At 39.2% G+C, this 237678-nt stretch overlaps 18 protein-coding genes and 1 long non-coding RNA gene across 28 annotated transcripts; 12 read left to right on the top strand and 7 right to left on the bottom strand.

Annotated features, from left to right (window-relative positions):
• The first annotated feature begins 2717 nt into the window (after window positions 1-2717).
• On the top strand, window positions 2718-25592 carry ly75 (lymphocyte antigen 75). The gene is made up of 35 exons (XM_088413685.1): window positions 2718-2877; window positions 4315-4686; window positions 6155-6328; window positions 6972-7133; window positions 7514-7633; window positions 8960-9100; window positions 9199-9396; window positions 10074-10231; window positions 10616-10723; window positions 11209-11297; window positions 11648-11817; window positions 12283-12482; window positions 13188-13330; window positions 13418-13496; window positions 14327-14398; window positions 15034-15157; window positions 15540-15575; window positions 15936-16105; window positions 16425-16492; window positions 16570-16646; window positions 17971-18107; window positions 18773-18881; window positions 19011-19171; window positions 19309-19438; window positions 19577-19797; window positions 20263-20425; window positions 20674-20838; window positions 20920-21039; window positions 21117-21308; window positions 22321-22547; window positions 22647-22857; window positions 23033-23194; window positions 23263-23379; window positions 23937-24122; window positions 24266-25592. Exons 1-35 carry the CDS (start codon window positions 2790-2792, stop codon window positions 24439-24441), a joined length of 5226 nt encoding a protein of 1741 aa, XP_088269811.1. The 5' UTR covers window positions 2718-2789; the 3' UTR covers window positions 24442-25592.
• A 1526-nt stretch (window positions 25593-27118) lies between these two features.
• Window positions 27119-40106, bottom strand: marchf7 (membrane-associated ring finger (C3HC4) 7). 6 transcript variants are annotated; one of them, XM_088412450.1, is made up of 12 exons: window positions 39481-40106; window positions 36661-36742; window positions 35209-35420; window positions 33043-33171; window positions 32371-32539; window positions 31354-31542; window positions 30266-31277; window positions 29167-29336; window positions 28846-28949; window positions 28659-28763; window positions 27578-27626; window positions 27119-27389 (listed from the first exon to the last, which is right to left on the bottom strand). In XM_088412450.1, the coding sequence occupies exons 3-12, from the start codon at window positions 35407-35409 to the stop codon at window positions 27304-27306; spliced, it is 2214 nt and encodes a 737-aa protein (XP_088268576.1). In that variant the 5' UTR covers window positions 35410-35420; window positions 36661-36742; window positions 39481-40106; the 3' UTR covers window positions 27119-27303. The 6 variants fall into 6 exon arrangements, with proteins under 6 accessions (XP_088268576.1, XP_088268575.1, XP_088268581.1 ...); XM_088412449.1 differs by lacking the exon at window positions 39481-40106 and adding an exon at window positions 39325-39342; XM_088412455.1 differs by lacking the exon at window positions 39481-40106 and adding an exon at window positions 38977-39073 and having other exon boundaries at window positions 28659-28697.
• A 789-nt stretch (window positions 40107-40895) lies between these two features.
• galnt2 (UDP-N-acetyl-alpha-D-galactosamine:polypeptide N-acetylgalactosaminyltransferase 2) lies at window positions 40896-99281 on the bottom strand. Its single transcript, XM_088412456.1, has 16 exons — window positions 98793-99281; window positions 68022-68109; window positions 62230-62383; window positions 59262-59360; window positions 59091-59158; window positions 57176-57241; window positions 56889-57010; window positions 54595-54682; window positions 54321-54408; window positions 54117-54220; window positions 53415-53541; window positions 50432-50524; window positions 48885-48968; window positions 48566-48692; window positions 46682-46801; window positions 40896-45414 (listed from the first exon to the last, which is right to left on the bottom strand). The coding sequence occupies exons 1-16, from the start codon at window positions 98886-98888 to the stop codon at window positions 45259-45261; spliced, it is 1680 nt and encodes a 559-aa protein (XP_088268582.1). The 5' UTR covers window positions 98889-99281; the 3' UTR covers window positions 40896-45258.
• A 2403-nt stretch (window positions 99282-101684) lies between these two features.
• urb2 (URB2 ribosome biogenesis homolog) lies at window positions 101685-117487 on the bottom strand. Its single transcript, XM_088413891.1, has 12 exons — window positions 117440-117487; window positions 116147-116290; window positions 115874-116050; window positions 114454-115508; window positions 114235-114373; window positions 111147-113508; window positions 109696-109856; window positions 109372-109482; window positions 108632-108874; window positions 106659-106755; window positions 105544-105677; window positions 101685-103079 (listed from the first exon to the last, which is right to left on the bottom strand). Exons 2-12 carry the CDS (start codon window positions 116270-116272, stop codon window positions 102882-102884), a joined length of 4803 nt encoding a protein of 1600 aa, XP_088270017.1. The 5' UTR covers window positions 116273-116290; window positions 117440-117487; the 3' UTR covers window positions 101685-102881.
• Window positions 117488-117848: 361 nt separating this feature from the next.
• Window positions 117849-129995, top strand: abcb10 (ATP binding cassette subfamily B member 10). The gene is made up of 14 exons (XM_088412935.1): window positions 117849-118728; window positions 119407-119613; window positions 120904-121106; window positions 121972-122106; window positions 122618-122764; window positions 124004-124139; window positions 124219-124314; window positions 124482-124691; window positions 124758-124837; window positions 124920-125100; window positions 125959-126002; window positions 127533-127567; window positions 127705-127763; window positions 128006-129995. The coding sequence occupies exons 1-14, from the start codon at window positions 118326-118328 to the stop codon at window positions 128197-128199; spliced, it is 2130 nt and encodes a 709-aa protein (XP_088269061.1). The 5' UTR covers window positions 117849-118325; the 3' UTR covers window positions 128200-129995.
• Window positions 119345-135151, bottom strand: LOC148424696 (uncharacterized). Its single transcript, XR_015865348.1, has 3 exons — window positions 134891-135151; window positions 133441-133641; window positions 119345-121118 (listed from the first exon to the last, which is right to left on the bottom strand). It is a non-coding gene; the product is annotated as an uncharacterized LOC148424696 (long non-coding RNA).
• acta1b (actin alpha 1, skeletal muscle b) lies at window positions 133498-138017 on the top strand. The gene is made up of 7 exons (XM_088412936.1): window positions 133498-133557; window positions 134916-135052; window positions 135728-136052; window positions 136332-136493; window positions 136577-136768; window positions 136855-137036; window positions 137591-138017. The coding sequence occupies exons 2-7, from the start codon at window positions 134924-134926 to the stop codon at window positions 137732-137734; spliced, it is 1134 nt and encodes a 377-aa protein (XP_088269062.1). The 5' UTR covers window positions 133498-133557; window positions 134916-134923; the 3' UTR covers window positions 137735-138017.
• Window positions 138018-139283: 1266 nt separating this feature from the next.
• On the top strand, window positions 139284-144695 carry ccsapb (centriole, cilia and spindle-associated protein b). Of its 2 annotated transcripts, XM_088412522.1 has the most exons (6): window positions 139320-139378; window positions 139855-140001; window positions 140098-140421; window positions 140508-140609; window positions 141957-142180; window positions 143251-144695. In XM_088412522.1, the coding sequence occupies exons 3-6, from the start codon at window positions 140106-140108 to the stop codon at window positions 143425-143427; spliced, it is 819 nt and encodes a 272-aa protein (XP_088268648.1). In that variant the 5' UTR covers window positions 139320-139378; window positions 139855-140001; window positions 140098-140105; the 3' UTR covers window positions 143428-144695. The 2 variants fall into 2 exon arrangements, with proteins under 2 accessions (XP_088268647.1, XP_088268648.1); XM_088412521.1 differs by lacking the exon at window positions 139855-140001 and having other exon boundaries at window positions 139284-139378.
• Window positions 144696-144750: 55 nt separating this feature from the next.
• rab4a (RAB4a, member RAS oncogene family) lies at window positions 144751-149052 on the bottom strand. The gene is made up of 8 exons (XM_088412523.1): window positions 148903-149052; window positions 148078-148158; window positions 147864-147978; window positions 147572-147634; window positions 147319-147473; window positions 147125-147220; window positions 146343-146469; window positions 144751-145885 (listed from the first exon to the last, which is right to left on the bottom strand). Exons 1-7 carry the CDS (start codon window positions 148916-148918, stop codon window positions 146354-146356), a joined length of 642 nt encoding a protein of 213 aa, XP_088268649.1. The 5' UTR covers window positions 148919-149052; the 3' UTR covers window positions 144751-145885; window positions 146343-146353.
• Window positions 149053-149564: 512 nt separating this feature from the next.
• phf10 (PHD finger protein 10) lies at window positions 149565-158453 on the top strand. Its single transcript, XM_088412520.1, has 12 exons — window positions 149565-149724; window positions 150191-150300; window positions 150394-150524; window positions 150684-150767; window positions 150872-150996; window positions 151064-151213; window positions 151786-151895; window positions 152984-153122; window positions 153334-153471; window positions 156039-156147; window positions 157275-157463; window positions 157538-158453. The coding sequence occupies exons 1-12, from the start codon at window positions 149653-149655 to the stop codon at window positions 157621-157623; spliced, it is 1443 nt and encodes a 480-aa protein (XP_088268646.1). The 5' UTR covers window positions 149565-149652; the 3' UTR covers window positions 157624-158453.
• A 436-nt stretch (window positions 158454-158889) lies between these two features.
• Window positions 158890-160907, top strand: psmb1 (proteasome 20S subunit beta 1). Its single transcript, XM_088413219.1, has 6 exons — window positions 158890-159072; window positions 159304-159411; window positions 159503-159584; window positions 159663-159792; window positions 159921-160027; window positions 160359-160907. Exons 1-6 carry the CDS (start codon window positions 158963-158965, stop codon window positions 160542-160544), a joined length of 723 nt encoding a protein of 240 aa, XP_088269345.1. The 5' UTR covers window positions 158890-158962; the 3' UTR covers window positions 160545-160907.
• A 299-nt stretch (window positions 160908-161206) lies between these two features.
• LOC148424690 (THAP domain-containing protein 2-like) lies at window positions 161207-163559 on the bottom strand. Its single transcript, XM_088413220.1, is given in 5 exon segments — window positions 161207-161771; window positions 161773-161927; window positions 162031-162153; window positions 162606-162804; window positions 163318-163559. Coding segments are annotated over 5 exon segments (576 nt in total). The 5' UTR covers window positions 163398-163559; the 3' UTR covers window positions 161207-161752.
• On the top strand, window positions 163509-167601 carry mpc1 (mitochondrial pyruvate carrier 1). Its single transcript, XM_088413221.1, has 4 exons — window positions 163509-163781; window positions 165147-165243; window positions 166634-166766; window positions 166937-167601. Exons 1-4 carry the CDS (start codon window positions 163707-163709, stop codon window positions 166956-166958), a joined length of 327 nt encoding a protein of 108 aa, XP_088269347.1. The 5' UTR covers window positions 163509-163706; the 3' UTR covers window positions 166959-167601.
• A 583-nt stretch (window positions 167602-168184) lies between these two features.
• On the top strand, window positions 168185-177217 carry kifbp (kinesin family binding protein). The gene is made up of 13 exons (XM_088413863.1): window positions 168185-168664; window positions 169098-169196; window positions 169267-169346; window positions 169415-169473; window positions 169637-169761; window positions 169923-170016; window positions 171143-171255; window positions 171358-171507; window positions 173458-173532; window positions 174793-174955; window positions 175040-175214; window positions 175759-175944; window positions 176243-177217. Exons 1-13 carry the CDS (start codon window positions 168209-168211, stop codon window positions 176379-176381), a joined length of 1914 nt encoding a protein of 637 aa, XP_088269989.1. The 5' UTR covers window positions 168185-168208; the 3' UTR covers window positions 176382-177217.
• Window positions 177218-180087: 2870 nt separating this feature from the next.
• srgn (serglycin) lies at window positions 180088-184972 on the top strand. The gene is made up of 4 exons (XM_088413172.1): window positions 180088-180256; window positions 182300-182441; window positions 183848-184023; window positions 184097-184972. Exons 1-4 carry the CDS (start codon window positions 180202-180204, stop codon window positions 184204-184206), a joined length of 483 nt encoding a protein of 160 aa, XP_088269298.1. The 5' UTR covers window positions 180088-180201; the 3' UTR covers window positions 184207-184972.
• Window positions 184973-185168: 196 nt separating this feature from the next.
• Window positions 185169-191905, top strand: vps26a (VPS26, retromer complex component A). 3 transcript variants are annotated; one of them, XM_088413169.1, is made up of 9 exons: window positions 185169-185254; window positions 187796-187945; window positions 188906-188981; window positions 189327-189483; window positions 189593-189757; window positions 189850-189956; window positions 190044-190145; window positions 190264-190373; window positions 190443-191905. In XM_088413169.1, exons 1-9 carry the CDS (start codon window positions 185171-185173, stop codon window positions 190557-190559), a joined length of 1068 nt encoding a protein of 355 aa, XP_088269295.1. In that variant the 5' UTR covers window positions 185169-185170; the 3' UTR covers window positions 190560-191905. The 3 variants fall into 3 exon arrangements, with proteins under 3 accessions (XP_088269295.1, XP_088269296.1, XP_088269297.1); XM_088413170.1 differs by lacking the exon at window positions 185169-185254 and adding an exon at window positions 185290-185636; XM_088413171.1 differs by lacking the exon at window positions 185169-185254 and adding an exon at window positions 186291-186422.
• Window positions 191906-192361: 456 nt separating this feature from the next.
• Window positions 192362-198829, top strand: supv3l1 (SUV3-like helicase). The gene is made up of 16 exons (XM_088413270.1): window positions 192362-192766; window positions 192844-192921; window positions 193239-193346; window positions 193428-193542; window positions 193735-193903; window positions 193972-194083; window positions 194299-194376; window positions 194675-194766; window positions 194937-195117; window positions 195255-195348; window positions 196274-196393; window positions 196464-196563; window positions 196663-196743; window positions 196848-197024; window positions 197389-197537; window positions 198234-198829. Exons 1-16 carry the CDS (start codon window positions 192502-192504, stop codon window positions 198646-198648), a joined length of 2334 nt encoding a protein of 777 aa, XP_088269396.1. The 5' UTR covers window positions 192362-192501; the 3' UTR covers window positions 198649-198829.
• Window positions 198830-204984: 6155 nt separating this feature from the next.
• On the top strand, window positions 204985-224226 carry LOC148424684 (hexokinase-1-like). Its single transcript, XM_088414136.1, has 21 exons — window positions 204985-205281; window positions 211606-211768; window positions 212326-212474; window positions 212557-212676; window positions 212780-212875; window positions 212962-213061; window positions 213131-213314; window positions 214313-214468; window positions 214622-214709; window positions 215024-215169; window positions 215751-215943; window positions 216033-216144; window positions 217451-217599; window positions 218153-218272; window positions 218358-218453; window positions 218580-218679; window positions 218759-218942; window positions 220328-220483; window positions 221075-221162; window positions 222087-222232; window positions 222598-224226. Exons 1-21 carry the CDS (start codon window positions 205219-205221, stop codon window positions 222740-222742), a joined length of 2754 nt encoding a protein of 917 aa, XP_088270262.1. The 5' UTR covers window positions 204985-205218; the 3' UTR covers window positions 222743-224226.
• Window positions 224227-224286: 60 nt separating this feature from the next.
• On the bottom strand, window positions 224287-234421 carry tacr2 (tachykinin receptor 2). Of its 2 annotated transcripts, XM_088414138.1 has the most exons (9): window positions 234231-234328; window positions 233602-233627; window positions 231431-231583; window positions 231033-231328; window positions 227407-227601; window positions 226997-227147; window positions 226784-226903; window positions 225714-225790; window positions 224287-225626 (listed from the first exon to the last, which is right to left on the bottom strand). In XM_088414138.1, the coding sequence occupies exons 3-9, from the start codon at window positions 231563-231565 to the stop codon at window positions 225434-225436; spliced, it is 1167 nt and encodes a 388-aa protein (XP_088270264.1). In that variant the 5' UTR covers window positions 231566-231583; window positions 233602-233627; window positions 234231-234328; the 3' UTR covers window positions 224287-225433. The 2 variants fall into 2 exon arrangements, with proteins under 2 accessions (XP_088270264.1, XP_088270263.1); XM_088414137.1 differs by lacking the exon at window positions 233602-233627 and having other exon boundaries at window positions 234231-234421.
• Window positions 234422-237678: the final 3257 nt, after the last annotated feature.

Here is a 237678-nt window from a genome sequence, read left to right as displayed (position 1 = left end):
CCATTACCTACTTACAAAAGAACATTCAAATGAAGTTAGCAAATTTTATGCCAGAGCACCAATATGCCATATAGTCACACTAGCGACTCAATGTGAACAAACAACAGAAGATATTTCAATCAGTTGTTTTCATTGTATTTGTATTTCATCTCAAATATTTTGACATAAACAAAATCTATTTGGGTCAAAGATGTTGTTTGAAAATTCATAGATTTGGTAATATGGAAACATAAAATTCATTAATTCATGAATGAAGAAACCCTGGTATGAAAATAAAAACTGTCTGGCTGAACAATTAAAAAAAAGTAATTTTATTTATTAATAAAATGTGAGTAATTGTCAATATAGTATAACTGTGTTTGTACTTGCATATGTATGTGTGCAAATTGTATCTAATATGAAAATGGGTGTTAGTTTTTGATACTGTGCTCCAAAAGTGGACCCCCTAAGATAGCCTTGCCCCACCCCCAAGGATAAAAGTCTTGCTCTGCCACTACTTCTAATACAGTCTTTTTTTTTCAGTATTACCAACATTAGATCCAAATACACGTTTTGTGTATTGAAAGCTCTCAAACCTCAAACTTTACTGCGGTTTTAATGTAAATTTCACGTGTTCATTTTTTTACCCAGCATTTGCAAATTTACATTGAAGCATGAACTGAACCAAAAGGGAGAACTGCGATGCCACAAAAACATATCATGTGGAAGGCGGCTCTCATTGTCCCCCTTTTGAAACGGGAAGGCGTCATGGAAATTATACGATTTTTTCTTCAGTTTCCTTGATATTCAACTTAAACTCTTTGTCATCCTGAGTAAACAATTCAGCACGGCATAGTTAGAGTGACTAGGGTACACTAGTAGAACTACTTTCTTTCGAGTAATGTTTTTTTCCACGACAATTTCTTACTAGTGCCATTCAGCCTCGCCTCTAAAGTTCTGTGTTGCACTTGTTTACACCACTAGGCCCAAGAGTCACATATGAATAGCCACCGGGACCCCAGAACCAAATTTGCCCACTAGTATTTGTGCCTCACTAGTTGTACCTACTGGAATGCCAGATTTCTCCTGTTAGTGAAGACAAGGACTTAATCAAAAATATGTAATAACTGCATTAAAGGGAAGTAATTTAAAAATATACAGTATTTCCTTTTTAAAGTAATGTGTTTTAAGCTCCATCTACTAGTATGGTGTCTGTCCTTACTAGTTTGTAATTAAGTGCACAAAATGTGTGCTAGTTAGCAGATCAACCGTGTCTTTTTTTTTTTTTTACCGCTCCAAATGAGATTTTTGAACAACAGTGGGACAGCTTTGGCATAACATTAATAAGCACAACTTTAGTGCTATTATTTTGGGTGAGTAACACATGCCAACTAGTTGGGCCTAGTCATGTTACTAGTGAAGCACATTTTATGAGGTTAGGTAGGTTACTAATAAACTCTATTTTATATTAGACGCCTCATGGAACACCAGGATTGCTGGCTAGGAGTTTAAAGGCCAAATGATAAAGCAACAATATTTATTGGTTGAGGTCAGCAGTAGGCAGAGAGAAATTCGGAAAATTGTGGTCGCGAAATGCAGTTATTGTCAGTCTGAGAAGAATCCGACAGCAGGATGTAATTAATAATTCATAGCTACCTTGAAGGAGTAAAACCGCAGCAGCTGCACTCTCAGCTGCAAAATCAAAAGGACAGCATCACTGTGCATAAATGTATCAGCCCCAAATGTTCCAGAAGAAACCGGTGTAGCGTGCAACGTTTGGTGCATGGAAACGGATCTTTGTGATTCGTAAGTGGAACTTGTGTGTGTTTTCTGAAACATCTGGGAAAGTGCACTGCTAGTAGTATAATATGAGGAATGTTTCATAACTTACGGGACATTTTTCTATTGTTTTTTTTGTTTGTTTTTTTTACCATCTTTACAATAAATCAGAATCTTACCAAAATTGAACACTCAAACCTTTTCATACTGCCATTTTTATGGGAAAATTACTAGTTAATAGAAGACCATTCTAGTCATGCATTTTTGTTCATATAGTGGATTGTTTATATATATACATACGTGTATTATATTTTGTTTTAATAGTTAGTTTTATCATTAGTTTTAATATATTTGCATATATTTTAATGTCTGTGCTATATTATTCAGATTTGGCAAACGCACTCACATAAGGTACCTAAGTATGATTACAAATACTTAAAAAAAAATGGAAAAATTATTTAATTAACAGCACTAATTCAAGTTCTTAAAAGGTAAGAAGAAATATTAACTCTACCATAAAGTTTTTACTGCGAGTTATATACATTGCCCACTTTGATAACACATGAACATTTGTGACTGCGATTGTTTTTTCAAATAAATTAAACTACTACCTGTCTGCACCTACCTCTACTACTTAGTAGATAATATAATAATATAATAAAGTACAAACTCTCTAAAAATCTACTGAAGTGCAGTAACAATTTTAACCGGAGTTTTTTGTGTCATGATTCGACCATACGTACTTTACAGTGCTGGATATGAATTAACATTTTCTTTTGAAGGCGTCTTTCTGAATAGGCGACTTCCGAATAATAGATTTATTTTGTAAGTTACATCGGAAACGGTTCTTTCGCTTACGTTCCTAACTTGTTGGATTTATTGGAGCTTGTACAGTGACAGAAGGCTGGGTGGTTACTGTGCATGGTATCTTTTCACTTTCGCTTTACACTGAAGGAATAGTTCGCACTTTCTTTCACAGCTCAATTTTTGACGGAAGCTGCAATCTTTATGACTCCGCTAAGAAAAAGATAATGTTGCCGAAAATGTTCCGAACGGCGACAGTTTGTTTCTTGTTGGTGTTAGGGACAACTCTACTGAGGAGGACATGCTCGATTTTCGGTAAGTAGCCGCCTTTAAAACACACTTTTTCCACGTTACGGACTTGTTTTCTTTCTTTAGCAGTGCGAAGGTTTAATGCCGGTTAAACGCGTCGAACCTCTCTAAGAGCTTCACCCACACACATAGTGGGACAATAGCTGCTGACCTAGTGCGCAAACAAAACAAATAGCAAAAGTGCTACAAGTCAATCTTTGGTTATGTTGTCCATAAAGTTTGATGCTTCCCACTTTGACTGCTTGAATCGCAGTCACTACGGTTGTTACGGGCTTTCTATTATGCCAATTTAAAAAATGTAAATTGACACAAATGCCAATTGAAACAACGTAAATTGAAACGCCCTGTGTGCTTGTTGGGGTCTCGCATTTAGAGGCGTGCCTACTGTCTATATGTCCGAAATCAGTTGCTAGAGCTCCAGAAATAGAAGTCAATACGACATGACGCTAGAATTTATTAGGTCTGAAGTCCAATGGTAAGCTGTCAATGCCAACAAGGCCCATCGCACTCTTACAATCACTGACCTACATTTATTGCCAGTCTTTGTTTTCTGTCAAAACTAGCGCAAAACATAAAGAATTGATTGTTGTCTGTTGAAGACAACGACTTAGTCCTTGAGTCTGCTAATTTAATGTTAACTACTTTATAATGAGAAATTCCAGGAACATGTTAACAAATACCATCTGTTTGATTGACTCATAACCCTTTCAGTAACAGATGTTTGAACACAAACAGTTGAGCAACACATGCAGATATTTTGTAATATAACAAACTAACATGTACCTGTATGTATTCTTTATTCTCTGTGAAATCAACTGTTTTTACTAGAATTGTGACAAGGCTTCTGTCTCCACAAATGTATCTCTGTGGGGTGCACCGCATAATAGTGACAAAGATCCGACCACCTAATCAGCTGGCCTATTATATAGGCCAGTATCTGACCTATTCAAATTAATAATAATCAGTCAGAGTTTTGAAATGCAGATATACTCTAACTTTATTCACAATGTCTATGACTATGAATAAATGCTGATATAGTTTCTATTTTTATGTGTTGATTTACTGTGTATTGTTTTATCTTACATGGTTATAGTTTTTAAAAAGTGTATATAGTTTATAGTTTTAGTTTTAAAAACGTATTTAAAAAAACGAATTTAAAAAGAATTGAAAGAAATTAACTTGTTGTATAGCGCTATTAAGCATTCATTTGTTATGCCTTAAGAGGTAGTAGTCCAGTGAGTGAGGTCTGGAGACGTAGTTACACTGTTAGTTCAGTGCGAATCTGCTCCATGCTCCTTGTGAGTGTTTTCAATTTGTATTTTTGTGTTTGACCATATGTACCTGAGAAAACACAGCAGAAATTTGCATTGGAGTATTTTCATGGTTTTAACTGGGAAATCAGGTTTCCTTTGTACTCAAACATGAAATTGTTTTCTTTTGCAGTGGAGGATGCCTTCACCATCCAGCACTCCATCACAGGCAACTGTTTGTCCGTTCAGGCCTCTGGAAGTTTAAGCGTCTCTGCCTGTGATGCAGACAGCACATCGCACTTGTGGAAGTGGGGCTCGGGTCACCGCCTCTTCCATGTGGCCACCTCCCTCTGCTTGGCGCTGGACGTTCATTCCAAGTCTTTGTTCCTGGCGGACTGCGGCTCGGAAATTCTGCTGTGGTGGCGCTGCCTGGATGGCACAGTTTTCACCGTGTACCAGATGAGCCTGGCAATCAGCGGAGGCCAATTAGCAGCCAAACGGGACGCCCGTGACGCGTGGGTAAGAGGAGGCTCTCAGGACAGCATCTGCCACACTCCATATCGTGGTAAGCGAAATGAGAAGAAAACTTTAGACTTCAATGTTTTATTGCAGTTCTTGGATTTTTTTTTAAGAGCTGGGGATACCAACTTTATTGAACCTGAAAGCTGCGTCTTGGGTACTGATTAACAAACATGCAAAACAAAAATAGCTTGCTAACTACTTGACGGGCATCCACATTGCAGCCAGGAAAAATGCTTTGAAATTAAGAGATTCAACAATCGTATATGAATTAACATAATTTCAGTGAACAAATATTACAATTTAGTTTGTAAGTGTAGGTGAGTCTTTCTCATAGTGTTTAGGCCAATAGAAAAGAAAGTTCTTGGATTTAATGATATAGGATGCAAGACAACACAAAAGAGGTGTGCCACTTGACCAAACTGGTTTTTGCACATGTCTAAGAGCTTTATTTAGGTGTTCATCCTCATTCCTCTCAGGCTGTACTGCTTTTATGATATGTAACAGCAGTTAACTGAGTCAAATTACTTTTAGAAAGAGATGACGTCTCATCTAAATCCGCACAGGATGTGGGCTTCATGCTCAATCGTCCGTGCTCTTAGAAAATGGTAGCAGTAGTTTTAAATATTCTGCCAATTTATTGTTGAATTCGTGATAGGTAGTGAAATCCTTTGCCTTTCATAGCATGGAAATGTCTGTGAAAACAATTGACATGTTCAGGTTCTGTTCATGGTTGCTTGTTTTAGAATCGTAGATCAAGTTATGAGTTGTAAAGAGAAATAAATTGGGCAATTCGTTCAGCTTTAGTTGCATTACTGAACTTTAATCACAGTGCTGATGATAATAATTTTGTTGGTTCCAGTGAAAGCTGTCAAACTAATTCACAGTACTGAGTTCGAAATATGAGTTTAAGGTTCACAAATACTGAAGTATATGTATGAACACTTAATAGAAGTTTATTTCTTTAAATTCTGTTTTATTTAAATTAAGCCCTTTTCATTTGTAATCCCACTCATTTCAATTGATTTGATTATGCCTTTATATTCATGTTTTACTATACCGGGATATTTTTCTTGATGAAATAATTAGTGCCACGTGAATTCAGTTTGGTGGGGAACATTGCTTTGATATATGGTGCAAGTAAAAGTCAGTGTACCATGTCATAAGTGAACAATAGTTGTAATATTATTGTATCGTTGGCAGACCCTTTTAAAGTGACCACACAGTAATGTCCAAATTTCACTTTAATTTGTGTCTGATATTTTCCACTCTTGTTTTTGACTGTTATTTCATCAACGTGTTGCTCTCACTTGAACTAGTCTCACACAGGATGGGTGGAAGAGTTACACCAAAAACGGGAGACTCTTTTTTTTGTTTCATCATTGATAATTAATATTTCTGCATTCAAAACGTTCCATTTTTTTTCACGTTGACTATTTTTTTCACAATCTTGTCATAGAGCTCAGATTCTTAGTGTGCCCCTATGTTTTGCTTTTTCTTTATAATTCATGCAGTGATTCACACTACCGACGGAAACTCTGCCGGCGCTCCCTGTGAGTTCCCCTTCAAGTACAATGGAAGCTGGCACCACGGATGCCTACCAGATTCTGACTTGCCAGGAATCTCCTGGTGCTCCACCTCCTCCGACTATGATAAAGACAGAAAGAAGGGGACCTGTCTGAAACCTGGTATGTTTCAAACAAACCTTTAAACTATTTGGGTCTGATTTACTAAGATCTCAAAATGTGGGCACTAAACTGAGAGTTCAAACAAACAGATGCTGCATGTGGTTTCAGTTCCAAGATTCTGGTGGAGACCGCTTTATTTAAATTATTATATTAAATTATTATATTTACATTAGCTCTGATTTTTTTCACAGTATAATTTTGGGAGAGCTCTGCAAAATGCAAAATGAATTTTGAAATGATGGAACTGGAACTGTTGGTGGCGAAACTCAAGATATTTCCCCACCACAGCGTTTGACTCATTTTAAATTCCACAAAGTTTGCAGATTCATTGAATATGTCAAAGTTAGGGAACCCAGCTATTTTTTGAGTTTGGCCATGTGATGTTTGCAAGGGGAGCCATAATTGGTTATTACCTGAGACTTAAGCTGGCGTGATGTCGTTTTCAGTTTACAACAAGTGAAAAATGTGCCACTAATTTGCTCGTTTGGAAAACTCAATCTTCAGTCCTCCCAGTTCTTAGGTCAGGTCCTACAATTGTTTGCTGACGTTTTTGCGCGTGCACATATTTAGTAAATCAGACCCTTAAGGTTAAATGTTGTACAAAAAAAAGCAAATATACGGAACTGTCTCACTGGCTTTTCAGAAAAAGGTTGCCAGACTCTGTTTGCCGGACCGGAGGGGAACTCCTGCTACGAGTTTGTTCCCAATGCGGCCGTGACATGGCAGCAAGCACTCGATTCCTGTCGGAGCCAAGGAGCAGATTTGCTGAGTGTGTCTACCCCGGATGATCTCAGCTCCTTCACATGTAAGGATCACATTATGTATAATTACTTGCACAGGTGTCATATAATAATGCGTAACAGAGACACGTCAGCTGGAGTCACTGTTATGATGACTTGTGACTTATATTGACAAAACACTAATACTTCAGGTTCAACTTGGGCTTCTTAGAAAAGCACATTGATCATTTATTAACATCCAGCTTGAAGTCAGTGTACTCGTTTGCTTTTTGTCCTCACTATTAAAAGCAGATACTGCATTAATAAGGCAACCCATCTCTGATACATTATGAGCTCGATTGTCTTCTTTGGCTGCGTTCTTCCACTGGACATTGTCAGCACTGCTTCTTAATGATTCTGACCACTCTCAACTTCCTTTTTGTATCCTGTGGCGTATGTTGTTCAGTTTTAGAAGGCCTCCGCACGATGCCTGAGAGAATGTGGATAGGCCTCCATCAGTTAGATGCATCTCAGGGTTGGCAGTGGTCTGATGGTTCTCCGCTCTCTCTCCTTCGCTGGGAAGCAGGTAATGATGCTTGTTATCCTCATTTTCTTTTATGTGATTAAGGTTGCATTAAGGTTGGACATTTTCTGGTAAATGTACGTAGTGTTCCTGCTAGTGATGGGACGTTTGTCTCTTTAAAGGGAGACATTAGTTCAGGAGCCATTTGTTTAGGAGTGGGTCCTAAAATAATGTTTTTTTCAAATATTTATGAGCTTTAAAGACATGTGGACTGGATTTATGTAATAGGTGGTACCTGAGGCTGCCTAAGTTAGGCATATTGGTAATTGTATCAAGCATTATTTGATTGTGAGATATGGAAAAGTGTAAAAAATAAATATCCCATATTTTTTAGCCTAAGCAAATATTCCCCCTGAGATTTTTTGACAAAAGCTATCATATCTATCAAATCTAGCATGTAGCCTCTGGCTCTCACTACTACTGTACTCTGCCACGAGATTGATCACATCACTTGTTCCTGGTTGCATTTATGTGGAGGTAGGTTTGGGAATCCTGGGAATATTCCAAATTAGAAAGTGGAAAGTTATATTTTGTGGTTAAGTCAGTTAGTCATTCAACACTATATTTCAATATGTAAAAATCTTATCTTACTGTAAACATAATAGTTTCGTTTAATCTCCAGTGCACAACCGACAGTTGTGAACTGGACTTTATTTTATCTACCCACGGTTGGAGCAATTAGCTTCATGTTGCAATTTCTGCTGTGTCATATAGCTCACTTTTTTCCCCTCTTCATGTAGCTGCGTAAAAGGTTTTTATTAACTTGGTGGCATGTGCATGAGGTATGACCTCTGTGCATAAAATTTAAATGACCTCAGTTAAAAAAAAAAAAAAAAAAAACGTTAATTTGGGACCAAACATGCATCTTGATGTAATAAGGCTCTCTGTAAACATTTTGTGTGGGACTTTGATGTAAAAATGTGGCTTATGTTGTGAAGCAGCTCATTGTGCCCGGTCGTTGACCACTGTTGCATTGGGGGGTGTTTCTTTTTCTGAATAAGCCCATTAATTGCAATGAATAAAAGTCTTCTTGTTATTGTAATATGGTATTGCTCTTTTCAAACTCTGAAAGTGAAACATACTAACGCCATTAGACAGACTTGTGCTCTCTACTTACAACATGCCATTGGAGATTCTTGAAGATGTTTCGCCCAGACATGCCTGGGAGGGTCAAAAGGGAGGGGGGCATCATCAGGAATCTGTTGTTCTTCTTGCTGTTAACGAAGCCCCTCAGATGAGGGATAATGTGAACATTTAAAAGACACCCAGAGGCAAATGCCATTTGTCTCCTCTTCCCTCATGAAATGTTGTTGTATTTTTCCGTGACAGGAATGCCCCCCAACACTCTAATCATTGAGTCGGACTGTGGAGTCCTCAACTCGAAGCAGAAGTATGAAGCTGAAGCGTGTAGCAAACAACTGCCATACATCTGCAAGAAGCTCATCAACGCTACTCAGCAAGGATCAACAGGTAGCTCATAACCCACATGAATTGCAGCCTTTCTGGCTTTTTTTAAAAAAATTGATCATGTTGAAGACACATTTTTTCTGGTATTGCTCTGTTGGCAGAGTCGCTCATGTATAAAGACACGGTGTGTGCTCCTGGTTGGGTTCCATGGAATGGCTGGTGTTACAAGTTAGTTACGGACAACCTTTTAAACTTCACTGATGCACAAGAGTACTGTAACCACACTGAAGGAGGAAGCTTCCTGGCAAGCCTGCACTCCATGGACAGCAAGGAGATGATCAGCACCAGCTACCATGCTGGTTTGTCTCATTTCATTTCTGTTTTAGATGTGGAACAGAAGAGAAAAAAAGATGACGTGTCAGATTTTTTTACACTATTACAGTACTTACAAGACATTCTTTTAGTGAAATTTTGGGGTAAACCTACAGAAGAATGTATTTTAATGATCAGTATTTTTTTGCTTCTGTTAAAATTTCTGTGAGACTTCATGCACAATGTTCTCAGAGGGAAGGGGCCAATGATTTTAGAAAATCACACTGTCATGAACAGGTTGGAACAGAGGTACTGGCGAACAGGATGAGTCACAGAAAGGTCATCTGAGGAATTTTTCATGGTTCAAACACATAAGTTTTGCTAGTCATCTTCTTAGAGAACAGCAAGTGTGAGGGAAAATGTCCTGAACCATCAAATGTGCATTTGAAAGACTACATAACATCAAATAATGTTTATTTGTTGTAGTGGATTGTAGGTTTATTCAGAAATTTCATTAGAAAAAAATAACACAAAATAATTCTCCTTCCCTCACGTCAACATACTGTAGGGGCTTAGGACGATGGAATCTAAGCAGAATTTGCTATGATACTTGCCTTTGGCCTGAACTTTTAGAACATTTGGCAAATTTGTGAATGGCAAACCGCAAGGATTCACCCTATCTGTTGAAAATGACAATTATTACATGTGTGTTACTGTTTGTCAGATGGCCGGCAGAAGAATGTGTGGATTGGACTGATTGGAGAGGGCGTGAATACCACTGCCTTCAAATGGGTGGACCATACGCCAGTCACTTTCACATTCTGGGGCCCGAATCAGCCGCTGCAGCCGCTGCAGGATACCAGCTGCGTTTTCTACTCAACGGTACGTGAGAGTACGCATGTGTGTTTGTGTGTGTGCACGTGTGTGTGAGTTAGGGTCCACCATCATTTCCCCATTATTGCCACTCATTCAGTCTACAATAGATGTAAGTTGTTCAGTCAACTCTCTGAATATTTGGACATTGACACTAGCTCTGGTGATCTTCTGCCAGGTGTGTGCTACAGCTGAAGATATAGAAAATACAGAAACCCGTTTTGAGACATTGAGAGTAAAAATAAAAAGTTAGAAATATGACTTTTCAAATTACATACAGAATTTCTATTTTGCTACTTGCCACCACTGGGGCCGACCACAATTGCATTTGTGTGATGCTGTCCAAACACGAGTTTGTTTAAAAAATAAAAACCTCTTTTTGTGTCGTCCTAGTCTCATGATTGGCAAGTTAGCCGCTGTTCTGAGAAACGAGCCTTCATGTGTCAAACGAAAGGAGAAGTCAACGAATCATCAGAAACGGCTGGCTGCCGCTTTGAAGATGTGAGTGCAGTCTGATTACTGTTTGTTTTTTTTGTTTTTATGGCAGTCTGCCAAAGTGTTTAGATAATTCACTTGTGAGAAGATACATCTTAAGAAGGATTTTAATGAGTTTAGCTAGCTCAGGAAAGTTGAGAATTTTCTCGAATGTACTTTAAATATATATTTTTTGTAAATATTAGTAGGTTTCCTTAGGCCAGGTGCCATTTAATTGTTATTGATTTCTTAGGCACACAAAAGTGGCCTAGATTGAATTACATAACTCAGCTTTGTCGAATTTGAACAAACGTGAGGAGCGGATGGGTTTGACTTTGAGAGGGTCAACTGTACTGCCACAAACTGTGTGCACAGTACATGATCATGTTTCTTTTAGATATACTTCTGTCCTGAATGGATAACTAATTGTACTTTTGAAAGTCAACGTTTTTAGCTTAATGTTCCTGCAACAGTTTGAAAGTTTGTATAATGCCATCACTGTTGCTATTTAGGGCTGGAGGAGACACGGCAACTCTTGTTACAGAGTGAACACCACACAGGTGTCCTTCAAAGATCGCTGTGACATCACCATAAGAAACAGGTAGAAGTTGGTTCACCTGGTGACTTGACTAACACTAAGAAAAATTCTTATGTACTCTTAGTGTCATCACAATACCAGAATTTTGACTTTTGTTCTACATGAATACTGAAGAAAAAAAAAAAAAACAACAACCGAAAGCAAGAAGGAATTGTGAATAACAAAGCATGGAACTTTAAATTCCAAACCCTAAATAATATTAAACAGTGGAAGAATTCATTATAATTATGAAATGAATTAAATTTGCAAATGAGTAGAGCCCTGGTGGTGATCATTGAATTATAAGCAACACCTTTTTTAGTTTGTGATGGCATAGTGTTGGCTTGTCTAACTTTTTTATTTCTTCTTTCTAGGTTTGAGCAGGCCTTTGTCAACCGATTGCTTGGAGCGTATATTAGTGAGACACCTCAATATTTCTGGATTGGGCTGCATGATGTTAAGGACACAGGAGAGTATCAATGGCACAACCACGATGATTCCCAAGGTGAAGTTACATACACCAATTGGGGTGCTTTTCAACCAGGTATGTCCTTTTGCCATTAACAAAACTGTAGTAATTAACTGGTGGTCCTTTGAAAGGGAATTGAGCCACAAAGTCATTCAAATTAACGTAGTGGCATAGACTAACAATTCACACGGCTTCCATGATCTAAAGGTTCCTTGGTTTTTATAGCATTCGTTTTTATCTATTTTGTTCTCCTCTGTCCACAAGTGATGATACATACTCCACGTTGGACTTGATTATGATCAACTCTACAAGGTCAAATACATTCTAAAACTGACAAACAATACTTAAGACACACACGCAAGCTCTGCATCATCCTTTGTTAGGTTTTGGGAGGGCTAAGCAAAAATGAAAGTTTTCTTAATTCTTTGTGAAGCCTTTTTCTATGAGATGGTGATTTCGGTCTGCACGTGTTACTCAAACCTACTATGTCAAGAAATAATTATTTTCAAAGTTCTACACGCTGATTCTTCTTTGATTCAGAGTACGATGGAGGCTGTGCAGTGATAACCACCGCAAACCGACTGGGCAAGTGGGAAGTGAAAAACTGTACACTCTTTAAGGCGGGCACCATTTGTAGGACAGACCTCAGTCCAGTTTTGCCTCCAGAACCAGAACCAGACTCCAACGTGCCATGCCCAGACAAATGGGTATCCATACCAGACTTTAAATACTGCTACAAGGTGAGTGAGTGAGTGAGTGAGTGAGTGAGTGAGTGAGTGAGTGAGTGAGGGAGCGAGCGAGCGAGCGAGTGAGCCACCAACCAACCGATAGAAAGCCAAGTATTTATCTACCCTTGAACTTTGACTTGTGCTAAGACGATTATAAAATTCAGTGTACCAGGAGAATAACTTGAGTGTCCTAGTAGAAAGAAATATCTCACTAGTATTGTTTTTAATAGTACATTTTTTTTAACTTGTAGCTTCTAGGGGGCTTTTTGTGCTATTTGTAGGCTCCACGAGGAGGCTCCTAAACTCAGGATATCTATAGTAATGTTACCAGTGTATCACTGTGGTTTAACTGGTAAGGTTTACTTCTATACAAGTGAGCCAAAAGTAGCTCTTGTAGTGCGAAAAAAATGTCACTGTAAAACGCTTTAATTCAATTTGTGTTCCCTAGTATTTCTTCTAGTATGCTGGGTTGTCTTACTGGCAAAAAAGAGCATACAAAAATATGGACCAGGATAAAAGCTATACAAGCTTGGATATGGGATAAATGCTGAATTGGCTTTCGGCAGCACTAAAGATAACCGCACGAATTGACAAACTGAACTGAATGCATCATTTCATTCGACGCTGCTTTATCTCCAGTTTTCATTTTCCCCCCTTTCTTCATTCAGCTCCTATTAAGTGATATGTTATTCGAGTCTTTTTGTTTGTCTGAGTCAGGTGTTCCATGAAGAGAGGCTCAGTCGCAAACGTTCATGGGAGGAAGCGGAGAGGTTTTGCCAGGCCCTTGGAGGCAACCTGCCCAGCTTCACCAATCAGAATGAAATGAGAGCTCTGCATGCTATCATAAGAGACACCATCAGGTACAGATTGTGGCTATTCTGCTGCAACTGAGTGGGAGGGACTAATCATAATTTGTGGATTGACATCTGTTGTTGTTGTTGCCACAGCGATGATCGCTACTTCTGGGTTGGCCTGAACAGAAGAAACCCAGCCGACCACTCTTGGCAGTGGAGTGATGGCCGTCCCGTGAGTGAGAACTCAATCGTAATATTCTGTTATGTCATATTAATGGCCACTGTAGGGCTGTTATTTAGAATTTGAATATTTGTTACAAACAAGAATGATTTAGGCTTTATAGTGAACCCCAATTTATCTTGAGAGATACAGTATGTTATTAACCGATCTGCAACAGATAAAGGGTTATAGGGAACTACAATAAAATGCTTTCATTCCTTCCACACAGTTTAAATACATTTTAACTCTTTGAAACACTCTTAATTCTATTCAGACACAATTTAAAATGATTCCAAAGGAATTCACAGGCATACTGTATGTTCTCACTTCTTTTTGTGAACAACTGGAACTGTCCAACCTAATCAAATCTGATCAAATAACCATCTCCATTTTACGATAATCCATCCATCCATTTTATTTACTGCTCGTCCTCCCGAGTGTCACGGGCTTGCTGGTGCCTATCCCAGCTGTCTTTGGGGAGCAGGTGTACCTGAGCTGGTTGCCAGCAAATTGCTGGGCAGACAGAGACGAACAACCATTCACTCTCACAATCACACATAAGGGAAACTTGGCATGTCCAATAGACTTAGCATGCACGTTTTTGCTAATATGGTAGGAAACCGAAGTACTCCGAGAGCTAACTAGGGCCGCTATGTCGCCTCATTTTGTTTTGATATAATTTTTTCTACGCGTTTTTTTCTGAAGCTCATTATATTATGCATGTGTTCAAGGATGTGTTTGGTGAGCATACTATCCACTATATTTTATTGATTTCATGAGGTGCTACTTTAAGACACAATAAGAATGATTTTTTTTTTTTTTTTTAAATGTCTGTTTTTTAGGTATCTATGGATGTTTTACATCATGACTTTCATGAGGATGATGCATACAGTCGGGACTGCACTGCATTTAAGGTGACTTATTGATCTGTGTCACATACCTTTGACTTTGGTTGAAAGCCTGCGGCCCCTAAACGTGGATTATTTAAGACATTTTGGACCATTGCTTCCATGGGCGGAGGTTGAACGACAAGAACACATGTGCAAATTTAAGTAAAAATTGAGCTCTGGATACTCTCCCGCTCAAGTGATGTGAAGAAAAGAAAACCAATGCACTTTCAGCTGTATAGAATAGAATAGAATAGAATAGAATGCCTTTCCCATTGTACGAAAACACTCAGAGTATCAAATAGAGGCTCACACTCACCAACCCAACTGATTCCAGGCCTTTACTGTTACTCACTAGCCAGACCTCTTAAACGCACACATCAGCACACACATAGCATTGTGTATGTATGTTTCTAGGTATGTGTAATTCATTATGAATAATAAAAATTTCTGTACATTGATAACTTTACAATAATGATAAAGTACAAAAATAGATTTGTTGTTTTTGCCTTTTTTATTGCTTTCTTTTTATATCACAAGGCCCCTTTCCATAAAATGAGAGATCCACATTAGAGTCGTCCTTTTTTGATTTATAACCCAGAGCACTATGATCTCAATGTTATTGGTTCTGCGGCAATAACAAACCATTTCTGTTTCACCAGACAATGAAGAGAACCATGAAGCATTTTTTAATGTTTTTACTCCATGACCATCTTCCTGCGTCTTTCTATGCGTCACTGTTTCACTGCGATGCCAGACTGGAATGGGTCTGTCAAATTCCTCGTGGTAAGCCGTATTCAAAGTAATTTAAACTAAAATTGACCTTATATTAGCTTAGTAGGAAATTAATCAAAGAGTGCTGGGTTAGTTTTAAGCGTCTCCCTATTAGTAGCATAGAAATCACCGAACAAACGTTTGATTGAATGATTAATACTGTACACTGGCATGTGACAAGCCTTTTCTATCATATGATTTTTACTTGTGAATACAAAACTTCTTCATTGGCCAAGTATTAAAAAGTCACAAGGAATTAGTCTTGGGTTGTACAAAGTACATTAGTATTGCACTAACGAGCAACTGTAAAAACAAAAGGTGGGTGGGTGATGAGCATTTACGTAAAGTGGTATCCTGTTTACTGTTAGCTGATCCTTGCTTTGTTTTTCAAAAGGAAAAGCGCCAACGTATCCAGACTGGTACAATCCAGGTAATGCAGTTTTTACATGTTCATTTTACATTTGTGATGTTGAAATTAACTCACTAATGCATGTTTGTTTCTAGTTAAAATAAATCTGTCTGCAAAATCCTCTCAGTATTAGGGTTGGAACATTTTAGGATTTTTGAAAGTTAAAAACGCTCATGAGTTTATGAGAATAGATGGGAATAAACCGTATGACAAGAAAAAAATATGTATTTTTGCTTGAATATGACATTTTTCATTTGTTTCCTGTGTAAAGTTCCCAATTTGCAATTTCCAAAGGCCCCCAGCTTCACTTCCACGCCAATGTGCTAATCTATTCAGAAATGTTTTTCAAGAGTGTCATGATGGAGATGTGTTGCATGTCAGGTGTGCACCACGAGACATCCATCTTCATCGACGGCGGCGAGTATTGGTTTGTGAACGAGCCTCAGCTGACTTTTGAGGAGGCGACACTGTTTTGCACAATGAACGGCAGCAAACTCGCTTCGCCCCCGAGTTCCACTGCCGCCAGACTCATCCACGACAACCTAGAAAAGGCAAGTATACCTGTGAGGATCCCAGGAATTAGATCCACCGACTCCTTAGTAGACGCTATTTAGGCAATAACGTTTTACTTAACCGTTGATGTAGTCAGACTTTTTCTGATTGCCGAACTGCACTGTATTATACTGAAAGGTAGATCTGATAGTTTGCCCATTTTCTCTAATAAATGATCCTTATTTTGTGAGGAGAATATACATTGCAATTACAAACACATCAAAGTCATGCTTCTGCAATCTGCGATCTTCAAGTAAGAAACTGAAAAAAAAAGTGCTAAAAGCCTAATGATATTGATCGTAAAATGATTGTGAGCAGTTGTCAGGTTCTCCCAAGCAAGGCTGGTGGGTCAACCTGAGAGATCCCAAGCGAATGTTCCCCATGACGTAAGACGATCGCACACATTTGCCATTCATTTTGCGCTGCAGTTTACGGCACGTGGCTGTGTGCGTATGTGTTCTAGGCAGTCGCGGCTACACTTCTATTATTCGGCTCTATTTGGCAGATGCACCTCCATCAGTCCTGAGAGCTCGCTTCCAAGTGAGTAAATAAGGTTGAACTCAATGTTTAACCCGCAGGCCGTGTTTGATTTTACTACCCGTTCATTATTTCAAGCCAAAAGATTTAAAAGTTTGTCATGCTTTTTGCTTCTTTTGCTGTGTAAAGTTTTTAATTTGTTTAGTTGCATAATGCACTAGTTGTAAAACAACTTCAGAAAGACATTTCTTTTTTTTAATGTGTTTCTAACAGTACAGTCTTTCTACAGCCAGCAAAAACCCTTCCATTTCTTGAAGTAAAATCTAAATCATTTCCATGGCCAGCAGAGCGTGTCTCCTTTTTTTCAAATCAATTTCCTTTGCCCCTTTGGGCGGCAGAAAGCATTGTACACAAACGGGTGTACCCCAAAAAAAAATACTACAAGAAATTGCTACCTTGTTCAAAACTCTAAGGACATGTGTCAAATTTGTAAGTATTGTATAAATTGTATAATTCAATTCAGTTAATACCAATGAACTAAAGTCATTTTCATGGATTTCATTTGCCAAATGTGCAGTAGCCACATTGTGCCAAAGGTACAATTTTACTGTTTGAACAGTTCATTTTTTTATATATTTAAGAGCTGAAGTTACAAATGACAAAAATAGAATGCTGTATTTAGCCCAAAGGATTAATGCTAGTTATGTAAATTAAATGTGACTTTTTTTTTTTTTAAATGGGTCAGCCAGACTGATTAATCCGCTGGCAAAACTTTGCAAAGACACATAAATACATCTTTCAGTTTGAATGGGATTGAATGAGTACATAAATCCATACCCCACCAATATATATCATAAAATGTGTTCATGAGTTCTTCTGCCCACCTGTCATTTAAAGCAAAGCAAATCTTCACTTTGAAAAGCAACGATTAGCTGAAAACTGCTTGAGGGTTGCACAAAGAATTGACCTGGGATGTCAGTACTCTACATACAGCCTAGTCATAGTTTGTTTAAAAAAAAATAAATAAAAAAATAATGTAACATATATTAAGCATAAATGGGCTAAAGACGATACCCATTCACATATATGACAAGACTTAATGTCCTTATACCTTGTAACTTCATTAAATGCACTATGCATTGAATTTTGGGAGCCGAAAGGATGTTTTCATACAATATATTTACTTTTGAGTCTTAAGATTCACAGTGAATAGGTATCAGGCCGGCCAGTGAATATTGAAAATCTGCATATAATTGACATCTATTGAAATACGTTGTTCATTATATATTTTTTTTAATTAATCATCCATTTAATTATTAATCAGTCTGTCATATCCAGTGGGCCGTACAAGTTACCTTTTTTCTTTGCTATGCTCCATTACCTGCAGAGTATGAGCACAGTTGCAGGCAGAAGTTGCCCTTTGTGTGCGAAAGAATTAACATCACATCCGTGGAGAGCAACCCTCTGGAGCCTCATCCTGGAGGCTTGCCATGTGGAAATACCTCCCTGGCCTTCAGAAATAAGGTTACATACTGCTGACATTTCATTCAGGTTTTCATGGCCGCCAAGTGCATGTAAATACAGTAATATTGGACACAGTAGTAAGTGGGTAGTGGCCTTCTCTGATGGCGTAAACACAAGCAGAAGCACTAACCTACATTTAGGACAATTTGAATATTAGTCCCGTGTAGTTGCATTCATATGATCCAACAGTCTATTCTCTTCATTTTGTAGTTTTTTTCTCTTAGCTGCGCTGATTCCATTAAAGGTACTGTATGAGACATGATATTTTTGGTGGCCAATTTCAGGCTCTGGATGTGCCTTGTCAGTTTATCCGCCCCGGGTTTTCCGAATCAGCCCAAGTCGTTAAAACTCAATTAGCAATTCACATGACCTAAGTGCTGACGTTAGCATTTTTCTATCCTCTGGCTGTTTGCTAATGGCAAAAGTGTTACGGCCGACTTTGAATAGCATACATGTCTGTAGGTCATCTGTATACATTGACGTGTTTATTTTATTTATTTATTTATTTAATTCAATGCTCACAATGGCTGACAAAGACATAGACTTAGTCTTGGACATACTTGAACATCTGCCTTTAAAGTGCATTTTAAATCGGCTAGAATTGGATGAGCTTTTTGTTGTAATAACCGATGCCGTTGTCCAAAAAACGTTGTTGTTTTTTCCAGTGCTACACACTGCTGCCGAATGTGAAGCCAGCATCATTCAAGACTGCCAATGAGGTGTGCCTGTCAGTGAGGGGAACCCTGGTCACTTTAGCTGACCAAGTGGAGCAAGGTATTTCTTTGACACATAAACCAGACTGTAAAAAAATGACGGTAGGATAATATCGCGATGACTCCCCTGAGCTCCTTATCTTCAGCACATTTTCTTCTTCTCTGCGCTATCCCTTCTTCTTGCGTTTAGACTTCATCACCAGCCTGTTGCCTGAATTGAAGGACATGGGAGGCATATGGATCGGTCTCAAACACAAACACTACAAATTGGAGTGGCTGGACAAGTCGCCTGTGAATTACGTCAATTTCCATCCATTGCTCATCGGAATGCACAAAGCCATACATGTCAATGTGAGTGATTTTTTTATTGACTTGCAAGGCAAGCGTTCACATAGGCCGGAGAGGAGGTGCTAGCATTGACGAGTCTCATATTCATTTGTGGTTTTCATACCCAGTAGTTCAAAAGGTACCATTTTTTTTCTTCACAGACGCTTGACCCAGATAACATGGATTTATGTGTCTTTTTAATCAATAACCCTAATTCGGCCGTCATGGGTACCTGGGACTACACCTCCTGTACCCAATATCAACACGGAGCAGTTTGCCAACACTATGCGGGTAAAACACTGCTTCTTTCCCTTTAATACCATGCATCAAATAGATTTTTTCCTGATTCTAGCCTGCTTTCTTCAAGCTGCCCGAAGAAAACCAGAAAACCTCTTCCTCATCTTTATCCAAGCTCTCTTCTCATTTCAGATAAACCCGAGGAGCCCTCCGTCTCACCTGAGCCGTTCCAGGTCAACAACCACACCTTCCAGCTCGTCGTCAAGAACCTCACTTGGTTCGAAGCCTTGGAGCAGTGCATGAAGCAGGATATGAATCTCGCAAGCGTAGCCGACACCTTCCTGCAGGCCACGCTCAGCGTGCGCGTGAGCCGCGCGCGCACGCCCGTGTGGATTGGCCTCTTCAGCGAAGACGTACGTTGCTCACCTTTCCACTTTATTTCCATATCCTTAATATTTTGCTTAATTAAGGTCCACGTACTGTATATGGAGTCTTACTAAGATTACATTAACACTTGGAGTGCCGCCAAGGAGAACCCTATCGAGGCTCGTCATTCAAGTCAAATGACGTCTTTTTTATTGTTGTTTCTTTTTAAATTGGAACAGGTAGAAAAAAGGTTTTGCCTCAGGTTTGACCAGGAAGCTGGCGGGAAAAAAAAAACTGGTTAGTCAGAATCCTGGAAATTGGCCGGTAGGGTTTTCTTTTTGTTTTTGGCTGGCATTAAAAGAATCAATAGGCCAAAAGTGGCTCGAGTTGCCAGAAAATATTAGCAGTTTTAAAAAGCCTCCTACTGAATTGTCCTAGTAGCGATGGGCAAAGAGCGTAGCAGTCATCAAGTATTGGGGATGAATGCTGAGAAGGCTCTCCTCTCCACTCAGGACGGGATCCACTATCGCTGGACGGACCATACTCACACCGTCTTCAGTCGCTGGTCCTCTGAGGCCACGGCGGGGTCCTGCGTCTACCTCGACACCGACGGCTTCTGGAAAGCAACGGAATGTGAGCAGGTGCTCGGCGGGGCCATCTGCCACAAAGCGCACAGTGAGTGAGGATCGCGCTTGTTTTCACCCCAGATGAAGTGCTTCCCCCTCAGGCCTTTTTCGATTTGTTTTCCTTTTAGCGTTTCTGGAAATGTACTGACGTATTCTCCCGTTTGGAATTTGGAAATGACCAAATTAGACCAAAAGTCAACTTGGATTACATTTGCACCTAAAATAGTTGAAAACTTAAGCTGTGGCGCGGACTCAAATGGCACGCAGAGAGTTACATCTCTGACCTTTGTATTTCAGAAGAAAAAATAACCACACCGGAAGACGTCGCAGTGAAGTGCCCCCACAAAATAAACGGCCCAAACTGGATCCCCTTCAAGAACAACTGCTACTCCTTCCAGCTGGCTGCATCCAGATGGGAGCAGATGGACCAAGGGCCCATTCGCAATACTTGCATTAACCTTCGTGAGAACGCCGCCTAAGAAATCATCGGAGGAGAATTTTTAAAGTGGGGCTCCTGATGAGGTTTTTTCGTTTGCGTTTCAGACCACGGCGCAGACATCCTAACCATCCGCAACGCAGAGGAGAATGAGTTTATCAGGCAGCAACTTCTGCCTTTTCAAAACTTGGTTCAGTTTGTATGGCTCGGCCTCTTCAAAAACAACAGTGGGTGTTTCAATCTTTTGGGATCTTATTGCATGTTCACTCATATTTTCATGGTCATGAAATGTGTGTGCTTACAGCGACGGGTAACCAGTTGAAGTGGTACGATGGCACAAACGTGCAATATTCCAACTGGAAAAATGGTAGGCCAGAAATCCACGGCGACTTCATGGCGGGTGTCACCCTCCAAGGCAAATGGGTTCTGGTCACAAAGCAAAAGTTATTCTCCGAGTTCAGGCAAAGAGCCATCGTGGCCTGCAAATTGGATCATGGTATGTGCTTCTTAATACTGTCAAGTATACAAAAAGGACTGATTTGAAAGGGGAGATTGTGCCCCGCTGGCATGCTACTTGGATTATTTATTCAAATTATCAGATTTTTTAATTGTTTTTGGTTCCGGGTAGCCATAGCGGTGTAAATTAATGACGCTTGACTGCAGATAGGTGCTCAAAAAATAAAAAAATTGGGACGGGAATAAAGAAGAAATTTGAAGGACTGAGCGCAGGGCTGAATGACTTTAGGGAAAAAATTAAGCGCAATTTCTTCATTTGTTGTTTTTATTTTTGTTTTGTTTACAAGTCAAGGTTCTGTGCAAGAATCACAATGCACAGCAACTTTTTTTTTCCCAAACAAGGCAAGAAACACTGTATGTCATGTTTAAATATGTAATTATGTGAATTAATGTGTAAAAATACATTTTTATTTTGGATTCTTTGATTTGTCCCCCCCATATTTTTGCTTGCGATTTGAGTGCTTCAAACAGGAACTGAGGCTTTTGTGAAATACCCATAATATGCTATCAGTTGAACTTTTTGTTTTTAACAGGAATGGTAAGCATAAAAGGGCAAAAATCAGGATGGGAGTTTTTATGATCTTGGTAAATGTTAGGATAATATTTTTTTATGTTAAAAACAGACTCAGAAAGTATCATATCTATCTTCTTCTTTTCATTCAAAGATCGCATCATGCAAACGTCAGCTTTTTCTTTTGTTATGAAATCTATTTTTGTGGAATGTCCTCGGTACACAAAAATCTTGCTTATTTTTTCCTGACTCAATATTTCACCTTAGCGGTTAGCCTGCTTAGCGAGCCCGAGGGCACTTTGAGGTCAGTTCCGATCGTCGGCAGGGGGCAGTAGAATGTCAAAACGGTGGTGGCCTGAGATGGACGAAAAGGGCTGGATGCTTAATTGATTCCACCAGCGCAATACCAATCAAAATATCACGGCACATGGAACATATTGCCAATGACAAATTTTGATCACTTTTCTACTTCTGCCCCAAGAACCAAAAGAGGAGTACACCAAGTCCACCAGGGACTTCCAGAACCTTGGCAATTTAACCTACGAGGTGGTGACCCGACGTGAGCTGAGTTGGTACCGGGCTCTGGAAGAGTGCGCTCAACGCGGAGGCCACTTGGCCAGCGTGCACGACGCACGACACCGGGCGCACGTCAAGCTCCTCGCAAAGACGGACGGATTCCCGCTCTGGATCGGCCTCTCCGACCAGGAGGTAAGAACTTTGCTGAGTCCTGCGGGTGCTTCTTTATTTAAGGGACGCGTTCACCTCAGACGCTAACCACCAGTTAACCCGCGGCGCGCCCGCGTGTAGGCCGGGGGCGAGTCCTACGAGTGGTCGGACGGGACCGGCTACCGGTACAAAGCCGACATCTCCGAGTCGGTGGAGGGCTCCAGCGCGGACGAGGGAAACGTGGGCGGCTGCGTTTTTGTCATGCCCTCCGGTGCCTGGGTGAGGACCGGCTGCCACTCCCTGATAGACGGCGCCATCTGCTACAACACCAACGTCACCACCCCATTCCAGAGTAAGATGCCCACTGATTATTAAGTTAAAGTTTTGCTCTCCTATGTATGAATTTCTATGAGAAGCACTCATCAACATTAATGTTACATGCCTCCATAATGAAATCAACTTGAAAATGATCTAAAATATTGACTTGTTAAAACTGCGTGTAAAAACTAACATGAAATGGTGCGCAGGAGCCAAGCTGCAGGCCAGCGCAAAGGTCAACAGCTGCCCCCAGAGCAACGGCACGTCCAAGTGGGTGCAGCGCGGCGACCGCTGCTACGCCTTCCACATGAGCTTCTACAACTACAGCGTCTACGACATGCGGCGGGCCAAGAGCATCTGCCAGAGCATGGGTACGTCCCACTCGCCCCCGAATCCCGGCTCGGAAAAGGAACCCGTTTCGCCTCCTGCGTTTCGACAGATGCGCGGCTGCTGTCCGTCAAGAGCAAAGAGGAGAACGACTTCGTGTCCGAGTACGTGAGCGACGACCCGCTCATCACCGGTCGGGTGTGGCTCGGCGTCGCCATCGACGCGCAAGGTAAAGGCGCTGCCGACTGAGCGTTTCTTCTACTTTTATTTATTAGCGCAAGCATCCTCACGTCCTACTAGTGGACGTTTCGGCGCCACTTGAGAGGTCCGGAAGCTCACGAGCGGACAACGCACGCCTGCTAGTTGCGCCAATTAGCGTTAAGCCTTGCAGTAGTTTTCTAATAAGGTTAAATCGTATATTCATTTTACACCAGGCTTGAAGTGCTAGATGTTAACTGGTAGAGTTTCATCATTGCTAGTGGCTTTTCACAGTCAACAAATTTTTGTTCTGTGTCCCTAACATCCATCTTAAGGTCACTGCGGTAGCATGCGATTGTCCTCTCATAGAAGACGATTCAGCAGCACAATTTTGACTTAGAACATGGACCTCCAGCTGTATTTCTGACATTCTTTGAACGCATTCCATCACATCCATCCATCGCTCACTTGTAGCGCAACTTTAAAGCCGCATCGTTTCAAAAGTCTGCTTCAGAAAATCAACATCCCGAAATTTGGCGCCACTATTTTTACGCGAACATTAAATCGCACAAGGGCCTTTGTAATTAGGTTCTCCCAGCGGCTGGGAGGACGGTTCGACGCTGTCCTACTCCAACTGGAAGTCGGGCACCCTGGTTAGCGCGGCGCAGCGCAAGGAGGCCAAATGCGCCGTCATGGCGACCGAGGACGGCGGGAGCTGGGCCGTCGTCAGCTGCCAGGATATCCTCAGTCGCGTCGTCTGCCAAACCAAAGCCAGTAAGTGTATCTGCCCCTTGAATCTTCTGTCGTTTTGCGCAGAGGCCAAAATGAACCGGTCCGTTGCTGCCACCTTGTGGCATCTTGACACAACGACAACCACTAGTACTAATACTGAAAGTCCAAAACGCGTGTGTCGTCAGAGTCTTCCGGTTCTCCCGTGGCCGTGGGCTTCTTCGTGCTCATCGTGCTTGCTCTGGCGCTTGCCGTGGCCTTCATCGTGTACAAGAAGAAGCGGGCCTACTTCTCCACCTCGGTGCGCTACAAGAGGACCACGGACCAGTCGGATACCACCAGTATCATCACAGATGGCGAGTGAGCATGTCGGAACGGGGCCTCGGGGAGTTTGGACTTTTTCCCGACCAACGCACGCACGCACGCACGCACTCTCCTTCCTTCCCGCCCTTTTTAGTGATTAATTTATTTATTTATCAACGCTCCCGCCTGCTTCCATGAAGTGTAAACTTGATCAGACTAGAAAGCATTGTCTTTATTTGGTTTATTTTAGATAAAGCAAATAAAGACATTGTTTAAAAACGAGATAGAAAAAAAAAGTGCCACCTTTGTCCAAATAATGAATTTTCTCTGTGTCACGTGTCGGCCAGATTTTCAACCGATAGGATTGGTTCCATTAAAAAAAAAAAGAACTATATCAGTTGTAATGGTGAAGCTGCAAAGAGGTGCTGCCTGATCCATCAAGCAGCAGCACTCGCAAACGCTACCCTATGAAAAATAAATTGTGCTTAAGCATCAATATTGCAAGCGCATTATGGATGTATGCGGCGGGTAACCATACTTCTGATTGTTCTTCACATTGTTTGAATGATGACCCATTTTCACTAATTTGATTTTTTTGAAAGTTAAAACTGCACGATGAACGCTCACATTGTCGAATTTCTTTTCCTTTTTGCTAAAACAAATGCACCGTGAATTCGCGCTAATGTCTGAAGGTAAACCTTGAAGGAGATCGTGTTTTATTTTGAGGCGTGTAGTATTTTAACAAGAAAAAGGATTTGACTTCAGTGACTTTTTGGTGTCTTGAAAAATGGGAGCGGTCATGACACTGGAAAAGCCTACGTTAATTGGAGCGGCGATGGATCACGTGTAAAATGTGTTCAGTACAGTAAATCGCCAGAGGAGGGCGTGTCAGAGGAGCGTTCGCAACCGCTGCCTTTTGGAGGTCGGGACTTTTCTATGCACTTGACTACTGAGCAAGGACGCACTTTTAACAGCGCCATGTGGAAGACACACAGCTTGTGTGCACGTGTTTGCTGAACATGCTTTGTACTTATGTTTGCTTTCTAAACAAACCAAAGATGCTTCATTTATTGAATGTCATACCAGAACTTGCCTTTTTGTTTTTTAATTCTGTAAATTTGGTTTACAAGTTGTCGAGCACTTGTTTTTCTTAAAAAAAAAAAAAAAAAATCTGGTACTACACCACTCCAATAAAATGTTCCCCTCACGGAATAGTACTCGTTTTTGTCCATTCATTTTCCGTATCATCCCAGCTGGCTTCGGCCAATATATTGGCCGAAGCCAGCTGGGATGAAGCCAATATATTGGTGAAGCCAATATATGGGCCGAAGCCAATATATTGGTGAAGCCAATATGGTGAAGCCAACTGGTTACCAGCCAATCACGGCATACACAGACTATTCACAGGCTATTCACGCAACAATCACACCTAAGGACTATTTAGTGTGTCCAATACACCAGCCATGCATGTTTTTATAGTGTCCGGAAGGAACCCACGCGGGCACGGGGAGAACATGTAAAACCCACACAGGAAGGCCTGAGCATGGCGGATTAGCGCTTGAGTCACAGAAGTGAGGCGGACGTGCTAACCACCGTGCCGCCCTTCGTTTTCGTCTTTTGCTTTTAATAGTGGAAGAACCCCCGTTTGAAGCATTAGCACGCTAAAGACAAGACCGCACGCTTCTAGCTTTTGAAAGTCAACTTTATTTTCATGAGATTAAAAACTCAGTTTCACATTGAACACATCTTTTGAACACTTATGAAGACAGAGCTGCACACCCTCATGCGCAAGAGGGAAAAGCAGACCAAAAAAAACCCTACTGACATTAAAGCACTTGTGGTTGCATTTACTGTATATTGAAATTTACTAATTAAAGTGCACTCATACAAACAAAACAACATGCTTAAGCAACAGATTTCACACAGCAATTCAGTTCCAAGTTTGCATATCTGTAAGCAAAAAGTCAAAGGTTTGCAGTGGGAAATCAAAGCCAAAACGTGTAGCAATTTGTTCCATATCCTTGTTATCCAGCTTTTATTGTACTAAGACACTCTTTGCACTTGCATATGCACTCGTGTCGGTTACATTTTTTTTTCTATTACCGGATGAAATTTCCGCACACTAGTAGGAAAACCTTGGCGAGAAGCACATTACTATTGAGGCTTAACTACAATAGTTAGCAGGAGTTACGGAGTAATGCCGTTTTGCCACACTGCTAACATGTAGCTACCCGACGAGTCATGGAAAAAGCGTACTGCGGTTGTCAGCTAGGCAGAAACATTATTTTCATTGTCAATGTTTTTTTGGTTCGAACTTTACCAACATATGTTGTATTTCTGCAGACTAAGCAGTTTTAATTGTTAAAAGTAGCTTGAGAGTGACTGACTCTATTACCATTTGGGGACACTTGTTGTCTGAACTGTACCATTTAAAAAAAAAAAAACGAAAAAGAAAAAAACCTCCTCGAGCCATGAGTGCTGTCACATCTTTTTTTAATGGCAACAATGAAAATGACATTAGATGCATTACGGTAAAGCCCACATGCTTGACTTTAGAAAGAACTGGTCAGTCAGTCCCAAATGAGGAGTGAGGATTAATTTTCCACAGTTAGTCTGCTTCGACAATTTGCCAATGACGGCATCGACCGTTGCTTTTGGACCACATGAAAATACTGATGGTTGAATAAACAAAAAGAAATGTTGCAGTTTTTTGTTTTAACATGATTTGGGGGCGATGCCGTGCCCTGCATAACAGTAGGTACAAAGTTGAATAAGAATAAACAATGTGCACTTGAATTTTTTTTTTTTTTCGACACGGTAATTTTGAAAAAGCTAAAATTCTGTCTGCCTGCGACATTATCAAAGATATGGAAGAAATGCTCAAACGCGTTTTTCGCTCCCACCGAGCTGACGATTATCACCATCAGTACTCCTCCAGATCGTCGTCCAAGTCGGAGAAATCGATAGAAGGTCGGCTATCTTGTTCCTCGTCACTTTCCTGGTGCTGATCTGCGGCAACGAGAGAAAGCCGAGTGGGTGAAGCGGGAACTTGGCGGGCGTGTGCACGGAACTACGGAAAGCCATTTGAGCGTTCGTTCCAAACAAGTACGCGAAAGAACATGTGATAAACGCTCAGATGGTTTTCCGTGCCTTTTTTTTCTTTTTTGCAACAGGTGAGGGAAGAGGAAGTGACATACTTTCAAGGTTGTCCATGTGTTCTGGAAGAATTCTCACCAGGTTAAATAACTGGATGGGAAGAGGGAACAATTGGCTCTTTTCAAAGCTAATACATTTCTCATAAATAGTCAAATACTCGGGACGTACAATTAAAAAAAAAAAAAGCGATTAACAATACAGTGAAGTCTCAGTATCATGATTTATAATTACATAAACAGAATGCTAAGATTTGCTATCCCATCTAGGTTAGAGAAAATTATTGTACAGATGGTCCTCAACTTATGGACATAATGGCCTCCAATAGGCTGTACGTCAAATTGTTTTAAAACTAAAACAAATGATAAAAAAGTGAAATATATTAATTCAAACGTGATACATAATGTCAATACATAAAATTTAGAAGAAGAAAAAATATACATATACACAGAACTCCAAAGCACTTTTTTTTACGCCATTTTGTGACCTGCTATGAGCTGTGTAGATATAATTACACTATGAGATGTGGTGAAAACGTGTGTGACTTCAGTCAAAAAGAGGCCCGATTTTCTTTGCAAGTTAAAGAACGGAAGAGGAAAACAGCAGCTAACAGAAAGTAATAGTGAACCATGATTAAGTTGTGGTCTGACAAAATAGCAATTAGATGCAAGTGAGAATGCGAACGGTTAAAAGGAAGGAATTCGAATGAAAAGCGTGAAAGTGAAAAGCCAACGTCTTTAAACGACGCGATTTTATTTTGAGGAAAAGAAACTTGAAGTGCATCCTACGGCCCGAAAGATACAAACATCAAAAGCAATTGGTAACCTGCTGCAACAATATCAATAATAAATAAAATGAGTAATCCATTTCATAGTAGTTGGCCAAGACCGAGCTGAGACAACTTGTTTTTTGTCGGCTGAGTATGTTGCGTTGTAATTGTTTTCTGAAAATATCGCCAAAACACGTGTTTTACGCTAATGAGCTGATAAATGTATCAAGTCACAGAAATGAACAAGAATAAGCCTCCAAATTCATCAATGTTCATTCATCCCTTGTTTTTCCCCTCCCACACACCGGATACAAAATGCTCTAACGCAGACTGTGTGTATGTGCGCGCGCACTCACCCCGGCCGCATCGACTGCCCCCAGGACATCAGCAAACCTCTGTTCAAAAAAATGCAACAGGACCACCAGATAGAGACCACTGCTGATGAAGTTGTCATATTCAGACTGTGGAGCGAGACGAGACGTCTCAGCACACTAACGCACCAATGGAGGCCGGCAGGCACGTCCACCAAAAGGCATCCCTTACCTGCGCGTGCGTCCTGTACAGCTGCTGGACGTCAAAGTTGTCTATGTTCAAGCGTAACTTCTCTTTGCAGAGTTCGCAATTTGTGATGGCTTCCAGGTTTGTGCCTTCAAAAGATTAAAAGAAAAAAAAAAAAAACAACTCACACTCCGTCCATAATTACAGGTAAATGAATAACTAGAACTATGAGTACAGTGAAGCTCTTCTATTGGCAGGGAATCTGTAATTGACTTGAAAAATGTTCACAAATCACATTTGGATACGTCACACCACTGTTGAACGAAGAAGAATGGAAAACATAAGCGCTTATTAGGCATGACGCACCTGAACCAATCTTGGAGCAGAGCCACCTCTTGATGCAGTCTTGGTGGACGTACTGCAGACTTCCTGTGCATCGGCAAGGTTGAATCAAGGGGTCGGATGCAGACTCCTCTCTCATCTGGCAGATTCGGCACAAGTCTCCTTCGTCCTCGTCCGACTCTTCCAGCAACAGTCTTTCAGAGAGCAAGCTCAAATTAGGGGTGACGACGCAATTTTAACAATGGACCAATTACAAGAAGGGCTCATCACATTTTTATATCAACACGTAATCCATTCCCCTTTGTTTAAACAATACGCAAATGAGAATGATTTGTTGGGCCTGACCTATATGGGGTTTTTCAAGCCCATGAGGATTTTTGGCAGACAAAAATTATTTTAATTTTAAAAACTAACGAATAACATGTTTCCTCCAAATACATCCCCAGTAGGTGTGAATTTTAAGCATATTTTGACTACTCGTCGCCTGCGGTGAGCAATTAAAACAAGTTATAAAGACATTAAACTTTGTCATATTTGTTTTTTGTATCTGGTAATTCAATGTGACACATTTATGCTTAATTTATGTTGCACTGTGTATCAAGTTTTTTTTCCCCCCTACAGTGTGTAAAGTAGTGCAGAACAAGCTATTTATATTGATAAGATTATTGTGACAAATGTGATTATATATATTTAAAGATACAAGGATTTATGTTGAATAAATACTGACACAAGTGTTGCTTGTATACAACTGCTGTAAATTGTTAGTCCATTAATGAAAGATGATCGGCAAATATCGGTCATTTGGCCAGTGTGGCCGCAGATTTAATTGGCCGGTCAATCCCAAAGACGTATTTAATTTATTCAATTCCTCGTCTACATTTTTTTTCCAGCAATATGGCAGCGTCATTTGTTGATTTGTTTTTTATGCCATAAAGGCCTTGGAATGTCTTGATGTATGAATGGCGCTTATATGGACCTTATATCAAGAATATTGACTCAAGTGACCATCAGACACTAAGCTTTGAACTATGCAGTTGCTTAAAAAAAAATAAAAAAGAAAAATCCACCCAATAAAGCCAAAATACTGTACAGCATGTGGTCTGGATGCATATCCATACATTACCTCTCCTTAATAATGCGAAGCTTTTCTTGCTTGCTCTCTTTGCCATCCATCATCCTCTGAACACCACCTTGTTGTCCGGCGGCCCTGTTTTGGAGTGAAGCTCTCCTGCGGCGCAGCGCCAAGCCCACTAAACTTTCCTCCATTTGGGGTATCTTGTCTTCCTCCTGCCCGCGAGGAGGGTCGGCCTCGCACCGATTCAAACCCACCGCCCCTTGCTCCTCTTCATCGTCAACATCTTCGTCATTGGGAGGCGCCCTCAGTTCAAGGTCGTCCCATCTTCTCAGCAAGTGTTGAGGACGGCTAAGTCCGGCAGAGGAGCGCACGCTCTCGTCCCGCGAGTGCCTTCGAAGACGAGAGAGGAGTGGAGGGCGGCGGCTGCGGAGAGGGGAAGAAAGCAAGTTGCCACCACTGGCCGCCTCCGCTTCAGGCGGTCTGGGCAAGGCCTCCACGGCCGCAGCCACTCCACGGTTCTTATTCTCCAAAATAGAGGGCCGGTCCGCTTTGCGCTGCCTGGTACCGGAGGCGTTGGCCTGCCACCCGCGAGAAGCCGACCGCACGTCGGCAGAGATCCGACCCCCCTCGTCGCTATCCAAAGACAGACTGTCGTCATCCAACGAGCGGATGCTGGATGAGCTACTGGAGGAGGAAGAGGAGGAGGATGAGGAGGAGGACGAGGACTCTTGGCTAGAGCGAGGGGAAAAGATGCGGGATAAGAGGTGGCGCGTGGAGGTACGCCCTTGGTGTTGGCCATCTTCGGGAGAAGGTCTAGGAGGGAGTGGGGCTTCCGGTCTGCGGGAAGAAGGCTGTTCCTGATAGCTGGATGATGTGTTCAAGAAGCGCCTCGAGGGTCTGTTGTAGTCACGTGCTGTGGAGAAGCGATGGGCGGAGGAGGTGGAGGCGGCGTGACCGCCTGGGGAGCTTTCTCGGGTGGCAGCGAAGGAACAAGACAAGTAGGCCGAGTCTTTTGGTCGAGCTCCTTGGGCGTAAGCCGAAGTCAGGCGCTCTGTTTGATCTGAGAGCAGTGAAGATAACACTTACGTCAATAACCGACCAAACAGGCCCTCCGAGTGTTCACGAAAAGCACTTACACAACGAAGACGTCAGTTCTTGGATTCTCGCCCTTTGATCGCGTTGCACCGACAGACCCGGCTCGTTCTGCGTTCCCGCCTCTCTGCTTGACAACGGGGGCTTTGAGGAGGAACGTGAAGACAGCGAAAGAAAGTGGCTTGAACTCCACGAAGGCTCTGACGGCTCACTGTGTTTGTCCTTAATACCTGCTGAGAGCGGGGACAAAAAGGTGCAACAATGCGCATGTTATGTCAACAAAGTTTGTGTTATTTATTGGCTAAATACATTCCATAAAAAGCATTTTTCACCAGATTCAGTATGCAAAACGGCACTGGCTATTGATGTTTACTCATAAACATTGCTGTGAGCGGCATATTAACAAATAAGATAACAGACATGTTCATTGAGTGGACAATGTACAATATTCTGAATTACAATAGGGGAAAAAAAGGGGTAGAGTTACCACTAACATTTACTTTTATTTGTCAAATTCAAACTAAAATGAAAAAAAAAGGGTTTTAATAGGTTTTATTAGTTTATTATTAAAGAAAACCAATTAGATTAGAAAAGAGTTGAGTAATAAACAGATGATGTTTGGGTTGAGAGTCATGCCACTTACGCTATACTATTTTGCTGGAGACCAAAAAAAAATGTTCTTGGGTCTCTTTGGAGATGGGACACCTCAACCTGACACCAGAGATAAACAAATACTGTGTACTGGAGCACCATGTCACAAGTGGTAGAGTGGTCATTTCCAAACCTGAAGGTTATGAGTTTGTTTCTTCACAGACAATAATTTAATTATTTATGAAACAATAGTCACATTTATTTATAAACTCTGCTTGAAAAATCTACTTTGAATCTCTGGGTCAATATATGTGTGTGTGTGTGTGTGTGTGTGTGTGTGTGTATATTATATATATTTTTTTAAAGGTGGTCTAAATATGGACTTTCTTTACGAGGCGTGTGGTGTCAAAATTCTTAATTTTCAAGACCGTGCCCCTGCCCCGTGCAGAGTATTTTTGGTTAAATGGTACCTCTGGTATTGTTACGTGCATTACTGGAGTACGAAGATCCAGCCAATGATGTGCCGGATGTTTTTGAGTACTGTCCTCTGTTGCTGTAGGTCAGTTTGGCACGCTTATTGTCACCATCGTCTGTGCTGTTCAATAGACTGGAATGCCCAAACCTTCCCTCTGAGTCAGTCTGCAGAAACAGGAAGATCATTTTTAGGGGGGGAAAACCATCTCAATGACACACAATGTTTTGTCTCAGAAGTAACTGGTTATATGAGGGGTGGCCAAGTCTGGTCCGAGAGCCACAATCCAGCCTGTTTTCAAAGTTTCCCTTCAACCAACACATCTGTTTAAAATGATTAGCTCATCAGCATGCTTCGCAGTCACTTGCGTTGTGCCGTGTGGAAGCATCAAGGCACCTTCCATTTCGGGTTCCACATGGCTCAGCCCTGCACTGCCCTGACCTCCCCTCTTTTGCTGTCTTTTTTTGTAGACCATTTCCCTCTTCCTCATAACAAATTGCATGCTGATTGACTTGATATTGTGCAGTATGTGGAGGCCCTCATGAGAAAAAAGGATGTCAAAGACCTCTAATGGTAAAACAACCGGACAGGGCTGAATCAATTTCAGGGTAGAATATAAATGAAATGTCAATAGCTCTAAAAACACAAGAGCTTGTTGAATCTTTAGTACCAGTTTTGTTCTGCTGCTGGATGATTGTGCCCATGGACGCTCATAAGATCCGGTGGAAGAGAGAGACTTCCAGCTGCTGTGGCAGTCAGAATTGCTGTAGTCTCTGGATGAGCTCAGCAGACGAGAAGTCTATAAATCAGAGGGGGAAAAAAAAAGTCAGAATATTTTAAGTACATGGTACTTAACTGACTCCAGAACTGAATCGTTAATATTAGTGAAGCTTAGCACAATTGTTAACGGTTCTGTTTACAGTCTTTGACAATAACTCAAATTATGATATTTAGAATCAGAAATACTATACATGGGAACATTCTTTGGGTTCCTGCCCATATTGGAATGACTGTATAGCGAAAGGGATCTGACATTATATTGATAAGCAATATAATTAGTAGTAGTGCTGTTAATTATCCTCACGATATCCGGAAATAAGCTTTGTGAAATTAATGGTTGACTCTTAAATCTAGACATGACCTAACGGTATTTTTTTGCAGCAGAGACCACGTTAACTGGTTTTGAATATCTTCTGATGCAGACTAGTCCTGATCAAATACTGCCAAAATGTATGGGAGTACTGTAAAATTGTCTGGAGTAAAAGGCAGTTCTTAGGTCCTTGGCAGTTATACCCTTCTTTTGAGCCTTGGCCAGTAAGTGGACTCAAATACGTGTGTTAACTGCCAAGGAATCTAGGATGCGCTATAAAAAGACCCCTGATGAGTCTACTGTTGCTCCACTGACATACATGCATAGCAACACTTCTAATGGCCTCATACCGCAAATAGAGAACATCAAAGCCATCTCAAATGACTGCAAGCACTAACGCAGTTTGACAGCTTGGTCATTTTGAGAATTCGATTGGAAAGCTGACTTAAGCAAGTTCCAACTGAGACCATCTGTCTCCAGGATGCAGCTTGGAGTGCAGAAATCAAGAGTTGCATGGACACATGTATTTCCCCAAATTAAATGTTTCAGAACACCTTGCTATTACAGCTTTCAAGAATAGTCGACTTTGTCGACAATGTTGAATATGTAATTGGCTCGATGGGGTTTTCCCATCGTCACCTACTTGCTTTAATATATTTTTAAATCTATTTCATGGATTATTTGCTCATTTCAGTCCCAGCACGTTTTATTCTACTGACAGGCCTCACAGAAAGCGTTTCCTCTCCTTCCCGCAGAAGTGCTTGGTGGGGAGAAATCAAATCTGACATCATAGGGGCAGCACCTGCACAGCGGTGTCTCTTCAGTTTGCAAGCTAGCAATGATATTCCTGCTCATTTTAGGTCTGTTCCTTTACACAGCGTGACTTTGACATATCATTTTATCAGTGGTCATCAGTGATCATCGCCTCAGCCATGAGCTAGAGAACAGCCGAAGCTTCGCCGTCTGTCCGGCCAACCAAAAGGTGATCGCAGACCAGGTAGAGACCGTAAGCAGAGGTGGGAGAAAGGCGGAGGGCTGAGAGCAAGGCTAAAGCTAAGAACATTTCCTTCACTAATGTGTGGTCATTGGAAAACTGGTTGAAGAGTTGCAACTTTGAAATACACAACAAAAGAAACTCATGGACTAAATTATCATGTTACTCACGGAGACAGAGCTACTCACGGAGACCGAGCTAAACAGTGTGTAGTTCCTTGTATTTGTTTTTTTTTTTCAACATATTTTATTATCACTATTTGAAAATGACATAACTTGATAATGGTTAGAGATAAAGGCATGATGTGTAAACGTTGAGTGGTGCAATTTTGCCATTTAAAAAAAAAAAAAAAAAAAAAAAAACTTACCTACCTATCTACTAACACTCATTTGAATCGTTTTGAGTAATTTACCTAATATTTTAATGTTTTGAATAAAAATACACACATTTTTAAGTTATGTGTATTAAAATATACTGTATTGCATTTGAAGCAACGCAAAGAACTCATGAGGTTATTTTGAACCTGCATTAGAGCTTTAACCAATTTTAAGGAAAAAAATAGTCATGATTAGTCGAGCAATCTCCCTTATTGTTTGAGAAGTGCAACATGTTTCTGATAAACCTAAAGCAAAGGGAGAACAACATGAAACAACTCAAGTCACAATCCATCATTGTGAATTTAGCTGTCTAGCTCCTTAACCCAAGTTGTGTAAAAAGTATAGGAATATCAATTATTCACCACGAAGAAGTACCTTTCGGTCCACATCTGTTTTGTATGTAGATGATGCTCTCGGAAAGCGTTCATAATGAGGCAGAGTCTCCCGGCTGTACAACCTGCTGGAGCCCATTGGGGTTGAAGAGGATGACGAGGACGAAGACACTCTGGGACTCGAAGTGTATGACGACTTTGAAGTGGACAGGCAAAAGGGAAGTCTGAGAGACCTGGAGTCCATCCCGGCTCCCTCTTGAGCAAGCACAAACGTCATTATTACAATTACTGGCAGAGACGATATGAAAGGAGTCAAGGTGGGGCACTGACTGTCAAAACCTGTTCTAGGTTGACAAAAGAGGTGGTGTCACAAAGACAGTGGGAAAGCACCAGGGGAAAACAAATCTTACATTTTTTTTTTCTTTAAGACGTCAGCACTGTTGATCTTAAACCCTAATGATAATCTTTACAAAAGAATCTTGTGTTTTTTTTGGCATTAAACTTGTTTGTACTTTCCTCTCATTCTCCTTAAAGGATGCCAATTGGTCGAACCATCCACTGGTGTAAAGAGTGAAATGAAACAAAGTTTGGAAGACGACAATAAAAATCTCTTCAATCAGGCAACCTCAAAGGGTTGGACCTCCACTCACTCACATTGAAACCCCTTGAGGATTTATTCTCTGACCCCAGAACAAAATACAGTATTAATAGCAACATGCAAGACAGTGCTTTCAGAAAATTTCCGAGTTTCATCAATTAGGTTGAGAGAAATTTAAATGTTGTGGATTTGGCAGCAACATTAAATAGCTTTAACTTATTGTTTATTTAAATGCCAAGATATTCATACTCTTTGAATCCCCCAGGTAGCGTATTTTGTCACACTATACAGTAGGTTGCAACTTTTTATCCACATTGAATGTGACGCACATTATTTATCCATTTTAACTTAGTGCTTCAAGCAGTCAGTAGAATTACCCGGTTTGGTTAAATCTGGCCAATGACTCACAGAACACATCACAGTGACCCAATATAACTGTCTGGGTGCAATATTTACACTAGTAAATGTATCTAACATTAGACTGGTTGTGGCCATTCTTTTTTGCATTTCACTGTGCAGTGTTGTGATGGTTACTGATGAAGCACACATGACAGTCAGGCCCCCCCTCTATCAGTTTATTTTTGGCTTTGTGAACACAACTACGAAATAAGATACTATTAAAAAGCTGAAAATAGTAGCCCTCTTGTGAGGAAGCAATAATTAACTCAAATCCAAATAATTCAATCAACATCTTGCGCAACTCTTGAGCAACAAGTCTGAACAAGGAAGCTTATTTGTGAGATTTTAGCCTCTATTTCTCAATATAATCATAATGTACGTAATATACTAACAGGCATAATAATATTACGGTAACTAGTTTTATAACAAGTAAAAAATTATTCAAATACTTAAATACAAAAAGGCTTAAAGGAAGTAATCAACAGCAAGCTGACTTACCAGTGTTCAACAATCAAGACAAAAAAATAAAAATAAAAATAAAAATTCCTCTGTGTGTAGTTCAAACTTGTAACCATGCAACCTGAAAGACAACACAAAAGACAATAAAATGTTCATGTTTGTCAGGGCATAAAACATTCCTCTACAATGTTGAACATAGTAATGTAACATCAACAGCAATTAATGTATATTTGCTACTGTAACTCAACTTATTGGACAATTCTAGAGTTTATTTAGTCACTTGTCCGAACAACATTAGATAACCCCATGTTAAAAATATAATTATGGACTATGGTTCTATAATGAGTCCTGAATGACTTGCAAGAAGCTGTGCTGAAAGTTCCCTTTGTGGATTGAAAAAAAAGCAGGACCTGAGGTTTGCTTCCTATAAAATCTTCACGATTCCAAGGGACAGAACACTCTAGTGGCCATTCAAGATTCATGTAACCATAGTTGCTTTAGTAATTTTCTTTGCATTTCCTTCCTAATGTCCTACCAGATCTGGAAGGACTGAAGGCCTAATACCACCAGTGGACTCACGAATAATTCCAGACCAAAAATACAAACAAACAAAAAAAAAAAGAAAAAAGGGATCACAAGTGACTAATTTGTACAAATATTCAAACTGCACAGGCAGAAAAGGGACATTTACGTTTAGTGCAGGAGTGTCCAAAAATCAGTCCTTTAAAGTGACACTGTGTAAAATTTAGGACAGTTTTTGTTAAAAATGAATAAATTAAATTAGAAATCTCAAAAAATTTAAAATAAATGTGTTCTTAACAACCAACAGTATGTTTTTTAATATAATCATAGGACTAGTTATTAAATCATATTACATGGTGGGTGGTACTCCTCCGGAGGTCGCCATGTCTGTTATAGCTACGGAGAGCACTGGGGGAGGTGTGTTTAGCTGCATTTACCGTAGTGCCCCTAAAGTTTCCACAGGCATGCAGGACAGCAGCACTTGAGGACAAAGTTCGGACACCCCTGATTTAGTGCTTTTAGCCTGTCTCTGACCATCACGAGGGATGAAATAAAATTGCTTATTTACCACAGCTTGCCATATAAAGCAGTGCCAGAGATGGCTTTTACATATTAATACACAGAGCTGCTACAAGACTCTTATTGAACATGTTTCATCCAAAGAATATTTGTCAACTTTACACAACATCTGCCTGTGATAAAATAGTACCATATCCTGACATATGGGGCATTTAAATGCTCTGATGTTTTTTTACATGGCTTACAAGAAGAAACATGCACGAGTTAAAATTAGCGCTACTCAAACTTGTTGGCCCTCGTAGTGCTACTAATGCAGCACACTTTTAGCAGGTTGATTCCGACGTTTACTAAGTTCAGGTACTAGTGCAGCCTTTTCCTTACAAGTAAGCCAGTTCGTACACTAGCTGAGATACCAGATGAACGCTTAAATGCCTTCATGGCTTGTTATTTAAGCTAATACTATATGGAATAAAATCATTAACTACTAGGATTGCTAAATATATCAACTAGTCTAATGACCGCACGACATTTTTCACGAAGTTTGTTCAAGACGTTAACTAGTTGAATTTTAAAAGGTTAAAAGTTGTCATGGTACGACCATGTCAACTTGTCAAGTGCAGTTTTCTCTCGATAGCAGTATGACGTTGGCCTGCTAGTGTGCCAAAGCTGTCATACTAGAGAGGACAACGACTAAACTAGTAAATGGAGATTAAGATGGATAATATTGAAACAATGCTACAACGGCTTTGTTAATATCCTTGATATCAAATTCAAGGTCGTACTAGTTGATAAAAAGAAAAAAAAAACAATAAATGTGGCCCTACGAGTTTGAGGACGGAATTCCGACAAATTTTGTTGGTGTAAATGCAGCCTTTCTAATGAGGCCTACTGGTACATATGACTCCAAATAGACATCAAGGGTATCCACTGAATGTCCAAAGTGGCTTTCCAGGGACGCGTTCTCGTTATTTTAGAACGTGTCAAACAGGCCCGTTAACAAACTTAAACGACCAAAATTGCTCCTTAAATTCCACATTGTCCAGGTCATTGAGCGCGATTATAAGACGAAACGGCCATTCGTAGATAGTTTTGCTTTGAAACGGCATAAGGCTCACAAATGAAGTCAGTAAGTAAAGCTATGTGGACAGCCAACTGCTAACAGGTTAGCTTGACATTGCTATCAAAGAGAGCTAACTTGAGAAAACGGTAAGGATGGAGTCAACAAATCATCGCCGAATAAGGCCGCTATGCGCTCATGACTTATCGTCTGTGACAAATATAAACACACTGTTAAGAAGAAGAGAAAAGCCTCACATTCAATCTTATCGTAACGCTGTTCGAGTACGCAGAGGTTGAGTCTAAGAAGACTGATCAGGAAGTCACATGGCATGGCATAAATAACCAGGGCCGAGTAAATAGCACGCACCAGTGTTGACGTCAAATGCTTGTGCGGAAACGTACGTCAATGTTGGACGCCATATTGAATGTGTCAAGCGCTTGGCGAGGACGAACGCTAATAGGGTGAGCTTGCTACTACGCTGAAGTTGGCATCACGGGCGCGCTCGAGAGTTCTTTTCCATCCCACTTTAAAAGGCCGCAAGTGCGTTTTCTTTAGAGACGTTTCCCGTATGTTTGCACGACGAAGGCCTCTGCTTTTCTCACCTGTGGCAGGCACAAGGACCATGTCTCTCACCCAGTCTAGTCACCCACCCTAGACATGTTGCAATGACCCTTTGATACTTTGAACTTGTTGGCTTTGTCTTTGCTGATTTGGCCAATGTAAAGTTTTGTGATGGCATGCAATGAGTAAAGACGTACACAAGCTCAGCGTGTGGTTTCTTCATATTGCCACATTGGTGACCTCAGACATTAGAATGGGGCACCCCGGACGGGTCGTCTTGCCACATTGGTGATCCCAGACAGAATGCTTCCGGGAATCTGGTGGTCCCGGCCAGCTCCCCGCCACGGGTCCTCTCGTCCAACAGTGCCCCCGGGATCAAGCCAGCCAGCAACAGGCTGGTAAAGGCGCTGGTGAGAATGGCTGGTGCAGTCCAGTTCAGGAGTTCTGGGCTGTCCACCGAGATCGTCCAGCCGGGCGGCCTCATCCACCGCCGATGCCCGTCTACCTCAGCAGTAGGCTTCAAGATAGCATCATCCAGCTGCCCCTCGGATTCACCGTGGCCGCAGGTATGGTCCTGGTATACATCAGAGCATCTCAGCTGGTGGTGGTGCCGCAGCAGGTTCTGGCCCAGGCACAGGATGGTTCCTCAGAAATGCCTACCAGCATCCAGGTCAGCCCTGCCGCTCTGGCTTATGTGGAACCTCAGAACATCCATTTGGCAACGCCACCTCGTGGTCTTCACGCTGTGTGTCTGACCCTTACTCCTGTCGCACCTGGGCCCCTTGGTGTCACATACACCGCCCAGGACCGGACTGTGTACTCAAGGTGTCAGACTGGTGATTACTCTGTGGGCTTTTCATTATGCCGTTCTGGACGTTAGGGAGGGATGTTGGCCGGCCGTAGGACCATGTCTCTCACCCAGTAGGCATGTTGCAATGAACCTTTGATGCTTTGAACTTGTTGGCTTTGTTTTTGTTGTTTTGGACAATGTTGTACAGTTTTGTGATAGCATACAAAGAGTAAAGACGCACACTAGCACAGCAACGTGTGCTTTTGTCGTCTTGCCACACACCCTTGTATTAATACAATAACCATAGCAGTAGGTTTCTCTCCTCGCCCACTGTCAACTGAGAACCATTTTGCAAATTCCGATTAAAGAAAATTGGAGTGTTTTTTTTTTTTTTAATATGCAACAGTGCCATTTTGACTGCAGACGCCAAACTCACGTTAGGTAATACTTGTCATTTTTAGCAGCCTCTCATCACCACTAAAGTGAAATGGCGTTGAGTTTTTCACCTGTTTCACGCTATAGATTAAGAATCAGATGAGAAACTCAATGCCATTTTACTCTGGTGCTAATAGAATGGTGTAAAATGATCAGCATCAGCCAAAGTGAGTACTGTACGGCCAAAATGTCATTTTTGGGTAGTTTTCACACCTAATTGTGTGAAGGCGTTATTGTGCTCTGTGAGAAATATTAAAGTAGGGCGGTCATTTTAAGATGTTTTGGATGTCAAGATTCAAGGAAAACAACCAGGAAGTCAGTGATTGATTCAAGCAAAAGTAAGCCTCATAATGGGATCTCAGATATACACCAAAATACTTGACTCCGTTCAATGTTTCTATATAAAGGCATTTATTTAAGTTAATCATTTCTCCTCATTCAAAGTTTGCAGTGTCTATAAAAGAGGGAACAGTTAGAAGCGCTTTACAGTGTGACAAGAACAAAACCTGCCAGCCACCGGGGACCGAGTACACTTTTCACATACTGTATGTACATAAAGTACACACATTAGGATGTAGGTACCTTTATACACAAAAAGACACACTTTTACTCGTGGGACTACAAAGCATCAATCGTAAAGTTCATGTTCTTTAATTCTTTTTTGTTGTCCATTATTGAGACTTCAAGCATGTGATATGCCCTGACACAATTATTCCAATGCTTTAAGAGAAATTACAATAGATGCTAATCTAAGAATGGGATTAACAAAAAATATAGAAATAAAAGTGACAGTGAAATCTGAAACTTGGTGCTGCAATTGTGCGAACAAGAGAAAAGTGTAAAAGCCTTTCTCTTGTCCGCACAATTGCAGCATTCAGTAACGCATCACTTTAAAAGTGACGCATTCTATAGACGTTCTTGTCACAAATGTTAAGCCTTTAAACCAAGAGGTTTATACCCTGTGGGAAAACACATCCTATTGTATCATTCTCATTTATCATCACACGGGGGGAAAAAAAACCTTTGGCACAATGTGCTAAATATGTAAACAGTCAATCATCCAATCAGTGGGATTGTGATGTATTTTTGAAGACATGGCATTGATATAAATGGTTCATGTTTAAAAAATAATAGCATAATGTGTTGCCATGGTAACTCTGATGTGGGCAGTTCTGGCTCCAACTGGCTGAGTATACAACAGTTCATAAAAGTAGCAGCTATTAATGAAGCCTTAAAACTCTTTGGTGGTGCATCATTTATTTTAGTACACGGATAGATAAAGTTTCTAGAATTAGGGTTCATTACAGTTTTGAAACAGTCCTCCGAGGGCCACAATATCTATTACGACACTAGGCGCAAATTCTTCAACCAGATCAGAAGTCTTTTTCAACTCCTCCATTCCTACTGTCTGGCAGTAGAGGCCGCTGTACACCAATTTTTTTCTAGTTGTCAGTAAGGAGGCTTCTGTATACAATGCATCGAGCATTTCAGTACTGCATGCGGCCCAAAGAAATCTGAACAATACTGAAATCAAGCCAGCACGTTTTTTTTTTTTTAAGAATTTTAACCATCTGGTAGGTGTGGGGGGTGACAACAGAATGAATTAAGTGACTTCCTTAAAAGGTATTGCTAATTCTAGGGTCTAACTTTGTTTTGTATTCACAAATGGTGCCTCAGAAATTCTAAAAATGTTGAAACAAAATGATCCTCCAAAAGCGTCATCTGAGTTTTAAATCTAATTTATTAAGATTTGGGTCTTCTGAATACAGTACAGTCACCATGGCAACAAGGCTCTCTCCTCACAACCAAGCTGCGTATCTGCCCCGGCACCCACGGGTGCTGGCAGCCCAGCGCAGAAGCCTATCAAGTTTTTGGATAGGCTCTGAAAACAGCTGCAGTATCAGCATGGTCGCCTCAACTGAAGTTAAGACAAAGGAAATGACACAGAACAAAATTGGCTCAAGATGGACAACAGATGGAAACTATCCCCAAAAAAGGAGGAGGGCGGAAAAGGTTGGGAGAAGGTTGGAGAAATGGAATTGTTCATTAAAAAAAAAAAAAAAAAAGTTGCGTCTAAGTGTGGGAATTATTTGGTTGCCTTGAACTTCACTGCAAAAGTGAATGTCATGTGCAGGTAACAAGGTAATTGTTTATAATACACTATGAGTGCTGTCCAAAGACAACCTTGTAAATCCAAGTCATGATTTACATGACATTCAAGTGATTGTTCTCTTGCATGCACGTTAAGTGCGGAGCTATCTAACCAAGGAAAACACTTTGTTTTCAATTAATATCTCCCATCAACCACCAGATTTGTCCTTCACAACAGACCGGGTTGTCTTAATTTACTTGGTATTGGAGAAGTGCAATGAGATCGCTTTTCATTTAAAAAGCAAACATGATTATTTGAAAGATCGACAGCTATATTTTTTGTCGAACTGAATCTGATGTGTCAAGTTTGAAATCAGAAGAGCAAAAATAATAATTAAAGGAGGGAGTTTGCAATGAAAAAAAAAACTAACAATTCATAACAGTAGCTAGATGATAAATGTAAAAACACAAGCCAACTGTAGTCATGTAGAGCCTAAGTTACTGCCATAGACAGCTAAAGACGTCAAAGATCCAAGTTTACTAGGCTGCAAGTTAAGATAACACACTGTAATTTAAAATTATATTAAGTTATTAAAAAAATAAGTGGTCTGGCATTGACTGAGTTAAAAACATGCTCATCTCTATCAGGACAAAAAATGGTGAGTTGGTAACTCAGACTAATGTTTAGACAAACACAAAAAAAATGTTTTTAACAATTGCAACCGACCCCCTTTAATAAGAAACCATTTCAAAGTTAAATGAAAATACATTGATGACTTTGTGTGCTTTGTGGAACCTTCTACACTTTGCTAAAAGCAGAAAAGAAAACAAATGGCCACGTTCAGATGCAGACTTTCGTTAAAAGTTTAGGTAAAAATGAACAGTACATCACCGTTACATCTGGCAGAGATGAACAATCCATCAACAAAATTACAAGTTGCTGGCAGAACACCCACCTTCACAAGTGCTTCCGTATTTTTGACATGTGCGTTATGATGCGCAACCTGGTTAAAAAAAAAAAAAAAAAAACACGGACTGAGCACTGCCTGAAGCGGGTTTACATCCATCAATCGGGGTCAGTACAGACGGTTCTAGTCTCTCTGTATTGGCTTCGCATCAAAAAAGTACTTACCAAAAGTGTGGAAGCGCTCGCTGAAGGTTGATGTTCCGTCAGCATTTGCCCATGGATTGCTCAACTCTGTTTGCTTCTAGTCCTTTAGGTTGTTAGTTGTGTTCTTAATGCTTTATGTCACCGAACAGGATAAACACAGTGTGAACCTAATTGTTCAACAAAAAGTCAGGGTTCTGGCGGAATTAACCGGTTAATTATTTTGAAATGCATTGAATTTGATCTGTCATAATGTCACTAGATGATAGTTTGTCCCATTGCGAGTGGCAGATTTGCTACAAACATGCACGATTTAAACATAATCAAATAGGATACTATAACCTGTGCTCCTGTCGCGTACATTTTTGCATCTGCGAATGTGGTTGCGTTCCCCCTATGGGATACAATAAATCAATTGAACAAACACATCTCTTACCAAGTGGAGTGCTTCAGGTCAGAGCTACCATACAGAGACTAATAGGAGTTGGTGGTTGCTAATAGAAGATCCACTATTTATTCCTGTTACCTCTAGAGAGAAACGGCAGCAACAGTAAATAACACAAAGTCAGTCTGATGTGCTTAGCAAAATAAAATCACAATGCAAACAGAAATTGTATAAAACAGAGGCGCTCCTCAGGGAGTAGCCAAAGAGCAGCAAGAGTAAAGAAAAGACATCAATCCTCTAGTTCATTGTCCTTGCAGTTTTTTTTTTTTTCAGATTGCTTAAGAGAGAAAGAAGTAAACAAAAATAGGCTGCTAAGAGCTTTGTGGTGTTACTTTAAAGACAAAACGAAGGATGCTAAAGTGCAGCAGCCAGTGCTACAGCCTGAAGAGAGAGAGCACAACATGGTATTCCACATTTTCCGAGAATTCCTCCAGAGATTTACTGCCTTCGATGAGGAATCGCCGCTTCATCTTTTGTTGGGGGAGGAGGGGGAGATAAGTAAAAAATACTTTTTTTAAATCCACCTCATCTCTGCTGATGCTGTAAACCGATAAGATTTAACATAAGAAAAAAAAAAAACCTACATATTGTTTTCCTCTAATTTAACAGTTCTGGCTCCGTTCGGAAAACCTTGTTTTTGTTATCTTAAAAAAATGCTCCTGCAAACTTCCACAAATGAACAGTAATTAAAATATTCCCCAAAAATTATCACAAAATAAAAACACTAGAGTTCCATGAATTCATGTAATTTTGCCTCCCGAACCATCAATGAGAAAACACTGAGGTATGTAGTAGTTGGATGGAAAGCTTTCTTCATTGCTTTTATCCCCCTCATCATCATCATTATCATCTTCAGCGTCACCAGCACTGGTCCTCCCACTAGATAAAGGTTAGTCTCCTCTTTCTACAAGGCCCTCCGAAAGTCTGTTTGTTGGAGGGGGGGAGTGGTGGTGTAGAAATGACCTCAGACCCCCGGGGAGGAGCAAGATGGACCAATTCATCCATCATATTTGTCTTTCTCCTCCAGTCAACATCTACTCCTCCTTAAAGTCAGTTGGTCTGTAATGCGCTTAGCAGAGCATGACGTATAGTGGCTGTGTTGTCCCCTAGGACTGTAAATTCAGAGTGAACTTCCACTGCTGGCTCAGGTTGGGGCTGCACACCTCCACAGTGAGCCCACCCATGCGGGCACTGCGGCTGTCAAGACACAGGTTACTGCCCACGTGACGAAGCTTCGAGTTGGTCTCAATCTGCTCCCACTTCTGCTCATAGAACAAGGCAGAGAAAGCACAGTAAGTGGTTTGTAAGGTGGGTGATACAAGGGAGGGTCATTTGTCCCTAGCTAAGGACCAGCAATTTCACGGGATCTGCCACTTTATTGCTGAAGCCCCGATTACTGCAAAAAAATTGGCTGCCCATAATTATTCATACTTCACTTCCATTCAATGTTGCAACTGCCGTATTTCTCAGAGTAAGGGTCGCTCTCGCTTATAAGTCACCCCCCCCCCCCCCCCTTTTTTCCTAACTGCAATTGGGTGAAATTTACAATGAAAAAAAAAACACAATTATGAGTCTACCTCTGACATGGTGTGTGTTATTAAAATGATGAATTTTTTCTACTTTTAGAGGCATTTCTACATCGTATATCGAGTAACATTCTGTTGCAGTTATGATCGGGGGGGTCAGAAACGAGACAAGACTGTGAAGCAATCTATGTGCGTAGAGCAAATGCTGAAAATGATGTAGCAACAATATAATGATTTGAAGTTTTAATGCTCTATTTTTTGACACAGCTGAATATTTATTTGTCTAAAAGTCGTAATCCCTATCTGACACACCAAATAGCTCCTCCCATTTCAATGTATGGGTGTACCTCCCTAACGTGCTCATCTTACGCCTCATCATTTGTTCAAACATTCTCGTTACTCTTCCGCTGGTAGTCATCTTCAGACCCATTCAATTTGTTTGAAATGGTCTCCACAAATGCTCTGCTGAAGCTTTGTTTACCCGAGTGACGACTGTGGCGAGATCAGAGCATGGAAGATTTCCATTCACTGTGTTTTTCCTCCCCACCTGCTGACATCCACACAGTGCCACTTCTCTTGCACTTTTGTCTTGAACGGACAAGACGAGCAGTCTTTTCCTTTTCATGATGCATCAATATCCACGCAACCTCGTTGTCAACAACAGGCAATTACTTGACGCTTGACGAAAGTGCATTTTTGCGATGTTCTGTGTAAACAGCCTAAAATTAGAGGTCTATGACATGATATACCTTATTTCATTCGTATTCATTCTACTCAAACACAGAAATGTGGAGAAAATTTGTCTGGTTTTGAGATGAAGTTATAAGCCGACCCCCTGTTATATGGGTTTAAAATTAGGGGAAAAAAATTGACTTGTACTCAGGAGAAATACAGTACTGTATATTTATGCTTATTTGTAACGATGTCATCTCATGCTACAAGCTAATTTTATGATCATTTAGGGTTGTATTGTGTCATAATACATACTTCAGTGTCAATATACCTGTCTGCTGTCATTGTCTCGACAGCCCTGAAGTTTGATAAGCGAGCCGGCTGTTCTGTCCACTACTGTCAGACACAAGTCCATGTGTTTGACTGACTTATCCTTCGTCAGGGCCCATTCCTTGAAGTAAAAAAAAAAACAAAACAAAAAAAACTGTCATGCAACTTTAAGTGTGGTCAAATTACTTTAAGAACAAGATAATCTCATTTCTAATGTCTTTCATATTCTATTCAAATGTTCCCATTCTATCTTAAAGTAGGCTTTGCCATTGCCAATTTTAATTATGCATTCAAGGCATTCATAATAATTTCACTAAAATTGAGTCAGTATTACATTATACTATTATACTCTGTACGCTCAAGGGCAACCTTTGCAATCCAATGAGATCCAGGAGTTACAAGAAAATCCACCTCAAGATTAAAATAGCTCTGTCAAAGGGGCATGATATTAATTTAACAGTATGTTTGAAAAGTCGGGTCTTAATCGTCATCAAAGCATCTTATGAAGACACAGGCCACCAAATTTAGTGTAAAATGCAATAGAATGAATTAAAAAAATGCAAGAACTGGTTACAAGTGTGGAAATTGAGGTCATTTAAAGGTTTTAAAATGTAAATGGAGTAATGAATGAGGGGAGTGGACATGTGGGAGCTGTTTCATCGGAGTGGTTGACTTGAAGTAGTTATAGCTTGCAGTAGTGTAGAATCATCATGTTGAGTGTTTTTTTTGTGACGAAATATGAGAAACCGATCAGTTCTACACGGCAGCACTAAAAATCAAGTGTCAATTAAATCATTCTGTCATCACGTCATAACACTAAACACTTGTAGGTAAAATCACCTTTTCTCATTGAAATAATAGTTAATGATAAAACTAGCACACTATAAAAGTGGCTTTTTACAATAAACACAGACAGAAAATGCATAGTGAAACAATGTATTTTTGAAACATTGTTTTTGCTCCAATTAAATGGATTTTGTGTTGCTCCTTCTGGTGTGCGTGGCTCAGCCCCCTGGGAGCAGTATAATACAGACAAAGCCATAAACTGCAGTAAGATATAGTAAAATGAATTGTTCTTTTCCTATATATAAGCATGTCTGTCTTCCATTTGTATTCGAATGTCGATTTATAGAAGAAATCTGACAAGACACGGTTGTTAAAAATAGGCCGTAACATTTTGCATGTGTAATGTGGTCTGCTGCAATCCAAGATGCTACAATACATGCATTTAATTTCAAGAATTAGGATTATGTAATCAAGTACAACAAAGAGGAAAATTTCTGATACTGTACTGGATTTAATTAGTTTGTGCAAGTGTACATATTGTTGTGGTCAGCTGGCACAAGTCTAAAAACTTCCAAAATGCAAATGTACTGACAATAGCAAAGTGACTGTGGTCAGTAAAGTTGCTGGCTAAAATTGTGAAATAAGTTAAAGCTGTTGCTGGTCATGCAACAAAAACATGTCTCCTATATTAATAAGTTTCAATATTCTCCAGTAATTCAGCCACAGCTGTATGTCTATTTTGAGAATAAAGGCACACACACTTTTAACACACTACTACGTACATTCCTGCAAACGTGAACACACTCGTATTTCCCCGCACACACTAAATGTGTTTTGAAACTGAACGAAACCTTAAGACTGCAGAGGCTATTAAGCTGTTTAACAACCACACTCAATTTACCACAGGCTAAAAAAGCAAAGAAAAGAAATGATGTTGGCATTTTTTGTAGAAAAGAGATGACTGAGAGTGACTTTCCTCAGATTTACTCAAAATATACCCACCATCCTCTTTGTGCCAGTGCAACCGTTTGACCCCCAGGTGACTCAAAAGTTTGAGTTTAAACCTGCTGACCTGCATGTGTTGTTGATGTAACGCTACCTGGTTTCCGCCAGCATTGTGGCACTCGTAAACGCCCACTACGCCGTCAGCAAAATGTCCGAGCGTGTCGAGGCAGTTTCCTCCCTGCTGCAGGGCCCCAAAGGCGATGTCCTGGTGGTCTGGAACACTAATCACAAAAGAACACACATTTAAATTGTTTTGAAGTATGAGTGTAAAAATCCACAAAAGAAAAAGCAGAAATGCCAACACAGAACTGTGATATAGTAGGAGAACACTGTACAGTTACCAAATGCATAGCGTTGTGTGCATCCATAGCACACAGTCATGCATACAAAATGAAATAAAGTCATCATCTTACCGCAGCTCAGGGTAGACATTCTCCAGGTACCATTTAAAGGGCTTACAGGCTAAACGCTTCTTCATATCCAAACGGCTCTGAATGCTGAGGGAGAAGACCAGGGACAGAAAGGATGAGAGGCTTGTCACTCGTGGTGAAAACAAATTATATTGTATCGGTGATGAGAATGACTAGAGAGGCCCACGGTGTGAGTGCAGCAGAGAAAAAGGAGCTAAAGGGGGAATTCTGACAACAATGTTCAGAAAACATCACAAAATATTTCATCCATCTCGAGTCTCTCTGGGGGGCTTTGGTTTGTGTGTAAATAAGCACAAAACGTGGCTAAAAAAATCCTATTACCGGTACACACCCCCCTCTCCAAATCATTATGATTAGTAATCAGCAATGAGTGACAGAAAGCAAACACATGTACATATGTGTTATGAAAGCATGAAGTAAATATGAACGGTGGCTATCTAGGACTTTTATCAGATTATTCATTTATTTAATTCTGATATAGAATTTCTATCGAATAAGAGTCACTAAAATGCATTATAGTACACAAAAAGTACAAGTGTGTTTTTTGAACTAATATTTTACTTTACAACTTTGGACTGCATGTAAAATTTGAAATTGGTTGTAAGATCTGAAGAAATTAATTTTGAATATGAAATCCCTAAGGTGCGCTTGTGCACACACACACAAAAAAGCTCTTTTTCTCCATTTTTTTGTTTTTCAACAAATGTGAATTTCGACAAAACTCAGTTGTATTGTAATACCAATTACTAAAGAACGGAAAAGGATAGAATCATACTCTTTTTTTCTGTTGAAAATGTTATGAAAAATGTCATGTTTTTTTTAATTGGGTGGGATGTTTGTACAGCAATTGAATACAATATTCTGTCCAGTAAAATGAAAGCGAAGGGGGGTAGCTCCAGTGAAAATGGCTAGGAGTGAGAGTTAATGTCAAATTATTCCAATGGGAAATTTATTTAAGATTTCTGTGGCGATTAAAAAGTGATTTGCCATTAGATGTGGCCCAATGGTAACAATCATGGATATTGTATTCAAAATGCATCGTCTAAATAAAAAAAAAGCATCTAAATAAAAAAAAAAATGCAATCTACAAGCTAAGGCTGAAGGGGGCGCCATTACTTTTGCGAGTTTGTCTTCCCATGTGTAACAGTGCAGTGTAACACCCTTATGTTAGAGACATGTGATGGCTGAGCACAGTCACACACTAGAGTGACATTTCACCAGTGCCATCAACGCCAGCATTAACAAGCAAAATGGCAATGTTGTCAAGTTACGCCCGCACCTAAAAGCTGTTCACGAATGCCTCAATCCTTTTCATTATTATTTGAAATAAAATTAGCACACTTCCCAGGAGCACTTCATCTCATGAGGCAGTCTTGTGATCTGTCCAAATTAGGCATATGGCCGCCAGAAAAATGTGGAAACTGGAAAGGTACTGCTGCTAACTAGTAATGTGTTATAAAAAGGTTATGTGAAGCACACTTCGTCATTGAATGAGAGGAATGCGGAGCGTTTTGAAGATGAGCCCTTACTTTCCATATGGCACATTTCTGGCCGAGGGAACGGCGGCATAGTAGAAGTTTTTGAACTCGTCCATCCAAACCTCAGCGGCTCTCCTGGTGTTCCTGAGAGAGTAAAGAATGAAAGAGAGAGATGGAAAAAAATGCTTATGATCAGATGATAGTTTTTGTATATCTTAACAGCCGTCCAAGGGCAACAGTCTCCAGTTTAGACAGTCAAGTGGGGTCGTGTGTTTATTTCTCAAGTTACTGCTCCCAGTGTGGGTTACTAGGCAAAGTAAAGTGTTGACATGGAGCCCAGAGCTATTTTGCTGTATTTACATTCTTTTCTAATGATGTCACAGACAGCTGTTAAACGCTGAGTCAGCTCAATTCCCAGAAATGGCGGCAGAGCTATAGAATGGATGAGATATAAGGTAATTTAGCCTTACTGCCAAAATTACAAGTCTAGTTTATATCTAATGAGGATATGGTTGCTTCCGGAAGGTACAATAAATAAATGTGCATTATTTGATATACTCTAGTGTTGCCATTAATTTTGATTAGAGACTTAGACACAGCTGATATAGATTTTTAAAGGGCACAAAGGTAAAAAAAAAAAAAAAAAATCACAATGTGGTTTGCATGACACGTCACTGGAGCAAACAACAACTACAGTAATGAACATCTTGTTAAATTAATGCCATAAAAATGCATGAACATTTTTAAACAAAATTTGAGACAGGTAGCAGATGTTTGTGATGTTGTGCCAGGATATGTTCAAATGTACCGATAAAAAGCTTCTAACAAATATCTGAACCCCCACCTGAGATTTTTCTGAGATGTCCATAGTGAAAGCAAGTCATTTAGAATTCTCTACATCTGGAAGGGCGACACCTGATGCAATTTAATATTTAAACAGCACAAGTTCATTTCAGGATAACTTCATGTATGAAGTGTTTCTTTCTAAAGATGCCCTACCTACTTGTACCCTACTTGCATCCTATCAAAAGAAATGATGTAAATAGTTTTTCTTGCCTGTGATCAGCCCTGCCGCAACATGCCAGCACAAACTCACAACACGGGTGCAACCGGAAGAAGAAGCATAATGTCATGAGCTGGGGCCGTCTCATAACTCCCTAGGGTGGCCACCAGCAGACATGAAGAGATCGTCTGGCCTTTTCATCAGTGATAAGCAGCTGTTGTGCCTATTGGGACAGCAGAGATGCACCATACGCTCTGCCATTTTTCATAACTGTCCCCAATGGTGGCATTTATTGCGTGTGGTGCTGCTTGACTATTTACCTAGTGATGTTCACAAGCAGCTGGATACATAATCAAGGACAGCACCCAAGAGTTAACGATCCTAACTTTTATACAACATATAATTTACAGAACGGATCAATGACATTCGGAATTGTTCGGCAAATTATGACTTTAAAGCCGATCATTGATCTTGCATAAAAGAGAAAATATCAAATGATCACGATCAAGTTGATCAGATTGCCGTGAAGTCAAATTAAAAAAAACTTTTTATACTTGGTCTATAAATGTGGCCAGTTCTTTGAGCTTCGATATTTACAGAAATTGAACCACACATTTCCATTAATTTTCATATCTATTAAACAAGTTTAAACTGTTTACACCTTTTGCTTGATGTTGGTACTTGTATTGTGCTTTTTGATGACACCGGTGTCACATTCTGTCGGTTTATTTTCTGTTGTGGTTTTATTCTATTGACGTTTCAGTTCAATTCAGTTTTAGGTTCATGTTGTGTTTCCCTCGCGTCTGTCGTTAATATGATGTGTTCTTCCTGTCATCCGCGTGTTCTAGCCCCCGTGTCTCAGCCAATCCGTTTCCCCCGCCTCTCGTTTCCTTCCAGGTGTTGTGCATTTCCTAATTATTGTGCGTGTATTTAAGCCCCAATGTTTGTCCAGCTATTTGTCAGGTCATTGTCTTTTCTTCACGGTGTTATTGTCTTACAGTCCGAGTTCACCTCTTCCGCATCCTGCATTTTCACTGCCTACCTGTCCGAGGAGCTCCAGCCAATCTGTTTCCGTTCCCTGCTGTCTCCCGTGAGTTTTTTTCAGTTTTGAATTTCTTTTGTTACTTTGTAGTATTTTTTTCATGTGGATCCTGTCTCAGTTTGTTATTAAATATTTCATTTTTTGAGCCACTACCTCTCAGTTTCCCAGTTTTTTGAGGTCCTCTTCTTTCACACTTCCACTCACCATGCTGCGTCATGACAACCAATTCAGTCATGCCTTCATACACACATCATAAAAGACAGCAATATAACATGAAATCTCGATAAAAGGAGCCTCAAAGGATTTGCTTTTTCTCTGGCCCTCTGAGCCATGTAATGATAATGATTTTTTTTCCGTCAGGAACGCTGTCGTCAAATGAATAATTATTTTTGCATGAGGCCTTCATGTATTTTTCGGGAATGCAACAGTAAATTGACCTTTGACATATTCTTTGCACTGCATCTGATTATGTTTGCCAAAACAAAGATTTAATTCACCACTCACATCATTAGCTGTCTTCAATGTTAAGTGTATTATTCTGAATGTAGACAGTTTTAACATTTATTCCTCTGAAAGAAGGGCATGTTAGTGTTAAGGATGACAGTACAGAATGTAAGAATCAGTTCTCTAGCTAAGGCAACAGGTACAAACTTGTAGTGCAACAATTTTTGACTGACTGAACGTAGCCTATATGTCTCACTTTGTACAGCTTTACACAATGCAGTGATGCCGCACTGGCTGAACAACTCAATGTAGTCGTCTAATGAGATGAGAACATCTTAATGACTAGTTAATGTAGGTACATGACTATGTTATTCTTATATATTAAGCGTGTAATTGAAATGTTGGTATTTAGCAGCTAAACATTAACGAATAACAAATCACTCCCCTACACTACAATGTTGGCTGCCTTAAGAGCCTTAATGAAGGCCATTAAAGAAAGATGCTGTAATTGGTAGTTGGAGGTCTAATGTGTGTTTGCATGTTACCTCGCAAAGACAGTGCCGCTACCACCAGGGAAGGTATAGGGGTGTTGCTTCCTGAAAACATGTCCAACTCGACTGCATGGGATGATTTCCAGACTTCCGCCGCACTGCCACACACGAAATGAGATCTCTGAAACACAACACAGGCGGTCCCATAAACAAACATCGGATTATTACATGAGCTATCAGCGCCTTATAAATGTCTTCAGCATTGTGCCAGCGTCAGGCTCCCTGGCTGACATTCTATTCATTGGAATATGCGATAAAATAAATGTGTGAATTGGCAATCTCACTTCATTAAAAACCCCATCACAGAAGAATACATCAGTCTGACAGCTGCGTGCCCGAGACAAATTCCCAACTTCATTTGAACAAAATTAAGAGGGCGAGAGACTTTATGGCAATCTGTTTAGGGATGAACTGCAACAGTGAGCGTGAACCACATAGCATTTTCCAACAGTTCTTCCCACAAGAGTGGAAGCTTTCACATCAGCAAAAGAGGATCAATCCGGGATTATAGTTTCATTTCCCGTAGGTGTTAATGGAAGCATGTCCGAATGCTTTCACCTACATTGTGTGCAATGCATTTGTATGCGAACGCTGTCCTACGAAGCATACAAATGGTTTTAATAAGCTTCATTAGCCTATTGACTTGATGATGCACTTATTCTGTATATTACTGACGTTTCCATTAGCTGCACTCACCCAGATTCTCTCCTCCCCAAACATCCATCATCATGTCATATTTCCCCAAAAGCTCAAAGTATTCCTTATCCATGACAAACAGACCTCCTGCTATCATGGGAGTCCTGTATGGGAGGGTGGGTCGAAGAAAACAAATGATCTTAGTCTATGGTGATCAGAATGTTATACAGTAGGTAAGTGTGTGGATAGTGTGAGCAAGCTTACTTTATAGGTGCGATAGGGTTTCCTTGTCTTGCTCGTCTCTGGTCCAGAGTCATGTAATCCCATTTAAACACCAAATTCCAGTCGAAACCTGAACAAAGATAACAAATTACTTTGTTATCGTATTTTAATGAGAAAGACCAAAAGAATAAAAGAAAAGAGCGTCAAGTCTACCTAAAACACTTGATGGGGTACTACTATATATCAGTACCCTTGACATTGAATGCTGACTCGTTGAGGTCACACTCGCTTGACCCTATCTAATCTTGCACCGTACCTCCTTTGAGATCAGCCGAGGCTCCCACATACTGGAAGTTGTCCATGTTGATGACATCAATTATGGGAGAAACCACTCTGGTCTTATCCTGAAAACAGCAAGAAAGGAAACAATTTTAACTTATGTAAAGATAACTGGTACAATTTTTACATCAAAAACAACAATGAAATGACATTGATTATTATTACAACATGAGGTATTGCACATACTATTTCTGTGTTCACTAGGTAAAAGTGATGAATTTTCCTCAACAAAGGAACACCCAAAATAAACACACATTCATTCCACTAAAAAAAAAAAAAAGGTAGGTAGAGAGAACAATAGGAAAAACTGTTCCAAGTGAGCTTACTCATTTGTGTACTCTCAGCCGTTTGGAATTGGTTGCAATTATTTGGAATTGGTCTTGAATCAATCAGGAATACGTGAGTACACTGCTTTGTGCAGTTCATTTAGTTTTAACTTGTTTGTAACCTTAAAATAACAGCATGCGCTTCACTAAGAGGTGAGCCATATACATTTTTTTGTTGATCCGTCATTTACAGTCCTGTCGGTACGTGGACCCCTTACATCATTGTTGGTCCATCATGTTTGGAAATTTATCCAAAGTGTAATCGTTGGGGCGGCTCGCTGGAAAAGTCTTGAGCACGTCTACCTCACAGTTCAGAGACCCAAGTTCAAAATCCAGCTCGCTCCAGCGAGTGTTTTTCCCGAGCCAGCGTGGGTTCTCTCCAGGCACTCAAGCTTCCTCCAACAATCCAAAAACATGCATAGCAGGTGTATTGGACACTCAAAATTGTCCTTAGCTGTGATTGGGTGCGTGACTGTATGTTCGGCTCTGTGTGCTCTGCAATTGTCTGGCAACCAGTCCAACCAGCCTACAGCCCAGAGATTGCTGGGATAGGCACCAGCGAGCCAGCGACCCTAGTGCGCATGAGTGGCTACAGATAATGAATGTGTGCATGTAATGGTTGGTCTGTCAGCCAAATATTAAAGGCACTTTTGTCATCACTTCTGGCACTTTCGTCATCACTTCCGTCAATCATCCTCATAAGGTAGGCAAGCTTACTGTATGACAAAACACACTAAATCCACACCACAATGTGTTTACCTGGCACTAGACTGCAATAAGCAACTACGTTCACAAGAGGACATTCACATGATGCCAGAGACAATCTACTACACTTTGCTTTTTAGAAACAATACTGTTTAGGTTTAGCTTGGTGGATATTACTTGGTACCCAAGAAATAACTCATTTTAGAAGTTGTAAATTGAATTATGAAAATCGAGACAATTACTTCCTAATACGGGGAGCAGTTTCTAATATTTGGTTACTGGAAGATGAGAAGTAACATATTAATAAGTATGTATTCAGTAATCAAGGAAACATGCACTGCTGTATAAAACCCCTGAAGTTCTCACCATGCAAGTATCTCATCAATCATCCTTTGTTGTTAATGATACTAAATATGTTCCATCCATCCATCCATCCATCCATCCATCCATCCACCCACCCATCCACCCATCCATCCTAGCATCTTCTTGCTGTCTTCAAGGAGTAGGCCAGGTACACCCTGAACTTGTTGGGAGGAAACTTGAGTACCCAGAGAAAACTCAAGCAGTCACAGGGAGCAATGTTTCAAAGATGTTTAGCAAAATAGTCACTACGAGGTCATTTCTAAAAGTGTAAACAGGCTTGTGAATAACAATGAATTCATGAGGGAAAAAATGTCCTAAATCAATCCAAAATTAGATCTCAAGTTGTGCTGCAAACATCAAATTGGAATGTGATAGAAATATTGTTAGATTTTACGGGTTCCCCTGGTGGGATATATTATGTGAAATGAATCCCCTTTACAGAATCAGTCAAAGCTGAGTATTAACAAAGTTAGAAATTCAGTTTTTACTGAGGCCCTGTTTTTGGTCTAATTTAATTTCTCTCACAGGATGAATAAAGCATATATCCTATCTCCCTATCCATCCATCATCAAATCCACATGAACCTAATCTTAGACAGAGACAGGTAAAATGTTAGCCAAAACTAAGGAAATATGTCAAAAGATCCTTTATGATCCTTTCCATAAGTTTAGGGTCCTTGATTGCATCAGCTCAAGTCCTTACTAAGCTTCATTTATATAACTGTAGCACTTTTATACCTATAAAACATACATGTGTTTGTCACATTGGCTGGCGGTGTGTGTTGCCATGCAAGAAAGGACAGTAAATATCTCTTTCAAACATTAATAGTGCAACAGGGCATGCACAACGGTTGATGTGTGAGTGAGCATGTACGTACCTCAGCGACTCTCTCCAGCAGTGGCTCAAGCCAGTGATCATTACATTCACAGTGGGAGTCCAGAAAGGTGAGGACTGGCGCCGTGGCAGCGTCTGCACCACGAACCCTTGAGCGCATCAATCCTGAAAGAAACTTTGGGTTACAAAGGACCACATGCACAATTCTTCTGCAGAACACAATGTTTCCATCTTGAGCTGTAGGCTAGCTTTCAATATCAAAGGACAAATTGCACCCAGAGATTTGTACTGAGATTAAAAACTAAAAACATTCTCTTTTCGTCTAATTACCTTCTCTGCGGTCATTTCTCAGCACGCGGACTTTCTCGATCTTGCCCAGCAGCGCTCCATCCTCAGCTGCGTCCAAAAAAAAAAAAAAAAAAAAAGGTTATTTCACAAACTGTAATCAGACCACTTGTGTTGCAGCGTGGGATAGGCATTTAGCAAAACATCCTTGAGCGGTGATGGGGAAAATAATTCAATTAACTGTTAAGTCTTTCAAATGTTTGTTTCTATGTGATAGGAGAAGCTCATCATTTAAGAGGATATAATATGGAAATTTGACTTTGTAGTTGCTTTGGTACAAATGGTAAAAAAGTTCAAAAGTATTTGTAAGCAAACTGTAGTGTAAAATAAGGGCTACCACTTTCAAGCAATGGTCAAATTCCAATCAAATGTAAGCCAAAATATAAGCAGTTGCTACAGTGTAAGTGCAGGTTAGTCAGCATTAGCTTCTGATAAGATGCACCAAATCCACGCGAATGCATGCATGCATCTGTTTACAATTAGGGGACAAGACAGAATTCAAAGAGATTTGTGCAAAATATAGATGATAAAATAATACTTAATACAAATTTTATCATTTTAAAATATTTCATGTTTATTGATCAGGTGGCCAGAAAGTTAACAGTCTAGCATGCAAACGTAAAGATAAAAGGAGACAAACTGCATTTGCTTTATTTGTCAATATTTTACAATTTTTTTTATTCAACTGTTAAACCAAAATACCGCCACACAGGCGATTTGAAAATAATTAGAGCATTCTGTATTTTTCCAGTAGAGCTGCAGCTATTGAGTACTTTTGTATTTTCATTAAAATAAAAGAAAATACTTTTTAAAACTTGTTTTATACTTTTTTTTTTCCTTGGAGTAAACAAATCTACAGGAGATCAAATGACAAATTTGCATTTGTCAACCAACGAATGACCCAACTTTTATCATTTTTGACAAAACATTTTTTTGTACATAAATACAAACAGACATTTTAGATAACTCTTACACCATAGTTAATGGTAAATGAGATGAAGTGACGACCACAGAACACACATGAGTCAGCATAGCTTATTTAAGAGTGATCAGTGGGAACAGCAACTGCGTAAGGCTGCCAGCATCACAGTATGCAATCTTTTACATCTATTTATCTGCCTTTGAAAAATAACCCCACAGCTTTCGGGGGCACTCGGGTGCTGCTAGCTAGTGGGTGATTTATGCTAGCGGCTACAAGAAACGCTGGCAACAGGCGCTGTACCATAAATTGTTGCTATAATAAAGTCCTTTTTTTTAGCTTCCTGAGTTGGCGATTGAATGTGATTTCAGAAAAACATTTATCTTGGGAGTCGCAACTCACTCCAGGAGCAACTTGTCATGTGTCATGTTAGCCGCTGTCGTGATGACTTTCCGGTAACAACTTCAAGATAAAAGCAGGTTAAGGCGCTTGTGTCGTTAGATTATTTGGTTTGGTAAGGTATATTTTGAAGTTCTCACATTAGAGCGTTAACAAGCAGTGCAAAGCATTAAAACGCAGCACATTCTCCTGTGTGCCCCATTTAAAAAAACAACAGCCAAAATAAAATCATGCTGTGCAGGGACAAGAAATCTTGTGGCGTTCTGATCTTATCACTGATCTTGTCATATGAGATCACATCCCATCCCTTGTTACAATAATAGAAAAGTGCAGTTTTGTGGCAGGGTGTTGAATTGCTGCTTCTATGAGTAAAAAGATGACAAAAAGCTTCTACCATCTCATGTGCGTGTTGCATTAGCACTTGCTTTTTGAACCTTAGAGCTTAACTACTAAATAACCCCTAGCTATGCCCCAAGTCATTATGGTAATGAATTCTAGTCCATTTTGGCACAAAAAGAATCAATTAACCATTAGATAATCTCATGCTCATCCCTCATGTACATACTTTTAAGCAACACTTACGATTATCACTGTAGTCATCAACCAAGATGATCTCTTTGACCAAGTGAGATGGACTTTTCTTCAAGACGCTGCAGCAAGAACCAAAAAAAGAGAATGGGAGGCCTAAATTAAACATCTGGCTCCCGATATTTACTGTATAATTGGGTATGTGGAGCACAAAAAATTGAGTACCTGACAACGGTGCGCAGCAGAGCGGAGCGGGCTTCATTGTGGAAGGTGATGACCACACTCGAAGCAGGCAGGTCTGTCTTCCATTGCTTGTGTCTGCAACTACACATACACACATTCACACAATGAGACAACAAACAAATGAGCACAAACATTCCGTTGTAGTGTATATCTGCATACAAATAACGTGAAGGAGAACTGCTCCTGTGGACACAATAACCACGGTTCACTGTGCATCAACACAAAGGTGCACGCGCACCAGTGATGCTCTAAGGGAGTTTGGATTGGGATCAGGTCTCACTAGAGGCACATTTGAATTACAATCGAGAGCATGAGGCGCTAAGCGACAAGATGGAAGAAGTAGAGGACCATGACCTCATTAGCAACAACCTCTCATCGTGTCTGACCCGACTTCTACAAACATCCAATTAAAAATCTGCCATACACACAACAGAACTTTGATGTGCGTGAGTAGTATCGAAATTGAAAGTGCAGTAAATGGATTTGAGTGTGTGTATGTGTCGGCCTTTGTGCCTGTTCTATCTCTGTCACGGCATCATTAGCTTCAAACCAGTCAATATGTCACTTAATCAATCTAAAATTAACATCCCCCCTCATTCACCCCAGCGGCAAAAAGATGACTTAGGTGAGTCATTTTAAAGAAACCTTGAACTTCTTACAATTCTGTGTTGAAACGAGCAATTAGGCCCTGTCCTGAGGAGACCCATGGCATCCTTCTTTTCGGCCTCTCATAGTCAAGAGCGGCTACATGCTGGGCAAGCTGACAAATCACTGCCAAATCAATATGAGACACATCCATGTTCTTTTAGTAGGCTAATGGCTTAGCTGGCCACGTTAGGGCAGCACATCACTGAGGCGTGACTACTGTCACTCTGAAAACACTCTTCGTGTCCAGTGTTTGTGTGGCCCGACCAAAAGTGCAAAAATAAAACCTCTTTTATGAATACACAGAAGGGAGGGAGTGTTGGCAGCAAACGTAGAAAGCACATAGTGTTTGTTTAATGAGCTATGAAAGCAAGATCAGCATCGCTAGGAAAATGTTATCATATGAAGTACAATGGGATGGTGAAGCAGAGAGAAGCAATAAAACAGATGCTAATCCTCCTGCTGTAATGGAACGACTTCAAGGAGAGTGATCAAAGCAAATGGCTTTTGCCTCCAGTGTGACAACAGCAGGACTGTGAAAAAAACTATGTATTTAAAGTTAAAGAGGACAACTAGCATCTGTCTCTAGAGAAAATTGAAGCAAAGCCAGGGAACAAAAAAAAATGGCCGCGTTTAATTTGGGACTACAATGGCGCTTAGAAGATCTCAGCCAAGGCAGAATGAGAGGCAGTGGTCGATTTACGGAACGGATTTACACTCGCTATAACAATATAAATGTTTGTGGTTACATCATTTTAGAAAGGTTAAAATGGTTGGTTTTACTCTCTGTGTGAAGTTCAATAGTTCTCTTATTACACAAGCTCCAGAGTCTGGAGTCCCCCCCCCAAAAAAAAAAGAAAGAAAGAAAATATTACCCACAAAGTTACCTGAATGCTTCCCATTGCAAAAAGTGAAATGACAGTTTTTTGTCTACAGTGGATATAAAGTGCACACACCCATGTTCCAATCTTTTAGCAATATACCCCACCACCTGCCATTACTGTAACCTATGACCTGTACAACTGAAAAAATATTTTAATTTTAAGAAAGGAAGTAAAAACAAACAACTATTGTGTGGTAGCACATTTGTGCAAACACCCACAGACTAGGATTGATTGTGGTCAGAATAATTCAAACTCATGTTAAATGTGACACAAATGCTACCATTAAAAGTGCCCCTGATTAAATTTGTCAGTTCTCGTTGGCTGTTTTCGCTTTGTAGCAGAGGTTTTAGGATTTTCTGCCATCTCTGATTGATATTTCTAACTCCTCATAATTGCATCCACCTTGTCAAAAGCCCTAGTTCCAGCTAAAGAAAAACAGCCATAACGCATGATGCTGCAACAACTTTGCTTCAGTTATGTTGATTTGGTGTTTTGCTGGTGATAAGAAACGTCAAATAGTGGCAGGTGTGTGGTGGCAAACAGTTAGCATTAACTTGAATTTAAATGTGTACTTTTGAACTAATAAACATCCCAGTTATTAAGTATGCATGTTTGAGGAACCAAATTATTTTAGTTGACTATTCCCCCCCCCCCCCTTTTTTTTTAAATATAAATCGACTGGCATGCGAAATTTAGAAATCATTTGCTTGGTCTAATTTTTAAATGACGAAAACGTGGCATTTGAGCAGAGGATTGCAGATTTTAGACTGTACATGAGGCCTGTAATTGACTGCCAACCAGTTGAGGGTGTAACCTGCTTCTAGCCCAAAATCAACTTGGATGTTCTCCAGCTCCCTCAATACCCTGAACAGGATAAATAGTAGAAAATGGATGGATGAGAAAAAAAAATCCCCCAGTAAACAGAAGGATCTATGACTTCCTCTATTTACAATGTTGCTAAAGCAATGTGTGATGTATGAGCACTGTCTAAATTTTGGCCAAGAATGGTCTTAACATGCTCCATACCAAAAATGCCTTACAACCTATACTGTAACTTGTTGCTTGTAATAAAAGTAAAATTCAATCAAAATGAGTCTACATGAGATTATCTTCTAATATATTAAAATCTTATACAGTATATTGATACCATTTCATCTGCCATTTCAAGTGAAAGTGTTTGGGCTCCTTTGCTACATCCTGGTGTCATTTGATCACCCTACGATAAATACTACTACTACAATAGATGGTGTTTTCATCAGATATTATCGTTGTAGAGCAAATTAGTCAGACAGACATGCAAAGACTTACATACAGCAGTAACACAAGAAAAGCGTTCAAAGATAAAATGCTGGGTTTTAACAAAAGATTAAGCTTTTGTGTGTATTTGTGTGTATACACAGGTGATAAATAGCAAAACATACTGGTCATGTCGGGTATCTGGCACAGCTCTGTCCATACGGAGCTTATCGCTCTCCACCTGGTTGAACTTGTTTCTGGCGTATGGGTCCTGGCCTGGTCGAACAACAGTGGCTCCAACATAAAGATCCTGGTCGAAGTCCTGCCAGCGGACCTTACCTAGGCACAGACAGGTACCATCAATAAGCACAAAAAACAACTGAAAAGATTGGTTTACGGCTTGTTTCTGATATACTGTAGGCCTGGGAAATACTAACTGGCTGATTGATAGTTGAGAATTCTTGCATTTGGGTGGAATTACACCTGATTAATCATCTTGAAGTAAAGGAGAATTTATGAAGCATAAACCTCAGCAGGAACCAGCAGAGGCATTGTTGATTTAGTCGGTTCTGTGCATTTTAAGGTTAAAAAGAAGCAGTACCGATAAGATTGAGTGATTCTTCAGTCATGGTAAAACACATGTCCAAAGAAATTAACATTTTCAAATCATTAAAGCCGCCAAAGATTTTGCACCTACACAAATGGGTCTCAGCATGAATGAGGATTATACATCAGTTGGAATATAAAATGCATGCGGCAGGGTTGATGCAAGAACACTTCACAGCTGTCTGGGAATAAAGCTGCTGAGCTTCAGAGAAATATTCTTAATTTACAAAATGGCAAAATTCTAAAGCATTGGCGGGTAATGTGTGAATTGAGGAACCTGCAAACAATCAAAAGGACGTTGCCCTGGTTACCAAGATCAGCAAACAGTGAAAAAGATGTGATTTCCCAGTTAATCACGACCACTGAGACACACTCTAATAAGACCATGGCTAATTAGCTGAACGCCGCTGCAATGGTAATGACTTGTGCTAAGCGTACGGCAGTGTGAGATTATACTTATCTGCCAGCAGAGGTGAGTGCATGCAATGACAGGCGGAGACAAAGAGAGATGGGAAGGCTGACGAGGATGAAAGGCGACAACCGAAACATGTGCATGTGTCTAACTTGACAGTTTGTGAATGTGTCTCGCATGTTAACTAGATGGGGCTCGCAGTGATCAGTCTATGAGCAAAAAGCGACGTCTTGGGAGACATGGCAACATGATGTCCTTGCTGATACTGAGACTCTGTGGCAGACATGAAGTGTTAATATTTCAACTTGTGAGCGACCCTTGTGAGAATAAGCGACAATAGTAAATGGATGGATAGATGGTTTCAAAAATAAGTTTCTTTTTATCATATTTCTTAGAGTACAAGTTGACCTTGCTTATAAATCGACCCCCACCCTTTTTTTTCTTTTACTGCAATTAGGGTGAATTTTCCTAAAACGCTTAAAAGTCTACCCTGACTTTAGTGCTTACACAGATTATAGCTGTCCAAATAAAAGATATGGCGTGTGTTATTAAAATGACGGAAATTACAGTACTTTGACGGGAACACATACTATCAAAGCAACTTGTGTCCTTAGAAGCTTGCGTGTCCTTTTGACATCATTTTTGACAACTCCGTTCTCCATGCTTGTTTTGATTTTGCAAAAAATGCTAGCCAGACAGACAGAGAGACAGAGAGACAGAGAGACAGAGAGACAGAGAGACAGAGAGACAGATAGATAGATAGATAGATAGATAGATAGATAGATAGATAGATAGATAGATAGATAGATAGATAGATAGATAGATAGATAGATAGATAGATAGATAGATAGATAGATAGATAGATGTGCAATGTTGCGAGTGGCAGTTTTTCCAATTAGCAGCAATAAGCCAATACATAAAGTGAATGGGACTTACTGTTAAATGCTATAAGAAAAAGGCATAGGATGACAGAGAAGTATCATTTTTAATTTGGGGATGGAAGAAAGGTTTGATTCCATTGTGATGCAACTGGTGCATTGTCGTTGTTACCTCTTAACCAGATGCTTCTGTGTTCAAGGCTCAGTTCAGTTTATCCCACAGCTCTGTTTGGGTTTTTGTCAGCAATATAATATACCTTCAGTTGCTCCAGTGTAAATGGCTTACCGTCTATCTATTGCAACATGTGTGAATGGGTGAAATTTGAAATGCAAATTGAGCTTGAAAGTAGAAGGCGCCAAATAAATACGTTTACTGTTATGTTCCTTCTCTTGTTCTATGTTTATGTAATGATCCTATTTATAAACCCACAAACAAACACAAGCCAGATGAAGTTTTATAGTTTCAAAACAAATTATAGAAGACTGAACCGTACATAAGATTCTAAATCTACAGAGCCTCTGTTGCCGGGCTGACACACTTCATTATATGTCCATAGCCTCAACCACCTGACCACGGTCATTCATGTGATATGGGAAAAAGCAAAAACGAAAAAAAACCCTAAAGCCATCTTTTCGAGTGCATCCCCTACGGAACTGGCTCGTGGTTTGCATGTTTGGACTTTTTCCACCAGTGAATAATGGACAGATTGAAAAGTTTGCACTTCTCTCCCCCGGCCTTTTGCTCACTGAGGTCTTTCCACTCATGGCCTCTTCTGACTGTCTGTTTGTGTTGGCTGCGGTATTTTCTGGAAATCCCACGATGCTGTGGTGTTGTCATACTGATGGTGCATGGCAGACAGGACTCCCATGTGGAACCATTCCAAGGGCACTGAGTGGAACTTCAGCAACCAGCTCAATTCACTCCTTCTCAGTACACGTCTTCAGAATGAATTATGGATAAAGAATAAGCTCAACATTTGAGAGTGAAACAAAAAAAAGCAACATGTAATCTTTTGGGGGGGGTTTTGCGGGGATAATTGATTCACAGTGAAGAAATACTGAACAAATGCAATTGGTAATGAAAACTATTTCTGGTCCTTCGCTTGAGGCAATTACAAGTGAATTGGCAAATCCATGCAGAATCGATAGAAGGCAGATTGGTACTGTTTAAAAAGCAACAGGGGATTCCATCTCCAAGCATTTGCTTAAAAGCTGTTAATTTGCCTAATGTTCAATTTAAATTCATTTTAACACAAAATCTATTAAGTGCCACACTTTAGATTTTTAGTAGCACACTGTCACCAAGGCCACCCACTTATGCTTATTGCGCTGATGCTTTCTCCATGCTTTTATTATTAATTATAATATTATTATTATTAAGAACACATTTGACCACACTCAAATATTTTAGGAGAAAAAAGAGCTGGTGCTTGTGCCAAAATATAATGATGATGAAGAGTTATCCTGCATTTAAAAAGACCCCCCCCCCACCTCTGCAGTAAAATTGGAATCCCATTAATTCTCATTGATCAATCAAATGCATGCACTCAACTTTTCATGGATCACGCAAATTGCGTGGGAGGGAGGGACAACAGCTCGGACGAGAACTGCATGACGTCGCTGAGCTCTGACTTTTTAATCTGCTCTGCTTTTTGATTCGGATGTTGTTTCTGGAAACAGTGGGTGGAGATGCATAGTTGGGTTTGCAGACATATTGCAATGGAATTTGAACCGTCACACCGCCGAGTGCAATAAATTGTCTTTCCTGTTTCTTGTTGGTTAAATGTAAAACAGTCAAGGAGGCTGGGAAACATGTACCACTGATCAAGGACTCTTTGAATGTTTCACCACATTATATGAAGGGGAAATTATTTGGTTAGAGAGAACACTGGAGGTACATATACGTACGCGCGTCTTATACACAGCTGCAACACATCTGTTTTGCAGTTTCTTTTGTAAAGTCTCAACCACAAGTCTGAACAATTAGATGAACACAGATATAGCAGACTCCACTGTAGCCTGCTGTTAAGACTAAATAAATAAAGAAAAAAAAAGAAAAAAAAAAAAGAGCCAGCCAAGTTTATTAATTAGAGTGTCTGTTGGGGAAAAAATGTGAAGGAACTTTTCAAAAGAGTGTGAGTGGAGTCAGTTTTATTTTTATTTCTTTCTTTGATTGTTTTAGTGATTCATAGTGTTATGACTTTTTGGGAGAGAAGAGGTTCTAATCTTTTTTCTAATGACGTACTCCTGTGAACTTATTTTACAGCCAAGTACCTCATGTCGTAAAATTAACACTAATGACAATGCGCATCCATATAACAATAAGGAAAATCCCACTGAGCAAAAGTCATTATATCAAAATTGAGATAATAAATATGGCAAATGCATGATACATTTTGGGGGGGTGGGGACACTAGTTTTAATAAAATGGGCTGGAGTACATGTGCTGTTTCATGTTCCAATTAGTTTGATTTTAATTTGAAAAGAAACCTGTTCTGTTCATGTCACCAATGTCCAACATATGGATATGCAGTCAGACGTGGGGAGTGAGTTTGTTTTAAGGTGCATTCACACTAGAATGCCCATCATTTAGCTTTTCCAACGATAAAGACGGCAGGAATGATTATAGCTCTAAATTAACCGTGAACAACTAAAGATAAAATTGTTTTGCAACCAGAGCTCAACCCTTGGTGTTCCTTGTTTATGCAGCAAAATTAGCTATTCACAGGTTATTTAGGATGCACGCTAAAATCCTTGATCCTGATCAGCTCTCCAGTGGTTTTTGTAAGTAGCAAAGCCAAATGGCTCTTCTCTGAGCGTTCTAGTGTTCAGAAACACTAAATTTGATTTGCTGATACCTACCTCAACCTTGTTAAAATCTCACGTGCCCACTGAAGTGCTTTCACACCCATGGATACTCAGCCTGACTTGAGAACTGCTTGTTTTAAGGTACAACAACAGCCAATTATTTTGGAAATAGGCCAGTCATCTAACACCCTGAAGCTTTTGACAACATCAGCAAGCTTAGGGTTCCTCCTGAAAGGCAACTGCCTATAAGGTTGGTGCATCAAAAGATGTCGCTTGAAAAGGATTCGTTTCAAGACAGCAGGGGGACACTTCCTGGATGCTTTCACAAATTGTACAACATGTTACAATGGTGGACTTGTTGGACTGCAGTACAGCACAAAAAAAATCTTTCAAAAGCTGTTTGGAATCTAGTCAAGATGAAAGAAAAAACTGCAGAAGGGACTAATGTGCCCATGAGGATGTTATCTGAAGACTCAGGTGTGTGTGATAATATATGAAAATGAAAAAAAATAGTGACATCAGTTGGCATTTCACTATGCCCGGGCTCAATAATCAATAAATGAATTGTAATCTCAAATGTTCTGTTACTTGCTAAGATTAAATGTGATCTGCACCAGTAGCATTGCAATCCATAGTCTACTTATAATTAATTATATCAGGCGGTGGAGCACTGGGATGTTGACTTGGTGCATTACTTGATGCTGACAAACTTACACTGCTGTTCATGTGCAATGAAATTACACAGACACAACTTTTTAAATATACTGTCACAAGACTCTAGATGTACAAAGGGTAAAAATGCAGTATTCATTTCTTCAAATGTACTAAAATGAGTGATTGAGGGAAACGCTAAGATTCGAGGTAGACATTGCACTAATTTAGGCCTCAGTCAGGAGGATTTTGTTATTGTACACAGAGGACCAAGGAAACGCGTCACCACACGGGATAAACGTCCCACTGTCCACGAATTGTCAACCAGTCCCTTCCCAGAACCAAGCGCAAGTTTTACTTAAACTTTTACAATAGTCCATGGCCTTGTTGTGAAGGGATTCAAAAAGGGCCTGAATTTTGTTTTGGCTTTGGCCTATCAACAAAAATTCTTCACAGAAAATTGGAAGAAATGTCAACCAGTGTAAACTGATTTGTAAACTACATCTAATTGTAGAATGTCTGGCAGAATACACTCTGGTTTAATGGCTGTAACCCTCTCTTTGCGCATTTACAGCTACAATATCTCAGCATAACCGTGGTGCTTTTTGAATACGATTCTTACCAGGTGGCAAAGCTTCCAAACTGTGAGCCTTGTCATCAAAGTTGTGCACTCTTTTTCGGCTAGAAGAGTCACTTGAGTCCCAGTCATCCTGAAAGAAAAAAAAAACCTATTGAGCACAACTTACTGTGTTATCGAACAGTCTGTCAAGAAAGGAAGAGGTTCAGCAAACACATTTTGATTGTCCACATAAACCTTCCAAGCACTTAATGTAATTCAACATTAAAAACCACTGGATCAATGCCACCTGAGACAAGACTAAGTCGAGACTTCAGGGAAACTGCATGCAACAATTTGTTTGGCAGTTGTTTTTGAGAACCTGTTGCTTCAAATTCTTTTTATGTTTCAAAAAGTAAATACAAAATACCACTTTACACAAATTGTTTCCTTTGAGACACCTTGTTCAATCCCACACGCTCAATCAGAAAGGTCTAATAAAACACATATTCTTAAAAGAGACAATTAGAAGAGAATGACAGGTATTTTAGCTGAAAAGAACCAATTCCCCTTTTGAAATCTTTTGCTTTTATGTCGCCTCTTATTGAATCATCAATTGTCTGAGATTAAGATGCAGAGCCATTCACAACAGAACTAATCCTTCAGAAACCGTGTGCCTAAGCTCATTTATTACTTTTATTCAGCCATCATCTTCAGTAAGTGACAGATCCCTTTATTTGATTTTGAGACATTGCGGACAATAGTGTACTCTAGTCTTTGTGAGAACATTTTTCATTGAAGGTTATAACATACGACTATGCTGTGTTTGATTTGTCGAAGAAAAACAACACTGCACAAGTTTTTTTTTTGTTTGTTGGTTTTTTTTAAGAAAGCTGGAACATATAGATTTTCTATTCATTTAAATGTGGAAAAATGATTTGAAATACAACTATTTTGAGTCATGAACATGAACATTGGAAAAAAACCTCACATGTCAAGGCATCACTGTATATCTCCTAGGAGTGAGAATCTTTGTCTCGCGATTCAATCAGATTCTGATTTTTGGTCCTAAAATGTGATTCAGAATCGACATTTGATTCAAAACAATTTGCTTGACAATGATTTCTTCTTTAATCTATAGACGTGCACAAAATCATCATTACATACTTTGATTTGCAAGACAAAATAACAAATGGAGATCTTTAAGTGTCATTTTTCTTTTATATTTATTAAGTTTTGAAAAGTGAGGAAAGGGTCTTTTCAAAAAAATTGAGTCTTTATTTTTACTCATTGACATACCGACCGCTAGAATGGAAAACAGGAGACTAGTTCTTTGATTGGGTATTGTAACCCCCATAATTCATATTGATATATGTCATCGTTTATGGATTAATAGAACGCCTGTATTATCTGTAGATATTTCCAGTTGTTAAATGGACTTTTTTTTTTTCTGTCTGAGCTTGAAATGTTGACGCATTTGAATGCACTGTGTAGTTACCGGCTAGCACTGAAGCTGGGGACTTGTTCTATGCCATACAATGGTAGCATAATTGACTAGAAGTTTCTTAGCAACCCTTGTCAGCAATCGAATACGATATTTTAACAGCGGTGTGTTGAGATTGGTGGCTATGTGATGTGATGGCAATATAAGCTAAGTGCTCCCCCATCACAGCAGCGTAAAGCTAGCAGTTTGTCAGAGAAATCTCAGAAAAGAAGACTAGGACAAGCCTAGCTGCAGTTGCGCAACCACCATTATGAAAACTAACTTCAAAATAAAAGCATAAAGTGGCTATTACATTGACATTCATGCATTATTTGGTGTGTTTATTTTTAAGTTACGATCACAGTATGCCGTGTGCATATTACGTGAAGTTTATTGCTGTTTCCCTGGTAATGCGCATCCGGCGTAATGACACGGAAGCTGACAGGAAACTGATTTGGTTTATAGTTTTATTTTATATAAAACATTTGATAATTTTATATAAAATCAATTTTGGGACCTAGTTGTAAATAAACATCTTGAGTCGTATGTGGATTGATTTTTTTTGTCGCCCCATCAATATACACAAACCAATTTCACTAAAACCAAAACTTTATGTTAATTGCTTTTTCTAACACCCAAGCACAACATCTGAATTTTTTTTTGTTATCAAAGGCCAGTCCCAGCTTTCTGAATTGAAACAAAAAACGCACACAGACAAAATTTTGTTCAAAGACCTGTATTTTTTCTTCATTTTTTTACTCAAAGTTGAACAAATACTTGGTGCATGCAGTGAGAAACCCTGTATATACCTACACAAAGTGACATGTATTTTCAAAAGTCAATGTCTTGTAACAAATTCATGTGACCACTATTGTTTTTGCTCAATAAAAATGAATGCTGTACCACCATCTTGGCATTTGATTCATCCCCTGTCACCCACTGTCACATATAGAGTACACACAGATTTACATGTGCTGACATCCTTTATTGCGGCTCTGTGACACCGCTGTAAATTATTTCACAGCTGCTTAAGATGACAACACATCAACTACTGAGGTTCGCCAAGTGGCTCCCCCACAGCCCCAATCTAAATCTGATGTCAAGTGGTGATTACAACCAATGTTATGAGAATCATCCAGCCCTACCAAAAAACTGTCAAACTGACCTCTACTGTTTCTTGCAATTCACTGTCTGCTCACATTGAAAAACACCATCTAAAACTGCTTATGGGAACTTCCCTCCTAAGTGAAAAAAAACACCAACCCGTCAGCATCTGGGCTTATTGGCAGCATTCATGGCAAGCCATACACGTGTGGCTTCCAGTAGCATTTTAATAGCTAACGCATGGGGTCCTTGCAACAGACCCAAGTGGGCAACGCCTGTGGAACAAACGTGATGTAACACTGAAACAGAATTTTCTAACCACTGGACATTTTAGGGGGTACTTCAGCCAAGTTGGAAAGCCCCTCAAATCATGCTAGCACATCATTAGAACCTGTTAAGTCAAAATAATTATAAATGAGCTGTTCATCAATCTAACACAAGAAGCTGCCAGAAAACTTAGAGCGAGAATAATCTGTAATGCAATTACGTGATCAGAAAAAAATACTCAAAGACCCTGTGTGTTTTAAATAACATTTAACATTTAATTTTACTTGTAAAGTAAATGAAAACTGCAAAGCAATGTGTGCAAACCTTTAACTGAGTGAAATGTGCTTACACTTTTACGTTAAATAGCTCCAAACAATTACTGTACTTGGTAATTAAAATAGTTTTCAAATAATTTGATGATCAATTTTTGATTACCGGTACTCGAATAACTTTGACAGCTTTAATCTGAACCTTTTTCAAGGTGCTCCAGGGGACCCAAGGAAGAACTCATTTATTTGAGATTTTAGAGAGCAGAGCCTCAGGTCACAAAGCACAAGAATGTAACTCAAAGGGGCTTGAGCAGAAGTAAAGGCTTGAATCTTTGATTTGTGCCCTTATAAAACAGAATTATCTGATTTTTATTGGTCTTTACAGATCGTTGTGCGCGCCACTGTATTTTACTCCTGGAACTGTGATATTGTATTCATTTATACTTTGCTAATCCTAAAAAAGAATTTCACTTGTTTTTCTCAACATTGCTTTTGGCCAGCATGAAAAGTCAGTGCTGAAAGTGTTGTACTCCTTTAAGAAAATATGAGCAATTTGGGTGTTGTTGCGACAACAGGCAGATATTAAATGAATCATGCCAGTTCCAGAACAACAATATCCCAATGTGACAAGAAGCTACACTGTGTGAAAGCACTGCATAACAAAGTGCACACACTGACATAAAAGAATTTCAATATTTAATTTACAGCCAGAAGTAACTCGAATGGTCTGAATGAAAGTCTAAATAAGACTACCGTTTCTTTTATGAGCATACATTTTACATCTGCTATGAGTGAATGCATTGGTGACTCGAAACTTCCTACTGTAACTCAGGAACTGACACAAAAAATGCATCCTTTATATGAATTAGCATATTAAGAAGATTTAATTGCTAAAATGTAAACTGAAATGTACATTTTACTACAGCAAGTTTAGGATATTGGTTTTAATTTTGTTTTGATTTAAGAGACAATTGTCCTGTAGCCAGTATACACTCACTTGGTTTATATGGTAAAAAAAAAAAAGAAGTGTGATCCGGCCTTTCATTTTTCAGCTAAGATTCATCCAAAGACCTTGGTAAATTGCATACAAAGGGTTCAATACAAAGCAAAGCAAGGCATATTCCACAATGCAAGATTTTGTTAACAACTCAAGGCAATAACCTTCGAGGTCTGCTCTGCAATACTAAGGAGACATCAGAATATTGTGTGCTGTCAAAAGTCAAACCTTCAAAAGATAAGCCTGCAGTATAATAAATATTCTCACCATCTTTACTTTGGCCACATGGTGATTTATCTAGCAGTAGCACACAACAAAATAGTTTGAGTGTGACTGCCAAATGAGACACCATAAGACCAAAAAAAGGGTGGTTAAACTAGTATTTTACTGGTGTTTTTATTTTGAAGGCCTCACATGCAATGAGATGACTTATTTGACCAATGCCAAGCAGACCCGGGAGGCTTGTTGCTTTGCCTCCTTCTTTATAAAACCTTGCAGAGTGGAATAATGCTTGCCTTCTGTTGAGCTTTTTTTTAAACAATACGACAGAACATTCCGAGTGGTAGCTGCTTAAAGGGATAGTGTGTAAGATTTGGACCAACATTCATTAAAAATTGATTGAAAGTTATATTCCAAAACTTTTTTAAGCTTTCTGAGGTGGTTAATTGGATTTATATTTATTCTTATTGAAAAAATCTATTGGGTTTTCATACCATGTATTTTCAGACACCTTCTAAAACAGAGGTCACCATCTTTTTTTAAACTGAGAGCTACTTACTTCTTTGGTACTGAGTAATACGAAGGGCTACCAGTTAATGTGAAGACGCCGATCAGTAATTATTTTTCACCATAATTAAGGAACAGCTGTAGTAAATATGTAACTCAAGAGTAATTGTAAATGTAAAACACACATCTCAAGCTTCGTTAATACCTCTCCTGTTCATATCTTTAGTCTTGGTCCAACAATTAGTTGATTAATCAACAACTAATCCATAAAAAAAAAAACTCACCAATTTAGATAATAGATTGTTTTGATTCCTAGTTTTATTAATTAAAACCTCAGAATTTTAAACTGTCACCAGTAAATATTCTCATATGTTTGTAGTCAGATTTAATATCTTTGTAATTAATACAAAATTAGACATTGGCAAACATTTACTATGGAAATAAATTAATCCACGCTTTTGCTATTTTTTTTCCTGACATTTTATGGGCCAAACCAGTACCTGAATCTGCATTTTCGATTTGAAACAATTTCCTGTTTTTGAATAAAGGGACGGAATTTAAAGCATGTTGTTTTTTTTTTTTTAATTATTCAATTCATCAATTAATCACCCAAATAATCAACAGGTTAATCTATTATTAAAATAATGGCGAGTCTCAATTTTGATCATACTACACTGTGATGACTGTTTTCAGATCAAAACGAACAGCATCAAAAGGGAAAAACTAACTAGAGTTCAAGTGGTCCAAAGGATGTTAGGCTCAATGAAAGAAATCTGGAGGAGAAGACTATCTTCTCACGTATTGACGCACACAAAAAGATAGTTATATTGAATATGAGCATTGTATCTAGTACAAATAGCATATAAGCGGACAATTCAAGCAGGTGCAATTAATAGTCCCGGTCTATTGCCTGCCAAGTGAAGGATGTTTGCTGGGTGCGCTCACACCTGCTGCTTGGCTAATAGGATAAACCTAAAATCCCCAAACACATCACGGCATGCATGCATGCATGTGCGTACAAGCGTGAGCATGTGCATAAGAGAGAAAGAGAGCTTTAGCTAGTGTCAGCTCATTTTTGTATGTGCACGTGTGGCCCTAGAAACATTTGTGTTTGGTAAAGTTACACACACACTCACACACTTTGTGTAGATGAGTGAGTGTATGCGTGCTTGTGTGTGATCATCCGCTAATGGTCAGTGTATAATCCAAGATAATCTGATCACATTTGATGACAGATTAACTGTGAGGGAAGCCAAGAGCTATCGCGCACACACACATTTGGATGGAGTCAGTTTGCATTCATGAATTTTCCAGTCATGGTCTTTTCGATGACTATGCCCTGCAACGCGAGTTGTACTCCACAGAGCCCACATACTGACAAGAGCAAGGACAAGGGCTGTATTCATCTGATAGAGTTCCTGTGAGGTTAAAAAAAAAGGGATTTAAATGAGCAAAAAAATATTAAGCAGTATTAAGTTAAAGGCGCAAATATGATATAAAATAAATTAACACGAATATACAAAGCAGTGGTAGTTAAAATTCTCTATAATTAAAAAGCAAAAATTATGATGGCAATATGATGCAATTGTCTATTTTATTTAGATTCCCATAATGCATTTGCCTTTCACATTTATGCACAACTATGTGTTGTCGTTACCCACCCTGCATCCACCATCTACTCTAATTTAATAATCATCATGAGTAATAGCCTTCTTCTCCAAGTCAACATATTGTCAATATTACAACCAATTTGAGCCTGGTTCTGAATCACCTGGACTCTTCCTCTTAATCATACATGTGCCCCTTAAATTTTGACTTTAACCTTGGGTAAGGTTGGTTGATAAATGGCTATTTGTGTGTACCTGCCAAACTGAGTCCAGAAAAATTAAGTCAAGTCAAGTAAAAATGGTTGATCTTGACTGCTTCCTCAAAGAAGAAAAAAAAAATGGTCTATGTTACTACAGGAAAAAACAAGCATGGCTAACATGAGTTCTGTCGAGATTAATAAGGCCCAGAAACTCTTTCTGTGCAATCCCTACCTTTGAGGTTAATAAAAAAGCCAAACGTTTCAGTATGGCTTCAGTTTGACCTCATTCACTATTTGGCTGTCAAAACACCTTACGTAGTTCCCTCAGTCTCTGACGTTGAGTTGCTTCATCAATTCTCTGGATGTAAAGTAATCTCCCGTAAGATGCCAGGGAGAGCGACTCAGCCCTAACGCTAAACATAAAAAAATAAATAAAAGGACACTACTCTTAAAAAGGGTTTGTGATTGCATATAGACGCCACAAGATACCGGCAAAGCGTAAAATATAGAGAGAATGATTAAGAAGTAACATAATGGATACAGCATGTACACAATTTTGAACTCATGTTTCATAAACAACTGCAGTCAGTTATTAAATTATTCATAACAAAAAGACCACCTTCACATGATGCTCATTAATAATTTGAGGGTGGTAGGGCTCAGCGGTAGAGTGGTCATCCCGCAAGTAAGAGGCTGTGTGTTCCATACCCGGCCATTGTGACCAAGTCGCAGTGTCCTTGAGCAAGAAAAAGGACCCCCCAGTTGATCCTGATGCCGCATCATCAGCTGGTAAACAAGTAGTTGATGTAAAGTTTTGTAAAGTGGAAAAGTATAATTTACCATTTCTTAATATTACGAAGCAGACTAGCTTGAATAGAGGTGGAGATAACACATACACGCAAGCGCACGCACGCACACACACACACACACACAAATTCAATGCATTTGCATTCAGGCACATCATGCGATATGACCTGTATGTCAAAATTGGCGGTTATTGGCAGCCAACCAGTTGATGATGTACCCTGCCTACTGCCTAAAGACAGCTGAGATAGGCTCAACCACGCTCGTGACCCTTCCAAGGATAAGGGCTTAAGATGATGGATGAATGCATGCATGGATGTATAGTTCAGGGGTCGTCAACCTTAAAAGAGGACTCAACCCCCCTCCCAGACTCTTGCTCCACCCCTCACTAATATTTTAAAACGGTGCTTGGAGGCAGCTTTGCCTGGAGGGTCTTTGGGCTAGCAATGGGGGGGAGGGTCGGGCGTGGTCTCACTGTGATTAACACCTAAAATTAATCTAGGACCTAAATAATTTCTGTACTATGACAAGGTATGCACTATGACTTTAGCTACCCTGGAAATGTTGAGATGGGTATCATTCAAAATGTAGCGTGCTTTCTGTAGGCCTGAGACAAAACTTTCTGAAAGTAGGCAAACCATCTTAGGACTTTCAAATGTGCGTGACACACGTACAAACAGATGCAAGCCGTTCTTCTAAGGATCTCTCATGGTTTGTTTCGCCTCAAGTAAGCTCATGAAGAAAAAGAAAGAAAAATACCGTGGGGGAAATCCACAGTGTCAACTTGCAGCTGAGCCATTTTGCTCACACGTCACTACGCACACTGCAACAAGTCACACCAACTCGTGTGTGCATGTGCGTGTGCATGTGTGTGTCAGCAGGAGAGGCTCTGGGTGTAAAACAGCTCAATGGTACAATTGTGTGTGCTGGCCTCGTTCCCAAAAACCCATCTGCATCCCACAAACACACACACACACACACGCGCGCGCACATAAAGCTGCATACACATACACACGCACACGCGTACAAACACATTCCTATACAGGCACACATATAATTGTCAGTCTAAAACAAGAGTGCGCAGAAAACAAAAAATGCAGAAGCTGACCTTTAGCTTCAAGCTTAAAAATTAAGAAAAAAGCCAAACTAAATGCCAACCAAATCAAGTTTCTGCTCCCTATTTGAAACACTGCAGCCATCAAGCATATAAACACTGACAAGTAATTTAGCAACGATTAAATGTCACAACAGCACACAGAAGTCTGACAGCAAAAAAATTGAGGTATATATGTTGTATGAGGTAAATATATGAAATAGCTTTTGATGCATACGATATGCAGAATCAATTAGAGCTGCAATAATTAATTGATTCATTGACAACTTATCAATTATCATATAAAACGAAGAGCAAATAATTCCAAGAGCCAGTTTCATTTAAAATAGCCCAAGTCTTTGGAATTGCATCCTCTCTGTTGTAAATATACAGTTTCTGAAGTTCTTCACATAAGCAGACTTAATATCTTTGTGCCCAATCAAAATTGAAAAAAAAGGCAAATTGTTTTCAATTTTTTTAATAATATATTGTTATCACTCTTTTTGAGCACAGCCATTGATTCACATCTTTTCAGTTCTATTTGGTAGTTGTTCATAAATTGACACCTTGAACAGATACAAACATTTGTTTGCTGGTGGCTAGCAAAAAAAGAAAAGAAAAAAAAACAATGGACTATAAACCACAGGGCCCAAAACATAAGGAAAAGGTTGCATCTTATAGTCCAAAAAATATGGTAATTGGGGGTGTCCGATTAACAGATTATATGAGATCAATTAATTACAGTCGGAGTGTTTTTTTTTTTTTTTTAAATCACACTAACCAATTTTTTTATCTTAAGCTTCATGCTTTCTGCATACAGATTAGATGTGCTTTGATGCGACGGGCTACTTGTATTTGGATTGTTGGGGGTTGGAAAACAGGTCAGTCACACCCTGACGAGGACACTGATTGGCTGTGATTGTGTTTGGCAGAACCTGATAGGCATTGGTTGTGCGTGCGCAAGTTCAGGATTAGAAGACGTGAAAATGGAGGAGCAAGTGAAAGTTGTCGGTTTAACGAATTGTAAAAATTCAAAAACGTTTCTATGGCCCCTTTGATAAAAGTAGAGTGTTATACTTTGTAAAGTGTTTACTTTTCACAAAGGCAGTTGAAGTTTAGCCTACCATATACAGTTGATATGTCCAGCTGCGACTGCAGCTACATTTAATGAAGACAACGAAGATGCAAATGAAGCAGGAGGTAAATGGTTACAAATGCATCTATAAAAGTAACTGCATTTTTGTGATGAACAGGCCGTGCATTCATCCGGCCAGGGACCAAAACCGTCGGCTCATTTGCCTCCCAGCATGTTCGCAGTGCTTAAAAGAAATCAGATGCAGGACAATTGGTGTGTCATCTAGTACTGCAGGAAATCATTCACACACGCTGCTCGTGTTTTATGTTTAGCCTGTCGGATAAACACAGAACCTTGTGGGTAGGACATAAAAGCACATTTATACTGTGAGATTTGAAGTAACGGTATAGTGAAGCTGGAGAACAGAAAACAGTGATGAGCTCATGGAAGTCATTCGCTCCTTCAAAGAACCATTTATTTAGACATTTTTGGTGTGGTCTGCAAATACCATTGACAAGATAATGATCAGAAGGAATAGGCAAGTGTTTGGTTTATTAATGTAATGTTTAATTGTTTAGAGGAGCCTGTTTCTGACATTTCTCAACTCCTGCTTTGATGCCGTCAACAAAATAATGGTAGCGATTTTATACCTTGGGTGTGTGAAAATGTAATTTAAAAAAAAAAAAAAAAAAACATGGCCGCGTTGTGATCTCACTTTAAGCTTAAAACAGACCAGGGAAAGGTTGGAACTTCCCAAAAGGGAACGGCGAGGTAGAAGACACAAGTGCTGAATCATTCCAATACAAGTGAGCCGAGGGAACGCGTAGGCCTGGATGCTGCCGGGCTGGTGGGGGCGGGGTTTTAAAATACCGAACTTGACTGTACATACTCTTTCATCAACCACAAGCTTCCTCTCTTTTCTTCATCCTTGCACCCCCTTCTTCCTCTCTGCTTTCTTTGATGCTCCCCACCCGCCTCATCCTCCGCTCCGAAAACACTAAATGACTGTTCCCTCCTCAACCACACTGCTGCTCTGTGATTACGCCCACCACAAAAACTAAGTATTTGCTGGGTGTGAGACAATCTGCATAAAGATATCTCATCCTACAAAATTAGGGTACTGCTAGCACAAACTGGGAAACAATGAAGGTATTGTACACGGAAAAGAGAAAAAAAAAATCTTTTGCCAGGCACCCAGAACAAAGATGAGGTAATAAATGGTGCAGTGCTGATGGGTATTTAAAATTAAAAAAAAAAAAAAAAAAACTGTATTTGCAGATCCTGTAAGTCCATAAATATTTTCTTTGGCCCTACAAGAGTTTTCAGTCAGCCAACAGTGAGAGGTGTGTTGTTGTCAGTATTAATTATGCAATGAAATATTTAGTCAAGTGTCAGGTTCTTCTCCAAGTGTTTGTTGTTTGGTGTGCTTTGAATAAATTCCCTCGACACGAAATACGTGCAAATAGCCTTTATAACCTTCACATCCCTTATTTGTAAGTCAGCTCCAATTAAATGAATCACATGTGCACATGCCTGATTGTTTTAAAACATGTCAGTAAACCTCTGATGGGAGATAAAGCAGGCTCCATCTGTCCTTCGCCTGGTTACAACAGAGCTAAAGTAACATTTCACGACATGACTACAACATAACATACTGTAAACCTGCTGGCGGGTCGACTCTTTGATCCTGTAGTTCCACGCCAACATTATATCTTCTACCAGTACCGCGGATGTGAATGAAATTGATGTATTGTTGATGGTGTGCAAAATATGAAGGCCCAATTATAGTTCCCTGAAGTTATCATCCAGTAAAAAAATAGCCTTAGCAAACTGCAGCATGTTCTGTGTACAGCATACCCACCTTAAATAAGTAAAAGCGGCCAGTGATTTTCTACCACTTTTCCGATTAAGGGTCAAGGATGAACTTATCCCAGCTGACTAGGTGAGAGACAAACCACCATCAACTTGTCACACTTACATTCAACCCAACTGTATAGAGGATTCATTCGATCCCAAAGACATGTTCATATGTCTTCTCAGAGTCTATACATTCAATTCATTCCAACATACTTATTTGTTATTAATTTGGGTCGGTGTTAGGGTAAAAGTGGGTCTGAAAATAACTGGTACTGATGAAGTTAAAAAATTGGAAGCAAGGCATCACAGGCAGATTTGTGCTGGGTGTGCAAGGGTGGGTGCCAGAAAAAAAAATGCTGGTCACCATGAAAATACTTCACATCGTACCATTACTAGATGCATAAAGAAGTTGGAGTTACAGTAGTTTATTCCAAATCGACCATGTTTTTAATGTTATGCTGTATTTCCACACTTTCATATTTCTGTTTAAATTGGGTATGTCCTATCAGAAAGAATTCATGTATGTACAGTATTTGTTTATTGTTGAACAAAAATTCCTCACTGAAGGTTAGTTTTGATTTTATTTACAGCTTTATTTGTTTTATTTATTTGTTACTGTAAAAAAAAATCTGCATTATACAATTTATTTTGTTTGAAAATAAAAGTTTTTTTTAATGTGGAAAAATGGCTATTTAACAAAAAATACTTTAAAATTATATATTTTGGAGCTGTAAAGTCAATAACACAATACCATGATATTTTCGCTCAAGGTTATCATACCATCAGAATCTGATATTTTCCCATGCCTATCAACAACATAGCATTCCTACCTAACATTGGCTTGTTTGCAGTGCTAATGCTAGCTTCATATTGCCAGCAATGGTATTTTGTGGGGGCTGGATATGAGTTTTATGTGACTGGTTGTCCTCACTCATTTGGGGTTATACAGAGAATGATCAATTAAATTTTGGTCTTTTTTGTATGTGTGTGTCTGAAATGTGCAAGTACTCTATGTGCTTGGATGAGCTTTCTTAGAGAAACTTGATCTTACTGCCACTGTTCAAAACCAGTAATTTTCTTGTAGGTCTGATTGAAGATGCGGATGTTTCTCTTTACTCTTTGACTTAAAAACTATACCAAGAAGGCAAGTCAGCCATTCTAGTCATGATTGACTGATGTGGTCTAGCTTCTAGCCTCCAAACGCATGTCAGGCTCCCAACATGTGCCCAGCTTGTAATGCATTAAATTCATCAACATGTTCAGCAGGCGAGGAACAGATGTAAAGAATCTAATGAGAGCTAATTACACACTCTAACTCCACTGTAACTTGGCTGAGGGGAGATTTTTCTCTAACGCTCCGCAGGCCCTTTGAAACAAATTGCTACTCGCCGTGGGGGGGGACATTCCTCACCATTTTTTGCATTGTGACCTATATAGTTGTGGTCAGAGGTTTGTATTTACTTATGGACATGAATGTCACTGTAATATTGGATTTTCCGTGGCTCTGAAGTGTTCTTGTTCAGTACAATGAGTCACGCATGAGCTTTTTATACTGGCAAAGGGAACATACCAGATGTAGTCAGTTGTAAACAAGAAGTAACGGGAAGCAAGAACTGCTAATCATGACTCAAAAGATCTCAGCAGATCTGGACACATTGTCCGTTTATATAAATGTGAAACCGTACAGAAGGGTGGATCAGTGTAAAAGTGCTTAGTAAATCCACCTCACAGTTAAGGGACCCTTGTTTAAATCCACCTCGCTCCGGCATTCCTGTGTGAAGTTTGCATGTTTTCCTTAAGCCTGCTTGGGTTCTGTCCGGGCACATTGGCTTCCTTCCACACTCCAAAGACATGCATGGTAGGTGTATTGGATGCTACAGTCTAAGTTTTCCTTAGGTGTGATTAGGTGCGTGAATGGCTGTTTGTCCCTGTGTGCCCTGCAGTTGGCTGGCAACCAGTTCAGGGTGTCCCCCGTCCACTGCTCATAGGCAGCTGGGATAGGCACCAGCAAGGCAGCAACCCTAGTGACGATAAGCGGTTGTAGAAAATGAATGGATAGATAGGAACAGTACAGACGCGTGGAAACATTTTGTAGCCTGATCCCGACTTCAAAAGACCCAAGTCGTACTATAACTGAAAGCTCAATCATCGACGTCCAAGGTGAATATATACTGTGCACTATAAAGTATGTACAAATATGAATTCAACTTTCAAGACAGTGGAACATCATCCTAGAGTGTGATTACACTTTTAGTTCAGATCCCTTATCATATCAGTAGCCTACAGGGGAATACAATTTTGACATTTCCTGGTAATAATGTTGTAATTAACTAGATGTTTGAACTAGATTTGACATCATACGTGATCTCGATGACTAATTTAGTTATACTGTAGGTGTTATCAAAGCAATTCCCTAGATTGGCAGCCGTGTTGGGAGAATTCTGGCTGATCTTTGAAGATTTCCAGAAACTGTGCTGTGATAATTTAAGTAGTAGGGCCGGAACAATTAAACGGCTGGCTGATTAAATCGTCCAATTACGGTGATTCAAATATCGTCCAAAAATAATGGTCTGAACGGCCAATATTTGGTGATTTTTTTTGTAACAGGTATCCTATCCATTTACAGCAATTGTATACAAGTAACAATGCTGTCTATATGTGACAAATAAATCTGCACATATTCTTTTTCATGGGTTATTCACATGAGAACCAGGAGTCCTGTTTGGTACGCACATTTTCTGTCATTAAAAAGTCTTTCACAATGTCATTCTCAGTGTCGCTCCCACATTAAGGGTGCTGCGTGCACTCAGCGATGTCACTTAATTCAAGCCTGTGTCCTCGACAAGTTTCATAAGTCCATCAGTCATGGTTTGTGTTGTTCATTTGGGACCCAGTTTAATTAGTCCAAGGCAGTCAGAGGTAAATTCACTGTCACTATAGAGTGGCAACATAAACAATCTCATTCACACACTCACAAGAATGATACACAGACCCTGACAGCCAGTCCTAACTGCTTCAATAAACAAATATCTTCAGAATAGAAAGACATGTGACAAGCATGCTTAGCTTTATGAAAGATGAGGAGAAAACTATTAGACAGAGCCTGTTTGTTCCTGCAGTTTGTCTTCCAACCTTTTAAGAAGGTGATTAGCTATTATTTTCTGATTAGTTTGTTTGTTAGCCATAAGTTGCGCTACATTCTTGTGCTATCTTAATACTTGTTAAATAAAGGATAGCCGAAAATTTTTAAACGCAGCCACAATGAAAAGGAAGTTGTTTTTTTTCTTTTTTTGAAACAATATATTTACAATTGACCCCTGCTTGATGTGGGGTATAGGTATCAGGTCAGACAAAATCCACAAAATTGATGCCCATTGAAATGTATTGGGTAGAAACCTTTTATTTTATTCATTCAATTTTTTTTGATAATCATCTAATTAAATCGTTAATCATATTTGTCTCAGCCAAAAATCGGAATTGGCCTCAAAACATCCATATAAATCTGTCCCTAACAAGCACTGAGTCTACCAAAAGAAAATTTCACTTGAAAAAAAAAAATGGAGTAAACGTACAGTTTAGTATAAGAGTACTGAAAGACTTTAGGACAATATTAAACATTATTTTGTATGGCTCTGTGAAAACATGGAAAATACTGTAATTGCAGAATTATTTAATGCATTTGCAAGCACTATTAATTGTAAGAAAAATATCAGGCTATAAAACAGAGCGACGCCACAAAATGAAATCCAACAAAAAAAATCCTCCATGTTGTATGTTTGATTTAATGTGAGTGTGCAACTGTTAACAGAAGGGTGAGTCCTCTGCGTGACATTTCATTAAGCACAGACTAGACATTAGGCCAAAGAGAGTCCAGATCCTCTGGTGTGCCAGTTTATCTCAACCTCAGTACTTCACTTGCAAAACGTCATTTTATCTCACTGTGGTCATGCATTTTAATAAATAAGCCAGCTGGCACAAGCACATTGTACTTCACGTCAGGATTCAATTTTTTTTTAAACACAGTTGGGTCAGTCATTAGCATGCAAGCTAAGTGCTTGTGGTGACCATTGGCCTCCCGAGGATGCTGATGCAACAAAGAACAGCGGGAAGCAGATGCAATTTGAGAGGTAAGACGGAAAACAATAACAGAGACAAAAAGGAAATTGTCCTGTGAGCAACCATGGAGAATTATATTAAACATTAATTTAATGGGTGACAGAACTATACAAACGTACAAGTCTACATCTTGGTTCTTAGAGAGAGACGGGTGTGTCAAAAATGACAGGATGATTCTACCTCTCGGTATGGCTTGAGGAAACTGGATTAGTATTTTGTGTCATCTTTACCTATTATTTATTTTACATCTTACCATATTATTTACTGCTTTTACAATGAGTTTACACATTGCACAGGGGTTCTTCAGCTTACAATAGAGCAAATAAATGTTATAGCACATTATTTTTATTTTATGTATTTATTTTTAATATAAATAATAGGTCTAGTAATCGCTAATTATATTACATGGAGTGCGTCGCTCAGGCAGGAGGATGCCATGAGTCGCTGGGATCTTTTATCTATGAATAGCCGAAGAAGGAAAACTTTGCAAAAATAATTCAAAAAGCATTTTGAATGTCACTTTGCTTCTTATGTGCAGCCGAGTTTGCAGTTGATGTGCCAATAGCACATAAAACAGGAAGAAAAAGAAAAAGGCTTGGATGCTAATTGTAAATAAAAGGAGAAGAAAAAGCAAAAGGAGAGCATCGTTCCATGCAGAAAGCATTGGAAAGTATCACAGCACGGTGCATAACGATTGGTTTGGGAGTTTAGATGATTATTCTCCGCATTTGAAGTCACACACCACACACAAAGGAAAACACCAGCAAAGACACTGCGATCCAACAAGAGACCTGAGGAAAAAAAATGTAGTCTGGAAAGTATTGGATTTTCACCATGGACGGGTCCGTACTGTGCCCCGGTAATGGCTATGGTGTCCGCAGACGCCCGGCGTCAGCACTGCCTGAGGTGCCATGATTCTACATGTGCCGACACTAAATCTTTCCGGCACATCGATGTTGTTGTGCCTGGATGCTGCCCTTGCCTGCTTTTACTTTACTGGTAAGAAGGCAGTTAAATAAATAATGATAAAGCATGGCTTCAAAAAGAGTATGATGTCACTAGATATCGTTAAATACTTCAAAATTGATCTTCAATTTTCAAAATAGTGACTGAAGGGAAGCAAATCAAATGCCCTAGGCAAACATCCTCATACACACTTGTAAAAAACTGATTCACAAATCTTTTAACAATTTCAAGCCAGCACAGCAATAGTGTTAGCATTTGTTATTCTGAGCTGGTCTTTAGGGTGGAATACAATCATATCACAATTCTACCCCTGCTGAGCTTGAGAGTAGAGATAAAAAAAACAAATAAAAATAAATAAATAACTTTTCAAGATAATAAAGGCACCGGGCTATAAGGGTTGAAGCCTGGTATACTCTGCTACTTTTTAACACAGATAAAACTGCCTTCTTCTAATGGATGAGTAAGAGGCTCTCGAGTTGACTAACTACATTCAGACCTGCTTCAGAACAAACAACGAAAACAAATGGGGACCAGAGAACTTACCATAGACTGCTAATATAGCATGAATAAGACAGCAAATAGAAGGCTATTTTATGTGAAATTTTTGACATTTGCAAAAAACACAATTTTGTGTCCAGTTCAATGCAAGTCCTCATGAGAAATCGAATGACAACCAAGCCAGCTTGAAAGCATGCAACAAAGCAATATTTTTCCTACAGTTCAGTGGAACACAAGCATTTGCAAGTCACAGTACATTTATAAATGAAACAATAAGCTCTGCTTAGCCATTCTCACCCACTGTTAGCTCTTTTTTATTTGTTGTCATTATTTCCAAAACTGTTAAAGATAAACCAAATGCAGTAAGTAAACAAACCAGCCTAATGGGGATGCATTAAAATTTACCATTAACTTAACCTTGAAAAGACTGTGAATTAGTTTTCTATTGTCTGTAAAATTTCTTCTTCGAATATGCTAATTAGAACGTTCATCAGCCATGTTTTTCTATTTGCTGCTATGTTTGACTGGTACACATTCATGGGGCCCGGCCAGGCACAGCCTGAAACCGCAACGTGGGTCCCCTTTACCATGTGAGCTTGAGACTTCGGTGGTCTGATTCCCAGCTGTGGAAGCTGGCTCTAAGGACACCTCTTTGGCAGGAAAAGAACTTAAGCTGGTGTGCAAGGCAGAAAGGTTCCAACAAGACATAGTCGGAATTGTTTTTTTTTTCAACGTTTGGACACCCCAATAATCGGAGGAAGCACTACTTTTGTGTGGCCATTTTTGTGTGGCCAAACTTGTTAATTCCAAAAAAGGATTCATCACAGAAAGGTGGCTACTGAGTATGATTATTGAACACGCCATGAAAACTTACAAAAATTAATTGACCAGGCAGGATTGACACATTTATCGGGCAGGATTCTGTTTTGCTATTATTTTTTTTTTTTAAGCCTTTTGGACCAGAAGTGCAATGATCACACGGGAAGCATCCGCTGCCTGTCATCTACTCCATTATGGTGATGCACTTGGACGTGAGCCAAATGTTGTGGAGACTAGTCAATGCTTCAAAGAAAACAAAAAACAACTGGATGTTAAATGGTGTGAATCAAACGGCCTGGGTATGCTTTTACTTTGAAGTTCTTCTCAGGAGTTTTTCTTCTCACAGGCTACTTGGGCTACAATGGGCTACTTGATTTTAATGAGCTCTGAGGTAAACAATGGTGGGGGATTTTTTCCTGCTGACTTTTGACGTGACTTGAGATGTAATACCAGCACCCCACTGTTTGCTGGTAAGAAAGTATATTATGCATCTAATTATTACATAGTGAAAGGCAAAACTGAAAGGGGTGATGAGAAAAGGTAAAATAGCTAGGTAGCATGTTAAAAAGGGGCTCGGATGATCAGCAATCCATTTAACTTGACACAAATTTGTGCAGAACTGTGTTAATTGGAGAATATTCAGCTTTGAAAAGCAAAATAGCAGGGCAATGTCTGGATTACATTTCAACAAGAAAGAACAGTCTTCTTTGTTGTCGAAAAACTTGGTTGTGGTTTGACAGCTGATCAGGAGTGGCATGCGCACAATTTTTACCAAGCCACTGGTATTTGTAGGCGACACACGGGGGAATCTGCATTCAAAGTTAAGTATTTTAGTCTATTTTTTTTTATTTTATTTTATTTTACCCACTGTAAATTGGTGTTGATGGCAACAAAAGCACTCAATATTAGTCATTGCCATCTCACCAAAGCAGCAGCCTCCATTTATGCCCAGCCCCTCCAAAGTAATATGGCATTTTTTTCGTCTGACAAATCAGTCTTGCCATTTTCATTGCCAGATTCCAAATTGCAGGGATTTTCTTGCTCAAATAAATATCGATGATGGTCCATTTCCACTTGACTTTTGTTATAATAGTCCATTTTAGCAACGACAACAACGATCAGCAACATCACTCTGTGGGGGTGCAAGGAATGGCCCTGTCGTCACATCAGATCCCAAAATGTCTGTCTGTTAAAACTAATTAGAGTAATTTGGGGCAAACAGTTTTGCCAAATACAGGATGAGACACAAAAATTCAAATACCAGCTATTCATCAAGCTTCATAAATTTGCTCCCTTTACCCATCAAGACCTCAATTTGGGATCTCTGGACGTACATGTTAACGTCCTATTCTCAACTGAGCTTTTTGTTATAAAAGTAAAAATGTTTGTTACTGTTCCAGTACATGTGCGTATGATTTGATCAAACAGAAGCAGTGGCCACACCCAAGAAATATAGCTGCCTGTCTAGAACAGATCAAATCGGATGTAAAATGTCAGGCTGTACTCCAGATAAACTTGTGAGACATCGATTCATGTACCATTCAAAAATTGACAAAAAAATTTATATATATATATATATATATATATATATATATATGATATAAAATTCTAGTGTGGACAAGTGTAAGGAATCTCTTTCTTTTCTGTCTTGTCAGAATGTGGAATACTTTAGTTTGTAAAGTCCGAAATCAGACTGATGAACAAATGGGACAACGTCAGAAAAACCCCAGTTCCATCCATCAAGTCACATAGCATACTAATATTGGGCTGATTAATTAGTTTGTTCAGTTTTCAATGACATTTACCATCAATTCATCAAATGACCCAATCCATCAAAGAGCAGCAGCTCTGCCAAAGTTTCACTATAACTCTTTCCTCTTTTTAAGACCGAGAGTCGCGTCAGCAGGTCTGCTTCCTGAAACGATTTTCACATGCTGTAAAAGAGACACTTCAACAAGTTTCTCCTTGCTGGCATTTTAACTTAATATGGACTTTCAACTTTGATACAAGAGTGTGTGAAAGTGTACACACTTTATCATAGTGACGTTTCTGATGTCCGTGGTAAAGATATGGAAGAATTATGTTGTGTAGGAATACACCAATACTGTAGGTTTGGACTCTTACTCTGACTCGTAAAAATGCTACAACACTGATTTTACTTCACCACCCTGACAAATACCTTGGGCAAATGGGGTAACTTGGCTTTCGCCCAAAAGCAATTTTGAGTGTACTGAAAGTGGAAAAGCACTGTACAGTGAAAGTCCATTTCCCATTTACTCTGCTTGAAAAGTGCTATCAGTGCAACCTTAGTCCTGACATGACAAAATTATACTTTATTCAGCCTGTGATCAGCCTTCTGCAGAACTTTATATATAAATATGTTTAATGTTAATAATGCTAAGAAGGCATTATTTGTCATTAATTCAAGTCAAAAAAGGACTGTACATCAGGACAACACTTTTCCTTTACTGTGACAACATATATCGCGACACTAAAATCTCACTATTCTCAACAGTTTGACAGATTGTGCATGATGATTGTTACAACAACACCTTGCCATTTAAGGTTGATATTTGGTTGACATTAGTGTTTAAATTATAATCAGTTTTTAAAAATGAAAAAGAAATAAGATGAATTGATAGCTGTAATTAATTGATCAAATGAATCTCTTTTTAAACTCAAACTATGAGGGATGAAAAGATTGATATACAACAACATGAAAGTGGTTACAGTCATTTATTTACTTTAACAGATGTGGTTCTAACTATTTACCTTCTGTTGTATTTGAGACTAGTTCCATGTGCTGACTGCAACATTTAGTTTCAACCATCTGAATGACGGGTGATGTTTTCTTTTGTCAATCGCCAAATACTTAGAAAAATTACAATAAAACATTGAAGCCTATTCATCACATACTTGCTCAAATATGGGGTGTTCTCAATGTGTTTATTGCTATAGTTAGCTGTGGCTGCAGTCAAAGCTGGGTGCTTTGCATTGATGTGGCAGGTTAAGGTTAAGTTACTTCTGTGGTATGCAAACACCCAGAATAGGAAACAACAGGAGGTTATGTGTAACACAATGACTGCCAATCAGTGTCCACATGGTGTGACTGATCTTCATTTTCTAACCCCAACAACTGAAGCACAAGAAGCCAAATGCATAACAATGGATCTAATCAGCATACAGAAAGCATACATTCAGAGATCAAAATGAGATTAACACAATTAACAAAATGCCTTAACTAAGACTGTATTTAATAGAACAAATTAATTTGTTCATGACAAAAAAAATATCACAGTATTGCTATTACAGCTCCAAGATATATATTTTTAAATTATTTTTTGCTAAATAGCTATCTTTTCCTACTACAAGCAATGGCCTTTCTCAAAACCCGAATTCTTCCCACACAACAGCATTGGTTTGTTTGGACGAGGGTAATGTTCACTTGGTTGGCCACCCTCCAGCCTGTGAATCCTACTTTGAGCGATATGACATAAAATGCTCCGCGAAGTAGCATATAATAGCATGTTAGCCACATTACTCACGGTAGTTATCTGGCAAAGCAGAAGGTGGACATCAGCATCTGTTAGCGTGATTGGAGGACTCATGTACGATACATAATTGAAAAAAGGCTCCTGCTGCGGATTGAACTTGCCCATTAAGGCAGATGAAGTGGAAGGGAAAATAACTCACCAGTTTTGACAGATTTGGACGGTTTTAAATAAAAGACTTTTAAAGCCATGCTATATCGCCAATCCGGTTATTGGAACATGTCTAGTGACATCCCTACTTAAAATAGTACATTTTATTTTCATAGCACACTGGCACACCATATAATAAACAGTCAAATTATGGGATATGAAGGTGTCAAGACAAGAAAGTTCAATGCAAAAGTAGGACGATGGAGAGTACAACATTCTGAACAAGTATGTTTTGAGTTTGGTTTTAAAAAGGGTAATGGATTTTGTTGCACAACATCTGAATGCTTCGTTCCCCCGTGATGAGGCAGATAGAGGTACAGACAAGATCAGGATTGAAGGGTACTAGATGCAGAGGCAATCTGTACAAGGTCGCACTGGTTTTAGGTGTTGGGGTTGTGAATGTCCTCGAAAGGAGGCAGGATTTTGAAACACATTCACAATTTATCCAGCAGCCATGGGGGCTTTTGCAAGACTAAGGTAACGTGCTGGAAGGAAAATTGAAAAATTATGTGCGCCACAGTAACCCATACTGGAGTCTGACGCAGGTGCATAAAATGAGAAATATGATGTACAGCAGTGACCTGAATGCAACATCTGTGCACACATCACCAGGTGAGAGTCAGAAAAAGATATATCTGGATGGAAGTCAGTTCACATGAACCTCAAACTGGACTGGGAGATAAATGCATACTGGAAGCTGATCCAGCCTGCATTTTAATCATGCTATTGCAACAGAGGATCAATAGGTGTTGTATAGTTTGTCACACACTGAGCCAGCTTGTTCACCTGGTAGAATGTTATTGCTGCTTAGCTTTCAGCAGATTATTGCATAATAAAAAGCAAAGCAGACAACCGGGTGTTTTGAACTGCCAACATGTTAAATAAAGCCTCCAGTAAGAGTCCATTACCTCAATTAAGACATTATCACACTCTGCCAGCTGTGAGTGGAGGCCAGCGACATCAGGGATGTCGAAATAAGATGAGTAACACTTGTCATTTATTCCATCATTTCACTGCTCTTGCCATAACGAAGGATGACATGACAAGTGTATGCTCCCCCTCAGAGGAAGTCACCGATCATTGACAAGACGTTTCTCCTTGGAAAAAGTAAGATTATCAGAAAAATAAAATCTGGCGCTATGAATGCAGGTAGCTTCAACATGCAAGCTCCACATCAACTGAAGAAAAGGAAATACCGCATGGGTTGTCATGACATGGAGAAGCATCATTTTATAACCACATCTCTAACGCTAATGTTGTAATATTAGTTGCTATGCAGTTGCCATGGTCAGACATGTTGTCAGTACACTGAGCTCTCAAGCTGTCATGTCAAGCTGTCTTCCTAGTTTCTTTCTGTGTCTAGTTTTCCAAGTCTAACTTCCTACTCTGGTTGTCCGTCTAGTTTTCCAGGTCCAGTTTCTGAGCTTGTAAAATTTGGACTTCAACATGTACAACATTTTAAAGTTTGAAAAACCATTACGAAATAGAGCCAAACAAGTGCTTGGAAAATCTTGGGATTCTTCCGTTTTGTGCTCGAAACAGAGGAAAACTGTGATCCTTTATTGCAAGGGTCCCCAAACACCGGTGTGCGGCCCATTACAAGTCCATGGATCAATTGGTACTGGGCTGCAGGGGGATGCACCCAAAATAATACATTTTTAATGAATTTGAATTTTATCTATTATCTGAGTATGAAAGCTATTTTGAAGAACCTTTTATTTTGAAAATTGAGCAGATTCTCTTGGATTCGTTTTAGTCACTTGAGAGCCAAAACTTCATGTTTGAGACAACAACTTTCTCGGTTTTCTTGATTAACTTTTACTCACAATCCCGTAAAAAACATGTTTAGAATATCTTATTCTCACTCCCATACACATATAAACATGGGGTATACATATTTTGGCACAATACATATTTTGGCACTGTGGGTTCTGAGACTGTGGGTTCTGATACAGCTCCCCTCCAAAGCACAAGGCTCACTGGGTGGCATAAGTGCATTTGGAAAGAGATCAGCAGAGCTCATGACAGCAAATACAAAACAGAGAATTATCAGGAAAAGGAAATGGCTAACAAGCTGTGAAGAACTGTGAAGAAAAACAGAGAAAATTGAGAAAAGACGTAAAAATAACACTAAAGGATTGTTTCATGAAGCAAGCATCCAAAAAAAAAAAAAAAAGAGTCTAAGATGAGACATGGAGTGAAAAAAAGTGAAAAAGAATAGCCACCTGGGAAACAACTGCCTCTTTGGAGGCCATAGTGTCAGCCCAATTAGCACCATATTGGGGGGACCGTTCCGAGTTTGCTTCAGATATCACGTCATCTCTCTCGAAAGAAAGACACTGATGATGATGAAAAGGATGAAAAATCTTGATCCGGACTCGTCCGATTATTGATAACAATCTAGCTACCAAAAGCTGTCCAATCATCTACAATATAGTTGAAAAGGTGATCAGTGTGGGATGCTGAAAATCCACTGCAATTACAACAATATTTTGTGGTAATGGAGGATATTATAAATTACAGGCTCATCCGGTGGAGCAGAAAGACTTGAATGAAAGCCATGGCTGTAGTTCAAAAGTTTTATGTTATGTACAAATAAATTATTTTACTACCAAGCCGCAATGAAATTGTTATGTGTTGACCGAGCGACCACAACAATTGGTCATCTCAAGTGCGCCGCTGGAACATGTTTACGACACCAACATTTGTTACAGATGCACGCACTTCATCAATTGGACATGGCTACTAGTGATAATTACAAAGAGAAATTGCTTTATGGTGTTGCTTTGAATTAAAAAAACAAAAAACAAGACACAAATCTAATGTTTTATGTAATTATTGCTATATGGGGAAAGTTTAGCTTGGAAAGAAAACATTCACATGGGAAATCGAGATATGATGTGTATGTGACTATGAGCTGGCCGGCTGGCTGGCATATACAGAAATATTTTACCATGTCATCAATAGTTGGAACGTTAAGTCATCAAAAACCCGGCGGTGTGTTGAATGCTAGCTAGCATAAATATTTGCAGAAGCCGACAAAGCGTGTAATATTACAACAATTACAATTAGGACCATGCTGTTGTGTGCGTAACAATGTTTGTTTTAAACAAGCAAGAGAGGTCACATCGCCTACGATCGATAACAGACGCAATGATAAAGCTGGAGTTTTAGACATGCACAGGCAGGCGGGAAAAAAAATCATAACACCTGTACAGGCGAAAGAGATTGACTTTTTTTTGCACCAAATTTTTGAGATGTCTGGCATTATGTACCACCTCATGTCTACTATGAGGTCTGAAATCAGTGAAGTGTGGTTAGGCCTCGCCTGATATCATCCACGAAAACAAATGCAAAAAGCCAACAGACAAAGCAAAACACACACAATGAAGGGTGTAAAACAAGCCGTACTTGTTCATTAGTATTTGCTTTTGTTGTGGTATGACACTCAGCGATGGCAAAAAGGAATCAATTACTCTACATTCTACCACATTTCACCACAGGGGCACTGGAAGAATGGTTAGCACGTATGCCTCACAGTTCTGAGTCCGGGGTTCAAATCCAGCTCGCTCCAGCCTTCCTGTGTGGAGTTTGCATGTTTTCTCCGAGCCCGCGTGGGCTCTCTCCGGCTTGCTGACATATTCCAAAAACATGCATGGCAGGTGTGTTGGACACTCTAAATTGTCCTTAAATGTGATTGGGTGCGTGCATGGTTGTTCCTCACTGTGTGCCCTGCGAGTGGCTGGCAACAAGTCCAGGGTGTCCCCTCCTACAGCCCGAAGACTGCTGGGATAGGCACCAGGAAGCCAGCGACCCTAGTGAGGATAAGCTGCTATAGAAAAAGGATGGCTGAATAGATGGATTCCACCACAGTCTCTTACTCACCCCTATTTATTCTTACACTGTCTGCTTCTGTCATCTCTTCATTAAAACCTCTATTATATTGATTGATTGCTTTATTTAGCTAACTGTCAATACTGTTTGTGCTTATAGGCTAAAATTGCAGCATATTTTCTCATTAGTGCAATATTGAAATGTTAAAGTTGTGTGTCTGTTATGACTCACTCCAGCATGTCGTGAGGGACAACATCTGAATTGATACTTCACTGTGGAGGAGGACCATGCTGTTGTGTGTGTAACAATGTTTGTTTTAAACAAGCAAGAGAGGTCACATCGCCGACGATCGATAACAGTTGCAATGATAAAGCTGGAGTTTTAGACATGCACAGGCAGGCGGGAAAAAAAAAAATCATAACACCTGTACAGGCGGAAGAGATTGACTTTTTTTTTTTGCACCACATTTTTGAGATGTCTGGCATTATGTACCACCTCATGTCTACTATGAGGTCTGAAATCAGTGAAGTGTGGTTAGGCCTCGCCTGATATCATCCACAACAACAAATGCAAAAAGCCAACAGACAAAGCAAAACACACACAAACACACAAAGTAATTCAAATCTGCAAAACTTCAGAGGCATTATGCTTTAAAGTTTCCACTGTATTTGCAAAAAAAAAAATGCAGGTGACATGCACATGAAAGGATAGAAGGATGGAAATAAAGCAGTTTTGTAAGGTTTGCCAAACATCTGCACCATTGCTCAAACAGCTGACACCATTAATGAAGTCTGTTGGCTTTTCCCGCAGCTCACTACAATTCTGCCGCAGATTCCTTCTCTCAGCCCTGATTAGCATGAAAGTAGACACTACGTTCCCAAGGGTTGGCAGAAAGCAAAACATGCTTGTTGGCGGAAAAGGTTTTGCAACACTATCTCCTGTGCACAACAATGCATCAACAAGGAGGGCTTTGTAAGATGGCAAGGTTGATGGCTTGTTGCAGGATCGATTATAGGCAGCAAACTTCAAAAGTTTTACTTAGAATTTCAACAAAAGGAACCATTATATTAATTTCATTATTCAAAGGATAAATAAAAGTAGGGCTGTCAGATCAATAGAAATGTAATCAATTAATTACAGCCATAGTTAGATTTTTTTTTTTTTTTTAAATATCATCAATCTAATTTTAATTCCCAAACATTCTGCTTTCTGTCTGCTGATTAGATCCATTTTTATCCATCAAAGCATGTGAAAGTTGTTGGTCCAATGAATGGTGAATTTAACTTGAAAAAAAAGCCTCAATGTCACCTTGGAGTAAAGTAACGTAGTGTGATGTGCCCTGAAGAGGATATTGATTGGCTGTCATTGTCATAACATAATAAGACTCCTGTTTGGGTGTTTGATTACCACAGGAGCAGCTCAGGTTAAACCTAGCACATAAAAAGCATCCAGCAGTGAATGCAGCCAAAGCTAACGATAGCAACAAAGCACTAATGTAGCAAACCATAGCAAGGCTCTTTGCTAAACTAAACTCATGAATCCCCCATTTATGAGCGAGTCAGTGACGGACATGATGGGCAACGTTTTACTTTAATGTGAATGTATGTATTTGGAAATATACAAATTAAGATCGCACCATTCCTCCTGATGGTTGAAAGTCAATGTTGCAGCCAGCACATGGGACTAGTCTCAAATACAATAGAAGGTAAATGGTTACAACTGCATTTGTTAAGGAAAACAAATGATTGACATTGACAAATGATTAACAATATTTTTGTGACTGCATAGCAATCTTTTGATCTGCTGCGAAAACAAACAAAATTATCTAAAAAAAATAATACTATGGATAAGGGTTTTTCTTATCAATTTTTAGGTAAGATTAAAAAGAGAATAATTGAATCCATTAATTACAATTTATAATTTTAATCTCTGTGACAGCACTAGATACAAGTAAAGTCTTCGCAATTGGAGGCATTTTTAGTTTGTAGCACTTAAAAACAAGTCCAGAGACCATACAGAGATGAACATATAGTCAAGCCTATCTTGGCATGGTTTGGAATAGTAAATACCAATGTGGCTTCTATTTCACCACAGGTTGTGTTGGCTCGATGGAGATATGTAAATGCTTCAACTACATAGTGTGACATCATTGTAGCGTGACACATTGCAGCCTGGCAGAAATTTCAACAAATCACAGCGGAAAAAACAGGACAACATTGAAAGGCATCCAACAATTGGTATTCTATTAAAAAAAAAAACAACAACAACAAACAAGCAATGTTTTAGAAACAGAACGTTTTTAATTACTCTCACAAATAAAATGCTACTGATTCAGATTCATGGATTTTTTGTTTTTCATTTATCATTATACCACAGTCACTGTACTTTTATGGAGAAAAATATTTGAAAATAACTTAGCTGATATGGAAGCTATATGCTGACATCTAAACTCCAAATCAACCTGAACAAGATATTACTGCCACTTGGAACCCTTTAACATGCATGAAAAACACGCATGCACACACGGCTATCAACCTAATGGGAAAGTAAAAAGGCTAATGTGGTTGACTGGAGCAATGCAAACATAGAGGCCTGATATGACCAGACAAGAAGCAGGTGGAATACACACGGAATGTTCTCACACACAAAAGCAGCGCTGTGCCGACAGCCACCCATGGCGAGTGCCGCATGCACACACGCTCACACACAAGGATACCTGAAGGATGTTTACCTTCCATTTATAACATTTGTCTTACTGGATCCTAAGCACACAAGAGAGGATATATCCTATGACCCTCAAAGTACATCCTAGGTTTGCATCGTTTACATCCAAGTCACTCAGTTGCGGTCAGTAGGTTACTGGTTCAAGATCAAAACTTTTAATTGCCCCTAATGAGCAGATTAGCATATTGCACGACAACCTCCACCTGTTCACGAGCGTGAGGATGGATGCCAAAGAGTCACAATGTAGATGGAATGGTTGTTGTAAAAAGCTTTGTTGGGGGTTAAACCAGTGAATACTTGTGAAGCTGCTGTCAGCCGCAAATCGGGCTAGTGGTCGATACCACCTATTTCAATCCTTCTCCGCAGGCTTCCTTGTGCCTAACAACTAATATTACAATACACAAAAATAATCTTAGTTTGACAAGCAATGCAAATCCCAGCACTGCAAATTACAAAATAGAAAATACAGTTAACAAGCATGTCATCCCAAGATGCTGTCAGTTGCAACTCACATTAGTGCTCGATAATGTGAAGATAAGCACTGCAACTTACAAAGTGAAGTGACCAGTTGAAATGCTTGTTCCAAATAGATTGCCGTCGCTTCACTGACATAAAATGTAACATTTGTGTTAGCATTTGCATTTAGCTTTGAAGAGATTGGGGTTGCCACGTGAGCCACAATCACCTTTTGGTCTTTGTTGTATTATAAACATTGTATTATAAACAATCGGTCTTATAGTTCGTCATAAATTTACTTTATTTACAACTCAACTGTTAGCAAATAGCTCCAATGTGGTTGACATAATGTCATGACCATGTTTTGTTTTGTTATTTAATCTATATCATTTCATGGGTGACACCCAGTGTCCAGAATAAGACACGACAGCACCATTTTATTCAATGTCTTTGCAGTTCACAAAGTTGTACAACCACAGATGTTGGTTGGGGCAATTTCTTCCCTCTGGATATTTGTCTTTTATTGTATTTAATTATTTATTATGTGTTACATACAAAATATGTACAGCATTTTTTTTTAACAATTGGAAAAAAAAAAAACATAGAAATTGTCCTCTTTGTTTCATGCAACTTAAAGGGACAATGTGTAAGAAATAGACCGTTTTTCATTGAAAAGGAATCAATTACATGGCTATAAATTTTGAAAACTTGCAATTAAATCAGTTAATGACTAACAGTATGTTCTAAACATAATCGTTGGTCTAGTTATCATTAAATCATATTACATTGGGGTGGCACTCCTCTTGAGGCTGCCATGTCTGTTATAGGTACGGACAATGACAATGCAGCGCCCCCTGCTGTCCGTAATGAAAAACGGTTTAATTCTTACACATTGTCCCTTTAAGAAAAATATATATATTGTGATACACTGTGACACATTTAAAATTTGACGTTTGACAGTTGACTGCTATTTGGGGGTTGTTGGGGTCCACGTCAGTGTGCAGAGCAAGTATCTACATATAATTAACATGAATTGTTTTTAGATATACAGTGCAGCATGATTTTACCTTGAGGATAGATTTTCCTCCATGCAGCACTGAGCCAAAATGAGTTTGACACCCCTGCTTTGGAGCTGCAACTAACAATTACTTTTTTTTTTTTTTTTTAATAATCGGATTGTTTTTAAAGCAAAATGTAACTTCCATGTCTTCATTCAAAAACAGGACCTTGTCTTCATGGGTGCAAAAAAAATAATGTACTAACAAATTAATCATGAATCCGTTCCTGGTTTGGTCTGTTTTTGCAAGTGCCTTACTTTGAAAAAGGTAAAAAAATAATCAGTCTGACTTCGCGGAGTACACCAAAATTCTGGAAATATTCACTGTTGAGAAGATGAAATTAATGATTAATCCATTGCTTCTCATTTATTTTCTGTTGCAACCCCATACGCAGACGAAAACATTTAAAGCCCCAACTCTATGCTGAAACTGTCGATCAAGTTGTTAATTGCCCTCCTCTGCCTTAGGCTATAGGTTTATTTAACAACAAAAAGGAAGAACTATAGATCAACTAACAACAAAGAATAAGTGACATTCTCTTCGATCTGTACAAAATCAGAGACTGAAACTGAATTTGGATTAAATCAGAGGTTAACACGTGTTGCCGTGAGATTTCGATTGGGTTGCAAGACAAATTCCAGCCCATCAATTTGCCGAGTAAAAGCCAGATGTCTGTAAAAAGGACTTGACAAATACATCTACAAAGCACGGTAGAGTTCAACTAAACCTTGGAGCCCCAATTTAGAACTACCATGAATTTCAGTCACATTCTCTCTCTCACATTCTGCTAGGTTCACTTCCTGCTCTGTTCATGTGCTGACGTTCACCAGTCCACAGGCGAAGCCCCCCCTCGGCCTGCCCTGTGAACCAGGCCGGCAGCCTCCCATCACGTCGCCGGCCCGGGAAGACACGCCGCCCGGCGTGCCTCTTTCCCGCTGCCACGGGACAACAACCGGCGGGAGATCGGTCCAAGTTCGCCGACTTGTCCCGAAACAAACCATGACGCCCCCTTCAAATACAATCTATCAATACTAACGGGGCCTTCGATTAGTTTTACGTATAACCGGCGCGGCCATAACTGAGCGCCTCAAGCGGGTACAGGAACCCCGAAAACGGCGCCCTATCGCCGCTTTGTTCATTGAAAGAAAAATGATTGTTCAAAAGGAAGATGAAGCAGTCTTACCTTACGTCCCAAAACTGTGCCCGAATAGAAGTAGTAGGCTATCCCGAGGACCCACAGCACCGCAAAACACAACAATATCCTCGATTTCCTCCGCATGGCTGTCTCCTAGTCTCTTCTCGTCCGCCTGCCGAGTGCTCGGTGGCTCGGCTCGGGCTTCGCTGGTAGCGGCGGCGGCGTCAGCGGCGGGGGCTCGTCCCGCTCTATAATGTCCGCGCAGGGCACTTCGCCTCTCCGTTCCGCAGTCGTCGATCCTCCGGGGAAAGCAGGAAGAAGCTAGCCAAAATTCAGCCAACGAAGGTTAGAGGGCAAAGGCTAACCCGTGGTAATCCAATCAAACGTCGGATATCGCCGTTGTGAAGGAGGGCTCGGTGCTGGCGAGTCGAGGGGCGTCTCGAGATAAAGTCGAGTGGGAAAGACACAGAGGATTGTTGAAGGAATTTATTGTAGTGAGGGTTTCTTAGTTGCAGCACTGGCAGCAGCGAGCGAGGATGTGTGGCTGTGTGCGCGTGTGTATGTGCTACAGGCTGTCTGCTGTCGTACTCTGTGATTACGCTAGGGGCGCTAGACACGCTCGGATGAAGGGGAAGCCAAATCAAAGACATTCTTTATCGGCTCCAGGTCTCGTGGGTCAAAAACGAAAACTTGAGTGCGGATATTGTACATCTAAATTTAATTCCATTGAAATAGAGCAAAAAATGGTAATTTGGCTTCGACCCCAAAACAACTTTGAAGATCCCATTTAAGTTCATATTTAATTTCCTGAGATCACCATCTGCCATATTGCTTGTTTTTTACTGCTACTTGTGTACGTGCGTGTTTTAATGTCATATTAACCCAATGGGAGTTTTAAGAAATGTGTTTTAAGATAATTGCTATTTGTTGTGGCATGTGACAAGTTTGATATTTTATCATCAATATTATATCAAAAACACATTATGTCGCAAAATGATTTCATGGTTCAACTTTTTTTTTATTACATATTACATTTTTTATTTCATATAATGTAATACGAAGGACCACATTGACGCTTCAGGAGTTGCAATCCACTCTTGGGATAACAATACATTTACTGTGTAAGGTTTAACAATTTAGGATTTCAGTAACTGTATTTACAGTTAACTCATCTGTTTGGCATGCAGGGAAGCGTCACAGCACGCCCCTCCGCAGTATAGCTTTTTTTTTTTTTTTTTTAAATGGGAAAAAACACTAAGCACCGTGGCCGTGAAAGATGAAGTGTGAAAGGTAATTCCTTGCTGGCCGAAATATGAAAATAGAACCAAAGTAACAATAATAGATTGACATGTACGTAATTGTACATGGAAAATTACCACATTGAAAGCTGTGAATATTTAACTCAGTACTGAATTTTCCTTGTGGCTGAATAATGTATTTATCTTGTTGCCTACAAAGAAATGTGGATATTGTGCCAACACACCATGGCAGCGCCCATTTGCTTTATTAATGACAACAAATGCTGTCAATAGTGTGCACTACTTATAAAAAAATTATGGCATATGTGCGCCTCACTTCATTAAACAGGCCACGTGTTTGCCAAAGGCACTAAGCCAAGATTCAGGGCCTTAGCTTTGTTTTTTTTTCCCTACAATCAAAATTCGATATAAAGAACAATGAACATAAATTCACAAAGGCGCCTACGAGTATAGTCTTAAATCTACCAGCAAAGTGTTTCAAGATTAAAGGGATACTACCTGTACTTAGCCATTTTTACCAGGAAGAAGTCAGTATTTTTTCTACAATTACTTTGATGATTAAATTATTTTTCACGTACAAGTGCCTTTTGCTCTTGACTGAAAATGACATCATGTGCTCAAGGCCCAAGACAACCCGTACCCGTTCCGCTTGGGTGAGCCATGATTGGCCGTTACCTGAGCCTTGAGCACTTGTTTGTTTTCGGTTGACAGTAAGTGACCAAATGTGTTCTTAAATGTATTCAATGTATATGAAAAATCATTTTATTATGAACTGAATAATAGGCAGAACATTCCATTTTTACTGCCAAAAAAATGGCTAAATAAGTGTACAATGCCTTTAAGGACTTGTTTCCTTGCTTTGTGCAATTAGATTAGTCTCTCAACAATTGTGTGAGATATCCCCCTTAAAGTTTTGTGACATGGAGATGAATACAGTATGTCAAATTCAATCCATGTTAATCGATAAATAAAATCACATCAGACCTTTTGGATTAGAATCCATCTGAACAGCACATCTTGACCAATTTTACCCACTGTGACGACACAATTTAGATCTAGGCACTGAAAGGGCCATTCCAAAGTTTTCACATAAGTTTGGTGAAGCCATTCTTTCATTGAACTACTCTGTCATGCTGAAATGTGAAATTCCTCTTCCAGCATATTAGATTTTTTTTTTTTTTTTTTTTTAACCAAATTACCTATTTACAAGAGCTCATGAGTCTTGCCACATGAACCCTTCACCGGGGACAGCGTCTACTTTCGGATGATAGTCTAAAACAGGCAAAACAGCCAAAAGCGTTCGGAACAGCCATTGCTTATATTCTAACGTAGCCCTAAATTTCTCGAAAATCCTGAAAATTCTTGCCTATTTAGGACTTAAAGATACAAAAATGTTTGCAGTTTTTGCCTGTTTAAGCGGCCACTGTCCCAGTAAAGGGTAATTTAGTTAAGGTAGTCCCAGTTCCAACTGAATGGAAAAACAAGGTCAAATCATGATGTTGCCACATGCCTTTATGCTGTTGTTCTGGTGATGTCGTAGTGTTGTTTTTACCAAGCACAAAGATAAGCGCCTCAGCTACTTTATCACTACTTTTGTTTGCACTTACAAAATCCCAACTGCAGACAGGGCCAAATCAGTTTATAGCTATTTTTTTTCTCATATCAAACACACAAAGTAATCTCATATACACAAATCAGTTTTAATAGGTAATTTCAGTCATACAGATTATCTCTGAAATCCTTTGACGGGTTTAGCATTAATGTAGAATAAACATGAGCTATACACGGAAATGCTGCTTCTGCAATAGTTTTATTCTCAGAAGTGTGCAGGGAATCCAAAAAAATGATGAGCTTGGTAGCATGGGAGTTGGCGCTAACGATTATTGTGCTACTACAGCACAAAATACCCCAGCTTCTGCTTTAATCAATGCATCCTTGAATGAGCTGTTGTATAAAAAAAGAGGAGCAATATGGTTTTGACACAATCCATCAAGCTGACTAATATTGTAGTCATCTCAATGATTCATTTAAACACAACGACAGCTCCATTAGTAAATGAGCAAAGGTTTTTTTTTCTTTTTGGGGGTGGGGGCACTCCTACTTGTAATACCTCGGTCAAAATACTTCAAAAAAATAATGTCATTGAAGAGGCTAGAAAATGACTATTGACAGTAGATTTTACAGGACTCAGAAAAAAGGAGGATAACTTCATTCATTCACAAAAAACATACCTATGTTTTTTTAAGTCCAGACATTCAATCCCAGGTAATTAAAAATGTTTGGCTAAAGGAAGATCTAAAAATGCTGTTCCTAAATAAATCAATCACTAATAACTAAAGTAACTGATTACATGGCAGCAGCGAGCGAGTACTTTAGAACCTAAAGTAATCAATTAATAACCTTAGCGCAATTAATTACTTCAGTACTTTAATACCAAAAGAAATCATTTCATTACTTCATTAAGTAATCAATTCCTTTAGAAATAAATAAAGTAACTGATTATTGAATTAGTATTTAATTCATATAGTACCACCCATTTTTAGATTGTCCTTTAGCCAAACACTAGAAAAAACTGTATTGTCCTTTAGCCAAATACTTGGAAAAAAAACTGTAAAAATGAAAAAAAATAAATAGCTGCCTGGCTCTGGATCCTTAAAAAACATAAAAATGTGTGAAATGAGTTAAAAAATCAATCATGATAATGTGCATATGTTTTTAATACATGATCTGTTTCAATAAGTAAAAAAGGGAAAATACATAGCCTACCCACATTATTGATTACTACTGCCTGTTAGATCATTGTTCTTGTTTAATACATAATTCATGTCAACACTTAAAGGGTCACCCGGACCTAAATTAGAGTCTGCCGTGTGTGATTTCAAACAGTGTATTTCTCTTCTCCTTGTCTCTGGGGTTTGTGGTAGTGGGTGTAGCTACTGTAGAGCTCGTTAAACACCTCACGGACTCCAGACTGCAAGCTTGCAGATAGGAATTTGATATGCTGCTCCAGACACAAGTCCAGTATGAGGTAGATTCCTTCTGTCAGGTGCAGCTTGATGTCTGGCTGTAAAGTAACCTGGAGACAGGAACAAGAGTTGTAATTGAAGAAAATAAACAAAGAATGTGAGGATTCACTCAATTTATTAACTTTAACCTTTAGAAACTATCATTTTGACTGTGGCGTGTTGTACTGAGGACAGAGTTTCAGTTGTCATGGCAATGCTAGATTACCTCATTTCGAGTCCTATCATTTTACTTGACCAGCCAGCAGAACCCTAAAGTTGTTTTAACATTACCATGGATGATACAATTACTCTTTAAAGTTGTATGCAGTGATTATACTAAATTAAATATTCAAAAAAATGTTTGATGTTATTCACTAGGGCTCACACAATTTAATCGTAAGTGTTCACGCTCAAAGGGGTAAGCAAACGCCTGCCAGTGTGTACGACAGTAATTGCTATCATTCGTAATGCTATATTCAGTTAATACATTTCACAACAGAAAACCTTGAACCAAAGCCAGTGGTTGGAAGGAGAAATGAATGGGCATAATACATCGAGTATTTGTCAAATGGAAACAACATTGAGCAGGTATGTAGGAAATGATGACGACAGATGATGCTTTTAAATAGCAATGCATCGATGTCGATGCCACTCATTCACTGCCACTGACAGCAATATACTACAGTAGTGTAGAGTATGTCAAAGGCGCATGTTAAGTGGGAGGGCAATGAATCAATTTTAAAACGCTGCAAAAACTGAATGGGGTTCCCGATGTTTGTTCGTCAGAAGGAGCCGTGTCATTATTAATGCTCAGTACAATTCATCTTAAGTAGGGTTTGAACTAATTAGTCGACTTCAATATGCATTAACATTTAAAGCATCAAATGAACTAAATATTAATCATGCATTTTGGCTATCTTGTCTTCCAATCAGCCATTCGACAGAAGACTTTCAACTCCCCTCTCCGCTCCCGTTGCCAGATTTCTACAATTCTCTGTGAAGTAGTAAAATTATTGCCCAACAAGGTGGCAAAGGCTTTATAGGTCTGTCCGGGCCAGAGAGTATGAAATAGCCTTGTTGAGGATGAGAATAGCAGTTATTACTCTAGCTAGCTTTGGTGATTCCAGTCGATGCAAGTCTTAAAATATTCATACCAGTGAGACCACAGAACTAGTGGCGAGGAATGAGGGTGGTGATGCAAAGTGAAGCTCAATATCTTCCAACACAATGTTGAAATATGTGTGGACAACAACCGTGTGCTCACAAAAGCTTTAGTGGTACAAGCAAAACATTTCCACATGTGTAGCTTTACGATTGCACCGTACTGTGCAACAAGTAGCGATGTGACAGGATTGCTATAAAAATGAATGAGGCCACTTCACCCTGATGGAATTTTGAAAATTGGGTGAAGTATTATGGTGAATGATCTTTTTCAAGAATGTTTTTATGTGATATTGCCTTTAAAAACGGATCAAAAAACATCCTTATTAGTATAACCCATTTATTTCTCAATCTTTCACGCTTCAACTTCTTCTATAAAAAAATTTGGACACGTCAATGGCTAAAATATAGCGCCATGTTTATAGAACACATGCCCTAAAAACCCAACTTGTGCAGATGGTAGAATATTGACTCCTGGATCAATTTGCATCGTTCTGTGAAGCCGTATTTTAAACTAAATTATAAATAAAGCCGTCCTTATAATTAATGTATGTGGTTCCCCTACTCAGAAGACAGGCAGTCAAAATAAAATAATACACATAATACTACACTACTTTTTGGAAAATTTTATGTGTGTTTCTGAAAATCAGGACAGACATGGGGCTAAATTACATTAGACTTGCATGAAGTTCTTGCATTTTAAAAAGCTAAATTTACAGCAAACATTACTGTTTGATGACTTAAATGGCCCCCTCCTTCTGCCTTTTCCATCAGCCTGTTCATTCATTTGGCTGTCTGTCTGTCCCTATGTCCTCTTCTAAATGCGTTAACTCTGCTGCAAAACGCTGAGTCAAGGAGGCGTCGCATTAAATACAGTCTGGTAGCGGAGCGGAGCCATGTTCACAAGCCAGACGTGACTCACTGCGCCTTGAACCAACATCAGGCCAAATGCTTAAATCTAGCGCATGGAGCTATAGTAATCCAGAACCCCTTTGCACAGACTTGGGAACATTTTAAACAGCGCTGACAGAATAACTTCTTCGACTCTTCTTTCCTATGTCGTAATCTCACAGCTCTGCCGAATGTTAATGTGAGCCGACAGCGCTACATCTTTGGATCAGCTGAGATACTGCTGCCTCATTTGTGTATGTGCATGTGGGTGGGTGTGTGTGTGTGTGTGTGTGTGTGCCACTCACAGTCACAGTTGCATAAAAAAAAAAAAAAAACGCTGACACGGATGACAGATGGTTTTGGATCGGTGACTATGTATGACTGTGTGACGTCTGCCAACCATTAAAACTATTTTCCAATGCTAATATTGGAAAAATAAATCACAGAAATCCCTCACGCGTGTATGTGTGTGTGTCTGTGTACCTTTTGCAGTTCTGTGACATATTGAGCCACCATGAAGCCAGACAGTGGGGTGAAGCTCTCAGGGAAGGCAGCAATGTGAGAGTACATCCTTTCTACCAGTCGGGCACACTGCAAATACACCTCATTTTCTCCACCTGCAAACACATATTGATATTAATTAATTAACCTGCAAGTCAACATATTACCTACAAATACACCACCAGATTGCTGGAGCTATAAAATAAGGTAAGGTGTCTCCAAAGCAGAGTCATAAATCAAAGTCATAATGAAATGGTTAATTAAAGCAGCGGATGAGGGGTTTATGGGAAAAAATACAGTAATAATAAAACATACTTTGGTTCACCAGGTGTTCTCCTGGGATGTTTAGTGCAGTTTCTTCAGCACTTTATAGTGAATTACAGTCCTTTAAAAATCGCACAAACTGTCTGTTAAATTTATGTTATACATGTTCTTGTACTGCTGTTAGTGCTAACAATTTCGGATAAGACACCTCAGGTTGTCAGAGTAATATAACATTTTTCTCACGTGTGGGGCTTTTAAAAAAAACCATATAAAATACGTTTTAGGGTCTTTTTGGAAAAACTGCGAAGCATTTGAAGTTATGTATTAGTGCTTTCTTCTCTTTAAAAATTCTTCTTTTTATGAAAAAAAGTCTCTTACAAAGACTTCCTACAAAACTGCTGCATTAGAAAGCATTTTTGGTATATGCTTTTGCCTTGTTGCAGTACCCAGTGAAGTTTACTGCAACGACCAGTAAGTGTGTATTTTCAAAATGCTACTTTAATTGAATGGTCATCCTGGTAGCACTCTGAGAGCAAAGCATTTTTATTGTCTTATAAAACCTTTGAGAACCCTTATACTAGACATCCCACAATATTTTAATGTAATTGAAATGACCAAAATAAATTACACTTGAAAACAAAATACATAAATACATGTATCTTTCGCATCATAAGATTACCGTAAATCCATTGTTGGAAATTAGAGGAGTCACAATTACCATTTACATATCTAATTTCAATGTACAGCTTTTGTGTTATAATATTCATGAAAATAAAGTCCTTGCTCAGCCAAGTCTGAATTTGAGCTCAGTTCCATAAATATGAAAAATGTACCTGTGTCATTGGCTCCTCTCTGCCGACCTTCCTGCATGATGGAAGCCACTAGACGGTAAAAGACATTCAAGAATGATGGCATGGCATTCAGCATCACCTGAATGCACACAAAGAAAGGGCAAAATGCACTTATGAAATTGTCAGAAAGGGAAGGACATAAAAATTTGTGTTTAGCAATGGAAAAATGCTCAGATGCCATATATATTTACATACTATAGCTTCAAATGACGTTAGCGAATGCAAAAAAAAATAATACTAAAGATTTCAAGGAATCATAAGGTTGGGAAGTTATTATTTATGCTATGTGGATATGCTTACAGATGCCAATTTGTTTCCAAGCTCTGTTAAGATACCCTTGAGCAAGGTACTGAATGTTTATAGATTCACAAATGGTTCATAGCAACATTAGTAACTGCTCAATTCAAGCTGCAGTGGACTGACAGAGAGTAAGGGAAAACAGACCTTACGGAGCGGGGAGTGGTGGGGGATAAGTGGCTTTGGTGTGGGGTGCAGGTGATGTCATCAACTCAAATGGTTTCCATCAGTAAATGCCAGCACTCCAATGTCTCACCCCCCCTAACACTGACCTATCACACCTCACCACTTCAGCTCACTTTCCTGTTCCACTTAACCTGCATTATGCAGTCCAGTCACATCCTCCTTTTCCATTCTCCTGCTTCTTTTTGCACCGCATTCACTTCTACGTCACCAAATCTTTTCTTTTTCCGCATCACCACACTCGAGCACTATCGAACGCCCACTGCCCTCCGCTCAGTCTCCTCCGCTGCAGTCTTTCAACTTCAAAAACATCTGATCTGAATTAACAGGGCACAGCAGCTTTATTGTTTGTTACAGAGGCCCCAAACAAACCCTAGCTGGCTACAACATAGATGTAATCAGCACAAAATATTCATTTACACTTAGGAAACAGATCTAATATGAGCAAAATGCAAGAAAAAGCATTTGCTTCATGAATGCGTTCAACCATCAAGGTCATAATTTCTGTATTTCAGTATTCATATTTTTTGGGACATTATATATGGTGGTTTGCTGTGAAACTAGTGTAAAGTAAAATAGCTGCCTTAGGTAAAGTATCATGTGTTATTATTTGTTATTGCAGAGGCAGACTATACTCTGGTGCATGCCCTGTCTGAAATGAAATTTAATCACACTATCCATGTCCATAGTCTTTAGGTCCAACCTCTATCTCTTCTCTGGATCCCAAATAATGTATTTCATGCACGTTATACCTATTTCATGGTGACAAATTTGACTTTCAGGGCTTTAATTTACCATAGTTAGTCATGTGCCATATGAATAAATAGAAGATAGAAAATATAAGTTTGATAAAACATCAACTTCAGCAACACAGAAGAATATTCAATTACGGTGTTTGGGATTGGTAATGTGGTGTGGGCTGCAATTTGTACTTTGTTCATACTTTGTATCTTTGCAAAATTTGCCATCGATTCATGGCATTAACAACATTGTTTCCTAGACTTACCAGTTATTGAGCCAAGGCACCCACTTTACATGAGCAAAATCTCTCAGCACACCACAAAACAATTTCCCAAAAAGTATACTGTAAATAGTGTAATTATAGTAAGCTTGTCACAATTCAATCACAAATTAATTCAGTATCAAATCTGGACTTAAATGAGCATACAGTTGATATACACGCAGGGGCCGTGATTTTTGCTATTGTAGGAATGGCAACAGGTGGATACAGAAATTCATTTAATCTACTGCAAACTAATTGAATTTAATTGTATTTTATGCCTGACAATTAATGGGATTCATAAATACAGCCGTGGTTTAGAAATAATATTTCAGACAAATTGAGCAAAACTGTATACTTTCTCTGGCAGGATGGTTGGGAATCACAGCACGAAAAGTTTGACTGTCAGGACAAGAACAGTTAGATTAAATTATCGGTGTGTTTATTTAAACGCATATACATTAAGTAAACAAACCTGAGGATGGCATTGGAGGATGGCAAAAAGAACCTCATGAATAGCCAAGAACGCAGACTGGTAAACTGCTGGTGTCAGGTGGTCAAGCGGCACAGCCTGAAGCGCTCCGAGGACCAAGACTACGTGATGAGGGTAACGGATTTGACCCTCGCCCTGACGCAAAAGTGTCGTCACCGCTGTCATGGTAGGAATGGTGAAGGTCACAGTCAAGCCCATGTCCTGACTTGACAACCTTACAAGAAACTAACAAAATTAAAATACCCTTTTAATATGGTGACAAGTTACAATGGGGATACTGATATGTACAGCATTTTGAATTAAACATTTTGAAATGATTATTTTAAACATCGGCACTTCATTAAATGGGTTAAACATTGTGACATGTAGTAAATGTGTGTTGTGTGGGTGTGTGATTGTTATTTGGCTGACAAGTAACTCCTTATGGGTTTCACATATTCTTCTGGCAAGCTGTCAGTGAATGATTACAGATACAGAGCAGCAGTACTACGACAGAACACTTGAGTTTCTTTCTAATATATTCTGCTCCTCTCACAGGTCTGATTGTGCACATTATTGAGTAATTCCTGATTTTGCCTTCTCACTCCATCAAAACGCATGAATACAAAAATCGAAGCATACTGGACACGGTGCATTTAAGTACTATAGTTTAAAAAAAAATCAATGACTGTTATGTTCTGGAAAAACCTATGTTTATTACAGCATGTGTTCATTTTGCTTACCACAATAGCAGACAAAATTTGCGGTGCAAAGAACCACAGGGTTTTGGAGCAAGGTTCAGGTAACTGACAGCAGGACAGTAGCTTGGCAATGATGACAACAGCCAGCACTTCCTGGAAACAAGTAAACAGAGGGCAGAGTGAGATAACAGGCCATATGTTTGATACTACACACTCAAGATACACCTGAACAGTTGAAGGATGTCAAGAGGACTGTAAAATAAAATAAACAGCTCCCAAAATGATTCAATGATGGTTGGCAAGGTGTACCTATTATCTGAACTGGTGTGTGTCCATCATTGCAAAAATACCAGAAGAAAGGCAAACCTTATAGTTTCCAGAGCTCAGCTGGCAAGTGTCTAACCCATCTTTGATCAAAGTCAGCAATATGCTGAACTGGCAGGGTGTGCTGTTCTCCAGTAGGTGGTGCAGCAGTTCTTGCACAGATGGCTCCAGCTCACTTAAGTCAGATAGAGATGGCCATGGAGCTAAAAGACAAAACATTTTGTTTACAAATTCCAGCGTACCAGAGTTGACAAGCCCTTGAAACAAAATGTTACAATAAGAAAGCCTGATCCAAAAACATATTAAACAGTATTGCACTTGCTAAGACTTAGTGCTGTACGAATGATATGAGGTGGAGAATACAAAAAAGGTACATTATGTACCTTCTGCTAATTAGTGGAAGAGCATTTAATTGTTCTGCTTATCACTACACAAGCACTATATGGCACAGGGCCAGGGGGGATTTCAAAGGATTCTTTATTTGTGGTAAATCAATAATACTTTTGGCTCGACAACTCATGTAATCCCCCCCCCAAAAAAAAATCACAAAAAAGCTTTTTTGTTCCCTTGGTGCGTGTCTATACAATGCTCCCTTGTCCAGGTATTCTTTATTTAGAATAATGACTGAATAAAGATGTACAACATACCAACAAAGTGTAAATGCTTTTTTGTCTAGGTTAAAAAAAAATCTATATTTAAGATCTAGATCTTTCATATTTTTAAAATCGTGTTTTTTTTAAAAAATGTTGTTCAAAATCTAAGTCTTTCTTTTTTTAGGAAACTATCTTTTCATTTCTTAACTGCTTTCAAAATGAATTGGTTGTATTTTCAAGTGTGTCAAGTATGAAGTGTGATTTTTTTTTTAAAATAACAGTTCCCATGTACTCCTAAAATGTCTGAAATGCACTTTTCATTTCTTAATTAGTATTCTGAATGATACCCCTCCCTCAAAAAATGTATTATTCACAGGATTTAACTGAACGTGAGTATCAGTGACCTTTGTTTAGAATAACATTAATCGAATGGGGTCATCAGTCTCAGTTGGATTGAAAAAAAATATGGAGGCAAGCAGAACAAGTCTCTAACAATCCCAAAATAAATCTCATAGGCGTATATCAATGATGAAAAAACAAGTACAGAAGCTGTAAAAATGTATCAAATATATAGTTTCTTCTTTACTCAAGAAAAGTGAATAAAATGTTCTATTAAAAGTACAACGACAAGTAAGATTTCCCCAAAAGTTTCTTAATGACTGCAACAAGGTAAATGTAGCTCGGTATTCAAACTCTGTGAAAGAAATAGAATTCCCAATCACATTAACTCACAAACTCTGAAATCTCATCATCAAAGGAATGGAGACGATTAGAGCTACACAGTTCCCAATATTACTTATGCTGTATTAACGCTTGAATATTTTTGTCCGCGTAGTGCATCTATTAGTTGGTGCAGTTGCATAAGCAAATACGGCACAGAAATGACAACGTATTACTTACCAGTCAAAAGTTTGTGCACATTTTGTATAATCTGAACGTACAACTCATCCATGGCTTTTACTTTCTTGTTTTCCTCTCCATCCTCCTCCTCCTCCTTTCCTCCAATCTTGGCCATTGCCATGTAGAACGCTGACAGGAAACGCAGGGAGGCAACCAAGAAGTCCACAGGTCTGGCCGCAGAGTTCATCTCTTTCAGGACCTGCCGACAGAAACCTTCATAGAGAGACTTGTGCCTCATGGTGGTCTCAGCATCGGTCCCTGCAGCCATACACGACAACTCGCACTGCAGCATGACTGCGAGAGTGTCGACCACAAAGGCGGGACTGAGGGAACAGGTGGGCTGCATGGCGGGCTCACTGCAGCTCTGGGCCTTCAGGACAAACTCCACCGCTGATCCCAATGAAAATGTGCTTCGTGCAAGGGTCTGGGTCAAAGTTTGATCCAATGGTTTACTCTTTCCCAGGTAAGAGGTTATCGCCTTGGAGAAGGCGCCCAACGATGCCAGTAGAAGCTGAGCACACATTATGGAAGCTCTAGAATTTGATGCAATGTCCTCACTAGTAAGAAATGAGGCAATCTGTTCCAGATTGAGGCGCACACTGCTGTTCCTGACAATTATTAATCCGACAAAACATATGATGAATTCCTGCATGGCTTTCATCAAATCCAACCAATCAGAGCTGCTGGTGGAGCTAAAGCGTCCTTTCTTAGTCTGCCAGAAGATTGAGGACAATACAGCCTGTATTAGTGTGCTGCCGTGAATGATCTTCAGAACACCTTGGAAGTTATTGCCCTCAACAAGGCAAGCAAGTATCTCGAGCACCTTTACTTGGAATCCTGCGCAACAACGTGCGCGATCTGGAACTTCGGAATAACAAGCGGTGGATGTGAGCATGAAGACAAGGAGGAGAAAAACGGATGATAGGTCCTCAAAATTGAGTCCATCTGGGTTTAGTATTGATAGGATTGACAGCAAGTCCATCAGTTCTTTGGTTTGAGCGTCGCTCAAAAATACAAACACTTTCCCAGTTTGCGACGACACAATGATATCCTTTATTATGGTCTGTTTCACTGAGGCGGGCAAAATCTCCATCTCACCTTTTTGTGCTTCCTGATATTTCGTAAGGGTGGGACAAACTTTAGGGGCATGTGCCGCTTTTAGAACCTCAAAAATCCTTCTTGAGAGCGAACCAGCAGTAGCGGAGAACAGAGATGGCAACTCTGGCAGAATGGCGCTATGAATAAGGTCTGAAGATATGCGGTAGACAGACAGTTGATCTTTGTTTTTGCTGGACTGCTCGCTCAGCAACGACGTGACCAGAACATTTGCGATGCAGTCAACATCTTCCCTATTCAAGTATGGGGCCAGCAAAGGTAAGTTCAACGTGACAATGTACCAGTGTGCAACACAATCGGAGCTGGAGTCCACACTAGTCATTTGCCCATCCCATATCTGATCTGCTGAACATAATTGGCGCTCATCTCTGGCTGACATAAAGCTGACTGCCTTGCTTAGGGACTCTGAGGTACTTGATTCTGCGAATAAGTCTAAGTCAAACAGAACTTTCTTAATCTGCTGTAAAACGAGGAGTTTGAGATATACAAAGCTGGCGGGATTACATGGGTAAAGTCGTACAGAGTTTATCTCACAATTTAGGAGATTCTCTATGCTTGTTAGGGCTGGAGCATTCGAGTCAAGAGGTGTGTATTTGCTACAGTAATTGTGAAAAAGTGTGTCTACTTCTATCCAACTGTATTTGAGAAGAAGAACTGCCTCCTGGGTTTTCAGCTCCCATACAGGTTTAGACTCTGCCTGGTCCACATTCTTTTTACTTTTCTTTTTAGCTTTCTGACCTGACTTCACATTTGCTTTCATGGCCTTGCTTTCTTTAGACAAAAGGAGCAGCAGATCATTGAGAACCTTCTGAATCTCCTCCATGAGGCTTTGACCTTGTCTGACTAAGGGAAGTGGAGAAGCATTGTCTAAAGTCTTCAAACTGAATAAAAACAAGTGAAGGATCTGGCTCAGACAGCAAAGTTTCATTGCTGCATCTTCTCGCTCCTGCTCTACTCCACCCTTCGGTCCATCGATCTTCATCTTCTGAACCTCTCCATCTTCCATCATCAGGTCAGGTAAAACATGTTTTCTAATCTTCTCCAACACTAAGGAGCATATCTCAAAGCCCTGCGAAGGAGGTGTGTCTAGAACACTTGCTGTGAGTGCAGCACAGATGCTGTCGCAGAGAAGAGGGCGTCGAACATTGTCAAGAGAATGCTGACAAATCACTGAGAAGAGTTCAGAGAAGAAGCGCGGCAGCTGACGGAGCTTGGTGTATGTCTGTAGAAGACTGCACAGCATCATCTGTTGTAGAATGGAAAAATAGGTGTTACATCATACTAAACATTCTCAACTATTTGCAGCATTGTGGCAATGACATTTTGGGGCAAAGCGTCTTGTTTTTCTGTGCGTCAGTGAATCAACGGCCTACAATACAGCTTGGTTTACATTCATTTTCATTTAAAACTCATATCTTTGATCTATGTTTACCATGAAGTATTCTTTTTGTATCATGCCTACATTTGATACTCTTGCAGCACTTAAGATGTACTAATTTCACTGTATCAACATATGTACTATATATACAGTGAAGATGTTCAATACCACTTTTCCAGATTACTACCAGAACGAGTATTCAACTCAAGTTGCCAGTCAGCAAAATACCGAGTACTTTTGAGTCACAAAATCAGGCCCCCAGATTATTTTAAAGACCTAACTATTCCAATATAGCTTTAGAATAGTTTGGTAGTCATGTCAATATCAAGTCGGCTGAAGGTGCGTTTAGAAAGATAGATGCCGTAACTTGGTTTGTTTGCTCATATGTTGTTACAAACAGCTTGCTCTTGACAGCTTGCCATTACACTACCTAAACAACTGAGCTCCAACATAGCCAGCAAAGTAAATACAGAGTGAGCAAGGTTTTCCTGCTCCAGACTGTAGCAAACTGACTTGTTTCACCCTGCTTGACGGCAATTATGAACAGAATTCCTGTAGTTTTAAAAGAAAAAAAATAGAAAGCTGCAACAAGACCTGTCTGGCTCGTTGGACTCTCATTTCCATACAGTCAGCATTAACCCAGGCTGAAGACAACAACTCGTCCAAATCTGCCTCAAGAATCATGTGGTTGAGACCCAATAGCACCTTCAAACAACGATACCATGCAGGGATGCTGAAACACAGAGAATATGTATTCTTTGTTAAAGCACTACTTCTTAAAGACAACAGAGAAGTTGAAAATCAGTGATTCACCTAGGCTGCGCCTGATTGACGAGAATTTGTGAGATGCTTTTATAAAAGTTGAGCTGGACCTCTGCATGTCTTATTCTGTCTGCTGCCACATTATAAATATCCGCAGACAATGCCTGGCTAAGTAGTGATTCCACACCTAACAGAGCCAGGCTCCAACTTTCTGGCGAACAGGGGACATTGGAAGGGGACAAATCCAAAACAGGCAGCAACTTTGTGAGGAAATAAAAACTTAGCATCCTCTGTTCTTCCTCATTTTCGGCTTTACATTTTCTGTAGCTTTCTAAAAACAATTTAAAAAGTAATGGCACTGTGTTTGACCTTACTGGGTAGAGCAGATGTGGCTCACAAGAACTTAATTTGCAAATGACAGCATTGACTGGCCTTAAAAGGCTTTTTGTCCCACCAGGTCCACGTTTCCCAGTATCCTCTTTGGAAGGTAGAAGCTCCTCCTTGTAGGATGCCAGGTGCTCAGCAGAGAAGAGTGATAACTGAAGAATGGAGTCTATCCTGACCCGGATATCTCGGCATAGATGCTGGCGGAGACTCAAATGTGTGATGGAGGGAGCATACTCAGCAGATGTCAGCATGTGTCTGAAGAGCACTAACGGTTGCAGTAGCTGGTTTGTTACAGAGGTGAGAACCCTGTTCGGATTGGATTGTTGCCGCTGAATTGCTGAATATGATGTTAAAACTTGAAGCAACAACTCAAACAATTGAGCTCCAGCGGTGACTTTCTTCGGCCTCTCCTCTAGTGCCTGGTTAAGGATCACTTCAGCTTGAGAGTCCAGGTCACTTGTGTGAAGCCACTCACTCCCAGTGTCAGCAGCAATGAGATCAGGCTGATGGGATGCAGAGGGCAAAGCTTGTTGCAGTTCATGGCAGGCAACACAGCAAACTTTAACTGAGAGAGTGACCATGAGTTCATATTTGGTGGTAAAAACAGATGAGAGAGTAGAGGATGAGATTATTGCCTGGCACACACTCAACAGAGTGGGCACACCCACCGACAGCCTGGTAGGGTTGTTGGTACACTCCTCAAGGAGGTTGAGTAACAACTAGAGGCAAAAAAAAAATGGGTAAGTGCTTTAGAGAGTGGATGGATAGATGTTTTATGTCTATTTGTGTTGTTGCATACTCGGTATTATCAAGAATTGTCCTTAAAATTGAACTATTCGGTACTGGTTGCAATGCAGAGCCACCTAGGGACACTTAGACTGGGTATTAAAAATGCCAAAATTGTAAATACTGACATTTCTTTTTTGTTTTTCTACAAATGTCTGAAAATAGTATTTATCTTTATTTCAATAGGAAATGTAAAACTATTCAATCTAGTTAATAAAAAAATTGTTTCTGCTGAAATGTGTAGCGTTTTTCATCATTTTAAAAGTAAATTTGAATCCAACAAAGAACACTCATCCACCTGTGCCATGTTGAGCCTCACGCTGACCATCTTGCCCTGCTTGAGAGCGACGTGGAGCTTTTGACTGTGAAGAAACGCATCAAGGCAACTCCACAGGCCCTCTAGCACAGTTTGTGAGAAATCCAATTTTTTATTGTACCAGCCTGTCAGCGCATATATGCACCAATCCAACAGGACCTATATCAGGACAAAATAAAAATGTGCATTATGAATTAATAATCTCTTGTTAACAAATAGTTGTATTTCGGTAGTTGATGGATGACTTTATCCCACTTGTTCCTTGTTGGGCAGCAAACACTGAGGGGAGACCCAGGCAAAACGAGCCAGCTTTAACTTGTCCTCCCAAGGAGTTTGTGGACTCTTCAGTTTCAGATGGATGCCAGAGTAGATGGCAGCCATGGTTGCTGCCTCTCAAACCTAATTGGGAGGTAGAAAGCATTACAGCAGATAAGCAGTTTTTGTGTATTACCCAAAATTAATGATTTTAGAGAAACAAGTGAGCTAAAACGATATATGTATTTCGTTATTTAGCTAGAATATGTGACACTGAATTCAATGCTCAAACTGTGCATCAAGTCAGTGTCTTAAAGGAACAGTGTGTAACATTCAGACAATTTTTTTATTTGAAAGGAATAAATAATCAACGTAAATTTCACAAACTTGCAAATTCATGTGTTGTTAATGACCAACAGTGTGTTTTAAATGTAATTGTAGGTCTAGTTATCATTAAATGATATTACATGGGGGGTGGCACTTCTCACGAGGTGGCCATGTTAGTTATAGCTATGGACAATGGTAAATGCAGCAACTGCAGCACCTCCTGCTGTCCATAATGAAAAATGCTCCAAATCTTACACACTGTCCCTTTACATTTTTTTTTTTAATCAAATACATTACGTAATGGTCCTTTGCATTTAAATATGAAGTTCAACGGGGCTAAATTAACCAGTGATCTTTGTTAGAACCTCTGCAATTACTGAAATGAGAAGAATAGGGGGTTTAGGTTTGCAGTATAGTACAATTATTGTCCCCATACTTTTGAAAAGATAGTTTGATTTTGATTTTTTTTTTTTTCGTTTTATGCATAACATTGAGGTATCAGGACTGGGGCCAAACGGTTCGGGTCATAGAGAACTCGATTCATCCAACATAAACTGTGCAGTATATACTTCTGAATGTAAATTCTGCTATATATGCAATTATTTACGATCAGTCAAACGATTGAAGCCCTACCTTTGAGTGGTAAAGTATATACAGCGTGTAATGAAAAGTTCAAATTTCGACACATGCTGGACAAGGAACATCGCATTGCATAAGTGTTAAATTCCGTATTATTCAAGCTGTAACTTATTGGTGTGCAAGTGGATTTAAAACTTTCTACGCGCACCATTTGTGCTACAGTACACAGTGACGGCTAGCCACATAGCACACCAAACTAACGACCAATCTGCGAAGATTAAAAGTTAGTTTTTCGTCTGCGAGCAATAAGAGCAAATGTTACCTTACTATATCACCGTTTTGCGTATTATCGCACATACACAAGCCACATTAAATCATTCAACTTACGATTTCTCAATTCACACGTGTCTTCTGTTTTCACATGTATATGACCTTTCAACTTCTACCCGCCTTGCTAGGCAAAAGCAGTTGAAAATCGATGATGAAAAAGATAGTCAAACGTTGGTTTCAGTTTTCGGAGGAAAGCACTCATGAAAACAATTTCTAAGTACAAATAGTATTAATTCGTGTTTTGTACCTTTTTCTTTGTGAATAATAGGGGTGTTGTCATATTTAACATTAAGCATTTACCAAACCAAACTGATGTTTGTTAGCAATATGAGTCTGTTGTTGATATGATTTTAGTAGGTATTTTAAGTATTTGCATGTCAATGAACAACCTTGCAAATAATTCATTTTTTTTAAGTACGGCTAAGCGATTTTAATCTGGGATGGCTTGCTTTTGCCTGGCGAAGTTTGCTCCCACGATCAGCCATTGAATGTCCTCCTGTTTCGCTCGTAGAAGGAACCGTGTTGGATTGTATCATATCGAGGTCACCTTTCCTGTTTCTACGCTAAACGCCTCTCTCCTTTTCCTGGACTTTTTGTTTAATTCGTTTCTCGTCCTTTCACTTGGATTCAGCGTAAGGCTCCTGGGACTCAGGTTGACGTAGTTGTTGACAAATGATGAACAGCAAATGACAGTGTCAGGCGGGGTGTAGTTAAGTTACCTTGTGGGCGATAAGCGATAAACGCCGTGAACGTCTGTCAAAAGCAGATAACGACGGACTCTTAACGGCTAAAACTGGACAATGTAGAAAAAGCAAGATCCCACATTCGCCCGGCTATGTTGACGTGACTGCTGAACGAGTGGCGTGTTTCTTTAAACTGTAACAACCATATACTCTGGAATATCATCTTTTTCCTGTTCAGATATCGTCGCAACCGAAAGACAATGCGATTATTAATTCGCATGTCGATGTGCACGCATAGAGTGCGTTTACACAAGTCACTGCAGCACAGGACGGTGTGGTTTGCCGTATCTCCTGCCACCCAGAAGACGCGACCTCCGAGCGGGTCGAGGACCTCGGCCTCCCCGCCAACCGGCTTAATTCTCCCGACAGCCCTGTCGGCTTTCTCCCGCAGAGATCTCTCTTCGCTTCGCTCGTGCGTTTCCGCCAAGACACGGTCATCCATACGCACGCCCGTCGCCTTTGCCAGCTCCTCGGTACCCTCCACACCCGAATCCGTGAAGGGTCAGGCTGACATCGAAGGTGGCCACACAACGACCAATGTACCCCTGGAGGATGTCAGAAGGGTTTTGCGACTTGCTCACCCGGAGAGATGGAAACTATCAGGTAAGAAAAAGACAGATTGATATATGCAATTGCTATACAACGTCTGCACACCCCTGTCAAAGACCAGGTGTCTGTGACAGATCATGTTAGCCAAATCCCACCATTAATGTGATCTAGAACTCCATCGATTTAAAATATATTTCCCATAGATAAAGTAGAAATAAACAGCAGAAATTGTTATTTCACAAGTATCCGAACCTTTTAAACATTGATGTTATGTTCATTTATGCCTCCAACGACACTCAAAAAAAAGTGAGATGCTTATAGCCTTTTCCTGACTTTATTTTTATTTATTTTTTGCATACTAGCAAGAGCATAAATGTTGAATACAAATACTGTTGTTTGTCACCATGCAATATTCTCTCACTATCGTGTAAGACCTCAGATTTAGGTCCGTTGAAGAAAAATACAATTATGCTAAACCGTGATGCTGCCTTGCCCACGTTTCATTGTTGCTATCTTGTTTTTAGAGATGAGCAATGTTGTGGTTTTGAAAAACATACCTTTCAGAATTTAGGCCAAAAAGCTAAACTTCGGGTTTACTGGACATAATCAAAATCTCCCAAACACAAGGAAGGAATTATGAAAAATGTGTAATACCGGTAAACAAATTGGTAATATGGTAAAAGTACAAATGCTTTTTAACCCCCTTTACTTGTTCTTATATTTCATTTACAGCTGCTGTCGGCTTCTTGACCATCTCCAGCGCTGTCACCATGTCGGCACCGTTTCTCCTGGGCAGAGTGATTGACACAATCTACACAGCTGGGACGGATGTAGAGACCATGACGTCCTCCCTAACGTCGCTGTGCCTCATGTTGACTGGCGTTTTCTTGTGTGGTGGGGCTGCCAACGCTGCTAGAGTCTACCTCATGCAAATTTCAGGTGAGTCTTGGAGGGAGATGAGGGAAGCCAGATTCTTCCACAATGTAAACAATGTAACTACTGTGTCATGTTTGGACTGTGACTGAGTTGCCGGGGAATAAATACTGTGCTGCAAGTGCATTTAGATGCTGCAAAGGACTACTTTTGTCTAAGTCAAGCTCTTCAAATCATTTTGATAGTTTCTTATCAACAAAATGCTATCAGTTGGTTCCAAAGTAATACTGTTATAACAAGTGCCTTAGCAGAGAGTTTTTTTTTTTTTTTTCCTAGGAATGACCAGGAAAAAAGTTCAGGAAAAAAAGAATCTGGGAACTAGCAAATGCAAAATCACAAATGTGCAGTGATCTCCTGTAATGTTCGTTGTACTGTCGATGGTTTAAAAAAATAATTTGGGACATTAAAAAGGAGAAACACTGTCTTAACTTTTTTATGTTAATTAGCAACAATGAAAAATGTGTAATTAACCTCAGTCAATGGTAAAATGTGAACCCAATAACACAATGTCAAGTGATGCGTTGACTTACAAGTGAGTAATCTTTAGAGTTTTTGGAGATATGAGCCCCCAACTTTGCTGATTTTTGTGCTGACTTGCTAACAAAATTTGGACAAGTGCTAAATCATGGCAAGAAAACTCAACTCAATTCACTTGAGAAAAAGCTGCAGTTTGGCACATAAAATACATTTCTTAAAAAAGCTTCAGGGTGTATGTTGCTGCTACCTATTGTCAAACTAAACGTAATGGGGAATTCTACATCATGTATTTTAAATAAAATACATAACTTACTTATATATTTTAAATAAAATATACAACTTACTCATATTTTAAATACAATACACAACTTACTCATATTTTAAATACAATACACAACTTATCCTGAGCAATCTACACTAGCATAATGCTACTGCACAATGTGAGACGCCCTAGAAACAAGTAGTATCGACAGTAGTAGTGTTATAATCTATGTACATTTGAGCACAAATGGTAAAGCAACACATATTGACAAACACTATTACAATAGCACAAGTAGCTATTCTCTGACTTCTGTCTGGTATTATACTGAACCCTGGTGGCCAGGGTGTTCACATGAGGACGACTAAACCATAGGGCCAGAAGAGATTAATGACAATTTCCATTCATTTAACTCTTTTGATATAAGTTATTATCATGTTCACGGAACAAATTAGAGGTTAAGGCACCACTGTACCTTTTACTTTGATTACAAGTGATGACAACAATCAACCTTGACAGAAGTCCGAAGATGACTGTCTGTGCTTCACGTTTTTATGCAGGCCAACAGATTGTCCGCAATCTCCGCACCTCAGTCTTCTCCTCCATCCTCAGACAGGAATTGGCATTTTTCGACAAGAATAGGACGGGCGAACTGATCAATCGCCTCTCTGCAGATACGGCCATGGTCGGCCGCTCCATCACCGACAATCTATCTGACGGCCTGAGAGCTTCAGCTCAGGCTGTTGCTGGAGTTAGCATGATGGTGAGACTGCAACTAAAATCACACAAAGAATACATTTTAAATAATCAATAATATTTTAAGATTTTTTTTTGTGTTTCCTATTCACACACTCTAACCCTGACACGTTTATTTGTGAAATGAGAAACTGTGTTCATATTTTGAATGCTAGTGTATGTTCTGTTGTAAACTCAATGAAATTAAAGCTCACAATTGAATTAGCGAGGAAGCATTTGCCATCTGCTCTTTGCTAAATAAAATCACAAGCTTTCTGGAAGTCCTCGCAGCATAACATAGATGTGTGGTATGTTGGCAATAGTGCTGCCATACTACAAGGAAGTAAATGAGATTTGCTTCTTTTGTCTGAACCTGTTGAGAAACTGGTTTGAAGTCATTCTCCCAACAGTGCAAGGAAATGGGTCCAACTAAACTTTAATCAAATCCCAAAACTGTTTACTACTCTAGCTTTATTTTTTCCAACCATTAAAGTTTTGCTTTTTTCCAAAAATATTGTTGGAACAATTCTTATCATATTGTCTGTCATTTTATACTGAGCAGACAGACCATTTCTGAAGTATTCATGAAATCAATTTATGTTTCAGTTTTGGTGGTGGAACTACCAAATTATGTATTCATGTATTTATTCTTTTAAAGAACAACTCAATTGTCCCATTAGATGTTTATTTATAAAAAAGTTCAGCGTGATTTCTAATGAAACATCATCACACATGATGACAGTTTGAGGTGCAAACTTTTGAGATTTATTCATCCACAATGTTATTCAAACTCAGAATTGCAGGACTTTCTTCTTTGGAGATTAGAATCTAATAGTTTGTGGTGACCCCAACTTTTTTTTTTTTTTTTAACTCACTTGCTCTCACTCTTTCAGTTCTACGTCTCACCCAGCCTGGCAAGCTTCATGCTCCTGATCGTGCCCCCTTTGGCCGGGTTGGCTGTGGTATACGGCCGATACCTTCGCTCCATCTCTAAACTCACACAGGATGCGTTAGCCCAAGCCACACAGGTATACCGTTCACACAAACTCACCAGCTGAATAGAGTTATTTGTGACTATGTTGAGGACATGTTTCAATATGTGGTAATTACTGCAGGTACTAAGAGCATTGCAAGGAAGTGTGGAAAAAATAAGCTTGTGAAGAAATTGCTTCAACACATCCTGTGCTCTTAGGGGAAAAGTGTATTTTTGTACTTTTAGTGGTGCAGAAACGTTGTCATTGTGGTTGTACTGACAGTTGACTTTTATAGTTTGGAAATGGGCCTCTTCTGTTTTAACCCAAGAAAAAATACAATTATCTTTTCTGTAAAATGTTATACTGAAAAGATACTGATCAGAAAGCAACACTTTTATTCACCAGTCGCCATTTTGTATAAATGCCTTTGATACAGTAGTATGAAGCTAAGCTAGCTAAATTTATTACAAGTTTTTTTTTTAATCCGATGAACGGATGTTTTTATAATTTCTCTCATAATTAAGATTTTAAAAGTAGTCATGAAAAAATTGTTTATTTTTTTCAGTTGGCAGAGGAGCGAATCAGCAGCTTGCGGACTGTTCGAGCGTTTGGTAAAGAACTGTCTGAAGTCCACGCATACAACCAGAAGACAGATCAGGTCCTCAAACTGGCCAGAAGGGAGGCTGTGCTACGTGCTGCCTTTTTTGGAGTGGTAAGAATGAGAGAAAAAAAGCCAAAAGACATTTTGTCAATTCCATCCATCTATTTTCTATGGCCGCTTATCCTCACTAGGGTCGCAAGCGTACTGGTGCCCATCCCAACTGTCTACGGGCAGTAGGCGGGGGGCACCCTGAACTGATTGCCAGCCAATCGCAGGATGAACAACCATTCACACTCATAATCACACTTCAGGAAAATTTAGAGTCCAATATACCCTCCTTGCATGTTTTTGAATGTGGGAGGACACTTGAGTGCCTGTAAAAAAACACACTAACATGGGGAGAACATGCAAACTCCACAGAGTAAGGCCGGGTCAAGCAGGAATTGAACCCGAGACATCTGAACTATGAGGCGGACATGCTTACCACCATGCTGCCCATCTTGTAAAATATTTAGCCATTTTCAACAGGAAACATATATTTTGTCTATAATTTGATCGCGACATTATATTTCCCGTACAAGTTATTTTAAAAACACATTTTGCCTGTTGTTGTGGACTGAAAGTGGCAGTACCTGTACTCAGGGCTCAAGTAACACCCGATCACAGTTGAGTTAGCGAATGTCACGTAACCAAATTCAGAAAACAGATGAGCTGTGACTGGTTGTTACCTGAGCCTTGAGCACATATGATCTAATTTTCAGTCAACAGCAAATGGAAAAGTGAGTTTTTAATTCTGATTTTTAATTTTAATTCATTAGACCGGATATTAACGTTTTGCTACTAGAAATTAGAGATTAGTATCTCTTTAAGTTATCCTATTACCTACATTACTGCACTTTCCTACCATGAAGGCCTGAAAATATCATCCATCAATATGTCTGTATTTGCTCTTATTTTTATACAATACAAACAGGTGTGCACATAAGTACTGAGCATACACATTGAAACTATTCATGAGCACACCAAAAAGTCAAGTCAACTGCCAAAATGATTGCCTCTGTGGGCAAAATATCTAAATGAAAGCCTAAAAGGGCATTACTGTCTATGTACAATATAGTCTTAGTAATTAGAATAATGTTTTTTTTAATGAATTTGTCATTACTTTTTGAATGATAACAAATAAATTATCAAAATCTTCTTCAGTGAAATTAGTTGGTATTCAAAATCAACTTCATTGGGCTACTCATTGGGAATTTCTTTCTTTGCCTTCACATGAGGCTTTTAATGCATATTCTAAATGGTTATCAAACAACAACATTGTGTGTGTGCATGTGTGTTGCTGTGTTTCAGACTGGTCTCAGTGGTAACATCATGATCCTCTCCGTGTTGTACAAAGGAGGCCTTCTGATGGCAAGCCAGCACATGACTGTCGGAGAACTCTCCTCATTTCTCATGTACACCTTCTGGGTTGGCATCAGCATTGCAGGTAGCCCACGTGACCCAGGCTATGCGCATTGCTTGCTTTTCAGGTGCTTGAAAGTAGTCATGCATATTCTGTGTGACAGGTCTGAGTACATTCTACTCGGAGCTCATGAAGGGCTTTGGTGCAGGAGCGAGACTGTGGGAGCTGTTAGACAGAAAACCGGAATTCCCTCTTAATGGTCAGTATTCACATGCATGAGTGGAGGAGGATGACATCATACAAAACCCATAGTTAATCAAACAAAAAATAGGACAGCCTCCTTGTAATTGAATAAGATAAAGTCTGGTGACTTTGGGGAACTATAAGAAAAAAAAAAATCACATATTCAATCTTCGTACTCCACAGAGGGCCAAGTTCTTCCTCCAAAGCAACTGAAGGGCCGCTTGGAGTTCCGCAACGTCTCCTTCTCCTACCCATCCCGTAAAGATGCGCCTATCTTTCATAACCTCAGTCTTCTGGTGCCAGCTGGAACAATCATGGCTGTCGTGGGACCAAGCGGATCTGGAAAATCAACTCTAGTATCGCTTCTGCTAAGGCTGTATGACTGTGACTCAGGTTGGTTGTTTTGTTTCTTCTTCTCTGTTAAACGAGGAAGGTGCTCATGCTCCACCTCTCCTGTAGGTACTATCACTGTGGATGGCCATGACATCCGGGACCTGAATCCCTTCTGGCTCAGAAGTCACATAGGAACTGTCAGCCAGGTAGAAGTACAGTTCACAAAGTGCACTTTTTTGGGGAAAAGGCCATCAGGGTTCTCACAAGTTCTCACTTACTGTCTCTCAGGAGCCAGTGCTGTTCTCCTGTTCCATCAGAGACAACATAGCATACGGTGCTACTGACCCAGATGCAGTGACCACAGAGGATATCTACAGAGCAGCCCGAGTAGCAAATGCATACGATTTCATCCAGGATTTTCCCAAAGGCTTCGATACTGTGGTAGGGGAGAAAGGAGTGCTGCTGTCAGGTGAGGTTCCTCTGGAACCATGTAAATCAATTACTGCATCTACAAGTACTCTTATACTAGTAGTTTCCTTGAATGAGTGGTTAGCACGTCATGCTCATGGATCCTCAAGTTCTTGGTTCGGCTTCCTCGCACATTCCAAAAACCTGCTTAATAGACTCATTAAAGAATCCAAAATCTCCATAGTTGTAAATGATGTCTGTTATGTTGTTTGTTTGTTCCTTTGTCATGTTTATGCATGATGGTCATAAACTGAATGCAGTTTCACTAATAGTGTGAGACCAAGAACAAAAAGCTGCCACTTCACTGCTTCTTTAAATTAGTTTTATTGACTAGAGCTCTCTTAAGATGCAACCTACCTTATTTCCTATTGCAGAGGATAAGTGATGTAGAAAATGGATGGGTTTCGTTTTTCCATTGTCTCTGTATTCTTATTCCTTACATTATTTTTTTTCTCACAGAATAGATATCTCCCTCCTCAAACCTTAACGATTTACCTCACTCTGAGTATTGAAATTTACTTATGTTTATTCAATTTATTTACGTGTCCTCACAATCGTGTCAAAACTAATATTGTACATGAGGACAAAATGTGTGTCTTCAAAGACACAGTTGCCAAAAGGCAAGTTAATGAAACTGCAATTACAAACTTCACCACTAGGTTGCGCACCACACCACTGCTGTTTCCATCCACCAACACTGAAAGGCGAAGACTTACTTCCACAGAACATATTGGTTGTCTAAAACCACATATATTTGACCTTTCACCCACATGCAAATTGCATTATAAGTTAATAGGAAGTAAATTTAGGAAAATATCTCCCCTCTTATATGAATAATGATTTTGTGTTTGTGTTCCAGGTGGCCAAAAGCAAAGAATAGCCATTGCAAGAGCTCTTCTGAAGGTCAGTGATGCACTAATTGTTTTATGGCTGACCATTCAGAGAACTTAGATTTGCATGCATTCATTGACCATTGGACACAACTTTCACAATGAAGAAGCATGGTCATTTAATGCCAAATCAGCTGGTGGGTTTAACCAAGCCAATTTTGATTTTGATGAAACTTGGTGTACTTGTGGGTAGTGATGGCACAACACCAAAATTTTGATCAATCATACAACGCGTTTGGCAGCTGATAAGGGAATCATATATTAGGTTGTTATCATTATGTGCTTATTTCATTGCTACCTATTTATGCAATCCTAGTTCATTTTGACCCTGTCCTTAGATAGAGCTGTTGACGCACGAAAGTGTGAGCCGGGACCTTGGCCCAGCTGCCGGTGGCGCCCGGCTGGCTCTTTTGTTGTGTCTTGTTGTGTCTTGTAATCTGCTATGCTTTTGCTCAATAAAAGCCAGGGGGGGACGGCTGGGCAGTGAAATTAGCGTTGGAAGACCCACGAGTTCATTTGACCAAGCTTTTTTCCCTATGCCCGGCATAGAAAAGTCAATCTTGCCTGGCCTGAGTTACTCTTTTTGCTGTTTAAGCAGCTAGGCTTGTCCTAGTCTTCTTTTCTGAGATTTCTCTGACAGCAGCTAGCACCTGCCAAATTCTGGCATTTGGGGCAAAAAAGGGGCAAAACGTGTATGGTTGGAAAGGAAATTCAATGAGGATTCATGAATGAATGAATGACTCATGGAAGATGCATTGAGCGAGGCATATTTACTAACTTGACCTTTTGTGCATTCATTTAATCTTGAAAGTATGCTTGTGACTCATGTGACCTCGACAACATTTTTTATTAAAAAACGTCTCACATGTTCTCTAAAACATGTAACAAGTTTAGACATGTTTTTTTTTGTTTTGTGTTGCACCAATAAAAAGTAAAAGTATCCACATCCTCAGACTTTCATGATAGATATACGTATCATCATGTACATGTAATATGTACTAGGCCCTACAAGATCATCTGGTGACACACTGCTTTTTCCAGTTTATGCTGCTGTGGTTGTTTCAGAAGAAATTGGCTGAAATTCAGAACACCCAACATGTCTCAAGGGCTAAATTTCACGGTCAAATTTTTTGATCAGAAGGACAAGGAAAATCTTAATTGCAGATTTGAGAGCCTTTTTGGCTTTGCTTTCCAACAATACTTTTTTGTGAACATTGACTTAGTAGTTTCTGATATATAATGGTTCAAAGGAAGGCGGGCAGAAAATATTAAAATTCCAAGAGCCATCACTCCCAAACTACTGCTCTGATTGAGTGAAAATTGTAGATATATTTTTGTGCCATCACGAGCAACAAGCACATCACGTTTCTTCAAAACCTAAATCGTCTGTTAAAATTTTCAGATTGTTTTGGGTGCCTTAGCATAGTATCTACCAGCAGTAATTCTGTTGAACAATTCTTCCTTCTGATATTAGAGAAGTGTAATCACTCATGACTGGAATTTTAAAACTTTCTCTATTCAACTTGTACTTTCTTATCATCAGAATCCTAAGATCCTGCTTTTGGACGAAGCTACCAGGTACAGCAATGAGAACAGACTATTTTGTCACCTTGTTTGCCATACTTAGCTAGAATGTTTATTTTATTTTATTGTATTGTATTGTATTGTATTGCATTGTTTATACGATGATTACAATTTCAATGGCCCATCTCCAGTGCACTGGATGCGGAGAACGAGTTCCTGGTGCAGGAGGCTTTGGAGCGACTAATGGAAGGTGGATCCCATTTTTGTTTCCTTTCAAATCAACATTACATTGTTTTTGATACAAAAACCAAAAACCAACAAATTGTATTGACTTTAGTTTGGTATTTATGTTGCTGACTTGGTGACCCAAATCAGCTAGCCCAGTAAAAATTGATCTCTGATGTCTATAGCCTCATTACCAGTAGGGGAAGACTAGCCTGGCTTAGTAAAGTCTAGCAAACATTGTCCTCATTATTTTCTTCTCGCCATCAGGGAGGACGGTCGTCATAATCGCTCACCGCCTCTCCACCATCCAAAACGCCAATGCCGTCGCAGTTCTGGACCAGCACCGTGTGGTTGAATGCGGCCAGCACTCGGAGCTTCTGGGAAACCGACAGGGACTATTCCGAAAACTGATGGAGAAACAAGCTTTCCTTCGGGAGGAGCAGAAACGGGCCTTGAGTTAAATCTTGTCAAGTGGTTGATAGAAGGAACAAATTAGGTGGGATTCATGGTTGGGGGTCAACTATATCTGTTTCATACCAAAGCCTGTGACAATGCTGCAGGTGTTCTTTCACCAAGTGACTAGGCTGTGAGACGAACTTCAAAACGTACTGACTGTTTACTATTTCAACTTTAGTCCGTAAAACGTTATTCCCACTGGAGGAATGCAGTGCAAAGAGATATTTTTCAAACTGAAGACACCTGTGGTTTTAAAACACTGTCTTTATGGATGTATAATTCAGGTTATTTTACATTACATGTAAAATATGTGTATAAAATGTGCAAATCCTTTTTATTTTTAACTAGGCACGCTATAATCTGACTGCACTGTTAAGTACTGCTAAATGTATATTTATGTTGTTTGTTTTGCTGGACAAATTAACTATGAGCTCACAAACAGAGACTTTTTAGAGTGTATCGTGAAATGAAACATCTATATATGTGGTAGTTATAGAATTGGATTGAGACAAAAAGAAAACAACACTATTTTTAATGAGCACATTTGATTCTCAAAATACGCTTATTTCTTTTAAATGATTGTATACTATTACACAAGTGCCAACTGAGTTTGTATTGAGAGTTTATATTTTGTGACAGTCATTTATTTAGGAAGAAACCACAATGATCATCCTGGTTGTAATTTAAGTGAGGTTTTTTTTCTAATTTATTGAAATAAAGGTGGTTTAATTTGGTGCAAAATACATTGGAACCTTTGAGGCCAAACAATCCATCACAGGTTCAAATTGTCAGCATCATTAAACCGGCTACTTTGAATCGGAGGTAAACGGCAACGTCCAATCAAAAGGCCATGGTTTCAACTGATTCGTTTTCTTAGTTTTTGTGTGTGTGTGTGTGTGTATGTATGTATATATATATATATATATATATATATATATATATATATATATATATATATATATATATATATATATACACACACACACACACACTTTACATTTTAGCTGTTATTAGCATGGCTATACTAGCTTTAAGGTGCTAGCACAAAGACACTTCTAATATTAAAAGAAATAGCTTTTATTACATATAAATTATAAATCCAATCATGCTTCCCTTTAACAAGCTATTTTTTGCATTTTAATAATTTTTACCTCCAGTTTCTCCTGGCACATGTCAATCTTACCAACTTGAAATTTTTCTCGCAAAATATTTTACTTATGCGCACATCACTACTCACTCATTCAATTGTATTTAATACAAAACGTTACATTAATCACTTAAAATTAAATTTTTAGCACATTTGTATTCAGGCTAATGAAGGAATACATATGTGATGTGGAAGATTTCTAGCTGTCACATGATTAAGTACAATACTGTATGGAGATACTTAAATATAAATATTTAATGATTCTGAAGGAATTTGCCTTACAAAGCCATTTTCTAAATTACTTAAGGGATTTAAAACACAGCACCATTATTAACAATGTTCCATTATTTTCTTGAATCACATGACTACAAAGATTGAACTGAAACATGGGACAGTTGAGGGACGTTTTTAAACATTATTTTATGTGATGCAGTTGTCAGAAAATTCACATGTCAATGTGCTTTCAAATGACAATTTTCGTTTTGACAGTAGAATATTAGCCACACTTTCACTCTGATGGTGCTAGTAAACATGACAAATATGTGATTTCTATTGATGTATGTCCTTGGTTTTAAATGAGCTTTAGTACATTTTAAATAATGTTTTGCTAAATTATTATAGTTTTGTGTAACAGAATAAAGTGTAATACTTGAAGGTTGTGTTGGTGTTTTTAATGTGCTCTGAGCTGAGCTATGATTGGTCAATATTTTTTTACCTGAGTCCATCTTCCTTCACAATGCTGGTATAAAAAGAGGTAATGAAAAAAATCATTTTCATACAAATTAAGTACAATTAAATTATTTCCTTGGGTATCCCTAATCATTTTTCTTGTCTAATTAGTTTGCCAGGGTTCCTGTTTTGGATGTCACTGAAGTACACTCCTGCAACTTTGAAGACTGCCTACAGTATGTCTTGTGTAAAAACTTAAATATAAAACTTAAACATAAATGGAATGTAAATATTCCAACCATACAAAACCAAAACATATAATCACATCATTAAAAAAAAAAACAAATTATGATAAAATACACATTTAAAAAAGTAAAATTCCTCCTGATTGTTTTCTGCACCCTTGCATTGATGGAGCATTTTGCCCTATGCCTACCTTGGCCTAAATGCTGCCCTTACTCCAATCAAAATGCTTACAAATTAGAGCATCGTTGCAGCGGCCCCAACAAGTGTTTTCTCCTCTTGTACGCTCTGTGTCCCCATGAGTTTACAAGCTAACAAACCTCACAAAAACAACCCAATAAGTCCGTCAACTGGCATCGTCTCATATGCACTGACACACAACACTTCTTCTCTCCGACACCTGCTACACGCGCACACATCCTTTCACCTCCTCGTCTCCCTCCAAGCCCCTCCTGCTGTGTCTCTCCTCCCCCTCGCCCCTTCTGACCTCTTCCCTCCCCTCTCTGGCTGATCCAACAACTGCCTGACCACTTACATTTTAGGCCTCTTGCAGGCGCGCGCATCAAAAATGGCACAGGACCAGCGCGTTAAAGTAGCTCAGGCCCTTGCCATCCCCCTCCCACAGCACATTCATGTACACACACACTACTTTCAATGGGCACCCAAGGAGGTGTCTCCTTATTTTCACACGTCCTCCTTTCCAAAAAATCCTACGACCATTTTTTCAACCTCCAGCCCCGCCCTCTTACGGGCCCCTTTCTTTCTTAGAATATTATTGAAGAATACATCACTCACTATTTATTTTTACCTCCAGTGCAAATCCACGGTTCCCCTATACAACAATCACTTTAAAAACTACAAGACAATTTTGAGTTCAACTGACATTTTCAAGAAAAAATGTCTAGATTTCTTTTAGGGCTGTTGGTGGGTTGGAGCTTATCCCAGCTGACTTCGGGTACAGGCAGAAGTCACACACCAGCATGCACACTCACACCAATGCACAATTTAATGTCTTCAACTAACCCAACATTGGAAGTAAGAAAAGGACCTCCGGAAAAAAAAGAAATTTGGCAAGTCGTACGCAGTTTCCACTCAGGAAAGCCTGAGCGAAGATTTAAACCAAAAACCAAGCGTATGTACATTAAAACGGCATGTACCTAACAACAAATTGACTATTGTAAAAATCACCAGAAAAGATTGACAATAAATGGCCTTAGGTATCTATCATCTCCATCACTCAGGATGAGTAGTATTACTTATTTTTGGACAAGCCCATTATTTTTGTTCCATAATGTCCTACTGTAGTAGGGAAGTAGGGATTTCCCTGTACAGTGGTGCCTTGATTTACAAGTTTAACTGAGAGCAAAGTTAAAATCAAAACACTTTAATCTCTAATCAGCTCTCCCTAATTGAAATGAATGGAAAAAGTTTAATCCAATTAATAGATACAGGGCAACCCAACGGATAATAATAATAAAACAGAATTAGTGGCAACTAAGCTGCAGTCAATTTTTACTTTTCACAGAGTATAAGCAATATATGCATGTGGGATTGTTTATGGTTTGTCAGCATGTGTGGCTGCATCATTTGCATTCAAATACATTTTTAAAGATTTAGAATTACGGTACCATGCTCGTTTTTTTAGCCTATCAACTGCATTTTGCACTGTGTGTTGGCATTCATCTAGTAGACCTTTGTAAGTTATGTGGACTGCTTAAATATGCAATGTGTAATTCCTCTTGTTTTATGTTGGGTTTCTCACCAAACTCAACTGGGAGTGGCTAATAGCTTGTTTTCTATTGTGAAGAACTATACAGATCAATCACTGCTTCTTGGTTTGAAGATTACTGTGACCAACTAGTATGTTGGATCACTCATAAGTCTAGATGCCAATGTAAATGAATATCTCTCAGAGTGCAAAATCGACAGTGAAGAACCAATTTGCTACTTATATAATAGCAAGGTCGTGAAAGGTGAAAATGTTTGTGCTCTTATTACGTTGAGGCTAAAGATGCTATTGTGCTAACTATGCTGCTAACTGAATTCTCAACATGCATTTGATGACATTTGAGATTTGATGACTATTTCCGTTCCATTACAAAGTGCTCACTGCTTCTATCCATTGCTGTCTTTTCTATTTTATGTGTGTCTAACCTATTGTATGTGTAAACTCTTCATGCCATGAGTGATAATGTGTTTTTTTCCCAGCCTTTTTTGCCAAATTCCATGTCCGTTTTTGCTTCTGTCTATGCATGTCCTCCCTCTCTCCTTCCTAAGTCTCTGGAGTTTATTTTAACCTCCTTCCCCGCTCTTCTTTCACTCCTTGCGGCCCCTCATACGGGACTCACACCTGCCAACACACATGTGTGCACTGCATGTACACACTGTATTCCCTTTTCAGGCTTCCTTTATGCATATACACAAGCACGAACACAAGGTGAAATGTAGCAGAGCTATAATTAATCAAAGTTCTCCTGTGATGCAGACAGATAAGGTTCCATTATTTCTTCATTAAATTCATCTCATTACTGTCTGTGGTCAGTATAGAGGATGAAGGGTTTGAAGATGTTAATGATGACCACACATTTCCATTGAGGTATACTCAAAATAATTGGTGTACTCAATTTTCTATAGATACAAGTAACACTTAAACAATTAGAGCAGTAAGTGCCTAAATATAACATATATATATATATATATATATATATATATATATATATATATATATATATATATATATGCATGCATGATTTGATATGACTATAATGATGGACTGGCCTTTCAGTCATTTGGTCTGAAGCCTAAATGTGTTCAGATGAGGGTAGCAATTTCCCATTTTAAGGCTGCATAAGGCCTACTAGCAGCCCGACTCTAACCCTGCTTGGTAGCAAATGGCATCTCCCTCCGGAAACCCCACCCCACCACGGCCAGCGGCACCCCCAGGGGTCCGTATGCTCCTTATACGGCCCTGAGGAGTGCCCGCGAGCCTCTACGGGAGGTCAAAGCGACAGTTCCAAATATGGCAGGCGCTCTTCCATGTCGCGGGGAGTGCGCTGCGCTGTCACTCATGAGTCCCCTGAAACTTGATGGATGGCCGTCACACACTCTACACCCACCATCCAACTACCCCTCCCTAACCTTCATGCCCTGGCAGTATCCAAATATGGCAGAGGGCCGGGGTTGGTACCTTTGTGAATGGTGGAGGTTGTGTATATAAGCCGACCTGGCAGCAGAGAGGACCGTAGCTGGTTCAGCAGCAGCACTGGTTGGGTCATTCTCTCCGAGCCGCAGACACTCTCCTAAGGTAAGACACCAAAGCCGGAACACCTAGGCGGCTCACCCGGATAGGGGCCACCACACTGGGGGACATGCTTGGGCTAGAACCACTCTGCAACAAACAGTATGAGAATGGGGAAAATGGAAATTGAATCATTGACTGTGTAATCTGTTTTTAGAGAATAATTGTATAGTGGTGACCCCTAATGGGACCACCCTAAAATCAAGAAAATATACATTGTAACGCTCATCATCTAATTTACCCATGCAGTTTCATTTAAAATGTAAATGATAATTAAACATCAGCATATTTGACCATTACAAGACTGCAACTAAACTTATAGTCATCGATGTTGAAATATATGTATTAATGTAGTAATATATTTAACTCGTATAGACCCTGTGATTGACCGCCGACCCATCCAAAATGCTGTCTGCCTTTCATTCAGTTACCAGAGATAAGCTCGAGTTACCTGCAATCCTGCACAAAATAAAAAGTCTCTTAAAACTGACAGATAGATAAATATTATCCATCCATCCATTTTACAGCCGTTTAGCCTTACTAAAGTTGCTGGCTGGCTGGTGCCTATCCCAGCTGTCTACTAGCAATAGGCGGGGGACACCCTGAACTGTTTGCCAGACAATTGTAGGGCGGGGTAATTATTATAGTGAATAATAATCAAAGTTAACATTAGATATACTATTTCGAGTCATTAAATGTGTCAACAAGTTTTAGCTACACCTAAAAATTGTTTAAGTGTTTTAATGTAATGTTTTTTTTTTTTTTTAATTTTCAAATACAAAAACAAAAACAAAAAAAGGTAGTATTGGTTTTGCTTACCAGCACCAATGTGTCAAATGTTATTGTGCAAAAGATAGTCATGTTCTGTGCAAATGGTGCCCAGTTTTAGCTATGAATGTTTTGATTGAACTAGCCACCGTTTGCAAGTAGCTTAATCAAATTGTATTGTCGTTCACATTGTTGTTTTTTTTTCAGTCAGAAACTAAGAATAATATATTAACGCCACTCATTATCAGCAATCGGTCTATCTAGTCTAGTGCCAAATGTTATTTGGCAAGACTATGCCTTTTCATGTATGAAAATCTACGTTAATGTTACGTTGATGACAAAACATTGCAAGTTTTCATTGACAGAAAGTGATTTCATCGTAATTACCTTTAGGTGACAATTTCAAGGATCACGTTCAATATATTTATATTGTGAAGAGGCAAAATTTCTGTGACTTTTACTATAGTATTTTGCTGTATTTAGAGCATGAAACTGAAAAAAACAAACTTGCTAGTATTAGCTGGTGTTACTGTCACATATATAACCAATATATTTTAATGTAAAGACTGACCGTATTTGCCGTTGTTTGCCCACAGAAGCCAACATGTGTGACGACGATGAGACTACCGCCCTTGTGTGCGACAACGGCTCCGGCCTGGTGAAGGCTGGCTTCGCCGGAGACGATGCCCCCAGGGCCGTGTTCCCCTCCATCGTGGGCCGCCCCCGTCACCAGGTAAGCATTAGCATTCCGGCCACCGTATCGACCACTAGAAACCAATTTATATAAAGGAAAGGGCTCACTTGAACATTTGTGACGTGTTGCTATCAATTACCGAGGAAAGAATTTTAAATGATGCGCTTTCTAAAAAGGACGTAGTCCACGTGACTTGGTCCAGCCATGTGACTTAGTCCGGCCAATCTGAAATGTAATCAAGTCAATAAAGCACGTGTTAAGATAATTATTATTTTATATACTAAAACGGTATGTTTTACTTTAAATCATACAGGTTTTATTATATACAGCAATAAATACAAGTACTCCCCCATACTCGGAAAACATTTTAATTTTACAGTATACTGTCCATAAATTTACTTATACAAACGTCAAATTTTAAAATTTTGCATGGAATAAGAAAATACACTTTCCACTTTTTAGCGTAGAGTTTAATGCGTTCTTTTTCAACTGTAATATGAGAGCAGTTGGATGTTGAGTCGTGTCATCCTTTACTGCAGCAATGTGGCATTTGCATCCTTGAGATAAAATTAGTCCCAGATGAGGTGACCTGCGTCGTTATTTGGCGCCTTTGTGCAATGATCACCATGCGTACTCGTGGAAAGAAGGAGCAAGGTCATTCTGCTTCCATGTCTGTGCAGACGTATATTTTCATGAGACACTCTTTCCCCCCAGGGTGTCATGGTCGGTATGGGTCAGAAGGACTCCTACGTCGGCGATGAGGCCCAGAGCAAGAGAGGTATCCTGACCCTCAAATACCCCATCGAGCACGGCATCATCACCAACTGGGATGATATGGAGAAGATCTGGCACCACACCTTCTACAACGAGTTGAGAGTGGCCCCCGAGGAGCACCCCACCCTGCTCACCGAGGCCCCCCTTAACCCCAAGGCCAACAGGGAGAAGATGACCCAGATCATGTTCGAGACCTTCAACGTCCCCGCCATGTATGTGGCCATCCAGGCTGTGCTGTCTCTCTACGCCTCCGGCCGTACCACCGGTGAGAATGGCTACAGGTTTTAATGCACAAAATACAGCAATCTAAAACATTTATTATTGGCGCTGGTTAAAGTGACCACTTTAAGCATAACATTCAAGCACAGTGTTCCGTATTTAAGGAGTGTTTGAAAAACGCTCTAAGTGTATTTAATTGCACATGCTCCATTCACACGACATAATTTTACGCACAGCTTTTACGCACGAATTACGAATGCGTTCCACGACTCACGAAACGTATTCAAGAGTCTCCGTTTCTAAACATCGTGGATTTCACCGCTAGGTATTGTGCTGGATGCTGGTGATGGTGTGACCCACAACGTCCCCGTCTATGAGGGTTACGCTCTGCCCCACGCCATCATGCGTCTGGACCTGGCTGGTCGGGATCTGACCGACTACCTGATGAAGATCCTGACCGAGCGTGGCTACTCTTTCGTCACCACCGGTAAGCATCGATTAAACGCACACAACAATCGACAACAATTGCGCGGGGAATTATAAAACTCACCGCTATTTCCCACTCGACAGCCGAGCGTGAGATCGTGCGTGACATCAAGGAGAAGCTGTGCTACGTGGCTCTGGACTTCGAGAACGAGATGGCCACCGCCGCCTCCTCCTCCTCCCTGGAGAAGAGCTACGAGCTTCCCGACGGTCAGGTCATCACCATCGGTAACGAGAGGTTCCGTTGCCCCGAGACTCTCTTCCAGCCTTCCTTCATTGGTGCGTTTGAGAAACATGGTTTCCCTCCTATACACTTTTACAGCATCACACGCGTCCTTACACTTGTTCTCGCGACCTCGCGACAGGTATGGAGTCCGCCGGTATCCACGAGACCGCCTACAACAGCATCATGAAGTGCGACATTGACATCCGTAAGGACCTGTACGCCAACAACGTGCTCTCCGGTGGTACCACCATGTACCCTGGTATTGCTGACCGTATGCAGAAGGAAATCACCGCCCTGGCCCCCAGCACCATGAAGATCAAGGTAAATAATTTAACACGACTTGATTAAAGTAATGAGCAAAACAACATCTTTCTCTCTCAACAAGATTAATAACCAAACTTAACAGTATATATTTAATTTAAACATACAATAAATTGAATTGTTTGTGTTCTTAGCATAAAAAAAATTGGCACTGGAGGTTGCGACCCAGAAATACAATATTTTACACCAAGTAGACTGCAGTACCACCTTCTAAAGAAATAACTCTCCAAATATTACCATTATGGTTAACATTAAAATCCACTAGTCATATCAAAATCACCATAAAAAATGAGGCAGAATTATAGTTCCTAACAAGTATATTCAACATTAATATTTGATGCCATTGTAACAGGGAGCTATTTGAACATTAACCCTCACTGTGCTTATTTCAGTTAATAAATATAATGTACCTTCATAAACCTGTAAAATCAAGCAGTTCTTATATCGATTAGGAGAAAAATATTGTACTTTAAAGTTAAATACAACTGAGATAGTTAAGGAGGAGGATAGGACCCGTTAATGACCGACTCTCTCCCACTTTCTCCTTCACCTAGATCATTGCTCCCCCTGAGAGGAAGTACTCCGTCTGGATCGGTGGCTCCATCCTGGCTTCCCTGTCCACCTTCCAGCAGATGTGGATTTCCAAGCAGGAGTACGACGAGGCAGGCCCCAGCATTGTCCACAGGAAGTGCTTCTAAATCTCTCGTCTGCCCCAGCTCCTCCATCCTCTCCGCTACCAGCTTTGCGGGATTCGAGCGAAGGAGAGAAGCAGGAGAATCAACCTCTGCGGCACAGCAACACTCTGCTGTCAATGGACTGCCTGTCTGTGCTGTTGACCTTCTTAACTATGCATTGTTTCAACAAATGTGCATATTTTGTAGCTGTCTGTTGTCTGTGTTGTACGGAGAAAGGCTGTAAAAAAACACCACTGAACCATGCATCCAACCAAAGAAAACTTTAATAAAAAAATAACAACAACAACATGTTGCCCAACACATGTGAATGTAAGTGTATATACATATTAATAATTTATTAAAGTCCAATATTTGGTACTTTTGACCCTGCTTTATTATTTTCTAAAATATGACAATTAACAATAGTTGTAATGGCAATGTAGCCAAAGGAGAAAGTCATCGAGTGACAGAAGAAATTTAACAAAAATATTCACCAAGGGGTCAAACTGAATTGGCAAACTGTAACAATACAAATTATTTCCCTGAAAAAAAATAAAAATACAGGCGCTCATCCATCAGAGCTGAGAGCAGGGCAGGGTCTCTCTCTCTCTTTCCCATCAAGCACTGCTGTTATGTTGCAGAGTCCAGTGAAAGGGGAGATCTTGCTTCCAGGTCTGACTTTCCAGGAATGGGTCCAGACAGCAGAATGGCAGTTCCATTTTTGGGCCCAACTGGATGACTGACACTCAATACCTTGAGTTCTGTACTGACTTGTGAGGACCCGGGCCATCTTTAGGCAAAACGTGAACCAACAAGACGCATTGGGGGTAGCCTCCCATCATTAATGCCTTATAGAGAATACAACCTTAGCTCCACGTCGGATGGACTTATGGGGGCGTTTTATCTTTGACAACCAATTCAAACTAATTTATTTATTAAATGACTCTCCAAATCCAAATGCTAATCATTGTAAGCAAGCCTCACTGAAGTGGTCTGAAAAATATTTGTTTGCTAAAAATAATATTATATATATATATATATATATATATATATATATATATATATATATATATATATATATATATATATATATATATATATATATATATATATATATATATATATATATATCCTCAACTATTTATGATAGTGAAAGAACGATTGCGTGCTTTAACGCTAGATGGCAGAAAGGTTCCGTTAAACTCACCTGAGTATCTACCTGTTGATTGTCAAACAACAGAAAAATAGCCTGAACAAGCTGCTATCTTAATTAACTTTTGAAGTGGTATAAGTAATGCTATGGAAGAGAAGAACGAAATTTCATTCTTGGTTGACAAAAACTGTATAGTAGCCTGTCATTAAGTTGGGTCTTTTTTGTGTATATTTGCATTTGCACTGTTTGCTAAATGAGCAACAAAGCAAAGCAAACCACTGTAAAACCCTGTACTTATACTACTTTATTTATACATCATCAACTACAAATCATTATCACTGCTCTGCCGGCATGCATGCCTGACAGTGACACCTCGGCCACCTGTTGCTTGGGGCAGTGTTTGGCTTTTTAAAGAGACGTCTCCGACTGGGCGGTGCTAAAGAGGAGCATTACAAACAGGCGGCTCCGACATGAACGCCATCTGTTCCCCTGCTTCCGTGAAACCAGAGCCTAGTGTAAGTATAACTAACCGTGCACCGATTTAGAGTCTTAGCCAGCCGGATTTTCTACTGTAATGCTCTCTGGTTCTGCCAGAAACAATATGCTAGTGTCGCGTCAACGTACGTGGTCAGCTGATTATCTGCACTTTATTAATAGCACGGACATCCTATTTTAGTTGATTTGTAGAGACACGATTTTATAATGGCACACATTAATAGTGTTACTGTCCTTTGATCCAGGGAACATTTTTATTTTATTTTATATACTGCGCTTTTTAATGTACAGTCCTGTATTTTGACAGCCATTTAAATCTCTGCAACCAATAAGAGGAGGCGGAGTTACGTCATTCGTTCGCAACACGTCAGCTCAAAACTGAATAGGTCTTTTCCTCCAATTTGCTAGAAGTGCAGAGTTTTCTCACATTTTATTTTAATTCACAATATGACGTATTTGGTTACTTTTTATGCTAAATAATTTGTGGGACTTTTAGACTGGCATATCAACCAAAATCTGGACAAAGGCGGAAGTAGGCGGGGTCTGAAGGTCAGACTGCTTCGCCATTGGTAGAAAGCTTCCCATCTGTTTTGGTTCAAATATATGACAGCGATGCTCAAGTCAACGAAAGTATAAATATTGAGTAAGATAGCTACTCTTCATTTTACGATCTCACTTTGCACATTAATGATGTTTTACAGACCTATGTGATTTATTGCTCGACTTTCTTTTATCGTAGGGAAGAAGATGGTGACCAAAAGATTCCGCACGGAGTACATGAAAAAATTTAAAGACCCCAAATGGGAGACCTACTCAAAATGTTATGAGGAGTTGGTGATGTACAGGATAGCTAGAAGACTTCTGGAGCAATCACACAAACCCTGGTTCTGGAATGGATCAGACAGCGACTCTGATTCCGCTGGAGTAGAATCACCTCAGGCGGAGAGAAGCCCAGCCCAGTGTTATAAAATAGGTGATGAGCCTGCAAGGACCGAGTTGGAGGAATGCCAGGGGGCCCTGGCTGATGTACCAAGACTTCCCATCCTGGAAAAGGAGAAACATGGTAATACTCGCATTAAAAGACCCAAAATATGATTTATGGTTGCTGCCTCTATACACTGTATTTTATTAAGTGGGTTCTCTTGTAAGAGTGCCAACCTCAAGGGGTCAGCGAGTCATATGTGCCACAGGAGAGAGGAGAACAAAGCGGCAGGACATATAAAAAGGTTACTCATCGGGAAGCACAAACTGGTATGTACCTGTACTACTTTTCAGAAAATCCTATACTTATTCACGGTCCTCAAGAAATAATAAAAAAAAAAATCTTCGAACTGTGTTTGACATTTCACTTTTAGCGCGAACCAAAAAAACAACAATATAGTAGAAGCAGCTCTCATGCTGGCAACAAATTTAAATATGTAAAATAATAGCAATTCAAGCTGGTAGATAGCAGCGGTCTGCAACCCTTTGTCCCAGAGCCATATGTGGCTTTCCCATAGCACTTCATCCATCCGTTCATTTTCTGTAGCCGTTTGTCCTCACTGGGGTCGCTGGCTTGCTGGTGCCTATCCCAGCTGTCTACAGGTAGTTGGCGGGGGACACCCTGAACTGGTTGCCAGCCAATTGCAGTGCACACAAAGACAAACAACCTTTCCCAATCACATCTAAGGAGAATTTAGAGTGTCTATTACACCTGCCATGCATGTTTTTGGAGTATGGAGGAAGCCAGAGTGCGTAGGGAGAACCCACGCGGGCTCAGGGAGAACATGCAAACGCCATACAGGATGGCCGTAGTGAGCTGGAATTGAACTCGGGACTCTGAACAGTGAGGAGAGCGTAGTAACCACTCTTCCACCAAGCCACCCTAGCACTTCATTAAATTTAAATAAATGTGTTTGTTTTCCAAGTGCAATCATAAATATAAAGATTATGGCACTCGCCACAGTATTAGTTAGAAAAAAAAGAAGATTTTTGATGTTGGATATCAGTATCAGTGAAAAGTTTGGAAACATTCAAATTCAGTGTTTTCGCTTTCCTACATTGTAAATGAACATTGTTTTCCAAGTGTAATCGTGAATACAAAGGTGATGACACTCATTACAGTATTTTTAAAAAAAAAAAAAGATTTTTGATGTTGGATATGAGTATCAGTGAAAAGTTTGAAAACACCTTCAAATTCAATGTTTTTGCTTTTCTACATTGTAAATGAACATTGAACATTGTTTTCCGAGTGTAATCGTGAATATAAAGATTATGACACTCATTACAGTATTATAAAAAAAAAAAAGATTTTTGACGTTGGATATGAGTATCAGTGAAAAGTTTGGAAACACCTTGAAATTCAATGTTTTTGCTTTCCGACATTGTAAATGAACATTGAAGTACTTCCAGACACACAATAAATTATTTACTACAGTTAAAATATTATTAGCTTTGCATATCTTGTTATTTTCTGAGTCAACTTTATGATGTTGATTTACTTGATATTCTGGAATGGCAATCAATTCACAGTTGTTCGTTTTCAAAATGCAGAAAATCATTTTGCCTTAACTGTGCTTTTATAACTTTGGATATGGTGTGCTGCTTCTCTATGTTGAGTGTCTCATCCAGAAAAAGAGCCTGCAGCTTCACAGACGCAGCAGACAAAGGCCCCGAGGCCTTCCAAGTTTACTTGCGTCCACCGATTGAAAAAACCAGCACTGACGCAACCTCCTGACGAGGACAGCAAACATCCTTTTGCTCTGTATGCTTCTGGTGAGAAAGATGCTGACATTGCCGGAAAGAAGACATACAACGTCCGACCTATTGCGTCAACCAATGAGGTATTTATTTATTTGCCATCCTTTATGTCCAGATTAAGATCCATGTACTAGTACATTTTTTGTCCTTATGAGGACAACTTTGTCTGACATTACCTACGTCACTTGTGAGGCAAAATTCTCCACTAGAAGAAAACAATCTTTAATGTTCCATTACTTAGACATCTGAACTTTGACTTAAAATGTGTCGCGATGCAACATGGTGGGGAGAGGTGTGGAAGATGTGGACCCAATCGTAGGGAAGCAGGGAGGCAAGGTGAGCTCCAAAATAGTAAATGAATATGAAGATGACAAAAAAAAGTTGAAAACAGCATACAATGTAACAAACAAAAACTCAGAAATAAACCCACTTCAAAAACACTTAAATGACAGACTCGGAGGAACACGAGAAATAAAGTTACAAAGACTAACACTATTGCAACATCGACATAAGCAACCACGACCCGACAGGAACTGAAAGGAAACAGGAAACTAAATATGCTCAAAACTCATGAGACAACAAGGAACACCTGGGGACAAGTTAAGGAGGTAAATGAGGACAGGCGGGCGTAATCACACTAACAAGACACTTGACACAAGGGAAACACCAACAAAGCCCGAACACCCCTGAACGTGAAAAGACAAAACAAGCACCCCCCCCCTCCCCAAAAAAAAGCCCATAACAGAAGACCCTGATACCAACTCAAACACAGCCAATACCACGTAGGACATAACAAAGTGTTGTTTTAAAATAAAGCTGGAACGTTTCTTTTAGTGAACAGTTGGTGAATAGCTTCCTTTTGAAGAGACAAAACTCCCATTACTACACACTACTATTACAACAACTATACAAGATAATACTGGTGAATTGCTAGATGTTAATGAGTACTGCAGTTGTGTGCTACTCGTACTATTGATGAAGCTCTGGATGTTGACATCAACATAGTATGCCAACTAGGGCACAGGCCTGCCTCAATAGTACTGCAATTATCTGACTGGGCAAGTCAAACAGCGTACTCATACATAGATTTTTAAGTAGGCTTTTTCAATGACAAGCAACACAGTGCCTGCCTGACCCTTTCTGGTGCTTGTAGATCCATGCATCCGCTCTGAGGGCAATGTACAGACGGGAAGTCGAACGACAGCACAAGTCCCAGCGATGTGAGCGACGTGGAACCAAGTCTGCTGTTTTGAACCAAACCAGCACGACCGTTCCCTTTAACCCGTGGATCACTGAGTACATGCATTGCTTCTCTGCTCGCTCTCGATGAAACACACAACCACTTAGCAATACTAAGCTAGAATTGCTGAACAACGGAGAGGTCTACATGTTTAGATGTAGAGTCAGATCTTTTAAAATTTTAAAGCCATATTTGGATACAGTCCGTTTAAAAACAAAGACATGCTGTCTGAGAGTATAGTTCATTTCTGTACTAGTACTACTACAAGGGGCAGCATATCACACTAGTGGTTATTTTGCCTGCCTCACAGTATTGGAATACAGGGTCCAATTCTATAGATGTCCTATGTGGGATTTGCTTGCTCTTCCCTGGCTTGCATGGTTTTTAGGTTAACGGCAGACAAAATTGCCCATAAGTGGGAATTTGAGTGTAAATACCTTTTTGCGTATATAGTATGTGCCTTGTGACTGACTGATCATTCCAGGGTGTAGCTGGGATTGACTTCAGATCACCAGTGAGCCTCAAGAGGAAATAGATAGCTAAGACGTCACGGCTGTTATGTGACTAATAAAATCACAAAGGTACATTTAGACAGACTTAGACACTTTTTTTTTTTTTTTTTTATGAGCTTGTAATCACTACAAACAATGTGCATTACTTATCGAACATGTAAATAAGACCATCATAGTTTTGTGTTTGTGTATGTGTTAGACCATTCAAGGCGATCTAAAAATTGCATACGTAAGACACACAGCAAGTGTTTTAGTGGTTTTCTTCAGTAGGGTTATCAAGCTTTTTTTCAGGTGTTTCAACCCCAAAGATTGAAGTGATTCATCACAATGGTCATTTAATATGAGGCCACAGTTGAAACATACACATTAAAATCAAATGAAATCCAATGAAAAGATACGGGGGAGTGGGGGGGTGCAATTAGCTCTGTGCCATATAATAACAATTTGTTCTTGTTGCCCTTGAGTAGGTTTAGGCTAAAATTAAATAAAAAGTTCAAAATTTAAAAAATAGTTCAGTATTTGAGCCAGATTTTACTATGTTTATTTGAACATTCAGTATGAGTCTGTAAATATATTTTTGAACAAAAACTTGAAATTTTGTGCAATATCGAGTCATTGGAAATGGTGTGAAGTCTGACAATCTCTAAGATTGTTTTTGCTGTACTTTGTTAAACAATTTGATTTGACAGTGAGGAATGCTCATTGTTATTTGAGTATTCTATTGGAGCAACTGATATTCATTTTGAAATCACTGTGTCTTCACTATAAGGTTTGAAAAGTTCAAGTTTAAAAAGTTTAAAAATGTTTACCTTTCAGGCTTTTAAATAAAGGATATTTTGAACTGTCTTTACTTTTTTGAACCCACCAAGCTTTTGAGAAAAAAAGAAAATGTTCAAGTGAATCATGGTTGTACTATTTATTTTAAAAACATACGCGTCTATCATACACAATAAATTAAAAGTTCCTGAAATTCATAATGAGAGAAAAGCAAAATGAACGTAATATCACTTCAGGATTTGAATGAACAAAGATGCAAGACAACCAGATGTTAAGCAGACAATGACAGCATCAAATTGACCAACCTTTATATAATTTTCTCAATTTGTAAATACTTCTCTTTCTGGTGTGCTTTAAAGTTTTGATATGAGGACAATGTAAAATTCAGAAAAAAGCTAATTAAATTAAAAACGTGTATCAAAAAACTGGAGGCCATGGTTAATTCTTCAAATGAACTCTTAATATGAAATGATAGACCCAAAACAGCTTTGGTGGCAAACGTATGCCCCTTGGGCAGTTTTACAGCATTTTGCAAACAATTGATGAAAAAGATTGTTGTTTTTACCACAGCAGTCAAGTCAGGAGTTATGTAAACAAGCAACACAGAAAGTAATGGACATCTTCATTGAAACATGCTCAATGTCAGATATGTTGCTTATGTTGAATAATAATACTTGAGAAATATATTTACACATCAGTTAAGATTAGCTGTAGGATAGAAATAGAAGTATATTTCTTACATTAGTGAGTGCATCTACAACTGGCGCCATCCATTTACAAAATATACAATTGGCTGTCCATCATAATGCTTGTAACATCATAGCCCAATATGATGATGATAATACAGTAGATGGGAGCGTGAAGCGGATATCTAATTCAAGGATATGTCTTCATAATGAAATGTTCTGGTACTTTGAGAAAACATGCAGCAAGCTTTATATACAGTTTTGTTGTACATGTGTCATCAGTGGGACGGGGGTGGGTATGTACACAGCAAGCAGGAAACCATGGTAATGTAATAAACAAATGTGAGCTGGCGGTTTCAGTACATACGGGGATGCCAATCGTTCTACCTCGAGGGCAAAGCACAGAGAGGGTCGCTGCAAAGTGGACGCGGTGCGGTGTCCAAGGAGCTGGGAAGGCTTCTCGGCTTTCTGGCTTGCGCAGCCATGGCAACAAAAGTTCTGCGTAAAGATCTGGGAGTAGTCGCCAGAAAAGTTTTAGGTCCCAGCCAGCTGTGGGGATCTTCAGTATCCACTCTGAAAACCATCAGAAGTAGCTGATTTAATGCTAATTTCTAACCTAAATTAAGCATCCTTCAGTCCCACGTTTACACGATTTACTGCATGAGAATATGCTCAACGGGAAACAAGTAAACAAAAAATCTGTACCATTTAATGGGGAGGGGGGTTAGTCACTTGCTGTTGACCAACAATGATATCATAGTTGCTCAGGGCTCAGCTTGCAAATGCCATGTGTCCAAACTCAGAAAATAACTGAGCTGTAACTGGTTGTTGCCAGATTGAACATATTACAAAGAAAATGTATGATTTGTCTACTTGTCTGTATTCACCAAACTCAATATGTGCTTTTCATACACGAGATTATTGATTGACAAATGCATTAGCGTAAGTGAGTGGAAATTCAGGCTACATCTCGCAGCTGTAATAGTTATAAACCAAGGAGCCCCTGCAGATGTTTGTACGAGCAGGGTACCTGTGAGCCTACTAGCAGCCACACTCCTGGGTGCCTTGTGGCTGAGCTCGACGGGGGGAACGGAGCTGGCGCAGTGCAGCATCCCCGTATTGGATGCCGGATCCCATCCTTTCTGGATCCAACTCTCCTGAACAAAAGATGAAATGAATTAATCTTTCCTGTTTAAAATTTTACATGATGGCAGTTTATCAGTTTGGTTATTGAACCGTGAACCCCCACATATTTGCGCTTCAGCATTTTGGGGGGCACACACCTATCCACCATAACTCACCGAAAATGTCATGTATCGATTTTAGTTCTCTGTCCAAAGCTACTAAATCATTACTGAAACGATACATGGAGTTAGTGCGTTATGGTTTCACGTCCTTTGTCGCCATCCTGCGGAATGTATACGCAAGTACAATCTTTTGAGGACGGGAGTCATTTATTTGTTGATTCATGGTAGAGGTTGGTCCCGCTTCCTCTTCACTTACTTAATTGACAATTAAAGAAAATCTTTCTTCTTTTGTACTTAAATACATTTCAGAGTCCGCAGTTTTATTCTCAAGTAAAATGGTTGATCAGTACATCTACCAGAGTCTTTTTTATTGAAGTGCACTTTTTCTACTTTTCTACTACTTTTGCTATGTCTCCTCAAAGGCCACTGCAAGTTCATGCAGTGTCACTATAAGGTAACAGAAAAGGTCATTGCAGAGTGATTGGGGGATCTGAGGGCAACGTAAGTATTCACACTTAGAAATGAGAATGAAAATGAATTAAAACATGGGAATGAAAGCACATACCTGATTCTATCTTGTTGAGGATTTTGCGAGCGCATTGCACAAAAGCTTCTTCCACGTTCTCCCCTGTCAGGGCGCTGGTCTCCAAGAACATCAGTTCTGAAACACACATAAGGTTTTAATGAGATAATCAGCCGTCTCCTATTGGCATACATGTGTAAATACAATCAAAAGGTGCTTCTATCACAGTAATATACCGTTCTCTTGAGCGAAGCGTGATGCCTCCAGGAAGGTCACCTCTCTATCAGCATCTAAATCTTTCTTATTTCCGCACAAGATGATTACAATATTCTGACTGGCCAGCATTCGGGCATCACTCAGCCACGTGGTGAGAGCGTTGTAGGTCTCACGACTGTGGTGAGCGACATATGAAGTCAGAGACAGGTGATACAATTGTGAAAAGGGTTTTGTGATGTCTTGGAATGAGATGAATTGAAGCAAAGCAATTACCTGGTGATGTCATAGACCAGCAAGGCCCCAGCTGCTCCTCTGTAGTAACTTCTGGTCACTGACCTTCAACAGACGTGAACATTTAGAATATATACCCATCCCAATACGGTGTCATTAAAACAAATACTGATTTTATGAGTTGTTTCTTTTACAAATTCAAAAGTGTTTCAAATCTTTATTGTGTTCAGACACAAAGAGGATTGAGAATATATTTTCCCGTGTCTGCCTCTCTCCAGTCTAGATGAGAAAGTTCTTCTGGTGTTTAGTTTGTAAACAATGGAACTTGCCCAACCTGAACCTTTCTTGTCCAGCTGTGTCCCAAATCTGCAGTTTAACAATTTTGTTGACCACACTGATGATTTTGGAGCCAAACTCCACACCAATGGTGTGATTTGATTCATCCTTAACTGGAGGAATAAACATAAAAAATAGAGTTTGACTGATCACTTGTTCCAGCACTTTTAAACAATACCACCACAACATTGTAACATAAAACTCTGACTTACATCTCTTTTCTATGAACTGGTGCAGCAAACATGATTTGCCAGTTCCAGCATTCCCAATGACCAGGAATTTAAACAAGAAATCTGGAGAATGGAGGAAAAAATGATCACAAAATATGTCCTTACAATCCAGCGAAAGATTAATTGTAATGATGCATTAACAGATCCTTCATAACATGAAGAAAAAAAGGGGTGGTTATTTTGTATTTTGAAATAAAACAGCAAGTGTCAATCACTCATGAGGGATAGAAAAGAGTGTTGATTTTATGACAGATTAAAATGTCTATAAAGAAGCAAATGTGGTTCATAACAATTACACTACTATGTTTGTATTTAGTGGTAATTAATGCATGACATTTTATGAATTTTAGGGGTCACGGATGAGCTGTACCCAAAAAGGTCTTATCTGAGACTCGAACCCACAACCTATAAGAGCTGCGAGGCTCATCATCATTAGATGAAATTATTCACCTGGTAAAGGACAACATTAATATAGCAACAGTACAAGAAAACGAACATTCAAGAAATTATAAAGTGTAATTTGTAAATGAAGATAGGAGTCGGGAGATAGCATTAATTTTCAAACAAATCAGCTCCATACGCGAAGTCTACAGACAAGTGTGCATTGCAATGTAATGACGTCTTAACTGTGACTTGTTGTCATGGTATCGTTAAGGCCAGCATCCTTTTGCCAGAAGCTTGGTTAGCATGCCAGCTAATTATTTACGATGAGAAAAAAAAGCCCCCTCGACACACCTGCCCCCTTTCTCATCTCTGAGACTACATGACGGCGTCGACTGTGGCTACCCGACAAAATGGACATCTTACCGTAAGACTCCGACATCGCCAGTTTGGCGTTTTATTACAGTGATTGTGATTCTAGTGAAGATTGCGCTTGACAGATGGAGAGCTAAGCTAAGTGAAGAAAAATAGTCCGGTTGTTGATTTCCGTGAAATGCAATTGAGTTTCTCCTCCAACTTCCCTTTCGTGTTTTTTTGTTTCAAAATAAAAGCCAATCGACTCGGTAGTGGGCTTGCCACATCCTTCATTGTGTCGCTTTGGATAGTTTTAGTTTCACCAAAAGCCAGAGTTAGAATCTTGTAAAATCCATCAATATGTACGTTACATTACGTTGAATTATGTTACGTTGTTTTACATTGCGCCCAGTACCTTACGTAATTTGTGTTTGCGTTACAGTATTTCATAATGAGAGATTGTGGACTTGAGTACAACAATTTTAGTTGCGTTTCCCGTTTTGTTTCGGTAGTTAAATGTACTTTATAAGTAATTATCGTTGATAATCCATTGTGTGATAATAATAATAATAATAGTAGTAAATGATGTACCTTTTTATTATTAAAATCTCCCCCATCTCTTTATTTTGTGCGCAGTGAAAGACCCTTGACTAGAGAAACTTGACGTGAGTCCCTTTTCCACTGAATGCTAATGCTGGACTCCAGGACACAAGATGGCAGTGTGGCGCGCCACACGGCAGAAAACCACCCAGAACGAAGACAAAAAGCGGCTAGTTTTGCTAGCTCCCGGCTAGCCCAGTAGCAAGAACTACTTAGTAAAACATGGCTGCTGTGCTCAGCCCAAGGGCGCCATGCGACAGCAACCCCGCTACTCCTGGAGCACAGTCCATAAAGGTAGTGGAGATTCTGCTTCAGAAAATACCATTCGGAAATATAATTGTTTCGGGAGCGACGCGTCTTTTCCGTGTTTTGCTAACAGCTAAGTAGCACAATTAATGGCTGCTACTGTAGACAAACATCATCGGCCGCTAAAATGTAATGTGATGTCCTTTATTTGAATTTAATTGATGGTAGTGTATCAATTTTGTCTTACGTGTTGAACTTTACACATACATTTACTATGTGCATTATCCGATCATTTATCATTGGGATTTTGGAAATCTCAGTTTCATTGTATACTTGCTGTACAATGACAATATAGACATTCTGTTCTAGTTCAAGTATGTTCTGTAGAGTTTGGAAACAAAGAGTCCCAACTGTTTGCCCACAAATAATACACTGAAGTGTCATCATTTCTCGTTGCACAGTCGTTGAGAATCATTGCTAAAGACCATACTTAAGTTTTGCCTATCTTCTTCAGGAGGACATAACAGAGGAGGAGTCAAATGATGGCAGTCAGCCCCCTAAAAGACGACGAATGGGTTCAGGGGACAGTTCACGAAGCTGTGACACCTCCAGTCAAGACCTTGGGTGGGTTTGCTTGTACTTCTTACAAATTGTCTGTCATATTTAAATATGAATGGCCTTTTAACAATTGGTTGTTCTCCTGCTCCCTTGTTCCAGGCCAACATATTTCCCAGCAGAGAACCTAACAGAGTACAAGTGGCCAGCAGATGATACAGGAGAGTATTACATGCTGCAAGAGCAGGTCAGCGAGTACCTGGGAGTTACGTCCTTCAAGAGGAAATACCCTGGTATGAACTGGAGTATGTTAATATTTTGGGGAAAAAATTCCAGTAGATAACAGTGTGATGAAAAGCAAAGATCAACGCAGGTTGAACATGTTTTAAATGAGTTTTTACCAACACGAAAAGTTTAACTTTGTCATAATTTCTATTTGTACTTTTCTGTAGACATGGAAAGAAGGGACCTATCGCACAAAGAGAAGCTCTACCTGCGTGAACAAAATGTCATCACTGAGACACAGTGCACTCTGGGTAAGAAGCATCCCGCACAGTCATTACGACAATATGACTGGTGTCAATGAATGATTGTTGAGAAGTTGGTCTGGTGAAATTGACTGTGCTCTGTTTGTTTCTAGGTCTAACAGCTTTGAGGAGCGACGAAGTGATAGACCTTATGATAAAAGAATATCCCGCCAAACATGCAGAGTACTCTGTCATACTCCAGGAGCGAGAGCGACAAAGGATAGCAAAAGAGTACTCTGTAAGTACACAAATCTTGCGCTTCACCAAAGTTATCCTTTGCATTCGTGTCTTCTCTTGTGATACAGCAAATGCAGCAGCAGAATCCTCAGAAGGTGGAAGCCAGCAAAGTTCCAGAGTACATTAAAAAGGCGGCCAAAAAGGCAGCAGAGTTCAACAGTAACTTCAATAGGGAACGAATGGAAGAGAGGAGGGCCTATTTTGACCTCCAGACGCATGTAAGTCTGCTTGTTCCTATTTAGCAATAACTCGATTCAGGATGATGTACAATACTTTGGTATCATTTGTATTATTCAACCTGCTTTTTATTTGCTACTCTAGTAGGGCTGCACAATTGATTGAATTTCAAACGCGATCACGATATTGGCCGCTATTAATTAAGATGATCCTCCACCATATTAACGTTTAAAGAGCCAGCTAGATGTCAAATCTAGCACTTTGTCATCCTACCACCAGGGGGCAGACGCAAGCCTAAGACTTCATGAAGTTTAAGAAATAGCAAATCCTGCAGGAGCGGCAGTAAGGCTTGGTTCATGCATGCACTTGAATTCGGCTGAAGAAGACTACCATAACCTCAATACCGTAAATAACTCCTGGCGAGCACTCACACTGGGGAGAGATGAAGAGTCTATTAAAAAAAATCTTGGAAGAATTTAGATCGTTTTAAACTACTAAGATTGAAGACAAAAACACATTACTCATTTCCTCCCATCCAATAATGAAAGATCTTCAACATTTGGGCTTGTGTGTCGACAGTTTTCTTGAGGAGTCTTGATTTTGTTCCTCCCAGGTTATCCAAGTGCCACAGGGCAGGTTCAAGGTGCTCGCTCCAGAACTGACCAGGACAGGGCCCTACCCAGTTGCCCTAATACCAGGGCAGTTTCAAGACTACTACAAAAGGTAGATTACTCCGATAGAATCAACATATAACCATGACTAACTCAGTGTGTGCCAATGTTAATTTTGCTGCCTGAAGTACCTGAAGTATGATTTTCCATGTAGATGTATTATTTTGAGTTCAACCAACATTTTCACACATTGAAGTCTCACTCTACAGCATTTTGCATATTTTGAGACTTGGATAAATGTAAGATGGTAACAGGTTGAACTGGAAACAAATTGAGATAGAAGTGTCTATGTTGAGGTTCCGCTGTATTTTGATTTATGTCGGGAATGGGTAAAATAAATGACCGTAAATATTTTAATCAGTGCTACTGGGGGCAGGGTGAACATAGATCCACACACTTCCAAAAGAAATGTATAATAATGTTCCACATTACATATGGACAAAATACATGTTTGTAATTTATTAAACCAATTAGGGATGTAGAGTATAGTCCAAAATGAGAAGGAATAATATATACATTTATTTTTTAGAATGAAATGTTGCAAGAGAGATATTCAACTAATCATATTCAAACAAAGTCTGCAAAATTAAGTATGAGAAAATATGATATTCAAAATTAAAATAAACATGCTAGATCCAGACGCTGTTAGATAGAAGCGTAAGAGTTGAATCTAGAATGCACTACTTTTATACGAGTACTCTGAAATTTTGGATGTAGACTATTATGATACGAGTTTATTTTGTTTATTTTATTGCTGATATTGGATCAATGTATGGACACCCTGAGAACCATTGTACATCACACATTAATATATTTTGTTAAAGATTTAGCCTTCAACAGCAAAGGGGTTGCACGATCCAAAAGTTTAATCGCATATGGTTGTGACATGCCCAGTCTGTGCAAAGGGCTTTTGTGCATAAAGATTTACATTAATGAATGACACCAAACTGCTGAACAACAACTTACCATTAAGTGCAAGGTAATGCAATGTTAACAAGATTTGAAAAAAAAAAAAAAAAAGAAATTCAGTTGTTCAGTAAGTGAGGGTATAGAGGTTGGCAGATTTTTTTTTTTTTTTTTTTACCAACGTGCTGTATATACTTCTTTGCCCTGAAGCACTACCATATTGCGCCTAAACAGGTACTCTCCCAATGAACTACGATACCTGCCTTTGAACACAGCTCTGTTTGAGCCACCGCTTGACCCAGATCTGCCTGCACTGGACTCAGAACCTGACTCAGATGATGCAGAGGAGGAAAAAAAGAACAAGAACTCTTCTGTAAGTCAAAGATGGGCATATCCAGTCTTTTATAGATGAGCGAGGCAGGTGTGCGCGCTGTAACTTGTGTTTAGAATGCACTTTGGTATTTCTTTTAAATGTTGTGACAGTAAATCAAGTTAGTTAGTTAGTTTATCTTAAATGCCCTACCGCCTAGCCCGACGTGACCTGCATAACTCTGTGGTCATCCCACTGCATTTTGTGTCTACAGGACAGTTCTTCAGGCAACACATCAGACGGCGAAAGTCAGGAGGGAGGAGGCCACAAGTCCAAGGCCAAAGAGAGGACGTCCACGCCGGGCAAAGATGGCAGCCAGCGCCACACCCACAAAGCCACCCCCGGGTACAAGGTAGAGGACAAAACCACCTGAACTCTTCTCCAACAACAGCAGCAGCACTTTTCTACCCCTCCTTCTCCTTTTTCTACTACTACGACCACCTCCTTATTCCATCCATCCCGACATCTCCTCCCTTAGCTTTCTTCACTTTGTTCTCCAGCTTCTACAGTTTGTCTCAGCTGGAATCAGCATACATATATTTGCCCACACACTCCTGCTGAGACTCCTGTCTTCACTTTTTCTTTTTAGGATTACTACATTGCTCTTTTTCCCCCCTCCTTCAACCAGACTGTGAGCAATAAGAACACTAAGAAAGGAGCCGTTTGTTTTGCATTGCACTTTTTTGAGTTTTCCCCGTGAGGACAAAATATTTTTTTCTTTTTTTAATGTCATCAATTTCTCACCTCATATGTCTTAAAAAAAGATACTTGCAAGACAAGTAAAACGATCTTTTGGCTTTACACTTTCACTTTTGAAAAAGAACATTCATTTTGTTTTTGCTTTTAAAGATTAGTCAATGTTAAAAGTAGAGAGTATTTCAACATGTATACCTGAAGTGTGTAACACACATAAATGTTTATTGTGTGTGTGTGTGCGTGCGTGTGTGTGTTGGTGTTCAAAGATATGATGTGTATAAATGTGGTGTACTGTTGGGTCTGTGAGTAAACATAAGAGAGCGCATCAGTCAGGCGAGGCTGACCTTGTTCACACTGAGCTCAAATGCTGGAAATTTGGCTTGTCTCTCCAAATCAGGGTCAGGGAACCTACCCTATGAAGGCCACAAGAGCATTTGATTGAGCTCATCGTGATCTTTTAAACATAAATAAATAACACATAAAACCTTCATAATAGTTAGCCCAAAAAACCTAACTGAGATGCTTATAATACAGCGATGCCTTGAGGAATGAGTCTAATTTGTTTGGAGAACGTAGAAAACAGGCATAGTCTTCGATGAGGCATCTCAACTCCTTTCTTAGCTCATCAATGTGACCCTCTAATATTTCTATGCAGAGGATGAAACAAAATTTGACTGACTACTGTCATATCTTAACTCTGTTCTTATAAGTCAAAGAAAACAAAAGTCAAGGGCATATTAAAAAAAAACAATAAAACACTGTGCATCAAGGCATCACTGTATATAATACCGGTAATAAATACTTACATATTTGACAGTTGGTTGATATTTTCTCTGTTTGATAGTCGTATAGCTTTGATAAAAACAAAAATGGCCCCTCAAAGAAAAAAAAACAACCTTCCCCAACACTGTTTTTTTTCCATCATATACAGTGGACCAGTTGGAGGGACTGGTCACCCCGTGAGGAGCAAAATTCCACATATATGATCAACTGATCAACACTAATTAAAGTTTTGTGGTTGTGTCTTGTTTTAACCCTAAAAAAAAATAAAATAAAATAAACCCAAACCACCAGTAAGCATTTTACATTTTTTTTTCTTTAATTGGCAATAGGGTGAATCCAAATGCGCCAAACAATGGGCATGCGAGAGTCCACTGTAATTGATCATTACTCTGAATAAAAGATTTTAATGTAATCAGTGAAAACAGCGTATTTATACAAAAATGATTTTTTTAAAATAATTTAAATAGGCTTTAATTTGCAATTTTAACCATTATGTATCTCATCTGACTGCAGTGTGGACATGGTTATTTTGCTCATGTTTGAATGTGTTACAATTAGACATGACCGTATGATCATGAGGTGATGTTTTTGCATGGTTTGTGACATGCAGTTAAAATGGATTTGTGTCCATGTACTCTTTTTAAATATAGTAAGTGCAAAAGAACCTAGAGTAATACAAAATATTTATTTAGAAAGTATTCAAAAAGTAATACTTTTGTAACTACAATATATCATGTAGCTCTCTCTGAGTTATGTGTATATGTACACATTTATAGAGTTATTCAAAAATAATGTAAAATATATGAATATCACTAGATTTTGTATATTAAGGTGAGTATTGCAGGCTGGTTAACACTACATAACTCTGGTCTGGCTCCAGTTGATATCACAGTATATGCAATGTTTTTTGACTAAGTGTTTGAATAATGTGATATTTTCACGATGCAGCTTGTCAATAAAAACAACTTATGATCCAAAGCTGATTTTAAATGGACTAATTGCCTGTACTTGCATTCTGGATGTGATTAAGGTTTCTTGTCATTCCAGTATTTTAAATCATAACAAACAATAAAAGCAGCATTTGTGCAGCATTTTTGGTGATACATTTCTCTTACAAAAAATAGGGGGGGGGGGGGGGGGGGGGGGGGGGGGGGGGGCTCTAAGCTATGACTATGTCATCCATGGGGAAACATTGAGTTTTTAACAAAATGGAGCTCTACATAAAACACAAAATACAAATGAAAAGTGATCCTGAATGGGGTCAGAGACAATTTTTCTCCATTGCTTTATTTTTCCATTGGTATTTTGCATGTTTAATTTGCAAATAATTGCTGTCCTTAAATTAATATTTGGCATCACCCATTTGGGCTCGACTGTTTATAGAACATGACTGGAGAATGATGTGCTGACTGGTGTTTATAGCATTGTTCTGCCTTACAGCCTAAGGTCATTCCCAATGCTATATGTGGCATTTGCCAGAAGGGTAAGGAGTCCAACAAGAGAGCCAAACCTGAGGCGCTCATTCACTGCTCCCAGTGTGACAACAGCGGTAAGTACACACACCCATGCACGCACACCTATAGTACTAGTGCATACAATGCTTTTAAAGGTGTCTTCCCCTTTATGTATTCCGTTTTTCTCCAGTTTTTAGGGTGACAGGTGTTTTTGTGTGGAAACAACAGGTCATGCAATTTCCATGCATTTGAGATTTCCTTTTTCATTAGCTTATTTACAGTACGTTTTGGTGTTGTATTCATGCATGACAGTTCAGTTTGGAATTTTAGTTGAAAAAAAATAAGGATAAGTGCCAGAAAAATGATGGTCTCAGTGGATATAAAAAAGTCTACACAACCCCGTTTGAATGCAAGATTTTTGTGATATACAAGATCCCACTAAATATTTCAAAGCTTTTCCATTCATTAATGTGATCTATAATCCCAACAATTCTAAAATTTTAAAAACTTTATTGGATAGGAAAAGTGAAATCTGTACAGCCTGTTGTACTGTATCTTAAATGTGTATGTGTGTGTGTGTGTGTGTGTGTGTGTGTTGGGGGGGTGAACTTTTTCTCTATTCACTTTACTGTATATTACAACACATGAAAATCCCTGTAGCTGCACAATCCAAGATATATTTCTGACAGGTTTCATAGCCTGTTATTCACCTTTTAGTTTTTGTTTAACCTTTTGAGGAGCCCAGTGGGATTTAATTTTCAAATACATATTCAAAACGTTTTAATAGCAACCACATTACCCACAGTAATGTTTACTTGGTGGATGAGGTGTTGATCGAGAATACAGTCATGATTTCTAAGGTTATGTCGTGCTTAAATGCCTAACCTTTACTTTTTGGTACACTAATAGTTAAGGACAACATTTCTCAACCTATATTTACTACTTAAAATTATTACTACTATTACTAAGAATCGCAACAGGTACACACACTGTATCTTCTGCCATATAGCGGAGAACTGTTTGTAGTAGTTGTATTGTTTGTAATTGTTGATACATGTTTAAATCGCCAGAAAATTAGATGTCAATAGAGTCATATCCAAATATGATATCATCAATCGGTTGAGTCTTTGTAGCGTTCAGTTTGACAGTGTGTTCTGTTTATTCCTGTCTGTAGTCTCAAGATTGTGTGTGTCTCGCCTTGTTTTTGTGTTACTAAATGCAGGCCACCCATCTTGCTTGGACATGAGTGCGGAGCTAGTGCGCGTGATCCAAACATACCGCTGGCAGTGCATGGAGTGCAAGACGTGCACAGTGTGCCAGCAGCCCCACCATGAGGACGAGATGATGTTCTGTGACAAGTGCGACCGTGGCTTCCACACCTTCTGCGTAGGGATGGGCTCCATCCCCACAGGTCTTGGTCCCTAAATTTGCTGTTTATTCATGTTTTATAGCTTTGACTAATTATTTGTTTCCTTATCATTTCAGGTCTTTGGCTATGTGAGGTATGTGACAGAGATTTCAGCACACCCAAGAAGAAAGCACTGAAAAAGCCGAAATCAGCACAAAAATAAATAATAATTCAATGATGTTTGAATGTTACAAGAACACTTCTCATTTTTATCCCAGATTAGGATGGAGACAAGGTCTCAACAACCGGTGGAAGTTATGACATAGTTGAGGTCTGTGTGGCTGTAGCTGAATTTGTGATTTTTAAGCCACAATCTAGTCGAAATTGAACTTGGTTGTGTACTTCTTTGGGCTGAATTGCATCCAGATTTAGCAACAATTCCACACAATAGTGGATTGTTATGCTAATTGCATATAGCTATTGCATGTAGCTACACCAAGTCAAAGAAAAAAGGAAATAACAGGACAAAGACGATTTGACTGTAAGATAGGTGTAATATGATTGGGTTCCCATAACTTAGATTAATACTCCCTTTTTGTCACAGTCACCGGTTATTGCTGTACTGTTTTTTTCTGCAATATTACACAACTTCTCAACTCTATCTTAATGGTAATGTTAGTGTCTCTAACAGTTTCTCTTTCTGGACCAAAACATGAAAAGCAAAGAAATTGTTTTGGATGAACAAATGGTGCTTTTTATTGTTCTCCAAATTAAAAAAAAAGGTCATTTTTATACATTTCACAATGTTTTATTTTGATGTGCAGATTTATTTAAACATGTCTTGTATGGTGCTAAAGATTTTTTGAACTGTAATGTCAGCAGTTTTTTTTCCTCCACTAAATATTGTCCTACTTTTTTTTTCTCGCTATACCTGCCTTGTAATGATGCCTCTTGACTGCAACAAACCTGCTCATATTTTGGGATTTGACTTGAATCAAAAACATTTTCTACTTTTCTAAAAATGTACTGTAGTGATACATTAAAAGATTTGTTGATGTCATTAACTGAATGATGTGTGTTTTCAAAATAAACTTGTCAATAACAAATACGTCCGTATCTTGTTTATTTTTTGATAGGTATGGGCTAGATATGGGCATATAAAATATTCAAGTAGTCAGGGCTCAGGTCAGAGTCTTGAACTTCACATACATGTTTTTAGAATAGGGTGGGGATAGCAGGAGAAAACCTAGGAAAGCACCGGGAACCTGAGGTTGACACACAAACCAGTTGCCCAACCAAACTGTCCTGTTAATGCAGTCTAATGTTTAAAAAATATGTTTTTGTTGTTTTCATTTTTTAACATCTCAAAACGTTCAGTTTCACAAAACAACGGTAAAAAAAAGCTTATAAACTGAAAAAGGCGTGTCGTGTCATAATGCAGCCAGAGAGGGCGCCCGCGTACCTCAACAAAGGTAAACTCATCCCACAAGGAAGAAGCTTCCATATTGCAGTGATACAGCGACTTTAGTAGTTTGCCAATCAAAGGGTTGTTTTGCGTGTTTATGCTAAAAATGTTCTCGGTTCAAGATTTTAGCGACCCGGACAAGATGAAGGACTATCATTACACGGGTCCAGTGGAGAACCGTTTCTCACCCTATACGTTCAACGGCGGGTAAGTTTACTTTTCACCCACTCGCTTGTTAGCTTGCTAGCTTACGTTTTACATCGCCAATAAATGGCCAGCTAACCTTTTCTCCTGACGTATAAAGATTATTGCGATACACGCTTGAGATAACTTTTGTTGTTGTTGTGTACAGCAGTGGCAGATTGCGAATTTGATATGGCCAACCCTTGCACAATTATTGTTTCACTTTTGTATAACCTGTGATGCTTACTTTTACAGGACTGTACTAGCGCTGGCTGGGAAAGACTTTGCCGTCGTAGCTTCAGACACAAGGCTGAGTGAGGGCTATTCAATCCACAGCAGAGAATCTCCAAAATGCTATAAATTGTAAGTCTGTAGCTAAATATCACTATATCTTTTTGAAACAATCTTGAACACGCCATTGAATGCACGTTATTGATACTCTCGTCGCTTCTAGGACAGACACAACTGTAATTGGCTGCAGTGGTTTCCATGGTGACTGCCTGACCTTGACGAAAATCATTGAAGCCAGACTCGAGGTGGGCTATTTGAACGGGGGTCTTGGGCTTTGACTTATATCCTTTTTATAAAAGTAATCTACCTTTCTTACCTTTCAGATGTACAAACATTTAAACAATAAGACGATGACATGCGGAGCCATTGCTGCCATGTTGTCCACCATCTTGTACGGCAGAAGGTTCTTCCCCTACTACGTTTACAATATCATCGGAGGTCTTGATGCTGAGGGTACGTGGGGGGCTAACACTTAGGATTTGGAAATATAACTGATTCACGCTTCCTCATATGACAAGTGAACAATTTTTTTAAACATGTTCTTGATACACTGATGCTGACAATTGTAATGTGTAACTTAGGCAAGGGCGCCGTCTACAGCTTTGACCCAGTAGGATCTTACCAGAGGGATACCTACATGGCTGGGGGGTCAGCTAGTGCCATGCTGCAACCACTACTAGACAACCAGGTGAACCCCATGATCTTACTGTCAAACAGGACTAAAATAATTCATTAGACCACTCAAATTTGATTATGAAAAAAGTTTCCCCTTTTTAAATTTAGCTAGCTAACAGCCGACCACTAAACTGAACCAATAACCAAGTCTACACTCTGATTCACTGACTCCCATGTCACTCACCTGGCTGGGTTACACTTTTTAAAGCCACAATGCCAGCCCCTCATACGTTATTTTGTTGTTGGGATAATCGATAGAATAATCAATTCTAAAAAAAAAAATCATTCTTCGTCTCAAGTGTAGCTATTTCTACGTTGTACTGACCCATTTGCATTGTCCCTAGATCGGTTTCAAGAACATGGAAGGTGCAACACACCTTCCACTGAGCCTCGAGAAGTCAGTTCAACTGGTCAAAGATGTTTTCGTCTCGGCCGCGGAAAGAGATGTTTACACAGGGGATGCTCTTCAGATCTGCGTCATCACCAAGGAGGGAATCGTAGAAGAGAACATCACACTGCGGAAGGACTGAAGAAGACATTTGTTGTTCCTTTATCATCTTTTTTCCACTCGCGCTTTTTCACATTCATTCTTCTGGTTTGGTAGGTTGACGGCAGATTGTATCAAATGGGAGTATTGATCACAACATCAAGGAAACTTGTTTTTCTTAATCGGTAAACCCATATTCCTTTTTGATACCTGTAATTATATATTCTTTTTTTTTTTTGAGTCAATTTGTCTCAGGTTTTCCTGTTAGCAGGACCAGGATCCTTGATTTACACTCCTGTAATTACAAATCATAAATTTAAATCTGCCCTGAAAAGTTCCCATTATCAAAAACGACATTGTTTTTTTTACATTCTTAATTAATAAATGTGAAGAATTGGGAAATGTTTTTTCTTTGCCTGTTTTCTGTATTAGTCTTAACATTTAAACAAAAAAAAGCACATTCCAAGCGTTCACCTGAATTGATCAAGTCTAGCTATTAAAATTGCATGTTAAGAATCGCACATTTTAAGATGATTTTACTTTCACTAAATTTTGTGCGTTTAAAAAAACATTTATTTTTAGCAATCTCACCGTTTAATCTGCTTTTCTTGTACCTCATGCTTGGAAATTAAGGGAAGGACATATGACAATGTGGTGCAACCTTATTTTAAAGAACACAGACACAATCAAGTCATCAAGACTTACTATCTTTACCAATGTTTCCCAACCTTTATTGAACCAAGGCACATTTTATATTTTGGAAATATCTTACAGCACATACAAAGCAATATCAAAAATATAAAGTACTGTACATTGAAAAAAATTCAATTTCATTTTACCCAGTTTATTTCAGTGCAAAAACATGTACTGTACTTGTTCCATTGGTCACTACATCACTGGCATATATAGATGCATTAAACCAAACCAAACAATGTAAACTGGATCATTTTCCATGGCACACCTGACGCTCTATCATGGGCCACAGCACAGTAATACACAGTGGTTTGTAATCACTGTTCTAAACCAAACTTGGTTTCAGTGATGTGCTCCCTGAGTGAAAACACATCCTTTGTGCCACCGATTTCTTGGACAAAACGTGTGACTGCACACTCTTGTGATCTTCGCTCAGGACAATGGCAGCACCTCTCATCACGTGAACCATGCCATTTGAGGAACTCATCAACGCACCATTATTTTTTTTTCAGGGTCAGTTGATGGTAGTTCTTGCTGAAGCAGACTTTTTTTAAAGCTTCAGATACAAGGCTCACACTGATTTCTGCAGGACAGCCATGAGAGTGGCCCTTGCCCTTCGTTCTCGCACCAGCGCATTTCTCTTCTGCTTTTCTAGGCTCCACAATCTGGCTGCAGCCGCACTGAACTTGGCCTTTAGGGCAGTGGGAGAATTGGGCAATGCATAGTTGTGGTCCTGGTTTAAAAAAAAGTGTATAAGTGGTTGGTCACATATCTAATGTCTTTTATAAATCATTACTCTCCCACCTTTTTAAGACTAATCAAGTACAAATACTCACAAGGGAAATATTAAATCGGGGTTTCTTTTTGATTACTTTCTGAAGGATGGGTAAGGGCATTGGTAGGCTCTCCTTTGCCTTCATTGAAGTTTTTGTGGTTCTCATGTTCTTTTTTTCGTCAGGCTATTGGAAAAACAAAACAAAACATAGATTTAGATAGACCAAATATCCATTGTGTGAATGCTTGCTACATGGTAACTAACGATGCTATTGATTAGTTCATTAAGTATGATATTGAGAATGATTTTTTTTTCAAATTTAATTGACATTTGTGTTAATAATCTGTGGATGGATTGATTACTGACGCATATTTAATTGTTTTGCATGTAAAGGCTAAAATTGTAGTGTTTTATTGAGGTACTAAATCACACTCATTGTGAGCATTGAAAAAAAATCCCCACAAGTAATCTGAATTGTATCGAGTTCAAGTTGTCTGGTATAGCTCATCACTAGGTGAAAAGGAAGTGTACATTGGGTCACAATGGGCATCTTCAAAAATAGAAAAAAAAGTGGAAATATTCACTAAAATAATGACACCCAATAAAAACGGAGTAGCTGCATCTATGACAACCTACCAGTATTTGTCGGGGACGATCCGGAAAGTTAAACAATGATGGTATAACACCTTGTCGAATCCGGCATATCTGCCCAGTCCTGTCAAAGTCATAACTTTTAAAATGTTGACTGCAGAGCACAGATTCATCACTGGCTGTAAAATTCTTCCTCCTCAGAGCTTTTTCCCACTCTTTCCTCATCTCATCACCTCTGGGAAACCTAAATGGCGTAAAGAGAGTAGACAGAGAAATAAAGTCATATTTGCCAAGGTATATGGCAAATGCCAAGTTCCAACATGAAACACAGTTAAGGTAACCCATACAAAACTTGGGTTAATTCACTCCATAAACAAATAGATGTATTACTGAAAGATTATTCATAGTGCTCAGACATGAGGAAATGCGTTTTGAAAACGGTTGGCAGTGAATGAGTTAATTGTGCGCCATTTTGGCAGTCACGCCACGAAGTCGCGTTCCTGTTTTGCCAAGCTGACGTCGGTCAGCAACTACAGAACTTAAGTCGGCCTAAGCACCACAACAATCGAGCATTACATGACACGTCGCTGTTGTGCTATGAGGGCTAATTTCAAAATAAAGGCGAACAAACAAATAAACGGATATCAACGCGTTATGTTGAGAACAATTATATAAATCGATGCCATTATCAAGCAAACAATTACTGAAGCTCTAGGGCTGGAAGTTCTCAATAAGATAATGAACCAAATGTTCTTACTTATGAAACGTTATTCCCTGTTCCCTTGATTCAGCAGTGCGGCGTTGTGTGCAACCGATTGCAGCACAATGTGCAGGCATATTTGTTTAATTCAGTTTCAGTGCCCTCTCCAAACGAAAAACGCCCTGTACCTTTGCCCCTACTAGCTTAGCTTCGCCGTAAGCACGAAGCTGAAAGGAAAAATGGCGCGTCGTGTCGGCCTTGCTGGTATATTGTGGAATGCTGCCGTCAAGCGTTTTTTTTTGCGACAGTACGGTAAAAGATTTGTCGTATTTGTAGTGGTTTAGAAATTTGACCGGGTGTCCTCTAGTCTTCACCCTCCCTGTCGCTCATTGCCCTTCAACGCACATTTTACTGTCTTTCGGTCATCATAGACCAAGCGTTAAATCATGGCTGGAACGCTTGCACGCAAAGCTATAGACCACCTGAAGAGCAAAGACTTCAGAGACTATTTGATGAGGTATGTACAAAAGCTGCTCGGAGCAGTTATGCTAATGTAGCCACTTTGTTATTTATATGTATGCTGCACACAAGTGACACACGGCCTGATACAATTAACTGACACTTGTGTTTAATCAGTAAACGTATGCTTGCCAACTGCTTGCATTTTCCATTTCACTTTGAAGGACGAATTTTGGAATTATAACTACGTGGGGTCGCCTTGTTTACCCTGACTCAAATGGTAGGACAGCACAATCTAGAACATCTAGTATCTCAGTAAAGTATTTACTTAAACGGCCCGTCCCACATTGTAATTCAATCTTAATTGATTGCTCGAAGTCAGCTGAGATAGGCGCCCCAGCAAGCCTGCGACCCCTGTGGGGGATAAGGGACTCTAGAAAATTGATGGATGGATGATTGTTTACATATTGCCTATACATGTATTCTGCTCGTTGATGATACTGCATGTGCGTCACTTTTTAATTGCAAATCAAAATAAAGCGGCTGAACAACAGAGATGGGCTAATGTAATTATAAATGACGCGTCATTATAACAGATTAAATCATACACATTTAGATAAAAACATTATTTGTTTTTGCGGGGCTTCTTTGACTACTCTTTTGAGCAGATATCACTAATTAAACTTAAACGTCAATGCACCAATGATATTGTAGTTGCAGTTTTGTGTTCTTGTCTGCAGTGGGGCTCAAACTGTTGCCCCCAGTTCCAAAGTCCATGTGTTAACATATGTAGATGAATGTTTGGTGTTTCTTAGTTTGCCTTTATTCAAATACAGACTGCAGTTTTAAGTTAAAATGTTTACTTTAAGCTCTTGTAAATGTAGAAAACATTGGAAGTAGAGACAGAGCTGTTTAAAAGCCATAATTCGAACTGTTTCAAATTTAAATATGATTTAAATGTACAACCTGAAGTGTGGATTATTTGAAATTAGATAACCTTGACAGGGGGATTGGCATAATTTCAGCAGAAATAGTGTTTACAAGAAACTAAATGGAAAAAAAGGAATTGTAAGCAAGCACACAGTTGCAACATGAAACATATAACATGAAAAACAATTTATTTAATGACATTTGTCTGTTTGTCCCTCTGTTTCCATGCGGCCCTGAATATTGAAAAACATTCACCAGCACAGTAAGTCTTTGTTTTTTTAAATCAGATTGTCTGTAAAATGATTATTTTTAAGAATCTGTTTCATATGAAAGCTTATTGGGGTTAAGTTTGCAGTATAAATTAATTTTGAAAATTAGTTTTACATATTTTAACAGCAGTTCTGAACTTGCTTATTGTTGAAGTGACTCTTATTTAGTTCTGCTTTTTAATTTTTTGAGTGTGTGTTTTTTTTTAATTCTCTTGTATGTGCTTACAGCATTTTTGGGGTCCAGTAGCAAACTGGGGTCTCCCAATCGCCGCCTTCAGTGACATGAAGAAGAGCCCCGAGATCATCAGTGGCAGGATGACCTTCGGTGAGACTCAATATACCTCTATGCTGCATGACATACTTTGTTTAGTTTACAGTGGAGTCCCGAGGTAGAACTAATTTTATGAACTGTACGAGCAAAGTTTTGATATCTTTTATTATTACAGCATATAATGTCAGGCCAGTACTAGAATACCTTGAAAAGCAATAAAAGTTTTCTTTCAAAGATGATGTTTAGTGATAGACGGACAGACAGAGAGAAATGACTGCTTGGGGTTAAGAGTAAATGTACGGTAGTGCATTTTGCGGTGTAATGTATGATTACGATGTTTGTGCACAAAGCCAGGGCCATTCAGATTTAGATGTTCTACTAACCAGGGGGTATTTCATTTATGGTGGTCCCAACATACAAGGAGGTTGCTAACTTGCACAGCAACCTAAAACATACTGCCTCCACATAAGAAGGATGCTCAGCTAATGCTATTGCATTTACAAATTCTGTTTTTCCATTTTGTTATTTCATATTCGTAGTCTACAAGTGTTTTTCATGAAAATATTTACTGTAGTTATGACCTTAGTACTACATTAGTGAGTTCCAATTTGTGAATAGAGAGAGGGCTGGGTAGTTAAATTATTTCCTTTAATAATCTGAGTTTATAGCTCAGGATAAGCAGAGTTGAAAATAAATGGATGTATTAACTTTTTTTTTTGTAATTCCTATATTCCTAAGCACATCCTCACCTACTTTCATTGTTTGTACTGACAATATTGCTGCAGTAAAGAGCTAGTTTGCATTTTCACAGTCAGCGTTACCCACGTAGCAGCTTTTCTGAACACTCTCGTCGTGACCCTTGTTCAAAAAAGCAACTTAAACAAATTCAAATTTGTGTTAAGAAACCGACAACATAAGATGAATCATTTTTGCATTTTTGACAAAGGAGACCAATGGAATAGAATGGAGTTACCTGTGCATAACATTAAGTTGCTTTGCAATTTGAAGGTTAATTCATGACTGTGTTTACTTCAAGAAATGTTCATTTTAACTATCGTTTTAAAAAGTTCGATTTACCTTGTATTTCCGTGGAACTTGTTGCAAGTTCATGCTGGGGGAAAACAATTGAAAGCTTCTTTGATAATCAAAAGAAAAGCCCAAAGGCCAATACTTGTTTTTAACAATTTCTTTGTCATTTGCTTTTTGTATAAGCGAAGGAAAAAAAAAAAGTAAGGCTTTCTCCTGGGGGGAAAAAAAACGAGATATTATTAGGCCTTACTGGCCAATCAGAAGTGGAAATTCATGTTGCATTCTTTATAAACAGTGAACCCCTGCCAGTGTTCTAGAACTGTGTGAGGTTGTTTAATTAACCTTGAGGGTTCTAAATAACTAGTGAGGTTGCAGTTAACCTTTTTTGTGCTTGTCTGCTTCCTCCTCTTCTCAGCTCTGTGTTGTTACTCGCTGCTCTTCATGCGTTTCGCCTACAAGGTGCAACCCCGCAACTGGCTATTATTTGCTTGCCACATGACCAATGAGTCTGCACAGCTGATTCAGGGTGGTCGCCTCATCAAATACAAGTAAGCCTGTTTTGTTTTTAAGCAGTCTTTTTGAGCTAACCAATATGTTTGCAAAAACCTTTGTGATTGTTCTAGAAAAATCCCACTGCTGCTTTTTACTGCTCTACTCTAAACTGATCCTTGTTACATATATCAAGAAATGATTTCCCTCTGTTTCCGAATGGTTTCAGTTTGGAGAAGAAGACATCTTAGTGCCAAAGCAAAGCATTCCCTGTTTGGCCACACCAGTGAAGAGCCACACGAACGAACATGGCACTTACTGAATCACAGAAGCTGTAGCTGTGTGTTTCCTGCCCCTTTCTTTAAACAGTCAATGATCACCCACATCAAGTTACTGTTTAGCTACATTTGACAATACAAAACAGATTAATTTCTTCATGGATTTGATGCTTAAATTTATATTTCCATTGTTGACCGTCAGTGAATGTATAATTAATCCACTTTGCACTCTAATTCGGACGGTTGCAATATAACTTAGTTTTTAACTTAACACATTATAAGCATATTAGACCATTTTATTGCCATTCGACCATCTTATTGACGACGCTGTGGACAGTTAATTGAAGTTTGAAATTAGGTGACTTTAGGATTACTTTTGATGGAGTGAAGACATAAAGCGATCAAGACTGTTACTCATGAAATGAAAAGCAAATTTACATTTGAATGTGGCTAATGGGTGAAGCTGTCTGAATGTGAACATTCGGTGAGCAAATTTCCAGATTTTAGTCCCGCGCCTGTTCCTGCTGACCAAACACATGTTACACAGTACTTTGTGTGTCATTCTAGGTTATTGTATAACCTAGAAATTATAAAATAAAATATCTCTCACAACTGATCTGATTGAGTTTGTAAAAATGAAGAGGCTAAAACCAACTTGTAAATACTTTACAGAGATTTATTTGCATTGTAATAGATTTCTACATTGTTGTTCATGTATTTAAAGGAATAGTAAACGTATATAGCCATTCTCGGCAGTAAGAAGTTAATCTGTCATTTAATTAACATTAAAACTTCTTTTTTTTGCTACCTGCTGTCGACTGAAAATGTTACCTCGTGTGCTCAAAGTGCCTGAGCCCTCCCTACGTGATTGTCATTGTAAGTCGTTTGACAAAATAATTGGTTTTGAATATTTCTACAGAAAAAATAATGTAGTCATCCAATTAAATATAGGTAGAATTTTAACATTTTACTGCAGAAAATGGCAAAATAATTTTAGCGCCCCTTTAATCGCCTTTACCTCCTGAATTAATTGGACATTGAGTTGATAAAATTAATGCATGTGCGTGTTAAATGAGTATTTTTCCCATTAATAAAAAGGTGTGTCGTGTGAAAAAAGGAGTGACGTGTAGGTTGTAAATAGTATAGAGGTTCGTTCTTGTTCCCACCAGTAGGTGTCAGTACTGTAAATTTGAGTCGGGACACATCAAAACAAGAAAAGAAACATGGCGTCCCTCAGCAACGACGAGTGGACAGCAATCTGCGATAAATTTACAAACGCCCAAAACTTCACTGAAGTCAAATCCCGTAAAGACCCAGAAAATGACCCTTATCGCTCCAAGTACAAAGCCAGAGACCTCCTCCGGGAGATCCATTGCTCGCTGAAGAGTTTCGAGGCCGGTGACGGGGAGGAAGACGGCGGTACCCAGGGCGGTGACGAACGGCCGACCGAGCAGCCGGTGGACGGCCAGCTCGAGGAAATGTTCGAGCGAGGCCTCGGCGGCGACTCGCCCGCCGGAAAAAGGACCGCGAGGCTCGCGGCGGTAGAATATTACCTGGGCGTCAACCATGTGGACACGGAGGAGCTGTCGGCCGGACAAGAGCATCTAATGAGCTGCATGAAACTGCTGGAGAGATGCAGAGTGTCTAGCGAAAATGTATCGTTATTCATCCACGTCCGGGTAAATGGCTCGCCTGGGAACATGTCAACTTATATGGCGTTTCTGCTAACCCTCATTCACAATTTACATCCGGTTATTTGTCCTATGAAATTTCTCTTACTGCTTTAGAATACATGTGTTGTGGGTGCTTTGTTTCTTGCCCAATCAGAGGTCAGCCTCAAGCGCTGCCATGTCAATGTAATCTCCACCGGGCCTTCAAAATCACAAGTGCTGGTTAGTGTAACTAAACTAGGCCCACGTTGTCATTGTCAAACACTACACTGTGAAATATATCACACGGGTTAAGTAGTTGATGTTGTGATAATGTCATTCCAACGATACAGATTAGGGTTTCTGCTATTTTGAATTGCGATTACATTTGGTGAAGAAAAAAAAGAGTGATGAGCCCTCATTTCTGATCCTTTATGTTGTTATGTTCCTTGTTTGATGTCAGAACCAGCTGGGTATCCTCTGGGCAGGTCGGGGGGAAACTGAGATGGCACAAGGATACCTGGAAACGGCCGAGGCCATCTATATGCGTTATATGAAGGAGGTAAGGTATTTTGTGGTTCTGCCATGATCGCAGTTAAAAAAATACATATATATTTATTATATATTTGCAGGATGGAAGTCCTCCTACTGATCTGGTGGAGTATTTTACTACAAATGAGAAACTGCTGACACATCAGGAAAAGAACAAAAAGTATCTATCACGACTATTAGCCTCTTCATTCTTGCCTCCAGTTTTATAGCAGTCTCTTCTTTTACCAGGTTTGAGCTGGCCTACACACACACTATGTATTACCTTGCTCAAGTCTATCAAAACATTGGTGAGTCTAATTCTCACTACACCTAAATATTTGAGGAACCCAATTATCTTGACATACAATACGTTGCCGCTTGTTTCTCAAACCAGCAATATTCGCATGCATCTATGCGCCTAATACTGTAATAGGATTTTGTTTTGAAAAAGTAACGCAAATGTCCTCCCAGGTCAAACAGAGCGAGCTGCCACCTACTGCCACAGCACCTTGCAGAGACAACTGCAGTTAGGTCAGTTCAATCCAATAGAGTGGGCTCTCAATGCCGCTACGCTGTCGCAGTATTACATCACAAAGGTGAGGCTCGGCTGGATGTATGTAAGTTGGTTGTTTTGAGAGTTATAAGCTCATATTTGCTCGATTGGTTTGTGTCAAGTGTGTTATGTGACCTGCCACGCACACATAGTGTGTTGGCTTGTCAGTGCGAGTCACAAGGTTTGTGTGCGGTATATCCTCAGGGGCGATACATGGAGGGTAGACACTGCCTCTCAGCAGCGACTGCCATATCTGGTTTAGCAGGAGAAATTCCCTCTGAGGCTGCTGCGCAAGAGAGTGAGTGTGTTGTTTCCAAAATGTTCTCATCTCTTCCAAAGGTCGGAGCGTATTAGCAGAACACAAGCTGTTTTGTCCTCAGTCGCTGATAGTAGAAAGCGGTCAAGAAAGGCAGAATCTGTTTTTTTTAAACACAGCAAGTAATCACAACCTTTTAGATCAGTTGCAAAATTCTTCCACAAATCAACACCTTTCACTGTAACACACCTTTAATATCTGTTCCCGTTTTGAATTAGCCAAAATGAATAGCAACTCTCTCTAATTTCAAACAACTTCAGGGTATTGTGGCAGAGCATTTTTGTACATTGTGCTATGTGCAACCAAGTCATAAAATTGCTTAGCATTTCATTTGATAAACACTGAATTTTCTGTCTTTATATATTTTGATCTATTAATAATTCTGATTGCTCTTTCTTTGTGGTTTAAAAGCACAGAGTAGACAGAATAGTGTCATGACAAGCAGAATGTATAATTTCAATATAGTTATTACTATTTATTGTCGTTTATTACACTGACCGACACTTACATTTTGTTTTACATGCTACATGTTACATTGTAACATGTAGAATAGAATAGTTGTTTATTGTCATTGTAACATTTACAATGACAATAAACAACTATTCTATTCTACTCTAACACAATGTATAATTTTGTAATTTTTTGCAATATGCAATCAATTAAAAAATTGTGATAAACTGTTCCGTTCAACAGAAATGTTGCTGATTCTCTATCTCTTCTGAATCCTATTAGTTGACTGAGGTCGTCTTCACATTTTTTTCATTGACTCTTTCAATATCAGCCAGTCAAAAAAAAAGGGGGGGTGCTATGCCACCCAGTTTTGAGCATTCTGACTAACGAGGTTTTGGCCTCAACGGCACTCAGTGTTAATGTTTTATTGGTTTATTGTAAATCATAAAATGAAATATTACCTATACATTTAACATTTTGAATTTTAATCAAATTCCTTATAAACCAATTGAATTAATGTCATTAATAACCTAGAAACATTTTTAATGTCATCTATGACATGACCCATTTGTCTATTTTAAAGCAAGTATTGTAACTAACTTGTCACATTAAAATACAAATAAATTGATTTAAAAAAAATCTCTTCCTTCTTTTCCAGGTGAAATAGAGAGCGAGCGTCGGGATCAGCTGCGGCAGAAGAGAGCCGAGATAGCAAGATGCTGGATCAAATACTGTCTCAGCCTGCTTGAGGATGCCAAGAAGGCGCTGGAGGTGCTGTCTTGTTAGTTCACAACTCCCGGAACACGCAAACTATAAATTGTGATCCTTTCTGCAGCATACTCATCTGTGTGTGTTTTGCTCCTGTGTGAGCAGGACAACACTGGGGAGTTGGACACTGACGTTCAGGAGGAGTTGAAGAGGAAGAGGATGCTTGAGGTGGAGGAAGAAGAAAAAGGCAGGAAGAGCGCCTTGTTGTTTGGCTCTGAGGACACTTTTGACTCTATCGCAAGCTTGGAGGAGAAGGTCGGCGTGCATATTGTTCTGTTGTTAAATTTACTTGTGTAAGAGGTCACTCCTTATAATATTGATAATACCACATTTTCTATCTAGTTCTGTTACATTTTTTTGATCTATATTGTATTTATACAAGCAGATAAATTCACTTTATTAAGCGACTGCAATTCGATTCAACAGGATAAAAATCTTGGAATATTGGCATTGAAAATAAGCAAAATCTCAAGTGCAGGAGGTTTTTGGTCAGGCGATGGAAAACAAATTCTGAAAGGCTTCGAGGAAATACTGGTCCACCATCATGCATCTCGAGAGGTGGAAGCAGTGCACCATTAACACTGTGTAGTGGAGGTGGGGCGCTGTTGACATCTATTCAGGACATTGTGAACATGTGGGGAGAATACTTTGAAGACCTACTCAGATTTTAGAAACTCCAAGGTGAGCTTTCCTATCTCTAGTTCTTAATTAAACCAGGTGGTCAAAACTGCTTGGTCGCAAGGCCCGTAGAGTGGATGAGATCCATCTGGAGTTCTTAAAGGTTCTGGATGTTGTAGGGCGGTCATGGTTGACAGGTCTCTACAACATCGCATTGACATTGGGGACAGTACCTCGGGACCGGCACACAAGAGTTTTGGTCCCCCTTTTTAAGAGGAGGGACCAGAGAATGGGTTCCAACTACAGATGGATCATGCTCTTCAGCCTCTCCGGTAAGGTCTATTCAGGGGTGCTGGACAGGAGGGTCAGCAGGAGGCTGCACCGCGGAATCAGGAGGAGCAGTGCCATTTTTGTCACGGCCCTGGATCAGTGGACCAGCTCTTCACTCTCTGCAAGATCCTCGAGGGTGCATGGGAGTTTTCCCAACCACTCTACATGTGTTTAGGGGACTTGGAGAAGGCATTTGATCGTGTTCCTCGGGAGTTAGTTCTGTGGGGGTGCGCCCGGAGCAAGGGGCACCCAACCCTCTGATGTGGACAGTTCGGTCCTTGTACCACCACTGCTGGAGTTTGGTCTGCATTGCCCGCAGACAGAAAGTCAAATCTGTTTCCAATGAGAGTTGGACTCTGCCAATGCTGCTATTTGTCACGGATTTTGATCATTCCCTTCATGGACAGAATTTCCAGGCTGAACCAAAACGTTGAGGCAGTCCGGTTTGCTTATCTCAGCGTTGCATCTCTGCTTTTGTAGAAGATGTGGTGCAGTTGGCCTCTGCGGGCCGATATCACCAACTCTTACTGGATTAGTTTGCAATAGAGTATGAAGCAGTTGGGTTGAAGATCAGCACCTCCAAATCTGAGACCATGGTCCTTAGTCTGAAAAGAGTTGAGTGCCCTGTCTGAGTCAAGGATGAAGTCCTACCCCAAGTGGAGGAGTTAAAGTATCTCGGGGGTGTCATTCACAAATGAGGGCAGGATAGAGTCGGAGATCGATTAATGCAGCGTTCGCTGTGATACGGACTCTTTGGTGGTGAAGAAGGAGCTAAGCCCGAAGGCGAAGCTGTTGATCTACCAGTCGATCTATGTTCCTACCTTCACCTATGGTCACAAACTGTTGATTGTGGAAAGTACGAGAAACGGCCGAATTTAGTTTTCTCCACAGGGTGTCCGTACTCTCGCTTAGAGCTAGGGTGAGAAGCTCATTTATCCAGGAGGGGCTCAGAGTCGAACTGCTGCTACTCCGTGTTGAGAAGTGGCTCAAGCATCTGGTTAGGTTGCCTCCTGTATGCCACCTTGGTGAGGTGTCTCGAGCATGCCCGCCCGGGAGGAGGTCCCAGGGATGAACCAGGATACACTGGAGAGACTGTAGCTCTTGGCTGCCCTGGGAAGAGGCTTGAGAAAGGAAAGTCTGGGCTTCCCTGCTGAAGCCTCTTACCCGTGACTGACCCCGAATGAGCGGTAGAAATGAATGGAAAGATAGATGGATGGGAATGAAAATAAATCATATTGTCTCATCTGTGATTTTCAGGTGAGCTTCTTGCTTCCATTGGACTTCAACGAGGCCAAAAATATATTTCTGGTTGGACAGAATTATGTCACGCAGGTACTGCAAGCACAACATACACTCACAACATTTGCGAAGTGTATTGTGCAGCCGTCTTTGATCGTTACAGTTTACGGTGACGCTCTGACTTGCAAGTGACCTAATTTTTTCAAGATACATGCTGTTGCTTGACCCATTTTTTGGTTTGAAAGGCGATCAAAGATGTCGATAATTTGATAGTATTGCCAAATAGTAGTGAGTTCAACTCGACAACAAGCACATCCAATTGTTAAGAAGTCTGATAGCACTTTTACAGATCTGCTAACCAATAGTATCAACGTTGCATTAGTAGTATTGAAACAATGGAGATATGACCACTTAATGTTTTAAATGTAGAGGTTTTTTTTTCAAACACTTGCTCAACCATTATGCTGTGTTTGACTTTTAACTAATCTGGCCACAACAGCCTTTTCTACAGTTTGAGCGACATAACTCTTGTGGAAATGTATTTTTGGGTCAGTATTAGGGCTCCACATTTAATCAAATTGTAATTGTGATCACAATATTGGCTGCTACGATTACTTCATCTTATCCTCTGTGTAATTAAAATTTAAAAAGGACTCTATGCATGTCAAATCAAGCACTTTGTCATGCTACCACCAGGGGGCAATGTTTCCCACATTTGCATGACAAAAGCTTTTGCTATTCTCACCCTAATATTTTATTTACCAATGTTAAATGGCATAGAGTTTCTCAGCTGATTCCTAATATATACAGTGCTAGCTGTCAATTGAGACCCAAAATTGAAATACATTTGGTTTGATATGACCGAAAATGACATTTTGACTGCTAATTGTTTAAAATTTGCATAAAAGTAAATGATGTGCTTGGTTCTGAATGGGCTTCATATTCATTGGTTTGCAATCAGCAAGTAAGTTAGCCGTGTTGCCTTGTGTGCCGAGTTTTTGCCATTTCTTGGGTGAATATCTTTAAATTATTATTTACTTTATTTATTTTAGTTTTTATTATTATTTGCAAGTATCAAGCCTTGTTTATATACTTGTTTAAAATACGGGCAATAAATAGACATGTTTGACCAAACTTGATGAATAATCGTGATTTGAATAATGCCCAAAATCATCGTGAATATTATTTTGGCCATAATCGTGCAGCCCTAGTCAGTATATAAATTGGTATTATGGAATTTGTACATTTGGTGACCTACAGTAGGACTTCAAACAGGATTTTCCAAACCACTGGAAAATCTTGTAAAATCTTGGTCAGTGATTTTTTTCCTCTATATTTTGGACCATCTCTCAGGCTAAAGAATACTTTCAAATGGATGGCTACGTGACGGATCACGTTGAGATCCTTCAGGATCACAGCGCTCTTTTCAAGGCTTTGGTCTTCTTCGAAGAAGATGCTGAGAGACGCTGCAAGATGCACAAACGACGTGTTGACATGTTGGAGACCATCTGCCTTGGTACTCTTGTTGCATTTGCTGTGCCTTTTTTTTTTGGTCCGTTTTTGCACCGACTTACATAAATGCACATTCCTGCTTCTATAGAACTGCACGCACAGTACTACCTCATGATCCGCCGACAGTTGATGTTTGAGCTGGCCGAGACCTACAATGAAATGATGGACCTGAAACTGACTCTAGCCAACAGACAAGCTGACACAGAATCTTTGGATAGCCACGCCATAAAGAAACTCAACAGCCTTTGCTCTGCATCTACCAAGTTAGTGTAAATTCAGTTTCAGCGGGTTTACTACAGTTTTTATAACGCCTGCCAAAGGCCATACTCTAAATGTATATGTTCAACAAGCAGTCAGTTCCCTACCCATATAGTCTTTTACATTTTGCTGTTAGTGCAAGAAAAATAAAATGCCTCAAAAAAAAAAAAAAAAAAAAAAAAAAAAACAACAAATCTACCAGTGGAGCCGCAGCGAGCATATTTTTGGGAATTGAGACTTCCCCTATTCAAGCCATTAATTATTGAAATAATTAGACAAATACCGGTTTTACATTATCAACTCTACAGTATAATGTGCATATGGGGTGCAGGTATTATTTTTCTTCACCTTGGGTCCTCATATTCAGTTTATAGCAGAGGTCACCAACCATTTTGAAACCAAGATCTATTTCTTGGGTTCTGAGTAATACAAAGATAACTTCAGATGAGTTTGAAATGGTTATTAAAATGTTTGAGATCATCTTGCGATATACTACTGATAGAGCAGAGATTTGCTGTACTCAGTGAATTTGAACTTTTCGCTCTCCAGGTACTACCAAATGTTCCTGGATTCTCTGCGCTCTCCAGAGGGGAAATTTCCTGAGCACTTGGAGGAGGAAGTGCTCAGACCGGCTCTGGTGGCCCGTTTCCGAGTGGCCCGAATGTATAGCCGTCTGATTTGCTCTCTTCCACTTACACAGCTGGACAACCTCAACAAGTCACTTGAAAACTACAAGTATGTCAATAGGAACTGCAGTCAAATCTTTGGCTTTGCAAAGATGAGTAGAAATTGTGTGTGTGTGTGTGTGTGTGGGGGGGGGGGCAATCATTTTATAAATACAGTATTTAAGAAAGACAATCTTAGTTTTTTAATAAATACAAAAACCAACGAAGCATTTTTATCTTTTGATCTTGGCTTCTTTATTAGCTCTACTGTGTGAGTAATACTTTTTCCAGTGAGTGATTAGTGGACAGTGTTAAGCACTCCAAAATCAGCTAATTATGATGAACTCCATACTGTGCTTTCCTTTTAGATACGTGGTTGAGTACTGCGAAGCCCACCCCGAAGCCGCCACTGCCGTGGAGGTGGAGCTGGAATTGAGTAAGGCCATGGTCGGCTTGCTTCCTCTCAAAATCAACCGCCTGAAAGCGAGGATGGCTGCTAATAACTGAATTCAGTACTACAGCTTTTGAATTTTTCACTCATCGTTTGTACCGTGTGCATGCTCTGTGCGCTTCGGTGAATGGTCACATAAAAATAATTACTTCCTTTAATGCAACCTTGCACATGTGTAAATTTAAAGGGGACTTTATTTGTTGTGACTTGCCATTTTGAAGCACTTTGTGGGGCTGGAATAGGCCTGACGCATTGCAGGATAATGCTGATGTCAAAATGAGGAAATTCCCCCATGGCAACCCTTGGAACTGCTTTTAATTAGGGAACTAAATACATCAGTCTTTTTAATGTGTATAAACTATTGAGTCACCTTTACAAAGCATAGTTGTGGAAAGACATGTTAACAGCTACATTCAATGTATATAATAGTAGTGAGGCCTCTTTATATTCAGAATAAACACAAATAAAGAAACAACCAATTCATTAGGCAAGTTTAGCAAATTAGGTCATTTAAAAAAAACAAAAATTGGTAGGTTTTGCCTATTAAATGCCAGTGTTTTCAAAGAAAATAAAAATGAAGACGAGACTGACATGTACAAAGCATTCAGATAAATGTTTGATTAATCTGCCATCAGATTTTTTTTCTGCCAAATGTAATCCCCATCTTTCAGGCCTTACAGATGATGATTGAATTTATGTGCTAATCTCTTCGGCTTTCTCTTCTTATTGATGAAACACTTGACGTGACAAACACTATACCCCTGTGTATTGTATTTATGTGATGCTTGAAGCAATGTAAAATAATTGGAGGCCTTCCTATGTTTTCTCTTTTCAGACTTCATGATGCTCTATTGTAGATAATGTATGCAATCATAATAAATGATATGTGCGATTATGTCTTATGTTATTGGATGTTATCAACCCATCCATTTTCTGTACCTCTTAACCTGTTCGGTTAAAATCCCTAAAGCATGATCACGGTATTTGTGTATCATACGGTTGACTAATACATTATAATCAATCATGTCATAAAATGGTGTTGAAAAATATTTATCTTGGTTTAATTTCTTTAAATAGCCCCCGAACTTGGGATTTGAACAGGGGGGTTTAGTTTTTGAAAATATATATTTGTAGTGATCTTGAACTCTTTAAAAACATTTCGGTCATTCCAAAACTGGAGGACATTTGGGCTTCAAAATTCTTGAAAAATAGAGCTTTACTCTTCTGAATTTGTCATTTGTATTCATCATTCAAATCCAGGCAAATGTCAGCTTTCTCTTCTGTAGCTATTTAGCTACTGCTGACCAAACCGATTAAACCTATTATGTAATAAAGTAGTAATAAAGACACTTTTAATTTAAAAAGATTGCTTGTTCTGATCATATGCATGAGGCACAGTGAGAATTTTAGTATTTCGTATTTGGATTCTGGAATGACCCACATAATATCGAATGCAAAGAATGAAATTATTTTTGTCACAGTTTCAATTGCCGTTTCACTTCTTCTGCTGTGTGCACCTTGTTAAACTAGGAGCAGTTTCATACAAGCTGATATACTATACTTGGAGATGGTCCTTGTTAATCCAAATTCAAATTATCAACCGATTAAAGCTTATGTGCCTGTAAGTACTTTTTTTTTTATGTTCCTGTATCATTTGTGTTCCCATATCATTGGCTTAAAATGTGATAATCCTATGACACCGATGCTACTGTATTTGCTAGCCTGTCAATGTTTTTTTTTTTTTTTTGCTTTGTTTATATGCCTTGAGCTTGTCGAGGGCAATCCTATGTAACATGTAATTCTCTGATTTATATTATTTTGACCATAAATGTAAACTAGAGGAGTGACAGCTTCAAGCCTTTTTTTAAAATATTGTTTTGAAGTTCACCACAGACAGAACTTTTTGCCCGCATGTCAAAGCCAAAAACACATCCTGGCTAACCATACAAAAACCTTTACGTTGGATTACTTGTATCTCAAGGTACTGTTATATATATTTCATTGGTTGTCAGCAGAAAATATTGCAACAGAGTTCGAAATATGAACAAGAACCATCAGACGGCAAGGCCTTTAACCGATTTCACGTTGCTTCCTCTTTAAGATGAAATTGATAAATTGTGGTTTTTGTAACGATGACATGTTGTAAAAACACCACATGCTGAATAGTTATCAGCCAAACAAATGTAACGGATATTTTAAAAGACTTCTGAGAAACGCCTCACTGTTAAAGGTGTCGTGTTGTGTTAAAATTGTTCGTTGTGAAAAAAAAGACTCAACCTCCCACATTAAATGACAAATGTGTGGGAGTAGAAACTTGGAAAAGTGACTAATTCAAATGTGTGGCAACTGCATATGTAAATTTAAACTTCTTAAGTATTGTGAAGGAGGATAGCAGCAGCTGATGCATGTGCTGTAAGACATGAATTGCTATACTTATACTATCATCTCACAAAGGTGTGACTTCCCGCTAATACTATCTGAGTGAAAAAAAAAAGTCATTTTGCATTCATGGTTAAGATTTTGCGGTTAATTCCTCATTAAATGAGAAATGGTTTCGTCCTGTAAGACTGTGACTCGTTTGGCTGATAGAATGTTTCATTTCCTGGAGAAGATTGATGTTTACCACATCCTTTGACTTGGTGTTGCTGTGTCAGCTTAGAGTTATTTTTGACCGACTGACGAAAGTTAAGATGCATGGACAGGTGGACAGCCTTTGTGGACATTATTTGTATATAATTTGGATTGTCAAAATAAACACCTAAAAAAGGAATAGTAAACGAGGTAAAAACGCATCAGGACACTAAATAAAACCATCATGATAGAGTGTTTTATTGATTTAATATGCACAATGTAACATCTGCAATTACATGATAACACTTGTTGGGTACGTGGACAATGGTTGGAATGGAGACATTTTCTCTTGTCAAAACAGAGGAATCATAAGCTTTCCTGGAATCGCTTTCAGAACCTCATCACACTCTGAACCTGCTCCTCTTTTAAAGTCTTGCTCCACAAGTCTCTTAAGTAATTTGAAAGGCTCCATAGCTGTCATTTTTGTTTCTCTTCTACTGTATAGCTAGCTTTTAGTATTAAAGAACATTAAAAACAAACAAATGAGAAAATGTAGCAAGTGAAAGTGAAACATCCTGCTACAATATAAATGGTTCATTCTGATCTGCATAACACCTGTTAAATTAAAGCACATCTTTTATTTTTTGATCGACTGTGGGTGGTACTAACAAGTCCACAACATGTTTATTATTATGGTTTGTTGTTGATAAACGGGATACAAGGATTTACCTTGTTATCATCTTGGATATACAGTATTTATGTTTGTGAAGTTGAACATGCTGTCACAGAACACAAACACTGTTGCGTAAGACACACACACACACACACACACACACATTCCAGTCAGATGAACTCACAACATTTGTAAATCAGTCATTATTTGTTTTGCTATTTTAATATTTGTTTTGCACTCGTATAACATGTCAACATGATTAGTGCCTATAACACACTGTTATCTCTTCTTCCTCCTCCCCATCATTTTAAATCTCAGGCAAAATAAGCCTTAATTGAAACTAGTTATCTAAATGTGTCTTGTGGCATTTCCTTTCAGGCAATTAGATAAAGATATCCTGATTTCAGAAAGTAAAAGTTTCCACTGAAGATGCTCACGTACCGGTACTTTTTTTTTTTTTTTATTACAAGAATACTTCAGGAAACCATGACGCAATCAGTAGGCTGAGCTCAGTCTGGGAAGTGTGTGTATGTGAGTGTGTGAGTGCGCATGTGTCAGGCATTTGAACTCAGTCGTCAGCCCTAGAAAGAAGTGTTTTTGTTCTCTTTTATTGTTGCGGCCCAAAACTGAGAATGGCTTGGACTCTCTTCATTGCAGCTTGCTGCCTCATCGCCTCACAAGCAGAAGGTAATCTGGAATTACTACTGATGACAATGACAATGGATGCTTTTATTTTGCACTCAAATTTAGTTTTAACAGGCAGTTTTCCGGTACAGGTCAGGGTCCTCTTCTGTGTGTCTGGAGTTGACATGTTAACATGAGCAGATGTCACTCACAAAAAAAAAAAAGAGGAAAAAAGTAACTTCAGTTGGTTAAAGTTCACAGTGAACATCAATGTCTCCTTTAACTTTATCCCTACCTTATTACTTTTAATATCTGTCTAAAAGATACAAAACAGATATTTACTGAACTGGTTTAATGTTTTGAGTCTTTGGTAAATTAGTTTTATTTATAAAAAAAAATGCTTTCCAGGAAAAAAAAACGTGTTGTCTGTGAAGGGGCAATAAAGAGTACATTCAAAATCATTTTCACACACTCTGAATTTCTGAATTCTCCCTTGATACAGGGTGGGCCATGAGTCTGCATAGAGGCTATTTGAAACAAAGAAAAAAGTCAAATGGAATATTTTAAAGTTTTCATGCTATTTGTTTTTGCATTTAAAATTCATGATAAACATATATTCACATGTAATGTTTTTTTCTGAGTTGAAGAAAAAGAAACCTAGATATTTTTTTGTACTTGTGATTATAAGTTTTTATATGATAAATATTTAATGTAATTTGGCTATATAATACATATATTAATTAGTCGATGAACCACTTAAAGGTTTTTACATGTTGTGTGCATGTTTTTGTCATGAAAAAATGGTTCTCAAGATTTTCTTGGCCGCTGTAAACTATTCCCCACTTTTCGATTGTTTATTGTAATTCATTTTGATTGTACTCATTATTATTCGTTATTTTCAGTATTCTTTGAACATTTAGTATGTGTTTTGTAAACTTAGTAAGAAAATACAACGGAAATATATTGATGGCCTGCACTAAAAAGATAAAATGATTTAAAGCTTACTTGTGGGAGGTCCAGCATAAATTGATCAGTCAGATCTGACATGATTGAACCCTCAGGTCATCACGGCGGGTTTTTCATTTCAACTCTGAGTTGGAGTGAACAAAAGACATTCCTTGATACACAATGTAGTCAGGTATAATGGTAATAATGCTATCCTCACTGTTTTGGACTAATCATGATATTGCTTTTCATTATATGAAAGCTGAAGACCTTCACACATATTGTATTGTTTATATCTCACACTTATTGACGTTTATCTACATAATTTTTCTGATTCCGAGCATTTATGTCTTTTCCCCAAATTCAATATTTTCCACCCCATAATTTCGAATTCATTCCCTATTGAAGCAGTTTCCCTCACTATTTATTTCATTGGCGTGTTCAGCTATACACATTTACACTATTCACATTTGAAATTGAAATCATTTATTTAACTGATAGTTCCCTATTCGTTACCAATGACACGTTCAATAAAACACATCACATTGTCAACATTTGAAAATCAAAATGCTCAGACAATTCAGTTCACCTGCCAAAAATTCACTTTCATCAAAATTATTTTCCCAAATAAAGTTTCCACAAAAAATCCATATTCATTCTCAATGACACATTCATTGAAAAATATTTAAACTGTTCCTTATACAAATGATAAACATTCTGCGCATCCATTTCACCTCAGAAATGATGTATTTTTGAAATCCCAAACTTTCCATGCCCAAGAAAAAATTCCACCCTCATTCCCGAAAGCGCAAAAAACACTCTCATTTCACATCATTCCTTCTTTCTATATCAGTCCAGTTGTTAAAAAAGTTTCAATTTTTTTATTCAGCATTTCAACTTTTCACAACTTTTCAACGTTTCACACACAATATCAAAAATATACAAAAAAAAATCAAGTCAACAAATAACTGATTTGCTCTATTTACTTTTTGAAAGTACATTACAGAAGAGCTCCAATGTATTGAGAAAACGCCATGTCGCCATAACTTCCTCTACCAGCGTCAACTGTTTCTTTGTCCTGTGTCAATCATGTCATAATATCCTGAAAACCCCACATTGCATTACAAAAATAACTTTTGAATATTTTATCCTTTTTTCCAGGCGCGCCGAGAACTGCTGTGTATAGGTTTGTCAAGTGTCGGCCTGAGGGCGGCCGTGCCAACTGCGTGACTCAACAAAGTCCACAGATGGAGTGGAGTCCGGACTTGCCGACAAAACTGCCATCTTCCAGCGCACAGTACCTGTAAGTATTTGTTAGTCTAGTGTTGTTATTGTGGTCGTAAATTGTTGTGACGTAGAATGGCATGGCATTATAGTGAGACGTGTATATTCTTATTGCTCTCGTTTCCTCTTTATCGTTCTTCTGAAATGACACAGATAGCATCAGTTTCTCACCTCCAAGGGAAATTATGACGCACACATCAAATCACGTTACATTTAGTTGCCTCGGTGTTGAAATCTGAAGTGTGTGCAAATATGGGTATATCTGTCATGGAAAATGTAAATTCCTATTGCGGCCCTCCAAGGTCTGTTTAGAGGTGAGAAGGTGAAGATGGTGACGTATTGTTTGGAGGTTTCAAGAGTTTTCAATCGAAGGTTATTGGCACCAGCTGTTCTCTCATCTGGCGTCGCATGAGGGGGTTTTTTCGAAACGCAAAGAGCTCGCACTTGTCAGCTCGCCTTGAACAGGAAGTCAAAGGGAAGCGTCGACAGGAAGCGGACTGTGACGCATGGTGGGCTGCTGCCGGACTATTGTTAAGTATGAAAGAATGCGGCGCACTTGAGTTTATTATGTTTGATTTAAAGTGGCAATGTGGCAACCTTAGATACATTGTGTTTTAGTACCAGATGAAAACAACAAAAGTGGCTTCATTCGTTCTTCATTTTCTTTAACAGATGCTGTTGTAACCATTTACTCGCTGCTTGTTAGGACAAGCAGTTAAGAAAATGGATGGATGAATGGATGTATTTGAGACGAGTTCCAAGTGCTGGCTGCGACCTTTAGTTTCAACTGCAGACACAGCTGGGTGCTTTGCATTCATGTGTTAGGCTGAATTTAAGATACTTCTGTTTTAAGCAAGGTCCTTTTTTACAAAGAAGGCATATTGCTCTACCTTGATGAAAGGTGCAGTTGGGGCATGTTTTGAAGTTAAATTTTTTGCGGGTACGATTGACCTATGTTTTTCAACCCCCAGGAACTCAAGCACGAGAAGCCGGATGCATAAAAACAGATTTATTCACGTATAAAGCATTAAGTTAGAGATGAAAATAAGATTAATGTGATTGGAAAAAAAATGCTTTAACTGTAATTGTAGGTACATTATCACAATAAATCTATTAACATGCCAGCCTTAATGTTATAAAGTATAAGAGTAGATTGAAAGTGGTGGTATTAAGTCTCATGTGTAAAGTAAAATGAATGACTTGTACACATCGTACGCAATTATGACCTCTTGCTGCGTAAACCGTTTTGTCAGTGAAAACACAGACAACAGAACTCTGACCAAGGTTGAACAATTGTTCACCCCCCCCCCCAAAAAAAACAAAACAAAAAACAAAACAACAATATTTCTACATCATTGATCAATTACTCTAAACAGGATAAATAGACCCCTCTTTTTGATATCTGACTGTCAATGCAATTTCCAGTGATGCCGAGCCCATGGAGGAAGAAGGTTCATCAAGCATGAGCGAGTCTGCTGATGTACAGCCCGAGGACGGTTCTGGTTACGAGGGTTCTGCTGGTCCATTCTGGATGGACTATTCATTTGATACGGCAACGGAACAGGAGATGGGCTCCGGCGAGTCCTTGACAAACCAACGTGGTGAGTTGCAAGACTATGGTCCTCTTCATTTGTGTACTTGAATAAAGCTGATCTCTGACCTGTCTGCTTCAAGCTGGACGAGTAGACTCAGAGGCCTTCAGGCGATTCCTCAGCAGTTCTCGGCAGGACCAGGACAAAGATGCTGAACGGGTTATGCGGGAGGACCATTTTCTGAAGTTGTAGAGTTGACGACCTGTGTTTTCCTTACTCTATCGCCATTGGAAAAATCTAAAACAATACCACATGGTGGCTACAATTGTATTGGCGCTGCCTCTGGCTAGATCTGTGCTTTATGAGAAAAATATAAATATATAATGGAATAAAAAATGCTTAAACTAATATTTTTTATGCAAGTGTAAGACCTGTTCCATATTATATGCAGTCTCCTTTAAAGCCTTTGTCACTTTACATTTACAGGCAAAAAAGATTGTGTAATAAAAGCTGTGCAAGACTTGACATCTTGCCCAAATCATCAAATTCCCTCAGGAAAAATAGGAGTTGAGTCATATTCAAAGTATGTATTTTGCGCGTAACGCTCTGTGTGTTTAAAGAAATATTAAATCCTAACAAATTTGTTTCATTGGTAGTCACATCTGTTTTTTATCTACTATATTATCCGTAAATGATCGATATTGTACAGTGACCCTTTTTTATGCGTGCTCCTCTTTCGTGCATGCTTCTCTTTTTGAGTGCTCCTTTTTACCTGTGTGCTCTATTTTTATTGTGCGCTTCTTTTTTATTGTATTCTTTTTCTTACATGCTTTTTTTATTCTGCGCTTCTTTTTTCTTGTGTACGCTTTTTTTATCGTGTGCTCTCTTGTAAGGTCTTTTTGCTTTTGATTACCTTTTTTGTATGCTTAGTTTTTTGTTTGTTTGATTTGCACTTCAGGGCCACCTTAATCTTGCTTATTCTCAATAAAGAAAAACATCTAAAGAGATACAACACATATTACAGGACTCTTGATAAATACGGATTAGAATACTTTGTTCACCACTGTGTAAACCACTAGTCACCCAAGCTACCCAAGCTAATTTCAGCAGGGAAAAATATGAGATAGAAAGTTATCTGTACTTTTTTTACTACTTGTTGAAGCAACAGATCAAAGAAAAGGCTAAAAGGCTTTTATTAAAAGTCACATTAAAAAAGATGACATTATATAGTATGAACAGAAATCCTTTGTCAACCTCTCTTTATGACCACGTCTATGAGCAAGTCAAACACAGTGCCAAGGTAGTGTGATTCAACAATAGAATACTAGATGTATGGTTGGATGCTTAGCGATGGGCTCCATGGTTTTTGAACGCTGAGAGCCAGGAAAATATCATCACATCATTGGATGCTATATACATTCATCACAATCTGCTCGAATATTTCTGTAATAAAATCTAAAAGCAAAAATAATAGCTGATCAACATTGTGTCATACCAGTAAAATAGTTTTTTTTTTTTTTTTATCAGAAAACATTAAACTAAGACAAATATGGAAAATAACCTATAGTAGTATATTAATAATTTCAGGTGTAGAATTATTTAATTCAAAATGTAGCCACTTGCCGACTTTCTGAAGAAAACTTCGCCATTCAGATCCTCCGCAGGCAATGGGAAGGCCAAAGGTAAGATTACCCGTATTAAACAGTGTGTTAAAAATGATTAAAATCCCAATGCAATCCTGTTATTTAACTTATTTTTATATATTTTATTTCAAACATAGAATTCTTTGTTGAATCACTGGACTGTATTTACTTTTGTATCAACAGGCTAGTAGCACAAAAGCTATGTAGCTAAATTTAATGTATTTGCCATTTTATGTTTTCCCTCCTATTACTTTATGATTCTGTTACTCCAAAGGCCCAAACACTTTTAACCAGCACAAAAAGTGACCTGAGATTGGCATTTCTGAGTACAGTTTAATAGATGTACAACTGCAAAGTCAAAGTTTGAAAAAAGTAATCTAAAATTTGTTTCCAGAGCGTTACAACAAGTAAATTAAAACACTAATAAAATAAAATAGAATGGCCCTATACAATAAGTAAGGGAATTATTAAAACGTTTTCATAACCAGAGATGTAAATGCAGTGGTAGAGTCAAATTATTCAGCACATTAAAAATCATAGAAATTAAGTGACTTTATCTGAGCCTGTGAGTGACACGCGGACTTACAAATGAATGAATGAATACAGTACAGTATTCATAATTCATAAACAAATGGGTTAACAGGCACACCTGTACTAGTCCAGCATCACGTGAGTGTTCCTACCCCGCCCACGGCCACCTGACTCGCGTCACGTGAGCGCATGTCTCGAGAGCGCGACACTCGTGTCATGCGCACGCGCATGGTCTTCAACTCACTCAGCGAGGCTAAGCTGTTAGCTTCCACTGTCTGCTAGGCGGCCGTGATGGTGAGTGGGAAAACGACCAGTGGGCTTTTGCTTTTCTGACCACATAACAGAAAAATATTTTTTATCGATAATATTGGAGCATGCATAAAGTTATTGTGGTATCGGCTGAACGCTACAGTTTTCCCTAAGCTGACAAGAAAAGCTAACAGTGCTACTGCTTGTCGAGTTAGCAAAGTGTGAGGCCGCCTGTGAAACGTTTCTTGCTTTGCAGTAATTCACTACGGATACTTAATTAGTTCGGGGTTGCATTGCCCAAGTGTGCTTGCTAATGTCTCTTGGAGCTGATGAAGATTTTACCTGTCAACAAGTTGCGTCGAATGTCGCAATGACAGATGGGTTCGCTCTTCCGATTTAGAATGTAGACGCCTTTTGACTAAGTCTAATGTGCATCCTTAAAAAAAATCCCCGCTGACTTCGTTGAAGTTTATTATTATTACTAACATCGTTGTTAAATACGTTCCAAAATGTTTCATGGACCTTTTTGTTAGCTTTTGGAATAACCACGCCCCCTCCCACTCCCCCCTGACCGATTGTAGACTCCTGACATCCTGGTGACACATTGAATGTTTTGTGAGTAAGAGGGCTGCTGCTAACTAAGTTAGTGTGTGGTAATAATGCATATTTTGTAGTTGTTGCCAGGATGTAAGTTGATAGGAAAAGTGTGACTTCACACACCTGTCAGCAGATGTGGTGACATGCACACACCCACTCTGAAAAGAAGAGCATTGTGTGTCTGTCAGAAGTGCAATTGGACCTGCTAATGTTTTCAAATGCTGTAGGCATGGCCCCAACTGCCAATTTAATACCACAACTCCTGAAAAAAGTAATGCAACTTTGTCTACATCCCAATGAATATGCATTTGCATAAAGCCTTTCTGTTGCTGAAATATGTTCCTTCACCTTAAGGTACTTCCAAGCGGCCACACATGCACACTTCTGACATGATGTACGACTACCTAGCTAGCTACATTTGCAAAGTTGTCCAGATAACCACTCAAGCAGGGGTGTCCAAACACAGCTCTCAAGGGCGGTTATCCTGCATGTTTCCAGGTTTATTTCCCCAAAACACCTGATTCAAATGATCAGCTCGACAGAAGGCTGATAATGATCCTTATCATTTGAATATGGTATGTTCTTGCACTAAAGCAAATAAACCAGGAAAGCTATGAATGAAAAACACTTAAAGCTTATTGCCACAATTGAATGCATAGTTCTCAATCTTTGAATGTGTTATCTATATTGTCACACATATTTCAGCAGCGAAAATGATGTTAACCTCTTGCTCATGTATCCTTCATCCAGCAGCTGAGCCACTCGCTATTCTGGTTTTTATTTTACAGTGTCACTGCTAACGTTGTGTGCTTTACTTGCAGAGTTTCCTGGGGGGTTTGTTTGGGCCGGTGTGTGAGATTGATGTCCTACTCAATGATGCAGAGAGCCGGAAGACGGCTGAACTCAAGACAGAAGATGGAAAGCTGGAGAAACATTATATGTTCTATGACGGAGAGTCTGTGTCTGGAAAGGTAATGGGATCTGCCATGTGACTTTGGTTTTTTTTTAAGTTCATGCTAAGTCACTCTCAAATTCGAGCCATGCCGCATTGCCATTCAAAGCAAATGTCAATAATGTCTTATTTTGTTTATACTGTATGTTGATGTCACTCAGTGGAAGAAAATACTCAGGTTATAACATTTAAATTAGCAATTATACATACCAAGGTTATTTGTTGCTTCACTTTTTAGCAAACCTGAACCGTTTGCCGTAATTCCCCAAAGTTAAGATGCACCTGTGTAGAGGGCGCACCCTTAATTTTGGGGTCAAATTCTGGTGTTTTTTATGTTACCGTGTGTAAGACGCACCAAAACTTTGGCAGCAATGGAAAAACTATTTTATTGTGTATATTCGCAACTTATGTGTTTGTTGCGTGTTAAGTTTGTTTTCCCACATTGTTAGCGGTCAGTGAAAGCCTCGCCAGTGTAAAGTTGTATGCGCTCGAAGCAGTTGTTTATTCTGTTTATCCTTCTCCTCGCTATGCAGCTGGAGTTCATTTAACCATAAATACCCTAAGTTGCGCAGCATCCGTGTTCCACCAAGTTTGAGATTGTGTGTAGATGCCAAAAAAACACAATTAGTTTATAGTCCATACATTGTCACTCTAGATCGAATCAGCTGGAGACATCTTAACTTTTGCATGATCCTCTCCATTTTAGTAATATTCCTGTGTGAACAAGGATGGCCTCAGGCGGTGGTTCATTCTGCTCGCTTCTTTTATTGAAATCAATGCCGTAATGACCTCAGCTAACACGAGCTGCTGTTAGCTGCAACAGACACTTGCTGCTAACAACTGACATTCGCATTCTAGCACGCACTGTTATGGTAATGATTGTATCCTATTAGACTTCATTTTTGGGAAAAAAGTGTGTCTAAAATTTGGGGTATTACAGTATTTTACCTAATCATCATAAAGTGTTTTATCCTTGCAGGTGAATCTAAATGTGAAGCAGGGAGGAAAACGACTGGAGCACCAGGGCATCCGCATTGAGTTCGTTGGACAGATTGGTAAGCACAAATTTTATTTTACTTGTCATGACCACTCACCCCGCCCCAGAAAAAAGACATGGTCGGATTTTGTTCTCATGAGAGTAAAGAAATTTGCATTAAGGAATAGATAACACAAATATAACACTTTCATTAATGGTTCAACCTAGTTTCCAATGCATTTTGTCAAAACATGATCGGGTGTGTTTGATCAGCCGTTCTGAAAGTAAATAAAAACTCTTATGAGAACAAATTGTATTAGTTTACTACAATTACTACACTTTTAACTTTCAAATGTAATAAACATTCAAGATGGACTCTGATGGTTTGTAGCTTAAGACAGCAATTTCCTCCTCTTGTTTTCAGAGCTGTTCTCGGACAAAAGCAACACGCACGACTTTGTGGATCTGGTGAAAGAGTTGGCATTGCCAGGAGAGCTGACCCAGAACCGTAGCTACGACTTTGAGTTCATGCAGGTGGAGAAGCCCTACGAGTCGTACATGGGTGCTAATGTCAGGCTAAGGTAATGTTGGGGCACCATTAGGAGAAATGTTTTCTTTTCTAAAATATGATGAAATGATTGATTCATTTTTGATGAATTTATTTCTAACGAATTTTTCGTGTTGGTGTAGGTATTTTCTCAGGGTGACAATAGTTCGTCGACTGTCAGATCTAGTGAAGGAGTATGAGCTGATTGTGCACCAGCTGGCCACCTACCCAGATGTCAACAACTCCATAAAAATGGAGGTCGGCATAGAAGACTGCCTTCACATTGAGTTTGAGTACAATAAATCCAAGTAAGACATGTGCCGCTAGACTCTCTCTATGGTTAAGAGTTTATTTGTTTTTCCTAAACAACCTCTGTTCATGTCATCCATGTCATCGCTAGGTATCACCTAAAGGATGTCATTGTTGGGAAGATTTACTTCTTGCTGGTCAGGATCAAGATCCAGCACATGGAGCTGCAACTCATCAAGAAGGAGATAACAGGCATAGGTGAGAATTCAAAATCAGGTTAAAAACAGCAAAGCATTTTGTCTGTCTTCTCTCCACTGAGCATAATGTTCTTGTTTATCCTTGCAGGTCCCAGTACGACCACAGAGACGGACACAGTTGCAAAGTATGAGATCATGGATGGAGCACCGGTTAAAGGAGAATCCATCCCTATCAGACTCTTTCTGGCAGGTAACGTGGCTGTATTCTTCTACAAGGGATAGAAAACAAAAACTTTTTGGGCTCCATCCTATATAAATGCTAAAAGTTCTGTCATCTTTACTTTGTATAAATTCTCATATTTTTCCAGGGTACGACCTGACAGCCACCATGCGGGACGTCAACAAGAAGTTTTCTGTGCGCTACTTTCTGAATCTGGTGTTAGTGGACGAAGAAGATAGAAGATATTTTAAGCAGCAGGTAACTGAATCACCTGCGCTTTTTTTCCATCGGTCACCCCGGTCTCCCTCATTGCATTTGTGTCCTCAGGAGATTGTTTTGTGGAGGAAAGCTCCCGAGAAGATGAGAAAACGAAACTTCCACCAGCGCTACGAGTCCCCCGATTCTCAAACTCAGCCTGTTAATGCCGAGCAGCCCGAGATGTGAAGGCAAGCGAGGCCATGAACTAAAAACCAACACACGCACCCGGACTCTCGCTGCTGAGTCAAGAGGTGTGACAGCAAGCCCAAAGTCTGCTTGGACTTTATACATGAACACACACACACAATGACATATTTGTCACTTTAGCTGCAAACATGAGCTGTCCTTCGGCCGGCATACCACTGCACTTGTTTTGAACACACGTTGTGTTGGATGCCTGAACGACACGCCGAGGTGAAAAAGTCTTAAGAAGACGGCAACAACATACACAATTTTGCTAACAGGATTTCATTCGGTCGTACCATCGTTTGTTGAACAATCAACTAATACGATACCTTCATTTCCTATCTGATGGACACGCGCACTGTGCTTTCTTATAAGAGGTGACTTTTGAGCCATCATGACACTACAGCTCTCTTGGTGAGTCATCTAGAGACATACTATCAATAGTAAGCCTATCTTGTCAAACAAGCTGCTCTTTGGAGTACACATTCACCTGTGTTTGAAACTGAAAAAATCCCATCGTTTGCTTAATTCTGAAATTCTTTAACAATTCTTTATAGATTACCACATTTCAAGGTTTAAAGATATTTAATGCCAATTCCACAGTTTTGGGTTGATGTCTGGAGTTAACATCAGAATATCCACTGATGCCATTTGTTGGGACACTTTGGTCTGTGTCTGCTCTCCACCTACACAAAACTGGAAGTCTTTTATTTTGTGTAGGTCTAATGTATTTCGTTTAGCAAAATTCAATGTAATCATTCTGCTCAAGTTTGCTGTCGTAAGCAGTGCTCATTGTCTACCACCGTATTTCACGGTGATGCATTAAGATATTTCGACGGTTATGATGTCAGCAAACCCATGTAATGGGGAATTAGCCCATAAGCTCTGTTGCACAAAGGTGCTAAGTGTCCACTTTATCTGCAATGGGAAACATAATTGCCATTTATATACTGTATTACATAATGTTAATTGGTATTATTTGTATTTGTCTCATCTGCAAAGTCATGACTCCACAAGTTTCATCGACTTTGAAATGCTCATACCCACAGTGGAGCTTATGTCTCTACTCAAACAGTTGAATGTGAATTGAATTCCTAAATTTGGGAACTGTTCATGTGCAAGGTTTTTTTTTTTCCTGCTGGCAGATTCCTGTCTTTACTGTTATGTTGCCTGTTTGTCTTTTAAATACTTGCAAAGGTAAAGAAACCACTCCTCACTTATTTGCATGGTATCTTTTCACAGCAATGAACCATAACAACTGTATGTGTGTATGTACAGTATATACATTAAACCCTTAAAATACTAAAAATGGAACGTGAATAAAACAAATTTATATTGACAACAGACCCCTAAGTGTATTTTGTATTTCTGGTTTCATTGTCATGATTTTGTTTTTTAAGCTTAGCATTATTTACTAAACATTCACACATCTGAAATGTTAATAAATTCTAAAATTCAAACTGCTGTAATGTAAATTGCATTTTGGTCGCGTAACGTCCCGCCTTCTTTTGGAGATCCTTAATAGTAATCCCATTGGCTGTGTTGTATGGTTACCTCATTAGAAATTCATAAAGTACGGGATCTATCTAGCTATGCCTACATATAAAAGACTGTAATTATATAGAGTACCAGTGCAAAACTCAACACATTTCCGTATGTGAGTACATCTAAATAACTTGAGTCTAAAAGAAACAGTTAGTTATATTGAGAAAATATTTTGATGATATCATTTGCCACTATTTTTAACACAGGCATATTTGTGGACATCCACGCAAAGAACGGTCCTGTCCCGCGTGGGCGCATAGCAGGAAGAGAAACGCGTGACCGTCCTCCAGTAAAGTTAGCGTTGTGTTTTCATACTTATACAACCATGGCGACTCGTTAATGTCGTGTTTTGGCACAGTCCCGGTTGGGTAGTATAAAATAGAGCGTGGCGAAAACCATGTCAGCGAACCGGTGTTTGCATTTGTTTTCTCGGCTTCGTTGCCATGTTAACACTCGATCAGCTCGTCTGGCCCGGAGCAACTGTCACGCGTTTTCTGGGTCTGTTTCACCAGGAGAGCACCCGACGTGTACCGTGTTTAGCAGCAGGCAGTCTTCATCTTCCAAACCTCCGGACACATCTCTTTTTGTCCCTCTCACGCTGAAAAATGACCCGTCTGCTGAAGGCAGTGTGGGAGCGGAGCTCACACAACCGCTGGATAAAAGTAAATACAATCTGAACTCAATTATTGTACTGGATGAAATATTAGGCCAATAGTTATTGCTGCGTCTTATTCTTTAGATGAAATTTTGAAAACTGTGAATCGGTTCTACAAGAAGAAAGAGATACAGAAGCTGGCTGCAGATAACGGACTGGATGGTGAGAACAATAATACTGATAAGATCCCTTCATCTAATTTTACTGCCCTTTTTTTCAAATATCAAAATATTAAACATTTTGACTCAAATGCATCCAAAACGATTCAATAGATGACTAATATGTGACATTTGTCAGCAGTAAAACGAATTTTCCCAAGTTGTTATCAAATTAATTTATGCCTGTTCTTCGTTAACTACGGAGAGTATGCTCATGATATAAACTTCATGTGGAATTTATACATAAATAGTTATTTAGAGGGAAAGTATGAATGCACACTTTGCTCTCTGATGTGTGTGTTTTTTTTAATGTTCATGTAGCACGACTGTTCCACCAAGCCTTTATCAACTTTAGGAAATATATCCTGGAGGCGACATCACTACCCGCTGATCTGCACATCACTCTCAGTGACATTTCTTGCGGAGCAGGTTTGTGCCATAATATCGAGAGAATGGAAAGAAGGAATGAGAAATTAACACTGACCATTTTATTTTTCTGTTGATGTCAAGGTCACATAGATGACATCTTCCCATACTTTATGCGACACGCCAAGCAGATCTTTCCAATGCTTGACTGTATGGATGACCTGAGAAAGATCTCAGACCTTAGGGTGCCTGCTAACTGGTAAACAGACACACAAAGTAAAAGGCAAAATGATGAATATTCTTGTGAAATTTTGACTGAATACATAAGCTATAACCATTGATATAAGAAAAAAAAATCTTGAAATGTTTTGCCCTGTCAATGGTGAATGAATTGTATTCTAATTTAGCACATTGCACTGTGTGTGTGTGTGTGTGTGTGTGTTTTCTTTAGGTACCCTGAGGCCCGTGCCATCCAGAGGAAGGTCATTTTCCATGCCGGCCCCACCAACAGTGGCAAAACTTACCATGCTATCCAACGCTACTTGGCTGCAAAGTCAGGTGTCTACTGTGGACCCCTCAAACTTCTTGCTCACGAAATCTTTGAGAAAAGCAACCAGGCCGTATGTATCTTCTTCTGTCTCACATATTAGGAATGTGCTTTGTATATGTGCTGATTGTCTATTTTCAGGGTGTGCCTTGTGACCTGGTTACTGGTGAGGAGAGGACGTTTGTGGACACGGAAGGTCGAGCCTCTGGTCATGTGGCCTGCACCATCGAAATGTGCAGCGTTACAACGCCATGTAAGTGTGTAATGTTTGTGTACAGACGCTTTTCTACAGTTCATGCACAATCAAGTTTATTGCTTGTGGTTACATACAGTATGTGTTCATTTCAAATGAACACCTAACCCTCAATGTAATCTTGCTAACTAAAGTGTTTTATTTCTAATAATAAATTATTTCATTTAAATTTGTCTTCAATTGTGAAGTCACTTGAATTTCTCAATGTTTTATAGATGAAATAGCTGTCATTGATGAAATTCAGATGATTAGAGATCCTTCACGGGGATGGGCCTGGACCAGAGCACTACTGGGTTTGTCTCTCTCACTCTCTCTCACACACATGCACATGCACACACACACACATGAACACACCCACAGTACTGGGCAACCTCCCCAAACAACCCTGCAAATAATTTGGTTCACAAAGTATCAACATTATTCACACACGCATTCAAAGGTTCACCTCGCTCACACAAAATCCAGCCCAACATCTGCTTTGCATTACTTTTAAAACATGTCCACCTTGATGTCTCAATTCGGTTTTGAAATGTTTGTTGATCAGGCTGTCATGCCTCACGCGCGTGTGTGTGTGTGCCTGCGTGCACACAGGTCTGTGTGCGGAGGAAATTCATGTGTGTGGGGAACCTGCAGCCATTGACTTTGTCAGAGAGCTCATGTACACCACTGGAGAGGAGGTGGAGGTGAGTTACATTGTACTCGATATATGATGTGTGCTACGTATTGTATACAATCACAGGAAATCTTCAGAATCTAAGACGAGCCAAAATGTAACGCCTTTTGATCCATCAATGCATTGATTTTCAATGGAACGTGATGGCATACTTAATCAATTGTCTCTTATTCCTTCCAGGTCCACACCTACCAGCGTCTAACTCCCTTCTCCATCCTGGATCATGCTGTGGAGTCTCTAGATAACCTGAGAGCCGGAGACTGCATCGTTTGCTTCAGTAAAAATGACATTTATTCTATAAGCAGGCAGATTGAAGCCAGAGGGCTGGAATGTGCTGTCATTTATGGGAGTTTACCTCCAGGTAAGTTTGTATGAGAGAGTTTTCATCCTCAGTTTTGTTTTTTTGTTTTTTTGACAGGCACAGACACGACATAGGTTTTTCCATTCTTTATGTCTAGTTAGAAAAACAGTTTTGTTAAGATTCAGCTCCTTCTTCAGGCACTAAACTCTCACAAGCAAAGAAGTTCAATGACCCTGACGACTCCTGCAAAATCTTGGTCGCAACAGATGCCATTGGGATGGGCCTTAATTTGTAAGTGCCATCTTATACTCACACTTCTCGAACATTGCACTATAGACTGATGCTGAATACAAGAGCTGTAAAAAAAATATTCTACATTTACAATCAGTTTTGATTGACCTTATTAGGTGTTCATTTAACAAGGCGTATTATTATTTTATCATTTCTTTCCCACCCTAAGTTGGTTAGTTACAATGAATTTATCAATTTATTGATTTAAAACATTTACCGCATTTCTCCGCGTACAAGTCGACCTCGCGTATAAGTTGACACCCCCCCCCCCCCCCCCTTTTTTAAACTTCAATTTGGGTGAATTTTACGTAAATGCAAGTAAGTATAAGTCTACCCATTAATTAAGTGGTTACACATGGCTGCCCAATTAAAACACACGTGTATGTTATTAACATGACAAAATTCTGGTACTTCAAATAAACACTAAATCATATATTAGAATTAACTGGTTATTATCTTTGCAAAGACCAAATTTTTGACAAAATTTTTGAGATTGTCCCACCTGAACACCTTGAATATATTTTAAATGGCAGCTACATTTTCTTTCATAGTGGAAAAAAACCAAAAGATTGATTTATAATTGACTGTGACCCAGAGTGAGTTTATTAGTTATTTAATTGCTTTTTTTCGTACTTTTAAAGAGAGTCATTAAAGTTTTGTTGGCTGCAACAAAATCTGAGGGGTGGGGGATGTATCGTGGTGATTGTTTTGTATAGCAGTGATTACATTTTTGGATGCATGTTTCTGCAAATAATGCTATTTTCATTCAGATTTGATTTGATACAATTTTTGGATGGATGGATGTGTACCTGTAGTTATCTGAAAGATATGCCTGTTTCATATGCATTTCGTCAGAACGCTTAAAAATGATAAACATCGATTTAGCCCACTGTTTTTCTCACCGACTCGATTTTTATCCTTTCAGGAGCATAAAACGCATCATCTTCAACAGTCTGGTGAAACCAAACATCAACGAAAAAGGGGAGAAGCATATGGAGACTATCAGCACATCCCAGGCTCTCCAGATTGCTGGGCGAGCCGGAAGGTCGGTCTCATTTTTGTTTTTCTCTTATGTCAGATCATAACTACATTTTCTGCGTTGCTGTCTCCTCTAGGTTCTCCTCCAAGTTCAAAGAGGGAGAGGTTACCACCATGCACAAAGATGATCTTCCAGTTCTGAAGGATTTACTTAGTCACAAAGTGGAGCCCATTGAGGTGGTCACGCCTAACTTGTCCCTGGCCCTTTCAAGAAATGATCACTATTTTAGTTTCATCTCAATTGTAAAGTGACAATAAGGCTGTATTTCTTTTTAGACTGCAGGTCTTCACCCCACTGCAGAGCAGATTGAGATGTTTGCTTATCATCTACCTGATGCTACTCTCTCTAACCTCATTGTGAGTAACTAATAAAGCATGAACTCAATTAACAAAAAAGCCCAAATTTTAGTATGATTTCATTTTTTTATTTTTATAATCTAACTTTGATTATTTTTTAACAGGACATTTTTGTCAGCCTGTCCCAGGTGGACGGCCTCTATTTTGTCTGCAACATTGACGACTTTAAGTTCCTGGCTGACATGATTCAACACATCCCACTCAACCTGAGGTCACGCTACGTTTTCTGTACGGCTCCCATCAACAAGAAACAGCCTTTCGTATGCACGTCTTTCTTAAAGGTAAACATGGTTAACAGACTTTTGATTTATGGGCATTTGCCAAAGTCATTCTGGTTTGAATCTGAATACAACAATAGGACATGAGCCACCCCCTTGTAAGACTTAAATTTGTCTTGCTGCTGGACTCCTTAAGCATCATCCTTCCACCAAAGCATTTTCACTAACATGATTTAAGACACACAGATCCATTTTAATCCTCCATTGAGTTTTTGCTAAGCATCCTTGGCTCCTTGAAAAAATCAAGTTTACACAGCCTGTTAAATGGCAGCTTTTGTGAGAAAAAGAAAGTGACCAAGATAAGTCATTAAAAAAAACTCTGGCAGGTGCTCGGCTGCTCTGATTTTACTTCCCAATTCTCTTTAAGTTCGCCCGTCAGTTCAGCCGGGATGAACCCTTGACCTTCGACTGGGTCTGTCGCCACATCAGCTGGCCTTTGGCCCCGCCCAAAAACATAAAAGACCTGGTTCACCTGGAGGCTGTTCACGATGTCTTGGATCTTTACCTCTGGTTAAGGTAATTTCCTGTTTGATGGAGTTAACCTTGAGAAGCTGTCATTTAATTTTCAGCATCATTGATATTTTGCTATTTGACAAGTGGTTCAATCCACTCAAAATTGGAACTACACAGAAGCAGTCAAAGGTTAGGAAATGGCTTGAAAGTAATTTGAACCATTAGCTGTTGATAATGCATAGCTATGAATTGAAAGATCACAGGTCATAAGGCACCATCCGTATCATAAACCTGACTGAGAAAAAAAAAGTGCCAAGCTGGGCTGTATTTGGTGGAACTTACTCATCAACCAATAAGAGCATTAGAGGAACGCTGTTATTTTATTTTTATAACTTATATGTGGCTTAATGCCACCTGAACTGTGGCAAACTGGTTAGCACGTCCGCCTGGTGGATTCGATTTCTGCTATGGCCCTCCTGTGTAGAGATTGCATATTTCCGCATATGCCATGTTCCCAGAAACATGCATGGTAGGTGTATTGTACACTCCAGACTGTCCTTAGGTGTGTATTTGTCTCTGTGTGCCCTGCGATTGGCTGGCAACAAGTTCAGGGTCTACCCCGCTTACCGCCGAAACACAGCTGGGATAGGCTCCAGCATGCCTGTGACCTGAGTGAGGAAAAAAATGGCTAAAATCCTACAGTTTTTATTGTCGTCATAATTCTTTAATCATGCTAACCCACATTGCTTCTCGTTCCAGTTATCGTTTCATGGACATGTTTCCTGATACTGCCTTCGTCCGAGAAATTCAAAGGGAACTGGATGCCACCATCCAAGAGGGTGTCCGGAATATCACGCGTCTCATCCGAGCCACAGACCCGGCCATCACCGGTCCCCTCCAGATGCAGGCAAATGACGTCCAAACCGGCGCCACCGGTAGCCGTTTGCCGGGGGTCCGGAGGAATCAGAGCACTCCCAGGCGCTCGGGACAGGCCATGGACAGCTCACTCGCTAACCGCCTGGTGCGAGACGGACTCTTGACGGCTGAAATGCTGCAGCAGCTGCAGAGGGAGTGGTCTAATGGACAGAAGAAGGAGTTCACCAACCACACTGAACTAGATGCTAGAAATCACAGTAACAGCAACAGAGACAATAAAAGGAAAAAAAGGAAATGAAGTATCGTGTAGGACATCATGCGGTCTGGACTTTTGGGGTTTTATTTTTAACTTTCTCTTTCGGGATAGAAAAGCACTGTGTAAGCTTTTATTAGGTAAGAAATGTGGAGCTTAATACCTCGCAATGTATAAAAGTTATGCAATCATGACATAATACAATATTTTGAAAAATCGCTCAATTGCAGGTCTTGTTTTGTATGCAAATCAACTATAGATTCAAACGCTTCAATTTTCAAGCATTTCAAGGTCATTTTCCATTTACCTCTGCTCTGATCTGGATGTGCACATCCTCTTTCCCAATACCAAGCTACACTTCAGAAACTCTACAGTGCAACCCTCCAAACAGCATATAGGTACTTTTCAGCTGGGAGCTCACAGTGCAAGAGCAGAGGGATGCTCTTGAGTGCTGGGGACTGAAAGAGGAGAATATGACCAGTGCATGAGCACAGACAGTATGACCAACAAGGTGAAGGCCTTGGAACTCAACAGTTGGACACAATTGGAGGGGAACTTTCCTAGGGTCAGCCAACCAGGCTGAAAGTTTATGTGTATTCCGACAACAAGTGCTCCCTCAGAACGAGTCTTCAACTCAGGTGGAAACATAGTAACTTGCCAAAGGGCTACTCTCAAACCAGATGATGTTGACGGATTAGTCTTCCCGGCTAAAAATTTGTAACAGTAATTTATCATAGTAATGTCTCCTTTTTGAAGTAAATAAAAGCTCAACAATGAACAAAAAATGTTTTAAAGCAGCTGTATTTTTCACTCAGGTTATAGACAGATCATACATTCATCCATATGAATTTATTTAAAAAAAAAAAAAAAGATTTTTGCCATATTACCCACTCCTAACGCTAAAAAGAAAAAAATGATGCCCTTTACCTCCCAAAACGGATTTATGACTTTTACTTTTAAACCATAGCTCCACAAGCTGTATAAAAGAGCTGTATAAAAGACGTCATGTGATTTTTATTTATTTATTTATTTATTTATTTATTTATTTATTTTCTACCCCAAAAAAGTCAATGCACTTCATAATACTGTATATTACTACGGTATTAGTTTGGGACTCTGTATGAGCACATCAACATCAAGAGAAACTGGAATTAGTTTACAAAAAAAAAGTGAGCTGTCTCTTGTTATGTCAGTTACATAATATCTCCACTAGAGGCCGTCAGTAATTACTACTAACAAGGCTATAGTCTCCTGCTGCGGTGTTGGGTTACCAAACCCTTTTTTTTCCTTGTGGTGTTGGTAACCAAACACTTTTTTTTTCTAAGAACATGTTGTATGTACCCAGACTTTTAACAACATAATCACCATCAAACCATTATTGGGTGAAGTATTAGACCTGTCACCAGAATTACACTATTGACAGGTTTGTTTTGCCCTGTAGGCTACTGGTCATGTTTGGTTACTTACACTATCAACATTCACTCGGGCTGCTTGTTCCCTGTCTACCTGTTTGCCGCTCTAGGAGTCCAGCAAGCACCTCCACACACATCAGGGGTGTGACGCCATCCGGAAACAGTTCAGTTCTACTTTTCAAAATCGCATGTCTCGTTCATGCTCGCACAATTATAACTCTTCATGGGATTTTTTTTTTTCCCCACTGAATCCAAACAGCATACAGTCCGTATAGAATCAATGCAAGATCTCTGGTGCATCGAGGACTATCACAGCTCGTTTGAAATCGCAGGATTGTCCAGTATGTTTATATGGTTGTATGTTTATGTGTCAGTTGTCACAATTTTTACCCTTTGACATACTCCTGATGAAATCACAAAGTCTTTGGTACATTTTTTGTATTCATGCCATTTTTGAATTTTGTGTTAGTTCAGAGTTATAAGCCATCAAATAGGGAAAGTGAACATGTGACTTCTTGCCCCAACATCGTGAAGTTGGCACATTGGATTTTGCAACCAATACAACAAGGACAACGCTATCGTTTTTTTTTTAACTTGAAAATAAACATTGGTCCAATTTAACATTTATCAGTGACTTTGAAAACGGCATTTAACACATCCTGAACATAGCCATTGAACACATTTTGTAGACATAAACAAAAACTGCAACATGTACTGAATGTTTATACTGCCTCAAATGTTTATTTTACCTTTTTTTTTTTTTTTTTTAAAAAGGAAATTGGTCAGACTCATTTGAATCACAGTTTTGGCATATATAGGTTGATATGCCAGGATATTGCATATGATGCACTGAACCCACATTTTTCCTGATTGGCTGTTGCCAATTGGCTCTACCCATACCAAACGAGGACATGTATGAAGTTTTTCCTGTTCTTTTTCTTTCCTGTGCATAGGTTTGTTATTATTTTGGATTCATTTGCCTTGCCCTTCATTTTAAACGTGACAATTTACCCCCAAATAACTGTGACAAGTTGCCCCAAACAACCATATTTGCTCAATGCAGATCTATCTTAAACTTAGACCGAAACAGAACAATGACTGAGGTTTGAAGAGATCTCATGTAACAAATCCACATTGATCACTGTTAAGATTTTTACCCGGAAGAAACGTATTTTGAAATATACCAAGTTGCTGTTTATTACTTTGGGTTGAGCAAAATAGTTGATTGGTGCTCACCTTGGCTCACAACGTGTTATTGTATTCTCAGAGAGTACATGACCCTTGACCCAGATAAGGCAGAAAACTGAATTCCACCTTTTTTGTTACCCCCTCTGGTGGAGAAGATAATGGCAATGTGACAATTTACTCGCGTGACAACTTGCCCCGGTCTACCATACCTCTTTAAAATGAGAACAAGCTCAATTAACCTGCATTAAAAAAATACTATCATTTAGTTTTATTTATTCTTTGGAAGTTAATTGTCTGGAATAATGTGTTACCCTGATTGGCCAAATAAGGTGTGAGCAGTCCATCTCAAAGGGCTGCCATTTTCCATCACTGACACCCTAGCTGCGAACAGAAATTAATGGCGCAACTGCCCTCGGGTTCGCATTGAAGACATCATGAAAAACAGCTCAAGAGGCTTACCTGTTTTCCTGTTTTGTAATGTTAGCCTGATCGCAGTTATGACTTATACTAGGCAAACTCGTTGCTCCCTGAAGTGGCTGAAAAGTTAACCATTTATGTTGAATTCTTATTCCACCAACTCGATATAAATCAAAATGCTGTGTTAAGACTAGTGGGGGCACATAGAATATAGTTTTGAAAAAAAAAAAAACTTTTTGTGTTTTTACTTCGCTTTTAGTATTTTCTTGTCAACCTGTTCCACAATGTCGTATTATACTAGGTAAACACCATTGACCAAATATTTATTTTTAAAATTGGTGTTTAACATAATTTTATGGAAGTGGTTGAAGTAACTCCTGCTATCAATTTCATCAATTTGCAGCTGATGTGAAAGTAATAATTTGTTATGACAACAACATTGCCAGAGAAAAAGAAAGGGTAATCAAATAAATGTCATGTGTCGCCATCATTCACAAATATCAAGAGGTGGTTAAAAGTTTAAACTGTGACCCATTGTCCTCCATTTGCCCATGTTGCAACCTGACTTTGGTAATACTGTGGCATGTGCTATGATACTGCTTGGTGCCAGCAGACTGTCGTTTTTGCAATAATGATAAAGCCTTTGTTGCTGTCATGCAGCTACAGTAAACAGTGCGGGTTAACAATGCATTTACATTAGGTAAGCATTACATTTACTGCTACCTAACTTTAGAAAGAGGTTTCAACAGGAAAATTAAATTCCATGGAAAGACGAATACATGGCACCACATTATAGCAAACCCAAGATTTCGTGCAAAACAATTTAATAATCATTGTCAAAAAGACAACATTAATGGATTCATCATCATTTTTCCTGTGTATCAAAGACAGTTCAAAAGACAGCTACAGTAGAACAGTAGAGGTTTTGTGATAAGATACACTGATATTTAGAACTGTTCATAATTCCCTCCACCTTAACTAAGGGCCCAGTTTAGGCTGAAGACAAATTGAATATTTTAAGTGTGTTTCCAAGGATTCAGAGGCACTTGGCAAATGGTGCATATAAAAAATGTGTAATTAAAAAAACAATATACTTTCAAACTGAAGAGTCCATTCTTCACCTCCTAAACAGAACAGAGTTACATACATAGTTCAGTAGCATCTAAAAAACAGAATGCAAATTGCCTCAAATTGCCAGCATGTTACCAAACATAAACAGTATAAATCTTGTTGTTCATGTTTTTCTTGAAATAATGCTGTGGAAAATGCGAAGGAGCGAATGAAAAGCAACATTTTACTACTTCTGGATCGCTGTCTCGTATTTATTTATCCGTCTGTCGGCTCTATTTTGGTCCTTCTGCTTTATCTGCCAGACTGGATCCGTGCCCATCTCGTTACGTGTCTCCCGCGTGGTGCATACATGCAGACAAATCCAATCAAATCTAATGCTTTATGGATTGTGTTGGATTAAAAGCCACTGACGTGAGAATTCAGGACTATTGATGAGATCTGATACAAGGGCAGTGTCAGTTATGCACTCACGCCACGAAAGGTGAAAGCCAACAACAAATTAGAGGATTAGAGGAAGGTAGACAGAAGCATGGAAGGACAAATTGCGTGCTAACAAGGTGAAACCCCAGTTTATCTGTGCAGGTTTAACCTGTCCCGCCGGCCGCTCTCCGTCTTATTAGTTTTAATGGCCAAAGCAGAGGGACTTAAAAAAAAAAATCACTGGACACACTATTAAAATGTGTTCCTATAGCATTTCTAACAATGTGAATTGAGTATTGAAAAAAAATGCTATATTAGCCTACGATAACTGAAATTAAAAAACACCTTAACAATATATAGTTTTTGTTGTTATTAGTGGGTGGGAACCGCACTGGAAACAAAAAAGGAAACATTATCAATACATTTTTAGGAAGGAACTATTGCACTTTAGCCATGTGGTTAAAAATCATCGCTTGTCAAATCATGGACCAACAAAAAGTAAACGGGACAATAAATAAATAAATAAAAATAACTACTTTCTAGAGCTTGACAGGATGGCGAAACAGATCATCCACATCCAACATCCCACAACAAATGGCTATGGTGTCCATGAGAAAATCTAAAATATCGGTCATGGCACCAATACAAATTTCTGAATGATCTTTTACTGGCCTTTTTATCTTAAATGCTAGCAATAAAATACTGATAGTAGCTACCAGAAGATATCTGATTCTCACACATGCAAGTAGTTGGTAACATCCAAGACATGAAATGAAGGACAAGAAATGAATGTGTGGAGAAAATATGTCTTGAAAAAACAAAAAAAGAACACCCCAGAAAACTCTTATACATTTAACTGTAAGTCTACAACTACTTATAAATGATTTCACCGCTAAATAAATTATGCTTAGGGGTGAGGGTTTTTTTAGCATTGTAGATTGAACCTTTTTCCACACTAGTAGGATAGTAACAAACATGAGTAGAATGTTTGTTTTTAACAGCGGTCCCCCAAAAATCCAATCATATGAAACACACCACACAATTTCCATACTATTGTCACAGACTGTTTAATCATTAAACAGTCATTAAACGTTTATATTAAACGTCCATACTATCCACTCGATAGTATGGATATTGTGTATGTAGTAGCTATGTCGTGAAAGGATAAACTCCCTTTTGTTGTTAATTTATGCAGCATTTTGTCACCCTTTTTTTTTTAGTCTGGCTTCTGATTTGGAACACTCAAGTTTCCTGTAAAATTGGAACAGAGCCAAACTCACTTCTTTTTCCAGTTCCCCTTCACCACCTGTTTAATTAGATGGGCATTTCTCTAAAAAACAAAAAACAAAACAAAAAAAACGGAATAAATGAAATTAGCAGGGTTAAAACCAGTTTATTAATCAGGGCCAAATTCTATAAACTGATAGTTATTTCACTGTTATGAAAAATATTGAAATATGGGCAGGCCTGTTTTGTATGTACAGTGCAGTGCCTTTGAGCATGCAGAAAAGTCAAGTCAAGAAATTTGATTTACTTCTATTAAACATTGTTAGATCGCGTGTGTGTGTGTGTGCTTGTGTGTGTGTGTGTGTGTGTGCGTGTGTGTGTGCATGTGTGTGTGTGTGTGTGTGTGAGCGCGCGCGCGCGCTTTCTGAAGCCTACTGACTTGCATCATCTTTTAGAGCAGAGCTGCCACATTCAATATGGCGAAACCGCTGTCGTCCCAGAAACGAGCCAACCCTTCTCGACACTGAGATATTACGTCGCAACTACGCACGAGTCCCATCCAATCAAATGTCAGATGGTGGGCGTGGCTTTCTTGCGGTCCATCTGCCTCCAAAGTTGCTGCCTCGCTCACTACTGCTTCCTCACTTTCGCTCACATGCTGACGGAGAAAGAGTATCCGTACGTGACCCAGCTGACTTCTTTTAAACACGCCTCGTCTCGATTGTGGATATTTATTCACCTCTTTCTCTTTTTGTATCAGGCTTGTAGTGTGAAGTAGCCGTTTTGGTGGGTTTCCTGCCCCCACCTTGATTGAGTGTGTATAGATATTTATATATATATGTGTGTGTGAGTGTGTATGTGAGAGAAGAAGAGGAGCAGAATGATCGCAGCCCAACTATTAGCCTACTACTTCACGGAACTCAAGGATGACCAGGTTAAAAAGGCGAGTGCTCCATTTTGTCTTACTTCATCCCGGTAGTGATGTTTTGTAAGTGTCACTTACAGTTGTTCTGATGGCTTGGTTACCTGGCAGCGTGCTTACGTGACGCAAAAAGGAGTGACTCCGGAGTCTAGACACCGGTGGTTCCTTGTTGATTTTAAGAGGTGTGGTGGAGAAGGAGATGAGAGGAAATGAAATGAAAGATGAAAGGACAAACGACCACACAGAGGAAACCGAGCAAAAAAAGTTGGTGCTCGAGGATCAGAAGCCGTTTCAGCATTTAATCCATATCCTTGATATCCATCTTAAAATCATTTTAGTAATACATTATTGGCCGTCGTCCAAATTAGGAGAATGGATCACTATTAAAATGCCCTACTCCTAACTTTTTCGAGTAGTATTATTACGTGCGTAACCGTAGTTAAAGATATTGAATACTACTTGCTGAAATGGCTTTGTTGAGGTGATGTTTTTCACATTTGCCATGAATCCAACTATTTTAATCATAGGATTATGTACAGTGCAAGTCAATGCTACGGCATTGCATCATCTGGTATTTCCCACTTGTTTAGGTCCCAACTCTTCTGTAACTTCCCTGTTCCAGAGTGATTTGACGTCAGTAGGGCAGGGTTGGCCCACATACACACCTACTGGGTGTTTTTATTGATAACAGTGTAATATTCGTTGCATTACTTTATCATTTTCTTCAACGGTAGAGGCTGAAAGGTTCCATCGGGGTGGCAAGGGTGAGACCATAACTCATATTGGCGACAATAAATTAATATACAGTACACTCCCATCCATCCACCCCTTGACAGAACTAGTAAAACCATTTAAATTAACTAAATAATGGTCAATTAAAAACCTAAATATATTTATATGCATTACTTTATTCTTAAGAATAATTGGCTCATTTATTCACTTAAAAAATAAAAAAAAGCCCTTGAGCACAAACATTTGCCCACCCCTGTGACTAGGGTTGAGTTGACTTTTTTCCTACTTCCCCACTGTGCAACCCCCCAATTTAAGTTCCTGCTGAAATGTGACTGAGCCTGTTTTTGTTGGCCTCAAGGTACCTTTTCAAGAAACCTGTGTCTCGTCCATAAAAGTTTCTTCCAAAACTTGACCTGATCGTGTTGCCAGAAAACCAGCATACATCTCATGTTACATTAGGCAACAAATTTGTGTTTTGCTGTTCAGAACAAATGTATTCAGATTTTCCTCCCCACATGTGCTCCATGATTCTCACATGAAGCCGGGGGCCCCTTTAAGTCGCTCACTGATGATGTCATCAGCTTTCTTTTAGTCACGCTTCCTTTTTAAACGGAGGAAAGTTTAGGCCTGCCATGGTTCCTCCCCGTAACCACACTTTCTTTGTGTATGCGTGTGTTTTTGCTGTTATCGAACTGGGGCCTGCGGTGATAAAAAGACATTAACAGCACTGGGGATCTAATGCAATGTAGCGCATCACCCCCCTCCCTCCCTCCCTCCTTCCCTGCTGTCCTCTATCGGCCTCCCTGAAATAGGCCAGCTTTGAGCCATGTGACTGTAAGCACTGCGCAGAAGACTTACACACACTCTTGCAAGACTGCAGCCAGGTGTTCTGTTGTGTGTAGCTCCTGACCCAAGGAATTGTTTTAAGTGACCCTTTTGCGAAACACACTAGCCCAAACATGCTAATCTGTTGTCACTGTGTGCCTGAAACAAACTGCATCCGCAGCATTCAGTGGGCTGTGAATGTTGTCTATTTTGGGAAAATTATTTTTGTTTTTAACAACGAAGACAGACCAAACATTATGAACATTTCAGTGTACACCTAAAGGACGAGGCTCGAGCTAGAGCTTTTTAGCATCCAGCCCACCGCATGCCCTTGACGACACATTGTTGGCATTGTTGAATGTGTGTGTTTCCTCGTGACCCGCGCAAGATGCTGAGCTAGAACAGAGGACAGTAGTTTTCCATATGTCCGCTTGCGTGTGCACACATCCAAAGACCCTAGCGTCAGGTTTCAGAGCTTCCCCAAGCAAGTCTGTGACAAGGGGAGCAGGTCATTGTTAGCAGATAGAGTATGCGTGAAGAAAGGTGGGCTAGTGAAGGGGAAGGAAAAGGAGAAGAATTTCCAGAGAGCATGGCCGTTCTCTTCAAATGAAGTCAAAGTTGAAAAGATGTGTGTTAAAGGTGTGTTGAGGGGAAAAAAAATTACACACCACTTGGCATTTACCTTTCCCTCCTGAAGCCCTGCCACTCCATTTGCAAGACATAAATAACGTAAAGCACTGATAAATAATCATTAAGTATTTTCCATGAAAAGAGGTAAAAAAAAAAAAGTTTACTGCTCAACAGGTTAACGCCGTATTATTATTTCTGCTTTGTTTTCATTGAGAGATTTACTACCAATGTGAATTTGCCGCAATAACAACATTTAGCAAACTTTAGGGACTAGTTGTAATTTACAATGACCAAACTGGGAAGGAGTCCATATGTTGATTTATGTTCTGATGAATTTGGTCTTAATTTGAAATTAAAAATACATTGGTTCTTTCACTAACATGAAATGCTAACGCCAATGTGTGGCAGAGAAAATACTTCAATGCAAATCTGACTGTACAGTGTGATCCAAGAATCTTTTAAAGGGACAGTGTGTAAGATTTAGACCGTTTTTCATTAAAAAGTCGTAAATGATTGTAAATTTCAAAAACTTGGAAATGAATGTAATCTTAATGACCAATGGTGTGTTTTAAATATAATACTTGATTGATTGATTGATTGATTGATTGATTGATTGATTGATTGATTGATTGATTGATTGATTGATTGATTGATTGATTGATTGATTGATTGATTGATTGACTTCTCCGGGGTCGGCCATGTTTGTTATAGCTATGAACAATGGTAAATGCAGCACCTGCAGCACCCCCTGCTGTCTGTAATGAAAAATGGTCTGAATCTTACACACTATTCCTTTAAGATCTCATATAAATTGAACAATGAATGGGTGGTAAGATGGAAGTGGTGTCATTTTGAAGCTGAATACATTCAGTTTTTAAAAAGAAATATTTCAATGATTTATTTTAGGTCCACTAACGGCGTTCACTTAACCGGAAAAGTCATTTCACGTCCTTGAATTTACAAAAACTGAATGATGTGAGAGTTTGTAGCTTGACTCAAGATTCAGCTTTTATTTGTATTTTTTTTTTTTTTTTATGCAGTTCCCTTGAACAACTCAGATTCAGAGCTGTGTCATGATTTTCTGCTGCAAAGTCACCAGTATGACATAACTGCTGCGTCGTCTCACATCTTGCTGCATGGGCTAAACCTGTCGTGCCACTATTGGAAGCGAAAAACGTAAACAATACCTACTCACAATTAAGGTCAAACTGTTCGACTAAAGACACATCCTCTTAAATCCAACTTCCTTACGACGTATTCAAAATTGAAAAAGGAGCATGCTGTTATCGTGACAAGGTCATTAATATAAAAAGACAAAGACAGGTTGAGTGAAAAGGCAGTGTATCCCTCAAGGTTGAACCTGTCCATTCTGCAATGCTGACTGAAAAAATCACAATAGAACCTCACCCAAGCTTGCTACTTATCAGTGCTATTTGCTTGCTGTGATTTTGTGATTTTCTGAAAATTAACTTACATTTCTGTCATATTTTTATATTTTTTTAAATGAATTTTTTGTCTATTTTACAAAGAGACACTTTTTTTAAAGCAATCATGTACATGCCATTTTTCTAATAGCATGCTGCTGTTCAGTATATTATAGTGATTGCACAGGAAATGTTTTAACTATAAAGAAATAAAAGAAAACGAAAATTTAGTGTAATTGGATTGAACTGAGTCGAGATTTTCACCGAGCTGTCACGGTTCAAAGATCATCAAATGTATTATACTATTCTCTCTCTCTAGTGTTAACGATAGTTTATATTGTGTTCATTAAATATACATTCATACAGTAAATATGTGCAGGACCCTTTTTAATTCCTTTTTAAATGACACGTTTGGCGTAATTATCCTGTACTATTTTAAATGCAATTTCATTTACCGTAACTTGATAGACATCTTGTAAAGGTAGGCGGTGCATATGCAATGATTTTGTCAAGCTCCATTAAAATGTGCAGTTGTGAATGTTAATTCTTCAAATTGCTAAAAATAAATCTGAATCACCCCGAAACACTAAACACCTCAAAATAGTGCCAGTCAGGTTGCTCACTCTTTATTTGCACAATTTATAGTATCTACCAACATATCATATGCAATTTCATTTTTGGAACTTTTATATGAACTGGTAGAATATGATGGGATCTGCTTCTGTGTCTGCAATGAGCCTAATTTTACTGCTTAGGAAAAGAAAAAAAAAAAACCTTCTAAAATTTAATATTGCCCAGAAATGGTCTGCGAGGTTAACTGTTTTATAGGTAAATGATCATTTCCACTTTATTGACTGAATTCTAATCTGTCTGTTTTATACTAGGGTTATACTATTTCAATTATTATTCCCATCCCCAAAGTTAGCCTGCATTTTTTTTTTTTTTTTTTTTACAAATGATGAGTTGGGTTTTTCCAAAATAAGAGGATGTAGAATTTTGAGGAGAACTCGCATTCAAGACTCTCGCAAAATATTTGTGTTTTATAATTGGCAAAATACACCAAAACGACAAATTAAATGTTAGCCAAATATGTCTTTTATTCCCTTGAAGCGGAATCTTCAAGGTGTCCTTTGTATATTTGATACACACAATTCAGTCTATTCCTGCCCAGTCAAATTCACTCTCTTTAATAAGTCTCTCATAACCACAAGTACACTGTAATAACATTGTTACACAAAGACAAGATGCTTCCAGGAAATATGACCATGTAAAAAAGAAATGAAAGCAAATAACACTTGGACTAACTTACATTTATCCTTTTTGGATCGATTGTTGCTGAAGTACTCCAATCTAAAACAGAAGAAGAGAAATATAAAGTGAATGATATTAAGTAAGATGAGTGCCTGTTCAGGCTGACGTGACACAATCACGGTTTGTTGGACACCACAAATAGGCACGGGTAGTGTGTCAACACTGTGAGAAGTTTTCAGCCAGTCTCGAAACGTGAAGTGCATCCGGGTCGCAAGATTCGCAGCAATGACGTCGCCTAAAAAAATGTGGCAATATTCACAAGTACAATAAGGTGATGTCATTCACTTCCTTTTTGTAAGAGGACAGTGTGGTAATGATTGAGCAGTATCATTTGTGTAACAGTTGAGATGATTTTAGCATGTAGGTGTGGAATTAATTGCAAAGTCATTAGCAGATCCAGTAAATCTGGATCCTCTTATAAAAAATAAAATAAAATCATAACTCGTATCTGCATATGAGACTAGATTTTTGAGGTTTGGCTGTACAAACAATCACTGTGGTTTTGACTTTCATTACACTTATTTTTTTGTTTTGTTTAGATGATGGTGAAACCTTTACCTATCAATTTTTTACGTCCACTGAGGCCTATATCAAGTTTATATACGTGGATTAAGTGTTTTGAGGATTTTTATTGCAGTTCTACTAAAGTGTTTACTCATGATGGTCCAGATTTACGGCTTGCATGTACCATGCTTAAGATTGAATTTCTTTTATTTTTATGATGCGCAGATGTTTTTTTAAAGGTTCCCCTTACATTCAGTATATTATTAAAAAAAATACTGCAAGAAACAAGTGTAAAAAATCCTGATTTGTGTCTCATAAGCAAAATCGTCCGTCCATCCGTCCGTCCATCCATCCATCCATCCATCCATCCATCCATCCATCCATCCATCCATCCATCCGTCCATCCATCCATTCATTCATTCATTTATTTCTGGATGATCATGATGATGCAATTTTGGTAAGTACGGTATGTCTAGAGTATGTATAGAGAAAAAATGCAATCTGAAAGGACAATAATAGAGTATATACCTGAAATTTGTCTTTTTTTTTTTTTTTTTAAAGAAATTCTGAGGCACCAGTACTTAAATACTTAAATGAATAATGTGTAAAGCATCTTTGGGTGCCCTGAGAAGCTCTATAAAAAAATTATGTATTGTTATCATCATGCTTCATGGACATATTTCTCACAGTCTTGTATAAAGTCTCTTCACAAATAATGCATAAAGCAGAAGTTAACTAAAATATTGGTGTATCATTAAATTACTAGATTAATTTCTCCTGAGATGTGCCTGAGAGGCTAGCATTTCAATGATCTCACGGTAAATCTTCTATGTTTAAAAACAAAATAAAGTATTGACTTTGGAATCGAATATCAGTCGACTGACCTTAGATTAATGGTGGCTTTTGTTTGTCTTGTCAGATTGACAAGTACTTGTACTCCATGCGCTTCTCTGATGAGACGCTACTGGACATCATGCAGCGCTTCCGCATGGAGATGGTCAAAGGGTTGAGCCGCGACACCTACACCACGTCATCTCTAAAGATGCTGCCGACATTTGTGCGCTCCATCCCCGACGGCACGGGTGAGTGTTACAGTTTAACAAAATGTTCCCCTTAGTTTGAATTTGAAAGTCCATCATGAATGTCCTCCCTTGTGCTGCCATTAGTCAACTGATGACTTGCACAAGTAAATGATGTGTGTTTCTTGCCATCTCTCACCACGTGCTACACCGTAAGATGAGGCTTTGCTCTTTGAAATCTTTAAAAAGAACTGGAGCGTACTTCATTTGCGGTTTGGAGTATGTTCTGCATCTTTGCAAAGCAGAAAGAACGGACTGTTCAGTGCGGTGAATACGTAGAAAATAACATCGAAAGAAAAGATCAGAACTTTGAGAGATCTGTAAAAATGGAGATTGGATACCGTTTTAGTCTGTTGCTGTTTTATCTAGTCTTAAAGCCATAAAACTGTTGCTGTAAACTGCTGTTCTAAGTCATATATTCTAAAGTGACTATTCAAACATTCCACACCTTATTGTAAAAAGCTGTTTTATACTGACTCATAGTAATGTCCTGGAATCGTATCTCCTCAATCTTTTACTCATCCCTTCTTCTGTGTCAACCTTTCTCTGGTTTCCTACAGAGAAAGGTGACTTTATCGCCTTGGATTTAGGAGGAAGTGCCTTCAGAATCCTTCGCGTCAAAGTCAGTCACGAAAAGAAGCAGACAGTTCAGATGGAGAGTCAGATCTACGACACTCCAGAGGACATCATGCACGGGAGTGGCGCTAGAGTGAGTTGACGCACAAGAACAAACACGCGCGTGCGCGCGCGCGCATGCAGACACCTTTATTTATACCACCGCTTTGTTTCAGCTGTTTGACCATGTGGCTGAGTGTCTGGGTGACTTCATGGACAAACACAACATTAAAGACAAGAAGCTGCCAGTTGGTTTCACTTTCTCCTTTCCTTGCCAGCAAACCAAACTAGATGAGGTAAAACTAGGTTTTAAGCACCTGACAATGATGTAGTCAGTGGTACTTGTAAACTATGAGGTAGGTGCAACTTGTTTGACAGACTTGCTTGGCCTGTTCGCAGAGCACTCTGATAACGTGGACGAAGCGCTTCAAGGCGAGCGGCGTGGAGGGCATGGACGTCGTCAAGCTGCTCAACAAAGCCATCGAACAACGAGGAGTAAGTCATGTCATTATCCTGGATGCAATTCAGCAGCGTCTAAGGGCCAGGGGCCGCCATTATTAAAGTCCTCTCTGTTTCTTTAGGACTATGAAGCTGACATCATGGCTGTGGTGAACGATACCGTGGGAACTATGATGACGTGTGGCTTCGACGACCAACGCTGCGAAGTCGGAATCATCATCGGTATTCACAGTGTGGCCACGTTGGAGCTGAGTGCTTTCAAGAATTTCATAATCATTATATTTCTTTCAGGAACTGGCACCAACGCGTGCTACATGGAGGAGCTGCGTCACATCGACCTGGTGGAGGGCGACGAAGGCAGGATGTGCGTCAACACTGAGTGGGGGGCCTTTGGAGACGACGGCTTTTTGGAGGACATTCGAACTGAGTTTGATCGAGAGATTGACCGAGGCTCTTTGAACCCCGGCAAACAGCTGTACGTCGCTTTGGCCCGCTTATGCCGCTATTATCTTTATAATGCAACATAACCTTACATTTGTATGCTCTTTAACCACTTATGAGGCTTATACATTGTTATATAAATATATCTAACACTATGGGCAAAAATATGTGCTTCTACAGGAGTAAAAACAGAACATAAATGCTCTCTTGGATGGCTCATCATAGCGTCATAGAAATTGAATGGTTATCCAATGATGTAAATATTTTTTCGCAACTAGCCCCTATTCAACGTAAAGTATTTTTGGATAGTTAGAAAAGAGTGCTGTGCCACCCATTTCTGGTTCATAAAATTTTGGAACCACAATTGTCGTGATATTCCCAGGCCTATTTCTCTCAGCAGCTCCAGAAGATGGATTGCGTAATATCTGTTTTATTTCAGGCTCATCTGCTGGAAAAAAGTGTCATGTAATGACACCGTGTATTGTAAACCCTTTTTTTTTTTTTGCGAAAGAGTCATTATAACATGGTTAAGCAATCGTCCTTTAAATTTGCACTTATTTGAAAAGAAAAAAATGTAATCTTCCTGTCTCGGCATTAAGAAGCGTTAAATCAGGTTTGTCGATACCTGGAGAAACCCGTTAAAATCTCATGCACCCTGTGAAGTGCCTTCACGTACCTCCTGTGGTACTGTCATTAGATAACCGCTGTTCTAAAGGCATAGAAGATGTATTTATCAAATTCCAACAATATATTCAAAGGGTTGTGCATTTTATAACTTTTAAAAAAGGATCACAAATGTTCAGTCAATAGTTGTTCTGATTGGTGGGAATATTGTATCGCACAAATGTTATTGCTGGTCATCCTTCACTATGAAGAATAAAATAGATATATTCATACGGGTCTTACATGTACATTCAGTATGAATATTTAAGATTCAAGATTCAGATCAATTCAAGTAATGGATCAAGACCAACCCGTGTGATCAGTAGATTAATAACGCAAATGTTTTCTTACTACAATTTGTTACTGCAGGTTTGAGAAGATGGTTAGCGGAATGTACATGGGCGAGCTGGTTCGTCTCATTCTGGTCAAGATGGCAAGGGAGGGTCTGCTGTTTGAAGGAAGGATCACCGCTGAGCTGCTCACTAAAGGGAAGATTGAAACCAAGCATGTGTCCGCCATTGAGAAGTAAGTTGCTTTTATAGCAGCAAACGTGTTGTTTTTTTAACCGCAACATCTCCCTGAAATGACGCTTCCCTTGTCTTGAGCTGAAAAATTCGGGACACCCTGCTTTATTGGATTACAACAAAGTGTCGCTCTTTCTGTCTACGTCTTGTTTAGGAGTAAGGAGGGATTAACCAAGACCAAAGAGATTTTAACCAGACTTGGTGTGGAGCCCTCCGACGATGACTGCACTGCCGTTCAACATGTGGGTATTGTTGCCAAAATACACGCTAGAGGACTGCTTCCTGGAATGGAGACTAGCCTATTTCTGCCGCCACTTTACAACCTATTCTGGCTATGTTAGCTCAATTGTAGACCACTGTAACGCCATCACTTTGAAAGCACGACTGAAATGTCTGTGTTTCGATGCGTTAGACATGATTGCTTAATCCAGGGTGAACCGACCCCACTTATTGCACCAGATCAACTGGGATGGATTCCAGTTTTGCATTATCCCTTTGATAAAAGGATGTGAGGATGTTCTAATGTGTTTTCTCCTCCCTCATCCGCTCCATTTAGGTTTGCACCATTGTGTCTCTCCGCTCTGCCAACCTGATAGCGGCACTGCTAGCGGGAATCCTCAGGAGGCTCAAGGAGAACAAAGGTGTGGCCCGACTGCGCACCACTGTTGGCATTGACGGATCTCTCTACAAGATGCATCCACAGTGAGTCATGGATACATGCAGTTATTTACTCTACAATCACCAACTCAATTCTGGAGACACTATACAGTAAATGTTCCTTGCACAGAATGTCTCTTTAAGATTTAAGTCTATTGTCAATAATACACTCAAAAGTATTTGTAGTATCTGCACATCGTACCAACTGGCCTTTTAAAAGCCCCGTATCATTATAATACAGTTAAATATATGCATGTCTCTTTAAGTTTTATTGATGGAATCTTACCTTTGATACATTTGTGATTTAATTTCCTCTGGAAACCACTACTCATAACAACAGATCTGCAAATTTATTGTCATTGTCACAAGCTATTTTTACCTGTTCTGGTGGGGCTGATGCTGAGAGCGTAGAATAAGCAAGGAATTCTTAGAATTGCATCACTGAAAGAAAATAACACTTCAGAAGTGTTTAGGGTAAGAAATAACATTGTAACATGGTTAAAAGCTCCAAAATTTGATTGCCCACTGTCACTGTCACATAATGACGTCCCAAATGTATAAACACCACAGCCACAAAAAACAAAAGGTTATGTTTGAACTCCACAATGATGACCTCTCTACCGCAGGTATGCCCGTCGTCTTCATAAGGCGGTCCGTCGGCTGGTCCCCGACTCTGATGTGAGGTTCCTCCTGTCAGAGAGCGGAAGTGGAAAAGGAGCCGCCATGGTGACAGCTGTAGCCTACAGACTCGCAGAGCAGTCGAGACAAATCGCACAAACTCTGTCAGAGTTTCACCTGACGACCGAACAGCTGCTGGAGGTGAGGAAAAATGCATGAAAGAGCAATTGTATGGTGTGTGTGGAAGTAAAGCAATGTAGCACTAATGAAGGTGTCGTATGTTTTTCCAGGTAAAGATGCGAATGAGGATTGAGATGCAAAATGGTCTTTCGAAGGCCACGCAAGAGACTGCCACAGTCAAAATGTTGCCGACGTTTGTGTGCAGCACTCCAGACGGAACAGGTTAGACGCTGGTTTTTTTTTTTTAGGACTACTAGTTTCATAGGTAGGAGGCAAAAATCGGGTTAATTCAACATGGCAGTCTGATTCATTTTATCAGCAATTGTGTTACTTTTCTGCTTGTTGTGTTCAAAAGCAGGTTTTGGAGTGTATTTTGCAACAATAATGATAACAATATTAACTCGTTTACTCCCCTTGACTGCAATAGATGTCAAAGATTCATTTATACCAGGGTTGTCCTGATCTGATATAGATATGATATCTGTCTGATATCATCCCAAAAAAACTATCAGATTATATCAGTCTATAGCCAAGATCTCAAATATTAGCACCCCTGAGACCCAGCCTAATTCTTTTGCGTCCACTGTGGTGGACATTTGTTTTTTATCTTAATCTTTTAACTCATTGGAGCTCCCCTACTAAGTCCTAGTTTATCACCAGAGGACATCCTTGGCCTGTCCATTGCTGTCTCATTTTTGGGTTTGATGCAATTAACTGCAAAACGGACAAAACAGTGGACACAAATAAATAGGCTGCATCTCCGGTGAATATATAAGATGAAAATTTTTGTATTAAATGGCTCATCTTCTCCCTTCTAACATTTCCAACTAAAAACCAAATAAAAGCATTGTTGTCCCGTCAAATGGCGGAACATATCTTTGCTGATGTAGTTAGTGATTAAAAGTGAGTTCAACCAGCACAAAACTTGGCTCAGGTTTAGAGCCTTTTTGGCTTCTCAAAACAACCCTACAAATAATGGAGAATGCCTTTTTTTGCCACTTCCCTGGGAAGCAGAATTACAAATTTTAACAGGGAGAAAGTTTCAGTGATGAGGGAGTGCAGTGTGTAACTGAATGTATTCTCAACCTAAACACTTACAGTAAAATAAAAACGTTCACTGTTTCTAATGTTCTAACCTCTAAACCAGTGCAGTTTGGCATTTGACACTTAGACAACATTTTACTTGAGATAACAGCCTTACACCAAGGTCAAGCCTTGGAACAGCAGGAGCAAAAGGAGAAGGCGCTATCTTTAGCTAAATGATCTATGCCATGTCACGGTGTACTTTCACACACATTGTGCCCAGGCTTTCATATAAACAATAGTCTGCAATGAGACAGCTTCCTTACCCCATAATCTGTTGTTGATATGGTGTACAGTAAATTCCTTTTTTGAATACTTAGATGTTCCCATTCTTAAAACAAAACATAACATATAAATGGTTTGCTAATGCTAATACAAGACAAAAACATGCATTTTAAGAATGACTTGCAGATTATTTTGTCAATGTGTTTCTGTCTGACTGCAGAAAATGGTGATTTCCTGGCTTTGGATTTAGGAGGAACCAACTTTAGAGTACTAATGGTCAAAATTCGTTCTGGGAAGAGGAGAACAGTGGAGATGCACAACAAAATTTACGCTATTCCTCTAGAAGTGATGCAAGGAACAGGAGAAGAGGTGATCTTAACATCCAACTCAAACGTTCATGCGTTATGTCATGTCAAACACATAGGGGGCAGCACATAACCATGACAAAATTGAAAAGGGTTGGCGATAAGATCGCCTGCTTGGAATGTTTTTTAGAATCAGTGGTGACTTTTGTGAATGCTTTCTACTCTTGTTTAACTTTAAAACAAAGTTGGTTTTCACTTTTTTTGCATGAGCACACTTAATTTCAAACTGTGCTCTGTCTAGAGTATTTCCTATGCCTGCAAATGAATAGTGTATTATATGTTACTTCCAACTCAAACTCTCATAAGCATAAAACCTGCATTTTTTTTTTTAACTAAATGTCCACATCTCAATATAACGTTTGAACCTTTGAGTTACTTTGTTCAGTGAAATGCAAAACAACACATTTAACAGGGTCGTGGTTCTTTTTCCGCACCTCCAGACTGCCCGAGGCGGCGCTAATGTCGTTTTAAATGATGACATCATGGCTTCTCTAAAGTTTTGTGCGTCAAAAAGAACAACATCATTTTCCATGCGTGTCATATCTTTCCTCTTTCAGCTGTTTGATCACATTGTACATTGTATAAGTGACTTCCTGGACTACATGGGGATGAAGAATACTCGTCTTCCTCTGGGCTTCACCTTCTCGTTTCCCTGCCTTCAGACCAGCCTGGATGCTGTAAATACCTGTCTGTTTGTAATTGTCTCAACACGTGCAGGATGATGGCATTTTCTGAGCGTGTTTACACGTGTGTATTATAAAGGGCATCCTGGTGACTTGGACCAAAGGGTTCAAGGCGACAGACTGTGAAGGAGAAGATGTGGTGGGGCTTTTGAGAGAGGCTATTAAAAGACGAGAGGTAAATGTAAATTCTAAATGTACGGGGAAAGACGTTATCGAATTGACCATAGGAGTTACGTACAGCCTTGCCGCTTCAATTAATGACCTTGTATCTATGTAACTATTTGCGATATTTTTTCCAAAGGAATTCGATCTGGATGTTGTGGCTGTCGTCAATGACACGGTCGGCACCATGATGACGTGCGCGTACGAGGAGCCCACCTGTGAGGTCGGGCTCATCGCTGGTCAGTTTAATTTTCAATGAATGCATGCTCAATGCGGTGTGCCAAAACAATAACATAACGCCTTCATTTCTGCGTGTAGGCACAGGCAGTAATGCGTGTTACATGGAAGAGTTGAGGAATATAGAGATGGTGGAGTCTGACGTTGGACGGATGTGTGTCAACATGGAATGGGGAGCCTTTGGTGATAACGGATGCCTAGACGACATCAGGACCGATTATGACTGTGCTGTAGATGACTTTTCTCTCAATCCAGGAAAACAGCGGTAAAATAGATGCGTGTACACTTCCTTGCTGCCGTTTCACAGTGCTTCATTATTTGAATAACATTTATTTTGGTTCGTTGAGATACAAGTGCCCTATCTTTTGGCTGTGTTTTTTTTTTGTTTTGCTTTGATGGGATAAAGATATGGATGACCGAAAGTGCTAAAGTTAAATAAATAAATGTTAAATAATTAAATACAAGTGCCATTAGTTAGTAGTTAGTTAATTAATTACTTAAATATGGAAATAAATCAATGCTTCCTTCAATGAATCGTTAATCAAAATGATTATGTGTAATAAAAAAAGGATGTATTTATTTCTCTGTTTAATTCATGATTTCATGGTCCACTGTTGCGGTGTTTCATGAATTAATTTTATCTGTCAAACTCGCTTGTCAAAGTTGGTGGGCGGGGCCAAAGTCTGTTAAGCTCAAATCTTGTCCAATCTTGTCCACTTATGGCCTGAAGTGGTTAGAAACCCGTCAGCTATGATGACAGCGAACCTTCATGAGCTTTCAAGAGTTACGTAGAGATATTTTAGATCTGCAGAAAATAATTTTATACAATTTTAAGTAAACACATTTATTGAAGTTGCTGAAGTTATGTCCGCACTTTCTGATCAACGACATTGACCCAAGAGTGACCAAAGTACTCCTTGTTGAGAGCAGAGTAACTAATTAGGTGGTAAGACCAACCCATCAAACTTTGATTATTTTTTTGTATGCCATATTTATTTAATTAATGAAACATTTAATAGACTAACAGCACATGTAACAGTGTTGATTTATTTAATTCCTTTTTTAATCTATTCATTAAACATTTGTTTAATTATTGAAAGATTTATTTTATTCATAAAACATTTAAATAATTAATGACAATTTTATAGCATTATTTAGTAGTATATTCATTTATTTAATTTGCATTTTCCTATAAATTTATCCTTTGATAAAAATATGCAGCCAAAGCTGTTTAATTTTAATATAATTATTGTTGTCATACTTATTTTTCTGTCATATTAATAGGGTTATTTTTCTTGATAAACATGTTTTACATATATTTGGCAGTAAACATAGGAGCAATTACTTTCTCAAATCTTTTTGACTATGATGCCAGTGCCACCATGCTATTTTTGGGCAACTTCACCTATTCCCCTTTGCAGCTCCTCTCAAATTCCCATCAGCTTGGATGGAGAAGTTGTTGTCAGAGAGATACCGAAATGTAAATAGGATTCAAGTAGGGCTCTTCCTGAGTCAAGCAATAAAATCATAGCTTTACACCTTTTGAGGGGAAAATATTATCCATTTGATCCGCTTGTAACATCACAAATGATCAAGTTATATAATGTGCAGCTTTAAACATGATTTCTTTTGTGTGGTTGTACACTCCAGATACGAGAAAATGTGCAGTGGTATGTACCTGGGCGAAATAGTACGGAACATCTTAATAGATTTGACCAAGAGGGGCTTCCTCTTCAGAGGGCAGATTTCAGAGACGCTCAAGACCAGAGGCATCTTTGAAACAAAGTTCCTCTCTCAGATTGAGAGGTAAGAAACCACCTCAATATAATCCTTTGCAATTTAGCAACATACTCGACTAGATGATGTTATTACTGGGGGTGGGCATATTTACGCATTCACTACTAGCCGAGTCAAAATGGATTTTTGGATTTACATACGGCAGTGATTGAGTTAACATATTCATTGTCAGGCTAGTAAAATAGATCTTTGACATCTATAGTCATCCATTGGAGTGAAGGGTTAATTAATCATTTGATCTTTTGGTAGAATTGGATTTCTGTGGAATCATTTGTTGATTATTCATGCCCTTAAGTACTTAATGGGAACTGCAGTGCAGTATTTAAATGCATCCAGCCGAACTTTTGACTCAGTATTAACTGCAGATGCGCACATACTGTATATAGAGTACTTATTGTTTCTTTGTTTTGGTGATCAAATTGTTTGTTAAATAGGAATTTGGGTATGTAAATGTTTTCTCCTAATCCTCCTGAACACAATATTGGAAAATAACAAAAGTTTTGATGTAATATTCATTTACTTTTGTCGAATGCCCATTCTAGTTATCTGAGCATTGGTCAAGTATATTAAAAAAAAACAACAATATTTGTCTCTCTTCAGTGACAGATTGGCATTGCTTCAAGTGAGGTCCATCTTGCAACACTTGGGACTGGACAGCACCTGTGATGACAGTATCATTGTCAAAAAGGTATGTCACACCAGATTCAAGGTGTTTCAAGGTCCCCAAGACTCAGTCATCAATCCATTACCATTACAAATTTAAAAGGTATTTCAACATTGCGTTGCTACTGGGGATGTGACAACATCTCGCCAGATTAGGACGCCAAGAGATTTTTTTCATCCTGTACAGCACAAGATGCTTTTTTTGTTGGCTGCTTTTTGTCAATAGAGTATTACGGGAGAATACATTGCTTGTTACTGCTCAAACAGGAAAATGCCGCCAATTGTGGTCAAGACTTGAAAATATACGCGATTGGCAATAGAGTATTACAGGAGAATACATTTGCTTGTTACTGTTCTAACAGGAAAACGCGGCCAATTGCGGTCGACACTTCAAAATATACGCGACCATACCGAAAATTGTCTGTATGAATATGAATGCTTGTATTGTGACACCAAAGTTTTTTTTTTAAAGGCTGTTCCTGGAAAGCAGGTTATAACACAGAACCTGTTTGCTATGGGAAAGTTACGAGTTGCAACTCCATATAAACAACACATCTGTGTCCTATCTTTTTTGCAATCTGCTCAGTAAAAGTAACATTTAAAAACTATTTTTTTGCAAAAATCTTGTCTCGTGGAGTTTGTGTCTTGTCCACTCCTAAATGCAACCATTTCCACTTTCACATCCTTATTACAAGAGTTTGATTACAGAGGGTTATCAAAGCAAACTCTTGAACCTAATCAAATCTGAGCTGTGGTTCGAGAAAAAAAAATGCAGTCAGTGCACGTTTGTGAAGAAATCTGAAACTTACAAAACATTTGCACAACTGTGTTTTGTGAAAAAAAAAAACTTTGCATGTGACTATCAGGGATTCTCACAAGGAATTGAATATAACTTTGCGTGACAAGTGTTGCAATAAAGATAAAGTGCATTGTCGCTGTTGTTGTACAGGTTTGTGAAGCAGTGTCACGTCGAGCCGCTCAGCTTTGTGGTGCAGGAATGGCGGCAGTAGTTGATAAGATCAGGGAAAACCGTGGATTGGAGTACTTGAATGTCACCGTAGGGGTGGATGGTACGCTCTACAAACTGCATCCACAGTAAGTTGCATGATTATTCAATACAGAAATATTCCATGCCTCATCAAATGCACACAAATCTGTCACGGGGTGACATGCGGAAGAGTTACGGATAATGCTTTATGACCTGATAAATAACAAAATGGTGAAGAACAAAATGTCGTATATTTTAATGCCCTCTTTTTTTAATCAATAAATGATGAATTTCAATGAGATCTAGGCTTGATTAAGGTGTAATTTACCAGTATCATAGCAAGGTCGAACGCCTATATTTTAAATACTGTAAGGATTTAATCATACCCTGCTTTTTGCAACAGAATACATGAATCTTTCTGTCCGAAATTTGCCACTGAACAACATCCCAACTAATTATCTGGTCTGCACAGCTTCTCTCGGATCATGCACCAAACCGTCAAGGAACTGGCCCCACACTGCCATGTCAACTTCCTGCTGTCGGAGGACGGCAGCGGCAAAGGGGCAGCGCTGATCACAGCTGTGGGTGTCCGGTTGAGACAAGAAATCAACAACTAATAACTGTCACACTCCGGCGCCTCCTCTTGACTTCCAACTGGTCCCTCACTGCTTGCCCCACTCTTCTGTCCCACACTCCAGGAACTGCTTTAGTGTGTCCAGGTTAAGTAGCACAATCATCATATTAAAACATGTAGAAAGCTGTATAAGAGCAAAGCGCATTTAAGTGCTGTAACATAAGCCAGCAAATTTGCTCTGTGGTGTGTAACGTTGCCACCCTCAGGATTTTTTAAGTAATTGCAAGGTGTCGCCTGTGGTACAACGTCTAACTGCAGTTGCCATGGCACATTAATGGTCTTCCATGATGAGAAGTTGCTGCAGGGTCGTTAAAATATTTTTTGTCGGCTGAACGTGTCTGCACAAACAACACAGAAAGGGAAATTTGTTGTTGGTTTAAAGCTTTTAAGATGTTATTCTGGTATACAATATATTTGACATGTAGTGTTTATTTATTCTATTTTTATATCTACAGTAGATTAAATGCCGCAGCAATCATATGCGCACACACAAATGAGAGCTGTTATTTCTAATCAGCTCAGTCCTGTAAACATGACCATGGAACATCCAATCTCTTCTTGGGTGACACATGAACATGCTTGTGCTCCTCCTATTCTTTTATTTTCTGTTTTCTTGTCATCTACTGTAAATTATGTCCAAAAAACGGCTGATTTGTATAAATTCTGGTGGGTTTCTATCTATGCAGCATTAATCCATCTGTTAGTTAGCAATGTGTGTGAGGTGCTGTCACTGGTGCCAGTCGGAACACCACTGGCCCAAATCTGAAGAACATTACACTCGCTGAAAGTTTAAGATGATATGAAAAATTATGCTGAGGCTTTTAAATGTTCTCACTCATTAAATGATAAATGCTCTTAAAATCTCAGGAGGAAGGTATTTAAATGATCAATTAAGTTGTATTCATGAATTTTTTGCTTTAAAGTAAAAGTGATTGCTTATGCATGTGTTGGATATCATCAAAGTTGACTTGTGAGGTCCTACAGGGCTCCTTGGATATGCATGTGTTGGATATCATCAAAGTTCACTCGTGATGTCCCTCAGGGCTCCATCCTAGGTACATAGTGATTTGGAGCTTGAAATACTACAATATTAGCAAATCCACCTGTACTCCCAGACACACTATTGTCTCTAAAAGAACAGTTTGTGAACTTTTTTTGTGTTCCAGATGGGGTTTTGGAAAAACATGTGCCGCATCCCAAAGATAAAAAAAATAAACCAAAATAGATTATGTGACATTGTCGGGTACTATACATCTTTTTTTAATACATACACGAAGAAGCTGCTAGTGTTGTGAAGCAGTTAAAATCAGATTCATATGAGAAAGAGAACCTAAAACCAATTCTTGTTTCTCTTTCAATAATCACTCCCATCATCCTTCAGTATTTATCACATAAACACTTTAATTGTTGTGCTGTAGCTGTCCAACACTGTCACTCTATCAATAAAATCAAATCAGTATCAATGATTATCGAGCTGCCATTTGTTTTGTTTTTGCGATCCAGAACAAAATATACAACAGCGTACCATTTACTAGAAAATAATCTAACATTTATTTAACACTTATTATTAGGTCTTGAACAACTACAGGTTTTTTTTGTTAAAACAGATTGTTCACAATGTGATGTGGCTTAATAAATACCATCAATAACGTTTTCAATCACTTCAATATGATTATCACTTATTACCTCACGAAACAATTGCATTTATATTACAATATTCTTATTCTTTCCCCAAACAATGTGTAAAAAGGAAAAAGTGCATGAATAAAAAGATGGTGAAAAGGAAAGTACAGTATTGTATGGGAATAAGATAACAGCTGAAGGGTGATTTAAAACGATTTCAAGTTTAAAGCTGGAAAATTCTTTTCACATTTTATATAACTCTGCATACATTTACACCAATAAAAATGTAATCTTTAATATGCCTTACATTGAATATGCATAATGCAATTTATTGTATTCCGCCAATGGAGACTGCCGTGGAACCTAATAAACGCATAAAACATATGGACATTTCCATTCACGATCTGAATTAATTGTGCAGCTCTCTTATCTCTACTTTGAGATAGCTATCAATTGATTCCAAGGAGTCATTAATCCAGTTTGAAATATGTTAGGCAATTAAAGATAACTGTGTCCTGTTTCAGGAATCTTTAAAATGATGTTTAACTTTTCTAAATGACAAAATTGACAGTGTAAATATCGTTTGACTATCAACAGTTACTGTACCAATATCTTGACTGAAAATTCCAACCATCCAAAATGTAATTACAACAATATACAGAAAAACATTTTTTAGCTCCTCAATGTAGAGAGCCAAACTTAACTCTAAAATGTTAAATCCGCTTGCCATAAGGAGGTTGAACTTCCAATGACCAGAATCAGAGCGCAGTAACGCCACGAGTTCATCAAATGAGTTCATCAGCAGTATGCACTAAACTACAAGCAAAGTGAATGAAATGAGATGGCCCTTCCACTGGCCAGTAGCACACAATACCGACAATCATTATGTTGCTAAACACATTTCAAAAACATCACTGCAACATTCATGTCGTCAGAGTTCACATGAAAGAATGATGGTGACTACTTTTGTTTCATTTGGCTGGAAAGTGAAACTTCTCTGCACCATGAACGTTAATGTGGCCGTTGTTCCATCATCAATCAAGACTCGACATTATCCTTGCCCGCAAGCTTTGTTTCCATCACATGCGTTGTTTGCATGGTTGGAGGCGTGAGCGCTATTTTTGCGTAGGCTGCGTGTCATGGTCACTCGGAAGGTGTGTGTGTGCTGCAGCTCCATTTTGTCCTCCTCTGACATTTTGATGAAGGGACACCATGAAAAGGCTTGGCGGAAACCAGCACGGAACCTGCGACCGAGGAGGAACTTTTTAGACCGTTCAATTTGGATTAATTTGATTAGCCCACCAAAATAAGAATTCAAATATAAGCCTTACCTTTGGTTTAAACAGCAGTATATGATGGGGTTGTACATGGTGGAGCTCATCGCTAACCAAAAAATGGCCAGGTAAACCTTTCAAGGATAAGAAACCTTATGTGAAAAAACATATTTACACTTTTTGCCACGTACTGTAAGAAAAAAAAAGGAAAGCATATTTTCTTGATTTTATCGTAATGTAGAGTACATTTTGTTCAGATACAATTTCTAGTAAATTTTATTCAGATACAAGTTCTAGGACCATGCCATCCAAAAGCTGGCACTATTTATTCTGTGATATGAGATAGAAGTGATCTACTTTTTTTCCATTTGAGCCATTGTATAACCGATTATTTGCTTAGACCCGCAAACCAGATGTGAGCATGGTGGCGGCAAGCTCAACCTGCTTCATAAAAAGCACTGATTTGTCACAAATGAATGCCATTTTCATTTCTTTGGTGTACGATTTTGAAACAGAGGAGTTACATGACATATTTAATTAGCCATATTTGACAAGGCAAAGTTAAGCTTCTGCCTATAATGAATTCAATAATCTTTTTTCTATGTACAGGTAGTTTTTTTTAAAGAAACAACCAATCACAGCTCAGCTTCCAAGGCTCGCATGACCAAACCCAGAAAACAGGTGAGCTGTGATTAATCATTACCTAGGCCTTGAGCATGTTATGTCATTTTCAGTCAACAGCAAGTGTAAAAATGTGTTTTAATTAAATATATTAGTGTTGCATTAGAAATATGTGATCAATTACAGTATAGACAAAATATGAACATCTTAATAGAGCCCAAATGATTAAACGGCCAGCCGATTTTATCCACTGATTACATCCCTTCAAACATTGGCTAAAAATCTGCCGAATGGCCGATGTTTGCTAATAATAGCCCCAGGTTTAGAATCCCTTTTAAGGAACTATCTTTTCTTCAGCCTTATCCCATAGATATATCACTTGTAGTAACATATTTACAAAAATTAGCAGTCGGTGCCCTACTACTAAAACAATGCGCACGCACCTGTATAAATTCTAGCCTACACATTGTAAATGGATCAATAGATGGATGAAGGAAACCACTGACCTGTTGAATGTAATGTTGCTTATAAATGTCTCTGTTGATTGAGCCCAATATGAAATAGATATGGTAGGGCAACCAGCACAGAGCGAAGGTCACCACCACAACAACCATCATCTTTACTACCTACGAGACAAACGCTTTGCGTGTCATCTCATCCGAGTATTACATATTATATACTTTTGGAATTAATAGCAGTAATAAAGTGGAAAGACTGACCTTTCTCTTCGCAGTGATCTGGCTGTGGTAGTGGTCGGACGCCTCTCCTGGGATGTGGCCCCCCCATAGCGTCTGGCCCACCAAACTGTAGGTCACCAGCATCACCAGCAAGGGGAGCAAGTAGATCAGCAATATCACAGTAAACTGGTAGCTGCGAGGTAAGCAGGAAAATCAATAAGATTCCAGAACATGTTGAATTCAAGTTAGAATGAAAATACACTTTGCTCATCAAAAAAAGGCATACAGAAGGGCAGTTTTCTTTCTTTTTTTGGGCGGGGGGAGGGGGTGGGGGTGTAATGGCCATTAACTGCCACCGTTTTCCCTCACACACTAATCTAATTTGTTTCTTTGATGATCAGTTCAGTCTTTGCGTAGGTTTATGCCTCTTAATACATCACATCACGTCGCACCTGAGTTGGTGCGTTCCTCCGTAGTCGCCCGGCCAGTCAACCATGCAAACAGTTCTTGGGTAGTAAAATCTGGTCACGCTGTAATAGCACTGCGGGAACGCTAGCAGGACAGCCACGATCCAAATGAGTGCGATCACGACCTTAGTGGAGGTGGACGAGAGGCGAGGCTTCAAAGGGTGGATGATGGCCATGTATCTAAAGCGGTAGTGAAAGGTTAATGAAGTCACAGGCATTCTGAGCAGGTATTCTCACACAAACCTGGCATGTAAGATAGCAAATTGATCGTCAACATTCAATTATCAGTCAGGCGTAAAATAATCTATCACGCATACGTCATTAATTTTCTTCTGTCGCCTGGCTGTCCTTCCTGTAAAGGATGATGATCTCCGGTTAACGGCAAATGCGTATTTTGATGGTTGCGCAGGCCCAGTTTAGACGCTGAAGATTTTGCGGGTTTTAGTTTGTGATTCGTTGCTGTTTTTTTTTTTTTTTTTTTTACAACTTTAACACTTTTCTTGGATGATGTTGATCACATTTGTCTCGGCTACTTGGTAGATACTGTGTTTTGCTGGCATGGTCATTTGCCTGCTTTTCAAGTTGGAATTGAGAACATCTTTGAAACCTTCTTGCCCATTGCTAGCTTGCAATTAGGCTTTCTTTGAGAAAGGCAGATGCTTTGGATATGACTTGCTCTGCTGGGTTAAGCATTTCTTCTTTGTTAATACTGGGGCTGATGTTTAAGACCTCCTCGAATTATTGCATCCATATTGCAGTGATGCCAATTTTTTTTTAGTTTTTTTTTTTTAAATCTGAAAGTTAAGTAAAGCCTTTCACATTTTGTCAATAAGTTGTTGCAGCGCTCGACCATTCTCATCACAATTTGTGATGTTTCTTCTTTTGGTGACCACAGGTGTGGATAATAGCAGTTTTCATGTCATTCTAGTGCTCGGCTACTCTGGAGGTAATAGCATATTTTAAAAGATGCATTGATTTAATTTGTTTGCAGGTGCTGTATCTATTATTTGTTTTTTTTTGTAATGAATATTCAATCAAATAGCATTGTCGTCAAGGCCACAACAACCCAGAACAAGACATTATCAAGACTAGAGAATACATTAATAAAGAGGCCGGACCAAACACCGCAAAACCATTTGGGTTAAGAATAACCCAATCACAACAGCGGTAGTAATAATGCACATTTTAATTGGTCTGGATCAACAATGAGTCTGTCCTGTCTGAAACTGAGACATTAAAAAATGACTTTGATTGCAAGCTGAGACGAAGACACTTAAAAGTGATCTTGTGATTGATCTTGGGTTCTTTAAATCTATAAACGAGGTTTTACAAAAATGAGCTAATGCTTGTTCCAGGAATCAACCGCACCTGTGATAGCTTTGTTCAAAAGCGTGTCCTTATGTCTAGGAGATCTGATGATCATATTGTCCAAAATGTGCCATTGTTTTCATGTGATGTTTTTGCTGAAGGGTGGTGACGTGTTTACCCATTGTGTTCAGCTATCTTCGAACACCTTTAAGTAGACGAATAGAAGATCCATTCAAGACACCTTGGAGAGACATTTATTACTGTGGAGCTCTGGTTGCACCCTGACAAAGCCACAATCTTGACAGCCCCTAATTTGATCCATTGGCACAAATGTTTGAGAGGAGAACGCTTTTGTCTGCCTTCACAGCCGTTAGGGGTCACAGAGGTTTCACCTCCTCTTGGCTAATTAACCGCTGGGACCTTCTTTGAAGGGAGAAGGCACACCTGTGGTACTTCTTTGACATGTATTATTTTTAGTGCTACTAGGTATGGGAAGGCAAACCCCTGGGGGGCGGGGGCTGCTTTTCGCCACTAGCTGACCATTACTTTGGAGAGGAGTTTATATGGTTTCCCGTGGGTCTACCCAGACCCACATTTATCTTTTAACAACTATTTGAAAGGCCCATTTTCTTCAACGGCTATTGAAAGGCCCATTTTCCTCTCCACTGTCATTCATGCAAATGGTGATGAATGTAGGCTTCCATGCTTTTAAATCAATTTGCACATTGACTTGAGAATTAATTCAATGTGAACAGGGAATAGCTGCATTAGTCAGAGACAATGGTTATGTCCATGTTTTCACTGAGATTCTAGTTTTATAACAGCTTGGTTTATTATGTTGTATTAAATATGAGCAGAGGAAACTATGCGGTGATGTTATCATTATTCTATGAACGACCTGCTTATTCAACTCAACAGAAACAACGACTCATTTCACAGACTTATACAAAGCGCATACCGACATCACCTTTATGTTTTAAACAAAACAAATCATGATTCATTCACTTTAATCGTTTAGCACCACAGGAGTGGACATGTTGCAATGAATATGTATGATTTGTGGAACAAGAGCATTCAAATGTCTTAGCACTGAAAAAATGCACATCATTAGAGGGGAAAACCCTCCCGTAATTACAGTATTTGATGTGTAATTTGAAGGCATATAATCAATACTTTATTTAAATCTAATAGATGCGTGAGACTTGGCTAAGAGTGGGATCATGCCCTAAAAGTTGACCGAGCGAGACGTCACCGTCTTTGGTGTCTAATGCTGGCACACAATTTATCTATGAATAATCTATTGGATGTTGTTAGATGGTGCAGGTGTAAATAAAACGTACATTAATACTGAAATTAAACTTGCTTAACTGATGAAATGAAGCTTCTCCTCATTCCAAGTAAAACATAAAAACACGCACTGTGCAAAAAGGCACTTAGCAGTTGCGAATTGTAACAATCTAAATAAATAGTATGCACAATTTTACCATAGTAGTAAAATTGCGGGGAAAACAAAGTCAACCTTTGTTGTAGAAATTGTTTAACTGCCTGACTCCTTTCTTTTCTATCTCATCAAGCTGTTTTTGGCAACTCCATTTGTTTCCGGAGTTCTCCTGCATCGCTTACTGCTGTGGACTTACTCACAGCCACAAATCAGCACAAAATCACTTGTTCTTCACCCCCTAAAGCCTTTATTGAGCCAATGCACATTTTTAGCATTCAAAAACTCTCAAGGCACACCATCAAATGAAAAATGTGACAAAGAGCATATCTAGTGAAATAAAGGCCATCTTCTCTCTACTCACAAATGGACAAAACGGTGTCAAATCACGGCCTCTCAAGTAAAACTCTCATCCATCCATTATCTATAGCCGCTTATCCTCACAGGGGTTATAGGCTTGCTGGTGCCTATCCCAGCAGACTTAGCACTAGGCGGGGGACACCCTGAACTGGTTGCCAGCCAATTACAGGATACATAGAAACGAGCAACCACGCACCCAATCACACCCAAGAACAATTTAGTATGTCCAATACACCTGCCATGCATGTTTTTGGAGTGTGGGAGGAAGTCTGAGTGCCAGGAAAGAACCCACGAAGGCTCGAGGAGAACATGCAAACCCCGCACAGGAAGGCTGGAGCCAGCTGGATTCGAACTCAGATCCCTTAACAGTGATGTGGGCATGCTAACCAGCGTGCCAACGATCCGCCCAGATATTTTTCAGTCATATGAATACAATTATGTTATTATGTGACCGTGTCAGGATGCCTCTACTCTCTTTTTTTGGAAAACCAAAACCTTCCCTTACCTGTCCACTGCGATAGCAGCCATGGAGTAAATGGATGAAAACATGGCGGTGATGGGGAAGAAGTTCTGGAATCGACAGTAGCCCAAGCCAAAGTACCAGTCGTTGTGCAGCGCGTAGACAAAGTTGAACAGAGTATTGAAAGTTGCCATCGAAACATCGGAGAAAGCCAAATTGACGATGAAGTAGTTGGTCACAGTCCTCATCCGCCTGTGAGCCAGAATGATCCAAATGACCGTCACATTCCCAGTAACGGACACCAGGATGATGAGCGAGTATGCCAAAGCCCATAGAGCCACCTGAGATGAATGTTTAGAAGAAGAAGAAGAAGAAGAAGATACTGTTTATGATATTTATTGAACTTGCTCTTAGACTGGTCTGAAGCAAAAACTGCCTTGTACCTGCCAGTCAGGCTGTTGAAATTGATTCCCTGTGGTCTCATTCACATCCTCCAGTGAGTCTCTGGTGACTAACAGTGGCAGCAAAGTGGCCTTCAGGTCCCGTTCAATACGCTGAATCAAATTGTCAGTATCCATGTTCCTGTCCCTCGTCACCTGTTGACATAAGAAATGTCAGAAATAGCAATGCATTAGGAGGTCAATTCCTGTCCCTCGAGTTGCAATGTACATCTACATTAGTGTTGCACTCCAAATGAACCCACTATACCATTTCACCTGGCCACCAGGATTTTCTATTTGGCTCCCTGAGTCTCAGCTTGACTTTCTGATTTATAATTGTGTTTGTGAAATATAAATTTAGAAGCAAAAATCACCAATGCTTATCCATCTCTGGGATTGGCCTTTTTGCCACCTGCTGCTCGCTGAATACGACATCACAGTCGCTCACAGGTAACAACCAATCACGGTTCAGCTTGTGAATGTCACATGACCAAATTGAGAAAACAGCTGTTATTGGCCCTTTACTGGGCCATAAGCAACTGTGATGTCATTTTCAGTTGATGGCAAGTAACAAAATGGCCACCCCCCTGGCATGGATTCAAACTGGTGGATTCATTGTTGATCAGAATGGTGTTTTTAAACAAGTGGTTCAACATACAGCAAATTACAGAAAATATATATTTTTTTGCATTGATTTCCCCTTTAATGTTTTAACCCTTTTTTTTAACCTACGACTCAAAATCTGAATGTTGTGGAATTGTGGCCATGAAAGAAGTTTACCCTAGATAGATGATGGATGGATGGATAGAAATATACTCTAGATGGTTATACACTGAAGCACAACATAATATCCAGGCATTTCTAATTGAATTCTGCTTTTACTGCCATGAAGTGTGTCAAGAGAGTAGGAAGAGTTAATCGCTCCACTCTACAACATTTTAATGCAGACATGACAGCACATTCACTCGAGTGTTTACTCGAGTGGTTGGCTGTTTAAGATAATAAAGGCTATTTCTAACACCGACCCCTAAGTTTACTTTACTATGTGGCAGCCATTAGCATTCTCATGGTGTACTGTGAGATCAAGTTGTATCCTCAAAGTTGAACGCAATTCTGGCAGTGGTAGTGGTTGACATAAAAGTCAAAGCACATCATGGTGGTGCTCAGCACGTCTGCCCATCCTGCGATGCTTAATGAGAACAAGGGCGATGAAAAAGGGATGTTAAAATGATATAAAGGGAAATTCTTATAGGCACAAGCTGCCACCATCAAAAACCTCTATTAACTTTATATTTTAAGTAAGCTTTTACTGTTGTACATATATAAAAACAATTAACTGGCAAATTAACACTGAGATGATGTAAAGCTGCTCACTCTTTGAAACTGCCTAAGACAAGGGTTTATGTCGTTTTTCCAAGCCATAGCATTATTAGGGTATCCTTAAAACATGGAATAATTCACAATAAATTACAATGTTGAGTATTTTTTTCAAGAGCATACATACGACCAGCAGTCAAAAATAACACATATACTAGCTTATGTGAATGATACAGTAAAGTCAGATTTTTTAATTGGCTTGAAGCAGTTCAGCTGCTTTCTAAATTTGATCAAGTGATGTTTGCAATCTGAGCCCTTTGGCGCTGTAATGTCATTATTAGGGGACAACAAGTGCACCCTGAGTCAGATAAAAGCGGGTGATTTTGATATTTTTGTTTTGTTTTGTTTGTTTTTACTTCCAAGGACATTTGCCCTAATTTCTACGTATAATGGCATTTGACTTCCACTGGATGTGAGCGGAGCTGTCCATTGTGCTTCGATAGTTGATAGCTTTTTAAATGCATTTTCTTTGCTCGCTTCAGTTTATATAGTCTATTAAACTAAACTGTGTAATCCATTCCACCCTATTAACTCCTCATTCTCTAACGACAAGCCACCACTGATATAAAACAGGCAGTTGGCCAATACTCTGGCTCAGTGAATAGAATTGTAATACAAGTAGGACTGAATACAAATAGAACAGTAAGGATCAATGTATGTGTGTATTTTTCTGGGTTTTTCCCTAAACATAAAAAAACAAAACAAAAAAAAACATTCATATTATGGTAAGTGAACACTCCAAAGTGTTTATTAATTTAAATTTGAGTATAAATGTTTGCTTGTGCACCGCCTCTCACCTTAAGCCAGCTGAGATGGGCTCCAGCTCACCCAGGAATGAAGACAAATCATAAATAAAAAATAGAAATAGATATCTTTTATGATATGGATGTATAGAATATCAATTATTCAGTTAGGTTATGATAAGAAAAAAAAAACCCACAGAGTCCGTACTGAAAATATTATGCTATGTAATGTTATTTGAAAATTAAATTTGTGTGTCTGTGCTCCCGGTTGTTCATTTAAAAATCAACAAATAACTGGCCAAAATATTAGGTACACATGTCTACTTACCTTAAATACATAGCCTATGTCCTAAATCTTGGTTTGCACAAGATAAATTTAGCTTTTTTAGTCTAAGAGTGGAGCAATATATCACTGTATTATAATGCAGTCTGTGTCATAATGAACACATTATTTAAAACATACTCTTCTTGACCACCTCTACATTAATTTGATACAGAATTACAATTTGTGAAACCATATCCCTTCATTCATCCTCATATACTATCTTTGATGTTTATGAAGTCTTTGCAATTGGTTCAGAACAATTATTCAGGAGCAATCACACCAAATGATGAACTAGTGCACCGCAACAGCAAGTATTCTCAATATAGAGAAGCAGCTAAATCTGTTTTGTTATTCTTACCTTACACGGGAAAACGGGGCAGTCTGTCATCCATGTGACTACTTGGTTCCAGATTGCTGCCAAGAATTAAGTGTCCCTTGGTGCGATGGATAACCAGGTCCAATCCATCAAGACGCCCCCACTGTCTTTCCCTCTTTCCTCTATTTCTCTCGCTTTCTCTCTCTTTATCTCTCTCCCTCTCTTTCTCTCTCCCTTGCACACACAAATAAGACCACACAACCACACGCATACACACACACGCACACACTTGAAGGCATTTGTGTGTGTGTGTGCGCACACTGAGTAGATAGGTTCACAGGTGGTGGGTGGGGGTGAGTGAGGGAGGGGCCTGGTTCTGTAATGGAAACATGAATGAGCAGTAACAAAAAATGTATTTTATTCTTCCATTAATATAATTTGCATGGGGGGGGGGTGTACTTCTGTTGCAAATAGCGCACCCTCAAATGGATGAGCAAAGATGAAAGGATAGAATTTTATATGGACGATTGGAGGTTTGGTCTGTAACATGTAAAAAAAAAAAATGCAAACGTCATGATAATTGTTATTCAAAGCAAAGCAAATGTTACATTTTGATTGATTTTATTTTATTTTTCAACATAAAGGTCTGTCAAAATGTGGACAAAAATATGGTTCACAAATGTTTCCATTATTTTTCCTAAATTAACATTTACCTCCTCTCTCTTCTTCCTTCGTGACCAGCTCTTCTTCTACCTCTGTCTCACTGATTCTCACCACTTGTACTAAAACTCCTCCAGCCATTGCTCACTGAACTGGCTGATGATTTTCTTCACATCATTAGCTACAAGTGATGTCAATTCTGAGGGACTTTTGTCATTTTGAGACATGTATGCTTTGATTGTGTTTCACCTTTGATATCTGTGCTTACCTCTATGTAATTAGTCAACAACTAGTAGACGAGGCAATTTAAAGTCAGATTTATTTATAAAGTCCTTTCTCGCAACCAAGTCTCACAGGGCTTCACGAGTGACAGAATCACAGACAACATTACAAATTCACAACGGCATCCCCTGAACTAGGCTCCCAGAAGGGCAAGAACAAACTCAAAACACCATCTGGGGAAAAAAAGAAGAAACCTTAAGAAGGGACGGCAGCTGGAAGAAGACCGCCTACCGGGCTCAACAGGCTGCAATAGATGTCGAGTGCTCAGAAGACAAATTGTGCTTGCAGGTTGTGCCGAACTAGTTGAGAAGTGCTTAAGGTTCAACCAAAAGCGAATCAATGTAATAAGTAGTTTTTGTTTTTGCTTTTGTTTTTTAGCAATCAGGAATAACTGTAAACTGATGCTATCTCAATTCAAATAAAAAAGGAAAGCTCGGTCAATGTACTTTTGTCAATGTAGTCTAAGTTTGTGTTTATCAGTAAATAGCAGGAGGTTTCATGAATTGTGGGTTTTTTTTTTTTGCAATTTTGAAAAACTGTCATGCACTGAGAATCAAACTGTGCCTTTTTTATATCTGATGTTGCAGAGAACATCCCTTTGAGACTCACCAGTAAAAATCAACAAAAAAAAATCCTGATCAATCACAAAATTTTCTATAATCAATCACAATTATTCACATTTTCAACACCAATTTTATCTATGATACTTGGAGCAAATATTTACTTGAATAAAGTCTTGGGACTAACTTTAAATTATCAAACAAAAAAAATCATCATAAAAGAAATCAGTATATCATTTTAAGACCATTGTAATTGCTCAATTTTATCCTTTAATATGTTTCTTTTCCTGTAAATTACAACTGTTGAACAAAATGACCAATTCTGACTGAAAACTGTTCATTTTTCCCCCGATGAGTCTTTGAGCAACTATTGAAAGTCAAATTATGTGAACATACATCTTTGTCTGCCCTATACGGGTGGCTGCACTGTTTCATGCAAATTTATCAGAGTTCGGTTGCCACAGGAAGCAAATAGAACTTACTAGGTTAATGCTTTAATTTTTACAGCTGAAGAAATATATATTTTTTTCTATTGATGATTTTAAGTTAATTCCAAGACTTTGTGCAGGTAAGTCTTTCTTACAGGGTTTATTGGTAAAATCGTTGTTGAAAAAATGTGATTAGTTACAGAAAAAGTTGTCATCTAGTTAGTTAAAAAAAAATCGCTTGACAGCAGGACATATTCAGTTTCAAAGACTGTTGAAACTGTTTGAGCCTTTAGTATGATTATAGCTATTGAACTAAACTACTGAATCTGACTAAAAAGTATGCATTTTTTTAAGTTTTAGTCAGGTTTTGTTAAGTTTTTTATGCTGTCTAAATAACTGACAAGCCAGGAATGTGTCTAGCAAAGCAGACAAGACAAGAAGAAACAGATAAACTGCATCGTGTAATTGTGTTTGTACGCCTGTTTTCCTATTAGTATGCTATTTTTTAGTTCATGGAGGCGTGTATAAACAAGATTTTACATTTTTGTATTCGGCATTCCGGTGTTCCTTGTTTTACCAAGGGACCCGTTTTTTTGAAGCACTGGAGTAGTAGTGGCTTGGAAAATAAAAAATACAAAACAAAGAATGAGGGTGCTGGTGTCATCCAAAACCATAAGACACAAACCAATTCTGAGGTTCACTGATGCTCAATCTGCAAGGAGACTGGACAAAAAGCCTGTCAACGACAAAAAGAAACAACTAGAAAAAAACAAAAAAGCCACCATATTTTTATCAGTAATGCAGCAGCACTTTTGTGGGTGGTTTTTCATCAAGTTGCCTCCACTGTGCCTTCAAATTTGGTCAGAAGTCGCATTCACAAAAAGCACTAAAAAGGTGAATGCACTCAGCTCTGTTTCTATGGTGAGGGCCATGACACATGCACTATAGAAACATGTGAAGATGTGGACACTAATTGCAGGTCAAGTTGAGGTATCACCACACGACATGCAGTGATTATGCTACAATGTAATGCTCTTAATCTTTAGCTGTTCGATCTGCAATATCGTCCACGACGCTCACCCTTAACAACTTGCAGTCCGATGTCTTGCTGGGCTCTGGCTTGCGGACGAACAACTTGTGAACGAATGAGCATGCTTGCATGATGATGATTGTGGTCGCGGGTCGTAACTTATTGCTAGGAGGTTTCATCATTTGCAACTGATTGTCATCATCTTCCTCATGAAAAAATAAAAAATCCACATAGTCTTTTAACAGTGCTGATTGTCATTGGCAACATCGACCTCCTACTAATGTAATTTTCCCCCCAAATTTGTCCATTAAAGCCTGTCTACTTCTCTGGAGGTTTTTTTTTTTTTTTGGTATATTTTTTTCACCTGAAATGCCAGCAAAATAATGAAAGCATCCCTTGAGACCTTGCTGGTGAGGCTTTTGCTGATTTGTTTGTTGGCCTATTGTTCACAAACGAAAACTTACGATTTTCATTTAAACTTGCTTGAGGGGAAAAAAAACTATAAATTTTTGAAAAGGCAAAAGTACCTA

Source organism: Hippichthys cyanospilos, chromosome 4, assembly GCF_059441005.1.
Source record: "Hippichthys cyanospilos isolate Australia breed blue-spotted pipefish chromosome 4, RoL_Hcya_1.0, whole genome shotgun sequence".
NCBI classification, from domain to species: domain Eukaryota; kingdom Metazoa; phylum Chordata; class Actinopteri; order Syngnathiformes; family Syngnathidae; genus Hippichthys; species Hippichthys cyanospilos.
Note: the sequence above shows the minus strand (reverse complement) of the source record. Positions and strands in the feature narration are given on the sequence as shown.

Coding starts and splice junctions, on each gene's coding strand:
- abcb10 (XM_088412935.1), top strand. CDS start 118,326: ATGCGATTATTAATTCGCATGTCGATGTGCACGCATAGAGTGCGTTTA. Junction 121,107..121,971: donor TTGCTGGAGTTAGCATGATG/GTGAGACTGCAA, acceptor TCACTCTTTCAG/TTCTACGTCTCACCCAGCCT. Junction 127,568..127,704: donor CTTTTGGACGAAGCTACCAG/GTACAGCAATGA, acceptor GCCCATCTCCAG/TGCACTGGATGCGGAGAACG.
- urb2 (XM_088413891.1), bottom strand. CDS start 116,272: ATGGCTGCCATCTACTCTGGCATCCATCTGAAACTGAAGAGTCCACAA. Junction 116,051..116,146: donor TGCTGCCCAACAAGGAACAA/GTGGGATAAAGT, acceptor GTCCTGATATAG/GTCCTGTTGGATTGGTGCAT. Junction 109,857..111,146: donor TGTGCACAAACTTTTGACTG/GTAAGTAATACG, acceptor TTTGTCTTTTAG/CTCCATGGCCATCTCTATCT.
- ly75 (XM_088413685.1), top strand. CDS start 2,790: ATGTTGCCGAAAATGTTCCGAACGGCGACAGTTTGTTTCTTGTTGGTG. Junction 7,134..7,513: donor TGATCTCAGCTCCTTCACAT/GTAAGGATCACA, acceptor TATGTTGTTCAG/TTTTAGAAGGCCTCCGCACG. Junction 20,426..20,673: donor CATCTGCCACAAAGCGCACA/GTGAGTGAGGAT, acceptor TTTGTATTTCAG/AAGAAAAAATAACCACACCG.
- tacr2 (XM_088414137.1), bottom strand. CDS start 234,260: ATGACAGACTGCCCCGTTTTCCCGTGTAAG. Junction 231,329..231,430: donor TTCAACAGCCTGACTGGCAG/GTACAAGGCAGT, acceptor CATTCATCTCAG/GTGGCTCTATGGGCTTTGGC. Junction 225,791..226,783: donor AGCAACATTACATTCAACAG/GTCAGTGGTTTC, acceptor TATCCTTGAAAG/GTTTACCTGGCCATTTTTTG.
- vps26a (XM_088413169.1), top strand. CDS start 185,171: ATGACATTATATAGTATGAACAGAAATCCTTTGTCAACCTCTCTTTAT. Junction 187,946..188,905: donor GAGAGTCTGTGTCTGGAAAG/GTAATGGGATCT, acceptor TTATCCTTGCAG/GTGAATCTAAATGTGAAGCA. Junction 190,374..190,442: donor GAAGATATTTTAAGCAGCAG/GTAACTGAATCA, acceptor TTGTGTCCTCAG/GAGATTGTTTTGTGGAGGAA.
- mpc1 (XM_088413221.1), top strand. CDS start 163,707: ATGGCTGGAACGCTTGCACGCAAAGCTATAGACCACCTGAAGAGCAAA. Junction 163,782..165,146: donor GAGACTATTTGATGAGGTAT/GTACAAAAGCTG, acceptor ATGTGCTTACAG/CATTTTTGGGGTCCAGTAGC. Junction 166,767..166,936: donor GGTCGCCTCATCAAATACAA/GTAAGCCTGTTT, acceptor GAATGGTTTCAG/TTTGGAGAAGAAGACATCTT.
- marchf7 (XM_088412450.1), bottom strand. CDS start 35,409: ATGGACTCCAGGTCTCTCAGACTTCCCTTTTGCCTGTCCACTTCAAAG. Junction 31,543..32,370: donor TGCACGTAACAATACCAGAG/GTACCATTTAAC, acceptor CCCCGCTCTCAG/CAGGTATTAAGGACAAACAC. Junction 28,950..29,166: donor CTGCTCCAAGATTGGTTCAG/GTGCGTCATGCC, acceptor AATCTTTTGAAG/GCACAAACCTGGAAGCCATC.
- supv3l1 (XM_088413270.1), top strand. CDS start 192,502: ATGTCAGCGAACCGGTGTTTGCATTTGTTTTCTCGGCTTCGTTGCCAT. Junction 192,767..192,843: donor CACACAACCGCTGGATAAAA/GTAAATACAATC, acceptor CTTATTCTTTAG/ATGAAATTTTGAAAACTGTG. Junction 197,025..197,388: donor TATGCACGTCTTTCTTAAAG/GTAAACATGGTT, acceptor ATTCTCTTTAAG/TTCGCCCGTCAGTTCAGCCG.
- phf10 (XM_088412520.1), top strand. CDS start 149,653: ATGGCTGCTGTGCTCAGCCCAAGGGCGCCATGCGACAGCAACCCCGCT. Junction 151,214..151,785: donor ATTTTGACCTCCAGACGCAT/GTAAGTCTGCTT, acceptor TGTTCCTCCCAG/GTTATCCAAGTGCCACAGGG. Junction 151,896..152,983: donor TTTCAAGACTACTACAAAAG/GTAGATTACTCC, acceptor GCGCCTAAACAG/GTACTCTCCCAATGAACTAC.
- rab4a (XM_088412523.1), bottom strand. Junction 147,635..147,863: donor GCTGGACAAGAAAGGTTCAG/GTTGGGCAAGTT, acceptor CGTCTGTTGAAG/GTCAGTGACCAGAAGTTACT. Junction 147,474..147,571: donor CTGGTCTATGACATCACCAG/GTAATTGCTTTG, acceptor CGCTCACCACAG/TCGTGAGACCTACAACGCTC.
- kifbp (XM_088413863.1), top strand. CDS start 168,209: ATGGCGTCCCTCAGCAACGACGAGTGGACAGCAATCTGCGATAAATTT. Junction 171,508..173,457: donor TCGCAAGCTTGGAGGAGAAG/GTCGGCGTGCAT, acceptor TGTGATTTTCAG/GTGAGCTTCTTGCTTCCATT. Junction 173,533..174,792: donor GACAGAATTATGTCACGCAG/GTACTGCAAGCA, acceptor ACCATCTCTCAG/GCTAAAGAATACTTTCAAAT.
- LOC148424684 (XM_088414136.1), top strand. CDS start 205,219: ATGATCGCAGCCCAACTATTAGCCTACTACTTCACGGAACTCAAGGAT. Junction 212,677..212,779: donor AGCAAACCAAACTAGATGAG/GTAAAACTAGGT, acceptor GCCTGTTCGCAG/AGCACTCTGATAACGTGGAC. Junction 218,454..218,579: donor AGGCTATTAAAAGACGAGAG/GTAAATGTAAAT, acceptor TTTTTTCCAAAG/GAATTCGATCTGGATGTTGT.
- srgn (XM_088413172.1), top strand. CDS start 180,202: ATGGCTTGGACTCTCTTCATTGCAGCTTGCTGCCTCATCGCCTCACAA. Junction 180,257..182,299: donor CATCGCCTCACAAGCAGAAG/GTAATCTGGAAT, acceptor CCTTTTTTCCAG/GCGCGCCGAGAACTGCTGTG. Junction 184,024..184,096: donor GTCCTTGACAAACCAACGTG/GTGAGTTGCAAG, acceptor GTCTGCTTCAAG/CTGGACGAGTAGACTCAGAG.
- psmb1 (XM_088413219.1), top strand. CDS start 158,963: ATGCTAAAAATGTTCTCGGTTCAAGATTTTAGCGACCCGGACAAGATG. Junction 159,073..159,303: donor CCCTATACGTTCAACGGCGG/GTAAGTTTACTT, acceptor TTACTTTTACAG/GACTGTACTAGCGCTGGCTG. Junction 159,793..159,920: donor CGGAGGTCTTGATGCTGAGG/GTACGTGGGGGG, acceptor TGTGTAACTTAG/GCAAGGGCGCCGTCTACAGC.
- ccsapb (XM_088412521.1), top strand. CDS start 140,106: ATGGTGACCAAAAGATTCCGCACGGAGTACATGAAAAAATTTAAAGAC. Junction 140,422..140,507: donor CCTGGAAAAGGAGAAACATG/GTAATACTCGCA, acceptor TTCTCTTGTAAG/AGTGCCAACCTCAAGGGGTC. Junction 142,181..143,250: donor CTATTGCGTCAACCAATGAG/GTATTTATTTAT, acceptor TGGTGCTTGTAG/ATCCATGCATCCGCTCTGAG.
- galnt2 (XM_088412456.1), bottom strand. CDS start 98,888: ATGCGGAGGAAATCGAGGATATTGTTGTGTTTTGCGGTGCTGTGGGTC. Junction 57,011..57,175: donor GAGAAATGACCGCAGAGAAG/GTAATTAGACGA, acceptor AGTTTCTTTCAG/GATTGATGCGCTCAAGGGTT. Junction 54,683..56,888: donor TGCTGGAGAGAGTCGCTGAG/GTACGTACATGC, acceptor TGCTGTTTTCAG/GATAAGACCAGAGTGGTTTC.
- acta1b (XM_088412936.1), top strand. CDS start 134,924: ATGTGTGACGACGATGAGACTACCGCCCTTGTGTGCGACAACGGCTCC. Junction 136,053..136,331: donor CGCCTCCGGCCGTACCACCG/GTGAGAATGGCT, acceptor TTTCACCGCTAG/GTATTGTGCTGGATGCTGGT. Junction 136,494..136,576: donor CTACTCTTTCGTCACCACCG/GTAAGCATCGAT, acceptor CCCACTCGACAG/CCGAGCGTGAGATCGTGCGT.